Source organism: Ceratotherium simum, chromosome 22, assembly GCF_057802395.1.
Source record: "Ceratotherium simum simum isolate JZ-2026a chromosome 22, ASM5780239v1, whole genome shotgun sequence".
Lineage (NCBI taxonomy): Eukaryota > Metazoa > Chordata > Mammalia > Perissodactyla > Rhinocerotidae > Ceratotherium > Ceratotherium simum.
In genome coordinates, this window is record NC_141921.1 from 46,628,896 (window position 1) to 46,911,848 (window position 282,953).

Sequence of the window (282,953 nt, forward strand, 5' to 3'; positions counted from 1 at the left end):
TGACGTATGGAGGAGTCTGACCTGCAGCACTTACATCTCTGTTGACGGGCTCTAGACCGAAGGGAAGCTGTTGGAGGCCCTGCTGCTGCCCCGCGGACTTGGCCCAGCTGGGGAGGAACAGTGTCTGCCTTCAGTGTGCCCCTGCCCACTCTGTCCTGTCTGCACCGCCCTTGCTCCAGGGTCCCCCAGTGTCAGGGGGACTGGGGAGTGGCTACCTGGCCCGAGGGTAGAGACCCAGCTGATGCCCAGGTCAGGGGAGGGCGTTTATTCCACTCCCTTCCTGCCAGGGCGGGAGACGGCCAGGTGTGTGCTATCTCCATGGGCCAGGGGGCTCTGTCAGCAGGTGTCTATCCCTGACCCAGCATGTCTCCCAGGCCCTGGACTCTGTCATCACCACTAGAGGGCCTGTGCCCCCGCCCTGCATGGCAGGCCGCAGCGTGTGCTCCCGAGACGGAGGGGAAGGGCCTGCGTGTGTTGCTGTAGGGGCTGCTGGAGCCTTTGTCTTGGGCCACTGTGGGGAGGGGCTTGCCGTCTGCCGGAGTGAGGTTGGCATCCCCGTAGGGAGGTCCTGGTGGCACTGAGGGTGGCCCAGGAGCCCCTGCCCTGCCCTGTGCCATGGGAGGCCCTCACACCCACCTGCAGATGTTCACTCCCTGTGTGGTCTCGTGGCTGCATATGTGGAGAAACCAGGCCACTCCCTGGGGCCTGGACTCATCCCTGTCTGCCTGTCCCTGGAGAAGCCTCGATCCAGGCACTGGCCACATGAGCTGGCCTTGCTGTGTTCTCAGATGGCTTGGGGAAAGCCCCACTTGGAGGCAGGGGACTGGACCGGATGGCGTCTCCAGCCCTCCTGGCCAGAGCTTCCCGGGCTTCCTGCCTTGTTTCCTGCCAGGGACGCCCGTCACGATCCCGACTCCCCCACTCAGCTGGTGGTACCTGTGATGGCCCCATTTGGGTGGGGAGGAGGAGTGGGCCAGGCCTGGGCCTGTCTGTCTCATGCTCTCTCTGGCCTGAGCTCAGGCTGGAAGGGATTTCTAAGCCTTGAGCAGGGGGCATCCTGGGGAGGCGCCCTGGGTACGAAATCCTGTCTGAGGGAGAGACGAGCTGGGCTGGGGCAGGGGGTGGGGGTACCAGGAGGGGCTCAGCGCAGCTCCCTGGCCAGAGCTGGGGCCGGGATTTGGGGGCATGTCTTGGGGACTCTTGGCGATTGACCAGTCCTTACAAAGCCTTGATGTCCTCATCTGTAAATGGCTCTCTGAACCCTGGAGGGCTGGACCCCCAAGGCCCTTCCATCTTGGCGTCTGCACGCTCCAGTCTTGATCAAAATCTCCGAGGCCGACCCCATCCTGGTGTTGCGGGTGGGCAGAGTGGGGAGCATCCTGGGATGGCGCACAGGTTTCCAGGACATGCGTGCAGCAGCGGCAGACCCCGCCTTCCAGGGAGGGCGTGGTCATTGCAGTCCACTGTGGTTCGTCCAGTGCCACTTGCACATGCGTGTTGTGTTCTCCGGTCAGTGCCTCCGTGCAAAGTCTCCTGGCTCAGGCCACGAGCGAGGTGACCACCACGAGCTCCCCCTGCTGCCCAGGGCCCTGTGATGCTCCCCTCCCAGACAAGCTGCCAGCCCTGTGGCTGGCCTCATTGGAACAGTGGTGGCTTTCCCTGGCCACAGAGGACAGGTCCTGAGTGTCAGGCTGGGAGGTACATGGTGGCAGGGCAGGGGTCTGCATCACCACTGCCCTGCTTCAAGGGCTGGTGGTCCCTCCCTCTGTCCTTCTGTCTCTGCCTCCCTTCCAGGCCTCACCAGTCTCTCCTTCCTCCTCAGGCCAGAGCTGGGCACCCCTGGGTGACCTGGGCCTGGCACTGCCTGGTCCAGGAAGGGCTCAGCTCTCCACGATCAGCACCCGGGAGGCCCGGGAGGGAGGCTGCAGACAGTTGGCGAGTGGATTTCCGGCTGACTGGTTTTGGAGAGGAAAAAGAATCTTAATGTTTTCTTTTGGTTTATCAGTTTTCTCCTACCAGAAGTGGTGGTGAGGGAGTGGGGCGTCCGCCGTCTCGGGCATCTTCAGGCTGGGTTTGGTTTCTGCTGCTGGCTGAACGAGGGTGGCTCTGTGCAAGCGGAATCCCCAGGCGCCAGCCAGCGTTTTTGTTTCCAGCCACCTTGTTGTTTAAACCAGTGCCACGTAGCTTTCTGTTGAACCACCGTTGGGCCACGGTCTCACAAAGCATTGCCTGCTGGGCTCCCAAATGACAAGGGGAGTTTGGGTTGGACTCACTGTGTCTGGAGGGCCCCCCTTGCACATGCCTGCCACGGAAACACGTCCTGAGACCCCGTGTGAGGAAACCCACCCTGCAAGCCACCTGCAGAAGCTCCTTTGTTTTCTGCAAATTGTGACCAAGGCCCTGCTGATGCCCACAGCTGGTGCAGGCGCCTGCCCTCCTGCCTGTCGGGGGTCCCTTCCAGGGTCCTCTGGGAGTTCCGCAGCCCAGGTCGGGGGCTGGCTGAGTCTTGCTCCCGTGTCACCTGTAGCCCTTGCTCCCAAGTGTCCTGTTCCAGGGCTCTTGAGCACCTGAGGGGGCCCTGTAGAGGGTGGGCTGGGGGACAGGGACACCTCCACAGTGTGCCAGGAGCACAGCGGCCACAGAAGGGCCTGGCTCGGGAGGCGGGGGCCGAGCTCTTGGCCTGGCCATGGCCTAGGGTCCCCCACTGACACACACACCTGTGGCTCTCCTGTGCCCACCACAGTCTCCACTGAGGAAGCTGGCTCCCGCTCCATTTTATATTTCTGGAAGTTTACAGGTTGTGGTGCATCAGCCCAAAGTCATTGGCGTTGTGTTTTTGGATTTTTTTCTTAGTTTTCAGATTTTTTTTAAACAAAGTATTTTTTTAGGTGCGATAACCCAGAAAGGGCCTGTTGGGTGTGTGTGTGTCCTGAACCCGACATCGAGATGTGAGCTTGAGCCCCCCCCACCCCCCACGGCTCCTCTGCGCTCACGCCTGGAGATGAAGGGAGGGTCCCGCTCCCCATGCGCCAGAGTGCGGGAGTGTCGGGGAGTGGACCCACCCCCCCCCCCACCAAAGCTGGCATCTGGCCCAGCCAAGAGGGGGCCAGGCCCTTGCCCTGGCTACAGCCTCAGGCCAGCCAGGGGGTGGGGGTTGCTTTGGGCAAGTTGGAGGGTCCCGGCCCAGGGCTGGAACTTGGAAAGCTGAGCCCCCCTGTAAGTGGTGACCTGTCCGTCCTCAGGAGGACGTGTGGGAGGCTCACTCGACAGACTTAGCGGGCACAGTTCCCTTTACTTTGTACTGTGTGTATGTCTTGGTTTTCTGTGTTTTAATAAATCCTTTGGGAAAGGATTGAATCACTGTTTTCCTGAGATTCTCATTGGTGTAGGAAGGGGGTGAGGGCTGGGGGCAGGGGAGGGATGTAGGAGTGATGGAGTGTCACCCGAAGCTGTCTCTCACCTGAGAAGACACGGCCCCATGAGGCTGCAGGGCTCGCTGTGGAGGGGCACCCCAAGAAACGGTGTGCAGGGGTGGTGCCTGCCCATCCCACTTGCACCCCTAAACACATACCCCATTGCATCAGAGAAACACCAGGCTCCCAGTGACAGCCTGCAGGCCTCCTCGGACCCCGATGTCTCTGTCCCGAGAGGGCATAGCAGCCTCCCAACAGCCAGAGAATGGGTGTGTTGGGGGGGGGGGCACCTCCATTGCTGAATCACTTGGGAGAAAGGGGGGGGGGTCTCAGTCCCCAATCTCTGCTTCTCCCCAGGGCCCACGTCTCCCAGCCTACCCTTGGCCCCAGGCTCAGTGTTTGGGGGCCCATCTCCCCTCCCCACTGTCCCTGGACCAGCCCTGACCCGGAGCGCCGTATATCCTGGAAATGAGAGGAGCAGGAGGCCTCAGACCCCGATGGGCTTGGGTTTTATTATGTCATTCCATAAATATGGTGGCTGTGTCTCGGCTGAGTGTCGTTTGGAAGCACGAGGCATGTGGCATCTCTGCCTACGTAGGGAAGCAGTTAGCTGAGGAACCACGGTCATTAAAAAAAAGGGAAGGAAAAAAAGCACATTATTTACATGACTGGAAGAGAACAGGAGATGGAGCAAGCCCCTCTGTCATTCCTCCAGACCTCGGAGTTGACCACAGATTTGGGATGAGAAATGGTGGGGGCTCTACGTGTCACTAACAAGGAAGATTGAGCCGCCCCTGCCTCCAGACGGGGCCTGCTTCCTGTGTGGGCATTCCTGGAGGGGCCCTCACAGGGCAAATTCTGCTTCAAGGAGAGGGCGAGAGGCTGGCTGGCAGGCGGCAGTGGCTTCCCTCAACCAGGTAGGGTGAGGACTGGCCCGGTCCCAAACCCGTGCCAAGGTCTAGGACCCCCTCAGTGCCTGGCCCTGCCGGGCTCTTCCGTTTCCAGGCTCTGACTGCCCTTGGGCTTCCAGCCAAGCCCCCCTCCCCTACTCCAGGCCCTTCCTAAGTCGGGGGACCCTCCCCCAGGAAACAGAGCCCTGTCCTCCCTGCAAGTGGGTGTGAAAAAATAGGACACCTCAGAACCAGGCTGTGGACAGTGCCCCAGAGCTGGGCAGCTGCTTGGGTCCTGGCTCTGGGCATTTTGGCCTTGGCCAAGCTCAACCCTGGGGGCCCTTGTTTCTCCCTGTTTGGCAAATGTCTGGCCACCAGGGGCTTGGCTTTCCCAGGTGTGGCTCATGCCCCGCTGGAGGCCTTGGTCCCTCTTCCAACAGTAGGTGGGCTGGGGGGCAGCAGTATGGAGGGGCCCAGCCACTGTTCCCAGTGAGATGTGGGTGATCTGGCCCCTCAGCACAGCCAGCCACGGGGACTGGCTGAGGGGGCCATGAAACCCCCAGCGCAGGGCCATGTCCTTGGAGCAGAACACGGCTCTCTGTGACAGTGGGGAGTGGCTGCAGGCCAGGGACCTCTGCTGGCACAGGTGTTGACCCCTCCCCACACCTACAGGGCGAAGCTTGTAGGAGACTTGGTGAAGACTCCCAAGGGCCTGGTCTACTAGGAGGGGGAATGTTCTAGACTCCAGGGTCAGCACAAAGGTCGGGAGTGGAGGAAGTCTCTCCCTCTCCACCTCCGCCCTGGCCTCTGTGGCTGTCTTTAGATCCCATTTCCCAGGCCTCAGCCCAGCCGGACTGGACGCAGGCCCTTTGAGAATGAGAAGGGCAGGGGGGACAGGGAGGGGCCTCTCGGAACAGCAGCTTCCATGAAGGGCAAAGCAGGACGGGGGAGCGTGAGGGTGGGGGGTGTGCCCAGGTGGGGGCAGGAGGCACACAGCGTCCCCTACCGAGTGAGCTGGCACATCTGTAGAGCCTGGCTCCTGCCCCCATGTAGCCAGCAAAGGCTAGGGTACCCACCAGGACCACCGAGGCTGGGGTTCCCCCGCCAGCCCCAGGCTGGGGCTGCAAAAGGGCCAACAGTTGTGCCTGTCATGCCCTTTCTCCCTGTCCCCAATCTGCTCCAGGCTGGGGTGGGGCATGGAAAGGAATGACCAACCCCAGCATCCTCACCTCTCACAGGCTGTGTGGAAGGGGATCCCCGGGTGGCACTGCAGCCTGTCTGTCCGGGTCACAAGCTCTGAGCACCTAGACACTTAGCACCCCAAGACGAACACCTCGCCTCCAATGGATCCGGGGCCTCGAAGGGGCACCTCTCCAGGGAGAGGCTCCCAGGGTCTTTTCCTATATTGAGGGGGCTGCTGCTGGGTGTTCAGGCCCCCAGCCCCTGGGCACGCAGCATGGAAATCCCCAGGGACCCGACCCTCCTTCAGTGAAAGGGTCTCAGCATGTTCTCTCTGCAGACCCCAAGGCCACCACCCTGGGGCAGAGCAGAGGCAGGCCGCCCCATGTGTGGTCAGCAGCCACAGTCCAGCTAAGCATGCACGACCTCAGGGCCTTCTGGGGCAAGGACAGGGGTAATAGACTGGGAACCCAGCAGGGAGGGCAGGCAAGGCGCTGGAGAGACCTGGGCTGGAGCCTGCTCCCCCAGGCCCCCTCCCAAGTGCTCCGGGCCTCCCTGCGATGGGGCTCATCAATTGTGTGCAGGGAGGAAGATGAGGGCGATGAGCTGGAAATCAGACCTCCAAACTTTTTGTGTGTCCCAAACTGCAGAGCCAATCCCCCTGGATCCCTGCCCCTGCCAGCAAGGGAGGAGGTAGGTGTCAAGGGACAGAACGGAAGGCCCCTCAGAGACCCATTGGGGTGGGTGGTGGTGGAGAAGGGGGTTGGGGAAGAATCTGAGGTCAGCCCCGGTGGAATGAACCCAGAGCCCTTGGCAAGAGGGAAACCCCCAGTGGGGAGAGCCAGGGCCCTGGCAGAGGGGGACACAGGAAGAGCCAGATCCGGTGTCCTCTTTCCCTCCCCCAACACCAGGTGGGGGTTCTTGGCAGAGGAGAGGCCAGCCCTGCCTGCCCACAGGACCCAACCGGGTCTCGGCTTGGCCTGGACTTGAGGAGTCTCTGAGAAGGGCCATGGCTGGGAGAACACGTGGTGGTTTCTTCTTGGAGGATGAGCAGAGGCGGCGGGCTTGGGTGGGACTGACCGAATGTCCTTCCTAATCAATGCCGTCTCCCTGGCACGATCTGACATCGGTCTTGCGAAGCAGCAGACGGAGTCTTGCAGCGACTTAGAGATCTTTTCCCGATGACGTCTTGGTGCGTTGTTTTCTTTTTGATGCGAACCACACTCTTGACTTGGATTCAGAACAGCTTAAGCGAGCGAACAGAGACTAGGAGGGAAATGGAAACTGTCCGGGCAAGTGGCCGGGGCTTCTTAGGATCTGTAGTCCTTTTTGCTGTAGGGTTTATTGCCCAAAATACTATCGATCTCGTGGATAATGGAAGACGACAGTTTTGGAAGGACCTGTGTGCGAAGACAAGAGGTAATCAGATTTCCACCAAGACTGGCCTGGCCCGGCTCGCAGAAGAGGTGGGGTGACATTAGTCCAGTCATCTGCTGGCCCAGACCCGTCCTGCCCTCATCACATCAGGCTCCAACTGAAGCAGATGGGGGCCATGCTGCTTTTGTATTCCAGAGGTTTGGGGCAGAGAGGAAGCCTGCCCTGGTCTATATGCTCCCTCTCAAACTCCAGAGTGTTCTAGAACCTTCTGGAAGGACAACAACGGCATAAAATGCAGATTTCAGGGCTAGAACACCTGATTTCCAGACCCCAAACTGCTCCTCCCAGCCCCAATAGCAACGTCACCTTCCGGGTTACAAAAACCCAGGGCTGTCTTTGACTCTGCTCTCCCTCACCTTCTTCCAGTTTGTCAGCTAGTCATGGTCCCCACTTTTCAAAATCCAGGATCTACCCACTTCTCTCATCTCTGAACCACCGCCATCCCTCCCACTCAGGACTGTTGTCCCCTCTCAGCAGATCCCTGCTTCCCTTTCTGCTCCCCAAAGTCTGCTCCCTACAAAGTCTTCCCTCCACTCAGCAGTGGGAGCGAGAAGGATCCTTCTAAAACCTAAGTGGGATCATGGGTCTCCTCTGCTCCGCATCTCGAGACCGCTCCCATCTCACTCACAATAATCACCCAAGTCCTTAGAGGAGGGCGGGATCTGCCCCCTCCTGCCCCCACCCACTCCGTTCCGGGCCCACCGGCCTCACTGCTCTTCTGGGCTCGAGCCCACCTTGTCCCCCAAGCGTGTGCACAGCCCATGCCTCACCCTTCAAGCCTGTGCTCACTCTCTCAACAAGCTCCCCTGACAACCCCTTCGACCTGGGTCCACAACCCCCCTCCCTCTGCCCTCACACCCCTGACCTTGCTCTAGTTTTTCCCATACTGCTTATCACCCTCCAACACATATTCTAATTTCCTTATTTCTCAGGTTTAGTGTTCACTATCTGTTCCGGCTAGAAAGCAAGCTCGTCAAGAGCAGGGCTCTCTGGCAGCTCCCTGACATAGCCTGGCGCCTGGAACAGTGCCCGCACACAGGCGGTGCTCCACAAATACACACGGCACTAATGACTGATGGGGACCCGAGCTTGGCCCCAGGACCCCACTCACCTGTATAGCTCCAATGTTCTCCATCAGCTGGTCCGCGCTGGAAGCGCCCAGGAGCACGGAGCTGACCCCCTCATTCCTCAGGCACCAGGCTGGGGCAGCAAAACCACAGATGAGGGAGACCAGCCACTGCAGGGGCCCCTTCCGGTTCTGCCCTGCCCTTGACTGGGCCAGGCAGACCCAGCCTCCTGGTCATGGGGCCTGGCAAGCCCAGCACTCAGCAGTGCTGGGTGGGGGCTTTGCCCAAGGGGGGCCGGAGGGGTGCTGGGGGAGGCCTGGCACTGACTGTCCTTGGGGGAGAGGAGGCCCAAGGGCTCAGGGGCCCCCATCCTCTCCCCATGAATGTGGGAGCCCCATTAGCCACAGCTGGCTGATGGAGGGGGTGGCTCAGGCACTCAAGGACACCTCCCCAGGGACACAGGTCCCAACCCTGCCCCCCATGTTACCTATGGCCAGCTGGGGGAGGGTGCAGCCCAGGCGCTCGGCGATGGCCTGCAACTCCTTCAGCTTGGCCTGCTGGCGCCGGCCCTCCTCACTCAGGATCTTGTCCTTCAGCCACTGGTAGCCCTGGTTGTGGGGGAGAACACAGCCCACAGGTGAGGAGGGTCACCCGGGTCTCTGTAGACAGATGGCTGATGGTTTGTACCAGGGCAGCATCCCCTCCACCCTCCGACTAACCACATCCCGCTGAGGGCCAGATCTGGGCAGTTGGAAGCATGGGCCCTGTCGCATCTAAAGCCCCCAGCCTGTGGGGGAGCTGAGACTGGTCCTCTGAGCCAGGACAGGGAGGTGGACATACTGACCTTCCCTTCTCCCAGGAGGCCAGTGGCCTGGGGAGTTGTGCTGCCTGCCACCTTTGGCCCAGAGGACCCCTCCCCCCAGCTCTGGGGGGTGCCGGCTCACCTGCCCCGATCCCCATGGCAGGGAATGCAGTGCCTCCCGGGGTGCTCCCTGACCTTGCTGTGGGTTGGGGAGGTATGGGTGGGGCAGGCCGTCCTACTCTTGAACCCGGGGCTGGGGTTCCAGTGCTGGATCTGCCCTGGCCTGGGCAGGCCTTTCTCTGCCTGCTGCTCGTCCTCCAAACCCTGCAGTCTGGAGCCCCTCCTGAGTCCCCACTTCAGAGGGGTGTGTGTGTGAGGGGGACTTGTCCCAGAGGGTCACCTCTGAGTGACAAGTGAAGAAGCTCTACAGCCCCCAGCCCAGCCCAGAGGTCTCAGTGATGGCCAGAGAGAACGGAGGTATCTGTAGGGGGGGACATCCCAAATGCTGCATGTGGACCCAGCCTAGGTTGTGAATGTTGAACTGAGGTGGGCGGCAGAAGCGGGGAGGGGAGTGAAGGGGCCTCTTCACCTACGACAGTCCCTGGGATGGGTAGCCCTTCCAGACATGGGGGCAGGCCAGCAGGGGCTCCAAGTTCCCATGCTCCGGAACTGAGTTCCCCCACCCCCATCCCGGCCGACACTGGCCCAGGGAAGCCCTGCCCAGCACCAAGGTGGTCTGCCCCACGGCCCCAGCTCTCCAAAATGCTTGCCCCTGCCCGTCCCCTCCCCCAGCCCAGCTGCTCCTTCACCTTCAAGGAGGCTCTCGAGTAGGGTGGGATGCCACCATCATACTTTCCGGAAACGATGCCACAGGCCAAAGGGGACCAGGTCATGGCGCCCACTCCTGGGAGAGGAAAGCCAGGTGAGGTCAAGCCCAGGGCCCCGAGGGGAGTAGGGGGTGCCGCAGGGGAGAGGTGGTGGAGCAAAGGAGAGGCGGGGAGGATGGGGCAGGGAGACGAGGGAAAGGACGGGGCCAGGGAGGGTGGGGCAGGGCAGAGGGCAGGTCCTGGGAGAGGGGGCGGGTCCTGGGAGAGGGGCGGGGCAGCCCACCTATCTTGTGGAAGAGCTCGGGCAGCTGCACCTCCACCTTCTCGCGCTGGAACATGTGGTACTCGGCCTGCTCGCAGATGGGCGGGATCAGGTTGAACTGCCGGGCCACGGAGTAGGCCTCCTGTGGATGCAAAGAGGGCCACGGATGGTCCCTGCCGGTCAGCGGGTCTGGGGGGCGGCCTGGGCAGCAGGGAGAAGACACCCAGGCACCCCCTGGGAAACGGCTGGCCCCCCCACCCCCCCTCCCGACCCAGCTTTCCTTGGGAGCCTGTTAGACCCCGGTGGGCCAGGAAAAGGGGGGGCTCATTGGACCCCAAGGCTGAAGGGATCTGGGGAAAGCCCAACACAGTAGTGAGACTTGGCTTCTGGCACTTTCTGGCCGGATGGCCTTGGGCAAAGGGCTCACCCCCTGTGCCTCAGTTTCCCCATCTGCTGTGAGGGTCAAATGACCAACAGAGTTTGCAGCCCTCACGACAGTGCCCAGCACATGGGGGCACTCAGTGCCTGCCCGTGGTGCTGTTATTGTTTTTATCATGATCATCACTCCAGGGCCCTGGACCCGGGATGACAGCAGTGGAAGAAAACGCCAGGTCAGGAGGGAGAGTGGCTGGCATCAGCCCATTCCTGGACTGGGAGCTCAAGGCCTCGACTCCTCCGCAGACTCTCCCTCCACTCCCACACATGGGCATGAGCCAGGGCTGATGTCTCCAGACAGACTCCCGGGGAAGCCTGTCTGCCGGCTGAGAGGCCCTTTCCCCCTTAGCTTGAGCCTCAGCTCTCGCATCTGTGAAATGGGGGTAAGACACTGACACCTCAGTGAGCACACGGCTGGCTCCAGGCAGCTTCAGAAAAACGCCAGATGCTTATTAATGCCACAAATGCTGATTAATACCAGGGGCTGTAGAGCTATGTTTAACTTGAAATGAAAATCCTGCTCAATTTCTTTGATGAAGCAGAAATCTGAGACTCACTAGAGGAGAAACCCCCTCCCAGGGATACTGGGATGCGGAGAATTCTGGGAGGCAGCACACGGGAAGGCTGAGGCTGTGACGGGGCCTGGAGGCAGGGGTGGTGGGTCCCCCTGAGAGCCAGTCCTGGGAAGACGCAGCCCCAGGCCTCTGCCCTCCAACCCCCTGCCCCTGAGGAGCACAGGGCCACCCTGCTGACCCTTCTGGGATACCCCAGAAATATCAGGAAACATCTTCTACCCTCAGCCTCTGATGGCTCCCACGGAGGAAAGTGACAATGAAGGGGATGCTTTCCTGAAAGTGCAGGTGAAGGGGAAACATGGATTATGAGACGGAAGCCCGGGGTCCCAACAGCCGGCCCACATTCTGAGGCAGCCCCAGCACTGAGCTGCACAGCCTGGGCATTGATCTCCGCACAAGCTGTGTGACGTTGGGGCTGTTACTTAACCTCTCTGTGCCTCAGTTTCCACGTCTGAAAACCAGGAGGACAGCAGCACTTCCCTCATAGAGCACTGTGAGGATTAAATGAGAGTGAGTCCACATGAAGCCCCCAAATCTAACGGTGCCTGGAACATCACGAGAGCTCAGCACGAGTGGTGGGGACTGTTAGCGCTGCTGACGTGGGCTGAGCTCCAGGACCTGTTCTCTCAGATGATCCTCAGAACAGCCTCGAGAGGAAACTCATACCAGCAGTCTTGTCCTTCAGGTGGGGAAACTGAGGCTCAGAGGGGTTAAGCCATTGGTCTTAACACAGATGAATCCCACACAGGGCTGGGATTCAAGCCAAAGACCCGTCTGCAAGACAACCACCGCACCTCACCATCCTGTCCCTCCTCAGTCCCCAGTTATCTGTGCGATGGGACCAATGGCAGTGAACCTGCCAGAGGCCGGGGATCTTCAGGCACAGAGTGGGCAGGGAACCCAGGCCTGGGGACGCGCATACACCGAGAGGTCACCGTACCATGATCTCCATGGAGCTCCAGCGCGATGTGCCCCAGTACATGGCCATCCCCTGGTTGATGACGTGGGTCATGGCGCGCACGGTCTCTGTCACGAGAGAAGGGGAAACCGCAGGTGGGAGGGCGGCTGGGGACACGGGGCCCAGCCTGGGGACACTCTGCAAAGACAGGCAGGGCGCTGGGAGGAGGGGAGGGTGCTGCAAAGACATCTTGCAAGCAGTGTACTTTCTGGCTCTGACGTGGGGTGGAAGGGGTTTTCTGGGATGACAGAAAACAGTGAACCGCAATCCGAGAGGCTGGTCTTGAAAACAGTTTCCCCAAAGAGTGACAGGTCTTATAGAATCTTGAAAAATGGATTATGGATGGACTATGACTTTTTATGGCAGATTAGCGGAATGAGGGAAAGGTGAGATCAAAGAATGTGATGCTAGACTCTAGAATGGCGGGATTCTCTAGTCTGCGGAAGAATCGGGGACCCTGAGTCCTCAGGAAGCACCAGATAACAGGTTAAGGTTATAGTCAGATCGGCAGAAGGCAACAGGAAGTAAACACAATTTTTGTCTGTTTCTTGTGTCCTCCGTGGAGCTACTCCAGATTCTCCTCGGGATCTGGAGAACTGAATGGGGAGGTAATGATGGCATCTGTCGGGACAAAGGGCAGGGCAGGGGCTGCAGGAGGAGCTCCCCTCAGGTCCAGGAGAGCCAGAAGTAGACACAGAAAGCCCTGCTTGGATGCCCGGCTTCTCAAACCAGCCCAGCATCAGACAAGGGACTGTCCCCCACCTCCACGGTAGATTCTTCCTAGTGTTCAGAAAAGCTTTTGAGAAATAAAAATCTGCCCGTTATAGTTCCCCCTAGGCTGTTTCAGCCCCATGGGGATGTTGTGGTTTTTCAAAAACAGAACTTGGCCTCAAATGTTCTGATTTCAAATGTCTCTTAGCTTCAGGGGGTGAAGGGCTACTGCAGCTGATTTCTCACAGGTCCCATACAGTGCTTGCAAGTTCGGCTGTCAGAGGCCGTGTAGGAAGCAGAGTGGAAGAACAAGTGTTTCTAAAAACACAGCATCACACTGACCCTTGAAAGTCCCCATCTCTCCCGGAGCGGCTTGCTCCTCGTTTGCCACCGAGATGGGGGAGCTGAGGTCCTTGAAGATGCCTGGGGTGGGGAGTGGGGGGCAGGCAGGAAGGAAGGAGAATGCTGGGTTTGTTCTGAAAGCTCCACTTTGGAATGGCACAGGCCCAGGGCACCTTCTCTCGCAGAGAGTGGCACCTCTATTTTAGGGTGTCACTTCCCACTCGGCCTGGATCCCAGGGTGCCCCTTTGGCTGAGGTCTCTTCTTTCAGTAGAAAGCTAAGGTAGCTGGGGCTTCTGGGTGGTCTCAGCAGGTTGCCCAGCATCCCTGAAAAACCACCCCTCAGCTGCCACGCCTGCAGGCCAAGCCCTGCCCTCTCCTTCCTTCCAAGGTCAGGGCCTGGGCCTCTCTCTGCCCATCCAAGGGAGGAGGGCTGGGAGGGAAGCCTGAACCCCCCTGGGACCACCAACGGGCTGCCAGCTTTAACTGCCAACACGGTCCATGTGAAGGAGAACGGCGCCTGGATGGAAGGCTCGAGGGTCCCAGGAAGATATCTGCCCACATCCAAACCCCTAACCCAGGCTCCCGGCCTGGCTGTCCTTGTCAGGTGTTTTAGAAACACTCTTGGGGGCACCCGTGACCATGCAGCATAACTGCCCGATTCTTTTCAGCCAAGGCTTAGGGCCGCATGCCGGAGAGAGGGAAGCAGAGAACACCCCCGTTCGTTCTCCAGCCCGGCTCCCTCACACTCCCTCGCACACGGCTCTCTCCTGACGAGGGCAACTGCACAGTGCACCGCGACGCCCCTTCCATGCAGAGAGGGGAGTCCACCAGGCGCCTGGGGGACAAGGCCGACGGGGCAGGGGCTGAGAGCCTGCGGCAGGCCTGAGAGGGAAGGGGTCCTGCGCAAAGGCTTCGGGGTTCCCCGAGGGTCCCAGGCAGTGGCAGGCTGGGCGTGGAGCCCACATACAGGAGCACAGCACTCTGCGCTTCTGCCCAAGCCTGAGGTCCGTGGTCCCAGAAACAGGGATAATTAGGGACAACTGTCCTTCATTTCAATATTTAATGTGGCTGAACAGAGGCAGGGGGACCGAATCCTTCCAACTGCTGCCAAAACCCACAGCATCTCCTGCTGCATCACAAATAATGCATGGGAGGGGTCAGGTGGCAGTGCCAGTTGGCAGGCAGGAGCCCTTCCATGGTGGAACCCGCCCAGTTCCCAGGGAGACCAAGGCCTGCCCTCACTGTGGGGTCCTGGGGGCCCTTAGCTTAGGGGTGGGCTGAGACCAAGCAGGGCCAGAGGCTGCCCTGGGCCTCGGAGTTCCCCCTGCTCATGTAGTTTTCCGTAAGGAGGAATGATTCCATTTGGATGGAGAGGTCGGGCTGCACGGCAAGGGGTGAGAGTGGCAGGTGGCCCAGTCCGCCCAGGGGACATGAGCACCACACACAGCCAGGGTGCTCACAGAGGAGCCAGGCGCTGTGAGGGGACTGCTTGCCGCTGGGGTTTTTTGCTTCTGGTTGAGGCAGGAGTTTAATAAATGTGAACTATGGAGAAAATGAGACTTGCTGGGGCCACATGTCCTGGGGTCCCTGATGTGTTCACTCCTGCGGGAACACCATCTCCCCAGCCCTCTCCCAGACCATCCAGGGTCAGGGTTTCAGGCGCTGATCACAGCACCCCCACATCAAGACGGGGTCCCGGCAGACAGACGGCCGGCCACCGGGGTCGCAGCAATGCAAGGCGGGCGGGGGGCATGCGCAGAAGGACGGGAGGAATGAAATGACAGCGTGGACTGGGTGGCGGGGCACACAGCTTTGCTTCTCCTTCCCTTGCAAGATGTTTCCATAGGGCACTTATTTTTCCTTTACGCATTTTATGGAGAAGTTTGTCATCGAGGGGAAAGAATTGTGTAAATAAAAACACTGTCTCATAAAATGCAGCGTGGACACAGAAGTCAATAGTCGGGCCCAGGGTACTGTGTACCTTCTATGATGAATGTCCTTGACTTGGAGGAACTAAATGGGTCCCCTGGTGATAAAAGAAAGATTTAAAGAGACCAGAGTTTATAGCTGTGGGAACACTGAGAGGCGTGGTATGACAAAGGGCACGAGGAGGGAGGCACAGAGCACTTCTCACAGAATACACATTTTGTTAAAAAAAAACCACCACACACACACACACACACACACACACACATACACACATCCGTGTGCACGGTACATATATAAACAAATGAAGAAAAAATAACTTGAACACAACTTAATTCTCCAAGTCCCTGAAGCAGCAAAGCACAAATGAGAAGATGCCTGAGCAGGAAGTCAGGGGAGATGGGAGGGGCCGAGGTCGCAGGAGTCAAAAGAATAAGTAAGCGCCAAAGACACCAAAACCGCTTTTCAAAGCACGGCCCGGTTTCTCTCCCCTAAGTAACAGCTTGTCCCCCAGAGCAAAGGACCTCAAACCTCCCGGCAGAACCTGACCGAGAAGAACACAGCAGTTGCAAAGAGTCGTCACACTGTGACTTCATTTAGCTACAAAATGTTAGCAGCTGAGATGAGAGAACATTCCACACAGTTCTAAGCCCAGGATGGGACCTGGAAGTGGGTGCGCATCAGGCGTGGACCCAGAGCAAGGACCGGCCTCAGCCTGGAGGTGCCAGGGCACACCTGGCAGGGGGGGCAGATAACAATCAGGCTGAGCTCCGGCCGCCCCTGCCCGGGGAGTCCTGGCCCTCCCCTCCCACTGGCCTGGCCTCCTCTGACTGCTGGCCTGGGTGCCCAGCAGGGCCCTGTGGTGCGGCCATTACAGCCACAGGTTCAGAACCTTCCACGTCCCTCAGGAAGCATGCCACGCCCACCGGTCGGTGCTTCTGGAGAGAACCTACCTTCCATGGGCGTGTTGGGGTCCGGGCGGTTGGCAAACACCACGTCCACGTAGTCCAACTGCAGCCGCTCCAGGGAGGCCTTCAGACCTGGGGGAGAATTGGGAGGGTCGGTCATCATCTTCACAGAGCCTCACCCGTGTGCGGCTCAGGGAGCAAGGGACGAAAGAGACGAGGCCCCCGGCACCGGGAGCTGCTGGATGGCGGGGGGACACGTATGGGCAAGTACCACCCGAGGCGAGAAACGCCACAACAGAAGTGGGGGCACACCCCAAAAGGGGTGGGGGTGGGGTCCACAGGCCAAATGTCCGGAGAGTGAATGAAGGGGGGACCTTCCTGAACTTCCGGTGGCTGTGTGGTGACCAGGAGGGTAGGTTAGCAGACTCAGAGGGAGAGTGGCACCTGTGTCTATTGCACCAAAGGCCAACGGCCCCTGATATGTGCAGATGGTGACCTGGTACTTAGCAACAGGTCAGAACAGGGCTGCAGGGTGGACGTGCTGGGGCTGCGGAGGCCAGGGGCGGGCAGCAAGGCCTCCTAATCAACTGATGTTTAATGGAGCGAGTGTATTCTCTTGATGAAAATGAACAGGGATAGAAAAGCATGAAGACAGAAAAATACAGGGTAATCGAGGCATCCTGGCCGACCCCTCTCTGCGCTCCCGTGTGCTGAGCCCCAGGCAGGCTGTGTCCCACATGCACCCTCGCCTGGGTCCTTCCCAGTTCCCAGTACCCCTGGGGGGGAGGTGCTCTCACTGTGCCCATTTTACAGATGCTGTCACAGAGGCTCGGGGAAGTGACGTCCTTTGCTCAAGGTCACCAGTCAGCACGAGGCTCAGCCTGGATTGAAAGCCAGGCCTGTCCGTGTCCTCCCTGGAGACAACACTGCCCATCCGAGGGTGACGTGGCCCCACCTGCCCGTACCGCTGCCCCCTCTCTTGAGCATGAAGGGAACACCCTGTGTGAGCCTGGGTGGAAGGAGAGGGTCAGACCAGAGCACCGGTGTCCCCAGGACTTGTGTCCTGTGCAGGATCACTGGTGGGGTGGGGACACTGCACTTTCTTCAATTCTGCATCCAGGGGAGGATCTGGGGGTTTAGGGGAGCCGTGTGGAGCCAGAGCCCCCTCACCTTCTATTATGTGCTTCCTGGAAAGGCCCCTCTCGGTCTCCGCTCTGAAAAACAGGCCGACAGCATGCGTGATGTGGCAAGCAGTTTTGGGGAAAATGTTTATGATGCAATGTTAGGCGAAAAAGTAGGTCAGCTCCTGCCCTGTGCGTCTGATTCCACTTTGGGGATAAAACCACAAGGCTACAAGCATCCGCTCATGTAGGCCGGGGGAAGGCCTGGGCTGCTCCCCTGGCTGTCCTGGGGGAAGTGTGGCGGCAGTGGGGGATGGAGGCTTCGGTTTTTCAATCTGCCCTTCTGTTTGGCCTTTTTGGGTTTGTTTTTAATTAAGAATGAGTCATATTTATAATTCTTATGGAGCCGATTTCGTCCAGCCCCAGAGAGAATGTGGGGCCAGACCCCTGGAGACTGGCAGGGTGGTCTGTGGCCTAGGGAAGGTGGAACGGTTAGGACAGTTCACAAATATTCTGTGTTTTCCAGAATTTTTAGGATGTTACTTTTGTAATCAGAAAATATAACAAACCCATGAAAGTAAAAATAAAATTTAAACAAGGTTTGAGTACAAAACAAACTCAGCCAAAGCTGCTTTTCTGGAACTTGACGTCCCTCAGTAGGGAGGGTCACCATCCAGGGCAGCTGGGGAAATGATGCTTTGGGCACCAGGAGAGAGGACACTGCACTGGCCTGGGCTCCTGGCTGCTGGGGGGCTCCTGGCTGCTGGGAGGCTCCTGGCCAAGGCTGGCCTGTCCAGGACAGACCCTGTGTACCCTCTGTTTCTCTAGGATGACTGCCTGCCTCCCTGCCCTCAGGAGCCTCCCAAATTGGGGGTCTCCACAGAACATGGGGCTGCAGCCACCTGACCTGAACCCCCTGCGCCGGGAGCAGCGCCCGTGGCACCTACTTTCCTCCCCAGAAGATCTTGGTGGTGATGACGAGGCTGGACCGTCTGCGAAAAGAAGAGAAGGAGGGGTTGTTGCTGGGAGTGGCCCCTGGGGATCCCCCCTTGTTCAGCTCTCACACAGGGGTCTTAACACCCTTCTTATCTGGGAGTGGGGGGGCGAGAAATGGGGTGCTTCTGTATCGTCTGATGTTTGCAGTGGGCTGAGCCCGGGGTCCTGCAGCTCCTCATGGAGCCAGAAGACAATCCAAGGAGGCAAGTAACCAACTAACTAACCACATGGATGCATCTAACTAACAGTGTGACTATAAGTTGGGCCGCGGGGGCCAGAGATGGAGTCCAGTGTGACCAGAGCCCAGAGGAGGAGGTGCATTTGCGAGATGGGGTACATGGGAGAGGGGCATGTGGGAGGGGTGATGCGGCTCAGGGGACAGGAAGGCCACCCGCCCCAGTGGATTTTGTCAGGGGCGGAAGTGGGTGGAGGAAGCTGTGAGAGCAGACTCTGAGGAGGTCAAATTTCGGGGCTCTGGTGAGGATGGAAGGACGCAAGGGCACCTAGCAGTCTGGCTCTTCCCCTGCAGGCCCTGTTTCAGAAAAGCTGTGTGTGGGATGGCCTTTGGGGGGAGGCTAGGGGGCCCACCGAGGGAGGGAAGGTTGGGGCGGGGCAGGACCCAGGCTGTGAGGGGCCCAGAGGGGCAGGTACAGTGATGCTGATGGGAGTTTGGGCTTGGGCGGCTGAGAGCCCCAGGGAAGGGGAATGGATTCCAGTCTCCTGCTTTAAATCTACACCAGGCAAATGCTGACCCCCGTGACTTTGTCATGGAGGGACAAGCAGGGATAATGATGGCCCCTCCTGGCCACATTTGACCTTGACCCTTCCCAAGGGAGGGGGTGACAATGTCCCCCATGGCTGTGCATTCCTCCTCAGCCCCGGAGGTGGGGGTGGGGGAGGGCTGCTCCTCAAAGCCAGAAGCGGGAAGGGTGACCTAATGCGTACCTCTCTCCCCTGGTATTCACCAAAGACGTAATCGGGGGACTCGCTAATACATGCCATTTCCTTGAATTACGGAGTGAGGAGGAATTTATTTTGGGATGAATTAGAGCCAAGAAGAAGCACCTTTGGTGGGGCCAGAGGAGGGGTGTCAGTCATCATGGGGGGGTTGGGGTGGGAGATTCTGAGTGCACTCGCTGGGGGAAGGGAGGGGGGTGCCCAGCTTTATAACTGCTTCTGACCTTCCTGAAAATGAAGGCCCTCGGGCCACAAGGGGCACAGAGAGCAGGCAGGCACTCAGCCCAGCCTGCCCCAAGGAGGGAGGGAGCTCTGCCTGACAAGGGACATCAGGCTCCTGACCTGCCTCCTGGGGGGCCGGCCCAGAGGGACATGGAGGGGTGTGGGGAAGATCACAGTAAGAGCTGTCACTTCCCAGGTGCGTGGACGTCCAGCCGGGATGGGCAGGTGTGTTACAGACTTGGGGCTGTCTGACCCTCAGCACAGCCCTGCCAAGGAGGTCGGACAGCGATCCCCTTCCAGGCAGGGACACTGAGCTCCAGAGAGGGGAGACACCGGGCGAGTCCTATGCACGGGGCAAAGCAGGTGCAATTCCAGCCCCCCTCCTGCAGCAGCATCCGTGGCCGCACCCGCGCCATCCGGGAAGTTCTCACGTCCACCTCTTTTTGTCCAAACCCAAGTCAGCTTTGCAACCCAGGCCCCTGGCCCTCTGAATCCCGCCATCAGTGGACAGACAAGCTGGGTCAGAGGCGGAGGGGGCAGAGTTAGGGAGGCCAGGGCCTCCGCTAGACTTCCCTCTCAAGCAGAGTCGCCTCCTGTCTTCAAGAACTGAATGTGGCACCCTCTTGGCAACTCTGTGGAAGCGTCCCCACCTCACCACATCCCAGTGCCCGGCTCCTCAGGGGCGGCTACCCACAGTGTGAGCGCTCACCCCCCTGGAGGAAGCACAGGCTGCCTCCATTCTGAGACACTCTCCCCACTGAGAAGAATTCTGGGACTTCCAGGCCCTAGAAAGTCTGGCTGGCTGTGCAAGGGCCAATGAAGCCAACCTTGGGCCCTCCACTGGTAAACAGGAGGGAACGGCGATGGGACCCGAGCCAACGCTCGCCCCCGGTGGCCTGCCCACCCCATTCAGGACCCCAGAGCACATCTGCCTCTCACAGAGCCCTCTTCCCTAAGTGTGCCCAGGGAACGGACCACAGAGAGAGCAGAGTAATTACCTCCAGCCCTTCTTCTTGATGATGTTTCCTAACACAACTTCAGCCCTGCAAAAGAGACCGAGACGTGGGGATTTCACTACAGCATAACAGAAACATCGACCCTGCCCCACCGTGACAGTCGGCCACCGGGTCCCTCTGTGAAAATGCCACTGGGGTCAGAGAGCCAGGCTATTGACGCCCACCTTGGCTCGGACAGCTCACTCCAGAGAGGAGAGAGCCTGGGAGTGGCTGTGCTATTTCCCTGTGAAGGTGGCCCTTGTCCACTGCAGGCGCTTGTCCGAGCAGCAGTGGCTCCAGTGCTCGCAGAGGAGGAAGGAGCCAACGTCTTTCTTGGCAAGGCCCGCAGTGTCCCGTTTCCCTGGTCTGCTGGAAATTCACCAGGGAAAATGCTTGGCAACGTACGTGGGCGAAGTTTCCAGAAAAGTATGTTTTTTAAAAGGTAAATTATTCATCAACTACGTCCTCTGTTTTCAGAGACAATCAATATGTATTCAGGGCCAGGGGCTGAATTTCCAGCAGAGTATGTATGTGCGTGCGTGTGTACATGCGTGTGGGTGTGTGTGACCCTCTTGTTTCTTGCTTTTGAACAATAGACAGATGCCATGCTGACTGCTGTCTGTTCTGTTTGGCGTCACTGTGGGCCCTGCACCAAACTCGGGCCAGCTGGGGTCACAGGCGGGGCTGCTCCTGCCTCGCTTGGCACTGCAGTGCTGGATTAACTTTTAAGAACTTTCTGCTTGTAACAAAATGTTTCTGAGCAAAAACAACAGACGGAGAACGATCCATACCCAGCGCTACATTCCAATTATAAAAGCGCCTGAGTAATCCACTCAGAAATAATGGGCACTAATTTGCAAGCTGTTTAGCATACATTCTGAATGCTCTTCATTTATAGTCAAGATGCACAGAAATTCACTCAGCGCTGGGCCCCTTCCTTTCATTTCTTGGTCCCTCATTTGTGGGACAAAGGGTCAGGAAAGGAGGAAGAGAGAAAAGCAAGCAGTGGTGCTGGGGTTGTAGGAGCTGTAGACGGTTAACCAAAGCCTGTTGCTTGTGGCTGTGAATTCTCGAGGCTGTGAATTTGGTAAGGCTGGCATCTGTCCAGAGGGGCAGAGAAATCCTGCGGCTTTTTGGGAAGCGCCCAAACTAGTGTCAGCATGAGAGGCAGAGGGACTTAGTGAGCTACGTGCTTGGCACTCTGAGCAGCGAGAGGGACAGTGCCCGGCCACCACCCGCTGGAGCTGCTTCACAGCCCTTGCCCAGAGCCACTTCTCCTCGCCTGTCCCTTGGCACACAGTGCCCATCTTCCCTATGAGGGCGGCTGCTGGCACCGAGGCATTGCTAGGGAGTGAGTAGGCAGGTTCAGCTCTGGGCTGGACAGGGAAGGAGCCACAGAGGCCAGCGGAGGAGTGGAGGGCAGGATGAGGGCAGCGGGCTCCAGGGACAACAGCCACAACCCCTGGGGAGCCGCTACCTGAGTTCTTGGCTTTTGGCAAGTGGCTTCTGAGAGGCCGCGAGGCAGGACCCAGTGTTCTTGCCCTGCATGCCAGCCCTGGGTGTCCAGTTAATAAGGGGGAAGGGACAACAGTGACACAGAGTGTGGTTGCTGTGAAACACAGTGTGCCAGGCCCGCACACAGGGACTGGGCCATCTGAAGCTGGAGGAAGGTGCACGGAGCTGCCTCCTGCACGCCCTTGTGGGCCGCAAAACCAAGGCAGGCGCAGGGCCAGGGAACAGGCTGGGTGCTCCGGACGGGAGACGTCTGTGGGCTTGGCATCTGCCTCGGGCTTTTCCACCTCCGACCCTTCGGCTTAGCTCATCTGTCTGGAAAGAATTTCATTTTGATGGGAAGGTGCTGCCAGTTTGGAGAGGTTGAGAGGGGGCTGCGGCATTGTGGCGGCAGAGCGCTGCTGGAGGAGATCTGGGGGTCCTAGTGGAGGCCCCTGGGGCTGTCAGCTCCTCAGACCCTGGGTCGGGCCTTGAGCAAAGGTCCAGCTAGGTTCCTTGACTCTCTGGGCCCCATCCCAGGCTGCAGGTAATGACCCAGAGCCGTGTGAGACAGGTGCTGGCCCCGCAGCCACGGTGCTCAGCAGGCCAGGCTGAAGCCAGTCCAGCTGATGGGAACTTGGCTTGCACCAGGCCGGAGGGGGCCAGAGGGAGGACGAACAGAGAGCCAACAGATGACTTCACAAACAAAAGCTGACTTTTGGAAACCCGATGCAGGAGAGTGGATGATTTGATTACAGCCAGTCTTTAAAATTGAAGCCAGCAGCCTTGGCTGAAGAGGGCTTTTACATAATTGAGTAGGAAAGTTCACTGCCAAGATGGGAAGTGCTTCCTACAGCGCTGGCTCGGCTGCCAGGCTCTGCTCTCCCCAGCTCCAAGAGGCCCTGTCTTCCCTGCAGCCCTAATTGCACATTAAGACGCAAAAATGTCAGGCGTGTAGGGCTGGCCACAGGTCACAGGCACGTCAGAAGAGCCCCGGACGACAGCTTAATCACAGCTCTCGCCCAGCACAGCATCTTTGGCACCTCAGGGACTGAGGTCACCTTGGTGCTTGGACACACAGGGAGTTTAGCAAGTGACCAGTGTCCAAGTGGTCTGTGATTCTGGCCCCATGAAAGCAATGCCTTCTAAAGCCACTTGGAGTTTAGAAAAGTGGGCAGAGTGGGAGGCACCTTTGAGAACCCTCTTGGGAACAAGAGCCCAGGAGGACCAGGAGCTCCGGCTCTTCCCAGGGACGCCGTGGCCTGCACCACTTTTCCCATGAGAAAAGACACGTACTTGCCAGCTGCGTAGACTTCTGCAGTATCGAAGAGGTTGATGCCATTGTCGTAGGCCAAGGTCATTAGCTGCTCTGCCATCTGAAACGAGAAAACCGGGCCTGCTCGGAGGTGGCACTGTCGCAGGACAGACATGGAGGCAGTTCTCGGTAATGGACCCATAGAGAAGAAAGAGGACAAAATGAATGAAGAAACAGCCTATGGACCGTGAATTTCTTGCGAGCAGGGATCCCATCTGTTGGGTCATCACGGGGCTTAGCACCTGTACTGGGTTGCACAGAGTCCCCCCAAATTCATGTCCACCCAGAACCTCAGAATGTGACCTTACTTGGAAATGGGGTCTTTGCAGATGTAATTACTTAAGATGAGGTCAGACTACACTAGGGTGGGCCCCAAATCCAATACGAGTGGTGTCCTTATAACACTGGACACAGACACACACAGGGAAGAGCCATGCAAAGCTGGAGGCAGAGATTGGGGTGATGTGTCTACAATCCAAGGAATGCCGAGGATTGCCCGCAAGCAGCAGAGCTGGGCAAGAGGGATGGAACGGACACTCCGAGAGCCTTGGAGGGAGCGTGGCCCTGCCGACACCTTGATTTTGGATTTCTGGCCTCCAGAACTGTGAGAGAATAAACTTCTGTTGTTTTAAGTCATTCAGTTTGGGGGACTTCGTTATGGCAGCCCCGGGAAACGAACACTGCCGGCACCAGGAGCGCGATGGATCTTGGCAGAATAAATATTGTTTTAAAGCTATGGGTAGACCACGTCCTGTGACACCATGTCCCGCAGGATCCGAACCCTTCCCAGCAGTGGCAGGAGGATAGTTTTATTATTGTCTGCAGATGGAGAAAGCGCATCTTCACCCAGCACTCCGGCCTTGGCCGTTTGGCCCAGGCCTTGCAGGCAGGGGTTGATGAATGGTGCCCAACTGGTAGCGGGGGCGAGGATCAGGAGCAGGGGAAGCCTGCCTGCCATCGACAGTCGCTGCCAAGATGCAGTAGAGAAGAAGTTCCCGAACTCTGCTGGCCTCTGGACAGTGCAGGTGTCCCTCTGAGCGTCACAGATGCAAACTGCCCCACCCGCTACTTCTCGAAACTCAGAGCACCAAGCCTCCCTCCCCAGCTAGCCCAGGGTAGGCGATTAATACTTGACAACCCTCAAAAACTGTAGGACGGAAAGCCATCCAGGTGCGGCTTCTCGGAGCTTCTCCTCATACCAAACTCAGAAACCTCACTGGCCAGGCAGGTATGGAGAGTGAGGCTGGTGGCCAGGAGGGATCAGTGGGGTGGCGGGGGCTTGGTCGCTGTCTGTGGGAAGGTGGCTGGGTGCGACCAGAGCCCTTGATTTTTCAAGAGAAGCCAGAAACCCAGGATATTTGGCAGGGGGTAAAATCTGATTTTCAAGTGTTGGCAACGAACCCCAAAGATTTCAGATACTGAGCAGGCAAAAGCTAACCCCATTAGTCAGCTGCTGTCCTCTGAGTCAGAAAGCCCAGGTAAGGTAAGGCCATTGGTGGAGTTTTCTGGATCCATCTGCAGGGCTGATTGGCTCCTTTCCTCCCTCCTGTAGCTCAAGTGTAACAATGTATCAAGTGCCTCCATGCGCCCCTCTCTGAGCCGCCTCCTCCTCCCATGCCTCTCTCCCCACCTCAGGGCTCTTCTTCCTCTCCGGTGCTCCAGGCACACAAGGCTCCTCCCCAGGTTCACCCTAGTCTGCAGCCTGACTTCTCTTGGATGTGTCCACCATGCCGCCTGTGCTCTGCCTAGGAGTGCGCCATGTGCAGGGCCCCCACGGGGTAAGACAGATGATTTCAGGGTGCATGCTGCCTCCTGAGGAGGGTCCTGAGCTGAGGCGACTCAGGACCACGGCTTTTATCTTCACATTTCAGACACGCATATTTCTTATACCCCATCTTTCCTACATGCAGGGTAGGGCACCTTCTGCACTGTGCCTTTCACTCACAGTACATCCTGGAAATCAATCCACATCAGTTCATGGAGATCTTCATTTTTTCGCCTTTTTTTTTTAATTTACTTTAAAAAAATTAAAAATTGTGGTAAAATATACATAACATAAAATTTACCATTTTAACCATTTTTAAGTGTGCAATTCAGTGGCATCAAGTACATTCACTTTGTTGTGCAACCATCACCACTATCCATCTCCAGAATTTTTTCATGTCCCCAAACTCAAACTCTGTCCCCATTAAACACTATCTCCCCTCCCCAACCCCTGGCACCCAGCATTCTACTTTCTCTCTCTATGAATGTGACTCCTCTAAGTACCTCACCTGAGTGGAATCATACAGTATTTGTCCTTCTGTAACAGGCTTACTTATTTCTCTTAGCACGATGCCCTCAAGGTGCATCCACGCTGTAGCATGCGACAGGATTTACAGGGCTGGGCTTTGAAGGTGGTTAGGAGTTTGTCAGGCCGGCAGTGGGAGAGTGGGTGGAGGAGGGGGCATTGCAGGCAGAGGGGGTGGTGTGTGCTGAGAAGGGCAGCCTGCGTACCCGCTGCACCTGTGGTCTTGCCCATCCTGCACTTAGGTCAAACACCTGGGCGTCCTCCTTCACTCATCTGTCTCTCACTCCAGCATCCAAATCGTCAGCCGAGGCTGTCAGCTCCCCCTTGCAAACTAATCCAGAATCTGACAGCTCCTGCCCACCTCCACCGTGCCCACCTGGTTGAAGCCGGAGCATCCCTCAGCTGGGTTTTTACAGTAGCCCCCTAACTCCGCCTCTGTCCATGCCCCTGACACTCTGGCTAGCAAAGTGTGGTCCATGGACCAGCAGCATCAGCATCAGAAATGCAGAATCCCAGGCTCCACTCGAGACTGGCCACATTAGAATCTGCATTTTAAGCAGATCCCCAAGAGGGATTCATGCACACATCACAATCTGAGAAGCACCCCACAGACTGGCATCCTCAGTGCAGTAGCCAGTTAAGTCAGATCAAATTTCCTCTTTGCTAAAATCCTCCAGTGGCTTCTATGCCACAGATGGCCAAAGCCAAAGTCCCCATCAGATCCGCGGCCTCACCTCTGACCCCATCTCTTAACATCCCCCACCTCTGCTGTGGCCTCATGCAGGCCAGGCACACACTCCTGCCCCTGTGGGCTGGAATGCTCTTTCTTCGGATCCCCATGTGGCTCACTCTCTCACTTCCACCTTCCAAGTCGTCTTGCATAAACCAGGAGCCCGCACCCCAGTCCTCCTTTCTCTGTGGTTGATAAATAATGGCTCCCCAAAGATATCAGGTCCCCGGAACCTGTGAATATTACTTTAGGCAGAGAAAGGGTCTTTGCAGATGTGATTAAATTAAGGGTCTCGAGATGGGGAGATTATCCTGGATGATCTAGGTGGGCCCTAAATGCCATCACAGATGTCCTTGTAAGAGGGAGGCAGAGGGAAATGTGACCCAGAGAAGGGAATGTGACCAGAGAGGCAGAGGCTGGAGTGAGGGTACCACAGGCTGACTGCAGCAGCCACCCGAAGCAGAGGAGGCGAGGAAGAACCCTGCCCTAGAGCCCCCACTGGGACTGTGGCCCTGCTGACACCTGGATTTCGGCCCAGTGATACTGATTTTGGACTTCTCACTCCAGAACTGTGAGAGAAGAAAGAAATTTCTGTTGTTCTGAAACCACGCAGTTGATGGAAGTTCATCACAGAGGCCCCAGGAAACCAACACACCCTCTGCCATCCCGTGTTTACCCCTCAGGGATGAACTGTCTGTCTGTCTCCCTCCCAGGAGGAGCGCAGCCCCGGGGCAGGGACTTGGCATTCACAGGTGCTCAGCAGGCATGAGTTGGACGGAGACCGTCCTCCAGGGGCTCGGTGGCCCCCAGACCGGCCCCTCCTCCACCTCCTCACTACCCCGGCTACTCCTCACTCTGTTCTGCCCACCCCAGGGAGAACTCCTCCTCCCGTTCGCTGATGAAGATCAAAGGCCTCATGGTCTGGACTCTAGAGCGTGACAGCCACGAGCAGGCACCTCTGCAGCCTGGCCGACCCGCAAGGCTCACCAAGCAGGGAGGCCAGCCGGCTCTGACACGGAGACACCCATCCTCATTTCCCCTGCCCCTTAGCGGAAGGAAAGACATAAACTTGATCCTACTTACACCCAGGACAGCCCGTGGATGACCAGAGACAGAAAGAGGATGAGGGAATCTGGGAATTTCCAGGATTGTGCTTTCTTATTTTTCAACTGCTATGATTTTGGTGTAATTCTTCTTCCAGGTTTTTCTATGTGAATATATGCTTTTTCCCCACAAAACTGCAACTCGGACGTACAGACCCTCTATCTGCTGTGTTTTCCATGTGCTCTCTCATGGGCCTGTCGCCATGTCATGCTTCAGAATGTGACTTCTAAAGACTTCTGCTCTGTGGGCGCATCCTACTTTATGGAACAGAGCCTCTATTTGGTGACTCCGGTTATTTCCAATGTCCTAGTCCCAGAAAGTGGAGGCAGAAGGAACCTCAGGAGACACGTGGGTCACCTCCCTGTCACCCCCATCTGGGGATGGGGAATCCCTCCTGCCCCAGCATGTTTCCCCAGAGCTGAGAGGCGGCCGCAGGCTCTGAGGCGAGACCCCAGGTGGGCTCCCCCTTCCCCACTCTCCAGGTGTGACCTCCGGCAGCTGCTCAGTCTCTGGGGCTCCACTTCCTTGAAATGGAGATGACGACACCTCCCTCCCTGGGTTGATGGAGGAGCAAGTGCCATAATAAATGTAAAGTTCTTAGCCACTATTCTTATTAAATTTTATTGCCGAGGCTGCTTTGAACACAGGCTCTGAGGGGCAGTTTTCTACAGCAGCCATGGGAGGTCAGAGAAAGGGCACTGAACTAGAACTTGGAAACCTGACTCTGACCAGGGCAGCTCCGAAACTTGGCCACGGGATCTGAGGTTTACTAACACTGTCCATCAGCTGGCCACACTCTGACGGCCCGTGAAGGCCTCCCTCCCTGAGACGACAGCCCTGAAGATACCTGCAGACAGCTGATGCGACCCCATAGCATGGGGGCGGCAGACCTTCCCTGTAAAGGGCTGGAGAGTAAATAGTTTAGGCTTTGCGGGCCAGATGGTCTCTGTGGCAACTACTCAACCCTGCCCTTGTCATGTGAAAGCAGCCACAGACAACAGGCAAATGAATGGGCCTGGCTGCCTGCCAATAAAACTTTATTTACAAAAACAGGATTCATAAAGACAGAGAGTAGATTAGAGGTCACCCGGGGCTGAGGAATTATTGCTTAATGGGTACAGAGTCTCTGTTCGGGGTGATGAAAAATTCTGGAAATAGACAATGGTGATAGTCGCACAGCAAAATGAATATACTTAATGCCACTGAACTGTACACTTAAAAATGGTCCACATGGTAAATTTTTTATGCATATTTTAACCACAATAAAAAGAGATGGAAATGGCAAATTTTATGTTTCATATACTTAACAAAAAAGAAAAGAAAATAGGCCAGGGGCCAGATTTGGCCTGTGGGCCATCATTTGCTGACATGTTTGGAGTCCTGCCCTGGAACGCCCCTTTGCCAAAGTCAATCCACCAGTTTGTCAACTCCGTATCTCCTGGCTCCTGGGCCTGGTGTCTCGCACACAAGAGGTAACTCTAAAAACAGGACTGTTTCTGGATTCCTGGGCAAGCAAAGTGCCTTCCTTCACAGGGGCTTAGCAAGGAACATGGTGTTCCAGACGGGCACCCATCTGGAATGCCCGGTGGGCCCGTGGCCGCCCTGGGTTTGGGCAGAACACGCGGTCCTGTTGGAGCACAGGATGGTCCTCGATTCCTTGTGGCTGTCTACCCCTCTGGCTCAGACCGAGCAGGCAGCCAGCTAAAGAATAAAACCCAGGCATTCTTCATCTGAACCGTGGCGAGGTGGGCCCCTCATACTTGACGTATTGATTTTTTTGGATACTAACTGTAGGATTTAATACGAAAATTCTGCTTGCTCCTCTGCTCAATCATTTTTGCTTGCCAGGATCTTTTGGAACCCTGAATCTGTCATCTATTGTATCCGATATCCTCCCAGCTTTGTGTCATCTGGAAACGACTTCCAATATCTTCATACGTGTCACTACGTCCCTGATGGAGACACAGCAGAGGCTGGAGCCAGCTGGGGCTGCACCAGATCATTAATCAATACTCTTTGGGTGTGATTAACCTGTTGGTGAAAAAGTCACCTAATTGGATGGTTACCATCCGGTCACTTCTCTATATCTTTCCCACAAGGATATCACACGCATATAGCTGATGCTGTTTGGAAGTGAAGTCACACCCTTCCAGAGAATTCTTTCATCTACTAAGTTAGTAACCACCTCGAAAGGGAAATAAGGTGAGTCAGACACAACTTATTCAGGGTGAACCACGTGGGCCCCGGGGCTCTATTCTAAGTTCTCAGCATCAACCTGGTGGCCACAGGTCAAACAATCCCCTGCGCCTTATAAACTCCTGACTTCACCCTGAGATAGCCCAGACTCAGAACCTCAAAGCGAGGGCTAAGAGTTCTAGTACTTGCTACTGTCATAAAAGAAAAAGGAACAAAAACACAAATGAAATGCATTTGGATTTTGATGGTAGCAAAGCTTTTCCTATGAAAACTAACTGAGCAATCACAGCTAGCAAGGTTTCAAATGAACTCATTAATTTTTAAACGCAACCTTCGCAACAGTAAGTAGGGTGGCTGTGAAGACAGCTTCTCGTGCTGACGTCCAGGGCTCTCTGTGCAAATGCCACTATTCTCATTTCCAAGATATCCACTCACTGCCCAGAAGTGCACACCAGCCTGGGAACGCATCCACCCCTCCAGGACAGATCCGGAGACGCTGCCCGTGCTGCGTCCCAGTTGTGAAGAGAGAAGCCGGAGCAAGTCCATTGGATAACACAGTTAACGACAGCTCTGGGCGAGGAGCAGTGAGGGGCTGGAAAATGCAAATCTAGTCAGTCTTGAGCCTGCAGCAGAATTCGCAAAATTTGCATTCTGAATGACCTAAACAGATATTTCCTGAAGTTTCAAGTTCAGGTGGGAATACTCTGTAGGAGCGGCTGAGATTTGTATCAGGCTGTATAATTTGGAAAATGCGAGGTGCCTGAATTTTCCTGGCTAACTGCAGATGAGGAACCTGAGTTTCTGGGACTTTAGGGGACTTGCTGAAGCCCCAAGGTGCCCAGCTGCCAAGTGCCATGGCTCATCCTTCCCGCCTTCCCACAGGCTGGGAGAAACAGAAAGATGGGAGCCACAGCGGCTGCCTGAGCACAGGCTCACTCATGCATTTAGTAGACTTGACCGCGAGGGCAGCCCTGGTTGGGGCCTCGGGGGGCCGAGGGAGCCCTGTCTTACCTCATCGGTGATCTGGCCTCCGAAGGTCACCCATGTTCCTGAAAGGAGACACACAGGCTCAAGTCAGAGAAACTCCCCAAGTCAGAGAAACTCCCCAACTCTCCCCCTGGGGTGCTGGGACCTCCGGCTACCATGCCACTCTGCTCTGCAGTGAGCATGTCCTCAGCATGTGTGGACACCTGGCCTTCAGGGCAAGTCTCCCTCTCCTGGGGCCACCAAACCGAGGGGACAGTAAGTGCCCAGAGCAGGCAGCTGGCTGCAGGCCTTCGAAATGCTCGTTGGTGCTGGAGGTGATGCAGCTCCTCTTCCAAGGACACGCCGCAGGGAGAGGGATGAGAGACGGCTCCCTGAAGATGGACAGGGTCTGACAGCCACGTGCTCACTCTTGCTGGGCAGTGTGTGTGTGTGTGTGTGTGTGTGTGTGTGTGTGTGTCGGGGGGGAGGTATCGTGTGCACCATGGAGGTGGAGGGACACCATGATTTGGGAACGGAGCTCACATTTTGGGAAAGAGGAAAAAGGACAAAATGTGACTGCCTTTCAGGAAGGATTCTGCCACGTAACGAAAGAGGCTGTCCGCCCGGCTCACCCAGAGTCAGGGTGCTTCTCTGATTTTTTGGTGTGGGGCAGGGGGCTGTGTGTGCAAAGGGCCCCTGGTTCTTGCCCCGCCTCCCCCTGCTAAGTCTGTATCTCTGTCCTCCTCCTTCTCTTAGAACCCCACTCCTTGTGGTTGCCATGGCAACCAAGCCCTGCCTGCCCACCATCCTGGCTCAGGGTGCAGCCCCCTCTGAGGAGTAGTTCCCTTCAGCCCCCACCCAGCCCTCCCACAGCCCCTGCTTCCTTGGGTGGCGCTGGACCAAGGGAACCCCACACTCACCGAGCCCCAGGCAGGAGACCCGCAGGCCCGACTTGCCCAGGTTCCTGAAAAACAAGCATGGTGTGAGTTCTCAGTGGCCAGGGCAGGACCCGTCAGCCAGGCTCAGGCCCCCCACTGTTCCCCATGCCAGCCCCTGAACCCCCCACCCCAGCCAATGCATCTTTTGAGGCTCTGAAGGCAAAGGGGACCTTTGGAGAGAGGCCTGCTGCTCCCCTGACCGGTGATAAAGGGCCATCTGCCCACCTCCACCCCCCCACCCCCGCCGCCCACACACACACACAGCAGGGCACGGCCACGTTGCTGGGACAGGCCATGCTGGGGACCACGCAGGCCTGGAGAGCCACTCCAGAGAGAGAATGATGGAATGGACGCCATTGTGTTTCATGGGCTGGAGCAAGATTCGCTGAGGCCTTGCTTGGGGTACCGGCCACGGGGCATCCTCTCATAAGAAGCTTCTCTTTCCATTTCTTCAGAGTGTCACGTTTGCAGTTTTGGGTATCTTTACTCCCTCTCTCTGAGGAGCAGAACATGAGAAGCTATTTCCACATCACCTGGGCCTCATGGCCCTCAGATCTGTCTCTCTGTGGTAGGAATGTGGGGGAGACGAGAGCTCCATTGTGGGGTGCCGGTTCCTGCACCAGGACGAGCCCCAGCCTCTGTTGTGAGCCGCAGCCAGGGCCACTCGGGAGGGCGAGATCCAGACACCCTGGCAGCGCACGTCCTGATCAGGCCCAGCAGCCACAGCTGCACGGGCTGCCCAGGGCTCCATCACGGGCCCATGAAGGTGCCTGCTGGATGCGGCGCATCCCAGGGTCCACGTGGATGGGCCGAGGGCCGTCATTAACATTCTTTGGAGGACATGGAGGGTGGCAGTGCCTTACTGAGGACTGGCACACCCATCTGTCCTGGCACAGGCCAGCTGGGAGTCTGCGGGGCAGCAGCAGGTCAGGTAGTCCTCAAGCATCCTGTCACCGAGCCCCCGACAGCTCTGTGGGGCAGGCGCCTTCCTTTTCCTGATATTCCCATTTTACCGAAGAGCACACTGGGTCTGCCCAGGCGCCAAGGAGCTGGGATCCACCCAGGCAGGTGGCTCCGAGAGCACGCTCCCCACCCCCCCCCACCCCATTTACGGGTGACACAGGATGTGATCTGCCCAGACGGTGAAGCTGACAAGTGCAGGGTGGGTGTCCTGGCCGAAGTTGCGGCCCCAACTCATCTGGGGTCGGACTCCACTTCCCTTATGGGATCCTGGTTGATGGGCTGCTCCTCTGGGGACCAGCCCGGGGTGCGACACACTTCTCTGCTGTGGGAAGTCAGAGAGCTTCGAGAGAGACAGTGCGTAAACCCCAGCCTCCTTCCCCAGGGACCCCCCTGCATTTCCCTGGGGCTGCCCCTCTTCTAACTTCAGTGGACGCTGTGTCCTTAGTTTCTCTACCCACCTGGCCCCCTGGGAAGGTAGCGTGGGGCCTGAGCCTGACCCACTCCCCTCTGACGCAGGCCCACTCTGACGCTCTGCAGCCTTGGTTTCCCTGGTTATAAGACCCCTGGATGCTGCCCGCGTCACAGGCGGTCTTTGGCAGGGGAAGTGGATATAATAGACTTGTTAGCAGTTTGAAAACAGTTTAATGTGTCTAATTTAAGGTAGTTCTAACCTGCCCAGCTTTCTTTTCAAATTTCCAATTAAAACCAGTCCAGCTGCTGGCCCACTGCTCCCACAGGGAGTGTTGGGATAGCTCCCTGAGTGAGGACACGACAGCAGCTGGCTTCTCTGCTGGGGAGGGGAGCGGATCGGGCAGAGGCTCTGAAGCCAGAGCTCAAATCCTGCTTTGACCTTCCTGGTTGTACGCCCTGGGCATGTCACAGAACGGTCTGCTTGATGCCTCAGTGTGCCCACCTGTAGAAGGGGCTCGCGATGCTGCCTCTCTCACGGGGGTCACCATGGTGATGAAATGAGATAACACATGTGCCCGGGGCACAGGGTCACAGGACACCGAGTCTGCTTGTGCCTCGTTTCCGAGACAGCACAGAACACGGACAGTGGCCTTTCTCCTCATCCGAAAAACAACAGTGGACAAATCCAGTAGGCTTTAATATGACTGTGCTAGAAAGGGAACAGAAAGTTCCGCTTGTTTTTCCCCTACAAATCAGTGAAATAATCTGATAACGCCCTCAGCATTGCTTGCATGTTCCAACCCAGAGAAACCTGGGTTTGTGCCTGCTGGAAAGAAAGGCACAACCAGGTCACCTCCGGACTCTGCGTCAGGCCAGGGCTACCTAGTGGTCAGGTCATTTTTCCCACGCTGGCTAGAAAGTACCTGCGATAAGAAATCAAACACTACTAAGAACCAGTCTGGTAATGCCGCAAAAAGGACCAAAGGTTCTCATCAGTGGTTCTTAACTGTTTTGGGGTCACAGACCCCTTTGAGAAATTGACTAAGGCCACGGAGCCCTTCCTTGGAAATGTGCATGGACGCAAAAACGCTTGGAACCTCGTCTTCAATGTTTGGGCGTTTGCAGAGCCTCAGGCCCCCTGGGTGCCTGGTCTGGATGAATCCAGGTGCCAGGAGGGGGGCTGAGCCTCTGCCTCTGCACAACCACCCCGCTGCGTGTCTGTGGGGAGCAATTTCCTGGCCAGGCTCTGTCGAAGGCCTGGTTTTAGGTGGGTCTCCTGAAACTTCCCTTTTATTAGCATGGAGCCAAATGCCGGACGTGCTGTGTGTTCAGGGGGACAAACGGCTTTAGCAACAGACAGAGGACACGGAACACCAGGCCGAGCCCACCCCTGTCTGCAGCTGAAGAGGGGCCACCCCCTGCCCACCAGAAGGGGCTCCGAGTCTCCTCCCTTGCCAGGGCAGGGACCCGGGGCGTCTGTCTCTCCAGCTGCTTCTCCACCCACCGCCCACAGGAATACTTTAACAAAACTAGGACACCGTGCGATGCTGCAATCATCCCGCTCAAGTTGTTTCCGTGTTAAAATGATGGTATTAGTTCTGCCATCCGCTGCCAGCCTCGGGAGAAGGAACAAGAAGGGACAGGGTATCTCCAGGCTAAAAGCTTTATAAATACGGCTGCTCCGTGGGGGTGGAGACAACAACAAATTACAGCCTCGTCTGGACAGGGGCTGGCAACACGCTCAAAACTTTTAAGACGTGAAAATTGTTTCCTACAGACTTTTCTCCCCTAATTAAAACTTGACATAATGATAAAAGAGTTGGCTAAATCTCTAAACCCAAATAACGTTTGTCTTCATTAATTTGCCTCATATCTCTCCTGTGGTCTGGAAACACGCTAACAAGGACTCACGGACTTAACCTTTGCCAGAGGAAAGCACGGATGCCCTTCACGCAGCCACTGGAGGCTCTGCCCCTTTAAACACTGCACCTCACACTCTGGGCAATTACAGATCCTTTGAAAAATAGCAATTCAGAGCCTTTGACTTCAGCCATCTGGGCAGAGGACAAACATTTGATCAGGCGATGGAAAGCAACACGGCCTTGATGAGCTGCTTTGACGAATAAGAGGGCCAGGCCATTTTCCCGTCAGCTGTCGCTCTGTAGGGGGTTCTCTGTTCACAGGGCTGCCCCGCTCCCAGCCTCCCTAAGGTCAGGCCTGGGCTCTTCATCTTACCACTGCAGCCGGCAGCGCAGGGCCCCAGGGGTGCTTGTTGGTGTAACTCAGGGGTAAGAAGCCCAGGCCCTGGGGCCAGATCCCCGGGACTGAATGCTGGCTCCTGCCCTTACTCATGGGACTTGGTGTCGGCCCTCCCCCGCACCGAGCACCAGTTAGGCTCTCTGGCAAGAATGCGGCATGCTGGTGCGGCTCACACACCTTTGGTTCCCTTAACACCAACGATGATGGGTGTGGCTAGAGGCCTCCTCCTGGCCCTGGGGCACGCCACAGTGGACGGCCAGCTTTCTAAGGAGGTGGTTGGAGTGGGGTGCGGATCTGGATCAGGCCCTCTGCAGCCCACCTGCACCCTGGCTGTGGCCCTGGGACAGTCATTGTGGAGCAACCCCATGAGGCAGGTACCCCGTGGGGCAGGTGCCCCCTGAGGCTGGAACCCATGGGGCAGGTACCCCACGGGGCAGGTACCCATAGGGCAGGATGGTAGAGGTGCTCAGCAAGGGTGCCCAATGGTTTGGATTCTGGCTTCCATTTCAGCCGCTATGAAACCACACATTCTACTGGGGTATGACCCCACCTTCCTCCCCCAACACCGCCAAGAGAAGCTGGCCAGGCTCTGCCGCGTGGAAGGATAGACGGTCCCAGTTAGGAAGAGCTGGAGCTGGGATCTGAACCCAGGCCCTCAGACTGCAAACCCCCAGCCCAGGGAGCACCTCCCTCTACTGCCTGTCTCGCCCCCTCTGCCTCCAGCATGTGCCACACAGGGGCCCACACATGTACACGCACAGATGCACACATGCACACACACAGATGCAAACACACATATGCACACACAGTGATCTTGAGCACTCAGGTTCTTGGAGACCTACTCCATGGATCTTAGGGTCCTAGGAGGGAAATCACGTTAGCAGCCACACTTTCCATTTACATAGGGCTTTATATTTTTAGAAATGGTCTCACTTGAATTAACTCCTTTGATGATCCTAGGATTGACTTAAAAGTTGCAGAGGGTAACAGGTATCTAAAGGTATCTAAACTAAAAAATACATATTCTGTTTACTCCTAGCTTTTGATCCCCACTTAACAAAAGATACAAACCACCAGAACTTCTAGAATAGAGAATTCCATTCTGGATTGTCCTCACTGAGTTTAGAACAAAAACCTTTACCGCAGAGGTTCATTACAGGATATCGAATGTCCCCCAAGGACCCAGGGAAGGAAGGGACACAGGTGCAGATGCAGAAGGACTCAGAGTTAGTCCAGAATTCCGCTCAAGGAGGCACGGGACTTATGACATGGTTATTTCCCATGAGATCCAACTTTCGGGCATGGTTCTGGGGAGGTTAAGCTATATGTCTCAGTTGTTAGGATCCATTCTCTCAATACTTCTTGAGTTGGCAGCAACACCCGCTAGAAACCCAGACATTCTGCTCAAATATGACTAGAATCGGCCATGGCTTTTTCTAAGGCTGGTGGCCCATGTGACTCTTTGAGTCATTGAAAGCAGAGTTGTACCTGGCTCCTGTTTTGGAAACACTTTCCTGTGAAACCTGGGAACCAGAGATTAACTCAGCTTTTGCAGTTTATGCAGATCATTTGTTGTAAGGACTCCCCTTTCCCCAGGCACACCGTTCTCAAAGCCCTAAGGGCTCAGGGTGCAGAGAGACTCACAGGGAGTAAGAAAGGCCAGACCCCCAGCAGGGTGCCCCCAGGGGGCCCTTTGCACAAAGCCAGGGCCCTCCTTCTCCTCCTGGGCGCATCCACCAAGCATCTGAGCGAGGCCCTGGGTGGGGCAAGGGAGGGATGCAAGGAACAGCAGGAGGGGCCCTGCCCCCGGACACTGGCGCTTTGCACCCTCTCCATGTACAAGTCATGGCGAGGGAACCTGGAGCCAGGTAGGGGACTGACCCCAAGCAGAGGGACACACGACAGCCTGGGCTGAGCCATCAGCAGCAAACGCCAGATGCTGCTCTGTGCCCTGCAGAGCGTTAATTCTGCCCGTAGAGGAAGCCAGGCCTGGGGTCTGGCTCAGGTCAGAGAGGGAAGAAGAATTCCATCACAAGGTTCATCTGATAGTTCCTGACTATCAGACCAACGTTTGTCATGATGGCCTCACTGCAAAGACATGAGACCACCCGGGACATCTTCCGGAGTCCCGTGTGCCCAGGGGCAGGGCGGCGGGCCTGTGGCCAGTGCCTGGGGGTCCCCAGGAAGAGGAAGCATCACACAGAGTGCAACATGGGGGGGCTTGGCTATTGTATCCCACCCCCCATCCCTATAAAGGAAAGAAACAAGCAGAAGGAAGGGAAAGGGGTCCTCATGCACCATCTCCCCCTGCAACCGTGAAGAAAAGTGGGGTTGATCCCGAGCTTCAATTTTATTTCTCCCCCAGTCTACCCACTGAGCACTAGAAAGAGCCCCGCCTGGCCTCTCGGCATGCTGGCTGCCCAAGGCTGACAAGGGATTTGTGGATTTTATCGGCTCTCCCAGATGGGGGTGGCGGGGAGGGCAGCCCCCCGCCCTGCACTGCGTACCTATATTTCATCCCTGGCTGCTTCATGCTGGCGTCGCCGGCGCTGGGGAGGCTCTGCACCGACAGCTGTCCCAGGCTCCGGGCCACCATGGCCACGGCGCGGAAGCGGCTGCGGGTGCCCAGGCTGGGGCTGCTGGCCGCCGGCCGGCCCAGCCGCTCATCGGGGCCCCGGCCCTTGAGGCCATGCTCTGAGCACACGAAGGACACCTGCATGCTGAGGCCAGGTACTCAGCTCCCGGCTGCGGGCCCCATCCTTGCGGGCTCCGAAGTCATCTGTCCCCTAGAAGCCCTCCTTTGCCTGGGACAAGACTTTAACCAGAAGGCGAAGGAGATTTGAAGCGTTCCTTCAGGAGGGAGGACTTCTGAAGGCAAGGACGTAGAGAAAGCCTGTGCAGCCTCCGAGGGCAGAGACTCAAAGTTCCAGAAACGTGTTAGAAAAGACCTTATCAGAGAGAACTTGGATGTCGAGTAGGGGGGTTGCCATCGTCTCTCCCTGCTCACATTTTTCTCGTCTCTTTGGGTCCTTCTTCTGCCACCACCCTGGTCTGGCTCTGGCTGCCTGAGTCTCCAGCCCCGCAGCGTCCGGTAGGGCTGGGCTGCGAGTTACTCCTGACAGATGAGTGACATCGCCGTCCTCTGACGGGAGACGGGAGACGGGAGAAGGGAGAAGGGAGGGCGCCTTCCGGGGCGGCGGCCTGTGGGCTGAGCAGGCTGCTGTGACTGCTCTCCTGGGGCAGCAGCCTGGGGTCTCGGGGAGCAGCTGCTTCTCCAGGCTTCCCCGGGTCTCTCGGAGGGAGCCTGGCATCCAGCTCCTGGCTCTGCACACCAGGGACTGTTGGGGCTCCCAGCAAGTCAATTAGGTGACTGGTGAGAGGCACAGGAGGCATCTGGGGATTAATTATTAACGAAGCAGGATGCACAAGCCGCCTGCCCTGGCCGAGCCCTGGGAGGCTGGCACTGGCTGCTCCAGGCTGACAGCCGCCGGGCCAGGACGGGGACGAGGCTGGCCGGGTGGATGGCTGAGCTGTGGGCAGCCGGCTCCGAGAGGGGCAATGCCGGCTCTAGCCCGCTTTATCTGCTCGTGGTTCTTGCCCTGGAAAGGGGCTTCCCCCGGGACGCGGCACAAGGAGAAGCCAAATCACCAGAAATGTGGAGGAGAAAAGACCACTCTGTCTAGGTGATAATGACACAGGCAACCCAAGGAAAGAAACCAGGGGGTCAAGGGACCAGAGACCAGGGAAGTTCTAGCACTCCAGCACTCCGCACAGTATGTAGCTCAGCTGACGCTTTTAAATACTTCTGGAATAAATGAGTGAATGAACGAATGAATGAGTGAAGTCCCCCACCCTGCCCCAACCCCATCCTCCTTTCCCATACTCATGGCTCAGGATGAACTGGGAACAAGGCTCTCCTGGAACAAAGCTCATGGGGTTTCCTGAAACCCAGAGAGACGCCCCCGTGGGCAGGGGGGGCTGGCTTTGCCCTCTGACCCTGAGCATTCCACTCTCGCCCTGCAGGATGGGCCGTGGCCAAGGCTGCCTTTTGGATCCTTTCTTCCCTGTGGGAGGGGCTGAGAAAGAGCACTGAATGGGAGGCAGGTGGGTCTAGCTCTGACTCTGCTGCAAATTCACTCTGTGATCACAGGTAGGTGTCCTGCCCTCTCTGGGCCTCCACTGACAAAATGAGGTGCATGGCCTGAGAAGCCACTTTGTCCCTCCCAGCTCAGCCCCACAGGAACCTTCCACACCTGCTGGCTGTCCACCCTGTGCTCTCACAGGACCCAGAGAAGAATCCACCCAGAGATGTTCACGACAGATGGTGGCTGAACTTGCTCTCAGCCCTGGCCCTGGCTTTTTGACACAGAAGTCAAGAATAAAACCTTGTCTTGGTCCTGGTCGCCCTGCTCCTGAGTGTTCTCAGTCTCCACAAATGCACAGTAAGATCGTGTCTGCAAAACATTCATGCCTGGAAAACGCTCACGCCAGGGTCGGGTCCTCAGTATGGGCTCACAACTGGTACCTACTCCCATAAAATCTCTTTCAGCATAAAATAATGGCTTTCTGGTGGTGGGAGTCAGATAGGCCTATGTGTGAGATTCTCCTCCCACCCCCTGCTGGGAAGTGGACCCCTTTCATCCTCCCCAAGGGCACAGGCCTGATATGGCAGCAGGAGCCACCCCCTGAGGGTAGGACCCGGACCTGGGGACAGAGGGTTTGGGAGGGCCGAGCTGGTGCCTTTGCCAAGGGGACCCTGGAAGGTCACAGATGCCACCTACAGAGGCCAGCGGGGGCCCCTCAGGACCCACAGGCCAGCTCTGCCTTCCTCTTCTACCTGCCCACAGAGGCCGTAGGGCCTGGCTTGCCTGAGTCCCTGCACTCGGGGAAGGCTGGGGCACTCCCTGAGTCCCTCGGGTAGGGGGTGATAGGAAGGTGAAGGGCAGCCTGCAGTGCTGACCCCATGTGCCAGCTGAGCCCCTCCACGAGCTGGACCCCGGCACTAGAAGACGACGAGCCATGGCCTTCTGGAAGCCCATGGGCCTGCCACAGAGGCCACAGATGGCAGAGACTCTGCCTCTGGCCTCCCAGGGCTCATGGGGCTCATAGTCTGGGGCAGGGTTGCTCAACACCTGACCAAGATGCCAGGGGAGCTTGCTACAAATGCAGATTCCAGGGCCCCACCCAGACCTACTAAATCAGCAGCTCTGGGGCTGGGCCTGGGAAGCTGTGTTTTTATCAGGAGCTTCGAGTGGTGCTATGTACCTGGCCTAGGGGATATAGAAATCCCCTACCCCAATCTTCCTTATGCATTTCTCTGTGCTCTGGCAAACTGCCAGATCCCACAAGGGCTGGCATCTTACTATTCCTCAGGGTTGGCTCTTAACCGGATAGTGTGCTTTAAGCAGCACCGAGTTAACTGAGATCCACAAAGACTTAGTCACCACAGTGACTTAGTCACTAAGTCACCACCCAACCCAGCAATTCCACTCCTAGGTATGTGCCCAGAGAGCTGAAAACATATGCCCGCACAAAAACTTGAGCACAAATCTCCACAGCAGCATTATTCATGATAGCCAAAAAGTGGAAACAACCCAAGTGTCCATCAAGTGAAGAACGGATAAACAAAATGTGGTGGATCCATAAAATAGAATGCTCTTCAGCCATACAAAGGAATGAAGCACTGACACACGGTACAACATGGATGAACCTTGAAAACACTATGCTGAGTGAGAGAAACCAGTCACAAAATTATGAAGGAAACCAGTAACATAGTGTATGATTCCATTTATAAGAAATGTCCAGGATAGGCAAAACCATAGAGCCAGAACGTAGATTAGCGTTTGCCAGGGGCTAGGGGGAGTGGGGATTGGAATGTGATAGCTGATGTGGGTATGGGGTTTCTTTTTGGGGTGATGAAAATTCTAAAATTCATTGAGGGGATTTTTGCACAACTCTATGAATATACTAAAACCATTGAATTGTATACTTTACATGGGTGTATGGTATATGAATTGTATCTCAATAAAGCTGTTACCAAAAAAAAAAAAGTCACCTGCCTCAAAAGCCTCCGGGCCTTCACTCTTGCTGTTCCCTATGGGAGTGCCCTTCCCGTTCTCTGCCTGTGAACTCCTCGTCACCCTCTGGCGTCAGCTCAGATAGTACACATGGTGTGAAGCCAGCCCCCAAGCACCAGTAACCTCTCCCCCCACCAAGGGCCCCCAACCACTCTCCCCAGAGATACCAGGGGGCTGGCCCCAACTGCTGGTTCCCCTCGCAGAAGCACCCCTCCCAGACAACAGCAGGAGTCAAGCCCTCTCTCCCTCAGGACTCCTGCGCAAGGCCCTGATAGAATCCCAGCCCTCGCTCCATCCCACGGTAACGTGTGTGGGCATGATGGGAATGGACATGTGACCTCAGAGCTCTCCAAAAGGGAATCCAGGACAAACATGTGCTGTACCAGCCGAGAACGGCCAAGCGGAGAAGGTAGGCAGTGGGTTTTTAAAGGCTGGCCAGAGGCTGTAACTTTCCATTTGCCCAAAAGAGGGGTCACGACCCATAGTATTCTCAGAAAGTCTCAAGAATTAGACAAGAGTGGGGAGCTGGCTGAAAGCTTAGAACCTTGATCTGAACTTGCCACAGTTAAATGTCACCGCAAAAGGGTCTCTCCTCTCAAGCGTCTTTAGGCGGAGAAGACGGTGAATCCCGGACCGCGTTGGTCGACTTGAAACGGGCTTCAGGCAGAAACATTGAGCGTGGATGGTTGATTTTGATCCACGGAAATTTTTGGGTTCTTTTTCTGCCTCTCTAGTACTTGCTGTTGTTAAAATGAAGCAGCCAGTTCCTGCCGTGATTAATCAGAGGCTCAGCCACCGCAATTAAGTGCTCTGCTCTGTGTCCACGGAATGCCACTAAAGAGAGCCTCCTGGAACAGAAGCTTCCGGTGCAGCCGCCCGGGATCTACCCCAAACCACACCTGCCCCAGAAGGGCTTGAGGAGATGGGAAAGCTGGGACCCAGCCAGATCCTTCCCCCAAGATGGCGATAGGCTCACAGTGGGAGGGGACGGACACCCTCCTTGCACAGAAGGAGGCCTGTGGAGGCCTCGAGGCCTGAAGTAGAAGTCTTAAAGATGGCTTTTAAAAGCACAGACTGCAGCAGCAACTCAAGAGTGAGGATGGACAGCTGTGTGCCTCCCCTGTAGTTGTAAGGCCGCCCCCACTGTACTGAACAGAGCCTGGTTTGCACCCAAACGTGACTCCCTGCCCAAGGTGGGGGCAGCTACAGAAGATTTGGGGGCCGCCTCAGTGGAGCAGTGGGATGCGAGGAAGTTTCTAAGAGGAAGGGGTAGCAGAGGGGTGGCCTTCCTTGAGGAGGTGTCATCTGGTAGGTAAGAGCGGAAGACCCGCTGGGGGCCGAGTGCTGTGGCTGTAGCTTCCTCCAGGAGCTCATACCCCAGTTATGTCCAGTGCACACACCCTAAAAGGGGAAAATGTCGAATCCGCCTCGAATAGGCCCCTTTAACTTCTTAGTTGCTGCCATGGACCACGAGATTGTGCCCAGCCCCAAGTAGGCGCTTCTCCGGCCTTTTCTCTCTTCATCCTCAGAAGCACCTCTGAGGTGTAATAATACCAACAACAACGGCCACAGGGCTAACACATGGTGCTCGCCAAGCCAGCCTCTGCACCGAGCGCTTTGTGAGCAGCTCACTGAACTCCCACAACCATCCAGGTGGGCCCTGTGATGGCCCCGTCCACACTCGGGGAAACTGAGGCACAGAGAGGCCAGTAAGGAAGGCTAACGCTGGGTCCACCCTCACGGTACAGAGGCGGTGTGGGGGTGGGAGGTGAGCAACAGCTGGGCTGCCCCTCCCGCTGCAGAGCTCCTGTTCCCAGACCCTCAGATTAAGGGACGAGGGCAGGGGGCAGTCGCCGGGCACTGCTTGGTGCTGTCTGCAGATCTGATTGAGGTGGGCGAACCCCTGCCTTTCCAGGGGGACAATGGAGAACCAATCTTCCAGGGTCCCCATCCCTGCCCAATCAGAAGAGCCTCTTGGGGCGGATTCCCCCACATCGCCAGGCAGGGGCGTGGGGATCCGTACCGCTGACAGGTATGCCCCCTGGTTGCCGTGGCCAGGCCAACATGGGAAACGCTGAGCTGCATCGTGAATAGGTTACAGAGCTCTCCACCAGCGGACGTCAGGACGGCTGCAGCTCCCCCTGTTCCCCTCAGAGCGGCCTGCCAGGGGAGGTGGGGGCTGCTATGTCCCTTTAAGGCAGGGCAGCAGGGCTGGAGAGGTCCGGGACCTGCAGAGGGATGGCTGTCTCCAGGCCTGGGACCACCGCCGGGCCCCAGCATGGCGGCCGCCGCCAGCAGAAGCAGTCTGGCATGAACAGAGGCCACGGGCAGCTGACACTGTGGTCCTGGTCAGGCCCTCCACGGAGACCCACAAGAGACCCACGTCTGCTGGCTGGCTTCCTCCCAGCCCCTGCTTGTGGCCTGGCAGCTCTTCCAGAATGACTGGCTGGTCTCACCAGCTCCCTGCTTTAATCCCTTCCCTTTCTCCACATCTGTTTGTGGTCCACATGGGCGTGAGCTGCATCTCCAAGAGCAACTGTGCACACTTGTGAGATTCCCAGCCTGGTGTTTCTCTCCCACCAGGAGCAAGTCTGGAGTTTAGAATTATGTCATGATCTTATTTAGTCCTCAGGACAATTCTGTGAGGAATGACTATAGTCTCCACTTTCCAGATGGGGACACTGAGACATGGAGAGAGCAGGTGACTTGTCCAAGGTCACACAGGTACCGGCGGGGAGCCAGGATTCCTCACAAAACACTCATTGAAGTCCCCACAGGCTCAAGGAGCTGAGTCAGCCCTTGGGACCTGTTGTGGGTTGAAATGTGCCCCCCAAATATCTGCTGAAGTCCTAACTCCTGGTGTCTGTGAATGGGACCTTATTTGGAAATAGGGTCTTTGTAGAAGTAATCAAGTTAAGATGAGGTGGTGATGGATTAGGGTGGGCCCTAAATCCAACAACTGTTGTCCTTATCAGGAGAGACAGATTTGGAGACAGACAAACACACACAGAGGGAAAACAGCCCTGTGATGACAGAGGCAGAGACTGGAGTGGTGCAGCCTCAAGCCAAGGAACGCCACAGATGGCCTGCAGCCACCAGAAGCTGGAAGAGGCAAAGAGGGACCCTCCCCTAGAGCTCTCAGAGGGAGAACGTCCCTGCCGACACTACGATTTTGGACTCCAGAACTGTGAGAGAATAAATTTCTGTTGTTTTAAGCCACCGTTTGTGATACTTTGTTATGGCAGCCCCAGGAAATGATACAGGAACTTTCTCAAGGTGCACCTGTCCCCGCTTAGCCTCCTAGACTGTCCACCCACCGTCCCTCTCCAGCCTCCGCTCCTGCCCACAGTGTCCTCCTTCCCATCTGTCCTTTAAGACATACCTGGATTCTCAGCTCTTCCAGGAAGCCTTCCCTGACTGGCCTAGCTGGAAATGATCTCCTGTAGATAACCAAGCAACTAGGTAGAGTCTGTTCAATGAACTTCACTACACATCAAATACCGTCTGGTGATCTTCCTGGCTCATGGTGAGAAATCGCAAGCAGGCAGGACTCCTGGCCCTGCCAGGGGCTCACGACCGAGGCTCCCCGCCCAGGGCTCCCTGCCCTCCTCGTCTGTGCTGCATTAGGGGCTCAGCTGCAGCTCTCAGGCCTGTTGTCACGAAAGCAGCAGGAAGGAGACACATTTTACGGGGGAATATTCTGGAAAGTGGGTTAAGACCAAGACCACTCAACACGATCCAGCTAATACTTCAGAGGCTTGGAATGTTCTAGTGCTGGGAACACACAAAGGCCCTGCTCTCAGTGGGGTGCAGATGGGCAAAGACAAGGTAAGAGAGATAGTGGGAGGTATGAGGACGACCATAGGACAGGACAGTGGGCTTGAGAGTGACTCATTAAGCATTTCTTTACACTGGGTGGTGGGAAAGTCTCTTTGGGGACTAAGATGTGAATGACAGGAGGGAGCCAGCCATGTCAAAATCTGGAGGATGTGCCGTCTAGGCAGAGGGAAGAGAATGTGCAAGGATGGAATGAACTCGTATGTTCGAGATACAGAAGGGAGGAGCATCCTGAGTGGGAGGGAGACAGGTCCAAGCTGAAATCAGGGGCAGGTATGGGCCATGCAGGGCCTTGTGGGGAGTTTGGGTTCCTTCCTGGTGCCATGGGGGAGCAGAGGAGGAACACAGCTGAGCCAAGGCCCGGTGTCCAGCTGGCACGGTGCAGGCCCAGGCCACAGCTGCTGCCCTGTCTCAGGCCATGTCTCTGGACCCTCCATCACTACAGCCAGGTGGACACAGGAAGGAGGAGCTTACATGGGGATCGTGCAGATTTAAAAATTCAGTGCATTTGTTTTAAACAGCAAGAGTTGAGGACAGTTAAAAACAAATGGGAGAAGCTGAAAAGAAAGCTTTTTCCCCAGCTGCAGGCTCAGTTCAGCCGATAACATGTCCGGCCAGTGGCGTGGGTGTCTTTGCTCCACCGAGCATCACCTATCTGGAGGCATCACCTTTTTCATATTACTATTTAAGACCAGGTTTAACTGAGTCCTGGCCCAGATGCTGATGGGGATGTTAACTGCGGAACAGCATTTATCTGGAATCTTTAATAACTGGTGGCGTTAGTTAGGGAGGCCCTGTTTCCAGACAACCAACCCCCCTGGATGCAGCAAGATGAAATCCACCAGATAAAGAAAGGCCCGCAGGTGTGACAACCTCTGGCCCATCAAATGCAAAAGGTGCCACCAGTGGTTTTCTTGTTTCTCCCACCCAGTTTTCCCAGGGTATTTCGGCCCCAGTTAGTTCTGCATGTTTCAGATGCCACACAGACCTTTTCCTGGGGTGTCAGGCACATAAGAGATTCGTCCCCATCCCCTCCACCCACCCCCTGCCAGCTGTGCTAGTGTCCTGGGGCTGCCATAACAAAGTACCACAAACGGAGGGGTTTCAAACAACAGAAATCGATTCTCTCACAGTCTGGAGGCCAGAAGTCTGAAAGCTGAGTGGCAGCAGGGCCACACTCTCTCCGAAGGCTCTAGGGGGGATCTTTCCTGCCTCTTCCAGCTTCTGGTGACTGTAGGCAGTCCTTGGCTTGTGGCCATATCCATCCAATCTCTGCCTGCACTGTCACATGGCCTCTCCCTGAGTGTCTTCACATGGCCTTCTTATAAGGACACCAGTCACTGGGTTTACGGCCCACCCCATTCCAGTAGGACCTCATCTTAACTAATGACATCTGTAATGACCCCATTTCTAAATAAAGTTTCGGGTGGAGATGAAATTTTGGGGCACACGATTCACCCTGGTGCACCCTCTATCACAAATCATATTCAACGGAGGGAGCTGGGGTCTTCCTAGGGGGAGGACAAACTCTGGCCACCCCGCCTCATCCCTACAGCTCTCCGCCGCCCTCACTTAGGCCAGGCCACTCAGGCCTTCTCTCTCCAAAAGTACGCCTGTCTCCCTGGCCCAGAAGGATCTGCCGCATATCTTCAAACGTCCCCTTTCAGATGGCTGGGGTCTCTGGCCCAAGTCGTCCCCGGCTCCCCTTACTCCCTTAGGTGTCCACTTGCTTTCTCTCTGCCTCCCCCGTTGAGGAAGCGATATCCAGGATGGGGACGCTGTCTGTCTTGTCCTTGTGGCATCTGGCACACCTGTTCCCTGGAGCCAGGTAGATCCTCAATAAACACTTGCTGAATTAATCAAAAGTATCAATGACTAGCCAAAAAAAGAAAAAATGCAGAGTCTCATCTCCCTTTTGAGAAATTTCCATCAGAATTAGGAGCTCGTTGGGGCCAAACTAGCTGACCCTTTGTCCTTCCCTTACAGCTGGAGTTAGAATACAAAGCCTTAAGGATTCTGCCATCTAATGGACTCACAGCAGAAGTGTTTTGTTGCTTTAAATGACAACCACATGTTCAAACAATCAGCCGAAGGCCCAAACACATTGTCCATAGGAGAAATGTTAAAGCCACAGGCTGGTCTCCACTCTACTCTCCAGAGAACAGCCGATAACCCCAGGGGCCTGTTAGATGGAAGCTAAAGATTTCAAGTCGCCAGATCAAATACAGGACATCCAATTAAATCTGAACTTCAGACAAACAACGAAAAATGTTTTAGTATATGTGGGACATACTTATACTAAAAAAATAAACTCGCTGTTCATTTGAAATTCAGATTTAACTGGGCATCCTGTATTTTATTTGCGGAGAGGGTGTTCTCTGGCCAACTGGCTCTGGCAAGGGCTTGTCCCTGGGAGGCGCAGGAATAAAGCTGCATATATGCAATTTATAAAGGAAAATGCAAGCTCCAGGGCCCTCTGGCTGCTTTCTGAGGCTCCCAGAGGAGAAAGTAGGCAGGCCGGAGTACTGTCCCAGACGTTGATTTCAACAATGAGCAAGCTAAACAGAATGTCCTTCTGAGGTTCCCAGGAAATTAAGCCCCACATGCCTGTCCCCTGGAGAACACAGGGTCATTTAATCCACAGCCTTCACCATCACAGTTACAGGCGGAGCTGCAGCAAGCAATTCAGAGGCCACCTGTTGAAACCACTTCCCACGAGGACAGCTCAATTTAAGGATGGAAAGGAGGGGACCATGTCTTTGCCCCCACAACCCAACCCGGGTTTCTGGCGCCAGGTAGGGTTTGTCATTAGAGATGACGAATTGAGGTATTTTCCCTAATTCATGTTTAGTTAACTCCTAACAATTAATTTGTCTCAGCGACGTTGCAAGAAGACAAATGAAATAGCACGTTTACCCCTGCTGCAAAGTTTTTTCAAGAAACCACATTCTTTTCCCACGGAGAATATACCAAACTTAACGGTGCTTTTCTTTGGAGGATAGGACTTTGCAAACTTTCATTTTCTTCCTTTATACATTTCTATATGCTTGGCATTTTTAAACACAAAATATTGACCCTGACATACAGTAAAGTTGTTTTCATGTTTCCTGGGCTTGTCTCTCTTGCAGCACCTGCCTCGGGCCTCCTGCCACGTCCAGCGTACTTCCCGCCCCAGCCCCAGCCCAGCCCTTACCGGTACTTCATGCCCGTGCGCCGGGCGGTGCAGCCATCCAGGGAGAGGCCGTGCATGCGGAGGAAGCTCTCCATGTTCCTGGCCTGGGCGGCCGCCCGCACCTCCCGCAGCCGCTGCAGCTCTAGTGTGTCGGTCTGGCGGACGGGGTGCAGGGCCCAATCAGAGTGACACCTGCTGCTCACGCTCCTCAGGCTCTCGCTGTACGTCATGGACAACATGGTACCGCCTGGCCTGGGAGCCACCACTGTCCAGACGGGAAACGCCGGGTAGCGACGGGTTAGAGAGCGTGCTGCTGCCCCCAGGGCCCGGGCTGGATGCTGGCCCCAGGGCAGTGGTGGCTGCAGAGACACATCCTCCAACTAGAGCAGCCACCAAGGGGTCTTGATGCCCGGGGACGAGGCCAGGCCCCTGGATGTAAATACTTCTTGGCATGAGATTCTCAGTCCTCAAAGCTGGCCGGGAGCTCTGGCTAAGCCGCCCTCTCCCCCCGACACCCGTGAGTCAAGCACAGGCGAAGCCGCATTCCAGGCGGGAGAGCTCAAAAGTGCTCCAAATGAACACAGGGGCACGGGGAGCATGCAGAGAGCAGAGCCCCCACAGCCGAAGACCCGACATCACGGTGCTCTCTGGAGGCGTTCCCAGAGTAAAACCCGTGAAGGGCTGTCCCCGGGAAGCAGCACACCTGTCACTGAAGCAGACTCCAGTGTGATTAGGCCGGGGGGTGCCTCAGCCCACATGCCAGGGGGGCCCTGCCCCAGGAAGGCCCTGCTCATTTGTTCCAAGCCTTGTAAAGGGAAGTGCTATCCATACACATTCTCTGCTTGTAGAAAGCGCCATTGCACAGCAGAGTTCTCAGGGCGCCACGCTCCGTGATAACTATGTCACAATCCACGAAGTTTTGCAATAGAAACACTGAGCAGGATGCATTTAAGGAGGGGGGTAAAGAAGGGGGAATAGGCTTAGTATGGATGGGGAAATTTCAAAGCTTAAATGTTAAGCACCATTGCTAAATAGTCATCCTAAACAATGTCTGCACGCTCTTGGAAACTAAAGACAACATACATGTCCATTGATGGGGAAACTGGTTACGTAAATGACAGTCCAGCCACATCATGGAAATCTGTGCTGCCATCGAGAGAGGTGTCTCTACACAGACTGATATTCAATGAGTCCTAAAAGACAGTGGGAAAAAGGCCAGGGGAAGAAGTGTGTGCATGGGACGCTACCATTTACCGTGTGTGAATTCGTGTGCATAAATGAGTGCATCAACGAAGGGCGGCATCATGACTGGCATCTACATCCTGCAGCATCTTTGACCGGGCAACAAAGACACGGCCCCAAGGGGCAGAGGTGGCCTACAATCCAGGGACTCCTCCTGCACCTGACCACAGCCCTCCACCCTGGCGCAGCTGCCTGCACGGTAGCCCCAGCATAGTCACTGACGACAGAGGTGAGATGGAGTCACCCTTCCCGCAGGGTCAGCTGCAGAGCGGGGTCCCGGAGCCCAGCCCTGGGAGTTGGAGGAACCAGCACTGTCCTGACCTCTGCTCCGAGGGAGAACAAATTCGATTATCCCTGGGAAGGGCTGGAGGGGCTGTCCCGGGAGCAGAGGCAGCTGCAGAGGCTGCGGCTCGGTCCCTGAGTGTGGAGGTGGTGGAGCCGCCTGGGCTAGCCACACTCCATATCCCCTTTCCCGCTGCGGTTTTTGTCCACGGCACGTGTCATCATCTAACGTGCTGGAGTCTCCTCTAATCATCTTGTTTGTTGCATCTGATCCCCCTGAAGGTCAGGTCCAGGCAGGGGGCACTCTTCTGTCTGCTTTTGTTGCCGCCTGCTCAGTGCCCGCAACACTAACTGGGCATTTCCCTGCCAGTGCCCGGCAGCACCTGGGGGGGCTGGGTTGGCTCCCTGACTCAGGCACAGCTCTCCGCAAGCTGCCTTCTCCTGGGGGGTGGGGGGCCCCTCGGCCAGGACTCGCATTCACTGTGGCTCAGATCCAAGGGAAGGGGCCTGCAGGGCCCAGGACTTCTGGCGTCCCCCAAAGGTTTGGACTAAGGTCTCTGATGGACACTAAAGCAGGCAGGGATGTCCCCGGTGTAAAAATCCCCCCTTTCCAGGAGAACCACTCTGGGGGCAGTAGAGGGGCACGGGGCTCCAGGGTGGGGGTTTGTCTCAGGAAATGGTGCCACGGAAGCCCACAGACAGCAGCTCCCTCCCTCCCACCCCCTCTCCAAGTGCACACAGGGCAGCATCAGGCAGCTGCTTCAGAGGCCGCTGGCCGTGTGGTGGGGTGAAAGACCAATCCTGGCTTCCTGGGGGTCCATGCTCAGAGAGAAGACCAGCTATGCAGCCTGCAGCTGCAGGAGCTCACCCAAAAAGCAGGACCCACCTCAGATGTGCATTCCTAGCCAGGCCCAGCCAGGCCGAGATCAATAACCATTAGCTTTCAAGTCATTACCCACCAAAAGCAACCCTGGTCTGGTCTGGCTCTGGAAATCTAGCCAAGGCCCTGGGGCTGGGATGACAGTGTGGCTAAGCAGCCAGGTTTCGGACAGGGGCACCCACTCAGGGCTACCTAGTCAGACATCTTGACCACTCCAAGCCTCAGTCTCCACGTCTGTGAAGTGGGACAAGCGGAGGCCTATTGCATAGGCTGCCTCGGGCTGCAGAGGACCAGCTGGACACCTGGGCAGGGGATGGTGCTGCAGCGGGAGCTTGCTGCACGCGGAGGCGGCCACCAACAACAAGGCGTGGGATGTGACACCAGTAATGATAGCTGGTGTCGGGACAAAAATACACAAGACAGGGTGGCGGGGGGGATGGGGCCTCTCGAGAGGGTACACATGAGCATGGGCCTGAGTGCTACGAGGAAGCTGTGCGGATACCAAATATCACTAGAAAATGTTGAATAGGATGAAACGTCTCACGGAGAGCACACATTCCTAATGAGACGGGTGCAGGACAGGTGCGGCCAGGATCTGGAGGGCCCCTCTCTGTGGGGCTGGGCCTCCTCTGCTGTGACCCTTCCTCGGGAGGGCCTGCAGGTGGGGCGGGGCCACCTGCAGCATGGAGGGAGCCCAGAGCCTCCTGCTGCGAGGGTCCTGTGGAGCCAGGGCAGGTTCCAGCCAGGAGATCTGTGGGAGAAGTGGGGCGTGGGCAAAGCAAAAGAGGGGCTGGGAGATGTTCCTCCTGCTAAGGTCCTCAAGGGAGGCAAGACCCCCCAGAGCAGGAAGGACACAAGGCACAGTGGGACTTGACGGTCACCAGTGCCACCGGTGGGAGAGGACAGAAGCCAGCTCCCCGGACTTCCTCACACTGGGGCCTATTCCCGCTGCCTCTCAAGGCAACTCGAGCAGGGCTGGGCCCTTGGATGAAGGGTCCCCAGGAGGACACTGCCGGCAGAAGGGAGGGCAAGCCCACGCTTGGGGCTTCTGCCTCGGCCCTCTGGCTTCTCAGAGCTTAAAGCACAGTGACACTGACCTCTCGCTGCTCCTCCTCACCATCCTGCCGCCCATCCCCATCTCAAGGAAAATCAGCCCCCTCCTCAATAGCCATTGCTAATTACGCGGCGCCTACTGCTTCCGTAGCCTGCCTTTTGCAAATCTATTCTTGCGGACTGGTGGGCTCGGGGGAATTCACGTGAATGAACACCATGACATGGAAACACGAAACAAAGACATTAACCTCATTAAGTCAGTGGAAATCACGACCTCTCTGAAGAGCCTTCCACCTGGCGCTGCTGAACTGTGGTCTGTTTACTGACAGCCACCAAAGCATGAGACGCGAGGTGTGGAAGGAATCCTGAACATCTCTTTTAAACGGCGACATCTGCCCCAATGTCAGAGAAACCAGCCAGAGTTCCTGCAAGCGGGAATGCGAGGGGAAGCGGCATCATTCCAAGCGAGGCTCTACAATGCACGGCATCGCGTCAGGGCAGAAACGAAACGATTTTTGCTGGAGAGCAATCAGCAAACCAAGGCCCGAACAAGCAGCCCCGCTCTCCCAGGCCGTGTTTCCAGACAGACCTTTCAGACAGCCACAAACCTCCCTGCTGTCACTCCCGGGAAACTCGAAAATGCTGAATCCTAACGGTGAGCCCAACAAGGTAGGAGCGGTTTGCCCAGGTCTCCCCCAGACGGGGACAGCCAGTCGGTGCTCGCTCGGTGGGGCTGGGGGGCAAGCATGCTCAAGCGGCAGACACCCACCCTCCTGCCTCCAGCGGTCATCTCACGGGGACCTGGGGCTGGCTTTGTTTGAGGTTTTCCGCTTTGAAAAAATAGAGGGGGTCTAATTTCAGATCAGCCTAACGCATCCCCAAATACCGGCCCTCTGTTATTCCATTCCTAGGACACTTGTCCCCAAGCAGCATCCCCTGAAGAAGGTGGCTGCCACTTGCACTCCTGGAGCTGACGGGGCCACTCACCTGCCTTCTGGGCGTCTGCTCATTAAAAAGGACACCGTCTGGTTTATTAGGGTCCACCACACGCTCTGAGAACCCGGCGCAGCAGCTGTTTCATTAGGGAGTGTCACTGCAGAACGTCAGAGGCAATTGGTGAGTGAGGAGAGTCCCACAAGGGTCGAGTTTGGAGGCAGCGAGTCCATTAGTCCTATTAGGGTGTTTTCATCTCAGTGCAAGAGGCTGAATTATTCACGAGTGTCTCTTCCCCTAAAAGCCCGGGAACTGCAGTACCGCGGTGCAGCCTGGCAAGGCCACTCCCGGCATGTGGGGCTGGGAGGGGGCCACTGGCTGGGGTCCTGCGATTCCCCCGGGCACACCCGCCCTGCTTCCACTGCTCTGAGTGCCGGAGACATGGACCCCAGGTGGAGAGAGGCAGGCTACGCTTTTCGTTGCTTGAGGACGGGACCTGGCTTGCAGCTTCCGCCGCACCACGTTCCTAACTGTGTCTGCAGGGGGGAGCCGGGTCCCCATGGCATGTGACCACCACCCACAGTGAAGGGGCTGGGGTCTGGCGAGACCTCCCCTTAGCACACGTGGATGGACACCCTCCCTCCCTTCCACCAGGACGTGCCCTAGATCGGTATACCCTATACTGCCAGTACCATAAATGGCTGGAAGTTTCTAGAAGTCTGCTATTTGGACCCTAGGCTGCCACTTCCTCCAGGCAGGGGCACAGGGACCTTCCTTCACAGCACACGTCCTGACTTGGGGTTTGGGAAATGCTTTGAGGCTGCGCTCTAGGGTGAGGCTATGCTGAGCCCCTGTTCCAGGGTCACGACCCTGGTGGCACTTTGGGTCACCCCAGGATGCCAAACAAGTCTCACCCTGACATTATCTTCTGGCTAAAAGAGAGCGCCAGTGCATGTGGGATTCTGGAAGGAGGCTGAGCTGTTTACCCCATGATAAACCTGCAAACAGGGTGGCTGCCACCCTGGGGGGAATCACTGCCTCAGACCCGCAGCAGAAGGTCAATGAACTGGGAGGGCAGGAGGGGACACAGAATTGGAGGCAGCGGCAGTGGGTGATTATCCCGTCGCTCCCCTCTGTCAAAGCAACGTCCCTCTCAGTGCCTGCCCGTCAGTCACCAAGCCCCGTGGATGTGGCCTCGGACACCCTGACTCTCCTTCACTCTCTTCCTGTGGTTCCGCCCCTCTCCATCTTTCCTGGTCTCCCACATCCAGCCTCTCCACCCTGCATCTTACTCCCTGCTACCCAGCTTCCTTCCTACAGCAGAGCTCTGATCCCTGCCCTGCTCAAACACCATCGATGGCTCCCCAGTGCCCATGAATGCAGTCCAAGCTCTTCTGCTTGACATTCAAAGCCTTTCCCCATCACACCCCCCTCTTCCTCTACAGTCTGACCTCTCGTCACATTCCATCCCATCCGTGACGGCCCAGTCGGAACTGCCAATTCCTGTTCTCTGTGCACCCCCCCAAGGTGTGGCTCAGGCTGTTGCATCTACTGGAGTGTTCTTCCCGGTCTCTGTGCTGAATCCTGCTGAGCTTTCAAGGTCTGGCTCAAAGCCCCATGCTGGCTTCTCCACAAAGCCTTCCCCGACTCCCAGCTGGCTGTGACCACTCCCTCCTCCAAACCCCAACAGCTCGATGGATTCCTCCCACAACAGGTTTTGCCTTCTAGATTTTATCAGAGTTATTCAGGTTCTGGGGTAGATTGCATCACTGTTGCTGATCCTTTATCCCGCTCTGTATCACATGACTGTGGTTCCCCTCACGGTGGGAGGAGGATATGTTCCTGCCCTTGACACTGCGCTCGGTCACGAGAATTGCTTAGGCCTGAAGAATAAGCAGAAGTGACAGTGTGCTGGTTCACCACTGTGGGTGGTGCCTTCAGAGACATTACGTGTTTTTGCTTTTCCTCTGGCACTTCTGCCTTGAAAAGAATGTGTCTGGGATGGCCCCGGGGTAAGAAGGACAGGGAGACGGTCAACACCTGGACCCAACCTGCAGCTCAGAGACAAACTCAGCTGAGCCCAGCCTAGATGAACTCACTCTAGTCAACCCACAGACATAGAAGAAATGAATGCTCATTGTTGTATGCCACTGTGTTTTGGGGTTGTTTGTTATGCAGCATTCTGTGTGAGAGCTGACAGATACAGGGTCTTACCTCCCTTCCCAGTCTGTGAGCTGCTTGAGGGCAGGGTGCATGCCGTGAACATTTACCGTGTTAGAGGAGGGGGTGCCACACTGTTGACTGACTTAAACAACCATCCAATAGCCATGTCAGTGCCTGGGTGATGAGGCTGCCCCATGCACAGTGGCACCGAGTTCGCTGAACAAAGATCCCACCCCCTTAGAGGTGATCACCACAGGCCTCACAAGAGACACTCAAGTGTCTGTGTGAAGAAGCCACACTAGAGATGCAAAGGGCAGGATGGCCAGAGCTGGTGGCATCAAACGTGGAGCTGAGAGGCTGAGAGGGAAGTCTGCAGATCTGGGATTCAGTTCTCCAACAGAGCGCGCCCTGGGGCAAGCAGGCCTCATGCAAGAAGACGCTCATCTAGAGGGTGCCCAGAGGGGCGGATACCAGGTTGGATCCATGGGTTCCAACGGCCAGCGAGGGGTGCGGAACACTGTTTCATTTCAACTTGGCCATATCCAACAAATTCCTTGGCACCTTCTGCGGGCGAGGCCCTTTCCACCGGCCTGTCAGTGCCTGGGATTTTCCCTCCTGCTTGTCTCCACTCACTCCTTTCCTTCCGGAAGTGAGGCAGGCCCGGGATCTCTGAGGACACAGGTCAAGTGCACGTGTGGTCAAATCCTTCTGGGACGAATGTCACACATTCATTCTGACATATTAGGCCATACACCCATACATGATGATAAACATTTCATCCAATAACAGCACTTGCAAGCCTAGGTTCAGACCTAACTATTTCAGGCAAAATCTTTTCTAGCAAAAATTTCAGTAGAATCAAAGATTTGGGTATCTCTTTAGAGCTCACTAGAAGGAGCGAGACCTCACGGGAGGCACTGAAGCAGTGACAAAATTAGCCTGAGGACCCAGGCCCACAGTCACATTCAGAGATGCCGAGGAAGGAAATACCGGATGGAAACTGAGTGCCCCCCCAACCCCCACTGCCCGAGATTCCCAGTGCATCGGCAATTACTGCCCACGGCTGTCACCAGTGGGTGTGCATGACCCTGGGGAGCAGGTTCTGGACAGAGACCTCCCAGGCCTGAACACCAAGACACACAAGACACACCAGGGCCCTGCCCCCCAGAGCCACACTGAGTCCCCCACACAGTCCTGAGGCTGGCAGAGCTGGCCCACGGGTTCTAGAACCCTGACATTTTCCCGACAGGAGGAAAATGTCAATTAAAGTAAATTCCTAGAGTTAGAGACTTTCCAAGAAGCATGTGTCTTTGTGGTACATCCCCAACCTTACAGGTCAGGAAGCGGTCGCTCAGACGGAGGAATGGACTGGCCCAGAGGATTTTGCCGCAAGCCCGGGTCTCTTGATGCCACGTCGCTCTGGGGCACAGCCTCCTGCCTGTGAACACTGGTGTGCCGATTTGGCCAACAGGGAAACGCATCAGAAAGATGTCAGCGAGTCTGCCCTGATCCAGGTCACATTGCAGCTGCGCACCCCCGCAAAGGCGCTGGCCTCTGATTACTCCGAGAGCTCTGCAGGCTACAAATCAGCCCAAATCCAAGGAAAGGAGGAGAAGGGTTAGGCTCATCACACCGACTTTTACACTGATAACCTAAGAAGCACAAACCGGCAACAACAGGCAAGCACCTCGTCGCTGCCTGAGAGTGAGGTTTTAAGGCAGATCTGGTGAGAGCTAAGCAGGTATAAGAAGTCCATTTCTCAAAGGAAAGCAAATTCTCGAAGATTAGCACACACACTGAACCGACTTCACATCTTCATCGGGACAGTATGGAATGCCGTGTGGGTGGGCACCAATCTTACTGGGGGATTTTTACATCCGAGAAGTCACCAGCACACCCAACCTGGATGGGCATGGCCCTCCCACCCACTCCCCTGCCTTCAGCTTGCGGGTTTTAGGGAAAACAGAGGGCTTGTTACCTGTAAAACTGCAGCTGTCTTTTGGGACTCCCGTACCGAGTACTGCGGACAGCAGTGGAGGAGAGAGAAACAGGAGAGGGAGAGAAGAGAGAGAGGCCACAACTGACATTAACCACAGGCAGGTGCCAGCCCGGGAAGCATCAGCAACACCTGCAGCCCCGGCCCCACCCCTCTGTTCCGTGCTGTTGGCAGGATGCGTGTTGGGTACCAAGCGCTCGGCGGCAGCGCCACCCAGTGGCACTCGGAGGCAGAGGCCCGCTGTATTCAGACACTTGGGGTTCCTTCTGTGCCTGGCCTCATTCCCTCACGGAGCCGGGATATGAAGACAAGAGGTAATGGGGTGGGGTGGTGGGGTGGGATGGACAGTCTGTTTGGGTTTTAATGAAATACGCTTTAGAACAACAGTTGAAAACCCTCAAACCTTCTTGGTGCCCGTCATCCCACATGCTGGCAACTCTGCATGTGACCATGGGGTTCTTTTTAGGACTTTGGTGAAGGAGGGACACCCCATTGCCCTGTGGGTTCCATGGACAGTCGCTCTGACTCAGGCGCTAACAATTATCTAGGAAGGTCCAATTAATCACGGACTGACGGGCCCTGGGGTTCTGCCTGGGCCCTCATCTTTCGTGACAGTGACTGCCATCTGGGTTCTATGCTCTGTCCATGGAGCCAGCAGCTCACACCCAGCGCCTTTCCGCCTGCCCTCCCTGTGGTTCAACCTGTACTATTTTCCAAACAGGAAGATCCAGAGCTGGATTTGGAAGTGGCTGTCAGAAGTAGGAGGTCAGGGCCGGCCCCGTGGCTTAGCAGTTAAGTGGGCGCGCTTCGCTACTGGCAGCCCTGGTTCGGATCCCGGGCACACACCGATGCACTGCTTCTCCGGCCGTACTGAGGCCATGTCCCACATACAGCAACTAGAAGGACGTGCAACTATGACATACAGCTATCTACTGGGGCTTTGGGGAAAAAAGGAAAAAGGAGGAGGATTGGCAATAGATGTGAGCTCAGGGCTGACGTTCCTCACAAAAAAATAAATAAATAAATAAAAAAAGAAGTAGGAGGTCAAGGGTGCCCCTGAGCACCTGGCCGCCCCCACCCTCCCTGGGCATTTGAAAATGGGCAGACATGGTTCCCACAGGCTTGCAAGGCTTTGAGACTCACTCAGGGCGTTGGGGGAGCTGGTGAGACACAGGGGGCCACACGAGCCTTGATGTGTAAGACCAGAGAAAGGGAAGCCGGGAAGGGCCCCCAGCTCACTCTCGGGCCTCTGTCACCTCCAGTGGAATATTTCAGAGGAGTCAGGAACAAGGCGGAGTCTTGTCCTGGCTCCATCCCACCCGGAAAATCTTGGGCTTTTCTTTCCCACTTTGGTTTTGAAAGCTTCGGTTCCTTTCCTTAGAGAAAACGCTCGCCCATGTGCACCTCAGAGCCCTGTGGGCCTCGCTCGGTCCTTCCCTCTGGGTCAAGGGGAGGAGACTGACCTGGGCTGACCCTGGGAGGGGCCTGGGGGGTGGGGCGGGGGGGTCACCTGTAGATCATGCCGGGGGAGCCGGTCTGCCGCAGGGAGAGCCGAGCTGGGGAGCCCGTAGTCGATTCCGGATACATGGAGCCGGCCTCACTGGTCCCGACCTGTTCTCCTCACGGAGGGAAGATTCTGGAGGAAAAGCCAAGTGGGAGGGGAGGTGGTTAAAAAAGACCAACCGGGTCTCGATCATGAAGGCCCAGTTCATCGGGCATCTGTATGTCCCCCATCAGACAGACAGACCCCGGAGGCTCAGATGAGGCCGACGATCGGGTCCAATGACTCTGCGAAGGATTTCCACTGCATCTCTCCACTTCCCACCCCAAGGCTTTGTGGGGGTCCTTCCGCCCCGTGACTGCTTTTCTGAGGCTCTGGGAGCACTTTCCTATTGCCCAAACTATGTATAAACAGTGGTCCCAGAGGGAATCTGTGGACTTGGAACTCTGGACTGTCTTCCCCACCCCAGGAAGTGGCACCACTGCCACCCAGGGTCACCCTCGATGCCTCACCTTCCCTGACCCCTGACTCCAGCCCACTGCAGCTTGCTAGTACCACTGCTCAGCTTTAAGGAAGGCAGCTTGTCAGATGCCTCAATGAGCCCCAGCACCTGGGACTCATGCCCTTGTGTACCCCCTCCCCTTGAGTGTGCGCTGGACCTAGGGACTTGCTCCTAAGCAACAGAACATGGCACAAGTGACACAACGTCACTTCCGTGATTAGGCAACACAAATCACGCCTTCAGTCTTGCTAGCAGGCTCTCTCCCTCGCTGGCTCTGATGAAGCAAGCTACCATGCTGGAGAGGCCCATGTGGCAAGGAACTGAGGCCCTCAGTCCAACAGCTCACAAAGAATGAATCCTTCAAATCATGGGAGCTTAGAAGAGGATCCTTCCCCAGTCAAGCCTTCAAATGAGACCCCAGCCCTGGCCAAGACCTTGACTGCAGGCTTGTGAGGCTCTGAAGCAGAGGACCCAGGTAAGCCGTGCCTGCACTCCTGACCCACAGAAACTGAGATAAGAGAAGTTGTTTTAAGCCTCTTAGTTTGTGGTAATATTTTATGCAGCAACAGATAATGACTGCGATAGCCAACATCCCTCCATTCACTTCTCCCGCTGCTACCCGTGGGCTGAGCTGCTGTCACCTTTCACCTGAACCACGGGATCAGCCTCCTAACTGCTCCCCCCGCTTCCACCCTCAGGCCTGCACTCCTTGCTCCACCAGCAGCCAGAGGCATCTATGTCGAAAGCAAATTAGGTCGTCACCCCTCTCTTCCCCTTCCCCAGCCATGGCTCCCAGGCCCTGGTGCTCTGCCTCCTGACTCTCTCTCCACCTGCAGCCTCTCACCCTCCCCCCTTTACTCACGGACCCCAGCCACCTAGGCCTTCTCAACAGGCCAAGTGCATGCCCTCTGCAGGGCCTTTGCACTGACCATTCCTTCTGCCTGGAACGCCCTTACCACAGGCCTTCTCATTGTTGGGCCTCTCCATCAAGCCTGTCCCTGACCCTCATGCTCAGGGCTTCCCTCCCAGCTCCCAGCCTGCTGTCCTGTGTAGGGAGGCTGTGTAGGCGACACTAGCCGACCTTCCTGCCGTCTGTCCCTGGGTTCTGCTCCCTCTCTAGAGTACCAGCTCCCCCAGGGCAGGGATTTTGTCGATCTCACTCACTGCTACATCCTCTGTGCCTAGAGCAGGACCTGGCACTTGGCAAGGGTTAACACACGGCTTCTGAAAGAGTGACGGTCCCCTGATCCAAAATCATGTGGTCCTGCACCGACGGGCAAAGGGAGGGTCTGGGCTCAAAATACAGCCCTACCTGAGACGGGGCCCTGAAACTGGAGGGTAAGCATGCTCCTCAGCCGAGTGCCCACCTGGAGGGCTTGGTTCATGTGACTTGCAGTGACCTCCCGTCACCGTCACTGGGACGTGGGCTTCCTCTGGACATTCCCCACCCCCTGGCACTGGCACCTTCGTGGTGCAGGATTAGGTGCCGCTCATAACTGAGGTCTCTGAGCGAGCAGTGTGAGCATGTGTGTGTGAACACACTGGAAGAATGGGGAGAGAAAACACAGGTCAGAGTCACCACCGTGACAACCTCAGAGATGATGGAGACGGTGGGGTCAGTGATGGTCCCCAGAGTTCTATCCTAAAAGAACCTCATTCAGAGTGGAATGACGAAAAAAATAAAGATGCACTTAAATCCTTAAAAGAAACACAGCGGATGCTGAATCCATGTCTTTTGGCCCATAGGTGACTCCTCGTGAGCTGTGAAGACGTAATCTGGGCAAACCTCTCCAGGGGCCCCTCTGTGCTCCTTTCACCCCAGACCTTGGCCACCCGGCCTTGTCCACCCACGGCCCGGCAGGCCAGCTCTGAGCGGACACTGAAGGCCTCTGGATCACCTTTTCCTTTACTCTGGGTTCCATCAGTGTCCCTGTCACCAGACGTACCAGCCTGATTCCCACCTGCCCAGATCTACACAATAACTTCTTAGAGCCCCGAGCCGCTGAGGGACGCTGCACTTTTGGGCCACCACACGCCCAGATCTAACCTGTCGGGAAAGCAGTTGGTTATGCGGCTCTGGGGGAATCGAGTCCCTGCAGCTTTGGGGCTGAGGGAGCCTCAACGGTGGCCTCTCCTTTCAGCCCATTAGCTGCTCTTGGCGTTTGCCTCAGGGCATGAAATCCAATTGGCTCACTAAGTTGTTAACCTTCAGTAAGAGGGTAGTAGATTCACCAGCCCATGGAACGTTTGACGAGGCCCTACTGTGCGCAGGTGCTGGAGGCCACCTGTAAGACACCAGAGAGCCCCTGCCTTGAGGCACGCTGGGGTGAGTGAGGGACACGAACAAGAAACCACAGCCACAGAGCTGAGGGTGCACCGAGCGCCAGGCACTGCGTGCTGGGAGCAGAGCTGTCCCCAGGGCCTGTCTAAATGGTCCAGCGGCCTTGGGGGAGGCGGGGTGCAGGATGTCCTCACACAGGTTAAGGGGATGGGGGCCAGGCAGCCAAGAGCAGGCTGGGATGCCCATGCCCTTCCCTGGAAGGTGTGGCCCACCCGACACCTTGCCATCTCCTCTCTGGCTCTCCCTGGATCCAGCTGCCTAGAGGTGGTGCCTAGCCCCCAGCTCAGGCACTGCGGGTGTTTCACTTCCAGAATTCCAGAATCACAGACTCAATCTGCATTTGAAATGGTGTGGGGACCAAGAGTCTCTGATTCCATAGATGTGGGGTGGGCACAAGAATCTGCATTTCTTACTAGTCCCCAGGTGACCCCATGTTGCTAGTCCAGGGACCACACTTTGAGGGCCGCTGGCCTAGGGCATAGGGCCTGGACTAGGAGTTGGCAAACTGTGGCCAGCGGGCCGAATCTGGCCTGCCATCTATTTTTGTAAGCAAGGCTTTATTGAAACACCTCCACACGTTTGTGCTACAAGGGCAGGGTGAGCAGTTGCAATAGAGACCTCCTGGCCTGAGAGGCCTAAAATATTTACCACCTGGCCCTTTACAGAAGAAGTCTGCTGACCCTGTTCTGGGCCATTCTTTCCCTTCCTCTCCAAGATGACAAATTCCTGCCCCTTTCTCCTGAAGTCCCCACACCTCCTCTCCCATGTCTCGCTCAGCTCTTGATTTCGCTGCTTCCTGTTTCAGGCTGCTCCTTCTCAGTCTCCTCGGCCGTGTCCTGCTCATCTCTGATCTCTCACTTCCGTAGCTGCTCACACTCGGGCCTTGAATCTCCTTTCTTTTCCATCCACACAAAGTTTCTCAGATTTCTGCCAGTCTTCCAGCTCTGAACTCTGTCACTACACTGCAGACCCCCACAATTATATCTCCAGCCCCCATCCTTCCCCCGAACCCCAGACTCCTTTCTTCAACTGCCCATTCGGCATCTCTGAGGATGTGGAACAAGCATCTTGGATTCACTGATCCTCCCACTCCCCCAGCCTTGTTCTTCCCACAGCCGTTCCCATCACTGGACCATCTTCAGAAACATCCAGAATCCCAAATTTCTCACAGTGATCTCCACCACCTCCTCCCTGGTCTGGGCCACCACCTTCTCTCTTGTAGGTCACCACAACAGCTTTCTGACAGGTCTCCCGGCTTCCACCTTTACCCCTTATGGTCTACTTTACAGGGGCCAGAGTGAACCTTCTAGAACATAGATCATGTCGTTACTTTACTGGAACCTCCCAATTTTCCCATTCAATCCAGAGCAAAAGCCTGAATCTCAGCAACAACCTCGGGGCCCCGCCTTGCCTGCCCCATGATCTCTCTGACCACATCTCCTGCCATCCCCCTCGCTCACTCCGCCCCAGCCGCACTGGCTCCTTGGGATCCCATGACCCCAGCAGACACTCAACCTCAGGGCTTTGGTCCCTGCCCTTCCTTCCACCTGAAGCTCTCTGAATCCAGAGATCCATCTGAGAGCCCCCTCTCCGACCTTTGCCTCTTTATACAAAGGTCACCGTCTCTCTGAGCCTTCTCTGGACACTTTATCTTAAATTGCAACCCTGTCTCCTCCACACTCCCCTAGTCCCTTCCACGCATCATTTTTCTCCCTGGCACTTGTCACCTCTAACATACCTCCTGCTTCACCCACTGCCCCATTTAGGATCCATGTCTCCCTCCCCACCCAAGACACCAGCTCCATGAATGCAGGAAGTTTTGTCTGTTGTGTTCACAGCTGTGCCTGACACACAGCAGGCACTCAAATATTTGTTGAATGAATGAATGAATGAATGAATGACTTTGTGACTCAGCCTGCTGGAGGCCCACCGAGAGAAAGCACAAAGGGAGCGGCTGGGTGGTCTGCGTTAACTGCAAGTAGAATACCCGCGGTGACGGGAGGGCCTGGGGATGCTGCCTGCAGGTGGGACAAGGGCAGTCTACTCTGGAGGGTGCAGTGCCTGCTCTGTCCAGCGGGGGCGCTCAGGGCAGCTACAGGTGCAGGGACAACCAGTGCCACTGGCTACACTTCCGGAGGTGTCCCTGGGGAGGCTACCTGTCCCACTCTGCACCCCTACCTAGCCTGGACTCCGGAAGGTCAGGTTCCCTCTGAGCCAGCGGCCAGCTCTCCAGCCCACAGCCACAGCAGGGCACTGGTTACACTCTGATGCCCACTTCACAAGGAATCGTAGGCCTCACTCCTCCTGAGGGGGCCGGCACCTTTGCTACCCCACAGGGGAGGGAGGGGATCTGTAAGGTTTCCCCACGATCCCTGCTTTGCATTCAGGACACAGTCACAGGGGCAGAGCTGACCTGCCCAGAGCCCACCTCCTCACTCTGCAGCTGCCACCGTCCAATCAGGAGCCACTGCATCCACCCAGCGGCCAATCCCTGAGGAGCCGACATCCTAGTGAAGATGCTGTGAATCCCAGGCCTTGCTGGGCTCTGCATCAGGGAGGGAGGCAGGCAGAGCTCGGGAGAAAGGCTTCAGAAACCATCTGGCAACACACCAGGCTCAGGAGGGGAGGGGGCGCCTGGCAGCTGAGAGGGCGCTGGCTTGGGATGCAGGCTGAGAATCCGCAGTCTGGATGCCTCCATCTCCCGCATGTCCACCTGGTCTGTGTGTGACCTTGAGCAAACCACCCCAATTTATACTTGGAGAAACTGAAGCATGAAGCCCTCACAGAGGTCTGACCACACTTTCTCACAGGAGCAAAGAGAAGTAAGACATGAAAATGCTTTGAGCCCAGGAGGAAAGATACTGAGCAAATCCTAGCTGTCACCCTTCACAGGTGTGCTGACAGCGACGACAGGGGGCCTAAAAGGTCAGGAGGCTCCACGTATGGGCGCTTTCTTCTCCCCAACTTATTTGGAAAACTTTCACACATCAGAAAAGTTGTAAAAAATCAGAATAGCAACAAACTCCTATATACCCTTCATCCTCTTCACCAACTGTCTGCATTTTACCTCATTTGCCCGCATTCCCTTTCCTCTCTCTCCTTCTCCTCTCCCCCACTACATACAGACACAGACATTTTTCTGAACCATTTGGTAGTTGTGATCTCGTGTGCTTCACTCCTGAAGACGGCAGCAAACATCCTCTGAGAATAAGAACTTTGTCTTACGTGACCACAATACCTGATCATACCTAAGGTCATCAGTTCAATACCACCTGACACAGAGCCCATATTAAAATGTTCCCAATTATTCCAAAAATATCTTACAGCTTTTTAAAAGACCCAGGATCCACTCAACGTCCACAAATGGCCTTGGGTATTTCCCTCTGTCTCTCCTAATCTAGCACCCACAAGACCTCCCCATTTTTTCATGTTTGTCTTTCATGACACTGATTCTTTTCTTAAAAGCTCAGGCCATTTGTCTTGCAGACCGTCCCACATTTTGGATTTGTCTGATTGCTGCCTCACCGTTAGACTGGACTAAACCTTTTTAAGAGGTGGGTCTTTCTCGCGCATCCAACCAGGGGGCACATGCGTTTGCCCAGTGTAGCGGGGTTTGGTCACTTGGCTAAGGCGGCTTCCTCCTGGCCCGGTGCATTCTCTCCTTCCTAATTAACCAGTAATCGCGGGGTGGGTTCTTTGAGGCTGTGCGAGTATCCAGTTCCCCCGCGACACCTCACCGTGAATATTTTCTCAACTTCAGTTTTTCCAGAAGGGTCCATGTGCTGCCAGTCAGGGCTCTGAGTGCAGAGGAGGTGAGAGGGCAGGAAGCCGAATTTAACCAGGAAGAAAACAGAAAAACGGATTCCTGGAGGTCCTAAGCTGTCCTCAAAGCCGCAGCCCCAGCGAGGCCTCGCTGTGTAGACTCTCTCAGGGATTGACTGAAGGCCCCGTGGGCCCCTCCAGGTAACCCTGGGGCCTGGGATTGGCCGTGAGACTCTGAGTTGGCAGTCTTCTGGAAAAGTGGACCCATGACATGATTTTAAACACGGACAAGTATGTTTATACACACAGAGGGAAAGCACCAAAATAAACCAGATATACTGCAAAAAGTCCTGGGTCACAGTGGACCAAGGTAAGGCGCCCGTGACCAGACACATGAGCACTCTCTCTCTTTGAGCTTGTTTCCTCATCTGCAAAATGGGGGCCTGGACTACATGACCCTCAAGTTCTCTGTTGGAGCTAAGGATAAATGACTGTACTATGCCGGGGGCAAATGTGTCCGGGGTGTGCGAGTTGGAGCTGCGAGGGGCTCTCCCTCTCTCACCCTCTCTTCCTCCCTCCTTCTCTTTCTGATCCCTTCAGATTCAGCATTCAAGACGGAATCCATAGCCTCTCAGAGTTGACCAGAGCTCCTTGCATGAGATGGGAAGAATTCAGTGCACCCAGGAGAGAGAAGAAAATGAACATGCAGCTTAAACTGAGAAACTACAAAGAAAGGTCAGACTCAAGCCCATGAGTGCAGGACAGGGACACAAAATAATAGAAGACACTTTCTGATTGGGCCTGGTTGGGAACCACCTGTGCTGGTTACCCAGATGTTCTGGTTGACTGAGCTGGCATCTGATTTGCATAGAGGAAGGGTAAGAGGGTACAGGAGATCGAACCATCAGGCCCCATTCCTCACTTCTCCCAGTATACATGTCCTCTGCTGGGTGACTTTGCCACCTCCCACCAACACACACACATATGCACACACATACACACATGCACATGCACAGACACTTTGGCCAACGGAGAGTGAGCAGGATGGTGATGCACCAGCTCCAGCCTTGGCCATAGAAGACCTTCCCTGGAGCCTCTGCCATTGTCATGGACGAACCTGCCCCAGACCACCCCTCTGGTCTAAAGAGGCTGGGCTGCACATGCCAGAGCCACCAGGTCTAGACCAGGCATTGCCAGTGCCCTGCAGCGTGGAGCCAGCCGACCATGAATGTGTCATAAATGGCCTGCCACTGGGACTGTTTTACAGAAGATGGGTGGAGTTTTAACTTTAGCAGTCCTGGGAGAACATTCTGCTGTGCTTCCATCGTCAGGGCCATCCTAATTAAATTCTAACTCTGGTGGGTGGCCGGGAGCTACCTCCAGCTACTGGAAAGAAGGCCATGTTTGTCTCCCCACTGTAGATTCTGGAGCACAAGAAAACCTGGGCAGTGGAAACCTTTATTCAGTGAGATTTCTTCATCTGAACTTAGTATTTTTTTTTTTGTGAGGAGGACTAGCCCTGAGCTAACATCTGATGCCAATCCTCCCCTTTTTTCTTGAGGAAGACTAGCCTTGGGCTAACATCCGTGCCCATCTTCCTCTACTTTATATGGGACGCCGCCACAGCATGGCTTGACAAGCGGTGCGTTGGTACGCGCTCGGGATCCGAACCTGTGAACCCCGGGCCGCAGCAGTGGAGCGCGCGCACTTAACCGCTGCGCCACTGGGCGGCCCCTGAAGTTAGTATTTTGAGCACTGAAGAGGGTAACTGTTTCTAAATTGAAATCTTGCCAGAGCCTATCGCACATTTCTATCTTCTTCTAGGGCTGGGTTGATGACATAACTCCACCCTCCTTGGGTGACCCCAGGAGACCACTCCAGGTGTCGGAGAGGAGGTGAGGCCCAGTCGGGGTGCAGACCTGGCCCTCGGTTTGAGTCCTAACTCCCCCATTTCTTGGCGGATGACCTTGGGCAAATCTCTCAACCTTCCCAAGTGTCAGTTTCTTCATTGTGAAACAGGATGATAACGAGTCGGGGGAGGATCTGAGGTGCTAACAGGTGAGGGTGCACAGTGACGGCCACAGGAGCTGGGATCTGCCTGTGCCTGGCCCTGGCGGAGGGGAGGTGCTGGCCCAAGGCCTGGGGGTGCTTCTGGGAAAGCTGCTGATCACAGCTCCTTCCTGGACATTTGCACCACGTGCAAAAGGCAAATGAAGTCGCTCTGGCACAGATGCATCCTCAGGCTTCCTATAGCATCTCTGCTTTCCCCTTGCTGCTTCTCTCCTTTGCTCTCAGAAGGCTTCTCATCTTTTCCATTTTTCCAGAAGAAAGGCTAATCTCTTACGGATGTGACCAGCCATGCACAGATATGATTCAGTGTCATGGGGGAACCTGTGCTTCTTAGGCCTTCTGTGGCTGCATCCCAATTCCGGATCATCTAGAAGCTCAAAGGTTCCAGAAGGCTTGTTCCTAGATAGCTGAGGTCTTAAGAATAATAACATCAGATGAGTTATCTTTTGCCACGTGACAAGGGTTAGCAGCTTAAGACAATAAACATGTCTCACTTGGTTTTGGAGAGTCAGGAATCTGGGATTGACTTGGCTGGGTGGTTCTGGCTCAGGGTCTCTCCTGAGGTTGAGTCAGGATATTGGTTGGGGCTGCAGTCTCATCTGAAGGCTCAACTGCAGACAGAGGTTCTTAGATGTCTCGTGCACATGGCTGTGGGCAGGGGCCTCAGTTCCTCACCACCTGGATGTCTCACACCAAGGCAGCTGGCTTCCCCGGAGTGAGGGATCGAGAGAGAGAAGCTGCGATGTCTTTTGTGACAGAGGCTCAGAGGTTTTGTTCTATTGGTTGCAAAGACCAACCCTAATACTACAAGGGAGGGCGTGAGGACCAGGGACAGGGCCATTGCAGGCCATCGTGGGGGTCACTACTGCAGCACCGCTGATGGACTATTCCCCACATTTACTCTGTCTCTGTATCCCCCTGAGACCATGCAATGTCGGCTCTGCCAGGACAGGGAGCTTTGTCTCTTCTGTTGACCGATATGTCCCAAAGCAGTGCCAGGCACACAGTAGATGCTCATTGAACATGGACTGAGGGGGAGCAGAGGAGCGACTCCTGCTGCCTGGGTGTGACAACGTTGGGGCACTCTTCCTGGAAGCTTCAGGGCTCAGGGCTGAGACTCAAACTCCTGCTTCCTAAATTGATGTTACTTTGTATGTTGCTTCTTGAACCCTGGAAATCCCTCCTGCCACAGCCCTGAAGTGCTGCTATGACTACACGGCCCCAAACCACCACCTTTTATGGGGCCACAGACTATAGGGGCCACGGCGGCGACCGCGCGTCTCACGAAGAGACAGGAAGAGGTGTAACTGCTCGAAACCACACAGATCCGGAAGGGCCCTTGCGTAACACACCCTTCCTCTCCCTCCCAGAAGCCAGGCTCCCCGAGATGGGAGCCCACTCCTCTCCTACAAGCAGGACTGGTGGTGAAGAGCGAGTGCTACTGACCACGGCGGCTGCTGACTCTGAGTGCTCTTGGGGTATCCCCTCTGCCTGTGGGGTCGTCTTGGGGAGCAAGCAGAGAGGTCCAGTGCTGGAAGGGGTCTGGAGTTCAATAACCCAGTTCCCAAACAGCCCCATCCAGATCTTGCTCAGATTCAGATGGGGTGGGAAGAGAACGGTGCATACGTTACTAGGGGTTGGGGGTCAGGGCCAGGGCCGCCTGCACTTTGCCACAGAGAAACCTGTTCTCCTCCAAGTTCCCGAGGCTTAAGCAGGGGGAGCTGGGTGGCATGGTGACCCGCCAACCCGACACTAAGCAGTGTGGACTTCACGTGGTTAGACAACAGCACAAGCATCTGGACCAAGCCACAGAGCCCAAGGGCCAGACTACTGGACAGAGTGTCTGTTCATACATCTAATTAGTGCCCCAGTAAGAATTTCTTGAAAAGATCACAGGCTAAAAATTTCAATCTTTTCAAAGCAACATTCAAATTTCTGTTCCCTGATTACAAACAACAAGTCAACCCAGCACAGAGCCCAGGTCTAGACTGTTGCAGGGACAGTCCCCATTCATATCTAATTAATGTCACAATTAAAAAAAAAAACATAGCCAAAAAATTCCAACTTTCCCAAAGCAACGTTGAAATGCCTTTCCACTTACACAGCCCACCCATACCCACAGCCATTCTCCATGCACCTGTGGGCTGGGTGCCTTCCAAGTGAAGTAGAAGCATCGCTGTGGCTCCCGGCTATGTCAGCCTGTGCACAGCGATGGCAGGAGGTCTGCTGGGTGAGTGGCCACAGGCCCCCAGTCTTGGGAACAGCTGCCCTCCCTCCCTGAGAGGGAACGGAGGCTCGGACCATGGGGGTGGGGGACCTTATCTCCCCGTGGCTCCTGCAGCTCCATCCCAATCCCAGCAACCACAGGGGGAAGCGTGTAGGGCCCTCACCTGGTGCCGGGTGGAGGTGGCCTCCGCGCTTTACAGACCGCGTGAGCTGCAGCGAGTCAGGGCAAGACGCAGGGAACGGAAGCCCAGGGGTGCTCCAGAATCTCCATAGCCATTCCTGAGTGCTCAGGCCACAGGCCTCCCTTCAGTCATTCATTCAGCAAATGCGGGGGAGCCCTCCTGTCCCAGCCGGGAAGCTCACAGCCTCCTCCCCGTCTAGCCACCCTAGCCTCCCACCGTGACCACACCCTGCCCCAATATCCTGCTTGGGCGCAGAAGTGGAGAGGAGAGTGAGGGGGGTAGGGAGAAGACGCTCACCGAGAAGTGCTGGCGGCTTTTCCTGGCAGGGAGGAAGCCCCTTAGGCACCAGGAGCTCCCTGCCCACCCCTGCCCTCCTGCCCCTCATGGTGACCACAGGCCGCCCTTCCAGGAAACAACTGCAGGGTGGGGAAGGGCTTCAAGAGGTCCTCCAGCCACCGGCCCCCTTGCCCTGCACTCAGCCCTGCAGGAGAGAGGAGGGGTGGGGACCCATTCGCTTTGTTTTTAAGGCAAGGACCCTCACTTCTTCTGCCCGCGAAACTACTCTCCACCCAGACATGGGAAATCCCAGGCCAGGGTCTCCCGGAGTCAGCAGATGGGCAGGAATCGCCCCAGGAGCCTGCAGGCACCCCCCACCCCACAGAGGCAGCCCCACGGCACTCTTGATCTCCAGGCGCCTCCAGTCTCACCGCCCCAGGGATGAAAGCACTAGCCAGCAGCCCCGGCTGGCAGAGCTGTGTTGCTGTCAGTCATCTCCTCTGGGTGCCAGGCCACTACGCTCCCCCCGCCTCGCCCGAGCAGTCACTGGGCACGCAGGGAAGACGCTATAGCCGCTCTGCTGGGCCACTGTGACAGGCGGCCACGCGGGCTCTGCCTGGGTCTGGCAGGGCGTCTGCAGGGGCAGCTCCCACCCTGGCTGCAGCCAGTCCTGTGGGGGCACGGGGCCCAGGCCCAATCAACCCCGGACGTCAGGGAACACCCAAGCCCTGGTGCCCGCCACTCAAGCACAAAACCCGTCCTGGGAAACAGGGTCTCTGAAACACCCCAGTACCTGCTCCTGGATCAGAACGGCCGGAAACAAGACCATTTTCACGTGCGTGAGGTGGAAGGCGAAGTCACCCGACTGCTGCACAGCAAGCACTGAGGACCAGGGCCGACCAGGAAGTTGGTGGCAGCAAGTGCGACGCAGCGTGGAGGATGCCTGGCAAGCCAGGGCCCCTGCGGGTGCTGGGTGTGGCCTCCAGGCCCAGAAGCGCCCCGGGGCAGGCCCCAGACACCTCCAACCTTCCTGGAAGTGCATCAGCTGTGCAGGGCAGGGGCAGGCCCTCCCAGGCAGGCTGCGAGCCCTTCTCAGGGACGGAGGGGGACACATGTGCAGCCACAGCTAGTCCCTGTGATGCTGAAGACTTCCTGCCTATTGGCGCCAGCTCTGTGCCAGGGCCGGGCTACATGCCTTTCACCCGTGTCCCCTCATCTGGTCGTCCCCACAGCCCTGGGAGGGGTACTGCTGCCCTCTCCACTCGACAGATGATGACCACTGAGGGTCAGAGAGGTCAGGTCCATGGCTAGGATTCACACCCAGGGCTGGCTGACTCCAAAGCTGTGCTCTGCTAAGATCTCCCCACCCAGACAGTGAACCTGGGGCAGGGCTCTGCCTCACCCATGTCCCACCCCCAGTCCCAGGGGATGTGCACTGTGCCAGGACACAGCAGGTGCAAGCAGACGACGTGGGGGGTGGGGTGGCCCCAGAGGACAGGGGAGGAGGGATCCCCCTCCATGGGAGGTTTTCTCCGCCCCCCCCCCCCATAGCCTCTCCCTGCTCCGCCCTTCCTTCCTGGGGAGGTCTCCCACCTGGGGGAGTGAGGCAAAGGGAGGACTTAGAGAGAACATTCCGTCTCTGTCTGTGCCGGCCACGTGTGCTGGACTGAGTCTCCAGCCTGGTTCCGGGGAGTGGAGTGGGCCCGGGGCTCTGAAGCCTTGGGCGGGGAGTCAGCCAGCCCAGCTCCTGTGCATCAGATGGGAAGTGCCACTGGGTCCCAGCAAGATTGAGACGCAGGAAAGAAAAGGGAGAAGTAACAGTTTGGGTGCTCAGTAAGTATCTCATGACTGAGTGACGAAAGCAGAGGCGTCAGAGGTGAGCGGGATGGAGAAGAGAGGAGGAGGAGGAAGGAGAGCAAATGGGAAAATGGAAAACAAAGAGAAACCAGGAGGGAGATTGGGGGCGGATCCCATGGCTGAGCCCCTCTGGGTCTCAACCCAGCCCTCCCACCCTTAACCCCCACAGGCAAGAGCACTTTTACAGACGAGGACACCGAGGCCCACGGATCCTAAACACTACCCAAGGCCACTTGGCCCATCCATGGCAGAGCTGGGACAGGACCCAGGTGTGTCTGGCTCCAGACTGGGGCTCTTTCCTCCATCCACACAGCGACCTCCCCCTGCCCTGGGGCCCCCTCAGGCCTGACTCAGGAGAGCACCCTCCACCACCCACCAGGACAGACTCTGGGTCCATGGAACGCAGACTTCATTCACTGCTATCCCAGATCTCTGAGCAGCAAGTAAAAGTCGAACATTTCAAATGAATTCGTGCAACCTCACCAGCTGCTTTGCAGTGTGTTAGCCACAGCGAACCAGACTTCAGATCTCAGACTGCAGCTCCACTCCTGGCCCCTAAAAGTAAATCGTATTTCTTCAAGTATTTGCCAACTCCTTTTTAAAAAGTTACTTTGGATCAGGAAGGTAGAGGACTATTAAATGCTGGGTGTTGAGGTTAGAAATACTTCATCTAGTCAATGAGCAGCCCCCCTCTGCATCGACGCGTCTGGGCCACAGAATGAAGCTGGATCAATAAACACGGCAGAGCGAGTTGCTGACTGATCATGCCGCCCATGAGCCCCAATCTTGAATTATCCTCCAGCAAGCGTGGCCCGGGATGTGGTCTATCAGCAGAGTCCTGGTAGGGGGGGCTTCCAGGAAAGTTTTTTTTTTCCTGAGGGAAAGGGACAGACTCCCTGGTCTGTTCTTCCTCATGGAGGAGGCTGCCTCCCAAGTTCTGCTGCCATTCTCAGCAGAAGTGATGCTGGGGGATGGGGGTGCATCTCAGGCCAGATCAGGGGGGCAGGAGGTGGCAACACTAAGGCCTGTGTGGGGTGACCTGTGCAGCAAGTAGTCTTGTACTGGCCCCCAACTCAACCACAGAACAAGGTGGTGTCCAGGCTGGTCTTGGGACCACCAAAAATATCTTCCTGCTAAGTGCGTACCTCACAGTGGTTCTAGGTATTTCCACAACTTAAGGAGCAAGTAATAATAAATCTGCCTCAGTGTAACTCACATTCCTCTGGGCCAGGACTCGGGGTCGGGGGCGGCACATCTCCCAAGTGTAGCAAGAGAACTGGGTTCATGCGTCCTCAACTCTCCCAGCGTGAGGAGCACTGAGGCGGGGTCCAGGGCTCTGCAGACACATGATTCCCCGTGAGTGGGTCTCGCACGTCTCCACCCAGAGGAAACTCTGAGCAGACCATTCCCCTGGGGACAACTGAAATGATGACCAAGGTCCTTTTTATGTTGATTTGAAACTGCCTTCTTTGTAACTTCTACCCGCTGGCCTACTTCCGCTCTCTGGAGACAGATGCATCTGGCCTCTCTGTCGTGCGGCGTTCCTTCGAGCAGTTGAGGATATCTGGCATCGCTCACCCGCCCCATCGAGAATAGACGATGTCGCTTCTTTCAATGATTCCACACGAGGTTCCCGACTTAATTAATAAATATCTTTTAGGCCAATGTCACGCAACATGCTTCACACGGCCATCTCACGGAACCCTACAAAACCTTAAAGGCCAGCCGGGTGACTGCGTCCATTGTGCTGACCAGGACGCTGAGGCCGAGGTCAGCCGGCTGGTAAGTGGCAGAGCAGGGATTTGCTGCTCGAGGGTCTGACTCCAAGGTCTGGGCCCTTAGTGAGCAACCCCTTGGTACAGCCTCTCTCTGAACATCAACTCCCGGTTACCTCCTTCACAGGTGCTGCAATTTGCTGAAATCTTTGGGAAAACGACAGAGGCGCCCAGAACCGAGAGCAGTATCTCAGGTTGTGGGCAGCAGCGAGTGAAGCGGGGTGGCCTCCCTCCTTGCTCTGGGACAGGGGTCAGCAAACGGCTGCAGCCCGCAGCCCAATCTGCCCTGTGCCTGTGTTTGCGTGGCCCGGAGCAAAGAATGGTTTTCATGTTTTTAAGTGGTTGGAAGAAAAACAAAAGAATATTTCATGGCACGTGAAAGTTATATAAAATTCAAATTTGAGTGTCTGTAAATAAAGTTTTATTGGCACAGAGCCACACTCACTTGTTGTCTTGGTCTGCTCGGGCCACAGATGGGGGCTTCAACCAGAGACATGTATTTCTCACAATTCTGGAGGCTGGAAGTCCAAGATCGAGGTCCAGCAGATTTGGTGTCTGGTGAGAGCCCTCTTCCTGACTTGCAGACGGCCGCCTTCTCGCTGTGTGCTCACATGGTGGACAGGTTTCCTCCTCTTCTTACAAGGGCACCAATCTCATCCTGGGGGCCCCACCCTCATGACCTCATCTAAGCCTAATCACCTCCCAAAGGTCCCCCCTCCCAAATACCATGCCACTGGGGCGTAGGGCTTCAGCATGTGAAGTTTGGGGACACAGATATTCAGTCTGTAACACTTATTTATGAATCGTCCACGACCACTGTCATGCGACACAGCAGAGCTGAGGAGCTGTGCCGGAGACTGCCCCGCAACCCTCACACGTTGACTCTCTGGTCCTCTGTGGAAAAGGCTTGCCGAGCTCTGCTGGAGGACAGCGCTCCCTCCACTCCCATGCCCCACAGAAGGCCACCCTCACTCCTGGAGCAACATGGGCCTCAGACACCGAGCCGCCCCTGATCCGCTTCTGCTGTGCACACACCCTTCAGAGCCACATCCCCTGCTCCTGGACCCCGTCTCTGCCCCCGGTCCCCCTAGTGCCCACACGTGTTTTCTGGGTCTTTACCTCTCTCTGTGTGGTGCTCCACTAAGTGTGCTCACCTGCACGAAGGGCTCAGCGCTGGCCTCCGAGCACGCTCTTGGTCTCTGTTACTTTATTGTCTCTTGAGTTTGGGCGTATCTTAGGTGGTTTGGTGACTTTCAAGCCAACCCCAGGATTCTGCTGAGAGTTTTCATCTTCTGAGATCACAGCCTCCTCTCTGGGGACTGGACACACTAATCCACTTTAATATCTGATACCCAGAAGGCAGACCCACTCGGTGGCGGTGTGACTTGTAGCAAGGTGCCCACCCCAATGGGAAGCATCACTATGGGGGGTAGGAAACGCGGGAGGTGCACTTGCAGGCGCCACGTGTCATAGTCAAGCAGGATTTACCGTTAGTGTGTGCTGAGCAACTCCACTGCGCCTACAGTCCCTGCCCCAGCCACGTCATGTGTGAGGTCTCCCAGAGCCTTCATAGAAATGAAAACCTTCACGGTTGAAAAGCTCCCTGCGTTTTGTTTCTGGGAGACACGTCCCCAGTGACATGTTATGCAAATTTTCCAAGCGTTCAAGATAGGCCACGTATAAACACCTCATTGAACTCAGGACTAGGCTCCGTGGTCTACTGAAAGGATCCCCTCCCTGCAAGGCGCTGTGGCCCCAGGGGGGCAGACGTGTTGCCACTGCCTGAGGTTTGAAATGGCTCCACCCTGACTCATGGAAGGTGGGGGTGATGGGGGGGATGATGTTGACGGGGACGTCACGGAGAAAGAAACTCCCGCGAGGGAGGTCCCTCCCAGCCCAGCCCTGCCCTGTGCGGTCCCACCTGCTCCTCTCCCTCAGACGTCTGGGGAGCAGAGCAGGGAGGGTGGCCAGAAGGTGGGCGCAGGGGACCCCAGCTGGCCCCCGGGAGTCTGTGGAAGGCCCCCTGGCTCCAAGAGCTGCAGTTCTCCACAGGTGGCAGACGGTGCCAGGGGCCTGTATCTCCCTTTCACGGAGAGTCTGAGGCTTGTCATGTCACTGAAATGTCGCTTCTCAAAAGATGTTCCCTGCATAAGAGAAACCTAATTACTGCAGAATCTCTTTTTTTAAAAAAACATTTCTAAATCCCCAAATCAGCATCAGCACACTAAACACCCCACCAAAGAAAAAGCCCATCATGAGTGTTGTCTTTAGGTGGAGAGGATACTTCCCTAGGATGCTTGAGCATACGATGAAAAACATCCATGGCAGTGGACGGCAAACATGCAGGAAAAGGCCAGCGAGTCAACATTTTAGGCTTTGTGGCCCAGTGGGTCTCTGTCACAACTCTGCATCTCTGCCATGTGAAAGCAGCCAGAGACAGTACGTGAATGAAAGGGTGTGGCTGCGTTGCAATAAAACTTTATTTACAAAAACAGGTGGTGGGCGGGATTTGGCCCTTGGGCCATAGTTTGCAGACTTCTGATCTACGACATTAAAAAAAACATGACATCCACCGTAATGAAATTGAGACAGAAGTGCAAATCCTTGTGAAGTCCACAGCACTCGAAGCTCCGCTCTGTAGGGAGCTGGGACTATGTCCTTTTGTGGGGACATTCTGTGTCAGGAGGGGCCCTCAAGGTCAAAGATGACCCCCACGCTGCCTGCTGGCCGAGCCCCTGACCCCATTGTGTGCACCGAGTCCTCATCATCTTGCTTTTGCTTTGCCAGTAATTCTGATCTCTCATCTGATCGCAGGCCTGATTAATCTATTCCGGAGTAAACATGTAAAGCCATCCTCCCAGCCGCTCCCCGCGATGCTGCTCGCCGGGGACAGCTGGCCGCGGGACGCAGGCTACTGCCTCTGATGCCGTACTATTTTTGGTTTCTCTTTTTGCCTCGTTTATTTTTGATTTGAGTTTCTCATACAGACTGTATGTTCTTTCTTGCTCCTGCACTGAAATGAGATAAGCGTAATATTTTTAAACCCTGCTTGCGTTGCCTCGTGATTATGGCAGGTGAGCCAACACACCCGGAGAGCGCCGTCCAGGGTGGGGTCACCTGCCCTCTTGCTCCCACCTTCACGCTTCGTGAACACAGCAAGACATGGATGCCACGCCTCACTCTCCTGGAAGCGGTGACTGGTCCCGTCCTGGGAAAACGGCTGGCCTTCAGGGTCCTGCACTGAGGCTGGACTTTGAATGGCTGGGGGTCCAGGGATATTGAGTGCCCTCCGAGTGGAGTGGGTGGAAGAGGCGCCAGACGCACACCTGAGCAGCAGCCCTGGTCTGCATCACTGCGAGCGGACTAGTCAAAGCTGCTGAAGACCGAGTGCCGTGTGTGTGAGGCAGTGGGGTAAGGGCTTTCACGTGCATTCATTCACTTAATCCTCCTGCAAGCCCTGGGAGGTTGGTACTATTTATAATTGACCACAGATGGCAGCGGAGGAAATGGAGGTCCAGAGTGGTTAAGCTGGCCTGCCCACGGTCACCTGGTAAGCGGCAGTCCTGGAGTCCATCCTCCAAACTACAGCCCTGTGCTGCCACCAGCAGAGAAGGGGCAACAAAGCCCTCCTCCTAGGAGGAGTGAGCTCGTCTCTGATCCTTTCAAGGATCTCTCAGTGGCGGGGTGAGAACGACTCGGGGGAGGGTGTAGGCAGGAGCAGGGGGTCTCATTAGGAGACCATGCAACGATCCAGGTGTGAGCTGGGAAGGCCTGGGCCAGGGTGGAGGAGGAGGTGACAGTGGCTGGTGGGAGTTGAGTCGGGAGGTTGAGACCAAACGGTTGGTTGGCGGTAGATGTTGGTGTTAGAGGAAGACGGGCTGCACGGTAACCCCCAGGTTTCTGGAGAAGAGTTGCCAGTTCCCAAGATGGGGAATTGGTGGGTACAGCAGGTTGGGGGAGTCCTGGAGCTGGGTGGTGGCTACGTCTGGCCCGAGGTGCTTGTTGGACATCCAGGTGGGAGGCTGGTGGCGTCCTCTCCCACGACGAGGGCCTGGCTCCTTGTCAGGCCCTGGCTGGAGCCATTTCCTCTTTCCTGCTGCAGGGTCTTTGTAGGTGCAGTCCATCTGCTCTTCCTTTGTGTCTCTGTTCAAATGTCACCTCTCCAGAAAAGCGGTCCTGGAGAGCTCTCTCCAAAGTGTCCCATCATATCACGTCAGCACATGCGTTTCCTGCGAAGTGCCCACCTCCACCTGTAGCTACTGTTCACATGGCTGTCCCCCAACCAGACGGTGAGCCCCAGAGGGTGCAGCTGGGTCTGTTGTGTTCCCTGTGGAACTGCTTGTGCCCGGGACAGGGCCTTTGCTGAATGCATGAAGGTATGTCTCGCCTGCTCTGGACAGGTCGTGCTTTCCTTCTAGTTACCACACTCCAGCAGAGCCAAGCAGAGCAGTGGAAGGCGGAGTGAGGTTGTTCCAGTTGCTCTTCTGAGGGAGAGAAAGCTCGTTTTGCAGCCTCAGCAGCCTCCTCCAAGGGGTGTGATGGTGGGAGAATGCAGCCCGCGTAGGCCCAGGTCAAGATCTCAGGCTAGGGCCAGCCCCGTGGCTTAGGGGTTAAGTGCACACACTCCGCTACTGGCGGCCCGGGTTCGGATCCCGGGCTCGCACCGACGCACCGCTTCTCCGGCCATGCTGAGGCCGCGTCTCACATACAGCAATTAGAAGGATGTGCAACTATGACATACAACTATCTACTGGGGCTTTGGGGGAAAAAAAGGAGGAGGATTGGCAATAGATGTTAGCTCAGAGCCGGTCTTCCTCAGCAAAAAGAGGAGGGTTAGCATGGCTGTTAGCTCAGGGCTGATCTTCCTCACAAAAAAAAAAAAAAGAACTCAGGCTATGGCTCGACTCGACAGTCTCCGCCGTGTCCAGAGTCCCCCACCAGGAAGATTCCCTGTTCGTGAAGCATGCACAGAGCCAGGCATCTCACGGGCACACGTGCACGGGTGTATAGACATATGGATACGCACACACAGACACACACACATACCACCTCCACCCCCACCACCTCCACCAGCCCCACCTCTAACACCACCTCTACCTGCACTACCTCCACCCCCATCATGTCATCTCCACCACCTCCACCTCTATCACCTCTACCCCATCACCTCTACCTCCACCTCCTCTATCACCTCCACCTCTATCACCTCTACCCCCATCACCTCTACCTCTACCACCTCCACCTCCTCTATCACCTCCACCTCCTCCACCACCTCCACCACCCTACCTCTACCACCTGCACCACCTCCACTTCTACCACCTCTACCTCCATTACCTCCACTTCTTCCTCCTCTATCACCTCCACCACCTCCACCCAAGGCTGGCTCCTCTTCCTGCCAAGCACTCCTGCTTTGTAATCTTCCCCCTCTGAGCGACCCTCCAGGGAAATTCTTCTGCCCCTCTCTGAGCTTCAGTTCTCATTTCCATACCCATGAGCCCCACAGCTGCACCTTCAGCCCACCCCCCTGGCCTGAGCTCCACGTTCAGACTCTTGGCTGTCTGTTGGCTCTGTCCACATGGGTATCCCTGGAACATTCCCTCTGTTGCCCATCTCCACTGCTCACCTCGGGTCATCCACCTGTCACCAGAGTCCCATTCCTATTTCTCAGCTGCATATCTATCAGGTCACGCCGTTCTCTAAAGCCCTCGGTGGCCTCCCAGGGCCTTCAGCATCAGGTCTAAGCACCTCGGCTTGGCATGCTGGACCATTCACAGCCGGCCCTGTCTACCTTTCCAGCTTTCTCTCTCCTCTCTGGCCCTCCTGCACAGCTGGCCTCGGCCACAGCTGCCTGCCTCTTTTCCCTCACGCTCCTGTGCCCATGGCAGCCCCCACTCTTGCTCCTGCTGTTCCCTCGGGGGGCTGCTGCGTCTTCCCATCTGCTGGGGATTTCACCAGCCTTAGGGTTCAATGCAGAGGCCACTTCCCAGGCCTGGATGGGTCACCCCACACTGTTTTCAGTAGTTACCCTGGGGGTGGGCAACAGCGGGGAGGGGGTGGCACTTCCCATTTCTAACACTTCTACCACGTGCACCTTCCATACCACCTGCCAAGTCACACAACTCTAAGAGGCAAAGAGCTGGGGCAGGCCTGCCCAACTACAAAGCCAACACTTAACGCAACCTCATGCCATTTGTCCCGGACTCCCATGATGATCTCTGGAGGAGAATGCTCCCTCCAGCTTTCTGGGTTAAATCTTCAACATTTGAACGCCAGCCCAGCCCCTGGGCACCCTCATCTCCAATAAGCCCCCAGCTTAAATCCAACTAGGGGCTATATGGGGTGATGCCTGACCCAGGCTTCCCCATCTCTTATATTCACCTGAGCAGGGGCAGGAGGGACTCCTCAACTCACCCTTGATAACATGAATAACCCTCCACCGGGCATTCCACCTGTGACCCAGGGCATGGGGATGACTGAGGGGAGGGGCAGGCAGCACACTCCCAAATGCCCAGGAAACAAGCCAGGGCTCATCCCAGATCCGCTAAGGCAGGGAATTTCAAAGTCTGTGCACCCGTGTCACAGTCGAGATGATTTGTGAATCTAATATCTATCTACTTATTTTTCCAGTTACCTTTAAATTATGACAAGTAATGAAGAAAAAAGTTTAACTGACTAGAAGAAAAATGCAAACTCAGAAACAGGACTGGCAGTGTGCACATACGACCCAAATCCTAGGAGGAAAGGCCAATGGCTGAAGTGCAGGAATACCTGTCAGAGACAGAGACAGAGATAGAGAGATGGAGAGACAGAGACAGAGAGATGGAGAGACAGAAAGAAAGAGAACTGAGCGCGAGAGCGCTCCCTAGTCACCCGCGGGCCTCATAACCTCATCTCCAGAAATCTCAGGAGCAGGTGTGCAGATTCCATAGCAGAGGCCCAGGGCAAAAGTGAATTCCAGGTCATCACGAATTCTTCCTTTAAAACTAATTTTACATCCCCTTTTATGAAAGTGTCCGAGTTCCCCCTCTTACAGGAAGTTTATCATCAGAATCTAGGGAGAGACTAGACGTGCAGGACAGCTCGTTCCAGGCCAGCCCCGGCGAGAAGCTCATGGTGGGGTCTAGAAAGGGGACACATCTGAAGGTGTGTGTGTATGCACACACACACACCCATACATACACATGCATGCACACACAAGGGCTCACAGTGTGCCACCCACTCATGCACCCAGATTGACGCTGGGGAAAGGCCTTTCCTCGCACAGGCTGGCCACCCCATCCCAGGCCAGGCAGGCGGGCGGTGCGGAGCTTCCCCATGAGTGGACAGAATCACAAACCTCATGGCTGGCCAGCCATCCCAGGCAGTTCCAGGCCGCCCCCTGGGCAGCCTCCTGGTGCTCTGAGAAGCAGAAGCTCCACAGGGCAGGTGGAGACCAAGGGCCCAGGATCCCCACAGGGAGTGTGGGGGGACCAGAAGGACCTGAGAACTGCACAATGCCATCTGGGTGACCGTGGGACTTGTGTCGACGAGAAGTGACTATCCAGCCAAAGCACATTTCAAACACAGACACAGAGAGCATGTCCCACACCTCCGGGGGAAGGCAGAGGGGGCTGGGCCTGTGTCCACCCTCCCTAGGATGAAATGCACCTCCATGTGGGGTCCAGTCATGCCGATTTCCTGCCTCGACAGCTCTCACTGCATCCACTCCCAGAGCAACGGGCAGGGCTGCCCAGTACTTCCCTCTGGGGACCCACGATCAAGGCCACAGGCATCTCCCCACCGGGCAGCCCAGGACCTGAGCTCCCCCCATAAACCAGCCCCTCCGAGGTAGCTTGGGGGGAGACGAGGGTCACACAAAGCAAGAGATCATGGGACGGAGGGGTGGGACAGGGCTCTCAGGGCAGCTGTGCGTGGGGCCTCACCCACTCCCCACCCCAGCTTTTTTTTCACCATCCATTGCTGGGCTTTTCACACCAAGAGCATCTCTCCCACTCTGGTGTCAGACCAGCAGACCTTGTCCTTCAGAGAGGAGAGATTCTTAAAGATAATGAACAGCAGAACAAGGGTGGTCTGTCCCTAGTGCTGGACGTCCACGGGAGCAGACAGGCCACCGGCAGGGGGACAAGGGCTTCCTGCTGTGGGGGACCCAGCGCAGTGGACGGGACTAAGCTCACTGTCTGCCTGGAGGGCATCTCCCTCGTGAAACCTAAGCCCTGCCTTTCACATCAAGTACAAAACAACCTGAGGGTCTTAATGGCCTACCTCCAGGATCCCCTCCTCACCAGTACCAGTGAGGAGGGAATCCTGGGTGAGGCAGCGGCTCCCGGACCCCTCCACTCACCAGCTCCCTCGGGGGCGCCCATGCAATCCCAGAAGACTCCAGGCAGCACCTGCAGGCCACACTGAGCCGAGGACACCCTGCGGCCACCACAGCTGCAGCATCTCCAGCCCCGCCTGGGCGGTGGCTGCAGCTGCAGTGACGCGAGTACCTGGCTGGAGCATCAGAGACGGAACCTCCGCATCCACCTCTGAGCAGGATAATCAATGAGCCGAGGGACTGCGGGAGGGGGGAGGGCTGAGGACACGCTGCGTGCCCCACCCTTGCAATGGTTAAGAGTGACAGTGATAGACACAGTGTCTGTGGCGAGGGCCCGGTTTCCCCCGCTCCTTTACGGACATCCACAATAAGAGGGGAAAGAAATACTGTGTCTCCTCTCATAGCCAGACTGAAATCTTCTAAACTGAGCCACGGTTGGAAAAAACCACAGGGTTCGGGGGATGGGGAGAAGACAAGGAACCCTGGATGGTGATTACCGTGATGGTTACTGTGTTCAAAGCCTGACTCAGCAGTCGGCATGGCTGACACAGGAGGGAGCAGAGGTGGCCCCAGCTCTCAGTGGATGGATGGAGCCCCAGCTCTCAGAGGATGGATGCAGCCCCTCCAAGCTGCTTCCCTCGCTTCCCTTCCCAGGCAGAGGGGTGGGTTTTAACCGCTTGTATCCCAGGACGGGAGAAGGAGGGAGGCCAGCATCCTGTTTCCCAGATGCGCAATCTCAGAGACACTCTCTCCACACGAGGTGGTCACGTTCACGTCCTCTTGTGCCACCTAGCAGTCACTGGACACTCAGCCCTCCCCAGGTGTGGTCAGGGTCTCTTCTTCTATGGAGCCCTGGATGAACCCACACCCTGGGGGGACTCCTTCTACAGTGACTTGGGGATCGGTGGGTGCTTCCATCTTGCCCACTGATAACGCGTTTCTGTGGCAACATTGGAGGGACCGGTCGTGGGCTGTGGGGATGGGAGCTGCCTATTCCTGGCCAGCCCCATGCAGGGACACTCTGGCCATCGTGTCCAGCCAGGCGCCCTGCCCTGTGCTCAGCACAGTGCCTGGCACAGCATAAGGCTGGCCGTCCACGGCTGATCCCCAGAACCCCACACTGGTTTCACACACAGTGGGTGCTGGAGCCCTGGACAGAAGCTCTTACCCTTGGACTTGAGGTCCCGGGTTTCAGTAGCGACCCTGGGAAGAAGTTGGGGGGACAGACCCTGGTTCCATCTGCAGAGGGGAACTAGAAGCCTGAGAAGGATGCTTGCCAGGCAGCAGGTCCGATGGATCTGCCTCTTGGACCTGACGACTCCGCAATTTTCTAGGGAGGCACCCAGAACGGAGCCCCTGAGATGCCCATCCCTGGGGCCCCCTAAAGTCGGTAGCACAAATCCACCCCTCCCAAGGGGAAGCACAGGCTGGCATCCTGAAAACGGGGTTTACCTGAGTGGCCCCCATCTGCCCTCAGGGGGACATGCTGTCCTGTCTCACCTGCTTGCCTTGTCACCCTCGGGTAAGCTCCAGTAAGAGGTGGACCCGGGCTTCCTGTGGCCTCCCCAGGACGCAGAGCCCACCACTGAACCAGGAGCGGGGCTCTGCCATCCGAGTACGTAGCAGGTGTGGCCAGGGGAGACCCCACACTCCATCCCTCTCCTTCTCACGGGGTAAGCCCAAAGCCTGCTCCGGGTGTGACCGCTGGCTTTCTGATGAGGTGATCCCACCCACCCCAGCTCCACAGCACATCTGGTGCTCCACCTGCCCGCACTCTCACCCCTTAGCCAGTAACACCTGATGTGTAATCCCGCCGAGGGAAAGAGAATCAGCAGACTACAAAGAAAGCCACAGAACCTTCTGGAGAAGGCCCTGGGGTTGGGGGTGGGAATCAGTGGCAGAAACCCACTGTAGTGGGTTGAATTGTGTCCTCCCTAAAAGATACATCAAAGTTCTAATCCCTGGTACCTGGAATATGACCTTATGTGGCAAACGGGTCTCTGCAGATGTAATTAAGGTAAGGATTCTGCGGTGAGGTCATCCTGATTAGGGTGGGCCCTAATCCAATGACAGGTATCCTTATCAGAAGAGCAGAGGACACACAGACACAGAAAAGAAGGTGATGTGACCATGGAGGCAGAGAGAAGAACAATGCTACTACACGTCCAGGAGCACCAAGGACTGCTGGCAGCCACCAGGAGCTGGAGAGAGGCCTGGAACAGACTCACCCTCAGAGCTTCCAAAAGGAACCAGCCCTGCGGACACTTTGATCTTGGACTTCTAGCCTCCAGAACGGTGAGAATAAATATGGCGATTCTGAGCCACCCCAATTGCGCTAATTTGTTTCAGCAGCCCTAGGAAACTAACATACCCACCCAACCTTTTAAACCCTCTAACCTTAGCCTTAGGGTTGTATGGCAAGCAGAGAAACGGCCTTCTCTTTGCTGGGGCCTGGACCCCTGCAGCCCCAGCCCTGGCTGAGTTCCTCACCTTGGGGGGAGGGGGAGTTTGCACTGAAATTTCTGAGCTCTCCCTGCACCAGCATCTGTGAATAGGCTCCCGGGGCTCTCCCTGCTCTCCCAGGGATGGTAAGAATAAATAACAAATGGTTTCAAAGAGGATTACGGTCCTTGCACCACGTGACAGAGGCATGGGAAGATTAATATCTTGCCCCTGCAGCACTACACCAGCAATTTGAAAGCCAGCTTTACTCCACCTCACTCATTAAAGGCTCTGCTGAATTAAAAGATATGCAAAAGAAAGCCATCAGGCCCTGTGCCTTTGCAACCGTATAATTAACAGAAAAAATAAGTTTTTAAATGAAAACACTCATTGCTGGTAAGGTTGGGATGAAGCTACTCCACTGAGATGCTGCTGATTCTGGGGCATTAAGTACCGTCTGCTGGGAAGGTAACTGGGTAATACAGGTCCATAGACTGGGATCCAGAAATCCTGCTTATATAAATGTATTCAACCATTCAAGAGAGGAAATAAACGCAGACGCACAATAAGACTACAGTATTATGGTGAACAGTGAAAAGACGCTAAATCCCTAAGGAAATAATATTTAATTTTAACTTATGGAAAAACAATAGGATATAATGTGGTCACTCATGGTGACCGCCCCTCTGGGAAAGCGCTCGTGCTGTAATGTCGAGTAGGGACAGCAGAGAGCACCCACGTCTCTGCTGGCAGAAGGGGAGGCGTACAGGTGAGTGGGGAGGGGTCTCTCCTCCCGACCACACTGCCCCTGCCTCAGACTCAATGACCTCCTTCTGGTGGGGAGGGCCTGTGTGTGTGAGGCAGGGAAAGAGAGACTCTAGGGGTAGCACGAGGAATCCCACCGGAGGCTCTGTCAGCTCCGTTTGTAGCAAAAGGAGCTGGAGCAGGGCGGCCAGCTGGGAGCTGGGCTGTGCCTTCATGGGGTTCCCTTTCCTAGGCATCTTGGTAGCCCTGGCCCAGAAGCAAGGCCAAGGGTGAGCGTCCCCCATTAATGAGGTGGTCTGGGGCGTAGGGTCATATCCTAGCTCTGTCCTCTGGTAGCAGTCTGACCCAAGGTAAGGCATGGCACCTGTTCTCACCCGTGAAGCACAGATTATCATAGTACCTACTCCTGGGGTGGCTGGAGGATTAAGAGAAAATGCACACAAAGCTTACGCAGGGGCCTGACAAAAAGCACATCCACAACAAATGGCAGCTGCTGATACAAATAATGACAGTGACAGAGATCATCATCATCATCACCATCATCACTGTCGTCATCACATCGTCATCATCACCACAATCATCATCATCACCACTACCTCTGTCATCATGGTGACCTTCATCACCATCATGACCATCGTCATCACCATCATTATCATCATGGTCGTCACCATCATGACCATGACCACGACCACGATCATCATCTTCCAGCATCAAGTGAAGTGCCCACTCCTTCCTGCAGTGGGGCAAAGGCTTTCAGCTGTCCAGCCTTACCCCTGGGACCACTCAATCTGGATGCCCTGGGACGGTTTCTGCAGTTAGAAGGAATTATCTCCCAATAATTAAGTGGCTCTGTCGTAAAAACATGAGCAGCATCCTGGCTGCTGGGCACTAGACGTGCAGCCTGTCTGGAGAGGCTGAGGGGCTGCAGGATGGAGCCCATCCTTCCAGATGCCAGGAGCTGGGAGCCTGTGGCCATCAGCCCACAATGCCAGCCCCGGGACCACAGCTGCCTCGGCACCTGGCTTCGTCTCAGCTGCGGGCTGCGTCCCCTGCTGCCATTTGTGGCCAGGCGCCAGGCCCCAGAGGCCAGGGCTGCTCTGCCCTCCCTGGGGCATTGTCTGTTGGTCAGGGTGTGGCAGGATTGTGCCCTGGGTGGGTAAGACACTTTGGAGAGGGTTTGTCAGTGGGGTGGCCAGCTTGAGGGAGATGAAATCATGGAGCCTGTGGTGGGGATAGCCTTTCCTTGCCCCGGTGAGCCCACAGCTTCAGCTTTAGGACCCAAAGCTCATGAGGGACGGGTGCACTACACGTCAGCTCCTCCAGCGGGGCCTCCAGAGGTTCTGAGGGGAGATGAGTGGGAACTCAGGAGGGGAGGGAGATAGCAGTGCTGGCCGAGGGCAGCGCCAGGGCCAGTGGTATGACTTCATTCCCTGAGTCAAGCCCCACGAGAACTTGTGGACTCATTGGCATTGTGGCATTTACCTCTCTCCATAGCGTTGAGCCCTGGACATCAATGCCCCGAGGGAGCTGGGGGCGAGGTCAGCCGTCGGACACTTGCAGTGGGCTGGCCTCAAAGGACTGTGGGCACTCTGGAGTCTGTGAAGTCAGCCTGGGTCAGGCAAGCACACCTCTGTCCTGATGGGGGGGTGACACCCTTTGCTTTTCATGGGGGTCCTGCCCCTTGCACGGACAAAATTCACCAAAATGTATGGAGAAATGAGGGCCTCCCCAAAGGACCCCCCACAGGTTGTCTGGCTAGGAAAGGGGGAGGCCTAGGTTGGGGGATGCAGGAGCACCCCCACAAAAGGGTGGACCCCTGGGAAGGTGGGTCTGGTGCACAGAACAGGGAGGATTTGGCACCAGCTCTGGTTTCTGCCCAGGGTGTTCAGTTCTCTGATCATCCCGAGTCAGGCGGCAGCCACCCAGTGTGGGTTCCAGGGTCCCACACCCCTTCCCAGCTCTGCAGAAGGCGGCTCCGACTGGGTAGATGGCCCCACATGTGCCATTTCCTACCCGGATCTGCCGTCCAGAAAAGCCCATCGTTTCTGACGGTTGCTGAGAACATGCTCCTGCCATGTGCCTGCCTGATGGCTGAACCAGGGGTACACTGTGATGGGACAGACACGCCCTGCACTCACGAGGCACAACGTCTAAAAAGGGCTGGATGTTGGTAGCAATGACCACTGTGCAGTGAGGACTGATCTTCAGGGTGCTGCTAGGGGGCTCGGGGGGCGAATACAGGCAAACAGTGAGAGCCGCACGGTGACCCCGCCCTGCCAACATGTATGATTCCTCCCTGAGCCTCAGTTTCCCTCTCCCTAAAAAGAGGAGGCTGGACTACATAGCGTCAAACAGTGATGAGGCTGAAGAGGCCTTCCTGAGGCCTCCTGGCTGGAGGAGGACCCAGCCCCACAATGCTGAATGAAAGAAAGCCCCACAGTGGTTCAAGTGCCCACCTGCTCCAGGGCTGCTTTAGAGACCAGGGATTCAGCGTGAGCCTGAGACTGGTGCTCTCTTGTCCCCTCGAGGGGCTGGAGGAAGGGTCTCCTGGTGCATGACCCCTTTGCTTGCAGAGTGCTGGGTGAGTGCCCAGGCTGCACCTGCCGCCCCTGCCGCTCACACAGGCTGCTACCCAGTGACCCACATGGGTGCCTGGCCCAGCCAGGCCCTTGGCACCCATACAGCCCAGCAGGTGGCGGGGCACCTCCAGTAGTTCCCCATGGTTGCCACAGTTACCGGGCTGTGGGAGGGTGGGAGAAATCCTCTCCTCTGCATTCCTCCCCATGGCACCCTGGTGGGCTTTGCCAGAACCTTCCAGCCACGGATGACTCAGGGAGCCAGGGCCCAGCTGGGCATACAGGCTCCATGTGTGTGTGTTTGGGGGGCGGGCGGTGGCAATCATGGCCACTGCAGCAACTCAGGGCTCCCTGAGGGAACCATGGGCTCAAGACAGGGCTGGGGGCCCCCTGGGACCTGGTCAGCTTCCCTCCCTCCATGCTGGATGGACGACCCAGCTCAGTCCCCCAGAGGAGGCAGGAGGCATCTTCTAAAGATGAGGAGCCCCCCAGATCCTTCCTTGCCCAGCCTAGTGCCCCTCTCCTTGCAGTCCCCCTAACACCCCATGCTGCCTCTGGACCTTTCGTATGCGGCTCTCCCAGCCCAGAAGGTCGCCCTGTCCTTTCTCCCTCTGACGTCCAATGCAGCCCCACCTGGTTTCAGGCCCGGCTCCAGCTTCGCCTCCTCCTTTCCTGACCACGTAGGATGGAGGCTGCCCAGTCGTGCCCGCTGGGCTTGCAGACACTTCTGCTGTGGCCTGAGTGGCACCTCTGTGCGCTGGACACTACATCTCCTCCCCTGGGCCCTGAGGTCAGCATCCTTGTCTGCACCCCTGCTTCTTGGGTCAGTGAAGGAATGAGTGACATCCGAGCACAGGGCTCACTTGCACAAAGCCAGGGTCGGGAGCGCGGTGTCCCCTGCCTGCATCTGCAGTCCCTCGACTCGCAACACTGGGCCCAGGACGGCCAACGTGTCTCATGTGACCAGGTCCTTTTGTTAGGACGGTAGGTCCACATCTCACAGGAGCAGGAGCTGCCCCTCGTGCCCTCAGGGGCTTCCCCAAACCCGTCTTTCAGGATGAAGAGAAAGCACGGGGAGGCAGTGGCCCCGGTGCCTCTGTGGTGTCCTGGCCAGGGCAGCTGGTGTCCCCAGACACCCCAGCTCCCTTTTCAGCGGGCAGGTGCAAACCGGGAGGTGTCCGCTGCTCCTGGGAAGTCAAAGTGCACCTATGTCCCTGCGGAAAGGTGGTGATTTTCATTGGGATTTGCAATTCCTGTTCTGGGCATTGTGTGTCCTTCACAGGAGCAAAGAGACAGAGATGGCTCCAGGCCTCCTGTCCCTGACACCTGAACTCCTCCTGGCCTGCCTGACTAAAAATACCTTCTCCTCATTGAGAGGGAAAGGCAATACCCCCGGGGGGTGTTGGGAGAGCCATTGGGGGGAGCAGGGAGGAAGCTGCTGAGACGGGGGAGGAGACACCACAGGATGAGTCCCAAGTGACAGGGCTGCTCCTCTGCAGAGCTCTCGCTTCCTCCACACCACACCGGACAGTCAGCATCCCCACCAACTCTCACTCCAAGGGGCTGGGACACTGCACACAACAGCACCTCACCACACACGTCAGGAACAAAGCATGACTTGAGATTCAAAGCTGGCAAAAGCGTAGCAGGTCATTCTGGTAGAATGTGGGCTTCATATAGTCCAGATAATTGAAGAAAGCCCAGTGAAGCCCTTCCCATAAGAGCTTCCAACCATCAAAGCATGTTTCCTTGTGTGCCGCTTTATGAAGTGGAAGTGGGAAGTTCACCCATAAACTGAAAGAGTTGGGAAGTGTTTCTCAAAGTGCAGCCTCGGAATCCCGGGACCAGTGGCTTGAAAAGTAGGGCTTCCTGAGCTGCACCAGGACTCCTGGGGGCTGTTTTCAGGTACCACTCCCTGCAGTCCTGGTGTGTGCCCCATGGCTCAGGACTGCTTGGCACATCTGGGGCTGGTGAAGCCCCCCATTCTTACACTCTCTGCAGCCACACTATATGCAGAGCCATAGCAAAGCTGGAAGGATGAGCCCTGACCCTGTAGTACACAGGTATCCCCAGAAATGGCCCCATTAGGGCAGGAAACAGAATCACGAACCAAGGAAACCGTCTACAGAAGGACAGACACACGCGGATGCTGCCCATGGACTCAGTTAACCAGAAAAGTGACTTTCTTCCCTCCAACCTGCTGACCCCCTGAGCGCACAGCTCCTCTCTCGCCATCCTTTCTCTCACCATCAGACTGCTCCAGAGCCATTTAGACATAAGAGTGCAGAGGTGAAGAGAGCAGGCTTTGGCACCAAACAGCCCGGGTTCAGATCCTGGCTCCTCCTTAGACTCTGTGACCTGAGGACAGTCACCTTACCTTCCAGCGCCTGTTTCTGCACCAGTAAATGGGGACAATGGCAGCTACTTGCCTGTGGACAGTGAGGAGCTGACACAGAACAGGGCAAAGACACGGCCCATGCACCTGTTACTGGGAGGGTGGCTCCACTGCCTCGCCACTCCTGGGAGCCCGGCTTTGTCTCCCCTCTCAGCAGAGACTGGCCCCCGCAGAGGGGGCCCACCTGATGCAGTGGACACCAGCCCCCCATCCTCTATTTCCCTCTCCTCCCGGGCTCTGGGATGATCCAGGGTTTCTCCTGTCTGTCTTGACCTTCATCTTCCCTCTCGAATCCTGCACTCATGGCTGTTCCCTGGTTCTGTCTTCTGTCCCTTTCATTCTTGGTACTAGCTCCTGGGTGACCCTAGTCTGCTGTCAGGGCTGTGACTTGGGGGCGGCTGGGAATCACCTCTCATTTGAACCCAGGCCTATCCTCTCAACGCCTATAGGCACAACTGGCCGAGGCACGGACCTTGGACCCAACGAAGCAGGCTCAGCATGGTGCTTCCCAGCTCAGCCCGTGTGGACCCAGCCAGAAAGGCGGGGGTCCTGAACTCTCCTCTTACCTCCCACAATCTGTCGCTGTCCAGCTCCCCAGCAGATTGGCCTTGATGCCCTCCTTTCTATTTGTTCTATTCACTGCTCAAGACACATTTATGGCGTCCCACTCTGTGCGAGATGCTGGGGCTACAGCAAACAAAACAGACAACGGTCTCTGCTCTCAGGACACGCACGCTGTGTCCCCTGCTATCGCCCGCCAGGTCTCGCCCTGTGCCATGGACATGTTCCGCTTCCTCCATCTCTGTGCAGACACATCACTGCCCTGCTCCAAAGCCCCCAAGGGTCTGAAGTCTGGTCCCCCAGACACCTGTTCCTGCCCACCCTCACCAACTCCTATATCTACATCCCGCCTGTCCTCCTCCTGGGTCTCAGCAACTGTCTGGTCCTCCCTCTAGGGCCTTGCCCGTGCAGGTCCCTCTCCCAGACGGTCCTTTCCCAGCTTTGCTATCACAACCTGGCCTTCTTTCAAGGTCTGGGTCAAATGTCACCCCCCATCTCTCCTCCATCAGCAGAGACTTCTCTGCCCATTCCTGGCGTGTGGTTACTGCATCCCTTGTCTGGCTCCCGGCCCCTAGAGGTAGAGGTGGGTGGGTCTTGCTCACTGTTGGCCCTTCAGATGTCTGCTGCAAAGGCCTTTACTCACCATCGGTATTTGTAGGCTTTAAACAATGTTTAAATTCTAATTTATTTTTTAATGCATGGATTCATCAGAATCTCCTTGTCCATACATTCTAGTTATTTCTGACCCTTCTCTATCTAGAAGGGGTGGGAAGGGCATAGTTTCCAGAGAGGCCCTGCCACCACAGAGGGTTCAGGATGGCAAGGCTCCCAGGCAGAATTCTAGATCCTTCTGCCATGGGTGGCAGTTGACAGCTTGTGGACATCAGAGTCACAGTTCACTCTGAAAGATCATAAAGCTGCTGAGGGGTGGAACGTGAAAACATGTCGTGGTGAAGGGGGGTAGGTGGGTGTGCTCAGAGTGTGACTCTGCAGCCCCTCAGTGCCCATGGGCCGCTAGACAGGCGGGCAGGTGAGCAGACGGGCGCCTGGCAGGCTCGACTGGCCCTGCGGGAGGCTGAGGTAAGGGAGGACAGCGCGAGGTGTGTCAGCGCGAGGTGTGTCCCCCCATCACAGGGAGGCTCTTCTTTGCAGACTGATGGCAATAGGTCCTCCTCCCCCACCACCCTCCACAAAAGCAGTTGGCTGGGCTCTCGCAGGCTGTTCCCTAGGAGCAGACGGCCCCTTCTAAGAAGCCCCAACCGGGCTCATGAAGTGACTCAGAAGGGCACCTGAGTCACTCTGCTCGAGCTGTCCTGAGAGCCACCTGGGCTCTAGGCAAGGGTTTGGGCTCAGTCTGTGACTGGAAGTAGAGGAGGGTAGCTGACATCACCGAGTGCCTGCAGTGTACTAAGCACTCCTCACATCGCCTTATTTCACCAATCCAGAAAAAAGGAGACCCAAGAATGGAGCCAAGTGGCTGAGAGCGCGAGAACGGGCCAGGACTGGTGACTGAGGGTCCTGTGGACAAGACCCGCCTGTCTATGGGACCCAAGAAGTCACTCACTTACTGGGGAAAGCAGCCCAATGAGGAACGGGACCTGGTGCAGGTATGAGAAGGAGAAACATACGCTGGGCTTTCAGCCGTTGAGTCAGGTGAGGAATCTCAACCATTCAGCAGCCAGGGCTCAAGATCAAGATCGAGTTAGTGGGGAAAACCCCTAACGGGGCTCAAGATCACGGTGGGGAAAACCCTCTTAGCTGGGTCTGCGCTACGGCGTGAAGCCGAGGGAGCTGGTCCCCGTCCCCTCTCGCTCTTTCCCTTTCCCAGTCCTATTTTATGTGTACCCTGCATGGCATTCAGACAGTCAGTTCTGCAAGTGTCTGTGCGCTGGAGTGAGAGAGAAGACAGCTCTCTGCAAGGAGGAAGTTCAAGGAAGGCGGGTGCCAGGGATGCAGGCAAGACAGGAGTTGGAGGGGGTTGGCTCTGCGAGGAGGGACACACAACCCTGCATGCAGGCACGGCACACACTCCAGGGGTTAACCATGTGGTCATTCGCTGGAGCAGAGAGTGGCCTCTGAGACCCCATCCTGCAGGGATGGGTTAGAAAGCCGGGTGTGAGGGCACAGGGCACCTTAAGCTGGGGGGCGGCTGGGCCCACAATAGCCAAATCCACAGTATACAGGGTAGGGAAGGCTGGCCCTCAGCTGAGCCCGACGGGATGTGGCAAAGGATAAGACCCAGCAGGGAGACTCTTGTCCTGCCAAGGCCAGGCCTAAGGGAAAGCCTCGAGCCACGCCCACAGTGACAGGATGAGCAGGTGGGTGACATTCCCACCCTGCCCAGTGCTTGCTCTCTCCCTGGAGGCCTGATTCCCTTTTTCTCCTCAGCATTGGCTGAGCCAAGGACCACATCTCTTCACAGAGTCGCCCCAAAGAAAGGGGGGCACGCAGTGAAAGGAGGACTCAGCATGCCAGGCTTCCCATTCATGAAAAGGGCAGGTTTCCATGTCCCTCGGGAGCTGGGATTGAACCTTGACCCTCCTGTGAGTCTCAGGAGACCCACCCGTGGGGGGTAAGGCATTTGCCGGAGGTTGGTGGGACCAGGAGGGGGCACTGGCCTCAGGGTCCTGGCAGAGCAGGAACAGAATCAAAGTTCCCTCACGAGATGGGAGGCCGGGTCAGTCTCACCACCACTTCGTGCCTCAGTTTCCCCATCCAGGCTAACCAGCCGACCTCAAAGGGTTATTTACATGGACCCAGAGCGTAGCCAGGTCGAAAGCGCAGCTCCAATGTGGGCAGAGCCTCTTCTCTCCTTTCATCTCACCCAGCCGCTGGGCCCCGGCCTCCCCTCTAACTACTTGCCATCCCTTTGACGACATCTTTGGAACCACAGCAGCCTCCCTCTGGGGGCCTGCCAGGCTGGGCAGGATGGCATCACCGAGAATTCTCTGTGGTTGGTGGCACCTCCTACTCCCAACACTCCCCAGTGACTCAGACACACCCCAGGGCATGGTTTCCTCCACGCAGGTCACCAACAGCACCAAAGCGGCCTTCCCAAAGGGCGACCAAAGCTGGTGGTCGGGCACATCTATGGGGTGTTGTCTTCCTCCAACTGGGAGAGCCAAAAAAGTGACCTGCGCTCAAATTGGTGGGAAGTGAGGGGTCTACCCTGGCTCTGCCCCTGCCTCTGAGTGACCTTGAAGTCTCCACCTCTGGGCTTCCATTTACTCCTCTGAGGCGAAAGGTGGCCACGACACTCGCAGCTCTAGGGTGCTTTGCCTCTATGAGGCAGAACCTCCTAGGTGCTGAGAGAGGGGACGGAGGCAGGAGTGGGGTCTTGGGCCCTGGATGCCTTCACAGACGGTCCCTCCTGAATGCTACCGACAGCTGCCACTGTGCTCCGTTATTCAGGGCCTCCTGGGAACTGCTCTGGCTTTGGGACCTTTGGTGACATGAAGGTCACTGAGAATTTAGTCAAGGACTAGACACACGCTACTTCCGGCCGGAGTCCCTGGAAACGAAACATGTTCCCCAGGGTTCTAACAGCAGAGGAGGCCTTCCTTCACCACACGCTGTGCTGCCCAGTTGCCAGGAGCCCGGCACTGACATAGGAAAGTCTAGAGGAGGTCCCTCCCTCCAGCCCCTACAGGAAACTGCCAAATCGAGACTCAGTGCCACGCACTTCCTCCTGAATCACTTGGGGTTTAGAAGATGAATCATTTGGGGGTTTAGAAGATCACTGACAAAGGAAAGGAAAGAAAGCAGCCCTACGATGTGAAGCCTCTCCAGCTGCCCCACCCACAGGGCTCGCTGCCCCTCTGACCCCAGTGCCCACGGCCAGAGACCCTCATTAGGCAAGAAGTGTTGTGCTGTCTTGGCACACCTCCTGTGTGCAATCACTTTTGTACCCACTTCTTTCCCATCCAGGCTCCACATCCACATCCAAAGGGTTTGGAGCACAAGACCCAGGTTTCACACTTTTCATGACCCTCCTTCCCCGCCATGGCCTGGCTCAGTCCCTGGGCGCTGACCAGTGCCCACGGTGTCTGTCGACTGGCAGAGCAGAGACACAAGGAACAGGACCTCGTTTTTTTTTGTTTGTTTGTTTTTGTTTTTTGGTGAGGAAGATTTGACCTGAGCTAACATCTGCTGCCAATCCTCCTCTTTTTGCTGAGGAAGATTGGCCCTGGGATAACATCCATGCCCATCTTCCTCTACTTTATATGTGGGATGCCTATCACAGCATGGCTTGAGAAGCGGTGCGTAGGTCCGCGCCCCGGATCCGAACCAGCAAACCCCAGGCCATGGAAGCAGAGTGCACAAACCTAACCACTACGCACCCGGGCCAGCCCCCTGAACCTCGGTTTTGTACAGGAAGCCTGAAGCAGGCTGCTCTGGAGGGAGGAATATGCTGCAGCCCAAACACTGTCAGTGCCATCGAGGCAGGGTGTGGACTTGGTGAGAGTTCCCGACGGATGGGAGCTGGGGAGCCAGTGCCCTCTTGGGCACCACACTGCGGGAGCACAGGGGCAGGAGCCCAGGAACTGCACATGAGCCTGGGCTTTGCAGGTGGACGCGTTTGCCAAGCAAGAATCAGGAGGGTAGTTGAGACTCTCCATGCACACGTCCCCAAATCCTGCAACACTGAATGCGGCTACATTAGCAGAGTGGGAGCTTGCTCTTGGCACTGGAAGGGAGCTGGTGTTTTTGAGGGGGAGGATAAATTGCAGAGAAAGAAAAAATCCTGAAACAACAGACAGTGAGACAGCTGTGGCCTGAACTTGGTGTTCTTGCTCTTCGGATGTGGATGTATTCATTTCCATAAATGCTAATAGCTCATTTCCCCAAAAGCTATTACTTATGTCATCTCCCCTTGGATGTGGTTCAATACAGGACAGACGAATGAGAGGGAGGAAAAGGCAGCCCCCACTGGCGGGTCCCCTGATCCCCACCCCTGTGCCCACCGGGCAGCTCAGGTCTGTTTCCTAAGGTGGCCTCGCTAACCACAGGGTCAAGACCCCCTGCCTTCAGCCCCACAGCCAGGTCCCTGTCACGCCAGGAAGAAAAGAAAGTTACCAACCCCAAAAATGCTGAATCACAAAGTGAGGCTGAGCAGGAAAGTGGGGGTGGGGTGGGGAGGGAGATGGTGGCCAGGGAGGAAGGCAGGAAAGGGTGCCAAGGGGCTTCCCACCTGGAAACTCTAGGCAAAGCATAGCCCCCAGAGGAGCCCCCAGGACAAATGCCAGGAGGAGCAGAGCCAGGGTGTGCCTGGGTGGGAGGGTGGGAAGGTGGGCAGGTACACTGGCTGCTGCTACTGCAGCAAGGAGCGGTGCAGCTGCTGGGTCTCTGCGTCCTGCGGGAGCAGCAGCAGGTAGGGAAGTGGGGAGCGAAGAGAAGCTGAAGATGGGGTATGGGCAGGTAGGGGTGTAGGTAGCCAGAGGAACTGGTGCGGGAAGGGAGTAGTACCAAGGTCCTGCGGAGCAGGGCAAGGTGGAGAGAGTGCCCACGGGGAGAGATCGGAGGGACTAGGAGCAGAACGGGTGGGAGGATGGGGATAGGGACCAAGAAAGAGAGGCAGGATGAGCCTGCAGGAGAAAAGATGGGGAGGACCAGCACCCGGAGCGCTCCATGGGGCTGCGCAGAGGTCGGGAGAGGGGATGGGGAGCGGGTTGGGGGCAGGGGGAGGCGAGGCTGCACCGGGAGGGGGCAGAGATGGGGAAGCGACGCATACGGGACCAGGGGAGGGATGAAGTTTGGGGCAGGGATGGGAGCTGAAAGGTCGGGCGGGATGGCAGATAGGGCAGGTTAGGGAGGGCGAGATGGGGGAAGGGAGACGATGGAGAAGGAGGTGAGCCGGCTGGAGAGGAGGTGAGAACGGAGGCGGGCGCGGGGACGCGCTGGGGAAGAGGAGGTGGAGAATCAGCGCGGGCCTCGCGGGTGCCCGCCGCCGCTCTTCTGGCGCACGGCCGCAGGCAGCGCAGCCCGCGGGGGTCTCCCGCTGCACTCACCTGGGGGCTCCAGCTCCGGATCCCGTGTCCCGCTCCGGATCTTCCTTCCCGCCCGGCCCCTGCGACTTTAGCGCCCCCGAATCGCGCTCGCTCGGCCAGGTTCCGCCCGCTGCATCTTCACCTCGTGGGACGCCCGGGGCCACGCCTCTTGCAGGTTCTCATTGGCTGGTATTCACGCCAGTCACATTCCTCTTGGGTGAGGGATCGCCGGCCATGCAAATCAGGACGGGCCCGCCGCCGCGCCGATTGGCTGGAGCTGCTGGAGCGGAGCCCCTCGACTTGGGCTCTGATTGGTCCCCGGCCCTGCCGACGACAATGACGCGGGGCGGGTTCTCGGCCCGAGCGCGCGGCGCGCAGCCTTCCGAGGCTCCTCCCGTGGGTGGCAGCGGACGGGCGCCTCTCGGCCGGTCCTCGAATCGAGAGGCCTGGGGCTCCCGCGGGCCCCGGCCAGTCGCCGGGGCTCTGGGTCCGTCGTGGGGGCACTTCCTCGAAAGCGTGGGCTTCGTCGCCCGGGCGCGTCTCCTAGGTAACGCTGCCCGCGGCGGGCGATACCATGTTGGCGGCGCCGCGGGGGAGGCTGGCCGCGGCCTCGAGGAGCGGGGGGCCGCGGAGCCGACAGGGGCCTCGGCCCGGGGTAGGCATGCTCCGTGCCTCTCTCCGCGGGGACCCGGTGCCGGCGGGGCGCGGCGGCCGGGCGGGGCGCGGGCCTGTGCCCGCCTCAGTCGCACCCGCACCCCCGTCCTGGCAGTTGGTGCGGCCCGGGCCGCCGGGTTCCGTTGGGCGTCGGGGACTCCTGGGGGCCCAACCTCCGCCCTCTGCCCCTTGACCCTGCGCCCCTCTGCAGCCCCCCAGCTTAAGGAGAGCGCGGTGTGGACGGCTTGGGCTTTGCCGAAACCCTGGCGTTGGCTTTCCCTGACGCGGCGTCCCCGCTATCCTTGCAGGGGACCCCTGCTGGGTGCCTGCCCCGGGCTGTGTGTCTGTCCCCGGCTGTGTGTCTGTCCGCTGCTCGCTCATCCCAGCGCTGCTGCCCAGTGGAGATCTTGAGACTCCCCGACCCTCACAGGAGGCTCTGCCCCGCTGCTTGGAGCGGGGCTCAGGCCGCCCCTGGAGCGGCTCCTGCCTTCACCCTCTGCTGCCCAGCCTGCTGACTGGCTCCAAGCTCGCCACCTGGGCCCTTCCTGCGGCCTGAATGCTTGCTCTCCTGCCCGCGCCTTCAGACTCAGAGGTCCCACCTTTGCACATCTCTTCAGTGCCTATGGCGGTGTGTCGTTTTTGCTGAAGTCACCAAGAAGTCTAACTTCACACTTGTGTAGTTGGAAAAGGAGTATTTTAGATGACTGCAGATAGTGGGCTGGGTTCTAACCCAGGTCTCCATCACAGCTCACCGCACCCTCCACTCCTCTCTGTCGTTTTGTTTTTGTGGGTCACAACCGTGTGTTTTTGTGTGCTAATTTGTATCCGGTCATTCTGCCTCCCTCCAGATACATTCCATGAGGGCAAGGAGCTTGTCCGCTGTATTCAAAGGTTTTCCAGGGCCTGGCACGTGGTAGGTACGCAGAATATTCCTTGAATAAGGGAATTCCAGGTAGAGCTTAATTAGACTTCCACTTACTCCTGAAACAGCTCCCCAGAGCCTTTGGGTCTCAGGCATTCCAGATCTTGTTCACTTCTGGGAGAAGCTTCCCTGTGCCTGACAGTCCTCTGGGCTCCTGCCCCTCCCTTCCCCTGGCCAACCCTCGTTTGTGAGGCTTCAGCCCAGCTCACCTCTTCAGCCCCCTGGTCCCCACTCTTCCCAGCTCTGCCCTGTTTCGCCCGAGGAATAACATGGATTTGGCTTGTTGCCTCCGTGCTGCTCACCGTCTCCCCCTTGTCTTTCTCCCCACTGGATTCTTAGATTCTTGAAGACAGCGTTTGCCAGTCTTCTTCACCATTGTGCATTGGGGCACAGAGCAGGTGCTTGGTGAATGTTTGTTGACTGGGTCTGCAGCAGCAAAGACCTCAAGGAGACTTCACTGCCCCCTCATTTTGTAGATGGGAAACAGGCACAGGGAGGGCAAGAGACTTTCTGCAAGGCAGAGAGGAGAGCGAGGATTAGCCGGGTCCTTGGCCAGGGCTCTCACTTGACCCTCTGGGGCCTCCTCTCCCTTGGCTTCTCCTGGCCTTGGTGGGACATGGGGGCAGGTGTGGTTGTAGTGGCTTTGAGGGAGTCGCGACTGCCTGTGTGACTTTGGACTGGCCGCTTACCCTCTCTGAGTCTCACTTCCCTCATCTTAAGATGAGGATAATAATGGTACTTACCTTACAGAGTAGTTGGAATAATAAATATGAAAATGTGAGTGCCTGGTTCACAACAGGGGCTCAATAAAAGCTGGTAGATTTTCTTCGTGTTTTTCCCCCTGGAGAGTCAGTCCATTGTACTCTTTTCTTGGGCTCAAAGCATGGAACCCTCCCAATTTTCTCTTTTGTTCATCTAGCCCCAATCTGCCCTTCCTCCACAGCATTCTTAATTCCTGCACAGCATAATTTACTGATTTACTTAATCATTGAAAAGATTTCCATTGAGGACTTAGTCCTGACCTCATGGAGCTCACAGTCTCGCAGGAGGACAGTAACCGCAACCGCGTGCCCGATGGGGTGTGGTGACTCTTCTGTGACAGGATCCCACATGGGGAGCAACTGGTGGGGGATGGGGGTGCTTACCCTGAGGAGGTGGCATTTGATCTGACTCCTGAAGGACAGAGGAGTGGGAATTATCCAGGAGTGTGTGCCTGTGCCCAGAGGGGAAGAGAGGCTGTGGTGTCTGGGAGGCACTGAGGCAAGGGCAGAGTGGAGGTGGAGAGGAGGGAGGGCCGGGGGGAAGGGAAGAGCTCTGTGTCACAGCGCCTGGGGGCTCCCACCCCTGGAGCCCGCCTCAGGTGTCACCTCTTCCTCCATTGCCGACTTGGACCTTTGCTGCCTTCACCCGCCCAGATCAGTGCTTTGATTTTGCATGGCGGTACGTTTCAGAATAGATCCTTTCTTCCCAGTGTGTGTCCTACTGGCGCAGCAGGGGCTCCCCCCGTTGATGTGTTACCCTGGTGGGGTGGACTGGAACGTGAATGTCCTTCAGCACCCTCTACTGGCCAAGTGTGGTATTGAGTCCTGCAGTCACCCAGGGAAGGAGAAGGAGGTACTGGGGCAGGAATCGGGCAAGTGAGCCAAGTCTGGAGCGACCCACAAAGGAGGCGCAGTCCTGGGGCTGGGGAAATGCCGCCCGGGGCAGAATGCACGGTGGGCACGGCTCCTTCCAGGGGACATCTCGGTGCAGGCGTTGCCACTGCTCCCGAGGCAGGGAGGACTTCCTTTGTAGAGATGCCATCTCAGTCTGTTATGGCACTCGCTTTGTATGAATAAATGTCCCAATTTTATAATGAAAATCAATAGGAAAACAACATTTCCCTGAAAAAAATGCTTGGGACTCAACTTACTGAAACTTCCATTTGATTTTGTGAATATTTATTGAGTTCTGATGGTGAGCCACAGGTAGTAAGGACATGGGGAAATAGACTCCCCTCTGTGAGCAATTGGCCAGTGAGTAGATCAGTATGGGACAGGTGGCAAGTGCCATGACCAGGGGAAGCACAGGGGCCACCTGGGCCCAGGGGCTGGACCCCTGGGAGGCGCCCAGAAGCTCTCCTGGGCCGGTAGCTCTCCGGCTGGGTGTTGGTCAGGCCTCTTCTGCTTACAGGTTGTGGACATCTGTATGAGTTCCTGTGGCTTCTGTAACAAATTACCACAAACTGGGTGACTTAAAACAACACAAGTTTATTCACTTCTGGTTCTGGAAGCCAGAAGTCTGAAGTCAGTCTCAGCAGGCTGGCTTCAAGGTGTGGGTGGGGCTGGTTCCTCTGGAGGCTCCAGGGGAGAACCCGTTCCCTTGCCTTTTCCAGCTTCTAGAGGCCACCTGCTTCTTCCTTGGCTCATGTCCCCTTCTTCCATCTTCACATCTCTGCGTCCTTGGTTACCTGGCCTTTTCTCTGACCCCTCCTGCCCCTCTCTTGAAGGACCCTTGTGGCTACATCAGGCCCACCTGGGTAATCCAGGATACTCTCCTCCCCTCAAGATCCTTAACACTAGTCCCATCTGCAGATGACACAAGTGAGATGTTGAGTTTGACACCCTGCCAGTGAACTTTTCATACTCTGTTACGACGTTAAAATCTTTTGGTCTGTCTTGCATTTTGGGTGGATCTTTTACTCATGCAGGATTTTGTATCATTATGCATTGTTCACTTGGAAAATTCTGGTTGTGAGTTATGCACATCTTCCACATGTTGACACGTGTAATCATACAATTGCAAAAGATCACTTTTGCTGCCATTACTACCCGTCTCATCAAAAAAGTCGTTAAGGAGTATGAAGCTGTCAGGCTCACTCATGGTGGAGAATACAGATTTCCCCAATTCTAATTTTTGCCCAAAAGCTCGATTTTTATTACTGTATTTCCTTGAAGTGACAGGCTCATTTCGTTCATGTTGGAGAAAATATTGGCTGAGTACAAGTCCGAATAACTATGGTTTGTCTCTCAGCCATTCTTTTTAGTAAGAAGGGTGTTGTCGAATGGAAGGGCAGCTGGTTCAGCTCACAGCCCAGATGGTCACACCAGGCTCACCAGAGTGACCATTGTCGTGCATTTTGTAGCAGGTGTTTATGTGTGTTTCGTGTTTCACCACAGAATACTGAAAGTGCATACACTCAAGGGTCGAGATGTAATAAAATTGAGTTTTCACAGCTTCATCAAGGACATTCTTTTTTTTTTAAGGTTTGTTTTGTAGCTTTTTTTCCAAATGGACAGAGGAAATACTGTAATATGAGGATTCATTTTAAAGGGTTTATTTATTTATTATTTTTTGAGGACGATTGGCCCTGTGCTAACATCTGTTGCCAGTCTTCCTCTTTTTTCTTTTTTTTCTCCCCAAAGCCCTAGTACATAGTTGTGTATCATAGTTGTAGAGTCATAGGTCTTCTGTGTAGGGCATTGCCTCAGCATGGCTTGATGAGCGGTGGTAGGTCCGTGCCCAGGATCTGAACCAGCGAACCCCAGGCCGCCGCAGTGGAGCACGTGCACTTAACCACTGTGCCACCGGGCCGGCCCCCAAGGACATTCTTTTTTTTTTTTTTTTTAAAAGTATCCTTTAGGTTTTCTTTTTTTAAAGATTTTATTTATTTTATTTTTTCCCCCCAAAACCCCAGTAGATAGTTGTATGTCATAGCTGCACATCCTTCTAGTTGCTGTATGTGGGACTCGGCCTCAGGATGGACGGAGAAGTGGTGCCTCGATGCGCACCCGGGATCCGAACCCGGGCCACCAGCATCGCAGCGCGCGCACTTAACCACCAAGCCACAGGGCCGGCCCCCAAGGACATTCTTAAGTGAAGCTGATGTATTTTTTACTGCGAGTGGTGCAGAGCATGGGAGGACCCGTACAGTGTGGTGCCTGGGCCCGGGGCATGCTGAGGCCCCAGCAGCTTTGCCCACCATTGCCTTTTCTCCATCAGCGCAAATGCCAACACAGAGAAAGAGACGAGTGACATCTGGATATGATGAATTTAGCTTTGACCTCGTGGAGCCCTTGACAACCCTGGGGAACTTCTGGGGTCTGGGACCACGTTTAGAGACCTGCTACCTTAGAAGACCAAACCTGCTGCTCTTCCTCCTCACGGGTCGTTTTAGTGTGCAGAGTTCAGCTTTGTGTCAAAGCTGAGATCTTAAGATTCTGCGGCAGCTGACAAGAGTCTGGAGAAGGTTCAGATCCCTGTCCGGCTGGAAGGCAGATGACATCCTTAGTGAGCCAGGGCACCAGGAACCTGTAGCACTCCAAACCTGTCCCAAACAGGCTTAGGCAACAAGGGACTGTTCACGTCGCTGAGCGGTCCTGGGGTGACTGTGTTAGGGTCCCCATGAGCCAGAGCTCTAACGACGACCCCCGGACCCTTTGTCTTGCTCTTGTTTTTGCGCTGCCTGCTTTTTTATGTGTGTCTCAAGGTAGCTGCTCCCATGGTGGCCCCTGGCAGCTTCAGGCTGATGACCTCTCTGCTCCAAGGGCTTTAGAAAAGAGTATTTCCCTCTCTCAACAGAACCGGCAGAACCTCTGAGTTTTTATTTCATTTTCTATGATTGGGTCATGCTCCCCAGTCTCTTGTAAGACAGCCCTAGTCCCCAAGGCCTAGTGCCCTTGTGCAGTGCACAACTTCCACAACTGTACAAAGTGGCCCTTCATGTGTCATCCCTAAACCAGTCACTGAGGCCAGGATAGTCACACCCTGGTTGGTTCATGAGAGGAGGGGCAGAAGTTCTTTGGAGCGAGGTGGGCATGTTTACCAGGGGAAGGCAGCATGGGCGCCAGTCTACTGCACTGGGGTTTGGAGGGTGGGATTGCAGAGTGTGGGTTTTGGGAATGGTGGTTTCCCTGGGATTCAGTGGGAGGTAGGAAACTTTCAGAATTGCTCTGAGCACTGTGGCCCTTATAACTTTCTTATTTATTTGAACACAAATGGTGCAGGTAGTCCTGGAGGCCCAGGTGACCCTCAGACTGGCAGCATGGATGACTGGCACAGGACTTTTGACCAAAGTCTGCTGGTCCCTCCCCACCCACAGAGAGCACGCCAGCCATTAAGGGAGTCGACGGCGTTCCAGTGTGTCCTCAAGTGGCTTCAGGGGCCGCTGATGAAGCAGGTAAAGCCATTTGCTATTTGTTGTCAAATGCGCGTCGTTACTGCTCTCAGCTGAGATGCTATTGATTTTCACTTGTTTGAGTCTCACCAGTGTACCCATTACCTTGGGCCTTGGCAGGAGGCAAAGGGGCCTGTCAGCAAAGAGAATACGTGATTCAGCGACTCGGTCAGCACTTCTGACCCTGGGTAAAGGTTTCTTTCTGCCCACAGTGGAGCAATTTAAAAACCCAGGTGATCCGATTTCCTGGGTTATTTCTGAGCCAGGTTGTTTGTAAGAGGTCGCTTGTGCGTGGCTCAGCACAGCCTGCTCTCAGCCTGCTGGTGAGAACTGCAGAGGCGGAGCCCTCCTCCTGGCAGAAGCCTGTGCTTGGATGGCCAGAGCCATTTGCACGCTCAGGCCCTGGCCGTGTGGCTCTGCATCCGTCTGTGCCCTGCGGGCCACGGGATCCTGCTGGAGAAGCTGGTGCTTCTGTGCTGCCACAGAACGCCCACGTGCTGGGAGTGTCCTAGTGAGGCCTGGTGGCCTGTGGGGATGCACAGGAAGGGTCCAGGCCTGCTAGTGTGGACACGTGGCTTCTTACAGGGTTTGGCTTGCCAAGGCTGTCCTCTGCAACTGCTAGAGCGATTCTGCATGTAGTCAGTTGTGGGCGTGCTGGGTCCGTGAATACCTCACTCTGACTGAATCACCCCCTCCTGCGTGGTTCAGTTCCGTGCCTTTGACAGAGCCCCTGCTGTGTGTCTGCCTCTGAGTTAGGTCCTGTGGTGGCTGCTGCTCTCACAACTTCACTTCTTAGCACTTTCCTTGTGTTAATTCACTTCGTCCTCACAACAGCCTTATGAAGCAGGTACCGTCATGGCCCCCATTTTACAGAGGAGGAAACAGCCCGAGAAGAGTGAAGTGGGTTCCCTGGGGTGACCCAGCTCTAGCCGGCCAGCTGGGTTTCCAGCCTAGGTCGACCAGCTCCAGCGGCCCTGCCTCAGGAGCTCACAAGATAGTGGACAGCAGTTTCCTCTTTCCTAGACTTTTACAGAGGAAATTTTGTATATTTTCCCATTTTATTTTGTTTATTTACTTTTGTTTTTTTTTTTTTTTAAAGATTTTATTTATTCATTTTTTCCCCCCAAAGCCCCAGTAGATAGTTGTATGTCGTAGGTTCACATCCTTCTAGTTGCTGTACGCGGGACTCGGCCTCGGGTTGGACGGAGATGTGGTGCCTCGGGGCGCGCCCGGGATCCGAACCCGGGCCGCCAGCATCAGAGCGCGCACACTTAACCACTAAGCCACGGGGCCGGCCCAAAAAATATTCTTAACAATAAGTTTTATAGATTGTTCACGTCATTACATGAAGAATTTTTTTTTTTTTTTTTTGGTGAGGAAGATTTGCTCTGAGCTAACATCTGTTGCCAATATTCCTTTTTTTTTGCTTGAAGAAGATTAGCCCTAAGCTAACATCTGTGTCAGCCTTCCTCTATTTTGTATGTGGGTCACCACCACAGCATGGCTTGACGAGTAGTGTAGGTCTGCGCCCAAGATCCAAACCTGTGAACCCGGGCCACCGAAGCAGAGTATGCTGGACTCAACTACTACACCACAGGGCCGGCCCCATTCTTATTCTTTCTTAAGACAGCATAGTATTTCTTTGTATGGATGAACTATCATTTATTTACCCAGGGCCTTATTGGTGAACACTCAGACATTTTCCTATAATTTGCTGTTACAGCCACTGCTACAATGAATAACTTCATTTACATCATTTTTTTTCTATGTACACATATGTCTGTAGAATCATTCCTGCAAGTGGAATTCCTGATCTAAAGTCATATGTTAAAAGTTATCATTTAAGACCCAATTATAGGTTGTTTATAAAAAAAGCACACTTTAAACTCTATGTCTTCAAACTGTATGTATGAAAGTAAAAGGATGGAAAAAAGATGTGCCGCGTAAATACCAAGCATAGGAAAGCTTTGTGGCTATCCTGATATCAGACAAAGTAGAGTTCAAGGTGAGGGGTGTTATCAGAGATGAAGACCTTTCATAATGGTGAGGGTAATCAAGAAGACACGACAGGCCTAGCTGTGTGTGCACCCCCAGGTTTGATGACTCGATGGGTGGCTCAGCATGACTCAGCATGTAGTCATCTTCACAGGAAAGATTTATTCCAGCAAAAAGATACACAGCAAGATCAGCCAAGGGAAAAGGCATATGGGGGGATGCCTGGGGGAAATGGGTGCAGCTTCCAAGGGCCCTCTGCTGGTGGAGTCCCACAGGACGCACTTGGTTCCCCCACCAAGGAGCTGTGACCACACCTGTGAAATGCTGCCAACCAAGGATTCGTATTTGAGACTTAGTGCCCAGGGGCTCTCAAAAAACTCAGGGTTTTTTGGGGACTGGTCACATAGGCACCCTTTGCCTAACATGTACGAAAATTCCAGAGTCTCAAAAGGAAAGCAGGTGTTCCACATAAACCACTTTGTACAAACACTGTGGGCACAGTGAGCCATTCTTATCAGTTAGGGTGGTGGGAACCCTTGGGAAATCTAAGTTCCCAGACTCCATTCGAGGGCCAGCCTGTTAGCCAGCCTCTCAGAGCAGAACAGTCAGGCCTGCTGTGATAGCTCCTTTGTGCACAGCACCTGGTAACATGGCTTCCAGATGCATGCAGCAGAATTGTGGAGAACTAGAGGGAACTACATTCAGATTTACCATCATAATTGGAAACTTTTAACTCTCCTCTCTCAATAATTGATAGAACAAATAGACCAGGAAAATAAGGATTTAGAAGATCTGAACAATACTGTCAACCACCTTGACCTGTCACCTCTAATATACTACACCCAACAAATAGAATACACATTCTTCTCAAGTGCATGTGGAGCGTTCACCGAGATAGACTGTGTGCTGGGCTGTAGAAATAAGTCTCAGTCAATTTAAAAGTTTTGAAATTATAAAGAATATGTTCACTGACTAATATGTTATTAAGTTAGAAATCAATAACAATAAGATACGTAGAAAACCCTCAAATAGTAGGAAATTAAACAGCACACTGCTTACTAACCCATGGGTCAAAGAAGAATTCATAGAGAAATTAGAAAATAATTTGAATAGAATAATGGAAGAACATATCAAAATTTGTGGGATGCAGCTACCGTAGTCCTTTGAGGGAAACTTATAGCATTGTATGCCTGTATTAGAAAGATCAGCGACTTCTGCTTCCTCCTTAAGAATCTAGATAAAAAGAACAGATTAAACTTAAAGAAAATAGAAGAAGGAAATAGTAAATACATGGGCAGAAATCAGTAAAGGGCAAATAATAGAGAAAATCAGCAAAACCAGAAGTTGGTTCTTTGAAAAGATTAATAATATTGATAAACCCCTGGTAAGACTGATCATGAGAAAAGAGAGAGAGAATACAGATTACCAATATTAGGAAGGAAAGAAGGAGCATCTCTACATATCCTACAGACATTAAAAAGATAATCAAGGGACATTATGAATAGCTTATGTGCCAGTAAATTGGATAACTTAGATGAAATGGACAAACTTCTTGAAAAGCACTACTTATCAAAAGTGACACTAGAAGAAATAGAAAATTTAAATAGCTGTGTATTTATTAAAGAAAATGAATTTATAGTTAAAAAGCTTCTTATGAAGAAGACTCTGGACTTAGATGACTTCACTGTTGAATTTTATTAAAGGAAGAAATAATACCAATTCTAGACAAAATATTTCAGATGATAGAAGAGGAGGGAATGCTTCCTGACTGTTTTGTTTGAGGCCACCATAACTCTGATATCCAAACCAGGTACAGACTGATATCTCTCTTGAATATTAACACAAAAATCCTGAAAATATTAGGACATCAAATCCAGCAATATACATAAAGGATAGTATATCATGATCAGGTGGAGTTTATCGCAGGAATGCAAAGTTGGTTTTACATACAAAAATCAGTCAGGGGCCGGCCCAGTGGCGTGGCGTAGCGGTTAAGTTTGCGTGTTCCGCTGTGGCGGCCCAGGGTTCTCAGGTTCACATCCTGGGTGAGGACCTACTCACTGCTCATTAAGCCATGCTGAGGTGGCGTCCCATGTAGAAGAGCTACAACTCTACAGCTATGATACACTATGTACTGGGGCTTTGGGGAGAAAAAAGAAAAAGAGGAAGATTGGCAACAGATGTAGTGCAGGGCCAATCTTCCTCAAAAAGAAACAAAAACAAAAATCAGTCAAAAGGTAACATTTAAAAGATTAGGTAGGAGATGTTAAAAAAAGTTTAATTTAGATAGTTGCACAAGTTTGTACAATTTTATTTTGAGAATTGACAGCTTTAGATGATGGCAAGCTTCCCTGTGAAAGGTGTTGGCTAAAGATATAACAGGCTTATTTTGAACTCAAGTCACTTTATTAATAATTTTAATTAAAATTATTAATTAAATTTAATTTAAAATTTAACATTTTAAAATGTTTTAAAAATTTAACGTTTAAAATTAATTTTTAAAACATTTAAATGTTTTAATTTAACATTTAATTTAAAATTATTAATTAAATTTAATTTAAAATTTAACATTTTAAAATGTTTTAAAAATTTAACGTTTAAAATTAATTTTTAAAACATTTAAATGTTTTAATTTAACATTTAATTTAAAATTAAACTGTTTTTCGTACTGATCCATTTCCCTTTTTTGTTTAGTTTCATTTTACCATGAACGTTGATTGCATTTCTTTTCTTTGGGATGGCTATTTCAATTCAATTTGATGTTTATTGGGCACCCGTTATATGTTTGAAACTGCAGGGGACACAAAGGTGACTGCCCTGTATTCTGTCATCGTGGAGCTCTCAGTCCGGTTGGGGGAGATGGATCTAGAAACTTAGCCTGAGTAGAACTGGGTACAAAGTAGCAAGGGGAGCGGAGGGATGGTTAGGGTCTGGAGTTCTGGGAAGATGTCCAAGCCAGCAAGAGAGATTTGGGAGTTACCAGGTCCTGGCTGGTGATTACCTCCCTGAGAGGAGAGTGTGTTGAGGAGGGGTGGGGGACTGGGCCGATGATGGAGCCCTGGGCGGGTCCAGCAGTGAGGGGAGGCCTAGGACAAGGCCCCCTGGGCGAGGAGCACACACTGAGTACCTGCATGTGCAAGGTCTTGTCCAGGCCCTAGGGATAGTGCAGGGAAGAGAATATTGTAGGCTCTTGTCCTCCTGGAACTGCGTTCTAGTTGGGGCGACAGACACCAGCATGTACAGCATGTACGTGTACAGCAGACAGCTGGGTGAGTGCTCTGGGGAAATAGCAGGGTCAGAGGGTGGGGGTCTGGGTGGCAGTGGTCAGGGAAGGTGTCACAGTTAGGGGCCGGGGAGCTGTGGCCTGACGGAAGTGAGGGAGGGAGCAGCATGCATGAGGGGCCCCAGAGAGGCAATGTGGCCGGGGTGGACAGGAGGACCAGGGAAAGGGGCGATGGGCAGAGAGGCAGCATCGCTGCTAAGAGGGCCTCTGGAGACGAGTGAGCGGGAGTGAGTGGGGATGATTGAAGCTGGGCTTGGATGCCTCCCCTAGGCCTGCCTGTCATCTTCCCCACCTCCACACTTGACACCTCGTTTCTCCAGCTGCTCCAGGCAGAAACCATGCTGTTGTCGAGGACGTGGGACTCATGCTGCCAGACCCCTAGAGGCCTGGGTGAATCGGGGCAGCCAGTTTCCCCATCCTTCCTGCTGCTCTTTCCCTCACCCTCCATGTCCAGCCCATCTCCTCGGTTGCTCAGCCCTTCCCTCATATACCCCCCGAGTGTGGCCCCCTCATCCTCAAATACCCCCCGAGTGTGCCCCCTCTCATCCTCAAATACCCCCCAAGTGTGCCCCCTTCTCATCCTCAAATACCCCCCGAGTGTGCCCCCTCTCATCCTCACATACCCCCCGAGTGTGCCTCCTCTCATCCTCAAATACCCCCAGTGTGCCCCCTCTCATCCTCACATACCCCGAGTATGCCCCCTCTCATCCTCAAATACCCCAGTGTGCCCCCTCTCATCCTCACATACCCCCGAGTGTGCCCCTCTCATCCTCAAATACCCCGAGTATACCCCTCTCATCCTCAAATAGCCCCCGAGTGTGCCCCCTCTCATCCTCACATACCCGCCGAGTGTGCCCCCTCTCATCACCACCTGCACTGCCTGGTCGTCTCTCGCCGGGGCGGTGGCGGCAGCCTCCTGAGGGGCCCTGCCACTCCTGCCTCACCTTCCAGTCTCCGTGTGGTAGCTGGAGTGATTTCCTATTTTCTCTCTTTTCAGCTTTGTAGCAGTATCATTGACAAAACTGTAAGATGTTATACAACGTGCTGATTTGCTCTACGTGTACCTTGTGAAAGGGTCCCCCCATCGAGTTAACACAGCCGTCACCTTACACGAGTGGTTTTCTTAGAGTCCTGCATCAGGTCGTGTCACTTCTGCCCAGACTCGTTCCCTGGCTTCCCATCCTGCTCTGCGAGGCCTGCGTGAGCTGCTTCTGCGTGTCTCGGCTCCTGCTCCTTCCTCTCTGCCCTCACGCAGTTGCTGCAGTTGTACGGGCGTTCTTGTTTAAAAAGTACCTGGGGGGCCAGCCCTGCGGCTTAGCGGTTAAGTGCTCGTGCTCTGCTGCTGGTGGCCTGGGTTCGGATCCCGGGTGCGCACCAACTCACCGCTTGTCCGGCCATGCTGAGGTGACGTCCCACATACAGCAACTAGAAGGATGTGCAACTATGACATAGAACTGTCTACTGGGGCTTTGGGGAGAAAAAGGGAAAGAAAAGGAGGAGGATTGGCAATAGATGTTAGCTCAGGGCCAGTCTTCCTCAGCAAAAAGAGGAGGATTAGCATGGATGTTAGCTCAGGGCTGATCTTCCTCACAAAAAACAAAAAAGTACCTGGGATTTTGTTTTAATCTGGGTATGGTAAGGCCAAGAGCAGGAGATGATTGCCATTGGAAAGACAGTTTGTTACCTGTGGTTCCCAAGAGGAGAGGCACGCCCTGCCACGCAGGGCCACGTGGGGAAGTGGCAGGGGCGGTCAGGAGCAGAGGGGTGAGGGGAGAGCGTGGACAGAGCCTTTGTAGTAGTTTTCACAGGAGGGAATGGGTGAGGCAGGGCAAGCAGATGACTGCATTTAGCACTGGCCAGTTGGAGCAATTTCAGCGGCCTCCGGGGTGTAGGGACTGCCCCTTCTTGCCTGGTTCTGGCCCTGGGTGATTTGGACAGGGGAATATCGCCTCCGGGTAAGAGCCAGATAGAGGGGCCGGTGGAGGTCTGGGCTCTGGATCGGTTGAATATCAAGATGTTCTGGAAGGCAGGTCACTTACCGTCTCTACGCATTAGCTGGCCCAGGGGGGACAGTCTCCCCATCAGTGAGGCCCCAAATGCCAGAGCACCCCAAACACAGAAAGTGACAGACATTAGTGAGTGCAGGTAAATATGGTTGGACACTTTCTCGCTGTCCTGAGCACCCAGCTCTGTCCCGCCCTGGCCTCTGATTTGCGGCTCTTTCCGCCTGCTTCACTCTCCCAGGTGTGCTCCTGGTTCCTGGCCTCCCTTAGTGCTCAGCTCAGACGTCACTTTCCCTGGCTGTCCTATGAAAATAGCAGACCCTGTGTCCCCCCTCACCTGGTTTTATTTTTCATATGAGTCCAAAGGACAGAGATTTTGTCTGTTTTGTTCCCTGTGGTATCTCTAGTGCCTGGAACATTGCCTGACACAGACTAGGTACACATAATAGATGCTTAATTAATGTTTATTAAATGGATGCATGAAAGGAAAACAGAGAACCCCTGGTCCCGTGGGCAGATGGTCAGAGCTGTGCCGTTGCCAGCTGCACCAGTGACAGAAGCACTGAAGGCCAAGGCAGAACCTCACTGCAGGTGGTGCGGCTCCAGGGAAAAGATGTCTGTATAGTCTTGTTGCTTTGTCCGTATTTGTAGCCAGGACTTCTCAGTCCTCAGAGATCTGCTTTTCCTTTGCTAATACTACCCCAAAATAATTCTAGCAAGTTGGGGATTTAGAGTTTGTGGTTATATCAGGAAGGACTCGGTTGTAAATGATTAAAAAAACCCCATGCAAAATAGCTTAAGCTAGAGGTAATTTATTAACTCACATAACAGACAAAGCCATAGTTAGCATAAGCTTCAGGTGTGGCTTGATCCAGAGTCTCATGTGCTGTCACCTGGATTTGGTCTTTCTTGGCTTCACATGGTGTCAGGTGCATCTGTCTCCACAGCCCGGACCTCTTGTGTCTCATTGGCTCTGGGTGAGTCTTAAGCCCATGTCTGTGCCCAGGGACTTTGGTGCTCTGATTGGCCCGGGGAGGGCTGTGTACTTTAACTCACTCATAACCCCACCAAGACCACTGGCCGTGGGAGAGAGGTAGTTTTCTGAAAGGAAATTGATACATAAACCAGAGGGTGGATGCCAAATGGGCCAATTCTGCCAGGATGGTCTGTCAGCACCTGTGGGATGGCTTGTGATGCTGAGACCCTTTGGGCCGGTCTCCTTCTGTCTCCCAGGGAGTGCTGGAGCTGCTGTCAGAGGTGGGATGCCATCTGCGCGTGTCTCTCTTTGATGTCACTTACCGACACTTCTTCGGGAGGACATGGAGGAGCATGGTGAGGCCCGCCGAGCAGCTCTCAAGGCAGCCGTCCAGGATCGTCTTCAATGAGGTGGGCCGGGATGGCAGGTGGGGTGCTCTCTGGTGGAGAGCGTGTGTGGGGGCCCCCGGGGCGTGCAGGGTATACTCTGACCTGGGGACATGACCAGTGCATCTCAGACCCTAGAAACACCACTGAGCAGCAGATCCAGTCATCGCAAAGCTTCTCAGCGGTGGGGCAGCCTATTTCCAAAGAGAATCTTACATGGAAGCCAGATGTCCTCAGCAGATGAGAGTGCGCTGTTCTAGTCGAAGCGGTGGGGGGAGGGGGCACGGAGGGGTCTCGTCACCTTCAAGGAACCTTGGGGTTCTTGGAACAAAGTTAGGAAGTTATTGATCTCCTCTGATCCCCTGCTTTTCCTCCCCCTCCTTTTTCTCCTGCCTCTTCTTCCTTCTTTTTAGTTTCTTTCTTGTTTTTTAAGATGAGCAAATTGAGACTTAGAAGGAGGGTGACTTGCCCAGGTCGAGGGGGCAGAGCCTGGACTCCCCCCATGCCTGCTGTCTGCAGACTGGGCAGTTGGCGTCGGCCTTGGTTATAACGTGATTTTGCCCGCGTAGCTCTGCGTCTGGCCGCCCTGCGGATAGGTGATTTCCATTTTTGTTCAGTGCACCAAACTCACAAACATTTATTCGGTGCCTGCTGTCTACCAGCCATTGTCCTAGGCACCAGGGTGATGATGGTGGACGAGACAGGCGTAGTACTCACCTTACAGAACTTACAGTCTCTTGGGGGTGATGCACAAAAGCAGGTAACCAAGTAACTGCAGATGTGGTAAGTTCTCGGCAGGAGCCCAGTAGATGCTGTCCTGGAGAAGAATAGGGAGGCCTGCTGGGGAGAAGGAGGGCCTCGCTGCAGAGCTGACATTTAAGCCGTGAAGGGCAGGGCAACGGTGCCCAGGTGTGAGGCAGTGAAGGCAGCAGGGGTTAGGGGAGGGGCTGGCACAGCAGAGGGTGGCTGGATGAGCTGGCTGGGCAGGGCCTTCTTGGGGACACTGGGGTTTTACTCCAAGAGCGGGAGGTGTTGTAGAGGTCACTTGCATGGCTGCTGCTTCACTGCTGAGTTGGAGTGGCAGCTTCCGAAGGCAGCGGGTCTGGTGATTGGACTCCTGCAGGTGAGGGTCACAGGTATGCAGAGGGTCCATGCTGTGTTGATTTGATCTTTCGCGTGGTACAGAGTCAGGCCCAAGGAAGCCCAGTAACGTGACAATTAGTACGGTGAATAATGAAGGTGGTGGTGGTGATCGTAGTGGTCCTTGGAGATGTCACCGTACGTAACCACAGCCCGAGGTGCCCCTTTCCTGCAGGGGACTGCCCTGGCTGCAGTCGCGAAGCCGCCGGGGGCTGGCTGAGCACGTACGTGCTGCTCGCTGCATTTGGCCATCACCCAGAGTCGGGGCTGTGTCTTGGCGTGGATTGATTCTGACTGGTGCCCTTACTTAACACGGTAGTAGAGGGAGATAATGCCCTCAGAGGTCAGGAAGATTAAATAAAGCCTTGGTAAAATGTGTGTCATGGGAACTAAAAATGTCTCTGATTTTAAGGTTGTCAAACAGCTTGTGCAAATGTCTCTTAAAGGTCTCTCTGGCCGGCTGTGTCAGAGAGAAAAGGTTTCGTGTTGTAGATCAGACGTGCAGCCTGGGGCAGCCCCTTACAGTGCTGTTTCAGCACAGGCCGTAAAGCACCTCACGCCTTCGACGGGGCAGGAAATGGTTCGTCAGGAGCGTCTGTGGCCCTCTTGTTGCTGATGCCCAGGCTCAGCGCACCCTCTGCTGCGGCCTTTTGGGGCCGGGCTGTTTGGACCTCCTTCTTGTGTGTACAGTCAGGCCTAAGGAAGCCAGTATCGTGACGAAGGAGGTGATGACAGAGCCGTTCTCTACTGTGCAGTTACCACGGGCCAGGCATTGATTCCGAAGCACATTTATGTTATTTTGTCCTGCCATCCTCCTCTGGACATCAGTATTATTATGTCCCCTCCGTACAGAATAATCCAGCGGGTCACGAGGCCTTGAGTGCGGGTGCAACTTGGGCCTGGTGAGGCTGGCTCACAGCCTGCGCTCTGACCACACTGCTTGTTCTCTGAACTTTTTTTAACCCCAGGTGTCAGAGGGACCCTGCAGTGTCCACTTGGAAGAGTGTCGAGGGATGGGATTATGCTCTGAAATCAACACAGGAATGCTTTGCAGAGGTTCTGAGATGAGTTCCCTCCTCCGTGTCCTTCCTCTTGGTTTAGCTTTCAGAGTGGCTGGGACCTGTCCTTGTGGTAGGGGCTCTCAGGGCCCCAGCAGGCCATGGGCTCCGGGTCACAGGCAGGGGACTGCCGTCTACCCTGATACACTCCATTACAGTGATCCCTGCAGAATAGAGGTTGTGCTGTAAGAAACAGCCTTGAGAACTGATGCGCCTCCTTCTGGACTTGTCCAGGGCTTAGTACTCGTATCCCCAGAGGGCTTCTGTTGCCATGCAAGTTGAGTGACTCTTCAGCTGTCGCTGCGTCCTGGAAGCTGTGTGTCAGGGCCCTCTCAGCTCACAGTTCAGGGCTGAGTTAGGAAAACGAGACTTGGTTGTGTATTCTGAGTCTGTAGGAGCCGAGCGCTGCTCCAGCTGAGCCTCAGCCACCCTCACCATTGTCTTCTGCTGAGCCGGGCATGGGGATGGGGGATAGTGGGTTAGTGAGGACCACAGGCCTTACAGTTTCTGGAAAAGTCTGTACCCTTCAGTATTAGAGTTACTAAACTGGAGAATGCAGCGAGGTTGGTGTGGGGTGAACAGTGTTTTTGGTTGGGAGGCGATGCCACAGAATTGCTCAAGGAAGCTGCTGTTCTCCAGCTGCTATGCCCATGGTGAGCAGCAGAGGCCAGTGATGCCCCAGGAGTGAATTCTGTCTTGATGAGCCGTTCAGCAGCATCCTCCATGCCCAGCACTTTTGTCTTATTTCCTTGACATTCAGACTACAGAAAAATAGGTTTTGTTCCCGTTTAGTTACTAAGGAGAATTACTAGTTACTAAGGAGAATTCCCCTTTGCCATGTGTGCCTTTGTGCGCATGTGCGTACGTGCATTACGCATGTATGTGCAGCCATGCAGTCGAAATGTGAGCATTCCCATGGTGGCCTCGATCAACAGGAGGGTCTGGTTATGTGGTTGCATCATGCTGATTGCTCTGCGTCCACATCTATGGAAATAGAGATAAATACAATTTGCGCTTTTTAAATTTTTTTTTTTTTTGTGAGGAATATCAGCCTTGAGTTAACATCCATGCTAACCCTCCTCTTTTTGCTGAGGAAGACTGGCTCTGAGCTAACATCTATTGCCAATCCTCCTCCTTTTTTTCCCTTTTTCTCCCCAAAGCCCCAGTAGATAGTTGTATGTCATAGCTGCACATCCTTCTAGTTGCTGTATGTGGGACGCGGCCTCAGCATGGCCGGACAAGCAGTGCGTTGGTGCGTGCCCGGGATCCGAACCCGGGCCGCCAGTAGCAGAGCGTGCGCACTTAACCGCTAAGCCACGGGGCCGGCCCCAATTTGCCCTTTTTAGAGGTGATTCTGAAATTTGGTGAAGATTCTTTTCCGATTTTACTAATTGCCTGTGTTTTTCTGGTTTTACTGATCAGCAGTGGCTTGGGGGTGATTGGATTTGAGGTCGCAAGCTGCGAGTAGCAGGGGACTGTATTTGGAGCCAGTGTGGCTGTCCAGACTAAACATGGATTAACGGATCAACCTGGTGTGCTTTGGGTTTTTATTGAGTTGTCGGTGTAATATGTAGCCTAGAAGGATGATACTATATCATTTCTTTGCAAACAATGTCCTGAAAAAAGACTTTGAAAAAAGAAGTCTTGCGTTGAGCCTGAGCTGGGTGTTTTTTTCTGTAAATGATGAATTCCTCGCCCCGGGCTCGGATTCCCCTCTCCGTCTCAGCCTCGGGGGCTCTGCCTGGCAGAGCCAGGTGACCAGCGCTCAGACCTCTCTCAGCTCAGAGCTCAGAATGCTGTGCTCTCCTTCGAGGTCTTCCCCTGTGGAGAGGAATTGCTCTTCATTTCCACTGAGGTGGCTAATAATTCACTCAGAGTCTCAAAAGTATCTTTTAGAGAACAGTCTGGGAGGCCAAAGTACTGTGCAGTTTCTACGTTTTCTTTTTGTGATGAGCATAATTCTCGCTTAAATTCTTTCCTTAACTAACCACGCTCAGCCTTTCAGTGGCAGGCTCAGTTTCCTCCTTTATTTATTTTATGAGAGTGACTGGGCAGGAATCCTGGTGGTTCTCCACAGACAGCAGAGACCCAGACCAGGGGATCGTTCCTCCCAGAGCTCCCCTAAGCCCCAGGTGTTGCTCAGGTACAGTCACGTGTGGCTTGACGATGGGGATACGTTCTGAGAAGTGCGTCCTTAGGTGATTTCATTGTTGTGTGAACATCATAGAGTGCACGAACCCAGGTGCTATATAGCCCACTACACACCTGGGCTGTATGGTACTAATCTTACGGGACCGTCGTCGTATATGCGGTCCATTGTAGACCAGAACGTCTTTGTGCGGCATGTGACTGTAATAGGTGAATCAGCTGCCCTCCGAGAGGCAGAGATAACTGGGTTGCTTCCACTTCCTATAACCAACGCCATGAGAAACCGATTCTCGAATGTTCTTATTCATCTGAGTAATGACACCGATGTAATTTCCCCTTTAAAAGTGGGTGCTGTCAAGGAACATCAGTGTAATCCCAGTGAAGCTCCTGGAAGCCCTTCCGAACGACTTGACTGATCACTCACCCTCTCGCGGCAGAGCCGTGCTGCCTATCCCACGATCTTTGTGCTGCCCTACATGTCAGGAATCGCGGTAAAAACATGAAACCAGCTTCGTTTCCAGGAGTGCTGTTTCTACAGAAAGTCTCTCTGGCCTCAGCTGTGTCCCTCCGAGGAGGGCTTCTTTCCTCTCTGGCTCAACAGAAGCCACTCCCGGGGACTCTGAGCCAGAAATGGGGGGATGGCAGAAATGTTTCTAGAAGGAGAAATAACATCTCTCCATGATGTCTCCAGAGTTGGGATTTAGTTGTGTGGTGGCTCAACTGCCTACCGTGTGGGGACAGGAGAAAGGCTTTACGTTTGTCACCTTACGTTGCTGTGTGTTCACAGCAGTAGACTGTGGGAGGTTTTCTCTTCACATTGTAACTGGACTGGCTTACTTTCCTAAGTAAGTCAAGGAATTGTTCTTTAGGCTGGAGCGAGATTGGCTTTGGCCGTGGGTGTAGGATTTGATGTAGGATGGAATGGGCTAAAGTCCTGCTCTGGCACTTATTCCTGTGGGATTTTAGGCCGGTTAAACCAATGCCCTCATCTGTGCAGGAGGGATAACAGTATGCATCTCATAAGGGTCATGGGAGTAGTAAATCATGTTTTTCACAAATGGGCACCCAGTAAGCAGTAGGTATTCATTCAACAAACGTTGGTTGGGCATCTGCTATGTGCCAGGCTCTGTGTAGGAGCTGGACACTCCCAGATGGATAAGATAGTGTGAACCATTTCAGCCAAGGTCGAAGTTCATGTTGCCACTCTAGCTCAGAGTTTCTTTTTTTTTTTGTGAGGAAGATCAGCCCTGAGCTAACATCCATGCTAATCCTCCTCTTTTTGCTGAGGAAGACCGGCTCTGAGCTAACATCTATTGCCAATCCTCCTCCTTTTTTTCCCCCAAAGCCCCAGTAGATAGTTGCATGTCATAGCTGCACATCCTTCTAGTTGCTGTATGTGGGATGCAGCCTCAGCATGGCCCGAGAAGCAGTGCGTCGGTGTGCGCCCGGGATCCGAACCCAGGCCGCCAGTAGCGGAGCGCGCGCACCCAACCACTAAGCCACGGGGCCGGCCCTCAGAGTTTCTTAACCTTGGCACCACTGACATTTTGGGCCGGATAACTCTCATGGGGGGGGGGGGCTGTCTCCATCGTTGTGTTATTTTGCTTTGGATAACGGTGGGCTCCACCCCAGATGAGTGGCAGCTTCTGACTTTGGAATTAGAGGTTTTGCATTTCCCAGAGGAGAGTGAGAGTGTTGCTCAGCAGAGTCCACAGGGCTTGGAGCAGTCAGAATCACGAGGGGTGGCATGCAGGAAACCGTTCTGAGCCTTCAGAGGGAGGTTGAGCTGGCAGGTAGAAGCGTGGGAAGTATTTGTGAATTATTTGCCTTCCTGAAGATATTGTATCTTTGTGAGGTACTAGTTTAATTCCTGCTCCTCTCTTCCCTGGCATTGTCACCCAGCCTTGTCTTCTGCTTGGGCCTGAAGAGCAGCGTGTCACGGGGGCAGGTTGAGTGGCAGTGTGGTTGGGAACGCATGGCTGCAGCCTCTCCATAAAGGCACATCATCAGAGGCCCAATTTCGATTCTGTCGTGGGTGAAAAATGGAAACTTGGCCCCGAGGCCAAATGGTGTCTGTGTTTTTGAAGATGAAGGCATTAAGACAGGAGCATTGCCGTGATTTATTAATCTGTTTACCCTGTCAGGGAGGAGACTTGTCAAATGTAGATGAGTGAGCTGTGATGAGGGGTGAATGAGAGCCCCCTCTTCCGTCTCAAGCTGCCTTCTCAAACTTTCCATCGTGCAGTTTCCGTGGAGGCAGAGGACTTTCCTCTCACAGCGTACTGCATGGTGTTAATTAAACGTCCTTGGACTGAAGGGCTTCTTTGCAGGTTGGGCTCAGCCAGAAATCCCAACAGTACTCAGCTGAGCAAATCTGAGTGCTGTGAGGCGGGCATGGCACCCAGGTAGCAGGGGAGCCAGACTGCTCGACTTTATCCTCCTGGGGACGTTCCGCCAGGTGACTGGAGGGAGGCTCAGGCTGCGGAGTTGCCTTGTGTTCCACCCCTGGGGGGCTTTACTTCCATAGAACCTCCCAGCTGGTGGTCCTGAGCAGGGTTGCATTTTGTACCTGCCTAATCTAGCCCTTGCCTGTGAACTTTGAGCTTCTTGAGGGCTGGATCCTGTTCTTAGAAATTCTTTAGCGTGGCGCTGTTCCCACACTGGGGGGTCAGTAGTGATTCTGGAAAAGAGCTTCCGTCCCTAGCCATCAGTAGTAATATGCTAACACCCATTGGACCTCGGGTCGCCTCTTGGTTTGCTGCACTTCCAGTGGCCAAACCTCCCGATCAGAGGTGGAGGCTCTTTGGAGACAAACACTGGTGGGCTCTGCTGTTGTTTTGGTCTCAAAATAATTGTTTTTTGTGGTAAACGGAAGGGAGAGGCAACAGCCATAAATCTGTACTTGGGATAAAGCTGGTGCTACCACCGTCAGGCAGAGGAATCTCAAGGTGACCTCTAAGCTTCCGGGTTATTGTTGCTTCACATCAGAGTTTCAACTGTTTGTTTCACTGCCAAAAAGAAAAGCAGGGAGTGTTCGTAACACCACTATACACAGGTATAGATATAAAAGGTGAGAATGACAAACTCAACTTTACAGCATGGCTTTTAAAAGCAGTTCTTGAGTCTTGGAAACAGGAACATAATTCTCTCTTGGTCCAACCACCTGTCAGCTGTAAGTGGTCATTATTTCATCATTTTGCAATAAAAGATAATAGAATAACGATTTATAGCTCATGGCTGATGTTTTAATGTGTCTCTCTGTTATCCTGGGCTGACAGTCTGTGATCACAGTAAACGTTTTCTCCGTGACACCATGGTAATGACTCGTTAATGGGGGGTTACTCCCAAGTTTAAATCATGATGCAGCAGCCCAGCTGGGCCCTGCCTTCCCTCTCTCTGCCTGGGGGGGGTCTTTGTGCTCAGCTGGTGACCTATACCCTTGCTTTGTCCTCAGTGTGGACACTGGGTTCTGGGGGCCACCCTGAGTCCAGAGCCACAGCTCAGTGCTCCCCCGAGCTCCTGGGGACATTTGTCCCCTGTTGATTCCCAAACCCAGTCAGCACCTCTGTTTTTGTCTTCTGTGTCTATGACGTTTATTTTAAATAAAAGCAACTGCCCTGGATCTCCTGACCAGAAGAACAGCAATAGAAGGAGGGTGCGTTCACTGTCTCAGCCGTGCCGGGGTGGGTTTCTCACCTCTGTTGGCTTTCTCGTGCCCCTCCCCCGGTGGGAGCCGGAGGGCTGCCACCTGCACGTTAGGGAATGGAAAAGTTGCTAGTGGAAAACTTTGTAAGAGCACTTTGAAAATCATCTACTTGGTTTAGGTCCCAAAAAATCTTGTAATAAAATGATCTCAAGGTGATTTCTGTCATAAAAGGACATTAGTTGGGCTCTGAACTGGGGATAATTCCATAGCACCTCAAGAAATCTAGGGATCCTGCTTAGTTTAAAATTTAGTTCAGGGGCTGGCCCTGCGGCTTAGCGGTTAAGTGCGCGTGCTCCACTACTGGCGGCCCGGGTTCGGATCCCGGGCACGCACTGACGCACCGCTTGTCCGGCCATGCTGAGGCTGTGTCCCACATACGGCAACTAGAAGGATGTGCAACTATGACATACAACTATCTACTGGGGCTTTTGGCGGGGGGGGGAAGGAGGAGGATTGGCAATAGATGTTAGCTCAGAGCCGGTCTTCCTCAGCAAAAAGAGGAGGATTAGCATGGATGTTAGCTCAGGGCTGATCTTCCTCACCAAAAAAAAAAAAAGAAAAAATTAGTTCAGATGCAACTTCATAGTTGTTCCACATAAAACAGTGATTAAAGTCAGTATAGGCAAGTTGTGGTTGAGGTTTTGTACAGTGAGTCTGATGGGAAATGTCTCAGCAGATGTGTGTGCTGGCAGCGGACTCGCTGTGTCTTTGGGCTTGTTTAATGGTGGTCCTGCCTGCAGTGGGGTCGGGGCACAGCCATTTCAGCCTCTTTGTTCTCTAGAGGGTCTGCTGACTGTTGGCATTTTATGTGGATGGAAAGTTCTGGAGCAGAAGCAAATAGTCTGATGTCCTGGATGTTGGGTGCTCTGGGATGAAAAGCCGTGACTCCCGCTCTTGACTCTGGGGGAGTTATTTTATGGCACCTGTTCTCTTCTCTGGGGCCCCGGGAGGGACGCGGTGTTCCACCCAGAGCGTTTGTGGCATGTATATGATGATGGTCGAGGGGGTGAACGGGGAGTGCAACTGGCCCTTTTCTGTTTCCTTCTCTGCAGGTGGTAAACGTTCAGTCTGTCATCTAGCTTCTGGTTTTTGTTTTGCAGCCCTTGTATTTTCATACGTCCTTAAACCACCCTAATATCGTGGCTGTGGTAGAAGTGGTCGCTGAAGGCAGGAAACGGGATCGGACCCTCCAAGCTTTGTCATGTGGGTTTGGAATTCTTCGAATCTTCGGCAACAAACCGGAATCTCCTACCTCTGCCGCCCAGGACAAACGGTATCGGCCTTGTTTTCTCCATCCCTGGGATTTCCCAGTGTTTTATGTGGTGATTTAACTGCTCATCATTTGGCCGTGATAGAAAGCTTTAAACTTGTCAACTTCTGTTGTTGTGTGTTCATAACAGCATACCACGGGAGGTTTTTTGCTTTGGGGTAACGGGGTTTGCCATTCCTAAGTAAGCCAAGGAATTATTCTTTAGGCCAGATGGGACTGGCTTTGGCCGTGGGTGTACGATTTGATCTAAGATGGACATTAAGTCCTGCTCTGTCACTTATTTCTGTGGGATTTCAGGCCCACAGAACTCTTGACTCCAGATTCCCTCATCTGTGCAGGAAGGATAACAATACACGTCTCATAAGGGTCATGGGAGTATTAAATCATGTTTTTCACAGACAGGCACCCGGTACGCAGTAGGTATTCATTCCACAAATGTTGGTTATGCGTCTGCTGTGTGCCAGGCTCTGTGTGCGGGCTAGACACACCCAGATGGGTAAGATAGTGTGAACCATTTCAGCCAAGGTCGAAGTTCATGTTGTCACTCTCGCTCAGGGTTTCTCAACCTTGGCACCACTGACATTTTGGGTGGGATAAGTCTTTGCTGTGGGGACGTCCTGTGCACTGCAGGGTGTGTAGCAGCATCCCTGGCCTCCCCCAACTAGATGCCAGAAACACCCCCCAGTACCCCCAGATGTGACGACCAAAAATGTATGCGGATATCACCCAATGTCCCCTCGGGGGCAAAATCATCCCAGGTTGGGAACCACTGCCCTAGATATACAACCATGGGAATTACTCAAGCATTGTGTTTCTTGGGCTGTTTCAGAGCATTGTGAATTTCCCTGGCGTTGTCTTTGAGCGCCTGGGTTCTTGCGCTGCGTTGGGGCAGCTGTGTGGATGCCGGGAATGCTTGGCCCAGAGCACTGAGGATGTGGGGCTGGCGCGATCTTCAGCTTCTCTGGTTTCTGCAGAGGGTGTGATCGGGTGGCATTTAGAAAGCTCCAGCAGGTGTGGGCGTGGTTGGGGGCCCTACCTGCTTTCCTCTTGAGAAGTGTAGCTGACATTTAGTGACCAAATGGGAGATGCAAATGGTTGACGGGCATTTCACGGGTCTTGTTTTGCAGGTTGAGACTGTATCATGGGACCCCCAGAGCCCTCCTGCACCCGCGGCTCCAGGACCCCATAGAACGTAAGAGATGAGGCCTTGCCTGGCCTAAGACATTGCTGGCTGCAAAAGTCCTACTGTCCTTAGTAGCTTGTTCATTTTAGAACTTGGCCGAGTATTAAACCGTTATTAGCTTAGCTAATTTATGTAATAGATTTGGGCAAAATGTATCATGGGCTAGTATTTTTGACATAATTTAAAGAACTGAAACACACTAGGCTGGAAGGAGGGCATTGCTTTGTGGGGGTGCCCACGAGGGAGGTGTGGCCCCATGGGAGCCACCTGCTGGGAGGGCGGTTGCCCTGCTTGCCTCTGGGATGGCAGCTTTGCCTACCAGATGAAGTAACTGCTGTCTGCCGCTGGCTGCCGGCTATCGCAGGAAGCCTTTGTGAAGTGCATTAGTTTTTTCCAATATGCAAGGCCTTCCAGCCATCCCTAGCTGAAGAGGAAGGGTCCGCAGGAACACCTGCCACGCTGTGGAGATGCTGGGCTCCTGTGTTCCACGAGGCCCAGCAGCTGAGGGGCCTGCCTTGGAGTAGAACGGGGGGCTTCATGCTGTGCCTCTGGGACCGCCCCTCCTGAGTAGCCAGGAGGGATGTGCGCCCACCCTGGCTGCGGCCGGGTGGAGGATGGACAGGAAGGGCACGCAGTGGAAGTGGGGAGTGGGCTGACGGGCCATTTCGGAGGCCCGGGGTGGAGATCTGCACTGACTGGGGGTGGAAGTGTGGATGGGGGTCAGGTTGGAGGTGGATCTGTTTGAGAGGGTGACTTTCTGTTTCTCTGAGATGTTGCCTGGATTCTGTCCAGGAATTTTGTATATGCCACATAGCCTGTGTTAAAAAGTCAAACCAACTCCATCCCCCCACTCCCCAGTGAATTTTGGTAAGGGAACAATCAGTTAAAAACTTAATTTTATTGATGAAGATTGGCTTTTAGGTAATTTCTCAATGAATTTAATCATTAATTTGCTGGCATTTTCTCTCCCTAAGTGTCCTTAGAATCAGGACCTTTTAAACCACGTACACAGCCACCCCGTTTGCTGCGTGTCCGTGGCTCTCGGGTGCTGTTGGAGTGTGTGGGAGTATGAACTATGACAGGAGGCCCGAGGAGGAACCAGCCACGGGGCGGAATGCTTGCCTTCTCAATCGGCATTTCCAAAAATTTATGGGGGTTTTTCTTGAATGGGTAATACATTCACGTGACTCAGAATTCAAACAGTATGAGGAAGTATAAAAGGGTTCAGGGTGAGGTCTTTCCCGCCCAGCCACTTAGCTCCCTCACTGCACTGCAGGTGACCTCCCCCTGAGTCTTGGGGACCCGTCCAGGCCTCTCGATGGATACCAGCAAACGCACGCGGCCCGGTTCCGATTTTCACCCTCCTTTTCCTCGCCTCAGACTTTGCTTTTTTCCCTTAACGATTTATCTTGGAGAACGTTCATATCAGTCCACAGAAGCTCCTTCGCTCTGTTTATGGCCGAGTGGTATCTCGTTGCGTTGTGTTCTGTGATTGAATCAACCCCACAAGTGGACACTCGGCAGTTCTGTAGGAACAGAGGTTGGAAGCATTGCTGCGTTGGACGTCTGCCCTTTTGCAAGTGTGCAGGCAAATCTGGAGGATAAATTCCCAGAAATGGAATTGCTTGGTCCCAGAGTCTGTGCAGTCACAGTTTTGTAATATTTCTCCCGTTTGCCCTCCACAGAGGTTGTACCAATTTGCTCTCCAACCAGCCACATGGGAAAATGTCTTTTCAGGCATTTTAAATTTTAAAGTAAGCATATCCCATGTGTGGAGTGGTTAGGTATTAAAAATATGGTTTTCATTAATTTCTTTTTCTGATGAATGCAGTAGATCACATTAGCTCTTTTCTTAAGAAATCACATGGCATGCCTCAGGCGGTGGTGAGGCCCCTGTCAGTGGAGGAAATCAAGCCCAAGCAAGATGGACCATTTGGTGGGAATGTGTAGAGGGCATGTCTGTGGTCCCTCTCAACCCCAAGGCCCTGTGGTTCTGGGGTAGTCTGCTTCCTGCACCCGAGTTCCTGTTGATGCTGTCCCCTCCACCTTCCCTGGTGCTCTGTATCTGAGCTCTTCCTAGTCATCGCGTTCTCCAGGACCTTCCCTTCTCCTGCTTCCCCAAGTGCTTTATCCGAGCCTTTCTTGGAGTTAAGATCCCATTTTCCTGTGTGTTATAGATATTGGTGTGTTTGTGTCTTAGTCGTCACCCCAGAAGAATGGCCCCTCTTTGAGGACAGGGCTCTGTCTCAGAGGCCACTGGCCCCCAGTGGCTAGTCCTGCTGCTTTGTGGGGCTTGATGGATGCAAGTGCTGAGACTGAAAGGGAGGCACGCCTCTGGTCCAGAGTGCCTTCCAGCCTCCCTCTGGTTATGGGGACCAAGCAATACCTGGACTTCGCTCTGGGGGAAGAGGTGAGCAGGAGAGATTTTGTTTTGTTGGATTAAAAACAAGTATCTCTTTCATTGCAGTTTTATCAGCGATAGTTTTTAAGGATCGATTCTTTTTCACTTTTTGGCTGAACTAACAGAGCAATTCCGCAGTCTCCCTAGAAAAGTACATTTCCTGTTTGTGGTGTTTCTTTCTAAGATGCTCAGTTTATTGGCTGGTTTGACAGAAAGTGCCTTGGGTTTCAGCTCTCACATAAGGTGTTTTCTCCCCCAGAAAACAAACACATGACCCTCATTGAGAGCTGCAGCCTGCAGTACACCCTGAAGCCACACCCGCTCCTGGAGCCTGTGTTCCACCTCGTTCCCGAGAACCTGCTGGTGTCTGGTCTGCAGCAGATACCCGGCCTCCTTCCAGCTCATGGAGAAACGGGTAAGGGCTGCTCTGTCTCTACTTGGTGAGTCTGTGTTAGTTCACAGTCAGACCTTACAGGAATTGGGCTCTATGGGGTGAGTGCCGGCCAGGTGTGGCCAGGCACCCTCAGCAAACAACCTGGTGGTGGGAGGAGGAGGAGGGGGAGGAGGACGGAGCGGGGAAGAGGAGGAGGAGGGCAATGCGATCTCTGTAGTCCCTTCTTGAACAGTGTCTCACGTCCCTCAGGTCACTTCCATCTTCTTTCCTCGGGAAATGCTCTCACAAGACAAATAGCTCATATCTTTATGACCATGGCCAGGAAAACCACTGTCGCTAGCTCTCCCCCTTACTGTACCACCACGTCAGTGGCTTGATTATTATTATTTTTTATTGTGGTAAAGTAGACATAACATAAAACTTACCATCATAAGCATCTTTAAGTGTGCAGTTCGGTGGCATTAAATACATTCACATTGTTGTGTCACCATCACCACCATCCATCTCCAGAACTTTTTTCATCATCCCCAACTGAAACTCTGTCCCCATTAAACATTAACCCCCCCATTTCCCTGTGCCTCCACCCCCCGGCAACCTCCTTTCTCTCTCTGTCTCTATGAACATGACTATTCTAGGGGCCTCACAGAAGTGGAATCATACAGCATTTGCCCTTTTGTGACTGGCTTATTTCAGACAGCATAATGTCCTCAAGGTTCATCCGTATTGTAGCATGTGTCAGAATTTCCTCCCTTTTTAAGGCTGAAGAATATTCCATTGCATAGGTAGAGCACGTTTTATTTATCCATTCACCTGTGGATGGCCACTTGGGTTGTTCGCCTTTTGACAGTTGTGACTAAAGCTGCTGTGAACATGCGTGTGCAGTGGCTTGATTATTTTTGAAGACTGAAATTCATGTGAAGTGCGCAGGGCTCTGTCTTGGTGTGTTTTAGAAGTTGATTCTCCAGCCCCTTCACAGCTGAGATCACCACGGGGTGCGCTCTGCTCTAGGGTCCTGTTGACGGGCCTCGTGACCTGGGCTTTATGCTCTTTCTGGGCACTTTTGAAGGCCTTTTGTCTGGCTGTCTGAGGAATCCAGGAGAAGGCACCTCACCAGCCCTTCCCCGCCTGACACTGCTGGAACCTCTTGAGGGCTGGCTCCTCGCTCTGTTCCAGGAAGAGCAGGATTCGGCATTGGGTGTGACGAGCTGAGATGTGCTGAGTGTTTAGCTGAGAAACGCTCAGCTGCAGTGCGGGGAGTGTTCATCTTCAGTAATGATGTCTGTGCTGGGTGTAGACGTGGTTTTCTGAGTGCTTGTATTTCTGGGACGGGCCTGTGGTGACCATCACCACCATGAGGTCACTGTTTCTCCAGCGTCCCAGAGAAGAGATGTTGATATATGAGAAATGATAAATTCACTATGAACAGGAGCAAGTGTCAGGAGGGGGTCCCAGCCTGGGGTCACCGAGCTTTAAACCTCCCCACAGCCCCTATAGGAAGTCTTATTACCCTCTACAGTTTGCCTGCGTTCTCCTGAGATGGGGGAGGGGTTAGAGTCACAAGGAGGCAGAGAGAAGGCCTTGCGGTCATGCTGTTGGGTTGAGTGAGGAGAACATGAAAAGCTGTGTGTGGCTCTGAGACCTCGGCTGTGGCCTGTCCCCTTGGCCTTGCCCCGTTGGTCAGGGAGGCCCTGTAAGCCCCGCGTGAGATGTGCTGATCTTAAGAACCTAGTGCACACCTGCGTTAAAGGCAGCTTATGTAACTCTTTCTGGCCTGGGACTCTGGGTATTTAGGCAAGGTGTTCTTGGGGCCTGAGGTGTGTCCAGCCATCACTTTGTGACTTGCCAGTGGGTGTCAGTAGAACTGCAGATAAAACACTAAAATACTGCAGGTTCGGGTGGACCTGCTTCTGTGTCATTACTGGAATGGTGACAGAGATGGTCAGGTGCCCACACAGCCCCCGTGTTTGGTCTTAGTATCTCAGGTCAGACTGGGGGATCAAAGGGGCCACGTTACAGAGTGGAGTTTTGAAGTAAAGCGGCATGATTCCAGCTCCTTATTCTTCAAGTTCATGTTTTCAGAAGAGATCTGAGCCCCTCTGGCCTCCTGTTTGCCCTCCTGGTGTTGAGTGGCCAGTCACCGAGGCACTTAACTGATACAGGTGGTGCCTGTAAAATTGCAAAAATAAACAACAGTTTATGTTGTTGTTTAAAAACTAATGACCAGGGACTCTGGAGCAGAACCCGAACGCCCTCTGGCTGGCGGGAGGGAGCGCTGACGTCACACAGGCAGGAGCCTCACTCGCTCTTCTGGGGGAGAAAGTTCCGGAACACAGCTTCTCATCAGGTCCCCTGGTGACCATCTGAGCAAAGAAACCCATTTTGCTCAGCCTTCCACTTATGTGCGGGATGCCACGTTGAAAATAAAACTCGCAGCCTTGCAGGCCCCAAGCCTGCTTTCTGACAGTGGTTATTATCTCTGTTATAAATTCTGGCCAGGATCTTCTGGGCTTTTGTGACTCACTCTGGAAAAATGATTTTTTTGCTGGATAATATTTTATAGCCCTGAAAGGGCCAAGGCAGGGACAGTACTGGCTTTGGTGGTGGAATCCATTTGTCTGATTTGCAGAGGATTTGGTTTTATTTTGATGCTGTATTAGGACTTGGATATTTGTTCATTTGTAAGACACCACAGTGTAGGAGGATCGAGTTGTTTTTAATTGAAATTTTTATTGAGGTCATTGTAGATTCATGTGCGGTTTTAGTAAATCACACAGAGAGATCCCGTGTCCCTTTGCCCACTTTCCCCCAGACTGTAGTTCAACATCATAGCCGGGACACTGACAGTGACACAACCCACCGATCTTGCTCACATCTCCCCAGTTGATGCATACTCGGTTGTGTGAGGCCTGAATTTTAAGAGTAATTTTCAACCTGGGAGTGACTAGAAGTGGCAGTTCTTAATTCTGGTCGTTCTGGCAGCTCTTTGTCACTCCCCAGAAGAAAGGCAGACGTTTTTCTTTGAGCAGCTTTTTAGAAGGAAGCTCTTAGAATTGTTCCACTGTTGCAAATGCTGCCGATTCCATAATATCTTTTCCTCGCAACTAGGGATCCATCTAACCTCCCTCTTGCATGTCTTCTGTTCTTTATTCAGTTCCCACCTTTTCAGTAGCTTCCATTTGACTGGCATGGACAGCGAGCAGCTGTATCAACATCTGGGTAATTCATGTCCTGCGGCTCCCAAAAGCTGCTTCTTGCGGGGAGAGGGGTCCCCACACCCTGGCTTAGAGTGAGCCTCCACTGCTGGGACTCCTTGGCCTGCTCTCATGGCTGAAGGTCTGAGTGATAATCAGATGCCCTGTCCTCGTGCTGCTGCCTCTGTGACTGTGCCAGTCTTGGGAGAATGCTCGGGTCGCTCAGCCTGCCGTGGAGGGAGTGTAGAGCTTTGCATAAAGTAGCTGAATGTGGTGGAAGCTTAGTCATAAATAGAAGGCGGAAGCCCATTTTCTAGACCTGGACTCTAAGGCCACAGGCCGGCGCCAGGACTGAATGGAGTCTGGAGTGAGGCTTCCTGGTGGGGTACTCAGGGAGGGGCAGGGAGACCAGGGTCTGCATCTCGACAGTGCATTTAGGCTCTGCAGGAAAGCGGAGAGTCTCGTGCACTTGAGAACGCTCCCCTGGACCAGGCCAACACCCACAGAAGCATCTGAAGCAGACAAAGAACTTGACCACAGCCTCCTGCTAGGGGCTCATAGGAGTGAGCTGTGAATTGGCAGAGTTCTGGGAGTGGGCAAGGCCTTGGGGAGACCTGAGTGAAAGCTCGGGCTTTCTTATTGGAGTTCACAGGCTGCCGTTACTGAGGTGGCTTGGGTGGCCGTGGTGCTTCAGGGTGAGTCCCGGCAACTACGTGCTGTGGGTGACAGTGGTGTGCGCCCGGCAGAGGCAGAGGAAGGCCAGCTGGCTGGGTTGCAGCAGCTACAGGAAGTCTGGCTAGCGGGGGTGGCAGGTGGCATCCAGAGCACTGTGCTGGGCAGTCCCGGAGCCGGGCAGCGGGCGGTCAGTGCAGGCGGCTGGGGTCGTGGAGCTGCACTGGCATGAGCAGTGCTTTGGCAGCATCAGTGGGCTTGCCGGCCACCAGCTGCTGAGTGCCGGATACTCACGGCTGTAAATCACCTCTCCTATCCTGTTCCTCCAGGCTCATCGCCCTCTGCTTCCTGAGATCTGAGCCTCCCTCCCCATGTATCTTGGGTGTTGGTGTGCCAGGCTCTGTGCTGGGTGCCGGGCTGTCACGAGGCCAGCTCACTCAACTCCAGCCCCTGCTCCCTCATCTGTTGTACTCGAGGTTGGCAGAGCCGTCTGGAGAACCAACTTGCTTGAACTGTGCGCCTACTGGTCTGCCACCCAGGGGCCTCCTCTAGGTTGGTGTTTCCCGGGGCGTGGTCCTCGGGCTGCCTGCATGGGAATCGCTTGAGGTGCTTGTTAAAAATGCTGCTTCATCCAGCCCCGACCTGCCGATGCTGCATTTTAACAAACAGCATACCAGGTCTCCGTGAGGCCTCCACAGCCCGAAGCCTGAGGGTCTTATGTGGCTGTGGGATTCTTCCCAGGCTGTGCAGAGTCTCGCCCGCCCTCCCCGCCCTCCCTGAGTCCAGGAGCTCGTCTTCTAGATTGCCATCTGCTGCGGCGAGGGAGTGACAGGGAAAAGAGCCGGGCTCCCCACTATCCATGTGAGCTACTGGACAGGCTGCTGCAGCTTCCACTCTGTCTTTCATGCGCCCTTTTTATACGATGCCATAGACAGCTTAAAATGACAAATTAATCGTTATTCAATAAATTCAGTAGAAACTAGAAGTTCTCCCTTCCAGTCTCACTCCCCAGAGAAGACCACTGCTAGTAGCTTGGGGTATACTTTTTATGTATTAATTTATTCATTGATTCATTTGTTTGTTCATTGGTTTCTTCACTTGTTGATTCATTGGACAGATTTTTATTGAGTAGATGCTGTGTGCAGCAGGCCCCTGAGCTCTGAGTAGATGGTTAGTGATCTTTCTTGGATGAATTTAAGGAAGGGCAGACCTCAAGTCTGACCACAGTCATCAAAGGCAGTGGAGGTATTATAGAATAAACGTGAATTGGCTCAAACTCATTTCCATTCCTGCCAAAATCATTCCTAAATTTAGTTTTCATTCTATTGCCACTGTTCCAATGTTCTCTTTGTTTTGTGAGGTGCATTCTGGTGAATTAAATATCCTTGGCAGGAGAGCTGTGTCCCCGGGAGCCTGTGGTCTGGGGACTCTTTTAGGACCTAGTGGGGAACTCCTTGGGCATCTGGAAGGCGCTTCCAAGCGTTTCCCTAAAGGATGTCACTAGGAAGGGGTTCTTGCTTATTGAAAGGGCCGGTAATCCTGGCCCTTTGCATTGCATTCGTGGGAGTTCCAGAAGAAAATAGATCATTGTGAAGTAGGATTTATTTTTCCATAGGAGCAGTGCTATTCTTGGGAATTGCATTTCCACCCAAAGAATTGTCAACAGACAAATGAAAGCTTGACCTGGTTACAGAGCGTGAGGGTCGAGTCCTCCACCACTGGAGGTCAGCTCTGCGGAGGCAGCGCATCTGTCTTAGCCGCTGCTGTTGGTTGGTTGAATGAATGAATGACAGACAGTTTCAGGCGGTGAAACTACACTCTGTGGGTGATGCTGGAATGTTTGGGGGAAGAGGCCCTGAGGCCGGCTGGTGGAGGCTGACAGACCTCGGTGAGTGCCGGCTCCAGTCCTGGCCATGGTGTGAGCCAGGGCGAGTTTCCGAACCTCTCTGAGCCTCTGTTGTTGCTGTTTCCTCGGTAAAGTGGGCCCATTGTCAGGACCTGCCTGTGGAGATGAGTTTGGGCAGCAGTGAGACGAGTGGGTAGAGCCCTAGCTCCGGGAACTTAGGAAGTGCTCAGCAGGCGTGAGCATAGAGTGCTGCCTTGACCTGAGCCGGGACCCACTGGGCTGTGCTGCTTCTACAGTAGAGCATCCTGGAGCTCTGGTCTGTCTTCCGTTTGCTCTCTCTCCAGTCTCGGCTTCCAGAAGGTCGTAGGGCGCGTTCCTGGCTGAGCCAGGCTTGGAACTCAGGTGCTCTGCTCCAGAGCCCACGCCTCTCACAAGACATGGCCTGGAGAAGGCTGGCTAGATGACACCCAGCCCTGCCCTGCCTCCCGGCCCTTCAGGATCTGGAAGGTTCTACCCACTGCAGATGTGGCTCCTCAGTCTGGGCATGCGTCTTTCTTCTTCATCCAACTTCTGTGCATGGGACTCGCTTGCTCACCTCTTTGTGGGACTAGGGTCGCAACTCTTTTTGTGGCTGATAGTGGCTCTGGGCCCCAGGGCCACCTTGTCACATGGTGGTCATGCAGAGCCTGCTTCCTGCCCAGCCTGGGCCACTTCTAGAAGCATTGGGAGGCCACATTCCAGACACCTGGGACTCTGCTTCCTCTGCTGAGTCGTTATCCTCGAGCTGTGGCACCAAAAGGGTCCTTCCCTAAGGGAGATCAGTCTGGGAAATGGCCTTTGTCCACCACTGATTTGGTTTATTTTCTTTACACAGCATGTAATGGGGGTGTGTGAGGGTGATCGGGTCACTACTGGGATTGGCTGTGGCAGTAGCACAGCGGCTGGTCTGTCTGTCCATCTGTCTCCACCTCCCCACTGTTTCTGTAAAGGCCAGCATCACCCAGCATGACTCAGCTCTGCTCCAGCTCACTGCTCTCAGTGCATCCTCTCTGCTCGTTACCAGTGGATCCTGTATTTGCGAATCTGCCCACTCCCTAATCAATACCCACAGTGCTTTCTTGGGCATTCGTGGATGTGCGCTTAGCAGCTTAAATATTTGAGTCTCTCACACGCACGTTCCCAGATGCGGCTGAGCACGCTGATGCTGCCTTCTCGTCTCAGCCCTCGTGTGGAGATGCCGAGATGCCGGCAGGATGCAGTGGGAGCAGCCATGTGGACAGGCTTGAGTCTCAACTCTGGCACCTCTTAGTGGGGCAGCAAGTCACTTAACACTCTGCACCCTATTTCTTCTTTTGTAAAATAAAGAGAGTAGAGTCTACCAGGATGAGCTGTGTTGAGATTTAAGATTATAATCCACGTGAGGTATGTATCTATATGTGCACCTTTTCCCTAGGAGCAGTGTATCAGTACTTGCTGCTTCAATGTCGATGGCCACTTTATAGTGCATAACATGGATGGTATTAACTCGGTCCCCACAGCAGCATCCTGGGCTGGGTGCAGTCACCTCTCTTTCACAGCTGAGGAAACTGAGATCTAGAAACTGGGCAAAAGGACCTGACCCAGAGCCACTGGCAGGGTTGGGGTTCCCATCCAGTCCCCTGGCTCTAGAGCCCATGTGACCACTCCCCGTACCCTCCCTTGTTTGAGGCTGAGGGTGGTGAAAATGTACTCCGCTGTCCCCCTGCAGGTGTTATTGTTGGCCCAGAAAAATGTAGGCCCAGCTGTCAGGCGCTGCCCTCTCCCTGCCCGCGGGCCCTGCTTTGGTGACTGTCCACTGGGCAAGTCATGGGCACAGCAGTGCTGACGAGGCTGTCCCCTCACCCCACAGCCCAGCCTGTCATTCTCCACCAGATCTCGGACGTAGCCTCAAGGCTGTTGTGGGCTTGTGGTGGCCAGTAGCTGGCCTGTCCTGTTTGCTGCTGCTGCTGTCAGTTTTAACCTTCGTTAAGGTTAAAACTGCTGTCTGTGCTGAGGCCGCTCTCTCCTCGGTTTTCTTTCGTCTCCTTTCCCCATGCCACCATCTCCTCGGACTTTTGCGTTCACGCCGAGCAGCCTGGCCTTTGTGCTGTGTGCACCTGCTGAGCACGTGGCTGTTCTTCTAGCTGTGACCTCCAGGGTGATGGGCAAAGGCATCGATTCTGGCTTTTCCTTCTCTTTTCATTGCAGCCTACAGAAAGGAGCCTGGCTGGTTTGTCTTCTCATTGTCACTGGTGCTTTTTGAACATTGGAATGGTTTCTGACTTCGGGGCCACGCAGACCCTCCGAGGGGTCCGCCGACTAGCTGCCTGGGGGCAGCTCCTGGGAGAGGGCAGGTTGTGGCGGGCAGGCCGAGGAGTTTTCCCTGTATGTCTCTTTAGAAAACAAGGCTTAACATTAGGGGAAAGATGAGCACTGTTTGAAGATCCAGTGTTCTCATCGCACTTCGGGAAGGTGGCCGCTGGGGTGGTGTCTGGGGTCGCAGTGCCTTAGCTGCCCTGCGCAGGATTGTCAGGGGAAGGGGTGCTGGACGCAGCCAGTCCACTCCTCCCTGTGCCAGTGGGTGGCGGCCCCAGGGGCAGGTCTCTGCCCAGAGACGAGGTGGGGGGTCCCTGGGAGTCCCGGCTCCCTGGGGTGAGCAATGCCCCCCCAGGTCGGGGGGCAGGGTGAGATGGTCCCGACGGTGTCTAGGCTGGGAGGAGGGAGCTTTCCGAGTGTGGGGTGGGGGTCTCACCAGGAGCACAGGGAGCTTGTGGGCCGCTGCAACCTCCCTGTGGGGGGAGCAGCGGGGGCCCCTTACCTGGAGCCACATAGAGACTTGGGCCACCTGACTTGACCAGCTATTTGGCCAACAGTTTAATTGTGATCAAGAGCAGAGAGATTGTTTGGTAATCAGTGAAGGAGCCTCTCTGTGCTTTAAAGCAGCATGCATGTGCCAGTGATGCGGTCATGTGTCTCAGAGGCGCAGACAAAGGCACCAGCCGTGCGCTGAAAACGTCGAATTGCTGGTAGCGGAGCGCGCCCATGTTTGCCCTTTGTTGTGGACCTGTGAATGACTCTGGAGAGTGCAGTTACATCTGCTTAGTGGGAAATAGGGACTCTGCAAAATAGAGAGATCACAAGCTGCCTGTACCTGTCCCCTCCCTCAGCCTCCCTCTGCGTCATCTGCTCCGTCTCCTCTGCACTTGCTTCCTGCTCTGCTTCGTGGCTGGCATTCTCGTTGCTCACGTGGGTGCTGCCCAGCGTGGGAACAGTCACGGGACCTCACTCTTTCCTCCTCAGCTCTCCGTTTAGCTCCCTGAGGGGCCTTGTGGCCTTCCAGCCTCTGCTGCCAGGACCCCACAGTCTGAGGTCCCGGCCCTGCCGCTGCTCGGACCGCGTGGTGGAAGGGCACTGGCTTTGCCCTCCGTCCCCTCCCGGGCTCCTTTCCTCTTTCTCTGACGGAGGTTCTCAGTTCAGGAGGTGCTTCAGACACTCGCTGGACCATTTTGTGAAAGATGGGGCTTTATATATTTCTGCCCTTAAAAAATGATAAAATAGACATAACATAAAATTTACCACTTTAACCATTTTTAAGTGTGCAGTTCAATGGCATTAAGTATATTCAGTTGCGCAACTGTCACCACCATCCATCTCCAGAACTTTTTTCATCTTGTAAAACTGAAACTCTATACCTGTTAAACACTGACTGCCCCCAGCCCCTGGCACCCACCATTCTACTTTCTATCTCTGAATTTGACTACTTTAAGTACCTCGTATCATACCAATGTAAATAAATACCTCATAAAATACATACAGTATTATTGTCCTTTTGTGACTGGCTTGTTTCACATAATATCCTCAAGGTTCATCCATGTGTCAGGATTTCCTTCCTTTTTCAGGCTGAATAATGTTCCATTCTATGTTTAGACCACATTTTGCTTATCCATTCATCTGCTGATGGACACTTGAGTTGTTTCCAGCTTTTGGTGATTGTGAATAATGCTGCCTGCACTTTTTTGTGTGTGTGTGTGAGGAAGATCAGCCCTGAGCTAACATCCGTGCTAATCCTCCTCTTTTTGCTGAGGAAGACCGGCTCTGAGCTAACATCTATTGCCAATCCTCTTCCTTTTTTTTCCCCCAAAGCCCCAGTAGATAGTTGTATGTCATAGCTGCACAGCCTTCTAGTTGCTGTATGTGGGACGCGGCCTCAGCATGGCCGGAGAAGCGGTGCGTCGGTGCGCGCCTGGGATCCGAACCCGGGCCGCCAGTAGTGGAGTGTGCACTTAACCGCTAAGCCACGGGGCCGGCCCCCTGCCCTTTTAATTGGTTCTGATTTATCAACTGGCCTGCTTTAAACACTTTTTTTTAATCATGAAAGGAATACATAAACTTTCTCAGAAGCATAAAACCTAACTCATATTCGTTATGGGGAAGATGTAGAAAACCATAAAGAAGGAAATAAAATAATCTATGATCACTGCCTGCAGATACACATGTATGTAAGTAAACGCATATATTTTTAAATAAAATTGGCCTCAAATGGACTAATAGATAGTTTGTATGTTGTTCTTTTTACCTACAATGTCATGATTATTTTTCTATCATTAGATAATCTTTGACAATATGACTTTTGTTCTCATTTTATATGGATGAACAACAGTTTACTTAACATTCCCCCATTATTGAACATTTAGTTATTCCTTATTTTTCTCTGTTATAAATAATGTTCCAATGAGTATTCTTGCTTTGTTTCTATCTTTGATTATTTTTGCTGCATAGGTTCAAAAATGGAATTCCTGGGGCAGAAGGTGGATATGGATAGTTTTAAGGCTCTGATGCATTGAAGGCAAAGACAAAATTGCCTTTCAGCTGTTCTGACTTATAACCTTCCAGCGGGATAGTAGAACGGACCTGGTTCTCCCCTCTTGCAGCTGAGAGTTTTCAGGTACCTGCTCGGTGCTGGGCACTGGGCTAGATGCCAGGAGCCACTGTCCCCTTCTGTCCTCACGGAGCTCACAGTCAGGGGCGCTTCTTGATCAGGACAGGGACTTTTCTTTTTTTTTTTTTTAATTTTATTTATTTATTTATTTCCCCCAAAGCCCCAGTAGATAGTTGTATGTCATAGTTGCATGTCCTTCTAGTTGCTGTATGTGGGACGCGGCCTCAGCATGGCCGGAGAAGCAGTGCGTCGGTGCGCGCCCGGGATCCGAACCTGGCTTGCCAGCAGCGGAGCGCGCTCACTTAACCGCTAAGCCGTGGGGCCGGCCCAGGGACTTTTCTCTTGTGGTGCCAGCTCAGATTGTGTTTTTGCTTGTTGCGTTAATGTGCTCATGAGTATTCCTGCATGTTTCCAAATGGTTCAAGGTAAATGTGATAAAATGAGAACCGGCATAGTTGGCTGTGCTCTTGCTAGAGAGGATGTAAGTGAAAAGGGGAAGCCAAGTGGGGGGAACAGATGTTGCTCTGCATTCTGTAATCTGTGTTCTTTGGATTGCTAAATTATAAAATTTGTTCCTGGAGGAGATATGGGTAGAATTTGGACTGCAAATGAAATTTGCATTTGTTTAATCAGTTTAGTGGTTTGCTTGAACTGAGGTGGGTTCTAATTTAGTGTTCTGAGTGGTGTGCCTGTGCTTTCTTCTCTGCCTGGAGGTCCCGTCACCCGACAGCCTGGGACCTCGGGTAGGGGAGAGCCCTCTGAATGGCTCTCCGCAGAGAGCCATTTCCAAGGATGATCTATGTGAGTCCTCTCATTTTTTCTGCCTGGAGGTCCCATCACCCACAGCCTGGGACCTCGGGTAGGGGAGAGCCCTCTGGATGGCTCTCTGCAGAGAGCCATTTCCAAGGATGATCTATGTGAGTCCTCTCATTGTTTCAGGTGACGCCCTCCGAAAGCCTCGCCTTCAGAAGTCTGTCACCTGGTACTTGGACGATTTATTCTTCACGCTGTATCCTTCCCTTGAGAAATTTGAGGAAGAGCTTCTAGAACTCCTTATCAGTGATCACTTCCAGGAGGTACTGTCTCGTGTCACAGAACTTAATCTGAACAGTGGAGTTGCAAACTTCAGAGCAGAGTTGGGAAAGCTGTGGCCTCTGATGCCGCGCAGGTGGCAGTCCAGCCCCTGGTGATGTGGTCCTGTCTTTTCCCCCTTTCTGTGGCTAAACTCTTTCTGTCCCTGGTCTAATAGTTAAAGTAGATCTTAGAGGACCCAGCACCGGGCCATTTCTGCTGAAAGCCAAGCCCCTGCAGAACCCCCAGCCCATTGTCTTAACTTTGAGGGTATTGAAGGTGCTGTTATCCTGAGACATTAATTAACGTTAATTTTGATATATCTTAAAACAGCCCTCGTTTAAAAGAAAATTAAATCACCAAATGAGCATGGGGAAACTCTTAAAAGAACCTTCATTTACCAAGGACGTTTTGAGGATATTTGGCTTATTCCAGGGAGATGACTAGAAATCTCAATCATTTTATCCCATCAAAGCAGTTTTCTGTGACAGGCGCTCCCTCCAACAGTGTCAAGTTCTGCCTGCCTGGGTGAACACGTTCCTGTAAAATCTTTAGCTGAAAGCCTGTGTGTGGGGTACTGCACGTTGGCAGTTGTGATGTCACCTTGTCCCCACCTTGCTGTCGTGGGCAGCACCTTGTCCCTCCCATGGGCCTTTGAACACTTAGCTCGCTTTCCTGTAGGTTCTTTGTCCAGGTCTGTGTGTGATTCCTCTCAGGCTTCAGGTCTCAGAGCAGACCTCACTGTCTCGACAGGCCACCCTGACCGTGCCGAGGGGCAGCGTCCCCCTTCCTCCACACCAGGCTCTCCCCGCACATCACTGGCTTCGTTGCTCTGGGTGCTTGGCCCTTTCTGAGAGCACCTGGTTTCCTTACCTGTTTACTGCTTTGTTGTCCGTCCCTCTGTGGAGTGTTTGCACCAGGTGGACAGGGACTTGGTTTGGTTCACCACTGCACCTGATGTGCGTAAAGTGGTGCTGGCACATAGTAGGTCTTAATATTTATTTGTTGTGAGAACGAGTGATTCAGTCAGTTGGTGCCCATCCTAGTAGTCTGTGACGTTAACAGAGTATTAATCACACACACACGTATATGAATGAGATGGACTTTTTTTTTGCTCTCTATGCATTCTTGAAAATGTAGTTCCACATAATGTTGTCTCATCTGAGCTAGAAACACAAAGCTGAGAAGAGGATTGAAGTAGCAACAAACATGTTCTTGGTGTAGTTCCTGCTGTTTTCTTACTGCTTGAAGTGGATCGTATGAGGGTAGAGATGCTTTAAGAGTATCATTGTTGAATTTTCTATAGTCCCATAAAAATCACTTTATTAGGTATTTTTACTACCTTTATATTTTTGTTCCTCTCCAAGTGGCAGATGCTCAGTTATCGCCATCGTTGTATTTTTGTTACCCAAAGACTAATAGGCTGAATTTAGGTCCGTTCAGCTTGACTAATGGGCAACAAAGAAAACTGGAAAATTTAGGGATCACTTTGCAATGATCACATAATTTAATAAACAATAGCCTGGAGGAAAATCTTTGCCCATTTGTTAGAATGCTTTGTCCATTTTTTGTTAAGATGAAATACTTTAATATCCAGTGATCACTTTGGGGCAGGTTCCATTTTTATTGGTTTATGACTTACTGCCTAAATATGCTCCCTCTTCCCGCTGCCCCTTCCACCCCAAGTCTCAAGTGTCTGAGTATGGAGAGAGGGCAAAGCCTTGAAATTTGACGTGCTCTGCCTCAGGCGCCTCTGTCATCACCTGCCCTGGACTCGGGCACATGGGCTCCTGTACCGTGGGGCCCCGGGTCCCGTTGGAGGAGTGGAGGTCGCTGGTTGCTAGTTTGCTGAGTCTTGAGAGTCATAGCTCAGCCTTGGAGACCCAGAGCGAGAGTCTGGTGATTCAGACGTCTGAGGGGTGTATTGGAGTGCATTGCTCTGAGAAGATCATGCTGTGTGGAAAAGCCCCAAACTGCCTAGAAAGTGCCCTCGGTCGGCCAATTCTGACCGGATTCTTTATCTGTCATTTGCCTGGACTCATTTTCCCCAGGTACCCTCTGATCTGGAAACATCTGAAACCTCTGTGACAGTTCCTTCTCTGCTCCTCTCCACTGGGGGCTTTTCTGGTGTGCTTCCTTTTCCCCTCTGCACAGGGACTTTCTCTGTCTGATGTGTGCTCTCCCTAGGAGGGCAGCCCGCTGGACAACAGCGCCCTGGAGATCCTGGAGCGGCGCCTGTGCGTGGGTGTGCACAATGGTCTGGGCTTCGTGCAGAGGCCCCAGGTGGTGGTGCTGCTGCCCGAGATGGAGGTGGCTCTGACACGCTCTGCCAGTTTCAGCAGGAAAGTTGAGTCTTCTTCGAAGGCCAGGTATTTTCCCCAGGGTCCGAGTCCTGGCCCCTGTGGAACGAGGAGGTGTGAGTGGGCACTTAATCAGGGATCAAAGTGAAATGAAGTTGTTTTGCCCATGAGGTGTGCACTCAGCCACCCAGGGTTCTTCCCTGGTGCCTCTGTGTCCTCTTGCTAAGTTGTCACATTAGAAGCAGACATCCGCTTGGAAAAAGCCCAATTTTGTGCTGTGACAATTTTGGAGTTAGCATTACGGACACTTCCAGCTATGGTTGCTAAGGGTCTGTGGAGACCCTGTTGCACCTTCCTCCAGATGTGCCCTGTGATCAGTTTCTCGTATGATGGAGAACCGGAGGGCAGTAAGTCCTGCCACTCTGCTCAGTCCTGTGCTTCCCAAATCAGAATCAGACATCTCCGAGGCGTGCCACATGCAAAGCTGGGCAGAGGCCAGTCCTTGAGGAGGAGCATCTCTGGAGACCTGGCTGTCATTCCATCCTCCTGCACTAAGCTCTGGCAATTTGGAAAAAGTGTTGATTGTGGCACCTAAAAAAAAAAGCTCTGGTGTGGGGAATTACTTTGGAGGCCAGATGCACAGAAGAGCTCAGTGGCGTTGCTGAGGGGACTCGCCACACTAGCAGCGCCCAGCGCCTGGTGCCTGAGCTGACGGTGGAGGTGGGCGCAGGGCAGGGGAAGCCACTACCTGATGTGCCTCTGCTTTGTGTTCTTGACCCAGCTCTGGAAACCAGGCTCTAGTTTTGAGAAGCCGTCTCCGCCTCCCCGAGATGGTCCATCACCCTGCATTCGCCATCGTCTTTCAGCTGGAGTATGTGTTTAACAGTCCTTCAGGAGTGGACGGCAACGTAAGAACCATCGTGTCGTTTCAGATTCTACCTGGCCATAGGCTCCATGCACTAAGAATAAATATCGTCGCCATTTTTCCATTAAAAGCAGTGTAATCATTATTAGCAATGTGGAAAACAAGCATGGAATATGACTCTAGCAAACACTTCTTTTTTTTTGTGAGGGAGATCAGCCCTGAGCTAACATCCGTGCTAATCCTCCTCTTTTTGCTGAGAAAGACCAGCTCTGAGCTAACATCTATTGCCAATCCTCCTCCTTTTTTTTTTCTTCCTCAAAGCCCCAGTAGATAGTTGTATGTCGTAGTTGCACATCCTTCTAGTTGCTGTATGTGGGACGTGGCCTCAGCATGGCTGGAGAATCGGTGCGTCGGTGCGCGCCCGGAATCCGAACCCGGGCTGCCAGTAGCGGAGCGCGCGCACTTAACCGCTAAGCCACTGGGCCGGCCCTAGCAAACACTTCTTAGTGATAGCTTCGTTATAATCATTTTCCATCTTTATGGTGGTAGTACATTCTGCTGGCTGATGGTAATAAATAGTTCAGTAGGCATGCATCATAATAGCATTAATTCATAATTATCAAATCGATAATTATTTTGAAAAATGAGGCCATTTTAATGTATTTTTCATATGATATTAAGTGTAGTAAAGCTTGAATCTGCACAAGTGGTGAGTGTTTTCTCATAGTGAATGTATGTGCCTGTATCATAACTAAGAGTAAGAATTTATAGGGTTCAGTTGCAAAAAATAGAATATGTAGACATCATTTACATCTATGTAGATTCTTTGGAAAACCCAAATCATGGTATTCCTGAGATTCAGTTTTCTGTTTGAAAAAGCAAATATCAATTTAAGAAGTCAATTAAAAATGTTAAAAAGGCCAAAAAGACACCTTCCCTGATGGTCCAGTCTGCCAGTGTTACTGTGCAGCCGACCAAGAGCAGGACTGAGAACAGTCTTGGGGGGAGCCGCAGGAAGGGGCACGGGGTGTCGCGGCACAGGTGCCGTTTTATTTTCTGATCCACTCAGCAGTGAACTGACCTCTCCGATGTCTGTGTCGTTCAGGGTCCTAATCAGGAGAACAGATCTAGAAGCAGGCGTTCTGATTAGAGCTGAACGCATGGTCACAGACATTTAAATGAAGCTGTTGTTCCCAGCTCTGCTTTTCTTCATGTCTCACCAGAAATTTCAGCCACAATGCACCTGTGTGCAAATATGCCTGGCTGTGGGAGGCAGGCTCTCTGGGCGTGGGTGTGGGACTTCACCAAGGGGGAAGGGACTTCTGGGCTGGAAACTGATCCTGAGGGAGAAGTTCACGGGCATAGGTGCGGCATCCCCGTGCTGTCGTCCAGTGGTTGGGGAAGACATGGAGGGAGCCAGCGAAGGAGTGGTGCGGGCCTGGCACCTCCGTGGGGGCTCCACTCGCTCTCCATTCCTCGTTTACATTTAGATAATGTCCCTCGAGAAAGTTAATTATAATTTGCTTTCGATTATAAAGTCTGTATGCTGAAACTGATATGTCTTACGTGACACTTTCTTATTATTTTTTAACTCTTCGTCACAATGCTTAACCAGGGGCAGGTGGTTTGACATGCACTACTGCCTCATGGAGCTTTTGCAACGTGGCTGTGTAATAGCACATCAATTCTTTTTGATGTGGAGGTTTATCTTAACACGGAATGTTGGATTCCATTTTACTGTCATCAAGTGTACTGTCTTCAGTGTAATCTGGAAAGGAAATGTTCCCATGTATGAAATGATTTTCCACACAAATTACTTGCTGTGTGGAACAATGAAAATGGGTTAAGTGTTCATTGGGTGAAACCTGAATCAAGCATTCGCATCACGAACAGATTTAGATGTTGGAGGAGAAAACAACAATGATGGTGCCGGTGTGGGCTCTTGTGCCTCCCCCAGGAGTGTCTGTGTGGCAGTGGGGACGCGACCCACTGGGGCCTCCTGCAAGGTCAGGGCTTGGCCTTGGGAGGGACAGGTCACACCCTGCGTGCTCCTGTTCCCTATGCAGTCATTATGGAGTGTCATTCTGCAGTTTCAGTCAGCTTGCCAATTTCTTTCTCCTTTTTCTTTCATTTCTTAAAAACGTAATATGATGGAAATTTCAAGCATAAACAAAAGCAGACCGGGTACTAAAATATACCCCATGTATCTTCAGCATTTATCAACTTTGTGGACAATCTTTGTCTATACTCTCTACCTCAACACATTTTCACTTATTTTGAGGCAAATTCCAGTCATAATTGCATCTGTTTTGATTACTGTAAACATTTTGGCATGTACATTCTTTTTTTAAAACCTTTTTATTATGGAAAATTTCAAATATAAAGGTAGAGAGAAGCGTGAGATAACCCACTGCACCCATCAGCAGCCTCGAAAGTTGTCAGCTCATGGCCAGTCTTGTCTGGTCTCCTCCTCCCCTGTCCCCATTCCTCCCAGGTTACTTGAGAGCAGATCCTAGAGATCAAGTCACTTCACCTGTGAGTCGTTCAGTGTGCATCTCCAAAGGATGGGGGCTTAAAGACATCCCTGCAATACCATCCTGACACCCAGAACACTAAGATAAATTTCTCAATATCATCAAATGTCTAGTTAGCCTGGGTGTACATTTCTTAAGTATTTTACTTAGTCAGAAATACATAAGCCAAAAAAGTGTATTTTTCTTTGGAAGATGATTCCTGAACGAAGTTTTCCTACACGAGCTGGGGCAGCCGCTGTGTTTCCTCGGCAGTGCTGTCTTTGAGACCGTGACCTATTTTCAAGATGGCCTTGCTGCCTTCTTGACATCTGTGTTTCTTCATTCCTAACGCTTGAAGAAGCAAAACAGGCCAGGCTTCTGGTGGTGGCGTAACTTTGCTCGTCTTTCGACCAGGAGCTGAAAGCCTCGATCTCCTGAGGCCCTTTGTGAAACTCTTCATCTGTAAGTGGTTATTCAGATCAGAGAGAGGTATCTGGGCTTACTGTGTCCAGTTTATACCCAGTCACCTGAGTCTGAGTGAATTTTTTTGGCTCTGAGTATTTCATAGTCATTAAAAACAAACCAGAAAAAAAGTTTTGAGAAGACACACCCCTCGTTGGTGATGCGTTGTGAAATGTGTGCATCTTTTGGTTACCCGGAACAACTAGAGCCTTCGTAGTTTGTCTTTGGGTTAGCTATGAAGAGCCAAAGGAAGTGGGTCTTCCCGTCTAGACCACTTCCTTTCCAGAAAATTGAGTACATGGGGACAGTATACCCACACTAGATGGCCTATCTTGAAATGCTGTAAGCTGTGCAGATGTGGGCTCCATAAATGTTTGCTGATTGAATGAAGTCGATAGAGCAGACTCTCTAGAACATAGGAGAGGGACATGGAATGAAGACAGCTGTGAAAGTTGCCAGACCCAGTGTCAGAGTAAGTGCAGATCCCCATGGGGCTACCAGGGGTCAAAACAGTCTTTTTTGTGGGAGTCACTTAGCAAAATAACCCTCTTCAAAATATCTAGAAGGTAGAGACTAAGTAATGTATTACTTATGTATTTGCTAGTATTCTTTGAACAGAACAAGTTCATATAACAAAGATTTGAATGCTTACCATGTACAAGGTCCTGGTCCAGGTGCCCAGGACACATCAGAGCTGGGTATTTTGGATATTCTGTATTTGAAACTTAAGTATCATGCCTTGATTTATTCTAAAAATTACATAAATTTAAACTTCCTAGAACTTGGAAATATAGATATCTTGAGATGCTTTCAGGAGATCTTTCAAAATAACCCTGATTTGTCCCCTGGAGCGAGGAGTGTGTCCCCATCAAGTCCCCATGCAGCCATACGTATAATGCAGCCATGTCTGCATCTGCTGCAGCTTGAGGCTTTGCCGTCAGAGTCTCCCCAAAGCAGGCAGGGCCTGCGAGTCTCAGACTGTCTGCAGAGGTGGATGGGAGCAGTTTAAACTGGGAGGTTGCTAGAGAAGAGAGAATCTGGTGCTGAATCTTCTGTTTTGTCCTGAATGTTGGGTTTTCCTTGTGGTTTTAAGAGAGACACTGACTCACTCACTTTTTAAAAGTTGTTTTTTTCATTTGTCTTTTAAAAATATATCTATATTTTTATAGAGGAGAAATTCACATAACCTAAAATGATTTTAAAGTGTATAATTCAGTGGCATTCTCACTTACTTTTTTTTTTAACCTCTTTTTTCCCGTGGTAAAATATACATAACATAAAATTTACCATCTTAACCTTTTTTTTTTTTTCAATGAGGAAGATTCGCCCTGAGCTAACATCCGCTGCCAATCTTCCTCTTTTTTTTTTTTGGTGAGGATAATCAGCCCAGAGCTAATATCCGTTGCTGCTCCTCCTCTTTTTGTTGAGGAAGATTAGCCCTGAGCTAACATCCATGCTCATCTTCCTCGATTTTGTATATGGGATGCTGCCACAGCATGGCTAGATGAGCGGTGTGTAGGTCCGCACCTGGGATCCAAATCTGTGAACCCCAGGCTGCCGAAGCGGAGCACGTGAACTTAACCACTATGCCACTGGGCCAGCCCCAATCTTCCTCTTTTTTTGCTTGAGGAAGATTAGCCTTGAGCTAGCATCTGTGCCAGTCTTCCTCTATTTTGTATCTGGGTCGCTGCCTCAGCATGGCTGAGGAATGGTATAGGTCCGCGCCCAGGATCTGAACCCGCAAACCCTGGGCTGCCAAAGTGGAGCATGCCAAACTTAACCACTATGCCGTGGGGCTTGCCCCCATCTTAACCATTTTTAAGTGTACAGTTCAGTAGTATTAAGTACATTCACATTGTTGTGCAACCCTCGCCACCAATCCATCCGCATAACTCTTTTCATCTTGTAAAGCTGAAACTCTGTGCCCATTAAGCAATAACTCCCCATTCTCCCCTCCTGCAGCCCCTGGCTTTCTGTCTTTGTGATTTTGACTACTCTAAGTACCTCACGTAAGTGGGATCAGATGTTATTTGTCCTTTGTGACTGGCTTTGTTCACTTAGAATAGTGTCCTCAAGGTTCATCTATGTTGTGGCATATTGGAGAATTTCCTTCCTTCTTAAGGCTGAATAATATTCCCTGTATGAATATATCACATTTTGCTTATCCATTCATCAGTTGATGGACTTGGGTTGCTTCCATGTTTTAGCCGTTGTGAATAATGCTGATATGAACATGGGTGTACAAATATCTCTTTGAGACCCTGCTTTAAATTCTTTTGGATATATACCCAGAAGTGGAATTATTGGATAGTATGGTAGTTCTATTTTTAATTTTTTAAGGAACGCCCATACTGTTTTCCACAGTGGCTGTACCATTTTACATTCTCCCCAACAGTGCACAAGGTTTCTAATTCTCCACATCTTCTCCAGCACTCATCGTTTTCTGTTTTTTTGATCATAGCCATTATTTGTATTTCCCTAATGATTAGTGATGTTGAGCATCTTTTCATGTGCTTGTTGGCCATCCCAATATCTTCTTTGGAGAAATGCCTATTCAAGTCCTTTGCATGTTTTTGAATCAGGTTGTCTGTTTTTTGTTGTTGAGTTTTAGGAGTTCTCTATATATTCTAGATATTAATCCTTTATCAGATACATGATTTGCAAATATTTTCTCCCATTCTGTGGGTTGCCATTTTACTCTGTTGATAGTATCTTTTGATGTAAAGAATTTAAAAATTTTCATAAAGTCCAATTTTTTCTTTTGTTACCTGTGCCTTTGGTGTCATATCCAAGAACTCATTGCCAAATCCAATGTCATGAAGCTTCTGTCCTATGTTATTTTCTAAGAGTTTTATTGTTTTAGCCTTACATTTAGGTCCTTGATCCCTTTTGAGTTAATGGTGTATGGTGATAGGGAAAGGTCCAACTTCATTCTTTTGTATGTGGATATCCAGTTTTCCCAGCACCATTTGTTGAAAAGACTATCATTTCCCCATTGAATGGTCTTGGCACTCTTGTCAAAAATCATTTGACTATATATGCGAGGATTTATTGCTGGGCTCTCTATTTTATTCCATTGGTCCATATGTCTGTCTTTATGCCAATCACTATGCTGGCCCCTATTTGTGTCGTCTTTAATTTCGTTCAGCAGTGTCTGTCGTTTTCATTGTATAAGTGCTTCACTTCCTTGGCTAAGTTAATTCTTCCAATATTATGTTAAATAGAATTGGTGAAAACGTGCATCCTTGCGTTCTTCCTTATCTGAGAGGAAAAGCTTTCAGTCTTTCATTGAGTGTAACGTTTGCTGTGGATTTTTCATATATGGCTTTTATTATATTGAGGTACTTTGCTTCTATTCCTAGTTTGTTGAGTGTTTTCTTTGTGTGTGTGTGTGTGTGAGGAGGATCGGCCCTGAGCTAACATCTGCCAATCCTCCTCTCTTTTTGCTGAGGAAGACTGGCCCTGGGCTAACATCCATGCCCATCTTCCTCCACTTTATATGGGATGCTCCCACAGCATGGCTTGACCAGCGGTGCATTGGTGCACACCCGGGATCCGAACCTGTGAACCCCGGGCCGCCACAGTGGAGCACGTGCACTTAACTGCTTGTGCCACTGGGCTGGCCCCTGTTGAGTGTTTTTATCATGAAAGGATGTTGAATTTTGTCAAATGCTTTTTCTGCATCAATTGAGATGATTGTGTGTTTTTTTTCCTTCATTTTGTTGATGTGGTATATTACATTGATCAATTTTCATATATCGAACCTAGTATTCCAGGAATAAATTCCTCTTGGTCATAGTGTATAATCCTTTTACTATGCTTCTGAATTCCATTTGCTAGGACAGTCATACGTCGCTTAATGATGGGGATACATTCTGAGAAATGCGCCGTTAGGTGATTTCGGTTGTTGTGCAAACATCATAGAATGTGCTTATACAAACCTAGATGGTATAGTCTACTACACACCTAGGCTATATGGTACTAATCTTATAGGACCACTGTTGTATATATGGTCCATTGTTGACTACAATGTCGTTATGCAGTACATAACTATTTTGTTGAGGATTTTTGCATCAGTGTTCATAAGGGATATTGATCTGTAGTTTTCTTTCCTTGCAGTGTCTTTGGCTTTGGTATCAGAGTTATACTAGCCTCATAGAATAAGTTAGCAAGTGTTCCCTCCTCTTCATTTTTTGGGAAAAGTTTTAGAAGGATTGGTATTAGTTCTTTAAATGTTTGGTAGAATTCACCTGTGAAACCATCAGGTCCAAGGCTTTTTTTTGTTGGGAGATTTTTGATTACTCTTTCAATCTCCTTACCAGTTCTAGATCTGATCAGATTTCTATTTCTTTGTGATTTAGTTTTGGTAGGTTTTGTGTTTCTAGGAATTTTTCCATTTCATCTAGGTTATCCAATTTGTTGGTGTACAGTTGTCCATAGTATGCTCTTATAATCCTTTTTATTTCTGTAGAATCAGTGGTAATGTCCTCACTCTCATTTCTGTTTTTAGTAATTTGAGTCTTCTCATTTTTTGCTTAGTCTGTCTAGCTAAAGATTTGTCAATGTTGTTGATCTTTTTAAAGAACCAACTTTTGGTTTCATTGATTTTTCTCTATTGTTTTTCTGTTCTCTATCTTGTTTATCTCTGCTCTAATCTTTATTATTTGCTAGCTTTGGGTTTAGTTTGTTCTTCTTTTTTTAGTTCCTTAAGTTGTAACATTAGGTTGTTGATTTGAGATCTTTTTAATGTAAGTATTTATAGCTATAAATTTCCTTAGTACCACTTTTGCTGCATCCTATAAGTTTTAAAATTACCACCCCTAATTATTTTGGTGCTCAAATTGTCCCAGATTTGGCCAGAGTTCCTTCAGGCTGTGTCCTTGTGACAGCCTGCATCATGTTTGCTGTTTGAGCATTTTCTTACTTTCTGGCATAATAAGATGCTCCAGGCTCATCTTGCATCTTCCCTGTTCCGGCTCTGGAATCAGCCGTGTCTGTGAGGAGCCATGGTTTTCCACCCCTGCCTTTTTCAAAATAAACTCTTTATTTTAGATTTACAGGAAAACTGTGAAAATAGTACAGAGAGATCCCATATACCCAATCCAGTTTTCCCTATAGTTATCATCATTAGTATGGTGCATTTGTCATGACTAATGAACCAGTATTGATAGATTATTACTAACTGAAGTCCACACTTTATTTGAATTTCCTCACCCAGCATCCTTTTCTGTTCCAGGACCCCATCCACGATGTCACATTACTTTTAGTCCTCATGTCTCCTTAGGCTCCTCTGGAGTATGACAGTTTCTCAAACTTTCCTCGCTTTTGATGAGCCCTGGTTCTTTTTCAAGGAGAATGTGTTAGAATCTGGATCTGGGCACTAGGTCAGTCTTTGTTTCTAAGGTCTCTCAGTGGACAGAGCTAGGAAGTTTACATGTGGAAACACATGCACATATGTGCACACACATTCATGCATGTACTTACATGTACACACATCCATGGCTCAGGAATTGAGTTCTCGCTGACCCTTCAATCCCAGTCCGTCCCTGCAGGGCTCTCCAGGCCCCTTCCACAGAGGGAACCTTAGCTCCATCCCAGCCCCGTCAGCACAGCTGCTCGTGTGCTCAGTCCTAGGACGCATCTAAAATAAGGTTAGAATTGCTTGGTTCATACCGCTACAAAAACAGACCTACCAGAAGGAGATCAGGATCTGTTAGCAGCCAGGACTGAGGGGAGCAGTCAGGTAGACTTCTCCTGTCTCTTGCCTCTGCCCTCGGTGTGGTCTTGCCATTCATTGAAGCTACAGTGGGGCCTCTTGTTGATGTTGGCTTTCAGTTTTGTGGTTATTTCCCCTTCCCATCCTTATTGATTTAGTTTTATTTTTTTAATATATAGAACACTAGTATGCTTTTAAAAGTCAAAATTCTACCAAAAGGTGATCTGAGAAAAACGTCCCACCTTCTGTGTTCCTTCATGGTCCCACCCCTCGGGGGGAGCCAGTGCCGTTATGCCTGGTCCGTCCTCTCTGGGTTGGTTTTTGTGAATCTTAACAAGCATGTGTGTTTTTTAGTTCCCTTTAACGCACAGAGGGTAGCGACTATCTATGTGCGGTTTTGCACTTTACTTTTTCTCGTGTTAACAGTATATCTTGGCGGTAGTACCTGGCCGTCCCCAGAGCGCTTCCTCACCCCTTTCTCCAGCTGCAGGCACTCCGTCGTGTCCCACAGTTTATTCACCCAGTTTCCTGTGTTTGGATGTTTAGATGGTTCCCAGTATTTCTCAGCTGTAAACGATGCTGAGATGAATGATCTTGGGCGTGTGCACTTTTGTAGGAGTTCAGAGGAAGTTGCTGGTCTGTGCCGCCTGGGTGGGCCTCGGCCCACCCCCGGCGTGTGCTCGCAGCCCCTCTGTGGTCGGCGGCGTTCAGGCCGAGATGAGGATCACATGAGCCGGTGCGCACAGTGGACATGCCTGCACCGTGCAAACGCGGGACACACCTGTGCCCACCCAGGGCCCAGGGCCGCCTTCTCCCTATGCCCCCTGCTCCCTCCTTCATCGTAATATAGTTCCTAAGTTTCTCTCTCTCTCTCTTTCTTTTGGCTTATTCCTTCTGCTGTGATTTGAGTGATATTGGGAACATTTGGAGATGTTTTGTCACAATAGGTTGTCTTTTTTCCATTTGCGTTCAGCCAAGTGCCCCAGTGTGCTCGCCCCCATCAAGAGTCTGTCCTTTGGGCCTTGTCTCTGGAGGTGTCTTCGGGGGCAGAGGACCTCCCGCTGCCCAGTAGGTGTCACTCTCCCCTCCGTGTGCATTTCCGGGCTTTGGGGCTCAGTGCCCAGAGTCAGTGTGGAGGGGCCTCTGGCGGCCGGCATGGGGCTCCAGGCGGGAGGAAAAGATCTCACTGAAAATTCAAAGAAAATCAACCTCATGAAATAATGTGAAGTTTTTACCTGCTTCTGAGTGACTTTTGAGTTGGTCTGAGGACAGAAGCCGAGGGGACTCCGGAACAAATTGCCACGAACTGTGCGGCTTAAAATAATAGACATTTATTTTCTCGCAGTTCTGGAGGCCACAGATCCACAATCGGTTCTGCGGGGCCAAAATCGAGGTGTTGGCAGGGCCGTGCTCCCTCTGGAGGCTCTAGGGGATGATCCTTCCTGCCTCTTCCAGGGTTTGGTGGCTGCCGGTGCTCCTTGGCTTGTGGCTGCATTGCTCCAACCTCTGCCTCCCTCGTCACATGGCCTTCCCTCTGTGTGTCTCCCTCTGTCTCAATCTCTCTCTGTCCTGCTCTTTTTTTTTGCTGAGGAAGATTTGCCCTGAGCTAATATTTATTGCTAATCTTCCTCTATTTTGTATGTGAGCTGCCACCACAGCGTGGCCGCTGACGAGTAGTGTAGGTCTGTGCCCAGGAACCTGGGCTGCTGAAGTGGAACGCGCCGAACTTAACCACTAGGCCACGGGCCCAGCCCCTGTCCTGCTCTTATCAGGACGCTTGTCCTTGGCTTTCGGGCCCACCTGGGGAATTAGAGCTCCTCATTTCATGATACTTAATTACCTCTGCACAGAGTAAGATCACAGTGCCACAGTCCAGGGATCAGGATGTGGACATGTCTTTTTGGGGCCACCATTCCGCCCACCACAGGGACCTGGGTTGTGTGTTCCCCGGGGTCACATGTCTGTTGTCTGTTTGCTCTTTGCCTCGTGAAGGACAGTGTGGCACTTCTGTTCCACGACACACCTGACTCGTAATCCAGGTGTATTCCTGTGGCTTTCTGTATATTGTTTGCTATTATAATTAAAAGTCTAAATGGGAACAATTCAGTGTATTTTTTTTTTTTTTTCCAGTTTGTGTGAAATCAAACCTGGTTTGGCAGGAAAAGACATTGTAAAGTAACAGATCTGATCTCACCCACTAAAATTCACTGGCAGGAGGAGCTCTGTCATGATGACAGTCAGTAGTTGCCCTTGCTCTGCCCATGTGCTCCGTGTACCTGACCTTCCCCTTAAAGCGCCGGGGGAGGGGGGCGGTGGGGGTGGGGTGTGGAGTAGGGGGTTAGGGAGGTTCTAGCCTGCAGGTATCACCCTGGCCCAGTTGGGAGAGAATGCAAGCTAATAAATGGCAATTGAATTTGCCACCAGGCGCTAATTGTCCCACTGAAGTCTTTGTGCAGGAGTGATCAATAAGTCACTAACTGTCTCTTGTTAGGGCTGTTAAAAACAAAAGTGAGGAAAATGGATATTTGTGTAACTGACAGATGCTTCACAAGGAAGACAGCTGTATTGATTGAGAATGAAAAAACCAAAAGGAACTGTGAAATTGGAAAATTAGCTATTGGAATCACCTAATTTAAAAAATTAAACCAGAAGGAGTTGCACAAATAGTATGAGAATGTGGATTTGTATTTTGGTCCTGTAATAAACTTCTAGGTTTTATTGGTGATGACTGTTTACAAAAGTAGCTTAGATATTATTGAATCCTTCTTGTTTTTTTAGTGGCCAGTTTTCCTAATACATTTGTAATAATTTTATTTTTAAAAAGTGATGGATTTTTAACCAACTTTTCATTGATATACCGTAGTCGCTCAGCACCAGTTTACACTGTCCGGCGAGTTAGATGGGGAAAGGCAGACTTCGTCTGTGCTTTCACAGACATTGAAACTGCGGCACAGAGTCACATGCTTAGGCTTCTTACTTTGCTGATTCTTTTTACTTCCAGGAGGTGGGTTTTTTCTCACTGAATTGTCAGGGACCTGAATCCCTGCTCATCCCCGTGACCCAGCAGAACGTGGTGGGAGCCTACCCCGTGATCTGAAATTTGGCTCCAGTAAAGGATCAGACCAGGCCTTGCTGAAGTGGGTGGTTTGAGGTCTGGTCACAACGGGGCCTTGGGGAAGAGAGATGAATTCAAAACCAGACACTGATGTTGGATGTTTTTTATCCCCTCATGGATATAAAGGTTACAATAGGGTGGGATATCATATGGCAAGAAACAGGCTGGAAAGACTGACTTGGATGAAACGCATGCAATTCCTTTTCTTATTGGGACCTGATCACACATACGCTCAGCTGTGGTTTAACCCAGTCGGCCATCCTGCCGTCTGCGTCAGAGTCCAGCCAGAGTCCTTCTGTATGCGTGTGTGGAGACTTGCCTTGGACCCAAGAGCAGTCAAGTCCTCGCCGTGACAATGGCGTAGCAGCTCACCCAGTCCAGGCAAATAGGCGGGGTCCATCGGGAGCCCCAGGCGCACTGCTGGAGCCGTGCCTCCTCGGTGGCTCCCGTCGCAGCTCGAGCAGCAGTCCCCCTGGCTTCCCCTCTCCTTGGGGAGGGTGCTCTTCACCACCACGGGCAGGGCCTGGGCTTCCGTTCCTCTCCAGGAGCAGGAGGCCCCTCCTTGCAGGCCGTCCGCCCTCCCTGTGGCCACGGCTGCCTGTGTTAGTGCACTCAGCCAGTGGTCAAGAGGGACGGAGGGCCCTTGGCTCCCTTAGCTGCCCAGAGACAGAGGAGCCACCTGATTGTTTTGCTTTCCTCATCCTGGAGGGGTGCAGATGGCTCTCGGTCACCCATGCAGAGATCTTAGGAAGTGAAGTGCTGTGCTCATGTTCCATGTCACCACCTACTGCCTTCTCCTCCCACGTCACCACCTAGGGGTCTTGGGGCGGGGGAGCATGGCTGCTGTCCTTGAGTCTGGACCATCTCAATCTGACTCTGCTTAGTGCAGCTGGGCTCTGGGGGTGGAAAATGCTCTTCCCAGGTGCCCAGTCTGACCTGGAGTCACCAAGTGCCCCCTGGGTCCTGTGGCCCGAGAACTGGCCTTCCTGGGGTCCTGCTGTGCTCCTCTACCAAGGAGCCTGCAGAGTCTGCCAGTCGGGGCCTCGTTCAGAGCCAGTGTCTCTGAGTCGCCTTCTCAGGGGGCCAAATCCCAGTCTCAGAGACCAGCTGAGCAGGGTCATAGTACCTGACCAAGGCCTGGAGTTGGGCTTCATTCTTGCTTCTTTTTGAACGAAGCATGAAGGGGTTCCTTTAAAACACTGCTGTGTCAAGCCCTGAAACCAGATTTGTGAAATGACTTTCTTTAAATGTGATGCTAATCCTAGACTGTCCTTGGTGTCCTCCTTCCTTTCGTTTGGCCAGTGGCAGAGAAGGTGAAAGAAGGAGCAGCACATAACTTGACCCGACTGGTTTCCCAGTTACACATCAAGTCACATGCATAAAATACACCATTAGGAGCTGACGCTGCTGGAGAAACTGTGTGCTAATGACCCTGAAGTGAATACCTGCCTGTATTCTTTGTTGTTTCACAAAGATGCTTATCACTAACACAAAGGGTTGTTCCTGGTGTTTTCCTAATGGATTTGGGTAGATGTTGGCAAGGTGCTGAGTGTTTACAAACCTGCAGAAGGATCCTTATGGGATCAGGAGCCGTGAGACAGTGTTGGTCTTTAAGAGGGAAGCCGTATGGGGGGCGGGTCTTAGGCGAGTGGGGTGTCAGAATGGGAGGCTGGCTTCCCTGCGCTCTCTGCCGCCTGTGTGATGCTGTGTTCTGCCTATACCTCGGTTCCTGCTTTTGTGAAATGGAACTGGTGATCCCCTGCCTTGCTACACTGCTCTCTATTTAAAGTTTATCATGAAAGCACCATTGATGTCCCCCACCCAGCTGGGTTTTGTGATAACTCATGCACCCATGTGCTTTGTTTGCATTCTAGGCAGCGTCCGTCACCTCTTTGTCCAACTTGGCGTGTATGCACATGGTTCGCTGGGCTGTTTGGAACCCGGCGCTGGAAGCCAGCTCTGGGAAGGTGATGTTACCTCTGCAGGGTGGCATCCAGCCCAACCCTTCACACTGCCTGGTCTATAAGGTACCCCCAGCCACCATGAGCTCCGAAGAGGTAAATTGTTATACACTTCGTAAGTATATACGATTCTTTTCCTATGAGCTTCTAGCAAGTTCATACATTTTCAAAACCGGAAGTTGACAAATGTTTGCAGATGTATCGTGAGCAGAGTTTTTACATGTCATGAATGTGCCCTTAAAAACTAAGTGTCATTGCTGAGTCACAGTCGGCTGTGCACTCACTGGGGCCTGTCTTTAGCATGGGTCTCATAGCATCCCTGTTCACATGTCAGGGTCTCGGGGTAACCTGCAGGGCCTTTGACTCTTATTTGTACACACTTTACAATAAGATCCACTTCTGTGTTGTACGAGGCTTTTTTGTGTGTGTGTGTGAGGAAGATCAGCCCTGAGCTAACATCCGATGCCAGTCCTCCTCTTTTTGCTGAGGAGGATTGGCCCTGTGCTAACATCCATGCCCATCTTCCTCCACTTTATATGGGTCGCCGCCACAGCATGGCTTGTCAAGCGGTTCGTTGGTACACACCCGGGATCTGAACCTGCAAACCCTCGGGCTGCCGAAGTGGAGTGCGCGCACTTAACCGCAATGCCTCTAGGCCGGCCCCCTGTACGAGGCTTTTTAAAAAGGACTGTTGAAATGTTTGGTGCATTAGAGGATGGGCCTTGTGCGGCACTAGTTCTGTGGTGGGGGCCAGGTGGTCGGTGTCAAGCCCCGGCTTGTCTTTGTGACTTGTCACTCATGCCGCTGGACCTCGGCTCTCTCCAGCTGTGTACAGAGAGTGGGACTGCAGCAGGATTTTTAAAAATCCATTTTTGAAGTGAAGCTTTCTCTGAACCCCAATGCAGAAAGCAAATAAGAGAGGGGCAGGGCCAACCGAAGTGTGTGTGAGGGTCTCATCCCCTGGCCTCCCCTGGCCCATTGGTGGGCTTGCAGGATGCGTAGTTGTTACCCAGGTGCCACTGACACCGTGTGAAACCACTGCTCTGGCTGACGTCTGAAGCCCTTCCTGACACTAATGTGTCGGGGCAGGGTCTCTGTCTGGGTGCATTGTTTGGTTCTTCTGCTTCCATTGCTGCAATATGCCCAGCCTGTGTCAGCAGTGCAAATAGGAACCTTTTAGGACTCAACTGTCCCATTTTTCTTAGGTAAGGGGACCATACCTGTCATTTCAGTATGTCATCTGTGTGCTGACTCCAGCAACAAACATTATTTTCAGTGTTGTTATTTATGATTTGGATAATGCTTTGGGGACCTGAATAAGGGAACAGCTGATTGTGCAGCTTTTCCTATTATAAGGAATGTCTCTCATTATGGGCCCACATTTTGCTGTATTCCCACATGGTCTAGTTTGAGCCCTTATTATAAAATTGCCATTAGAAATCCTGAAGCCATTGCCCTTCTCTCTTTCTCATTCACTGTCTTCTCTCTCTCTCTCTCTGTACGTACGAATATAAATAAATATTCATTCTATTAAGTGTTAGCCTTCTTATGCCACTACATTTCCTTTACTTTTTAAGTGTGTAAGCTGTATTGGGGCATAAGTGTTTTGAAGGTTTGACTATATTAAGAGCACAAATATATCAAATACCACCATTTTTTACAAGGAATATCACTTCTAATCAGAGTTTCTCAACTTCAGCACTGTTGAAATTTTGGGCGAGACAGTTCTTTGCTGTGGGGCTGTCCTGGGCGTTGGAGGATTGTCAGCACCAGCCCTGGCCTCTCCCCACTAGATGCCAGTAGCATCCTCCCAATCGTGACAGCCCAGAATGTCTGTAGACATTGCCTAATGTCTCCTGGGGGCAAAATTGCCCCTAGTTGAGGACCCCTCTAAACAGATGTAATTAACTAAAATAATGAACTACAGCTGGTCACAAACTTGATTCATTCTCCTGCATTCTAGAGCACTCCTGTGCTTCTCCCTGTGTTTCTTATCTTATAAAATAGTGCAGCATCTATCAAGTGAGACAGCTCAGAGACCTAGGTGTCTGTTCTCTGCCCCCATACCAGTTAACTCTTTATCCTATTCATTCATTCAGTGGATTTTTATTGAGCATGTGTATATACTCTAGGGAAATATCCCTGATCCTATGGAACTTACAGTGGAGTAGAAGTGGCAGATATTAATCAACTAAAAATATAAATATTATAAACATCCCATAATTTTCAGCTAAGTAAATTTTGGGGTTTATTTTATGATTATTTCCATGTCATTTACTGTGAAGGTAAGTAATATGTTATGATTATGTTTTCTTTCCTAAACAACTCCTATATTTTTCTCTTGAGCAAATAATAGTGTTTTTAAAAGAAGTTTATATCTCCAGAGGCAGCCACTTTCAACTCTTAGCTGTGACTTATGCTGTTTACTTAGTTTTGTAAATATTATGCTTCTACTGCTATTTCTTAGTTTATAAATTTTAGACATCATATATTGACTTCCAGTAATGACAGATGAGAACTTTAGGTCTTTCATACAGTCCTGCACTTCTTAAAAAAAAACACTGTATCCTCTCACTGCTTGGCCTAGGATTCAGGTAGTGTTGCCAGAGATGAGCTACACACCAGGACCTGGCTGTGCGATTGTGAAGGGAGCCCCAGGGAACTGGAAAGTACTAGGGAGGTCGTGGAGAGGGAGGAGCCTAGAAAGCCGCCCTGTAAAGTGGTTTAAGGAATGCTGGGTTAACCCCCAAGCTGCACATGCCTGAATCTGACCCTGAACAGCAGAGCAAAGACTTGGAGAACTGAACTGTGGGTGGACCTCCACCCAGTCCAGGGGTGCCCGCTGGGTGGATCACATGGAGGAGAGATCCAGAAAGCACTGCACAGGCTTTGAGACAGAACTGACATTGAAACCACAACCCACTGGGGGCTGGTCAGAAACTGCAGTCTGAGCCAAACTGGGTTGATTCCTGACTAAACAGAAATATCAATAATCTCCATTGGATTTAAATGAGACTCCGTCTTGGGTAATATTCGAAATGTTCTTGATACAATCTAAACTTAATTGACATTCAAAGAACCAGGCACATCTCAACTTGCAGGGATAAGATGTTCAACAGATAGCAGCACTGAGATGACACGAATGTTGGAATTGTCAGACGAAGGCTTTAAAGTGGGCATTGTAAAACACTTCAGTAAATACAAGGGGACACTTGAAACAAATGGAAAGAAAGTCTTAGCAAAGAGATAGAAGATTGAAAAGAAGCAAGTGGAGATTTTAGGACTGAAAAATAAAATAACGAAAATAAAAATTCACTAGATAGGCTCAATAGCAGAATGGAGATGACAGAAGAAAGAGTCAGTGAACCCAAAGATAAATCAATAGAATTTATCCAGCCTGAACCAGAAAGAGAAAAATGATTGGAAGACAGTGGATGAAGCTTCAGGGACCTGTGGGCCAGTACCACAAAGGCTAACACTTGTGTCATCAGAGTCCCAGTAGAGGAGAAAGGGTACAGTGCAGTTAAAATACATGAAGGAATAATGACTGAAAACTTCCCAAATTTGGCAAAGACATAAACCTACAGATTGAAGAGGTTCAGTGAACCCCAGAGACAAATGCAAAGAAATCCACACCCAGACACATCATCATCAAACTGCTGAAAAATGAAGACAAAGTCTTGAAAATGGCCGTAGAAAAATGCTGCGTTACTTATAGAGAAACAGTAATTCGAGTGTTTGTGGGTTCCTCAGCAGAAATCGTAAAGGCCAGAAGGAAATGAAACAACATTTTAAAAGCATAACAGAAAGGGCCTAGAACTCAGACTTCTGTCTCCAGCAAAAGTCATGCAGGAATGAAGGTGAAATTAAGACATTCTCAGATGAACTAAAACTAAGAGAATTCATTGGCAGTAGATATGCTCTAAAAGAATTACTAAAGGAATGTCTTCAGAGAGAGGAGAAATGATACCAGATGGAAACTTGGTGTATCAGAAATGAAGAAAGAGCAATAGAAATGATAAATATGATACAGTATTCTCCTCTTGAGCTCTCTAAAATATGTTAGATGGTTGAAGCAGAAATTATGACAGATAGGATTTTTAAGCTATGTAGATATAATAGGTAAGACAGTAATGATATAAAGAGGGAGGGTAAAGAGGCTTACACGGTGTCAGGGTTACTCCATTCCACCTGAAGGGCTCACACGTCAATTCTGAGTAGACTGCGAAGAGTTAAATACGGACATTGTAAATGCAGAGCAATCGCTAAAAATGAAGTACCAAGAGACAGTAAAGAACCTAATAGATAGATAAAATGGAATGTTTCAAAAGAAGGCAAGAAAGGGAAACGAATGAAAAACAGAAGGAACAAATGATAAAATGGTAGTCCTGAGTCCAAAGATACCAGTAGTTACATAAAATGTAGAGAGTCTCAACACACCAATTTAAAGACGGAAATTGTCAGGTTGCATAAAAAATCAAGGTCCAACGATATAATATAATGATGCAGGAAGGTTAAAAGCAAAAGCATGGACAAACATTCCATCAAACACTAATCAAAAGAAAACTGGAGTGGCTGTATTCATTCCTACCAGACAGGTAGACTCTGGAGCAAAGGAAATTTCCAGGAATTAAGAGCGATATTATATATGAAAAAAGAGTCAATTCGCTGAGAAGACATACAATCCTAAAAGTGTATGCATGTGACATAGATAAAGTTTCAAAATACATAAAGCAAAAACTAATAGAACTGAGGGGCCGGCCCTGTGGCGTAGCAGTTGAGTGCGCACGCTCTGCTGCTGGCCGCCTGGGTTTGGATCCCGGGCGCGCACCAACGCATCGCTTGTCAGGTCATGCTATGGTGGTGTCCCATATAAAGTGGAGGAAGATGGGCACGGATGTTAGCCCAGGGCCAGTCTTCCTCAACAAAAAAAAAAGGAGGATTGGCATGGATGTCAGCTCAGGGCTGATCTTCCTCTCACATACACACACACACACACAAAAAAAACTAATAGAACTGAAAGGAGAAATAGACAAATTCATAGTTGGAGACTTCAACACTCCTCTCAGAGTAAACTATAGAACACAAAGGTGGAAAGTCACCAAGAATATAGAAGAACTGAACATCCTCATCAGCCGTCTGGATCTAAATGATTCATCGAACACTCCTCCCAACAACAGCAGAATACACACTCAAATGCACGTGGAGCATTCACCAAGATAGACCACATCCTGGATCATAAAACAAACTTTAATAATTTTTTTAAAAATTGAAATTATGCAAGGTATAGTCTGTGGTCATAATGGAATTAAACTAGAATTCGACAACAAAGATAACAAAAAATTACAAATACTTGGAAATTAAATAATACATTTCTAAATAATCTGTGAGTCAAAGAGGAAGCCTCAAGAAACAAATAGAAGGTATTTTGAACTGAACATACAACGTATCAATATTTGTATGATGCAGCTGCAGCACCCTACATAGAAATTTATCACATTAGGTGCTAATGTTAGGACAGAAAAAAGGTCTCAAATCAATAATCTAATCTTCCACCTGTAGAAACTAGAAAAAGAAGAGCAAAATAAACCCAAAGCAAGCACAAGGAAGTCAATAATAAAGATAAGAGCAGAAAACAATGAAATTGAAAACAAAAACAATAGAGAAAAGCAATGAAACCAAAAACCGATTCTTTGAAAAGCTCAATAAAATTGAGAAACCTCTAGGAAAAATGAAGAAGAAGAAAGAGAGGGCACACATATTAATAGTATTAGGAATGAAAGAAGGGATGTCACTACAGACCACACAGGTATTAAAAGGCATTATGGGAATACTATGAACAACTCTATGCTCATAAATTTGACAATTTAGATGAAATGGATCAATTCATCCTAAACAACAAACCATCAAAACTCACCCAAGATGAAGTAGATAACCTGAGTAGTATAGTTCTATAACTATTATAGAAATTGAATTCATAGTTAAAAACTTTTGAAAAAGAAATATCCAGGGCAATTCACTGTGAATTCTACTGAATATTTAAAGAAGAAATAATACCAATTTTATACAATCTCTTCCAGAAAATAGAAGAGATGGGAACAATTCCCAATTCATGTTGTGAGGCCTGTATTACCCTGATATCAAAACCAGAAAAAGACAGTACAAGGAAAGAAAACTGTGGACACATATCCCTCAAGAACAAAGATGTAAAATATTCAACAAAATGTTAGCAAATTGAATCCGACGATATGGAAAAAAAATAATACACCATGACCAAGTAGGGGTTTATCCTAGGAATACGAGGCTATTTTCCTTTTGAAAATCAAGAAATATAATTCATAATAGTAATAGCCTAGCGAAGGAAAACTGTATGATGCAGAAATTGATGCAGAAGAAGCATTTGACAGAATTCAACATCCATTTATAATAAAGACTCTGAGCAAACTAGGAATAGAAGAGAACTTCCTCAGTCTGATCAAGGTCATCTACAAAAACCCTTTAGTTAACATTAGACTTAATGGTGAAGGATTGGATGCTTTCCCCCTAAGATCAGCAACAAGTGAAGGATATCTACTCATAGCGTTCAAAATCTTATTGGACATTGTGCTGGAAGTCCTAGCCAGTGCAGTAAGGCAAGAAAACAAAATAAAAGACGTACAGATTGGAAAGGAAGAAACAAAACTGCCCTTATTTGCAGACAACATGATTGTCTATGTAGAAAATCCCAAGGGATCTGTAAAACTAGAATGAGTAAGTTTATCAAGGTTGCAGGATACAACAGGAGGTCAAGATAGAAAATTCAAACAACAAGTGTTGGAGAGGATGTGGAGAGAAGGGAACTCTCATACACTGCTGGTGGGAGTGCAAACTGGTGCAGCCGCTATGGAAAATAGTATGGAGATTCCTCAAAAAATTAAAAATAGAACTGTCATACGATCCAGCTATTCCGTGGCTGGGTGTTTATCCAAAGACCATGAAAACACAAATGTGTAAAGATACATGGACCCCTGTGTTCATTGCAGCATTATTCACAGTAGCCAAGACTTAGAAGCAACCTAAGCGCCCATCGAGGGACGAATGGATAAAGATGATGTGGTATTTGTACACAATGGAATACTACTCAGCCATAAGAAATGATGAAATCCAGCTATTTGTGACAACATGGATGAACTTTGAGGGTATTATGTTAAGTGAAATAAGTCAGAGGGAGAAATTCAAATACTATAGGATCTCACTCATAAATAGAAGATAAAAACAACAAAAAACAAACACAGAGACAGAGATTGGATTGGCGGTTACCAGAGGGCAAGGGGGGGAGGGAGGAGGGCGAAAGGGATGATTAGGCACCTGTGTGGGGATGGATTGTAATTTAGTCTTTGGGTGGTGAACATGATGTAATGTATGCAGAAATAGAAGTATAAAGATGTACACTTGAAATTTATATAATGTTATAAACCAATGTTACCACAATAAAAAAAAATTCAATCATATTTCTATTCAATCATACTTCTGTATACTAGCAATGAAAGTTGGAAAGCAAAACTTAAAAAAACCGTATTTATTTACAAAGCCCTCCCCTCAATGAAATAAATCTAACAAAATATGTACAGGATCTGTATGCTGAAAACTATAAAACGTTACTTTTGCTGCATGTCATTATTCTCATTGCGGTTACTCTTAGGTGAAATCAAAGAAGAACTAAATAAATGGAGAGACATAACGTCTTTATGGATTGGAAGCCTCAACATATAAAGATATATTTTCTCCCCTAATTGATCTATAGATAATGCAATTTCCATCAAAATCCTAGCAGGATTTTTTTTTTTTTTTTGAGGAAGATTGGCCCTGAGCTAACGTCTGATGCCAATCCTCCTCTTTTTGCTGAGGAAGACTGGCCGTGGGCTCACATCCGTGCCCATCTTCTTCCACTTTATGTGGGACGCCACCACAGCATGGCTTGCCAAGCAGTGCGTTGGTGCGCGCCCAGGATCCGAACCGGTGAACCCCAGGCCACCGCAGCAGAGCGTGCGCACTTAACCGCTTGCGCCACCGGGCCCGCCCCAAGATTTTTTTTTTGTAGATGTAGACAAGCTGATTCTAAAATTTGTACAGAAAGGCAAAAGAATTAGAAGAGTCAAAACAATTTTGAAAAGAAGAATAAAGTTGGAGGAATCATAATACACAATTTTAAGATTTACATAAAGCTACGACAATCAGTATAAAGTGCTGTTGGTGAAGGAACCGGAACGTAGATGGATGGGTGGAATACAGAGTCCAGAGGTGAATCACAGTTTGGCAGTTTCCTATAAAATTAAATAGACACTTACTATAGGACTCAGCAATCCTGTCCTTAAAGAAATGAAACTTATGTTCACACAGGAATATGTACACCAGTGTTTATAGCAGCTCTATGTATAATCACCCAAGTTGGAAACAGCCCAAATATTCTTAAATGGGTGAATGGATAGATAAACCGTGGTTTATCAAACAATAGAATACTACTCAGCAATAAAAAGGAACAAATTGATACATACAATGACTTGGAGGAATCTCATCAGTATTGTGTGGAGTGAAAGCAGCCAGTCTCAAAAGTTGTATACCATATGGTTCCATTTACGTGACATTGATCAAAAGACCAGACTGCAGTGATGGAGAGCAGCTCAGTAATTTTGGGGTGTAGGCGGGGGCAGGACTGGATACAAAGGGGCAGCACTGGGGAGTGTTTGGATGATGGAGCTGTTCTGTACCCGTTCTGTACCCTTGTGGGGATTACAAGTATTAAAACTCATAGAACTATACTCCAAACTTCAAAAAGTCAATTTTACATGTGTTAATTAAAAAACATTCAAAACTGGAGAAAACTTGTGATTGCTACTTGTGTAAGGGTCATTCTGTGATAACGTGGCCTTCTGGGATTTTAATGCCACAGCCAATTGTTTTCTCCTCAGAAATTGATTATAATCTAAGAACACGTGACTTCAGAGATCCTTGATTTTACCTAGTCTCTTAGGGCTGGGCGAATTGTTCCTGGTTGAACTATTCTAACTAAAGGATGCTGATGCAGGGAGCGTGGCCGTCATTGCTTGTGTTGTGGTCCACCGTAGGTGAGGCAGGTGGAGTCGGGGACAATCCAATTCCAGTACTCGCTAAGCCCTGAAGGACACCGGGACACACCCACAGGGCACGTCAGCGGCCCCAAGGCAGAGCAGCAGCCCTCCAGGAAGCCACCCACGTCCCCTTCAAGTAAGTGTTTGCAGAGAGCTGACTTTTCAGGCACACAGCATGACTTCCATCTGTTCCCAAGGAAAAGGACTTTATCCAGTACAATAACATTTATCAGATAATTGCCACAGATTGCTTTAATTTGAATCACTTGGTTGAGTTTTTGCTTAATTTGGAGGTGTAGAATTGGACAGTGATGAAGTGTGGCCCAGCATTTGTCAGCTGTGCTTCAGCCACGAATCAGCTCAGTTACTTGCAGCCCCCTGACTCAGGGCCTACAGAAGGTCTATTGGTGACACCTAAAAGGGCACTTCATGTGGGTGTCCTGCAGACACGGGGCTCGAGAATTAGAAGTTGGCTGATAGCCATGCACTGCCAGCTCTGTTTTGTACTGTTAATGTAGCTGTGAGTTTGTTGTTTTTACCAAGTGCTTTCTGCTCCCTTGAAGCACTGTTGTAGAGGGGAGTCTGTGATCTCAGTATGCAGCTTTCAGAAAGGGAGCCAGGGCTACCAGCAAAGTGACGTCCTTCCCGTGGGTGATGATTTATCTGCATGCGTGTATGTTGTGGCTACGGAGCGATGGAGGCTATCGGCTTCGTGTTTGGCTGCCCCAGCACCTTCTGCCGTGGCCAGTACCTTGTGTTCAGGGCCTCTTAGTTTATGCCTAAGGACCACCAAGCTGGTGTCCTGACTGAGAATTCCACCTGTGGTGAAAAGAGGAGCCAAAGTTAGGAGGGAGTGTCAGAGAAGTTCACACTGAGTGAGCATTGAGCACTTGGCTCTTCTAGAGAGCTCCCCTGCTGAAAGAATGTTCTAGATCACAAGTGGTTAGTCTCTTAGAAAGTTAGAAAGGTAGGGAGTGAACAAATGTGCAGGCCGGTAGAGGGGAGCTTAGTATTCATCCATCCCCGATGGCTCTTCTCTCTCAGGTGCTGCTCAGGTCTCCAGGGAGGACCCCCCAGTGTCTCTTGGCTGCAGTCCTGGTGCTGCTGCAAAGGTGCGAGTGAGCCTGTCACTTGCAGTGATTTTTATGAGTTGAGATTGTAGTTTATGGAAACTGGTCTTGTTGCATTGAATTTTACGGTTGGTGGAAGCAGCACGTTTATTTCTTTGGCCTAGAACTCGATGTGCTGGCCTCCATCTCCATGGTCTTCCAGGATTTTCTGAGATATCTAAAAATACTCAGATACCAGAACTTAATAGCAGATTGCTTTGGGACAAACCGCATCATTAAGTATTTTCCTTCTTTTCTACAGGGCAGTACATTTGATGGTTTTCATTGTTTTGTTCTTTCAGGTTTTGAATATTGTGCTTACCAGATTGCTCTCGGGATTGCTGTTTACCACCAGTGTGTACATTAATAATCACATCTTATGTAAGTGGTTCTGAAATGTACAGTACCACTTGTTCTTGAGAAATGGCCAAAATATCTGCTAGAATCCCTCGCAGTGGTGGGTGGTAGGCATGTATTTTCTGTCAGAGTCGATTTAGAATAAATTTCCAGTTTTATTTGATAAAGTTGAATGCATTGAAGGCACAGAATATATATTTTAAAAATACCAAAGGGTTAAATTTATTTCCAACCCATTCCCTGTTTTAAATCTAGTATCTTTCCTTCTTTGACATATATACATTTTATTTTTTAATTTTTATTTTTTTTGTGAGGAAGATCAGCCCTGAGCTAACATCTGTTGCCAATCTGCCTCTCTCTCTCTCTCTCTTTTTTTTTTTTTGCTGAGGAAGATTGGCCCTGGGCTAGCATCTGTGCCCATCTTCCTCTACTTTATATGGGACGCCGCCACAGCATGGCTTGACAAGCGGTGTGTCGGTGCGCGCCAGGGATCTGAACCTGCGAACCCAGGGCCACAGAAGCAGAGCATGCGCACTTAACCGCTGTGCCGCCGGACTGGCCCCAGACATATGTACATTTTAAAAATAAAACAAATACCAACCTGTAAGAAACGTAGATATGAAAGAAAGATAGTATCATAGATTATAAAAATAGGTATATTTTGTGATTAAAAATAAACATGATTACTGTGGATTTTGATTAAGTTACTTGAAAGGACAGTAGTGAAATGTAATAAACATGGTATACCTGTGTCGGTAGAAATGTGAGAATAGATCATTTCCTTAGAGAACGAACCCATACAGTTAGTGTTAAGGGAAAAATAGAATTACCTTTCCTGGAAAGGAATTTTCAAGTGTTTGATTTATGACATAGTTATGGCACTGGAAGCAAGCAGCGAATTCTGTTTGAAGCCGTTCTGATCAAATTGGTTATAAACGGTGATGAGATGATCTACCGTTGGCTTCTCTTGGCCGGGATCAGCGGTGCACGCGGGCTGTGGGCTGTGGTTTTGGTCTCTTAGTTGCCGTTTTCATGAGGGGATTTGTGGAGATTTAAAACCTAGTCTGCCGCTGCCTCCATTTCCCAGAATTGTCCTTGAATTGATTTTTTGCTTGGGGTTCATTGAGCTTCTTGGCTCTCTGGGTTTATAGTTTTCATCCCAGTTGGAAAAATTTTGATCATTATTTCTTCAAATAATTTCTTCTGTCTTCTGTCTCCTCTCCTTCAGGGCCCCCAATTACACATATGTCACTTGTCCCTCAGCTCACTGGTTCATTCACTATTATTCTAGTCTTTTCTCTCTGTGTTCCATTTTAGATAGTTTCTATTGCTGTGTCTTTACTTATCTTTCTTTCTGCAACATTTGGTCTGCCATTAATCCCATCCTGTGTATTTTTCACCTCTGATATTGTAGTTTTCATCTCCAGAAGTTCTATTTGGGTCTCTTTTATATCTTCCATGTCTTGACTTAATGTGTTCAATGTTTCCTCTAGCTTTTTGAACATATGAAATACAGTTACCACTATTTTAATATCCTTGTTTGCTAGTTCTAATATCTCTGTCAGTTCTGGATCAGTTTTGATTGATTGATTTTTGTCCTAATTTGGGTTATATTTTCCTGCTTCTCTGCATGCATAGTAATTTTTGATTGGATCCAGATGTTTTGAATTTTCCCTTACTGGATGTTGAATATTTTTGTATTTGATAAATACTTTTGAGCTTAGGAAACAGTTTGATCCTTTTGGGTCTTGCCCTTAAGATATGTTAGGTGGGACCAGATCAGCATTTAGTCTAGGGCTAATTATTCCCCACTAGGTGACAAGACCCCTTTGAGTACCCTCCCCGACATCCCCTGAATTATGATGTTTACCAGTCTGGCCTGTGGAATGGGCCTGTTTCTGGTCCTGTCTGAGCACTGGCTGCTGTTCAGGTGGTTCTTTCCCCAGCCTTGGGTAGTTCCCTAGAGGGACCCTCTGTAAGTGACTGGAGCTCTCTCTGTGCAGCTCATCCTGCCTGGCACTCGGCCCTGTGAACTCCAGCTTGCTTGGTCTGTGTGGACTATCAGCTCTGTCTTCTCAGACCAGGGGTCCACCGTGCTCTGCCTGGGTTTCCCCTCCCTGCATCTCGACCGGCAGACTGGCTAAATGCTGTAAGCCGGGGCAATCGGAGGGCTCACCTCTTTTGTTTCCCGTTCCTCAGGACCATTCTCCTTTGTTGCCTGAATTCCAGTGTCTTGAAAACTATTGTTTTATATATTTTGTCAGTTTTTTAAAAATTTGTTTCAGATGGGAGGGTAGGTCTGGTCAGTGTTACTCTATCCTGGCCAGAAGTAGAAGTCTTTGACAGCTGTTAATGGTTCTAGGCTATTGGAATCATCCACCCCATCACCCCCAGGGCTGAGTCCAGTGGTTTTGAAAGTTTCCCCAGGTGCTTTGTGCTGCCTGTGGTTCACTAACCATGCCACTGTTTCACAACTTAGAGTCTTGGCTCATGCTCTCTGCCTGGAATGTATCTCCCTTGGGTGCTGCATTTATTTTCTTTTAAGGTATATTCTTTTTTTTAATTAAAAAATGACATAGTCAAGAATAGCCAAGTCAATTTTGAAGAACAAAAGAAGCTTCACTTTTCTTGATTTGCAGACTTACCATAAATTTATAGCAACTAGAACAATATGGCATTGGTGCAGAGATAGACAGATAACAGGAAAAAATAAAAAATGTGATGTATGACAAATTAGAGATAAGGAGTGTATTAGTTTCCTATTATTGTTATAACCAATTACCCTAAGTTTAGTGGCTTAAAACAGCGTAAACTTACCGTCATACAGTTCTGGAGGTCAGAAGTTCAACACGGGTCTCACAGGCTAAAATCAAGGTGTGGGCAGGGCTAGCGCCTTCTGGAGGCTCTGGGGGAGAATATGTTTGCTCGCCTTTCCCAGCTCCTAGAGGCCACCTGCATCCTTGGGCCCCTTCCTCCATCTTCCAAAGCAGCAGTGTAGCATTTTCAAATCTCTCTGACTGATCCTCCTGCCTCCCTGTCACTTATAAGGACTGTTGTGATTGTGTTGGGCCCACCCAGATCACCCAGGATGCTCTCCCCATCTCAGGGTTAGCTGATTAGCAACCCTTAGTTCTCTTAGTGTAATAACATGTTTACAGGTTCTGGGGATTAGGAGGTAGACATTTTTGGGGTGGGGAGCATTATTCTGCTGACTACAGGGAGTAAGGATGGACCAGTCAATGAACAGTGCTAGAGTGGCTGTCTGTGTGGAAAATATAAAATCAGATCCTAATTTCATATCATGTACAAAAATAAATTCTAGATGGATTACAAAAAGAAACTTTAGAAATGTTATAAAATATTAGAATTAGAAGATTACAAAGAAGAAAGATTATAGAAAGAGCTGCTCCAAATCAGTAAGAAATACTAAACAACAGGAAAGAAAAGTGGGCAAAGGATATGAAGAGGGAACTCACAGAAAAACCAGGATAACCAGTAAATATGGAAAAGTGCTGCGTTTCACTAGTAATCAGAGAAATGTAAAATAAAATGAGAAATCATTTCTTCCTCCCCAGTTGGAAAAATCTAGCTGTCTCATAGCATGAAGGTTAACGAGCACATGGGAAAAGAGGGATTCTCACCATGCACGGAGGAGTGCTGAGTGCGGTGGGGACACCCGCTCTGAAGAGCAATTTTGTAACATTTCGTTCATATCCTACAACTCAGAGCTGCCGTTTCTTGACTGCTGTTGCAGAGAACAGCTAGTTCATGTGTGCAAGGGGACCTGGACAAGGATGTTCATGACAACACTGCTGTTAGTAGTTAAAGTGCTCCCCAATTGGGGAATGGACAAATAAGCTGAATTGTTTGGAAACAGGACACTGTGTAGCAGTTAAAATGAATGAAATAGATCTTTGCATGTCATTGTGGAATCTTCACGCCAGTATGTTGAGTGGAAACAGCAGGTTCTGAAAGGACATGTCCAACATGGTAGCATGTAAGTAACTTACAGACAACTGTATGTATTGTTTAGGAATGCATACTTAATAATTGAATGATCTTAGACCAGTTACTTAATGTCTCTGTCCCTCAGTTTCCTCATCTGTAAAATGGGATGGATTAAAGACCTATATATGAAAAACAAAACTTGAGAAATCTTAGAAAAATAAATCAGAGAATATTTTTGCGACTGTAGGGATAGGAAGGCTTTCTTAAACAAGATAGACAAAACGTAAACCAAAAAGAGAAGATTGAGAAGCATGATTATGTTAAAATATAAAACTTTTAGTGTGAGAGAAGACCCCATAAACAGAGTTAAAAGACAAACGTCAGACTGAAAGATATTGGCAATACACATAACCATTAAAACTTCATTGAAAGAATTAAAAGGATTAGAAAGAAGAAAGATGGAAGAAAGAGCTGCTCCAGATCAATAAGAAGTAGATCAACAACAGAAAAGAAAAATGGATGAAGGATATCAGAGGTTGCAGAGAGGATTAAACAAGTAAACATTCGTCAGGGTGCTCAGGACTGCCTGGCACGGAGCAAATGCTCAACGGTTGCTCTTGGCGGTTGTTAATGTTGTCTCTATTGTAGCACTGTTGCTGTCATCCCTCTGGGTGGCAGCATCGGTGGGCAGTGGCCCATGTTCATACCCCTTTCACCACTGGCCCAATTAAACACAGACCCCAAGTCCTACTGGAAACAAGGCGACCACCAGGGCAGGGGCAAATGCAGCACGTCTCCATGGAGATTCTTTTGACCCCAACGTCCTTGATGGGTACAAACCAGTGCCTGTGACGCTGTCCAGGGAAGTGGGTCCTCACCGGGCCCAGAAAGCTCAGTGTTGGCTCTGCTTCTCCCGTTTTATATTAGCCATTCTGGAAGAGCTTAGGGGAGTGTTTACTCAGGTAGGGTTTGCTCAGTGGACCTCCTTCCCCGCTCCCTTCCTCACCCATTCAGTACATCCTCGCTGGGAGTCTGTGATGTGCCAGGGACTTTTTAGGCCCCTGTTCTTGTGGAGCTTATATTTTAAAGAGAGACAATAAACAAACTGCCACATATTTTAGGTAGCACGTACCGAAGGATACCTAAGGATAACTTACCACTCTGGTGCGGGATGTTGATAGTAGGGGAAGCTATACCTATGTGGGGTAGGGAGTATATGGGAATTCTCTGTACTTTCTGCTCAATATTGCTGTGAACATAAAACTACTCTAAAGATGAAGTTTATTGGGAAAAAAAAGAATAAGATATAGAGATAGAGAATAACTTGTGGGGAACTTTACGATTATGCCTGTCTTGATTCGATTAACTTGTGTTCAGGACTTCTGTTTCTGTTTCGACAATTGAGGTTCATCTGTGGTGCAGGTGTGGCTGCAGGTTCACCTGCAGAGGTCAGCAGACTGGAAGGCCAGAGAGGAAACATCTCAGGCTTTGGGGGCCAGATGACCCCTGTGGCACGGCAGCTCCTCGTCTTCTGCTGGTGTAGAAGATGATATGTGGGTGAAAGAGTATGGCTGTGTTCCAGGAAGACTTTCTTTGCACACACAGGTTGTGGGCTGAATTTGACCAGTGGGCCATAGTTTGCAGATCCCTGATCAATAGCTTTCTTTTTTGTTGTGTCTGTATCACGTTTTGGTATTAGGCATATGCTAGTTTTGTAAAATGAGTGTTTAGTCAGGGTTCTCTAGAGAAACAGAACCAGTGGGTTATACATATAGGAAGATATTTATTTAAGAAATTGGCTCATGCAGTTACGGAGGCTGAGAAGTCCCACGATGTGCCGTCTGCGAGCTGGAGACCCAGGAGAGCTAGTGGTGTAGTTCAGTCTGAGTCCAAAGCCTGAGAACCAGGGGAGCCAATGGCATAGATTGCAGTCCGGGTCTAAAGGTCTGACAACCAGGAGCACCGCGGGCAGGAGAAGATGGTTGTTCCCGGCTCAGCAGTCCGCAGGAAGGGCCTAATTCTTTGTTCCTTCGCCTTTTTGTTCTATTTATGCCCTCAGCAGATTGGACGATGCCCACAGATTGGATGATGCCCACCCACACTGGGGGGCAAACACTGTGCTGAGTCCCCAAGTCAAATGCTAATTTCATCTGGAAACACCCTCACGGACACACCCAGGAGAATGGTTGGCCAAGTATCTGGACACCATGGGATCCATCCATTTAAGCTGACACATAAAATAAACCATCACAATGAGTTAGGAAGCTTTCCATCTCTTTCTGTGCTTTAAAATAATTTCAACAAAGAAATAGTGTCAACCTATGAAACCATCAGGAATTTGGTGCCTTTTGAAGGGATTTTTTTGACAACCATTTAAATTTCTGTTTATGGTTATTGATCTATTTAGGTTTTCCATCTAATTTTGTGTTAACTTTTGGGATACATAGTCTCTAGAGAAATGGTCAGTGTCATTAAGTTTACAAAAATATTGCAGTAAAATTGTATCTAATTTAAAAATTCTGATTTATATCTGTGATTAGATTCCCTTTCTCATTCCTAGTATTTTAGTGGGTCTCTCCTTTTCTTGGTCAGGCTTATCAAAAGTTTCTATATTTCGTTATTCTCTTCAAAGAATTAGCTATTGATTTTCCTTATTGGTTCTCTTGTTCTTGAAGTTTCTGATTATATCTTTAATTTTATATGCTTTTATCTTTATTAATTCCATCCTCTTTTTTCAAGTTTTTTTTTAAAGTTGAATGCTTTAGCATATTCTCCATTTATCTGCTTAATAATAAAAACATTTAAGGTTCTGCAACTTTCTTCCAAGTACAGGTTGGACCCTGTTTCATAGGTTTTGACCTGTAGTGTTTTTAAATTGTTGATTTCAATTTCTATTTTCCTTTATTACCTCAATAAAAAAATTTATTAAACTTTTCTTATCCTTTCATATGGAAACTTCTGCTCATCTTTAAAGCCCAGCTCAAGTGTCTCATCCCTGGCAGAACTTTCTCTTCTGTATCTCACAGCCCTTTGTAGATGCCGCTGTTTATTTTGTATTATTGTTTGTGTTCTGCGTTTCTTCCTTCCCTTACTGTTGGAGTGTATCAGTTGTGTTTGCTATGGTAACAGATAGTTCCCAAATCTCACTGGTTTAAAACAAAAAGGCTCATTTCCTACTCCTGCTATGTGTCCATTGTGGGTTGGTGGTAGCTCTGCTCATCGTGGTCACAGAGGGCAGTTGTCATGTTGAGTATTGCTGGCCGCTGCGCCGGAAAGAAAGTGAGGCCTCTGGAGGATCTCGTTCCACCAGTTAAATGCTCTGGCCCAGAAATGACGCGTGACTTCTCCCGACTCATTGACTAGAACTAGCCGCGTGGCCCCACCCAATTGCGGGGGCTGGCAAGTGCCGTGATTTGCGCCCCGGAAGGTGAAGAGGTGCAGATTTTTGGTGTGGATGTTTGTTCAGTACTGAAGACTATCACAGGAGCGTGGGGCTCCTGTGGGGCTGTGTTTACTCATCTTTCTGTTGCCCAGCAGAGTCCTGGCCCCTAGTAAGGCATTCAACACGTGTTTGTAGAGTAAATGAATTAATCAGGACTCGCACGTAGGAGAGATACTCAACTCAGAGTAGGTTAAACAAGAGAGGGAATCTGTTGGCTCATGTGACAGAAGAGTCCTGGTGTGAGCATGGCTGTATCATAGGACTCAAGTCATGTCCTGAAAACTCAGTGTGTCTATCTGTCTTGCTCCCACACCCTGCCCCTCACCCTCAAGTCTCTCAGTGTTGGCTTCCTTCCAGGTAGGATTTCTTCACGTGGTGGTCCCAGGAGCTCTATGGGTATTCTTGGGCTGAGGAATCCCAGCAGAAAGAAGTTTTTTGTTCAGTTTTTCCAGTGAAACCTGAGATGGAGCCTCCCCACTGTGTTGCGTTTACCCCCTGTGACTGTGAGGGGGATGGGTTGGGGCAGTGGGCCCTGGACCACACACCCTCTCTTTTTTTTTTCCCCACATCCGTTCTTTTTTTTTTTTTTTTTAATTGATGTTTTAATAGTTTTTTTAACATTGTCAAATTTTGGGTTGTACATTTTTGTTTGTCCATCACCATATATATGACTCCCTTCACCCCTTGTGCCCACCCCCCCCCCCCTTGCCCCTGGTAACCACAGTCCAGTTTTCTCTGTCCATGTGTTGGTTTATATTCCACATATGAGTGAGATCATACAGTGTTTGTCTTTCTCCTTCTGGCTTACTTCACTTAACATAATATCCTCCAGGCCCATCCATGTTGTTGCAAATGGGACGATTTTGTCTTTTTATGGCTGAGTAGTATTCCATTGTATATATATACCACATTTTCTTAATCCAATCATCAGTTGAGGGACACTTAGGTTGCTTCCACTTCTTGGCTATGGTGAATAATGCTGCAATGAACATAGGGGTGCATAAGCCTCTTTGGATTGTTGATTTCAGGTTCGTTGGATAGATTCCCAGTAGTGGGATGGCTGGGTCATAGGGCATCTCTATTTTTAATTCTTTGAGGAATCTCCATACCGTTTTCCATAGAGGCTGCACCAGTTTGCATTCCCACCAGCTGTGTATGAGGGTTCCTGTTTCTCCACATCCTCTCCAACACTTGTTATTTTTTGTCTTGGTGATTATAGCCATTCTAACAGGCGTGAGGTGATATCTTAGTGTTGTTTTGATTTGCATTTCCCTGATGATTAGTGATGTTGAGCATCTTTTCATGTGCCTATTGGCCATCTGTATATCTTCTTTGGAGAAGTGTCTGTTCATTTCCTCTGCCCGTTTTTTGATCGGGTTGTTTGTTTTTTTGTTGTTCATTTGTGTGAGTTCTTTATATATTATGGAGATCAACCCCTTGTCAGATGTATGTTTTGCAAATATTCTCTCCCAGCTGGTGGGTTGTCTGTTCATCTTGATTCTGGTTTCGTTTGTCTTATAGAAGCTTTCTAATCTGATAAAGTCCCACTTGTTTATTTTTTCTTTAGTTTCCCTAGTATGGGTAGGCATGTCATCCAAAAAGATTCCTTTATGACCAATGTCAAATAGTATGTTGCCTATGTTTTCGTCTATGAGTTTTATAGTTTCAGGTCTCACCTTCAGGTCTTTGATCCATTTTGAGTTAATTTTTGTGAATGGCGATAGCAGATGATCCACTTTCATTCTTTTGCATGTGGCTGTCCAGTTTTCCCAACACCATTTATTGAAGAGACTTTCCTTTCTCCATTGTATGTTCTTAGCACCTTTGTGGAAAATTAGCTGTCTGTATATGCCACACACCCTCTCTTGATGTAGGGGGTGGGCTGGCCTGCCCTGACTACATGGGTAAGGGCTGGGAGGGTGATTCCCCAAAGGGAGCCATCGGTGCTGCTTTCGGAAGAGAGTGTGGATTCGGGGTGGGCAGAGCCGGCAGACAGACGTGGTTGCCCCACAGCTTGAGGGCCTGCTCCCCTGATTCCGAGTCCTTGGTCTTCCTTGCACTCTGCTGCTTCTACTGCGTGGTGGCATCCCAGCTTTGACCAGCTTTTCCTGCATTTCTCAATCTTCGAATGAGGAGATAGTAGTAGTTCCTGCCACTCCTCCTGTTGTGTGAGGATGAAGACCAGTGAGAACCGGCCTGTCCTCTGGAAGCCCACCGTCTTGACCTTTAGACGGGCAGCTGGGCACAGAACAGTGCCTGTAGGAGGCCAGACGTGCTTGGGCTCCAAGGAGCGTTGTGGAGGTTCAGGGGGCCAGGGCCCTCCCGGGGAGGACTTCCCCACAGGGGCAGCTCACTTTGGGCTCGAGATGGATCCTGTCACCCGCTGGGACAAGCCTCTTTCTGGATGACTGGGCCCAGGGTATAATTTTCCCACGTAGGGCGCACTGAGCCTGGATTTGACTTCTTCTGATGCAGAGCTGTTGGGTACACACACTCAGTTCTTCACCAGAAGATTTATCGTTACACCCTTGGCAGACAGGAGCACATACCTTGGTTGCTGGAAGGATCAGGAATTGGACTCCAGTGCAGAAGTGTGGGAGCAGCATCGTCTGTTTTTCAGCTGCTGTTTGGGGACCAGCCGATCTGCATGGATGGAAGCTGATTTCATTTGGTTTATTTAATTTGGATTTATTGCTGCATTTGTGTCACATTAATATGATCGCCTTCATCCCAGGTTTAATGCATTTGAAGACATTGCCTCCCAAGACCCAATGTAAGAGACTTAAATATCTACAAGTCTTTAACTTATGATGCAAACTTTTCCAACTTCAGTATTTTACCACCTTATATGGTTCCTTTGGAAATCCTAATGATATGCGGCTGTCACTTTAAGTGAAGTGCTTAGGCTTTCCCTCATGAATAATCCTTTTATTTCTTCTGTGAAATTTCCAGAGAGCACAGGTCCATTCATCGCCCTCCATGGAAGAGCGCGAGTGAGCCGCTAGAGGGCACTCAGGCTCTGTTTCTGTAACTTGGAATTGCCCTGACCTGGATTTTGCTTTTGAATGTTCTAGTGGTGTCAGAATTTCGGTGTGTTTGCTTAATAGATTTAAAAACAGCCATGTAGACGGGGTCATTGAAAATATGTAACTGTGGTGTTTCCCAGAATATTTTGAGTTACATTCTGGACGTGGTTGTGATCTTTTGTGCTGTCGACACTGTCGGAATGTTCTCTCCCACAGGCAGCCCCCTAGCCATGAGTCGTGTCATCCAGGAAATTGTGCAGCAGTGGGGAGAGTGTAAAGCTGTTGAGCAGGAACGGAAGTTAGCGTGCAGGTTGTAGAGGAATCTAGGGCGCTTTCTGCTGGAGAAGGTCAGTGAGGGGTTCAGAGCAAAGCACCGACGAGGGAGATGATGCTTCTGAGACCGGCCCGTGAAGGTGACCCCAGTGTCACCATGCTCCCCACTCCTCTTGGGGCTGGTTAACCGAGATGGGGTACCTGCGCCCTGAATTCCTTCTGCACGGAGACCTGAGCCTGCTCATCATCGAGCTGTCCCTTGATCTCTTCCTGGATTTTGCTCATTTCTCCCATTGCTGTGGTCCAAGTCTTAGGAAAAATGACTTTTTAGCTCCAAATAATTAGGAATAGGGGCCTTTCAGATGGGTTTGCCTTATGAATTCAGTGTCTAGAGTACCATTAAATACTGATTACTCCTTTATTTTCAAGGTCTGATGAGGAAAGCTGTTTTTCATGACCTGTTTTTTTTTTTTTTTTTTAATTTTACTTATTTATTTTTCCCCCAAAGCCCCAGTGGATAGTTGTATGTCATAGCTATACATCCTTCTAGTTGCTGTATGTGGGACGTGGCCCCAGCATGGCCGGAGAAGCGGTGCTTCATGACCTGTTTTTGAATCACAGCAGCTGCATCTTTAGTGGTGATGACCCCTTCCTTCCCCCTGCCTTTTGGGGCCAGCTGTTCGTCCCGGTCCCGTCATTTCGGCAGACCGCCCCCCCCCCCCCAGCCCCAGATGAAGGCCTGGCCCCTTTCCTGCCTTGGCCTGAGCTGCTGCAAGTTGCTAAGCAACAGACACCTCTCCCAGCAAATAACTGACCCTTCAGTGAAACACAGGCAGGTCTGTTCCCTGGGCAGCATTGTCCTCCATGCACGCTCCTCATCGGGCCCAGCCTGCTGACTCTCCTTTCTTCGGTCTCCCCCCAGAACGCACAGCTGTGTTCAGACAAAAGCATTCTCAGGAAGACAGCGTGCATTTGGGGATAAAGGGCTTTAACACTGCCTCCTATGCAGTCCCGCTCCTGGTCAGTGATGGGCAGGAAAGTGGTCATGCTGCGGGGAGCCCACCAGTTTTTCCAGAGAGGACATTGGCGAGGCCGCTGCTCTCTCCAGCCTGGAGGATGTCTCCCTGACATCCTCTTTGTGATCGTTCATTTACCTGTGTGCTTGTTTTTACATCCTTCTGTGACTCTAGCCCATATGACTCTCCAGAAGTGCTGTCTGAAGTGTGTGGACCTGAAAAGTTGTCCCTCTTTTCCTAGAATGTGGAATGTGCTTCAGATTTGCATAATTCTGGACCTCCCCCTCCAGACAGAATGCAGAGAAAGCCGAGGACTCAGGTGTTTGTGTGACCCGGTGGGACGCGGGCAGCCCAGGTTTTGAGCAGACTGCAAGCCCCTGCCTTGCCTTTTAGTCAAGTATAGGGTGTTTGGGCTTCTGAAAGCTGCCCTGACAGAAGAGAGGCCTGGACAATTGAGCCTTTGCTGACAGCGATTTTCAGTGAGTGGAGACTGATTGAGGAATAACAAAGTGTCAGGGGAAAATGAATCTTCAGACAGGTGGCAAACCGGCTGCAGCTGGAAAGGTAGGTTTCTCCTTTGTCTCAGGCAATCAGTGTGGATCCTGGCTGCCTTGCACTTAGCAGTGGCGGCGTGGGAAACCACTGATTTAGTCCCTTCCTGCTGTTCTCTGTTGACGGCGCCGAGGCTGAGGTGTCCCGGGCACAGCTTCCTGGGCCCCGTCGCCCATGAGCACTGGGCAGAGCTGCCCTCTCTGAGTTTCTGTGATCTTCTCCTAACGTCCAGGTTATTTACCTCAAACCAGAGCCCTGTGACGGCTCGGCCAGACGCTGACGTTCCTCCCAGCACAGAGCCCAGCCTTCCCAGCCGGGGTACAGCAGAGGGGCAGAAGCACCCGGGGTCAACAGCTGCCCACTGTGGAAATCTCATTTTTCAGTGCTGTGCTGACTGGTGTCATTGGTTCCCCAGGAGCGTTTCCGGTTCTGGCAGGGACATAAGGACATGCCTTCTAGTGATCATTAAATTAAAATTTATTTTTAATCCCTCGGGTAATATACAAATACATGCTTACTCACATATTTAATGGGGGAAGTTACAGCCCTTCACTGTTCCATACTGTCCCACGAATTTCCATGAATTTTCCTACATGCCTACATCCATATGTAGTTTGCTTTCTTTCTTTTTTTCCTTTAACATAGAGAGGATTACATTATGCAAATTGTTTTTCTACTCTGTAACTCGTTGTGGCGACCTTCCCTGTCAGGCCCCTGGTTGACCTCCCCCTCTAACTGCTTCCGTGCTCCGCACGTGGGCTTGTGGGATTTGTTCGGGTGCTTCTGTGCTCGGGCATGTGGGTCATGGCAGTTTGCTGTTGTCAGCAGGGCTGCTGCAGACACTCTCGTGCTCGCCACAGGTAGCATTGCACGCGTGTCCTCTGCACACATGCGAGTTGCCCGGACAGCGCTCGGCTTGGTCGTGCTCTGTGGCGGAAGTTGGGCTTCCCAGTCAGACACCTTGTTGGCTGTTGGGAGACTCCTGGAGGACTTGAGGTGGATGCTCTCCCGAGGCTGCGATGCTCTCTGAGCGCGACCATTCGATGGTATCTTTGAGAAGCAACTTAACCAACAGTCACCACAGGGAACATTAAAGGAAAAAAGTGTTGAAGCTGATTTGTTTTGTGGTTTTGGTATACTTTCTCTCTGCCTTGCCTCACTGGGGTGTATGGACTCAGGCCCTCTTGGCCCTGGGATCACCAGTGGGTGTCTTTTTAATCCACTGCCAGAGCCTTTCTTGTGCCGTTTTGTTCTCTAGGAAGATAAGATTGCATAAGTCACGATGTAAAGAATCACCTTAAACAACATCCCGCAAGCGCCCAGCGTTGAGAGCGTGGGGGCGTGAGAGTGCACGTGAGGAGGTTTAATGTGCGTTGAAGTTGAACTCGCTGCAGCGCTCAGATTTCCCTCACTGGAGGACACGGAGGGGCCGCTCCTAAGTGCCAGGTTTCTCTTAGCAGAGGATAATGGAACCATTTCCTGCAATTTTTACCTCGTTACCAAAATCAGCCTGTGCAGTTTTTGGAGTCTGCGTTTAGGGTGGAACAAAGGAGAACTCAGCTTGCTGTTCTTGTGTTTCGTCTTTGAGACTGTTTCAGGGGGAGGGGTGGGAGAGTGGGTTGCTGCGCAGAGCTCTGAAATTGTCTGTGGAGAGGCTTGAGGTCTCAAGGACAGCTGGCCCTGGCAGAATCCTCGTCTGCATTTGGCTTCTAGTGACATTCCATTTTTCCTGGGAAGCAATGCTTGCTCGATGATTTGCTGACTCCCTCTGAAGTGAGCTCGTTTCAGGAACCAAAGGCTCGAAGTCTCGAGTGTTCTGGAGTTCTTGGCTTGTTAGAAAGGAGCCGGGGCGGGGGTGGGAGGTGGGGGGGGCTGGCGAGTGGCTGGAACACGAGCCGTGCTGCTGACCCCCTGAGGGGGGAGCTCCCTCTGCCTCTGCCCCCCATTGCTCGTCAGCCTCGGCCCTCAGCCTGGGGGGAGCCTGCGGCGCCTTCTCCAGTGGGTTCTGGAGCAGCTGGAGGGGACTTTGGTGGCGTGTCCGCCTTGGTGGGTACAGCAGGGCCAGGTTTAGGGTGGTGCTTTGTGTTGGGTTCCTCCTTGGCAGACAAAGTCTTTGTTGCTGTTATTTTCATTTTATTGCGATTGAGAGCAGTGCAGGAGTTGCTGGGCATTCTCTATACAGAGTGCACAGCGTCTAAAATCATGGACCCCGTGCTTCGGGTGGCTGGTCGGTAGGAACTGCGTGCCCGCCCCGTGCCCGCCCTGCACTGTGTGCTTTGCGGATTTGGGGCTGCAGGGGAGCGTGAGCAGCTCGTTGGCTTGACACACATTGGTGCCTGCTGTTCCAGGGCTCAGAGGTGGCTGTGTGGGGACTTCAGCAGAGGCCACAGAGGAGGAGGGAGGGAAAGCCAGAGGCGGGCGGTCACGCACACATGAGGGTGACACGAGGCAGGACTCAGCTTCCGGGGAAGGGCCTCGGTTTCTCAGGGTCTGAGCTGTCCTGAAGTCCAACAGTGGGTGGTGTCCGTGCACAGCGGAGAGAGTCCAGTCTTCATGAAGGGGGTGGTGACGAGCAAGCCAGGGCATGGCCCCAACGGCTGGAGATGGGCTGTGGTCCTCAGGGAATCTGGATGAGTCGTACCCGGGCCTTCGGGCGGGTGGAGGGGGCCCTATCCGGATGGGCTTGGGGCCAGGCCGGGGCAGCCCCTACTGTAGACTGGAGGGAGTGACGTTGGTGGGTAAAGGCAGAAGGAGAGCAGTCATTGTGAAATGATCCTGAGACGACAGATGGCCCCGATTGCTCAGGCACAGTGTGGTGAGGTCTAGGAGACTCGGTCGAGAGATGGCGGGGCTCCTGTGCAGGAGTGCAGGGCCTGGGAAGCCCTGGGGGCTGCTCGGCCTTGAGGTTTCCGCCTGGCCTGGGGCTGGGGGCCAGAAGCAGCACAGGCAAACACCAGCCTGCCCCTCCCTGAGCCGCCCTGTGGGGACAGTGCTTGGCAGGTAGAGACGGGACGAGGCTGCTCGCTCCGCAGACGGGCACCTCGGACCCTGTGAGAACCTGCCTGGCATCCCCAAGGTCACAGGATGCCCTTGGTCCCTCATTCAGGGGCCCTGTGAAGGACTGGCCTCGACTCCTCCTGGTACTGACACGCCCACACTGGACTGAGTAGGACTCGGAGGACAGGCGGTGCTTCTCGGGCGTCAGCAGGCTGTGAGTGACGGAGAACCGGAGTGACGGAGTGTGTGTGAGCCCGGCTGGCAGCATCTGCTGCTGGCGTCTGTTTAGAAGTTTCTGATTTAACAAAACAGCAAGTCGGCCCCAGCCAGGGAAGCACTAGCCCATGCAGACCTCAGAGCCTGGCTCTTTGAAGACAGGACGTGTGAGCAGATGAAAAGATGGGAAAGCAACGGGTAAGCACATTAGAGAACTTGACATGTCTGACAACTGTCGCATCTCATTAAGCCCACACTTAGTGAGACCGCACCCTCAGAAAGAACGAGGCTGTTCGAGGTGAGGGGGAGCTGGGCGACAGCAGATCGAGCTCAGGTTCGTTCTCTGCGGCAGTGACCTGCGGGGAGCTGCCTGTGATCTGTCTCGTGCACGCCGCGCGTCTTTTACAAACCACTGAGCGTCTGGACGGCACAGTTGCTGCCACCCAGCTCTTAGAGGCAGCACCACTTACAGCCCAGGGAGAAACGTGTCAGGCCCTGATGGAGTCCGGCGCGGCGTGCCCTGGGCCCCGCGGAGGCTGACGGCCCCCTCCCCTGTCCCCATGTGCTTCCTCCCAGGCCCGCCAGCACTACGGCCCCAGGGGCTTGCCGCCCCCCAGGACTCGCCTGTGGGACCAGGGGTAAGTCCAGGCCCAAGAGGCCTGTTTCAAAATTCCAAAGTCAATTATTTAAAGCTCCAGGTGCGGGAAGGTTCCCTTCGCATCTTTAAAAACAGTCAATGTCTTGTTTGCTTTCTTGGGGCTGGTGAGCTGGAAGGGGGAGGGGCTGCTGGCTGCGGTGGCTGGGTGTCCTCAGTCTCCCTCTTGCCCATCAGGGTGGCGGCCTCCAGTTTGCCATTGAAGGCATGTTTCAACACTTTAAAAATGACGTATTTTCCCTGGCAATTATGCTGAATGGTTGAGAATCTTTCAGGACTGAACAGCCCTTGTTTTTTTCTGAGACGCTGAGGTGTGATCTTCACCCCTCCTCTTCCCACGGTTTCTGCCAGGAGAAGGTGCCTGGCTGTCACCAGCACTCAGGGCAGTGCCAGCCTGGAGGCCAAGCAGCTGGTGCTGGTGGAGACAGGGCCGCAGCCAACAGAGGCCTGGCATGATGATGGCCGCCAGAGAGCAGACATTTCCTCCATGTGTGAGGATTTCCTGTGTGGAAGGAAGGGTTCTGGCTTGCTTGGCCGTTGGCTGGCCAGTGCTACCACTGCCCCTCTGGAATCCTGAGTGGGTCAAGGTGCTCTCCTGTGGCTCTGGACTGGCTCTGGCCATGTGATTTAGAACGAGGTCAGAGTTGGCTTGTCCTCCTGATGAAGTTGTCTGCCAGCATCACCCTGGAAATTGACTTTCTAGAAAAGTTGATTAAATCAGTTTCAAAGGCTGTCTCCAGGAAGTGGCTTTAACGTGTACCAGGCAGCTTGAAACTGGATTGGATCAGAAGTGAATGTTGTGTTCGCCTGAAGACATGTGTTTGGGGACAGCCTCCCAGGCTTCCCTGCTGGCCTGCCTCAGCGTTTTCCCTTCAGCAGTTTCCACGTTACCCCTAAGTGGTCAGGGACCACAGGACAGCGCTTCCCACTTCCAGGGGCAGGAACGGCTCACGACAGCTTATGGGGTCCGAGGGGAGCGGAACAGACCCTAAAGATCTTCTCTGCCCCTGAAGATGCTGCCGGGATCCCCCATTGCTCCATGCATCCCCCATCCGTTCTTTCGGCATCTCTTTGTGTATTGAATCCTTCTCTGTACCAGCGCCTCCCTTGGGCCAGCTGTCATTGTGGACAGCAGATGTCCCACTTATAACGTGTACCTTATAAACAGAGCCCAGGGTTTGAGAGACGGGTCTTCAGTAGAGCGTGGGCCCTCCATCCCTCCATCCGTCTTTTATCGCAGCATTCATTTCCCAAGTACTTGTAACATTTATAGAAGGCTTACCCTGTGCTATGCCCTTTCTGTAAATTCTCTTTTACTTCTCACAGTAGTCCTGTGAATTAGGTACTATTATTATCCCCATTTTACAAGTGAGGAGGCTGAGGCAAGAAAAGGTTAGGCGACTTGCCCTGGTCATGTGATATGCAGTGGCGGAGCCGGAGTCCCTCCCAGCTCTGTCTCCAGAGCCATGTTAGCTGCCCTTATGTTACTGCCTGAACAGGAAGGTCCATGTCAGAGGAACATGGGTTGGAATTGGAAGGGGTCTTGGAGATGTTCAGTCCAGGGATGGAGGCGAAACCCAGAGAGGTTCAACCACCAGTCTGCCTGCAGCCCACGATTGGCAGAGAACCTGGCTTCCCTGGCCCTTTCCCCCTTTCCACTTCCTTTTCCTTGTAATGATGTTTTCATTGAAATATTTAGGACCTGGGAGAGATCACGGAATCACATTTCGATAACTAGAATAAAGGAAATTAGACAGGTGTTGGGCTCCAGAGCAGCCGCTGAGCAGACCTCACTGCCTTCCATGGCTGCATCTAGAGGCCTCCTTCCTTCTGATGGTTTTGTGCCAGCATTGGTGGGCGGGGCTTTGTGAAATTATTGGGCTGCATTTTATCGTCTTACCCAAGCTTTCTTCCCTTCAGTTGTCGCTTTCCCAGCTGGTGGCTTCTCCACAGTCCCTGGCTCAGCACCGCTCAGCCACACCCTCTTCGCAGCGACCCGGCCCTGAGCCCTCCCTGGCCCAGGCGGTAAGTGCGCCCACCCCACTTCCTGCTTGCCTTCTGCAGGAGAAGGGCTCCAAACGCCTGACTTCTGTTGAAGTCTCTGACTTTGCAAGCTGTGCTGGTCCTTGGTTAGGTGGCTGAGAGCTTCATGGGTTCTCTGCGATACAGGCAAAGGGACCAAGGTGGGGTGGACACTGCTTACTTCCATGCTTCAGATGTTTGCCACCATTCTGTCTTGGTGACCAAGGGACATTTGGTCTGGGGGCTCTTCTTGCCATGGTGCTTGATTTAGGCTTTTGCTCCCCCCAAGAAGACAAAGTTAAACCCCCATAGGTGTCTGCGTGTGGAAGGAAAAGGTGAGTTTTGCCAGAGATATAAATAGAGGCTGCTCCAGGCTGCTACTCCCCAGGACCCTCGTTGCTGTCGGCGGCTGAAGGAGTTAGAGAAGCCCGCTGTCCTGGATTCCAGCAGAGCAAAGGGGCTAAAACAGGCCTGTGTTCCCACCCACCTCAGGGAATTCAGAGTGCAGTTTCAAAAGCTGGCTGGTTCACCTGCAGACTGCGTCTCCAGTCTCTCACTGGAAGTCTGTTGAGAAAAATAGCCCCATTTAATTACTTATTTGAAAACACTCACAGTACCATGAAATGCCTTATTCTAAAATATATCTGGGGCTCTTGTATGTATGAAGAGCCTGCATCTCTGTTATTACTGGAACCTGAGGCGTGTTGGAGTTACCTCTGGTTATGTGGCATTCCTTTCAAGCTGAAATAGAAAGCTTGGGAAGCCAGCTTGAAAGCGAGCCTTCTGGATTCTCAGACAAGCTCTTCATTTAGACACACGTCTTCTGCTTTGGAGGGAAGTGAAGGCAGAATACAAGTGGATGACTACAGTAGCCAGGGGCAGTGTCTTGCAGTGTTGAAGGAGGTTCCATCGTTCTGTTCTGTAAACGTGATTTTGATGTTAATTTACCTCTGAGGCATCAGATGTCTCCCATGGTACTGACCTGTTCAAAAAATCGGTGATGCCTTCCTCGTTGCTTTTCAACTCACATAAAATACAGGATGCCCAGGTAAATTTGAATTTCAGATAAACAATAACTTCTTAGTGTCAGTCTCAAATATTGCACAGGACATACTTATTCTAAAATTATTCACTGTTTACCTGAAATTAAAATGCAGTTGAGCCACCTGTATTTTTATTTGCTAAAGCTAGCAACCTGACAGAGGCAGTTCCTTGCTGGATCCCCACATCTGAGCATCCTTGGTTGTTATAGGGTGGGATCCTTGTTGGCCTCACCTGGGCCTTGTTTGGTTCAGCAGGAGGCCCCCTTGGAGGGCAGGATCTCTCACCTGGAAGCTGACCTGAGCCAGACGTCCTCGGTCCTGGGAATGTCCATTGCTGACCAGTTGCGGGAGCTGCCTTTCACACCCGTGCATGCCCCGGTCGTCGTGGGGGCCCAGACCCGGAGGTGAGGGATGGCTGGGAGGGACTTGGGCAGGTGCTGTGCCATCAAGACCTTTTGACTCTCTGAACAACAGGCTTTCCCGGGGAGGTGGATATACAGGTGCTGCTCTCTGCTGGCCCCCTCCTCCAGGCTGGCTGAGGAGGTCTTTCTGTTTCAGCTCTGGGAGTAAGCCCTCGCGAGCCTCGATGGTGCTCCTGCAGTCCTCCGGCTTTCCTGAGATTCTGGATGCCAATAAGCAACCAGCTGAGGCTGTAAATCCTACAGATCCCGTGAAATTCAACCCTCAAAAGGAAGAATCAGATTGTCTCCAAAGCAATGAAATAGTGCTGCAGTTTCTTGCCTTCAGCAGGTAAATTCTTGACTGTTCTGTCCGTTACCCTTTACTGGCTTTTACATTTCTTGCATTGAAGAAAAACTTGGTGTAGTTCTGACCTGGCAGAACTCTCTATGTCCAGGTCTTATTATATTAAAGAATTCTTTCTGTTTTTCTTTTAGTTTGGCTAGGACCCACCCACAGCCATTTCTAAATGCTGTAACCCCTGCTTTGCTCGGTCTTCTGTGGTCCTTGGTTAAAGTGTGGACAGTGTGTTGGCCAGTTCTTGGGTATTCATGTAGCTCTGAGAGCAGGGTTCTCCAGCCAAGGCTGAAGTGGGTTGACGTCCAGTGTAAGATCACGTAGAGCTGTTGGTGTGGGCGAAGGAGGCAGCCTCTCACTGTGGCGCCCGCGTGACTGCCCACGTGAGTGCGTGCGTGATGAAAGCCTGGGTTCTCTGCTGTGGACACTGGATTAATTCAGAGCTGTTGTTGGTTGGATTCAGAGTGTCCCAGGACCGCCGGGGAACGCCGTGGCCAAGGACCGTGTACTTCACCTTACAGTTCTATCGCTTCCCACCCACGGCAACGCCGCGGCTGCAGCTGGTCAGGCTGGACGGGGCCGGGAGGACCAGCTCGGGCTGCCTGTCGCACATCCTCGTTCTGATTAATAAAGACGGCTCCTTGGATGCTGGTGAGCACTCGTGCGTGTGCAGACGTGAGAAGTCAGTGCTAAGCTTTGTTTGTAAATTTTATTATTAAAAACAATGTTGTACAATGAAAAAATTCAAACGTGGAGAATTTGAGAGAATAGTACAATGAATCAGTGCTCTTGCCACTCAGCTCCAACAGGTATCAACCACATGCCCACCCAGACCCTCCCCAAACCAGGGCTGTTTTGAAGCAAATCCCAGAAATTACATAATTTGATCTATAAATTTTTCCTTATGTATATCTAAAAACTAAGGGGTCTTTTTTGAAAAATGTAAACTCAATATTGTTATCCCACTTCAAAATTAATTCCTTAATGTCATCAAATATCTAGCCAGTGTTAAAATTTTCACAGTAATTTCATAAAATATTTTAATAGTTTGTTCAAATCAGGATCTAAGTAAGGTCCATACATTGGAACAGTGTGACTCTCAAGTCTCTTTCTCTCTGTTGTTGCCACCACCGTCCCCATCTCTTCATTTTAATTCATGTGTTGAAGGAGCCACATGGTTTGCTGTGGAGCTTCCCAGAGGCTGCACTTTGGCTTGCGCACCAGTGGTGACGTTCAAGGTGCTCCTCTCTCCCCTGTTTTCCTGCAGATTGGGAGTTAGGTCTAGATGCAGGGTCAGATGCACGCTTTTTGTTTTGGGCAAGAATTCTCTATGCTGGTGGTGCACACACCGTCTCTGCAGCACCATAACATCTGGTTGCTTCTTTTCAGGCTGCGTCCATGGCCATCAGGACTGTTGCTTGCAGCCTGATTATTTCATTTGAGGTTGCATGGTGGCGACATTTTACTTCTAGAACACCTGCTGGAATGCTTCCATAAAGAGAAACTTCCTTACATCAACTATTGGTTACCTTGAGGTGTAGTTTATATAGGAAAGGCAGAATAATGCTTGATTCTTCCCATTTATGTACTGATTTTCAGAATAGTGAGTCAGTTCCCAGCATCCTTCAAGGGTGAGGCCAATGATTTTTTTTCTGGTGTCATAACCTAAGGTATTTAAATGACAGTGAATCAAAACAGACCAAATATGTTGTTATTTTTATTGATGGTCAATTGTCCCATCTTTGGCCAGTCACACAGCTCGTAAGGCAAAGAGCTGGGATCTGAACCATTGCTGCTTTCCCGAGTAGAAAGTAACAGGTGGAAATAGATGTATTAAAATACGAAGCAAACGAAAGTAGTTTAACAGCCTTAACATCATACAAGACAAAAAGTGAGTGTGGAGCTGGGGATAAAGAGGCCTGTTGAGTGATAATCAAGAGGATAATTCACTAGGACAAAAAACAGTTCCGACTCTGTGAACTTCCAACACACATAGCCTCAAAATACAAAGGAAAAACCGAGGGACTTTATAAGGAGAAATTGACAAACCTACAGTCAGGAGATTTTGACACACCTCTCTCAGTAAGTTCTTAGATCAAGCAGAAAAAAATTAAGGATATTATAATATATAATTTGAAAACGTGATCTTATAAAACCTATGCAACCAATTTAGAGAACGTGCGTTATTTTCAAGCATACTTTGAAACCTATAAAAACTGATCATTCATAGATATGTGTACATAGAGAGGCCACCAAGCAGGTATCACCATACACCAAGAGAATCTATGTCAAATCTAATTTTATGGTATTCCCTGACCTAACACCACCAGGTCAGAAATCAATCACTCCCTCTCCCCAAAAAGCTCCAAACTTGTGTTTTTTTTTTAATTTTGAAACAGACTTTTAATTATTCTATAGGTTAGTGAAGAACTCAAAATAGAAATGACTATTTAAAACTGAATGACAGGGCTGGCCTGGTGGCATAGTGGTTAAGTTCGTGCGTTCCACCTCAGTGGCCCGGGGTTCGCAGGTTCATGATCCCCGGTATGGACCTACACACTGCTTGTCAAGCCATGCTGTGGCGGCGTTCCACATATAAAGTAGAGGAAGATGAGAATGTATGTTAGCCCAGGGCCAATCTTCTTCAGCAAAAAGAGGAGGATTGGCAACAGGTATTAGCTCAGGGCTAATCTTCCTCACCGAAAAAACAAAAAAACAAAAAAACTGAATGACAAAATAATATTGCGTATCAAAACTAATGAGATGCAAATAAATGGTAATTACAGGAAATTTACAGCTTTAAATGCTTATATTAGGAAAGAAGAAAGTATCAAAATTTTAAGATGCTGATCTAATTGTTCAACTCAAGAAATATGGTGGAAAAAAACAGAACAAACCCAATAAAAGTAGAAGGAAAGAAATTTAAAAATGAACATTAATGCTTAGAAAACAAAGAAACAATTGACAGGGTCAGCCAAATTGTGGGCACGAGGGGTCGCAGGTACACAGGTAGTGCTCTTTTCCCTTGCCCAAGGTCAGGGTCAGTCGAGAGAGTCGGAGCTGTCTCGGGAATGTGGTTAGTCCGAGAGCCAGATGTGCTTGCTGGCGCTCAGCTCTGATTGGGTGGACTTTGCTGCAGGCAGAGGTGGGGTTGGACGGCAGCAGCCAGCCTCGGACCCTGGGGCAGAGCTGCCGCCCCCTGCTCACCCGTGGACCCGAGCATCCTCTCTTCCTGCGGCGGGCAAATCTGAAAAGAAGAGAGAGGGGAAGTGGGAGCAGCTCAGGCCCTGTTCCTTCCCCGAACCCCTCCAGCTGATGAGCTGCTCTGCCCTGGGGAGGAGTGTGCTAGGCAGGGGCGGGCACAGGAGGTCCCTCTGCATGGAAGCACATGGCCGGGAAGGGCGTTCTCCTGCAGTGTCCCGGGTGTTCTCTCCACTCATTAGGCCTAATCATTGAGTTTATGGGCAGCCCGAGGTGTGACTAGATTACACTAGGGTAGTTTCCCAACCTTCCTGGGGCCACTTCTCCCAAATCAACTGCCTTTCCTTTGCGGATCGTCCCAGGACCATTGGTGGACAGTTGAGCTTATGTTCCCAGAAGGCTTTGGAATGGATCCGAATAATGTGCTGATTTAGCAGCCATTGCTGAAAACTCATTCCCTGTTCTATTTCCCATTCTAAATTCTATCCAGTCACTTTATGCAGTGTAGCTCATCAGAGGTTCTGTAATGAGATTAAATGATAGCGTTAAGATAATTCAATAAAAAAGGCCAACCACTTAGAGATGCTCCTGATTTGAATACAAACCCCTTTCCATTATGAATTTCCCAGAGAGAAATTAGTCCAAAAATTAAATTTCCTTGCAATTTGAAGTCCAAAGAAATTAAACTCCAAAATCAAATTTTCTTGTCATTATGAATTAGAATTCAAAGTCCACAATTCTTAAGTTGAAATCCAAAAAAAAAAGGTTCTTTTCAATTTCTTACACAGCTGAGTCTCAGCCAAAGGAACTCTGCTGGGGCAGATCTGGGCTTCCTTCAGCAGCTAAAGCTTGGGGGTCCTCCCTGGATGAGAAAGCTTGGGGGTCCTCCCTGGATGAGAAAGCTTGGGGGTCCTCCCTGGATGAGCAAGCTTGGGGGTCCTCCCTGGATGAGCACGCTGCGGGTCCTCCCTGGATGGGCACGGTTCCTCAAGGCCTCAGAAGTTGCATCAGTTTGGCACCGAGTCTGTCATGAGCCTCACTCGAGATGTATTTTCTTTTGTTGTTGATATATAACATGCATACAACAAAGTGTACAGTTCCATTATTTTTTTTAAATTAATGGATTTTATCTTTTAGAGCAGTTTTAGATTTATAGAGAAATTGAGCTTATAGTACAGAGTTCTCATACACTCCCTGCCCCCACAGTCTCCCTGTTGTTGATGTCTTGTGTTAGTGTGGTGCTTTGTTAGAATTGAGGAACCAATGTTGATGCGTTGTTATTAACTGAAGCTTGTCGTTTACATTAAGGTTTACTCTTGGTGTTGTACATTCTGTAGATTTTGACAAATGCACATCATATATCCACCGTTACACTGTCACACAGAATAATTTCACTGCCCTAAATATCCCCTGTGCTGCACCTGTTCATCTCTCCCTCCCCCAGCCCCTGTCTACCACTGATCTTTTTACTGGCTCCATAGTTTTGCCTTTTCTGGGATGTCATACAGTTGGAATTGTATGGTATATAATAGCTCTTTCAGACTAGCTTCTTTCACTTAGAAATGTGCATTTTAGTTTCCTCCATGTCTTTTTGTGGCTTGATAGCTCATTTCTTTTTAGTGCTGAATAATACTCCATTGTCTGGATGGACCAGTTTGTTGAGCCGTTCACCTACTGAAGGACATCTTGGTTGCTTCCAGGTTTTGGCAATTATGAATAAAGCTGTTATAAACATTTTTGTTAAGGATTTTGTGTAGACGTAAATTTTCAACTCCTTTGGGTAAATAGCTAGAAGCACAGTTCCTGGATCATATGGTCAGAGTGTGTTTAATTTTGTAAGAAACTGCCCAGTTGTCTTCCTAAGTGGCTGCACCATTTTGTGTTCCTACCAGCAATGAGGGAGAGTTCCTGCTGCTCCACATCCTCGCCAGCATTTGCTGTTGGCAGTGTTTTGGATTTTAGCTATTCTAATACATATATAATGATATCTCGTTGTTATTTTAATTTGCAATTCCCAAATGACATATGATGTGGAGCATCTTCTCATATGCTTATTTGCCATCTATATATCTTTTTTGGTGAACTGTCTTTATATCTTTGGCCCATTTTTAAGTTGAGTTGTTTGTTTTCTTATTGTTGTATTTTAAAAGTTCTTTGTATATTTTGGATAGAAGTCCATTATCAGATATGTGTTTTGCAAATATTTTCTCCAAGTCTGTGGCTTGTTTTTTTCATTCTCTTAGTTTCTTTCGAGGGCAGAAGTTTTTAATTTTAATGAAGTCCAGCTTATCAGTTATTTCTTTCATGGATCATGTCTCTGGTGTTGTATCTAAAAAGTCATCACCAAACCCAAGATCACCTAGATTTTGTCCTGTGTTATCTTCTAGGAGTGCTATAGTTTTGTGTTTTACATTTAGGTCTGTGACTCATTTTGAGTTAATTTTTATAAAAGGTGTAATTTTTACAGAATGAACGCATGTGTAACTACCACCCAACCCAGAGAGTGATGTAGAACATTACACAGCGGCCTCCCTCGTCCCTCACCTCCCCCCCAGTCATTAACCTCCCCCAAGGGTAACTGCTCTTCTGAATTCTATCACTATAGATCAGTTTTGCCTGTTTTTTTTTTTTTTTAGCTTAAATAGGATCATATTGCATGTATGCTTTTGAATCTGACTTCTTCTGCTTAACATTATGTCTGTGAGATTCATCCCTGTTGCTGTCTATAGCAGTAGTTTGTCCTTTGTCTTGGCTGTATAGAAATCCATTGTCTGAGTATTCCACAGTATTTATCCATTCTGCTGTTCATAGGCCTTTGAATAGTTTCCATCTTTGGGATCTTTTGAATAATGCTGCTGTGAACATTCTTTGGCACATCTGTGCATGCCTTTGTGTTGGGTCTGTGCCTACGAGTGAAATTGTGGGGTCATAGGGTAGCACGTGTTTAGCTCTAATAAATTTGCCAAGCGGTTTTCCCTAATGCCTGTGCCAGTTTACACGTCCACTAGAGGAGATTTGGTCCAGTGGGAGAAACTGCAGCCTCCTGAGTGAAGCTTCCAGAACCCATGGTCTGTGGGCCCAGTGGCTGCCTCTGCCCCAGGCTCCTCAGTTATTCCATGTTGCAAGTTGTAGGTAGAATTTCTTTTTGTTAGCGCTTTTCTTCAGCAGTGGGATGTGCCTCTGAAGTTTCCTCTCTTATTCCTGTCCCTGCGCCTTTCAGGCAGGTTTGGCCGAGTCTGTGGTGGTTTTGTCTGCTTGTGTGTGTGCTGTCCTTCTCCACTGCATGCGCAATGCGTTCCTTCCTTCTTATTTCCTTTGCTTTCTGGCCTGGAATTTTGTTTTTCTAACATGTTCTCTCACTGCTCTTGTCTAGTGGGGTCTTCCTTAGTGTGAGAGCTGGAGCCATTGAGTTCTGGGTCAGCCAAGAGCATCCTTGTTCTGGAGAGCTCTCATCCGTCTTCCGTCCGGGGTTGTCCCAGCCAAGAGGTGTCCTCCCAGCAGACCAACGTCCTTTTCCAAGACTCCTAGTCTTGTGTCCCCGCCTATAGAGATTGTGTCGGGTGCATTGGAAGTACTGGCTTTAACTAGTTGTTTATCTTTTTTTTTGTCTGAATCATTTGAACGTAAGTTGCAGGCGTGGTAACACTACTTCTAAATATAGCAAAGTGCATTACTTAAAGACAAGGACGCCCTTTTATGCACATACAAGTCTACTCTCATACTTAAGATAGTCAGAATTTCCTGTTTCCCCCGTATGTGTATTATAGCTATTTAGTTTTGCTTTGATACCCAGTCCAGGTCCATGGGTTGTATTGGTAATTATCTCTTTAATGTCTTCTCATCTAGAATAGTCTCGTGCATTCTTTTTCCAGTGACAGTGACTTTGAAGAGATCATGTGGGTGGTCTGGTGGAATGTCCCATGTTCTGTGTGTGTCTGATGTTTCCTCACGTTGTGGTTGGCCTTGTTCCTCTCCAGTAGTTCTTGTACCCCGGGGGTTCAGGCTATAGGCTCGGTCTGATGCTGGATTTGGCGTGAACACTTCATTGTCAGTGCCACGTGCTTCACATGGCGCCCATCAGGAGTTGGAAGGTCCAGGGTGTCGCATTGTGGGGTGCTCGTCTGATCACTTGGTTAAGGCATCTGCCCCAGACGTCTCCAGTGGAAAGACAGGGGCGTCTTCCCCTTTGTTCTCAGCACAGAGTTCTTAGAGCCGTTCTTTGGCTTCATGTGAATATCTGACCCCAACAACCTTTCACCTACTCTTTTAACCTCCTTGGCTGAGCTTTGCCTGGATCAATTATTTAATTAGAGTTTTCAAAATAGTAATTTCTCTAATTCTGTCATTTGGTCTCCTTTTATTAGCCAACATTCTTCTATAAAAAAAGATCTTGCCCTTATCAACCGGGGGTGAACTACATATCTGCTCTCCAAAAAAGACAGGACAGATGTTTAATACTTTCCCTTTAATTTCCAATTTTCAGACTAAGAAGCTGTTGTAATAGTTCCTCCAATGGTGAGAATCGAGGTTTGATATGTGTGGGTTTTTCGTTTTGTTTTGTCTTTTGAGTATTGCTCTGATCTCTTGGATCTTTATTTATTTGTTGTGTTATATTCATTATTACTACTTTTTGTGTGTGTGCATGTGAGGAAGATTAGCTCTGAGCTAACATTTGTTGCCAATCCTCCTCTTTTTGCTGAGGAAGATTGGCCCTGGGCCAACATCCGTGCTCATCATCCTCCACTTCATATGGGACACCACCACAGCATGGTTTGATAAGTGGTTGCGTAGGTCGGTGCCCGGGATCCGAACCTGTGAACCCCAGGCCACCGAAGTAGAGTGGGCGCACTTAATCGCTACGCCCTCGGGCTGGCCCCAATATTATTACTATTTTTTGATGCTCAAATTCCCCCATGTTTGGCCAGTGTGACCTGTGAGTCTGTTGACATGCTCTGACTGGTCCTTGGGCACGGCCTTGCTTCTAGAACGGCACAGAGTCCCTGGCTCACCTGGTACTTTCTTGGCCTCAGCCCTGGATCAGCTGTTTCTCCTCAGAGCCTGGCCCCCAAGTGAGGAGTCTTCTTAGAGATCAAGATCTGGGGTTCTTCTGCTTCTAGGCCTTTCGGTGGACAGCGCGAGGGAATGTATATTTAAAATGTGAGTTCATGTTAATGTTTCTAATTCAAATTTAGAGTTTTTTCCTTAAAATATTTTGTTTGTATCTCTTTCCTCTTACACTGAAAATCGTGGTTCCTGATAATATATTTACTTATTTACTTTCCCTTACAATTTACATAACGTACTTTCAAAATTATGCTGCTGATGTTAATACTAACGATACACGTGTTGATGTAAGGTCAGCTTTCTCTGCGTTCTTCTGGTCTTGGGCTGTGTCCACTGGGGACAGGGCGTTAGTTTAGCGTGACCAAAGCCCTTGAGAGCGTCCTTCTCTCTGTGGAGTCATGTTACCAATTTGATATTTGGTCAGGTTCATTTGTTTCAATTTGTTTTCAATTCTATGTTTGCTTTCTTTCCTTTTTGATTTAGTTTTTTTGAGTGTTTACATGGCTCAAAATATAAGACTGTAGTCAAATGTGCGCTCCAGGCTCCCTTAGACCCTCATTCCCTCTAGAGCATCACCAGCCCGCTCAGCCCCCCAGAGGTAGCCAGGCTTTTGGTTTCTGGCTTCTCCTTCTAGTATTTTTGTCTGTTTTGTTTTTTAAAATAAGCAAATATATTTTTAAAAATTTTTCCTTCTTTTCTTATTCAATAGGTAGCACACCAAACACACTCTTTTCGCCTTGCTTTTCTCAGCTGACATTGTATCCTGAGATCCCCCACGTGGAAGCCCCCTGCATGGTTTTTTGCAGCTACATCGCACTGCCCTGGGTGCGTGCTCTGCAGGGTTATTCGACCCGCCTCCTGCGGGGGGGACGTTTGGGTCGCTTCCAGGGTTTCACCGTGTCAGATAATGCAGCAGTTAGTAACCTTGTGTTTCTGTGTACGGAGGTGTGTGTTTAGGGCATGTTGCTAGGAGTGGGATTATGGGATCCAGGCTTCAGTGGTGTTGATAGACAGTGCCACCTGCCCTGTGTTCCCCTGTGACGTTTCCCTGTTCTGCTGGCAACTCACGAGGCTGCCTGTGCGCTCAGGGCCTCACCTACAAAATGGGTTGTTAAACTTTGGGAGTTTTCCAATCTGGCTGATGTGAGATGGATCTTACTGAAGTTTTAATTTGCATTCCTTTTATAATGAGTGAAGTTGAGCATCTTTTATATTTGTCTTTATTTGTCTGCAAACTTCTGTTCGTATCTTTTTCCATTTTTCTATCAGATTTTTAGTCCATTTTGTCCTCTGTTGGGGGAACTCTGTTTATGAGAGAGATTAACTGTTGCCTGTGGTGTAAATTGCAAATATGTTTTTCTTCTTTGTCATTTGTCTTTTTGCTTTGCTTGTGGTGGGTTTTGCTTTTATGTAGTCTAATGAGTCAGTCTTTTCTGTGTTTGCTTCTAGATTCTTTTTTTTTTTTTTTTTGTGAGGAAAATTAGCCCTGAGCTAACACCTGTTGCCAATCCTCCTCTTTTTCGCTGAGCAAGATTGGCCCTGGGCTAACATCCATGCCCATCTTCCTCCACTTTATGTGGGATGCCTGCCACAGTGTGGCTTGATAAGTGGTGCGTAGGCCAGGCCCAGGATCCGAACCCGCGAACCCCGGGCTGCCAGAAGTGGAGTGTCAAACTTACCCACTCCGCCACTGGGCCGGCCCCACTTCTAGATTCTTGAGTTACCTAGATAAGGCTTTCTCCTCTCCTGGCTCATAAAGAGAGTAATGCGTGTTTTCTTCTCGGACTTCATTTTTTACGTTAGACTTCTGATCTATTTGTAGTTTACCCTGCTGTGTGATGGGAGGGGTAGATCCAGTTTTATCTTTTTTCAAATGTCTATCCAGTTGACCAAGTGCCACTTATTAAAAAGTCCATCTTTTTCCTCAGTGACTGGAGAGCCACCCTTATCATATACCAACGTTTTTTTAATACTTGGCTTTATTTTGGGATTTTCTGTTTTGTTCCATATAGAGAAGAGGTTGGCACACTGATTTCTGTTAAGGACCAGATAGTGAATATTTTAGACTTTCTGGGTCACATATAATCTCTGTGGGGTCTTTTTTTCTTTTCTTTACAACCATTTGAAAATATAAAAGCCATTCTGAGCTCACAGCTGGATTGGCCTGTGGGCTATAGTTTACCAGACTCTTCATCAGACCGTCTGTCCATGCACAGCTGTCACGCTGTTTGATCAGAGGCCTTATGTTGTTCTGGTTTCCTCCTTGCAAGGTTCTCCTGGACATTCTTGCTTGTTTAGTTTTCCACATGAACTTGTTAGGTTCTTTATTGGGGTTCTGGTGAGTTCAAAGATTAACGTGGGGAGGATTGCCCTTGTAGGATGGGAGCTGTCCTGCCCCAGAACAGCGATGACTTTCCATTTGCTCATTTCTGCTTCCATGTCTTTCTTTTTGCCTCATATAAGTTTTGCTGTTTTCTAATCAATTAGATTTTGCCTTTATCTTTATTATTACCTTCCTCTGGCTTTCTTTTTGGTTTTCTTTATTGTTATAGTAATTTGTTTGAATTGCTTAATTTGTTTATTTTAATTCTTTTGTTTTTATGGATATAAATTATTCAAGGCTATGAATTTTCCTTTGATTACTGCTTTATGATTTGGTGATTCTGATAAGTAGTATTTTCAAGAAAATCTGTTTTGATTGTGGTTTCTCTTTGACATAGAATTATTTAAGGGTAAGTTATAAATTTGTTTTAAAAAATTGTTTCTAATTTCTAGTTTGTGGCATTGTGATCAGAGAATATTGTTTGCATTATTTCTACTTTATGGAGAATATTTAGGTTTTCTTTGTGGTGTAATATACAGTCAATTTTTATTAATATTCCAGTACACTTGAGAAGATGTATTTATTATTGGGGTACAGTGTTCTATGTATATGCATACACTGTATCTTATGGATTAGCTGGTCTGGTCTTCTATATCCTTACTTAATTTTATTGTCTACATGACCTGCCTTGAAAGGAAAGTAGTCAGTCAATCTCTACTATTATTGTTTTCATCGATTTCTCCTTGCATCCCTAGATTTCTGCTTTATTATTTGGCGCATAGATTTTCCTTTTTTTTTTTTTTTTTGTGAGAAAGATCAGCCCTGAGCTAACATCCATGCCAATCCTCCTGTTTTTGCTGAGGAAGACCAGCTCTGAGCTAACATCTATTGCCAATCCTCCTCCTTTTTTTTCCCCAAAGCCCCAGTAGATAGTTGTATGTCATAGTTGCACATCCTTCTAGTTGCTGTATGTGGGACGCGGCCTCAGCATGGCCAGAGAAGTGGTGCATCCGTGCACGCCCAGCATCTGAACCCGGGCCTCCAGTAGCAGAGCGCGCGCACTTAACCGCTAAGCCACGGGGCCAGCCCAGTGCATAGATTTTCATAGCTACTACACATTCATCATGAATTGTAGACTTCAGTATTACAGCGTCTGTCATCTGAGGGAGTTGTGGGTGCTTCACAGAGCAGGTGTTTGTGAGTCATGATGGAGACGTGGAGATTGAGACGAGGGGCGGGGAAGGACCATCTAGCCAGAGGAAGAGCAGCCATCAGACTGGGACGTGGGAGTGGGGCTGCACCGAGGCGCAGTAAGGACCCAGCTGGGCTGGGGCATGGTATTTGTGAAGGGGCCAGGGAGGTAAGCTTGGGAGCCTGAGTGGACCCTGTGGGGTACCACTGTCCCTGGGAGTCTGTCTTGGTTGAGTCAGTGGTCAGCACCATTGCAGACTTTTGAGTGGGATGGAGATGCCGCAGGGTTCCCTTTGTGGGTGCTTTGGCAGTGCTATGGGATGGACTGTGGGGAGCTTGGACCTCAGGGAAGACCACTGAGGAGCTGCTTGTCTGAGCCTGCAGTGGGGAAGAGCTGGGAGGCTCCAGCATGAGAGGCCTGCGACTGTGCCCATACCACGATGGCCCCCACACTGTGAATGTCTTCTCCAGAGCACTCCGCGTACTGGCACTCTGGCTGAATGTGGGTTAATGGTCATATTGAAAGGACCTGGCAGCTGATGGGCTGTAGTGATCATGGAGCAGGAGGAGCCAGCCCAGCCGGGGCGTTGGAGGCAGTTGGAGACTATGCAAGGAGGAGCTGGCTGGAGGAGAGGAAGCAGGGTGCAGTTGGGACGTGCTGCATTTGGGCACAAGTAGAACTCTGGGTGGAGAGCCCAGTGGTGGTGGATCTGTGTGTCTGGGAGACGTTGGAGGTGGAGTGTGGACAGCGCCCAGGGAAGGGTATCTGTAGGTGTCTTTCGGGACGTTGGCCCACAGAGTTCAGATCTATTCTGCCTCTTTGAGCCAGAAGTCTGAGCATTGTGGAGACGAGTGCTCGGGCTGCTCCTTCCCCTGCAGTCCAGGGGGGCCTGGAGGTGGGAGCTGCGCCGTTAGTGCCGCGAGCCTGGGCTTTGGCATTTACAGGTCTTTGTTTCAATCCCCACTGCGCCTCTGAGGAGCCGGCCGCCGGGCTACCGTCTCTGAGTGGGTGTTGTGACACTGACCAGATGCCACAGGCCACTTAGTTCTAGAGCTGGTCTGGGGGGGCGGGGGCAGGGGGTATTCTTGGCCTCCCCTGGCCCTGTGACTTGGTCTGATCACTTGAGATGTGACGCTGGGGACTGGCCTGCCACTGCATGATGTCATTGCCAGCCCCCCTCGGCCTTGTCCTGATGCTGTACAGCTCCTCCACCCTGTGAGGGGCCCCCGAAGCTCCTGCTGTGGCTGGAGCCAGGCCTGCCTAGCTGGTCCTCCCTCTATTTCCCCCGGGCCCACTGGGGCCCTCCTCCCCTTCAGCCCCCAGAGCTGTGTCCCCGTCCCAGCCTATTTCACTCCTTCCACTGAAAGTGCTGTCCTAGTCTTGAGGAGAGCAGAGGGGACATTACTGTGTGGGCACCTGTGGGGCTGTGGTGGCTGGAGGTGGGGTGGGGATCTCAGCCTGGCCCGGGGCCTCACGGGTGCTGAGTAAACCTTCACCCCTCCCTCCCCAGAGTTCGCGTTCTCCTCGGGGGCATCATAAATACTGTCATGTTCCTGATAGAAAGGGGCGAGATGCTGTTTTGAATGTGCTCCCCAGCACGGCTGTTCCTGCACTTTAACTGATGGTGATTTCAGTGGCACCTTTGTCAATTTAGAATTAGTGATGATGCCACTTGGAGAAGATGACGGCAGGGGCTGCAGTCCGGTTCTGTCTCTTAGTAATAAGCCTGGTACCCAGGAGCTAGCCCTCCAGAGGGCCTGGGTCCCTGCGGGGCTGCTGCCGCGGGGCATAAGGTAGGGCTCTGGGTCTCCCAAGCTGTGTGCTGGGCTTGATCTCAGCTCAAGCCCTGCGCGCGCGTGTGCGTGTGTGTGTGCGTGTGACCGTCCCAGTGCCGACAGCAGATGTGGACTGCATTTCTCCCTAAATCCTGTGCGCCCAGAATGGGAGTCCCTGCCAGCCTGTCAGGGTGTTTGTTCTCGTCCGGTGTGGACTATGTCATGGGGACTTGGCGACAACCATAAATCTTATTTTGGGAGGAGTTTATTGTATGTATTGGAAAGAAACCTAGTCTTCTGAATACGATGCTCTCTTTTGTTAATTTGGATACTTTATGATGTTTTTGATTAATGTGTTTATTAAACTGTAGCTATGATGGAAGCAGAAATTAGTAAACATGATCAGAGCAGAAATATCTTCAAGGTGTAAAGATGATAAATGACTCCAATAACTTTCAGACTCATCTGGGGCCTCTTTGAACAGGGTCTCCGGGCTTCCAGCTGAAGTACCTGGTGGATCCCGGATTCCTGAAACCCGGAGAGCAGCGCTGGTTCACCCGCTACCTGGCTGGGCAGACCCTGCAGATCGATGTCTGGGACGGAGACTCCTTGCTCCTCGTCGGGTCTGCGGCCGTGCAGATGAAGGTAGTGGGCCTCCTGCGGGCCGAGCGCAGATAGGGTGGAGCGCCACTCCTGAGCGCATCTGTCCGCTCAGTAGTGTCGGTCATCGTCCAGCGCTGGACTGTGGTCCAGCTTCTGTGTTCACTAATTAAAAACAATGCTGAGTTCTTGCCTTCCCAAAAGGAGAAGATTTTCACAGAGTCTAAATTCTGTAATGCAAGTTACATTTGGTTCTCAGTTCCTCCTACAAACCTACCTACCAGGTAATGCCACCTTTGGCTCCTTCGACATGAGGACGTAGGTTCCCTGAGAGCAGCTCCAGGTCAGCCTGTTGCCCAGGGCCTGGCCCATCAGAGGCACGGCTTCAGTGTGGAAGGGAGTGGCGAGGGATGGGGTGTGAAAATGTTACCTGATGCCTGTTGTCAGTTAATGAATTGTGCTTTTCTAGTTCTAGTTAGTGTTAGAATCTAATTCTTTCTGATTGTGCTTTCCATTCTCCTCGTATCAAAACCCAAATCCATGCATTGATTCCATATTCTTCCCTGGGTTCTCCCCAAGCCTTCTCTGTCGTGTGCCCGGGACCCCAGAGAGTCAGTGCAGACAGAGTTCACGTGGCAGCTCCCGGGCCGAGGCCTGGGGCCACTTCCACTTGTTGCCTGATGTCTGAGAGTGTCCCTCCCAGCCCTGGGGGGGAGGTGGGAGAGGAGACAGCACGTAACTGCAGCCCCTGGATCTCTCTGACGTTCATCCACTCTTCTTTAATCCCACATAGCTGTTTTCCTTCTGATTCCAGCCACGGGCCCCCGCTCGGTGCCCCCGCCTGAGCCCTGCCCCTGCGGCAGCTGGATGGTCGCTGAGACCTGCAGATCCAGTCCTGTCGCTCTTGCTCCTCAGAGCCCCCTCACTGTGATGAGCTCATGGCTTCTGTGCTGCAGCGGCCAGGCTGCATGCACGGCTCCCCCGACACCGTGCTCCTCTTCCTCTGGGGCCCTGCGTGCACGTAGAGCACTGGGGTGGGGTCCACGCAAGGTCAGGACTCAGCAGGTGTCGGCTGATGTCCTCCTTCCTCATCCTGGTCCCTCAGTCCCCAGGTGGCTCATGGTGCAGGGTCATCAGGGCCATTGCTTGTCTATCTCCTGTACTTGCTGGTGATGTCCTAGAGGGTGAGATGGAATGGTCGCTAACCTGTCTCCGCTATAGTCCTGAGCTGCAGTGGACACTGCATGGCTGAGAATGAATGAAGAGAGAAAGAGAGAGAGCGATGAGGTGAATGGACAAAGGGACGGGGGGAGTGAGGGATGCCGTGGCAGTGCTGCGACACTGGAGGAGCAGAGAGGAGCCCCAGCTGTGGAGCCTCCGGGACCCGCAGTGACTCCCGCTTCATCCCCAGCTGAGCCCTCGTGTCTGTTGTGTGCTGTCACACCTGGAGATGGAGTTATTTGATCTCATCCTTCACCAGGAGCCCCTTAAATGTCATTATGTTTATTGACACAGAGTTGGATGACTTAAAATTCAATTTTACTTTTTAAAAATAAAAAAGTCCTTAACTTCAAAATTTGTATAGAAAAGATGGAAAATTTAGCTAAGAAAAGACGATCCCCTGTAACTGCAGACCCCCAGGTGGTTAAGGCGCTGTGTTGGCCATTGATGGACTCCTCTCCGCAGACGTGGGTGCGTTGTAACTCGTCACCCCTTCCTTGTGGTCGGCCGTGTCAGTGCTTCTTCCCTGTTAGAAATGGTGCGGTGACGTCGACGTCCGTTTGCCCGTGTCTTGAGCTCGTTTCCTGAGGATGACGGCAGTGCCGGCCTTGTTAGGGCAGCAGTGACAGCTGCCACGGATGACTGAGTGCTCCTTCACTTTGTTGAACGTGTCCTCAGCCCAGCCCTTGTGTCCAGCTGAGAAACCGGGGTCCCGGGGTCCCAGGGTCCCGCGAACCATAGCAGAGCCATGCTTTTAGCCCGGCTCTGACTCGGATGCTTGTGCTCTTTACCGTCACACTCTGCCCGAATGAGAACTTCCCAGAAGCGGTGTCCCTGAGTCAGAGGTGTGCAAATGTGGGGTCCTCAGGTGCACGGAGCTGTGGGGTGTGCAGCCCCCGGAGGCTTGGCAAGGCCGCTCTTCCTGGAAGACGACCAGGGCACCTGATGCCTTCCCATTCTCTTGCCTTTATGGGGGTTTTAGCTTTTAAAGAAATCTTTGCAGTCTCACAGGTGAGAAGCAATATCTTGTTTCTACTGGCATCTCTTTGCTTCCCAGCACAGCCGGGCATCACTTCTTACATCGATTGGCCCTTCTCCAGAGGGGTCTTCCCATAGTCCAGCCACTGAGGCTCCTGAGCCAGGGCCGCGTATGTGGCTGTGGGCATTGTGGACAAGCACTGCTCTGCTAGCAGAGTCTGAAGCTACTGGAAGCCTCTGAGCCCAGAGGGAGGGAGCAGGTCGAGGCGTCTCCACTTCGAGATTGGGCGCTTTTGCTGCGGTAGGAGAAGGGCAAGAATTCCCAGAGCTGGGACCTTACTCTGGCCTCAGGCTTCCGTGTATGTGGCAAGTGCTAGTTGAGAGGTCAGGCGGCCTTCCCAAGGCCTCACTGGGAGAGGGGCCCAGCTGGGCCCGGAGCCAGCCTGTGGTTTCGTCTCCCCCCAGGGAGCCTCACTGGCCCTTGGGTTCAGGCAGAGGACTGAGGGGTTGAACTTGATCAGCAGTTGAACCCGGAGCCAGCCCGTGGTTTCATCTCCCCCCCAGGGGGGCCTCACTGGCCCTTGGGTTCAGGCAGAGGACTGAGAGGTTGAACTTGATCCAGCCGTGGTCAGGAAGGTCCTGATACCGCCCCACATCTGCTCTCACCCGGCTCTGATCAGCCTGGGCCTGGCATGGAGATCCTTGCGATTTGGCTCCAGCTATTCCTCGGCGCCTCCTCTGACCCCTGGCCCGTCTTTCAGCCATACTGAAGCCCAGTGCTCTCAGCCGGGAGTGGGGGCTCTGTACTCTGCACCCTGGGCCTGGTTTGCCCCCAGCCTTCCCTGCATGTAGGTGCATCTTCATTCTGAAAGGTCCAGTTCAGACCTCCCTTGGTGCTACCACTGTCCCGGAGATGGGGTTTGCTCAGTGTCACTGCCTTGCTCTGTTGCTCTGTTCCTGTCATTCTCCACACAGAGGGGGCTCCACGAGGGTGTCTGCCAGGCCCATTTGTGCCTCCCTGGTGTTCACTCAGTGGGTGAATCGAGTTGCACTTTATTAAAGAATCTGTGGAAAAGACCTGATATCAAGGACTCAGGTTTTCAGAAGAAGGTGGACTCTGCCCCAGCTGCTCTCCGACTGGTACCTTTCTCCTCCGCAGCATCTCCTCCGCCAAGGGCGGCCAGCCGTGCAGGTCTCCCATGAGCTCGAGGTCGTGGCGACTGAGTATGAACAGGACGCGGTGGTGGTGAGTGGCGATGTGACCGGCTTCGGCAGCGTCAAGCCCATTGGCGTCCACACGGTGGTGAAGGGCCGGCTGTACCTGACCTTGGCCAATGTGGGTAAGAGTCCCCTCAGCTTTGCCTGGCTTCGTGCCATTTCCCGGGTGGCTGCTTGTCGTCCCAGTTGGAGCGTGAGCTGCCTCATGGCAGCAGCCACACTGGGCGTCATACACTCAGTGGGAATTCAGGAAACTCTTGTTAGCTTGACCATTGAGTCTCTCACTGACCACTGAGCCTGCCCTTGACCACCGAGAGTGTCCTTGACTACTACGTCTGTTCCTGACCAATGAGCCTGTCCTGGCACCGGTAGTTTGGTTCCTGATTTCTCATCAGGATTTGGATCATTCGCGTCTCGGTCTTGCCTGCATTTTGTTTCTCGGTGCCGCCCACGGGCGTCTCTGTGACGAGCCTCCAATAGACAATTGGTTCCAGGGGAGATCATCTGGAGTGTCAGCCCATGGAACGGCCTCATCTCGGAGAAGAGAAGAGAGAAGTGTCCCGACCTACCGCACAGCTTGGGAATAGGGGCCAGAGAAACGCACTTCTTCCGGGCCCAGTGCGTTGACCTTGCATCAGTGGTGTCCGAGAGTTGCTCATCTGAAAGACCGAGCAAGGCCCTGAGTCTCCTCCTTCCGTGTGCCGGCTGGGCGGGCATTTTGGGCTGGTGTGGCTGGAATGGTCCTTCCTGGACTTCTGGAGGCTCAATCGAGGCCCCTAATGGGAGAGGGCATAGTAGGCTGTGCCTGCCTCAGGGCAGAGGGCCAATGACAGGCCCACTCAGTCTCCCTTGAGGGGACTGTGGAAGGATTGGAGGTTTTCTGGGCAAAATCAAAAGCAGGTCAAAACCAAGCTGCCTGAAGTTTCTGGAGCCGTGTCTGTCTGGATGGGACTCAAATCTCTCTGTTGTTTTCTTGGGGAATTTTCTGTTCCTCAAAACCCAGCCTGATTTTAAAGCCTCGAGCCCCGTGGGCCACATGCGCCTGTGCCAACAGCATGGAGCAGGCAGAGCTGGGGCAGCAGCAGGACTGAGCGCACAGCTCATTAAGTTGGGTTTGAGGTTTCTGCCTGCTTATTACAAATGTAGGATCCAAGGCAGCCTGGAAAATACACAGTATAGAAACAGCAAAACTCAATTAGGTTCTGGAGAAATAAATGAGCCACATGTGAGAAGCAGACATTATCCAGAAGCTCATATGACCGAGGGAGTTGCAAGAAACATCCTGCTTCTGAGACTGTGTTGGTTATTTTTATATTTAATTCACCAGCCCACAAATGTTCAGTGACTCCAGGTTTTAAAATCTTATCTTCGGAAGAAAGATTAGCTCCATTATATGTTATCTTAAATTGTCATTTTCATACTTTGCCTGCAAGAGAGAGATACGCTCATGGGAAGGGAGTCTGAGATCCCAGCTTGAGAGGCCTGGCACAGACGTGGGAGGGGAGAGATTAACAGAGGACAAATGCCCCACGCAGTGCGCTTGTGTCAGTGCAGCTGCGTTTTGGTTTCCTCTGTAAATTTTGCATTTTTTGAGGGAAAAAAGTGTTGTGGCTTTTATTTCTTTGTAAAACTGGTTGTTATGCACTGAGCAGCAGGCGCAGGCCAGCAGATTGGCTGATGGCTGTGTGAGCCTTCAGGGTGACAGAAGCAGGGTCAATGCCAGCATCACGATGCCCGGCTTGGTCTCGCCTGGACAGCCCTCCGTGCCTCCTGCATTCACAGTGGTGTGTTCAAGTGTGAGGCCACGGAACGAGGCACCTGCTGCCGACGCCCAGGTCTCCCGTGAATCTTTGTTTGGGAGAGGGTGGTCCTCGTGCTTGGTGGCTTCTCAGTTTGGACAAGCTCTTTGACGCTCTCCACAGCCTCTTTTGCAGCTGTCTCTCAGTTATCTTTCATCATATAGAGATCACAAGAGCTGTCTCCATCTCTTTTACACCAGCGTCCCGGCTGTGCGGTATGACCGCGTTCAGCTGGGAGCTCCGTGGTCACTTGTATCTGCAGCCCTCCCAAGGGGCCGCCCGGGGGAGGCAGGGGTGACCCTGACTCCTGGCTCCACAGTCAGGTACCTGTGTTCTCAGGGTTGAGGAGAACAGGGGGGTGTGGACTTGGACAGAAGACGTTGGTTTGGGGTCAGATGGTGGTGACCATCAGTGCAGAGAGTGGGATAGCTGTATGGCTGTCAGGAGCCCTGTGCATTTGCAGGGACTTGCCGCTCCCATTGCAGCTGTGGCCTTCTGTCCCACTGAAGGGGAGGAGAACCTGCAGCAGTCTCAGGTCACACACTGTGCCCTGAGGAAATGCAGCGTCTTCGCCTCTGCACAGTCCTTGAGTGATTGTGCAAGTGTAAGTTCAGCTTATCTCGTTCGTTGTCCCATCCTCTAAACAAACCAACGCTCTGAGTACAAATACAGTAGGAGAAGGTGGTAATGAAGCCCAGGGATGGCCCTGGTCTGTTGGGAGGTGACCACGTGGTCCTGCAGGTCCCACAGGCTCCTGAGAGCCTGCACTCTGAGGATGCTGGCTGCCCGCCCGTGTCCAGACCCGATGCTGACCCTGCAACAGTTTCTTTGGTGTCTGTGTATCTCTCAGAGTGGAGCGACCACTAGGCTTAAATAGGTCAGCACTCATTTCAGTTAGATGTGGGTGGACCGAAGGCCTCCTCACCTGCAGTTCAGGGAACCACGAGCCACTGGATTAAGGTGGTAGAGAAAGCTGTGGAAGATTCCTGCCTTCTCTCAGGTGTGGCATGATCCTTTCTGCCCCACAGGGAGCGGAGGTAGCAGTGCCTAGTGCCGGGTAACTGGTGGCACAGGTCCTCAGGACAGGACAGAGAGCTTGCCAAGACCCGTCAGTCATCACACTGCCGCCCCTGCTGTGGGAAGAAATGGCGGAGAGATTTGGGAGCCAGGACCATCTCAGCTTGGGGTGGGGGCGCTTCGTCCCTCTCTCACAGGGAAGGCAGGGAGGTGGGAGGAGAGCTGGGTCAGCGGAGGTCAGTGCCGCGAGCTCTGGCTCTGGCACTGGCTGGCTGGGCCCTGGGGCAGGCTGCTTCCCCCTCCCTGCCCAGCCAGGCTCTCTGTCCCTGCCCCATCTGCATGTCTGCTTGTCTGTCTCCCGGGGCTCTGGGGGCTCCTTGAGGACACTGGCCGGTCCTTCCTTGTGATGTTCACCCTAGCGGTGCCCCCACGACTCAGCACGGTGGTGGGAAGATTCAGGAGTGGATCAGTAAGCAGGAGAGCCTGAGAGCCCAGCCTGCCTTGGGGTTCTGTTCTTCTTGGACTCCAGGGATGGCAGGTCCTGAGCTTCTCCATGAGCAGGGCTGTTGACAGCAGCTGTTTTCCTGAGGGACGAGGATGGCGATCCTATGACAGTGAGCTGCTGTCAGGAGTCAAAAATAGGTCCCTTGGAGACACGGAGAATGCGTGTTTGGAAAAGACTTGTCAGCCTCGGTTTGCCGGGGAAGGTGGAAGATCCCTCAAAGAGGGTGGGAGCAGCTGTGGGTGGATGACGAGCGGAGCACGGCGGAGGGTTTCTGGTGGTTCTCAACGGAGCAAAGACCAAGGACAGTTGTGACTGCGGGTGCCGTTCTCAAGAAGCAGGGCCAGAGGGGAATGGGAGTGGTAGCGTAGGTGTCCGCGAGGAGACCTGAGCCTGAAGGTGGGAGCGTCGTGGCTGGCGCTGGAGCGAGGCGGCGAGGGGAAGCAGGGCCTCCTGCGGTGGAGTGCAGGCCTTCTGCACATGGGAGCCGCCCAGGCTGCTGTCCACTGCACATCACAAAACCGACATTGAGGTGACATGCAAGGAGCAGCAGGAGAAGAGGGTGTGACGCTGGACGTGGGCTGGCACTGAGCTGCCCAGGAAGAGGCCCGGGGCTGGGGGTTTTGTTGCTGGCCTCAGCAGCAAGAGGAGGTGAGGAGCTTACTGGCCAGGGTGGAGGAGGCAGCCCTGCTGTCTGGCGTCCAGCAGTAACGGTGTGAGTGCTGGCAGGCAGAACCTGGCTTCCAGAGCCCGTTTCTCAGCTGAGGCTTGACCCCAGGCTTCACACGCCCGAGCTGAAGAAGCTGCCCCAGGGAGGGCTCCGATGAGCGGCCCGCCCCTGCCATGGTGCAATGACTTGCCTGAGGGAGGACGGGGAAGGCAGCTGACACGGAGCGTTTGCCAGGGCTGCTTTCTGAGCCATGAACGGGATGGCAGGCAGATGACCCAGAGAGGATCCCAGCGCAGGAAGGCTGGCAGGAAGGCCACCGTGAGCTTATTCCCCAAGAACACTCCAGACGACCGGGAAGTTGAAAATGGTGGGAATGGGAGTTCTCGGCGGGGAGGCCTCCCCACTGCTGTATCTCCAGCCTTTAGACCACGTCAGGCAACTCACTCCTTGATTCGTCCAGAGGTGATTTCAGTTGTCTTGTCATTTCTGGATCCAGGCTTTCCTACCCCCAGATCAGGGCCTTTGTCCTCGCCAGTCTTTTGGGGGATGGTCTGCTGTTGCACTGACATCTTTGGGGTCTCTAGCTGCAGTTCCCAGGGCTCTAGAGGTTGTGGCCCCCGTTTGGAGCAGCACAGAGACCACCTGGCCTCCCCTGGAAGGTCGGGCATTCCCTTTCCAACCTCAGCTCAGAGCCAGTCACGACAGAGACGTTTCTGTCAGGCAGGAGACAAAACTCCACCTTTGTCCCCGAGAAGAGAAGACAAGGCTCAGACCTGCAGGCAGGGGGCGTGCTGACGCGCCCAGCACGGAGCTGGCCCTTGAAAACAGCAGCCTCCTGCAGGCGCGAAGCTTGTCGTGAGGCTAAGAGCAACAGGTAGACCTGAAGAGAGGCTGAGGAGGGCTGAGCTGAGCAGGGCAGTCACCCTGTCCTCCTGGGGGCAGAGCAGAGGTGGGGAGGGTGGGGTCGCAGAGAGGTAGGAAACAGGTACCCAGAGGGGGTTCCGCTTCTCACAGCTCCCAGAAAGATTGCCAGGGCGACTCATGCCTGCGGGTGTTCAACACCATCTTGCTGGAATCAGGGCAGTCAGCAGCACCAGCATTTTGTGTTTGGAACTTGGGTGGTTCACCTCGGGATGCAGCTTCATTAGCTGTACACCGCCTCACCCCAAGGTGGAAGTCACGTCCATGCAGGGAGGTGGCAGGATTCTGTCCTCCGGGGAGAAGCCCTTCTACGGGGAAACACTTCTCATCCCCTGGGACTCTCCGAGGTTGGCAAGTTCAGCCAGAGGGAAGTGTGACGCTGTGCTCTGCTTCTGGGCATGTGTCCCTCCCTCCAAAGCAGCATTGCTCTCTCCAAAGACTTCTTTATGAAGACAACTCCAGAAGATTCTAGTTCGTGGAGGCTCTTTTACCTTAGAGTGTATTTGGAGTCAGACGTTTGCAGAAGTGCACAAAGGCCTCCCTTGAACAGCGTGATATTCAAAAGGCTGACGTTAGAGTTTGTGAATCATCCCACATCGCAGGGCTGCTCGGGGCCGATCCAGAGATCAAGAAGTAAGAGTCCGCGAGCGCACGCTGAGCGTCCCGAGCTTTCATTTTTAATTCATCGTGGGAAAGCAGAGACTGCTGCTCAGATGGAAGAGAATAGGAACCTAGAGAGGGAAGCGTTTGGAAGAAAACACGCTCCTCCTGTCCTCTCGCAATTGCAAAACAAATTCAGAACCAGGAGTGGACTTTGGGGATGTTAGCAGGTCAGGGGGTGCGGATGGGCCGTTTGAAAGCTGGAACTCCCTATGAGGGATGTTGACATATTTCATCAGGCTCTATGTTGGTATTAATATTTTTTGCCTGGTGTTTTTAACTTAGGTCACTTGTGTGAACAGAGAGTGAGAAATTCCAGCTCGCTGCCACCTTCCAGGTCCCGGGTCATCTCCAATGATGGAGCCAGCTGTTTCGAGGGAGGCAGCCTCCTTACGCGTGGGGGCCCGAGACGTGAGTGGAGAGAGTGTTGGACCCGCGGGCAGGTGGGTGGTGCATGGGTGCGAATGGCGTGGGGGTGGGGTGGAACAAGGGGCAGAAGGCTGCGTGTACGTGCGTGAGTGTGCATGAGTGACTGTGGGTGCACATGTACACGTGTGAGGCTGCGTGTGTGTACATGTGTGAGTGTGCATGAGTGAGTGTGTGCGTACATGTACACGTGTGAACCTGTGTGGTGGTGTCCCTGCCCCTGTGGATCTGGGGGCAGATTGGTGGCTATTAGTGTCCAGCTCAGTGCTCTGCCTCGGTGGACCTGCAGGCCGTGTTGATTGTCCGCATTCATCAAACGCAGCTCTCTCTCGACTGGGCTCTGTGAAGCCGCCTGTGTTAACTTTGTAGAGAAATTATGATCCCGAGAGTAGTATTTGTTTTTGGTTAGCTGCTCGTCTGCAAGGGAAGAGGAAATGAAGACAAGGTCAGGATGAACATAGACTGACGTATAAACACTAATTTGAAACTCCCCACGTTGGGAAGAGGAAGAATAAGCCAGTTACGAAGCTTGGGGAGTAAAGACCTGTGCTTGGTGGAAATATTTTTCACAGCAGGGAAGTTGTGAAGTTTTTTGTCCCCTTAAAATGACCCACAGACCTGAATATAAGATACTTGTTGGAATGAAGAGTGGGAGGTGCCCTTTAAGTAGCATCCCCCAAATGCTGCAGATCATCCGCGTGAATCCCAGACTGTCTTGAGCTTCCCGGGCCGATGGTCTTCTGACGTTGTTGGCCTTGAACCCTTGCTCCAGGAGGGCCTCCCAGAGCTGTGTCTGGGGAGGACTGGGGGGCCTCTGGTTCCATGTTGGGAGGCCTCCAGGATCCCGTGAGTCCCCTGAAGCAGCAGCCAACACTTTGTAGGTCCTCGTACATTCTCCCGGGGAGAGGGGCCACTGTAGGTTCAGATGCTCAGAGGGGTCAGTGATCCATGACCCGGGCAGGCAGAGAGTCTGTTCTAGGCCAGCTTCCTCATTTTAATGTTGAAGAATCTGAGGCAAAGAGAGGTCAGGCGACTTGGCTGGTTATGTGGTTAAGGGTGGTGAACTTGGACTAGAATCTGGATTTCCTGCTTTGGGGCCACTGCTTCTCCATCCCCAGCTGGTCTGTCTGGCCACTAAGAGAATGGATGGAGAGCTGGCTCCGTGGAGTGAGGAGTTCCCACACTCCAGGAACAGAGGCTGAGAATATTTGGAAAACCCCCGGCTCCAGGCCCAGCAGACCAGGGGCTCTGCCAGGCGGCGCAGGGAGTTGTAACCTGTGAGGGTTTGTAGAGAGAATTGAGAGGCCCTGGAGTCATCGCTTCTCCAGTCTCTATTTTGATCAAAACCAGAGGCCAGGGGTGCTCCCTCAGAAAGCCCACGTCTGTACCACTGGGCAAGGTTCTGGAAATAGGAAGTTGTCCCAGGGACACGATGAATGCTCTTGGGGCCATAAGACATCTAAGCCAACGCATGGCATCTGAAAACAATTAAATGGCTTTAAAATAGCTTGGTGGTGAGGAACCTGGAAATATCACTTGTTTACTGGTGATGGAGGAATGGTGGGCGAGTAGGGGAGAAAATTGCTTTCCCTCCCTCTGCACGGAGACTTTAGTAGGAGGCTGGAGACGCGTGATGACAGGGAGAGGGCCCAGGGTGGTGTTTATTTCCCGTGGGTTCTGATGGTCCTGGGAGTCAGGAAGGGCCCCGGTGCTAAGTTGGGGTGCCCCCTCTCCTGCTGCCTGTGCCGGGTTGAGTGACTGTCTTGGAATCTCACGTGTCAGCTTGCAATGTGGCATGTGCCATATGTGGCTTTGTCACCAGTACAGCCACTGACGGAAAAAAGAAAATGCAGCCCTTCTACCTGCCCATGTCTGGCTTGTTTCGGCTTCTGTTTGCTACTCGGCTTTTGTGTGTGTCCAGGGTTTGAGTAGAGCCACCCATAGGAGTCGGTGCCCTGGGGGCCAGGCCGTCCAGAAACAGCAGGGCACAGAGTGGAGGGCATGAGCTTGGCAGCCAGGTGTGGTCTGACCAGCCGGGGGGCGTCGTGCCAGGGGGCTCAACTCCTCAGAGCCCCGGATTCCTGATCTGAGCTCAGGGCTCATGTCATTCCACCCTGGGGGGGTTTGAGGACCCGACGGCACAGTGTGCCTGAGAGCTCAGAGTGGTGCTGGGCGTTGGGAGGTGCTTGCTGGAGGGGCTGCCTGTGTGCAGGGGCCGGAGGTCCTGGGTGAGGGTGTCAGCGGACCCTTGAGAATTCTGAGAGCGTGAGCTTCTAGAACACTGACCTTTTTCTCCCCTAGAAAATTGCCTAGTGGCGTATTAGTAAATTTGTATCCAGGGACCAAGATCAGAATTCCTTTGATTTGAGAGGCTCATAAAAGGAGGGATGCAGTGGAGACCAGGTTATATAATGACCATCTTCATCACCATCTTAGAATATGTAGAAAAGAATGGCATGCTCTGAGCTCCCTCGCTGGATAAAGTGGTTCTGGGAGGTCGTCGCCGTGTCTGCTAACGAACGTAAACTCTACCCTTTAACCTCTGGCTCCCTCTTTGAACCTTCCAGCAGTGAAAAACGTGGTCCAAGCGCAGAAGCTGGCTGATGTGGACGGCGAGCTGGCCGCCCTGCTGTTCACCCACACGCAGCAGGGGCACGAGGGGCCCCGGGGCGCCAGCCACGAGGGGGATGCTGTCCGCAGGCGCAAGCTGGAGCGGATGAGGTCCGTGCGCCTACAGGAGTCCAGAGCAGAGCTCAGCGGCCGCGGGACCAGTGTGGCGGTGAGGGCCCTGTCCGGGGCGCGCTTTCCTGGGGGTGTCTCTGTGGGACCAGGAGTCGCTGGGAACAAAGCCACCGTGTGCTCTGTCTCTCCTCTGCTTTCCTCCTGCGCGGTTCTCTCTCTTTCTCCCAAATCCTACCTGCAGAACGTAAGAGAACTGGACTTCTCAGCCACCAAGGGGAGTTTTCAAGTCCTAGTTATCTGGGGATCTTTTGATAAAAGCCGACTCTTGGGCTCCACCCATGGAGAGTCTGTCTCTAGTCAGTTTGGGGGGTCCTTGGAGCCTCGGTTTTTTTTTTTTTTTTTTTTTATTTAAGTCTACTATTTCTTTATTGACTTTTTGTCTGGATGATCTATCCATTGTTGTAAGTGGGGTGTTAAGATCCCCTACTATTATTGTGTTGTTGATTTCTCCTTTTAAGTTTGTTAATAGTTGCTTTATATACATTGGTGCTCCTATGTTGGGTGCATATATATTTATAAGTGATATGTCTTCTTGATGGAGTGTCCCTTTTTTCATTATATATTTCCCTTCTTTGTCTCTCCTAACCTGTTTTATCTTGAAGTCTACTTTGTCTGATATGAGTATGGCAACACCTGCTTTCTTTTGTTTGCCATTAGCTTGGAGTATTGTCTTCCATCCTTTCACTCTGAGCCTGTGCTTGTCTTTAGTGCTAAGATGTGTTTCCTGAAGGCAGCATATTGTTGGATCTTGCTTTTTAATCCATCCTGCCACTCTGTATCTTTTGATTGGAGAGTTCAATCCATTTACATTTAGGGTAATTATTGATATATGATGGCTTAATGTTGCTGTTTTGTCACTTATTTTCTGGTTCTTTTGCATTTCCTTTGTTTCTTGTCCCATTTGTTTTGGACTGCCAATTCAGTTTGGTTGTTCTGTCTTATGACTCTTCTAGTTTTCTCTTTGTTTATCATATGTGGTTTTGTTTTGATTATTTGTTTAGTGGTTACCTTGAGGTTTGGGCAAAAAATCTTGTGTATGAGATAGTCCATTATCTGATGGCCTCCTATTTCCTTATACTAAGTCAATTCAATCACTTTCCTCTTCCCCTTCTAAGTTGTTCTTGTTATGCCTTATTCTATCTTGTGTTGTGGCTGTGTGTTTACAGTGATGAGGTTAAATTTATTTTTGGTGAGTTTCTTCCTTTGATCTTTGAATTTAGTATTTAAGTGGTTGTTAACCTATTCTGGTAAAGATCTACTATTTTTCTGAGTTTGTCTACCTACTTTTCTCCTTGCTCCAAGCTTTGTGTTCCCTTTCTCTTCTTTTTTCAGGCCTGAGGGCCTTGTTGAGTATTTCTTGTAGTGGGGGTCTCGTGGCCATGAACTCCCTTAGCTTTTGTTTACCTGGGAGAGTTACTATTTCTCCATCATATTTGAAGGATATTTTTGCTGGATAGAGTATTCTTGGCTGAAAGTTTTTGTCTTTCAGTATTTTGAATATATCATTCCAGTCTCTTCTAGCCTGTAAAGTTTCTGTTGAGAAATCCGCTGAGAGCCTGATGGGAGTTCCTTTGTACGTTATTTTTTGTTTTTGTCTAGCTGCCCTTAATATTGTTTCTTTGTCGTTGACCCTGGCTAGCCTTACCACTAGGTGTCGTGGTGAAGGCCTTTGTCTGTTAATATATATAGGTGTCCTGTTGGCTTCGCTTACTGGTATTTCCTGCTCCTTCCCCAGATTTGGGAAATTCTCAGCTATTCCTTGAATAGGCTCTCTGTTCCTCTTTCCCTCTCCTCTCCCTCAGGAATACCTATAATTCTTATGTTACATTTTCTAATAGAGTCAGATATTTCTCAGAGCCTTTCTTCATTTCGTTTTAGTCTTAGTTCTCTCTCCTCTTCCATCTGGAGTATATCTGTATTCCTATCCTCTAAGGTGCTAATTCTTTCCTCCATATTGTCAGCTCTGTTCTTTAAAGATTCTAGATTCTCCTTTATCTCCTCCATTGTGTTCTTCATCTCCATCAGCACTGATTGGTTTTTCTTTATGATTTCAATCTCTTTTGTGAAGAAACTCCTAATCTCATTGAATTGTTTGTCTGTGTTGTCTCGTATTTCGTTGAGTGTTTTTATGATAGCTATTTTGAAATCTCTTTCATTTAGTTTATGGATTTCTGTGTCTTCGGGGTTGATTTCCCGGTGCTTGTCATTTTGTTTCTGCTCTGGTGATTTCATATATTTTTGTATTGTGGTTCCTGTGTTGGTTTTGTTTTTCCTCATCCTGGAAATCTCTGGTTGCAATTTCCACCTGCCGCCACTGTCTGGTGGTAAAGGGCTGTGTAGTCTAAGCCCCCTGCGCTCTGCCCCGGTTTTTCTGCTGCGATCCGCAGTTTTGTTTTTTGTTTTTTGTTTTTTGCCCATTGCGATCCACGGGTCCGGTCGTTTGATCAGGTCTGCCGCGGATCACTTGGTCTGGTCTGTCCCAGATCTCTTGGTCTGGTCTGCCGCGGATCGCTAGGTCTGGTCTGGTCGGTTGAGCTGCAGGGTCCGGTTTGCGGGGAGCGGGGAGCTCTCTTTTGCCCTCTGGGTCCCTGATGGGGGAGGCTTCTCGTTTGCCCCTCTTTATCCGCTCTCTGGGGTGCTCAGATGTTGATGGTAGCCCTGTGGCTCTTCTGAGTCCTCTCTCCCCACTTCCTCCGGGGGGCCAGCACGTTCCGCTCTCAGATGTGTGGCAGTGTGGATCTTTCCGCTCTAGCTTTTCACTGTCTGGGATTCCGTTGTTGGTCTGTGACTGTTCCTTTTGTTGTATCTTGTCGGGGGAAGAGTTCACGGGAAAGCTCACTCCGCCATGATGCTGATGTCACTCCCTTTTTTTTTTTTTTAAAGTTCTCTTTTATTTATTTATTTATTTTTTGGTGAGGAAGATCAGCCCTGAGCTAACATCCATGCTAATCCTCCTCTTTTTGCTGAGGAAGACCGGCTCTGAGCTAACATCTATTGCCAATCCTCCTCCTTTTTTTCCCTAAAGCCCCAGTGGATAGTTGTACGTCATAGTTGTACATCCTTCTAGTTGCTGTGTGTGGGACGCGGCCTCAGCATGGTTGGACAAGCGGTGCGTTGGTGTGCACGCAGGATCCGAACCCGGGCCGCCAGTAGGGGAGCGCGCGCACTTAACCGCTAAGCCACGGGGCCGGCCCAGAGCCTCGGTTTTTACGATAGCTCTGCAGGGGATCTGATCGCTCCCCAGGTTTGAGGAGCAGAGCTGTGAATGACTTCTACATCATGGGGTGTCAGAGTAATCATTCTGACCAGAAAAATTCCTATTTTGACTAAAAATCTAAATAAGACCCTATAATATTTTGCAACTGAGAAATGGGAGGAGAGAATGGTTGTACCTTATGAGTTTACAGAATAAAGAAGGAAGGGGCCTTGAGAAAGATCGTCTGAGATTACCCTTATGTTAAGGCAGGTGGCTGTCTGGATAGATGACGTCCCTTCTCCAGGGGCAAAGCCTGTGCTAACGGCCAAGTAAACGTAGTCAGCAGTCCCCGCTCCCCGACCCTCCACACCCGGTGTGGCACACCGTGGGGAAGGGCTCCTGCCCTCAGGGGGTGGAGTGTAGGGAGGGAGAAAGAAAGAAGTTAGCAAACAAAAGACTGTTCAGACCAACGGGGCCAGGATCAGAGCCAGTGAGAGGACACAAGCGAGGAGGTGGTTCAGGGCCCAGACTGAGCCAGCAGGACGAGCTGGACACTGGGCAGAGTGGGGCAGTCTGTGGCTGTGACAACGGACTGAAGAGGGGCCAACAGGTGGGGCTGGGGTATGATGGGCCTTCTCCCTGGGGCTTGGTGCACCCACGGCCGCTTCCTCCTCCCTCTCAGCAGTGTGCAGCCTCTGAGGGTGGGGCCCCTGCACGCTCTCAGCTCAAGCAGCCGCACCTGAGGACACCCCTCGTCCCTGCCTCAGAGTGGTGGCCTGGCACACGGCTCGTCCTCAAGAAGGACAGCTGCCAGCGTTGTTGTTAGTCTCGTTATTGTGGTTAGTTTGCTAGTTTTTTCCTATTTGATGTGCTCGGATAGAGGAATCGGCAGCTCAGAACCCTCATTTTGAACACAGCAGTGCATTTGGAAGAATTGGATTTCTAAATACACAAAAACTTTCCACTAAATTCTAATGATTTCTTGGGTTCGTAGCCCTGGAGAATTTTGTGGTGAAAGTAACTTATTTATCAAATATGAGGTAGTTTCTATCCCTTCTAGAGCTTTCACAATCTTTTGAAGAGGGGATGAGAATTCTGTGAAGTCAGACAGTCCTTTGGAAGAGCGTTGAAAGCAGAACAGCTCTTAGAGCTGAGGGCTGATCCCTGGCCTGGTCCTTCGTGCACGTGAACAGTTGGTGGATCGTGGTGAAGTCTCAGGCCTGGGGCTGTGCCTTGGGAAGCAGAGAATAACTCGGTGTCCAGCTTTCTTTTTCCAACAGCGATAGACTCGAGGAGGCTGGGCGTCTTGGACATCCTGGGGAAGGTGGTGTGGTCAGGGGCCAGGAGCACAGAGTGTGGGGCCAGATGCCTGCATTCGAATCCCCCCTGTGCCTTGGGACAGTCACAGGCTTCCTCAAGAGGGTCACTTGGCTTAATCTGTGTCCAGTGCCCAGGACAGTGGCTTGTCCTAGTGACTGCTGTCGGTCAGCATTGGCCACTATGCATGGGTGAGGCCTCAGGCGACAGGAAGGCCTTGGTCTGAGCACCTTCTCTGTGGGCCTGGACCTGGGAAGAAGGGCTGTCAGGTTATCTCCCTATGCAGGAGGAGGAGCAAGGGTGGCGGTGTTTGGGGCTGCAAGTGACGGAAAGCCTGCACACGCTGGTCTGTGCAGCAGCCAGGTTCCCAGGGCTCTCAGCCTGGATTCCGGCCCACCCAGTCTGCATTTGAGCAGATGTCCCAACGCTCCAAACCTGGCACTGATTGGGTGACCATTCAGTCTGGCCACAGTAACAGGACAGTCTCAGGTACTGCATCTGTAGCTCAGGCAGTATCACCAGGGATCAGCCCCCCACCCCTCCTCTCTGCCCTCTGCATACTCCCTACAGTGACATCCCAGCAGCTCCAGGATCACCCCTCCCGGTAGCAGATTGGTGGCACTAGTCCCTTGTTTCATGTTGTCATCCCATGCCAGGTGCCACAGAAGAAAGAGCTTTACTTTCCAGAAATTCCAGCAAGTGGCTGATGGGTCTCACTGCTCTGAATGGGTAGCATGCCCATCCTTGAACCGGGTACCGGGGCCTGCAGTGGGATTGGCTGCCTGTTGGGGTCTGAGGGGTCCAGTAAGTGCCATCAGCCTTGTCTGCCTGGGTTCTGGATTGATTAGGAAATAAGACAGGAATAAGACAGGAATGGCAGAGAGACACCAAAATATCGTCTCTGTTTTACTGATGACTAGTTACGGCAAAGCTGACACTGGAGAATTGGCTTGGATCTGTAGGCAAGGTGTTCCTGACACTGAGCCTGAGTTACTGACAGTCACCCAGTCCGGGTAATGCCAGACAGTGCAAGCGCCTCCACCAGCGGGGTGCTTCCTACTAACCTTACCGCCTGGCCAAGAGCAGTGTGAGCACCTGATGGTGTCTTCAGGCGGGTGGATCCCAAAAGGAAGAGGAGAGGGAGGGCAGGGCTATGCCTACCTGGTTCATGCTCCAGAACTTTCTATCAGAGAAGTCACCCCATCTCCTATGGGGTGGGCTGGATTGGGGTGGAGGGAGGCCAGGGTGTCAGGCTCACACTTTCCTCTGTGGTGTGGAAGGAGATGAGACAGGGCAAGGGGTTGTCCTTCTCATGACCCCCAGGGTTATGCCGTCTCTACTCGTTGCTTTTAACTGTCTGGTCTACAGTAAACCACCAGGGTGGCTGTCGCCATGCCCTGCCCATGGCAGTCAGTCTGACGGGCCAGTCTTGGGCCCATCTTCACATGGCCTCTGCCCTAGAGCCCGCAGTGGATCGTCCTGGAGCCGCTGTGCTGGTGGGCAGTACAGATTCTGTCCCCTCAGCTTGGGGGTGGGTCAGGGCCGTGCACGGTCTCAATGCAAGGTTGAAAAGCCACTCTTGGATCTGTTTCTCATCTTAAATTATGTCTGGCCGTGTCCAGTGCAGCCTGTCAGAGGTTCCACTCCAGGAGGCTCTAATCATAAAATGCCCACCTAGGGAGGCCTCTAATGGGAACACAGCCACCCTCCCGTTTTCAGATTCCCGGGGAGAAATTACAGGTTCAGCTTCAGTCCCTTGCTAGGGAAAGGCCATGGTTTTGGGCATTGGAAAGTCAATATCCAAAGGGATTTAAGTCAGAAATCATGTTGGGTCCTTGCCTTTTGAGTTCAAGTCCAAAGCCATTCGGTCGGCCCCTGCTTTCTGATGTCTGGGCCTCCTCAGTGTGTGAAGGTCCTCAGCGCTGGGCCTGGTGGACTCCCCTGCATGGTGGTGGCCCCTTCTAGGTTTTAGATCTTGCAAAGCAGCCTCCAATGGGCCTCACTTTTTAGTATAAGGCACACAAGCAAAGTAAGCCAAGCTCCAGCCTCTGGAACATGTCCAGGTGGTCCAACTCATTGAATCTCAGGGACCTGAAGAAGAGGTGGACAAAGGGCCCATGGCGGAGCCCACCGAGGCAGCCTACCAGTTGTCTGGACCTGGCCAGCTTGAGATCAGTCAGGGCCGACCCGTCCCCTCCCGGGACTCTGCTTGCAGACAGGACTCCTGCTGCCACCGTGGGGACCTGGCTGGTGAGCTGGTCATCTGTCTTAGTTTTGAGGCTATTCTTTCCTCTTGTATTTGAAACCTCTGCTGTCAATTCCCCACTGTGCTCAGGTACCAGCCTTCTGGTTGTGGGGAGAGTTGGTGTAGTTGGTGGTTATAGTCTCTTGGGAGCATGCAAGGCAGACCCTGCCTTCCATGGGGTAGATCACCTGTGGGGCAGAGAGAAGCCAGGAGTGCTCAGTAGTCATCCGTGGTGGGGGACAGGCATGCCCCATGCTCTGTCTGCTGGAGGTAGTCCAGTTCCACCCAACCCACGACTCGAGGAAGCGGGTGGTGGTGATTCCAGAAGAAATTTGGTATTTGGGGCGGTGGGGGAAGGTGGCTAGAAAACAGCCCTCAAGAAGGAGAGGGTGCCCCGGGACTGTGGCTTTGGTTCAGCCCCTTGTGTCCCGCAGGCTCAGCAGAGTGTCCGTGCACAGCACACACGCGACCTGCGGGTCATCGCCGCATACCGGGAGCGCATGAAGGCTGAGAGCATCGCCAGCGCGCTGAGCCTGGCCATCACCACACAGCACACAATCTATGCCACGCTGGGCGCTGCCGAGTTCTTCGAGTTTGCTCTTAAGAACCCCCACAACACGCCGCACACAGTGACCATCGAGATAGACAACCCTGAGCTCAGGTGGGAGCACGAGGCAGCCTCTCCTCGGCCCCCCAGCTGGGTCAGGTGGGGTGACTCTGAGCTCTGCCTGAAAGCTAAGCTGATTTTGTCCCTCGTGGGTCCTGTTGATTCCAGCTTTCGCCCACTGTCCTGTGTGGACAGCCAGCTCTGAGTGGGTGGGGGCCATCTCCTGATAAAGGACTTAGCAGGAAGAACCTTTTGCCTCAGCTCTGTGTCTCCCCTGCCCCCCAGCCTCATCCTGGACAGTCGGGAGTGGAGATACTTCAAAGACGCCGCCGACCTGCACACGCCAGTGGAGGAGGACATGTTCCACCTGCAGGGCGGCCTCGCCCCCCAGCTCTTCCTGCGCCCCAGGGAGACGGCCCACATCCCCTTCAAATACCAGACCTTTTCTGTGGGTCAGCCGGCCTCCGTGCAGGTGGGGAAGGTCGTCTTCCAATGCCAAAGGCGCTTGTCGTCAGGCACACGGGGAAATCCCATTTAGCTAAGTGCGGGTGGGAAATTGAAAGCCCTCCGGTGCTGTGTAGATGCTTAGCCTGTGGGCCGTCACCTGCTCCCCTTGTTCTCCCACGCGCCCTGGCACCTGCGCTGTGCTGTGCGCGGCAGCCCAGATGCTCCACTTTTCCTCCATACGGGGCCTCGGGAAAGGCTAGACTGTCTCCTGAACTCTCTTTTGCTAAAGTAAAAGAGCCTTTATTAAACCTCAGAAGAGCTAATGGGTTGAAACTTCGTAGTGTTTTATACTCTCCAGTTAATGCTGCTCGCCCACTTCTTCCTGTGGCGTTTGCTTCTCCGCATGAATGCAGACTGAGATGCCGTGTAAGGGATGTGAGTCGTACGTGTGTGTGCAGCTGTGTGATGGGGGAGGGCGCAGGGTGTGTGTGTCGTTTATTCCACTGACCTTCTGCACAATAACGATCATCACTTACATGGGCTTGAGGAAGTCCTAGAGGCTCACAGATTTCCACGCTTATCTTTGGATGTGCTTTTGGGACAAGAGGTCGTGAGGATGTGGTGAAGACGTCAGGCCTTTGGCTTCAGGCAGAGCTGGGTTACCATGTCGGTTCGCCCTCACAGCTCATGGCGATGAGGCTGGATAATAACCATAGCCGCCTTGAGGGTTCCTGTGAGAGTAGTTGAGACACAGGAGCCCAGGCCCAGGGTGGCAGCTATTCCTACAGGAAGAAAGAAGTACCTGTCCCCGAGGACTCCGTCTCGTGACCCGCTGTGCTGATTTGTTTCTCACAGGCCTCTGCTGAGCTGAGATCTGAGAAGGCCACGGGCGCTGGATTGCCCTTGAACTCCAGCATGATGCCCACTAAACACGCCAAGGTAAGGGGTCAGAAGATGACAGACGTCTGGTCCGGGATGTTCCCAAGGTCTTGTGGTGTGAGCCGTGTTCTCTGAGCAGACCTAGTGAAGCGTTCATGAGCTCCTCTGTGCCTGGGCCACTGGGGCCTGGGCCTCTGCCCTTCCCTGGGCCTGCGGAGGGGAGGGCTTGGGGCTGGTCTAGGGTGACTGGGGGCGGGGCCCATGGAGGTGGACTTTTCATGTCCTAACAGGGCAGTGACAGCTTCAGCCAGACACTGGTATGGCCATTGGGTGGGTGTCTGGCATGGAAACATCTCCCCAGCAGCTTGCCACTGTGCAGTCCTTGGGCGCTCTGGGTGCGAAGCCAGCGGCCCTGGTGCCTGCTGCAGCTGTCACAGCATGAAGCCACCACTCTCAGAGTTAGCCTGGCTCTTCCGACCCTGATCCATGGCATTCCTGTGTCGTGTACAATTAGTGTGATGTGTGGGGGTTACTTCTGGGAAGTAAGACTTAATCCTCATTAACGCGCCTAGGGGACAGCACGTTTGTGAGGTGCACTGATCAACAGCCTGCCTGCCATAGGCTGGCCTTAGGAGGAGCTTGGGACACTGTCGTTTGATAGGAATTTCTGAAGCTTTTATTTTTGTAGACAAATGCTATTTGTAGTTAAGTTGAAAGTAAAAACAAAAACAGAAAGACCTTTGCCCCCTGCCCTCTACTCTGAGAACAGATTTCAGTGCAGTCCGGACAAGGAACTGGCTCCTGACTGCAGCCCTGCGTTCCCAAGTCTCACGGGGTGGCAGCCCTGTGCCCATGGCCCCAATCACCAGTGAAAATTTGCTTTGTTTTATTTAAACATGGAGCTACAGCTTTGCCATTGTCTAAGGAACATGTCAGCTCCTTATTTAGGGCTATAGATGAAATCTGAGAGGCTAATACATTTTTCCTTACACAACTGTGGAGTTTTAAGGCCAATCCCAGAAATCTTATGAGTTTACCCGTGATTGCTTCAGTGTGTATCTCTAACAGATAAGGACTTTCTTTAACGTAGCCATGTGCTAATGTCACTGCCCCCAGATAAGCAACAAATCCCCAGCATCACCTAACGTCCGGTCCGTGCTCACTCATCTTTTCACAGTTGGTTTGTTGGAGTCAGGGCCCGCTGTCCTCTGTCCCTGGAGTCACTGTGCGTGGGCTTGCTGTGCTGTCACCCGCAGAGGCCACGGGGACTGGTCGTCCACTGTGGCAAGATGTGTCCACCTAAGGGGTCGTTGCCCTCACTGCTTATTCCGTCAGGGAGGAGAGTGGTGCAGTTCAGCTTTGCTCGTTCTTCCTGGGCGTATTAGCTGCGATTCTTCTGTGAGCAAGAGTTCTCCCCATCAGCAGTGGGTTACCCTGAAATATACCTTATACCGGAAAGTCAGGATAGTGTGGGAGTTTTTTCTCTTTATCAATATTTAAAATAATGAGTCATGGCCTAGCGACCTCCAAAGATGGTCGGTGTTGTGGAGTCTCATTGTGAACTTGCGGTTTTGTATTTGTTCTCTCTCTCCTCCATGGTGGGTGTTGGATGATATAACTGCCCCTTTCTCTCCGGCCCCTGCCATCCCTTTCCAGTTAGCTCCTGTGCCTTTTTTTTTTAACTTTTTATTTTGAAATCATCTCAAACGTAGAGAAAAGTTACAGGAATAGCGCGAGAACTCCCGTGTATTATCTCCCCAGATCTCCCCACTGTTGGTGTCTTACGTTTGCCTCGTCACTCTCTCTGTCTCTATTTCTCCATGTTTTTATCTGACAATTTGAGAACAAGTTATCGACATAATGCCCCATTGCTCCGTGAAACTTAGAGCTTGTGTATCCTGAAAATCAGGACACTCTTTTCCGTAACCACAGTAGAACCACGAAAATCAGGACATGGACACTGATAGGTCTCATCAAAGATCCCATTTGCACCTCACCAGATATCCCAGATTGGATCGCTGACCCGCCCACGTTCACACGGTGTGTTTGGTGTGCCTGTTTCTGTGGTCTCCTTAGTCTGGGACACCCTCAGGCTTTCTCTGCCTTTCATGGCCTTGGTCTTTTGAAGTGTACAGGCCAGTTATCTTGCAAAATGTCCCTCAGTTTGGGTTTGTCTGAGTTTGCCTGTGATTGGGTTCAGGTTATGCCTTCAGGGCAGGAAGAGTGCAGAAGTTTTGCTGTGTTCTTCTCAGAACCTTTGTCAGGAGGGACACGATGTTGATTTGTTCTATTACCGGTGATATTAACTGTCTTATTTAGTTAAGATGGTGTCTGCCAGGCTTCTTCACTATAAAATTAATTAAGAAGTATTTTATAGCTGAAAGTTAGAAAGTAGTGAATAAGTATTTTGTCAGGAGATACTCTGAGATGATGTCAAGATCCTGTTCCCCATCAAACTCTTGCTCTCTGGTTTTAGCATCCACTGGTGGTTCTTGCTGGAATGAGTTATTAGCATGATGGTTGCCTATTGGCGATTTTCACATTTCATCATTCCTTCTGCATGTGTTAGTGGGCATGCTAAGTAAGGTAGAGCTTTGCCTTCATCTCCTTCATTTATTTTTTGTACCCTTATGGACTGTAAATTCCCGTTTTATTCAACGGGTTTTAATTTTTTACTGTCATTATTTGCCTTGCTGCTCATATTATCCCTGACCCCCCAGTGGCAGCCACTTCAGGATGGCTCCTGTGTCCTTTTGACATGTCCCTGTGGTTCTTTGAGCACTTCCTTACTGCCTGGCAGACAAGATGTTCCAGAGTCATCCTGTGCTTTCCTTGCTCATTTCTGGACTCAGCTATATCTCAGGTTCCTTTTAGTGGAGAATGGTATTTAGAAACCAAGGTCTGGGTACTGGGCGTGCTCATTACCACTGGGGGCTCACTGCTTCTGGTCCCTCTTAGCAGAGATCGCTCAAGAGTGTGTGTCTGTGTACAGGATCTGTGCACAGACTCCTGTGCCTTTCCATATATGTTGAAGACCATGAATTCACATCCGTGCTTCCAGTACCAGCGTGGCCTCACAGGGTTTGTTCTAGTTGCCCTTTGCCACGTTTGTAGTTGCCGTTTCTTCAAGTGAGAGAGTGGCTCCCGTTATCTTCAGTCTCTTTACCTATTGCTCAGTTCCCCTGTGGGTAACCAACTACTGATGGCACTGGTCAAATCCCTTTGCCCTGGGTAGTTACCTCACCAGCTTGATACACTGCTAGATTTGCTTGTTTCAGTTTGTTTTCCATATATAGAGACCCTTTGTTTTTCTTTTTTATTTTAGTTTTTTAACTAACTAAAAACATTTACATGAGTCCAAATCAAACTGTAAAATTAGATCTATTCAGAAAGATCCTGCTTACTTTGCTGCCCCCACTTCTGTCGTGTGTGTGTGTGTGTGTACGTGCGTGTGTGTGCCGGGCATGAATGTGGTCCTGGGACCACGTGCTCGTCCTCATTCACTCTCAGGTCAGAGCCCTCCACGTGTGGATGTCCATCGCTTATCTGACCAGTCCCCTACCGACGGACTTTGGAGTTGTTTCTCGCCTTGTGCTGTTACAAATAGTGCGGCAGTGAATAGCCTTATATCCATACAATTTTGCTAAATCCCTTTCCTAAGTAGCTGGCTCATTTTGCACCGATTGACCATTTTTAAAGCTTTTACTGGCTTGTATAAATGTTGTCAACTCTTTTAGACCTTCTAAGTGTCATAAAAACTGCAGAGAATATGAAAGTTCGGTCTGAGGCTTTCAATTATGTTTGCAGATTCTCCAAAGGCAGGATTGCTCCCTTAGCTATCTCCGTGGGTGTTGCTAGTGTGCTGCTCTGAGTTTTAGAAAAAGGTTCAGCCTAGTGGATTTTCCCAGGTCACAGGTTCTGTGGGTCTGACATGCGGATGACTTTCCTGGGTCCTCACGTCCTGCGGCCCACTCAGCTTCCTGGACCCTTGGCTGCAGGGAACAAGCAGCCAAATGGCCGCCCTCATGGCTTCCCTTCAGGCGGGGGACTGATAGTGCCAATACAGGAAGCGTGACGTGGGCGGTGGTCGTGCTGTGGTGAAAAATAAAGCAGAGGAGGCGAGGGCGGTGGGCAGTCCTCAGGAGTTTGGACAGTTGCGTCTGTGATACTCTTTTTTCTTTAATCTGATGACTCATTTCAAGTTGGTGCACTGTAGAGAAAGAAAGTGTGTTTTGTAACTGCAGTGGGCTGGATGCAGCCTGTCCTTCCTCCGGCTCCCGCTGAGTGGCCCCTGGAAGACGGCTGATCAGGCGGGCCTAGGAGACAGGAACCACACAGCTTCTTTAACAGAGAGAACTTGCAGGAAGCATTGTTAACTAGGTGTGACGTTAACCTGATCACTGGAAGAGTGAAACCGGAACTTTAAGGTTTCAAGGAGGGAGAGAGGGCAGGAAGCAGCTACCTGCCGTTCCTAGCCCCAGGAACAAAGGGACGAAGCTGGAAATAATGACTCAGAGCTCAGAGGAGAGGCCGTGGGCCTGAGACTCAGGCCTCTGAGGAGGGGGCGCCGGCTGCCAGGACAGGGTCCTCCTGGGGGCCAAGGCTGGGTCTGCAGTGTTGAAAAGCACAAACTGGATCTAGGTCCTGCTGCGGGAGGAACTGCGGCTGCCGGGACAAGGATGGGCTGCCGGGTAAGGCTGACAGGAGGGCAGCAGACAGGCAGGAGGGTCCCCCGTCATCCCCGAGCCTGGCTGTCCCCCGAGGTCAGAGCTTCTAGGAGCGGCCAGTGGAGCAGTAACATGCTCTGCAGGAGCCCCGGCCTGAGAGCAGAGCGGGGTGGGCGTGGGGCAGAGAGACCCTGCTCATAACGGGCACAACGGCTAAATAAATGGTCATTTTAGAGTTGAAGTCTCGGCAGAGCGGTGGAATTCTGACTGACAAGTGTCGGAGCACAGATGGTGGGAACGGGGCTGTGGTTGAGGCAGCCTCCCAGCCGGAACACGAGGTCAAGTGAGCGCATAGAAGGTGTGGAAACAGACCCGCGCTGTGACAGCTTCCAGAGGAAGCTCCAGAAGGGCAAAACCAAACACAGCATTGCTCAAAGATGCAAAAGTGGGAAGACGGCAAAGAGAAGCCCGGGACGGTGACCGCGGAGTTGAGGAGGGCGACTTCCTCAGGTGGGGCCGGGGGGACTGGGGGCACAGAGAGCTGGCCGGCATGGACAGCGTGCCCCTTCCAGATGGGGACGTGGGTTCGTGGGTGGCTGTCTTAACTTGTGACTTAAACATATTTTTACATATGTATTCTTTTATGTATGTACATGTAAAAGATTTCACAGTAAAACTCACTAAAGTAGAAGAATGCCCATCCCATGGGGGTGTTTCATCTTTCAGGGGAAGGTTCGTCTGGTGACCGAAGTTTTGCATCGAGGTGGGAAGGTTGCCTGGTTTTGTGTGTCAGGCTGTGTGTCCCCCCTCATTCCTAGGCCTAGAGGGCTCACTGGGCTAGACTGACTCTTGGAATAAATGTCCTCATTCTATCATTTACCCAAACTAGGACCTCTTTTGGACAAATAAGTTTTTTAGTAACTTACTTTTTTTAGAAAAATGAAGTTTCTATTTCTAGCCCTTTTGGTTTGGGCACAGCCTCCTTTTGCTGCGGGAATCAGAGAGCTCATGCTAATGTGCTCCATTATCACCCAGGAGGACCTGGTGAGGTTAATGTCCAGATCCATCTGGAGTGACTTCCCAGCAGGCACACGGCAGGCTGTTAGAAGGTGGAACCGTGGCTGAAGTAGCGTTTGACTGTGGGGCTGGAAACCTTCTTCCCTGGCGTTCTCAGCCCGCGCCTTACGTATAAGAACTAGCAGCAGCAGCAGCCACGAGTGGGAACACGAGTGAGAGGAAACGTCCGCGTGCGGACCCTGTGCTGGGCGTCGTCTCCTCGGTGTGGGCACCTGCTGCTGCAGGCTGTCCCGGCTCCTGACGATGCCTGTGCTTCCCACTCATGGCGGGAGTGGACCCCGTGGAGAGCCCTGTCCCTGTCTGCAGAAAGAGGCGCCACACATGCAGCTGCCACGAGCCCGTGTGCCGGTGCTGACCTGGTGCCGTGTGCCCTCTCTGCAGGTCTTGTTCCAGGCCAGCGGCGGCAAGCCCCTCGCCGTGCTCTGCCTGACGGTGGAGCCCCGGCCCCCCGTGGTGGACCAGGTCTTCCGCTTCTGCCACCCGGAGCTCACCTTCCTGAAGAAGGCCATCCGCCTGCCGCCTGCGCACACGCTTCCAGGCAGGTCCCGCCTGACCCCGAGGCTGGCGGGTGCAGCAGCGGGGAAAAGGCTGTTCCCTGAGGGTGACAGGTGGCATCGTTACCTCGTCCCGTGATGCTCTTCCTCTAACAACCTGCGGCTCGTCTGCAAATTCTCCCTCCTGCCTTTATCATTTGAAATGGCAACCTTCTCACCTCCTCTGGGAGGACAGGTGTGCCCGTGGCCGGCTCATCACCCTCCTCACGTCCACAGCCCTGGGGGTGAGGCCCGGGGATACTCGCTTCCTCCACCTGCTGATTCACATATCGTGTCTGGGGCCCTTTGGAACAAAACGCAGTCTTTTCGTCCAGCGCCTTGCTCCGTAGCACTCTCATCACTCCCTCTGTGTGAGTCCTGAGGGGCGGCTCAGAGCAGAGGCGCCGGTGTCCGTGCGGCGTGGGCCGGCAGGGCGGCTGCGCCTCCCCGGCGGGTGTTTGTTGAGCTCCCGTGACAGCCCAGGGCTGTCGGGAAAGACGTTTGTTTTGCTCTTTCCATGCTTCAGGCACACCTGTGGGAATGCCTGGCGAGGACCGCCCGGTCCACGTCCGATGTAGCGACCCGAATGTCATTTGTGAGACCCAGAATGTGGTAGGTTCTCTTTAGCCCCGTCTCAGGCACGTCATTCCCAGCAAGGCCCCCCCATCAACCGCTGGTCTCCTGCAGCCTCTTCACTGTGGGTTTCCGGTTAAGTGGATTCTTTCCAAGGTGCTAAAGGGCTGTTTTGACATCCTTATGAGAGCTTTATGAATGAGTTTTCATTTTTTCTGCTAGCAGATCAGTTCCTTGATTATCTGAATTAAGATTAAAAAAATGGCATGAAGCAAAGTGAATAAAGTGAGTGGTAATTAAGGCACTTATTAGTTGCCATTGTGTAAAGAATAACGGCCATAATTGTATTATGACTGGTTAGGAAACTGGAGAGAATCTCCTGCAGACTATAATGATTGAACTCAATATAAAATTAAGAAGTTAATGATTTTCTCTTTTATAGGGGAAAAAAACTGTGAATGCTGACTAGTACAGAAAATTAAAAATGTGTTGAGGGGAAGGGGGCCTGGTTCACACCTACTTTCGCTTCTGTGGGCTTAGGGGGCCGGGGTCCGAGTGGGGACGGTGGGCATTTGTGTGACGCACCCCACCGTCTGGCAGGGCCCCGGGGAGCCTCGGGACGTGTTCCTGAAGGTCGCCAGCGGTCCAAGCCCGGAGAGCAAAGACTTCTTTGTCACCATTTACACGTAAGTACATGAGCCCCCGCGGTCTAGGGAGGTGGGAGAGGATGGAAATGGTGGTCTTATCCTCTGACGGTGAAGACTCACTAAACCACCCCTTTCCTTCTCTCACCTGGCTGAAATGACACTTGTCCCTTGACCTTCCCTCATATCGTATCTCCCAGCCCTTTGAACCCTTGAAAACTGGCACATTTCGTACAGCCCTTTGAGATCAGGGCAGGGGGTCACCTGCATTCAGCGTCCTTCCCTGGCTGTGTGGACGTGGCAGAGTGGAGTCCTCACAACGAGCCCGTGGGCAAGCACCACTGAGCCTGTTGTATGGCGCAGAGCCGGTGTCCGACGGCACCGGGTGGCTCACACGGGCTCCTGCACTCACGCCTGTGCCACCTCCAAGCCCACCTTCTCTCCCACCTTGTGCAGCCCGCGGGCTTTGCCTCCGGGGTTTCAGCTTCCCAGTGCAGTCACAGCTATGCCTAAGGGGCAGCCCTGCCCAAGAGCCTTCCCCTTAGGAGGGAAGGTGGCTGCAGGGTGACAGCAGCTGTGCCTCAGGCCCGTCTCCTTGGCACCCCGTCCTCCTGGCTCCTCACCCTCCGGCAGCCTTCTCAGCCTCTTCCTGGCTTCTCTCTCACGAGTTGGTGCTGCCGTCTTCACCGACGCCGCAAATGGCTTCCGTCCTGTGCAGGGATCGCTGGCTGGCGACACCCATCCAGATCTGGCAGGTCCACCTCCATTCCCTGCAGCGCGTGGACGTCTCCTGTGTCACAGGCCAGCGGACCCGCCTGTCGCTTGTCCTTAGGGGGACACAGACGGTCAGGAATGTGAGAGCTTTCACCTCGCACCCCCAGGAGCTGACGGTATGGCCTTCTGGGGGCTGTCGGGTCGCTTAGATGTTCTCTGGCCTCTCTCCATCCTCACCCACCCTGGGGACGGGACTGGATGGGACGAGGTAGGACGGTGGGAATTGGGCTGCATCTCAGTGGTTGGTCCCGAGGACAGGCTCACAGCACTTCAAGACCAAAACACTCTTTGGCAGAGTCTTCATTCAAGTTGCCATTGTTAGATATGCCATCGTGGGATGAGTGACATATAAACCCTGCAGGCCAATTTCAGAATTATTGGAAGGTAAATATTAGTAGTGACTCTGGAATTAATGCCGTTACGATTAGACACCTGGATAATGAGGGCAGTGCAGACTTGCGGCCAGCGGGCCCCTGCTCAGAGCCGGAGCCTGTTCTACTCCCTCTGCTGAGGCAGCTCTGGCACTTAGGGGATCGTCACCACCTGGGGGGACTTCCCCAACACAGATGGTGGCAGACTGTAACATGCTGTGGCACTGGCACCGGTGCTGAGGTTGGGTCTGGCTTCAGATCTGGCATTTTCACTTGGGCCCCTTCTGACCTCTTGCAGGCCATGTGGCCCCCCTAGAACAGGTAGTCAACCCTGAACAACTGGGGTCCCTTGGGATTCTCTGGGTCCACAGGGCTGCATGTGCCCAGGAAACCCCTTGTGTGCACCTTGTGAGAGGCCGCATCCGACTTGCTTCTTCCTCTTGTTCTTGAAGACGGACCCCAAAGGGGTCTTCGTGCTGTCGCCTCACGGGGTGCAGGACCTGCATGTGAGCGTGAGGCCCTGCAGAGCGGGCAGCCGGTTCGTCCACCTCAACCTGGTTGACGTGGATTACCACCAGCTGGTGGCCTCGTGGCTCGTCTGCCTCTCCTGCCGCCCACCTCTCATTTCTAAGGTTTGGAGGGGTGATGTGCGTGGGCCACGTGGTACCAGTGGTGTGTCACCTGATTGTCACCTGGTCCCGTGACCCAGGCCTGCCCAGATTCAGGCAGGCATTTCCTCCTCCCGTCCTTTCTGGCCCGGGGTTGGGGTGGGGGTTGCCCCTGTACTATGAGCCCCCCTCAGTTGGGAGCTCAGAGGGTTCGTCTGTCGTCTTTGTGGAGACGTCCAGCATCTGGGGGCCCCACGTGCAGAGCAGGCTTAGGAAAGGCCTGGAGAAGGAGCCCACGGCCGACTCCTGCCCTCCCTCCCTCCCCCCACAGGCCTTCGAGATCACGCTGGCTGCGGGGGAAGGGAAGGGTGCTAACAAGAGGATCACCTACACCAACCCCTACCCCTCCACCAGGACCTACCACCTGTACAGCGACCACCCTGAACTGCTGCAGTTCAAGGAGGACTCCTTCCAGGTGGGGCAGTGCTGGGGGGCCTGGGCACCAGGGCGGGGCCCTGAGGCGTGTGGCTGAAGGTAGCGGGGTCAGCACGCATTTAGCAGCAATTCCGATTAATCACGGCAGCCATCAAAAAGTTCTGGGAGGTGGAGAGCGCGTTCTCTGTTCTGGGTGAGATCCTCGGCACAGCGAGGGGACACCCTCTGCTGGGCTCCTCTGCCGTTGTCTCCGAGACCCCCACTTCTGAAAGGTGCTGTTGCGGGGGCGGCTGGTGACCGACCTTCCTTGCGAATTCTCGATAGTTTTACCCAGAGCTGTCCCGAAAGTTTGCTCTTTATCTTTTGTGGAAGTTTTAGGGAAAGTACAGCAGACCACAGGCTGTAGTTAGTGGAGCGTTTCTTCAGTGGTGAAGCGTCTCCTGAGAACGTGGGAGAGCAGGGTGTCGGGTGTCACGGTAACATGGGAAATGGAGTTCCGATCGTAAGTGTGCTGGAGTCTGCGAGCCTCGGAGGGCTGCCCGGGCTCCCGTCACCCCAGCACTGGAGGCCAGAGCCTCAGGCTTAAAATTCTCTGTGAGGCATGTGACCTGCTGTGCTGGAGAAAATACATGTTTGTGTGCATGGAAGTTTCTGGAAGAGAGATGAGCTGTCTAGGGGGGTGCTAGGATTTTGATGCTTGTTTCCAGGTTGGGGGAAGAGAGACCTACACAATCGGCCTGCGGTTTGTGCCTAGTCAGAGAGCTGGGGAGGAAGAGATTCTGATTTATATCAACGACCACGAAGACAAAAATGAAGAGACGTTCTGTGTGAAGGTCATCTACCAGTAAAGGAGCGGCCTGGGACCGGCGCGGCCTTCTCGCCGCTGCTCAGGGGCAGGCCGCTGTCACGCTGTCTCGGAACTCAGAACTCACCTGCTCGCAGTCTGTAGACCCTCCTCCCCTCAGATGACCAGCCTGGTGACCCGTGAACTTGGCCAAGGGAGGAAGGGGTTGCCGTGCCCCCTGAGTCCAGTTGGGCTGTTGCCAGCACCCACCGTGTAGCGAGCCTGAGCGAGTCCTCGGGCGAGAACGTGAGCCGCGGGGTACACGAGCCCGTTTCTCTGTGTTACACGTGGAGACTGTCACTGTCTATGACATTTTGATTTGCTTTTAGCAAAATGTATTTTATGAATCATCTTAAATGATAAAATTATGTTTTCTTACTGGATTTTGTACAAACATATTATTTGCTATATTTTGTACTGGTGGTATTTCATATCTTTTTAAAATTATGTGTGGAACACTATAAACTTTTACATGTTTTATCTGTGACAATTTTCTTGAGTGTTTTTTGTTATCTTCATCATTGTCAGAGGTTTTCTGTCTGTAGCATAAGCCTGATTTTCCCTTGAGGACAACGTGGCTGAGGGACAGTCAGGTGGCCTCTGGCCTCTGGGAGTCTGCTGAGGCCTGACCTGGGGGAGGGGCGACTCTGACCTTTGCATCTGTTGTCACATCTCCTTCTCTGATTCTACCCCCACCCCGCCCGGGATCCCGTGATGACACTGGGTCCACCTGGAAAATCCAGGCTAACCGCTCCGTCTCAAGATCCTTCACTTAACCCGGTCTGCCGAGTCCGCTTTCCCACGGAAGGTCACAGGTTCCAGGCATTAGGACAGGGACGCCTGGGGAGGCATTATTCTGCCCGCCACAGCCCCATTGGCCAGACCCTAGTCACGTGGCTGCACCCGGCTCCTAGGGGTCTGGGAAATGTCCTTTCTTTTGGCGGTTGTGTGTCCGGGTGACTTGGGGGGTGGTGCCGCTGAGCAGGCTTTGGGGGACAAGCAGCAGTCTTGGCCACGACGTTGCTGGTGGAGATGGTGGGAAGCAGGCCAACTGAAAGCTCACCGGGAGCCTTGATGGATTAGAACCGAGGGGCCAGAGCATCCTGAGGGCTTATAACCAAAACCTTTACTTTCAGTCTGCTGGAAACATTGATGAAAAGAGACAGAGGGAGCCTGAGCCTGGGCGGCCGGCGAGCCAGGCTGTTCCCTATTCGGGGGTGAGGAGAAGGCAGCGGCAGAGTGGGAGTCGGCTGGCCTAATGTGCAGACGAGATGCCACACTTGCGTGGAAAGAAGCCTTGGGGGGGTGGGTCTCTCCAGCACGTGAACCAGGGAGGGCTTCCCACTGTTGGGAGCAGTCCCCAGCGTGGATGTGCTCACAACAGTGGGCCGGCTTTGTAGAGACGGGTGTGGAGGCAGCCCAGCGGTCAGACACACTGGGTGAGGAGCGGCACGTCGGTGGCCCCTAGGACCTTGTTCAGGCCCCAGCCCCGTCAGTGGGGTCAGCTCCCCACGCCCTTGGGATGGGGCCTCCACTGCGTCACGGGTCTGCCGGCTGCGCCAGGGGCGTGCACCGAAAGAGCACCGCGGAGGGTGGGTTCTGGGGGAAATGAATGACTTCAGGCGTATTTATGAGTCTGCAGTGTGATGATGAACCCGAGTTCCTGGTCGTCTGTCGTCGTTTGGGTGCTTCACGCTGTGTTTTCTTAACGGGCGGCCTCTGAGTCCTGCACACCTGCTGCAGGGCGGGGGCCCAGCCTCGGCAGGCGCAGCTTGTCCACACCCCGTGCCGGTCCAAGGGCAAGCACTGTGATCCTGGAGTGAGGCGTCCAGGCCTCGGTCAGCAGCGTCGGCTGCCCCGCTCCGCGTGACGAAGGCGTGGCTGTAGTTTGCAGGGTCTTGCCACACAATGCCACCTCTAGGCAGCCTGTCCCTTCCTGTCCTGTCTCGCTCTCGCCCAGGTCCTGCCGTGCCCCGCTGCGGTGGGGGAGGGAAGGCCTGCTCAGGCAGCGCGGGCTCGTTAGTCTTCCGCTGTTTCTGCAAGGCTGCGCCGCTGTAATTAAGGACCTTGAGACTCGCAGCTGCCCGTGACAGTAATGAGAGTTGTGCTCCAGGTCTCCTAATAGATGGCTTTAATGTTTATGGAGATGATTATGAAGTCGCGATGTTCCGTTTCTCTCCTGCCCTCTTGCTGGGGAGGGTGTTTGGGACCATTTTCGTCTCCTCTTGCAGAAAACCTCGGCCAGGTGCATCGTGCTGTGGGATCCACGGCTGCCCAGTCACGAGGGCCGTGTGGGACGAGTGAGGGAGGACTCGGGCTGCGGGAGAATCAGGTGAGAGGAACAGGCGGCGTCTGGGGCGTCCCTTTCCCGGGGCCTGCCAGGCTGCAGGTCAGCAGGAGGCCTGGGCCCAGAGCCTGTGCTGACAGAGCCCCCAGCCCTGCGATTCCAGGACCGCACGCTGACCTCAGAGCCACTCGGAGCCAGTTGTCCCATGGCCACTCGGGGATATGGTGGGCGGGAGGAGAGAATGTCTGAGGACAGACACAGTGGGGTGAGGGTGAAGGGTGGCCTCCGTGGGGATGGCCCATGCCATAGGTGACAGTAGCAGGCTGCCTTCTCAAGATGGAGGGAAGGGAGATGGTCTTTGTGTTGTGCCCCTGAAGGGTCTTCACACCCCACAAGATGTGGGCGCGTTGGGGGGCTCTTGGTAGAGCTTACCCCTCCCTCGAGACCCCTCACTCCTGCCGTTTACCGTGTGAGCCACCGTCTGGCCCGTGTGACCTCCCGGCACAAGGTCAGGATTTTGGGTCTGTCTTTCCGGGGTCTCGGGTGGAGGACCGTGGCCCCGCCTCCCTGCTTCGCACGGGCTGGTTTCACAGTCTGGGGCCAGCTGAGCCGAGAACACTCCTCAGACCTTGCTCTGAGCTCTCAGGCCTGAGGTGCGGTCCAGCCCTAGACAGAGAGATCCTCCTGGACTGGCAGCGCTTTGCAAAGTCACTCGTGCAGCTCGGGCGCCTTTTACAGGAAGGCGTTCTGGAACCTAGTTGCTGTCCTGGCTGAGAGGAGGTGGGAGGAGGAGCAAGTGGGGAGGGAAGGCACGCGTCGGGGGAGGCACGGGACCCTTTCGTCTTCATCGCCTCCTGCTTCTAGCTGCTCCCAAGAGCTAGAATAAAAAGGGGCTGCCGCGTTTGCTAGGGAGGCACATCCACCGGAGTCCACCTCGTCCACGCACAATGGTGGGCCACAGGAGCTTTCTTGCCCCTCGTCTAGTCTGTAAGCAAGACTGGAATGGGGGCCATTTGGGGCCTTCTGCTGGGTGCCCAGGAAATGGGGCTCTAAAGAGCTGTCCTGCTGTCCTGACAGTGCTCCCTCGAAGCGTACTTTAGTACCACGCCAACGTCCCCAGCCAGCTGGGTACAAGTCTCTGCACGGCTCCCGGGTGGGTGTGCTGTTCCCCACCGTGCACAGGAGGGAACGGCAGAGCCAAATGAAGCCGGTGCTGCCTGGTCAGAGGTGGGGGTGGTGGTGCCCCTCCTGGGCGTGCCCGGTCTGGCTGTGGACGGCAAGTTCGCTGGAGCCTGGGGAGGCTGGGCACACGAGGAAGCAGTGGCCTGGCCTTCGGCAAGAGAGATGCGATCAGCCAGAGAAACTGCACTCATTCGCTCATTCATCACTCCCTCATTCATTCATTCATCCATCCCACCTTCTGAGTGCTCCTCTGTGCCGGGCCGTGTGTGGGAGGTGGGGACATCATGGTGTCATGAGACAGACACAGTCCCTGCCCCAGGAACTGACCTTCTGGTGGAGCCCGGCCAGTGAAAATGGGCCTATTGTATAGGTTGGGCAGCAATAAAGCCTGCGAGGAGGAGAAGCAGGGTACGGGCATGAAGGAGGGGGTGCTACTTAGAAATGGGGTGGGAGGAGTGGAGGGATGAGGGGGCCAGAGCAAGGTCGGGGCCTCGTGGGCTGGAAGGAGGAGTCTGGACTTGGTTCTTGCGGTGATGAGGGTCGGGTGGACAGGCGCCCTGCCCAGGACCAGGACCAGGGGCCGAATTAGTGACCCGCCCCTCCCCAGTGCCCTGGCCCTGTGCACATCTGAGGCCACATGCTGCCCTCAGGAACGAGCAGCCCACGGCCTCAGCGCCCACGGCGGTGGGGAGTGAAGCTGAGTTTGGCTGGCAGGCAGCATCCACGCTTTGTTGAGTCAGAAAAGCAGGTTTCCTCTTCTCTGCCCTTCTTCCCTCCCTCCTCCCAGTCCCCCTCCCCGAGCGGGCTGTGGCCGTCTGGTGACTGGGGCACAGAGGCCTCTCCGGGGCACAGGTCAGGATCTGAAGCCCCTCCGGAGAGTGAGAATCGGGCACAAGATGGGGGCTTGTGCTTCTCAAAACTTAATGCCGTCCTGAACGGTTCCCTCCTCCTCCCTTTCTTTTTTTTATAATTTTATTTATTCATTTTTTTCCCCCAAAGCCCCAGTAGATAGTTGTATGTCATAGCTGCACATCCTTCTAGTTGCTGTATGTGGGACGCAGCCTCAGCATGGCCGGAGAAGTGGTGCGTCGGTGCGAGCCCGGGATCCGAACCCGGGCCGCCAGCAGCGGAGCACGTGCACTTAACTGCTAAGTCATGGGGCCGGCCCTCTCCCTTTCTTTTTCTCTTTTCTCTCAAGGAATAGAGGTTTCTTTTATGATAAAGTTTCAACGTTAAAGAAAAGCCAGCACCGTGGCTGCGATCGGCGCCTTGGGGCTCCTCTCCTGGGGCCCAAACCCCAGGGCAGGTTCCCGTGCTCTCTGGGCTGAAGGAGACGGGCCTTCTCCCCTCCTTTATGAACCCAGACTATTCTGAGCTGATGCCTAGACCTGGACTAGCGTTTTAATTTTACTTCTGACTTGTGGTTGCCATGCTTGGTCCAGCTGGCATCTGCAGCGGGCACCCTGATTTACATGAGAAAGCCGGCCCGCGCCTCGGATCTCCGATAAGGCTGCGAGCTGCTGCTTTCTCCCCACACACAAAGACGCGCCATCTTTCAGAGGGAACGTTATCATTTCCATCAAGGGCATTTTTTCGTAGTATTATTTTATTTCTTCCCTCCTGCTCCTCCCTCCTCCCACTCCTGTTGAAAGCTACTTTTAACTAAATGGAGTCAAATGAAAGCCAGATTAGCTGTGTTGCTTTTCTCATGTCTGATAATGATTTAATGCTATGTTTGTGTCTATTTAGAAATAAATTAAGGTGCCTTTTAAAATTGTTGCCTCAGGTTCTAAGAGGTTGGGGAAAACAGCCATTACGTTTCATTAACAACCCTGTTTCTCCCCGTGTGCAGGCCGAGGTGTGTGCAATCCTGACCCCAGCACTCTAAACGTCGCAGTTTCTGTTTTCAGGATGTGTGCTGGGACCTTTATGGGGAGAGGGAGAAAGCGGAGAGGGAGGGAGGGGAACCGCCAGGGGCCTGCCTTGAGGAGTAGTTCTCGTGGGTCCGTGTAAGGCGTGGCCCGAGCATGGCGGGGTCCCCCGGGTCCTGCGCAGGACTCTGCCCTTGAGTCTGGTGGACGGGCAGTGAATCCGGAGGCCCTTCCTGCCGGTGAAGGAACGGGGCTGGAGCTCCACATACAGTCAAATCCTTGTTAGTTAGGACACGTTTGCTGGCAATGCTACATGGGCCCCTCTGGCTCTCCTGACCCCAAAGCAAAGCCACATCCGTGCTGGTCCCTGGGGGGCTGTGCAGAGCCAGAGGAGCCCTCTCTGCATGTTGGGAGGCCCACCTCAGGCTGGCTGGCCGGCCATGTTGCACTGGGCTGCTCCTCATCTCTCTGAGCCTGTTAGGGAGGACTGGAGAGCCAGGTGCAAGTGGACTGAGAAACAGTCACCCTACCTGTAGTGGGTGGAATCGTGTCCCCCCCAAATTCGTGTCCACCCGGAACCTCAGGATGTGACCTTATTTGGGAATAGGGTCTTTGCAGATGTGATTCAGGAAGGATCAAGATGGTAATCACGTTGGATTAGAGTGGTCCCTAAATCCACCGAGAGTGTCCTTATAGGAGATAGAAAGGGACACACAGGGAAGATGGTCATGTGAGGATGGAGGCAGAGGCTGGAGTGACGCCTCTGCTACCCAAGGAACACCAAGGATGCTGGCAGCCACCAGAATCCAGGAGAAAAGCCTGGGACCGATTCTGCCCCCGAGCCTCCAGAAGGAATCAACCCTGCCCGCACCTGGAGCTTGGACTTCTGGCCTCCAGGACTGTGGGAGGATCAATCTCTGTTGCTTTAAGCCACCGCAGTTGTATCAATTTGTTATGGCAGCCCCGGGAAACTAACAGAAGGAGTTTGGGGACCCACACAGCCCGGGGTCTTAAATACTCACATAACCAGCAAATCAAGATTTCTAGTCTTGGGGAGGGAGGGCCCGGTATAAAGCTAAGGAATGACCCGTTGCAGGGTGGACCTCTGGTCGTGTGGAGGGGCCCCAGGATGGCCGTCCTCGCCACAGAGGTGTCCTCTCCCTGCCGCAGAGGGGCTGCGTGGAGCAGCAGCACAGGCTTCGCTGGCCTGTCATCTCTGTCTGTCAGCCATCCCGGATTGATCTGTAACTCAAGGTTCTAAAGATAAACTTCATTGCAAGAATTCAACCTTGAAATAACCGCACACCGAAGTGATGTGTTCCTCTACGGGAGGCAGAGTCACCACGGCGAGGGCTCTAGTGACATTTACGGAAAAAGAATAGAGGAGCCTCCTTGCATATGAAAGTTCAGATGTGCAGGGAGATGAGGCCGGGGGGGTCAGGACACCCCAGGTTCAAAGAATGGGCATGAGGCCTTGTGGGAAGGGGCGAGGTCTCCAAGGCTGTGCAAAGGCCCTGGGCTGCAGGCTCAGTCTGTGCCTTCCATCTCTCCCTCCTGGGCCACCGCCTTCTGGCTGATCTCCTTGCTTTCACCCTGGCCCTCTAGTTCAATGCCAATGGCAGCCAGTGTGACCAATACAAAACACAAACCTGATCCTGTCACCTCCCTGTGTACACCCTTCAGTGGGTAGGATAAAGGCAGGACTCCTGGTTAGGGTTAGTTAGGCCCCTTTCACTCATCCCTTGCTCTGGCAGTGGGTGTGAGCAGGACTCTGGAGCCAGACCCCACAGGCAGCTGATTGCTTCTCATACCTTCTGGGGAATCTCAGTCTCCAGGTATGGCTGGATCTAGGTGCTCAAATGCTGTTCTTCAGATATGTCCAGCAGGCTCCCCTTCAGGGCCTTTGCACGTGCTGTCCCCGCTACCTGGCATGCTCTTCCCCAGACACCCACGGGGCTCACTCCCTGGCTTCAGTCGTGACTGTGCTCAGATGCCCCCTTCCCACCTTCCCTGCTCACCCCACCTAAGATGGCCCTCCCTGCCTGTAGCTCTTCACAGGCCTCTCCCCTATAGTCTCATCTCCATCTGTTTGTCTGTCTCCCCCAGCCCCCTCATGCATAAGCTCCCTGAGAGCAGGATTTGTCCTCGTTCCCTGCTGGGTCTCCTGCACCCAGAGCAGGTGCCTGACGCGTAGTGGGGCTCCGGGAATATTTGTGGGAGAGCTGGACGTTGTCAAATAAACGTCAGCCAGCTCAGTAGCTTCCCTGCCGGAAGTCCTGAGGCCTCCTGCTGCTGTCCCAATAACTCAGACAACCGTCCATAAATCCCCTCCCCATCTGCAGCCTCCACTCCCCCCCCCAACCACCCCCCCCCGCCACTGTCTCCTCAGCTGCGCTGCCTGTGCCTTCTCTTCTCTCTGCCCAGGGTCTCCCCACGTGGCCAGCTCTGCTCATCCCTGTGGTTCTGTCCCCTGGAGAGGCCTCGCCCAGCGCCCTGTCCAAGGGAGAACTTTCCCCCGTGGTCGGTCACAAACGGCCACAGTCCTCCACAGCTTCTTCCATGGAGGAGGGGTCTGGGCTGACCTGGTGACTGTCTTTGGTTGCTGGATTGTGGTGGACGTGGTGTGTTGCCCCCTCTGGGCTGGAGCCACTCTGCTTGCTGCTCTGCTCTGGGACCTCAAGGCCGCCATGGGGACAAGCCCACAGGACCCTACTGGAGGATAAGAGGCCATGGGGAGAGGTCCAGCTGTCCCAGCCGTCCCCCGGCCATCCCACATTAGACAGCCCCCGGCTGATTACAGACACACAAGTGACCCGGCCAAGGTGGCCAAGTCCAGCCTAGACCAAAAGACCTGCCTGGCTGAGCCCAGCCCGCTGCCAGCCTGCGGGATCGTGAGCTAAAGATGGGGCCGCTGTTGGAAGCCACTAAGGTTTGGGGTAGTTTACGGGACAGCAAAGCTGGCTGTAGGCCACCCTCACATTCCTCCACCTCTGCCTTTTGTTTTTCCAGTAACAGTTTGTATTTATTTGTTTATCTGCTTATTTACCTGTCTCTCCCACTAGAATATCAGATTCCTGAGGACACAGTCTCTTTCCCCCACTGAATCCTACAATACCGTCTAAACAAATAGTAATAATTAAGGGTTAGCATTAATTACTTACCGTTGATGGGGCTCTGTTCTAAGTGTGTTATGTGGTTAAATCTTTTCATTCCTGGGGTTAAATCTTTTCATTCCATCCACCTGTTTATTAATGTGTTTAATAGGTATTAAGTTGAGTGGATAAATGAGTGAGTGAAGTGCCCCTCCCTTCTGGAAGGTTCTGCTGCCTTTTCTGTGGGCCGCGGCTGTGTTCCTCAGCTCCTGACACTCCCGCCTGCCGTCTGGAGCAGGAAGGGGGGCACCCCTGCTCTTTCCTTCTCAGACCACCCAGCTCCCGCCCTCAGATTCAGCTGATAACCTTGCCACTTTCTTCACAGAACAAGGAGCAGCAACCAAGCGGGAACCTTCCTTGGTCCAGCCGTGGATCTGTGACCCAGCTGCCCCGAGTCCGCTCCCACCTCGCCTCCCCTCACAGAGGACCAGGTGTCCCGGCTGCCACTGGGGCCCAGTTCCCACCCCTCCAGCCTCCTGAGGGCCTCCCTCCTGCAGTTCCGGTCCCTTCCTGTGTTCCCTTCTGGAACATTCTGCTACAGTCATTCTCTATCACCCGTCTTGACAAGAAGAGCCATTCCTTTCTCTGTTCTCCCCTCTGGCTACTACCTTCTCTGCCCCGCTGTACAGAAATCTCGCCAGAGTCGTCTGTGGCCAGCGTCTGAGAGCCCCCACTCCACTATGTTCTCTTCTGCTCCATGGAGACCTCGCTTTTCAACTTTACTGATGGCCCAACGAAGCCGGATCCATGGGACTGGGCATGGGGTGCATGGCCGAGCTGGCGGCCACCTGCGGGAACGTCCTGTACGAACCAGCAATGGACAAGGAGCCTCGAGGCTCTGCCCACCTGGCCTCGGAGCTCTGACCAGGGCCCACCCGCTGCCCCCATCCCCCCCGAGACCCCGTCACTGCGTCCCCGTGGAACCAGGCCTCAGGGCCCAGGAGCGAGCCCGCTGCACATTCTCCTTGCGTCCTGCGCCTGAGTGGCCCTGCAAGCCCCTGCGGGTTCCGCCCGTCTGTACGGGCCAGGCCGGTGGCCCTGATGTGCTTGGCCTTCTCCTGAGCGTGAGGAGGTGCTGGGCCTCCACAGCCTCCTCTGACACTCACTGGCGTCTGGATGCAGGTGGGCCAGGCCGGGCTTGGGGGTGGGGGCAGCTTGAAGCCCCCTCGCTCCCTCTCGAGAGCTCCAAGCCAATGTAACATCCACCCTCTGGGACCTGTGGCTCGTCCCTCTCTAAGCAGAGTCAGACATATCCCTGAATCAGGTCTCGGAAAAGATGCTCATGCCTGCTCGCCCGGGTCTGGGTGGCACCTGCTGCCTGTTGCCCCCACTGTCCCCATGGCCCCTGTATACAGCAGGCTCCCTGGAGACTGGAGGGGCAGCCCGTGCCCTGCTGGTCTGAAAGGTCCTCAGCGTAGAGCAGGGAGGGAGACCCTGGCTGCTACGTGTTCCCCACAAGACCTGGCCAACCTCTCTGACCTCAGTTTCCTTGTCAACAAGCCCTGGTGAGCCCTTTACAGACGTAAGCGGTGTTGTCTTCCTCCCTGGGCAGGTCTCCATCCCCGAGCGCCCATCACTCACCAGCTGGGTGACCTGGGTGTGCTCTTCACCTGTCTGAGCCTTGACTTTCTCACCTGTAAGGTGGGACAACAGCACTGCCACCTCCGAGAGGTGGTGCTGAGAGGATCAAGGAGAACACATGTCAGGTGTTCGGGGCTGTGCCTGGCGTGAGAGTGCTCAATGGACAGTGTCCACTAATTACCCCCAACCTCCTGCATGGCCGGGCCCCCCAGGGCCACTTACTGAGATCTGGCTGCCCCCTGGGGGCTGAGGAGAAAAGACAGAAGTTTCCCACAGTTCCTGAGACTGGGGGGCCTTCTCCTCATGGTGCTGAGCGTGGGTGGTTTCCCCTTTACGTGTCACTCTCAGTGGCCCCTGGGCTCCGCAGAAAGCCACCCTGAGCCTGGGACCTTTTCTGTCATTTCCGTGATCCAGTCCCAGGCCCCCACTCCACGTCTGGCCATGTCTCTGCTCGTGGAGGACAGCTTGGCTGCTGAGAAGTGCCCGTGACGTGGGGCATTCGGCACTGGATCTGTGACACCTGGGCAGTTGCATTTAATGAGACCCAGAGGGAGACAGTGGTTCCCCCAAAGTGATCACTGGTTAAGATGGAACTTCCGGCACCATCAGGCCAGTTATGGCTAATTTTATGTGTCAACTTGGCTAGGCCATGTGCCCAGTTGTTTGGTCAAGCAGTGGTCTGGATGTAGCTGTGAGGGTCTGTTAAAGATGAGATTAATATTTAGATCAGTGGACTTTGAGTAAAGAGATTACCCTCCATAATGTGGGTGGGCCTTACACAGTCAGTTGAAGGCCTCAAGAGAAAAGGCTCAGGTCCCCTGGGAAGAAGGAATTCTGCCTCCAGAGGGCCTTTGGACTTGAGCTGCAGCATCAGCTCTCCCCTGGGTCTCCCGCCTGCCGGCCTGCCCTGCAGGGTGTGGACTGGCCACCCCCACAACTGTGTGAGCCAATCCCTTGAAATAAGCCTCTCTCTCTCTGCACATCCTGTTGGTACTGTTTCTCTGGAGAGCCCTGGTTAATAAGCAGTCTGTGTGGGTGATCAGCTTAGAGCAGAGGCGGCCCTGGGAGGGTCACACACCTGGACCAGCTGTAGGCTGCGGTGCACAGAGGACTGGTACCTGCCCCGCCCCGACGGAGAGCTGCGTCGTACACGGTGGCCATCAAGGACCTGCTTCTTGGCATCTGGAGGAGGGAGAGGATGGGTGGGCAGAGGCAGTCCCAGCAGGTGGCAGGTGTGGGTGCTGCCAAGCAAGAGAAGAGGGACATGTGTCCCTGTGACAATTGCCGAGAAATGGGCTGGAGATGGGGCCCAGCTGGTCAGCCAGCCACCCAGAATATAAGCCGCACTTCCCAGGCTCCTCTTCTCCGCCTGGAGCCCAGGAGGCAGGAGTCACCTGGGACCAGGAGGCGGAGGGCCTGAACGGCAGAGCAGAGGAGCTGGTCCCTGACACCGTGGGCTGCCCTGACCACACCCTGCTGCATTGTGTTTGGTCCTCTAGTACCCTGGGGCTGGGCAGGGGAGGCCTGGAGGCTGGGTGGCTTGTCCGCGATCACGGCGACAGAAGATGTTTGGCCCCAAGTCAGGTGGACCCCACCATCCATCTCATGCGCTCCACATACGGTGCCTTCGCCTGGGGGGGTAAAGGGAGAGGCCTCCAGGCGCCTGCTGGCCGCTCCCTGAAGCCATCAGGAGCCCCTCCAGGGTCCTGCGTGGCCGGCTTTGAAGAGGCGTGTGAGTGCAGGGTGAGTTCCCGGTTGTCGCCTGCAATCAGCTGTTGTGACAGGAAGCTGGGAAAACAGAGACAAAACAGATGAGGGTTTGGAAACAGACACTGCTGGAAACAGTTTATTTCTAGAAGCAGCCTGGCCTGGAAGAGATCTGAAGTTGGGGCCCCGAGGCAGGCCTGGGCCAGACTCCAGTCCCGGGGAGCAGCTGCGTCCCCAGGAACCTCTCCCTGACCCTTCCGGGCCCCTGGGGCCTGGCCTTCAGCCTGACAGCTGGTCCTTGGGCTGGGTGGCCACTGTTGCAGTTGCTATAGCCAGGCCATCCCAGCCGGGGGCCTCCAGGGGGGAGATGGAAGGCCGGCTTTAGGGTGGTGGGGGGTGGGTGTGAGAATGGGATGGCCCTCTCAGCGCCCACAAATCTCCCTGGGAATGTGGCCTTGCAGGCCAGCAAGTGGCCCTACCAGGAGGCTGTGTCAGTTGGTTCATTCATTCATTCAACAGCTGGTCTCAGGGATCTCTGACATGCTGGGTGATGTCTGTGCATTCCAGACACACTGTTCCATCTCCGTATCCTTAGAACACAGCCGGTTCACCACTCCTCAGTTACACTCCCTGAGGTCAGTGTGCTGACGGAGGTGAGCCCCTGGGCTGTTCCCTGGGCGGAAGGTGGCCCTGGTCTGCGTGGGGGTTAGGTGGTGCCCAGGGACAGACGCTCAGAAGTGACCGCCTTGGGCAGGGACAGGAAGGGGCTGGTAGGAGCCACTCACTGCCCTTCCTTCTTGTACCCACAGAGCCTGCTGTAGGCCTGGGGAGATCCTGCCCCGAGGGGAGCAATGTCACTGCTCTTTCTGGCGTCAGGAGCTGATGAATGGGCCCCCCCAGGGCCCGTGCTGGGTGCCTCGCTGTTGCTTCGCTTGAATGGAAAGTGACAACCAGTATTTCTGAAATGAATGCTGTAAAGACTGCAATGTATCAAGGCCCTACACGGGGTTATTAAAGTAGATGAACTGGATAATTTTCCTAGAATAATAACATTTCTTAAGGATTATGGATGAGCCCTGGTCTTCCCTTAGCTGCCATCAGCCAGCGATGTCCACGGGTGGATCAGCGGCACCACCAAAGGCTGCAGACCTAATTAGGTTTCCGTGAGGACGTGGATGCTGATGCAGGGATCAGAGTTAGACTGACAGCTCCAGAGTCATGTGGAGATTAAATGGGATTGTAAACTGTAATTTCCAGGCACTCGCTCGTAGATGTAATTAAGATATCTCAGGCACGACAGCTAAGGAAGTGGCATATGACCAGGGCTGTGATGGCGGGTGACCTGGCAAAGATTTGTCCTACTGGGTCTTTGGATTGCTCAGCTTGGACAGGGAGGCTGGCTTTGGTCAGGGGCCACCCCACAGAGGGTTCTGGTATCCTGGGTGGGACTCTGCTTAGCTGTCTGCAGTGTTCAGGGGCTGGAGTTCAGGGAAGGTGCCGCAGAGGGCCCTGCCCTCTGACCCCAGTGGCCCTTTCCAGGAGGGAGGAGCTGAGCTGGGTCCTCAGCATCTGCAGGAGGCGTTAGCTAGTAGGAGGCGGGGTGACTTCCTGGGCCCCATCCTTTGAACATGCGTACCTGGCCCAGGAGATGGGAACAGCTCCATCTCTCCTAAGCCCAAGAGTTGCAACCCAGGGCAGGGAGGGGCTGAACCACCAGCCTGTTCGTGGCCTCTGAGTGCTGTGGTTCTCGAGATCCACTGTGTGCAGGGAGAAAGCATGCAATCATATCAGGCCCAGGCTGGGTGCATAATGGTGGTGGGACCTTTCCTTCCCCCTCAGACGGCTTCATGGGCATGTGAGGGTGCAGTCACATGGGGCCCCGGGCTCAGCGGGGCTCCACACTTGGTGTAATTCTCTGTCGTTGCTGTCTTGAATTCTTAATAATTTTTCAACAAGGGGCGCAGTGTTTTCATTTTGCACGGGGCTTGCAAACTATGTAGCTGGGCTTGTTTCCCACTTTTCTGGGGTGGGGTGGGGATTCCTCAGAGAACTGCTGACTGGAGAGTGTGGGAGGAGCCTGGGCCTGTGCAGCTCAGCCTGGTCCCACTGCCCTCTCTCTGGGACTTGCCAGCCTGCAGCGAGCCCACGCTCTGGTCTGCACGCCCTACCTGTGACAGGTAGGCAATTCTACCTGAGTCTGAGGGGAGTGTTAGGAAGCCATTGTTGCCACACCCCTAAGCCATTGTCTGTGAACTCACCCTCATCAGTAGAAACCTGACATTGTCTCCAACAGCATGACGTTCCCTTTTTCTCCATTGGTTCAAAGCTTAGTGGGCATAAAGGGTGTATTAGGCAGCTTCATGCTACAGTAATGCTGCAAAATGAACATCCCCAAAGCTCAGTGGCTTACAACAACATATTTCTTTTTTGCTCACCATTTGCCACAGTGGTGGCTCTGCTTCAGGTCAGGGTCAAGGTCAGCTTGGCTCCATGTGAATCTCATTCTGGGTCCAGTGGCCTCCCAGGGCCTCTTTTCAAGGACGGCAGAAGCACAGAAGGCAAGTCCAACCACCAGACACATTTGGGAGCTCAGCTCACATCACACCTGCTCACATTACCTTGGCCAAAGCAAGCCCGTGGCCAAGCCTGCCGTTGCTGGGTGGACTGTGTGCTCGGCCGGCCCCCCTGGGAGGCGCTGCAAAGCCGCATGGCAAAGGATGCTGGGGGGAGGGGGGCTGCTCCAGGGAGGGAGGCAAGAGTGTCAACAATAACCTACGGACCACAGGGGTCTCGTGTGTTGACCCCTCAAGCCCCAACATGAGATTGGGTTTCTAGAATGTTTTAGAAAGATCCCGGAACGTGAGGCCAGGTAACCAGTGAACTAACTTTGGAAGACGCAGCTGGGGGGGTGCTGCTGGTGGGGCAGGGTTTTGAGAAGTCCGGCCATGGGGTCTTTGGTTTGGACAATGTGGCCCGCGACCCTGGTCTTGGCCAGGGCCACTCCAGGGAAAGTTCCAGTGTCCCCAAGGGTGCTCTGTGCTGGGGGCTGAGGGAACAGAGTAAGACGGTGCTCACGGGCGGTGGGCGAAACACGCGCCCTCAGCACGGAGCTGTGATGCTCAAGGTGAGCATGGGGCTGTGGGAGCCCAGAGCAGGGGCTGCTCGCCCCCCGCCCAGCGATGGGGCGGGCAGGGGTCTGCCCAGAGGAGAAAGCCTGTGCTGAGCTTTAAGGGGCGAGAATCATGGGTGAGAAAGAGCATTCCAGGCAGGGGGGCCAGGTGAGCTGATGCGGTCACCCAGCGTTCCTTGGGACACGGTGTGAGGCTCCAGGGATCTTGGGGGAGGAAACAGCAGGGGCCCTGCCCTCTCTCAGGGGCCTCACCATCCTGAACAGCCATCCCTGGGAAGCTGGCTGTGTCCCGGGCCAGGGAGGGGTGGAGCTCGGGGAGCTGGGGGCCCAGGGCCCGTGGGGCAGTGTGCAAGGACCCCCACTCCACAGCCTGCAGGGAGGGGCCTCGAGCCTGGCGCAGGTGAAGGAGTTCCTCTGGGGGCTGAGTTGCCCCGAGTCTGGGCACTGAGGGTTTGTTACCTGGGGGGCAGGAGGGTCCTCCAGCTTCCCCTGCACTTTGACTTCCAGGGAAAGCTTAGGCCGGCTTAACAGGCGATGAAGGCCTTCGCTGCGTTCAGCCTGGAGTGAGATGCACACAGCGGTAAGGGGACAGCTTTAATTAAAGAGGCCCTCTCTTCACAAATACATATGCCGGTTAATGAGCAGCGGGCAAGGAGGCTGGACTTACAGCCGCTGCAGCCAGGAATCTCTGTGTACAGGGAGGAGGCGGAGCCACTCTCCGTGAAGTGCGTCTTCCCTTAGCAATCCCCCCTCCAAATGGGGTCCTGGGGCCAGAGGAGCTCACTGCGGACTCCTAACGTCTGGTCAGACGGGCCATTTTCTGGTCTGGCCCTGAGGTGCCCACGTCAAGGAGCCAGCTCTCAGCCCTGAGTCCCTTGTGGCGGGGCCCCCATCTGATACGAAGTGACTGAAGGAGTGAGCAGGTACTGGAAAGAACCAACTTCACCTCATTGGGTGCTGCCTGTGGTCAGTCACTCCTACCCCCTCCCTTAGCCAAACAGCAGGAACCTCTCACATCCGGGGACCCCACAGTCCTGCCTCATGTGGTGAGCAGTGAACACTGGTCTGGTTGAATTCACCAATGCCAGGGCTGAGGAGGGCCCTATCCAGGCAGAAAGCCCCCCTCTGCTGGCATTTCAGCCTGGACCCCCTTGCTGCCAGGCCCAGCACAGCCTTGCCCCAAGCTGCCCCGAGGCCCAGGGACCATGACCCTGAGGTCTAGTGATGCCTCTGTATGGGAGGGCCCGCCTGTTCCTGCCAGGGGCCATGTCGCTTTGCCTCCAGGACCCCATGCAAGCCCATTAGTCTGTTCTCACTATATTAGCTCTGACTAAACAATGGACTTCTGCCAGATCTCCACAGATGCAGGTTGAGTGGACTCATGTTTAGGAGCAACCTTGATCCATCAACAGATAAACAAATGTGGCCAGATGTACAGTGGAGTATTATTCAGCCATAAAAAAGAAACAAAGCACATGCTACAACATGGATGACTCTTGAAAACATGATGCTGAGTGAAAGAAGGCAGACACAAAAGGACACATATTGTGTGATTCCTTGTACATGAAATGTGCAGAATAGGCAAATCCATAGAGACAGAAAATGGATTAGTGGTTGCCTGGAATTGGGGGCAGAGTGGGGAGGGACTGCTGATGGGTACAAAGTTCCTTTGTGGGGGGGTGAAATATTCCGGAATTAGATAAAGCTGATGGTTTCACAACATTCTGAATGTATTAAAACCACTAAATTGTACCCTTTAAAAGGGTGAATTTTATGTCTGTGATTATATCTCAATTAAAAAAAAAAGAGCCACCCTGCAGTAGGGGGTGGGGAGGGAACCCCACCGGCCCAGGGGGAAGGCCTGGTTGTTCTCCAGAAAGAGAGAGACCAGGCCATGGGCTGGAGCCCAGTGGACGCTGGCCTCGGCTCAGCTGCTCAGTTCTCACCAATGTTCACATCTCTCTTCCCCCCTCTTGGTTTTCACAGCAGCCCTGGGAGCGAGGGGGCTCTCTGCCCCTGACGCCCAGGGATGGACTGTTTCCTGGCCACGTGGGCAGTAAGCGCAGTCAGGTGACCTGTGCAGCTCCATCCACTGCCCTTGGATGTGGGAGCAGGAGGGAGCAGAATTCTAATTCTTTCAAGGTTCTGCTCAGTGTCACCTCCTCCAGGACACTCTCCAGGATTCCTCCATTTGGAGTCATCGACCATCTTCTGGGCTCCTGTGGAGCATGGAATTTCTTTACTGGGGTCTCCTTCTGCCTCCTCTCCTAGGAGTCTGTCCTCCTTGATGACCGAGGGCTCCTTGAGGCAGAGCATAGAATGGGGAGGGACCTTGGAGGACACGAGGATCAGACCCTCCACAAAGCCGTCTTCCAGATGAAGAGCCAGAAGGCCAAGCGACTTCTCCAAGGTCACACAGGGAGGCAGCCCTGGGCTGGGAGGTGTTTAGCTGATGCGTGTGTGTGCGTGCATGTGCGTATGAAGGTGTGTGCATGTGTGTGTGCATGCGAGCTTTGTATTAAGTATTTCACTCACAGAATGCTGGAGCAGAGGAACTGCTTTTGCAATATTATAATACTCATTAGGGCTTCACCTGAAGGGGAGGTGGGCAGCGTGCTGGGAAAAGTGATGGGCCGAGCTCTGAGAGAGGCAGGTTCCAGCTGTGCCTTGTCTCCAATGTCCTGTATGACCTTGAGTGACGGCATGCACGTCAAGCTGGTGTAGAATGAGGCCTGTGTCAGGCGGGAGGGACCCAGTGCTAATTCAGCCCTCAGCCTCAAGGGCTCCTGAGATTTCAGGAGACCCTCAACGCTGCAGGCTGAGCTGTCCGAGCTGTTACCGGAGGTTTGGGGTGAGGCCGTCCCTGGGTCTCAGTCGAGAGGCCACTTTGTGGTTCCCTTAGAGCTTTGGGGTCTGAACACCCTAACTGGTCCTGGCTGGGATTCCCCCTATGAATCCAGGGACCAGCCAGCTTGACTGGGGAACGCAGGTCTCCCATCGGCACCGACCTGGAAGGAGTGAGAGTGGTCTTGATTCTGCTCAGGCTGGCCGATGAAGTTGTCCCTAACAATGACACCACGCTTGTGTCACCTCCTGCTTACTGCTTGCCTGTCTTATTATTCTCCCATTTCCTCCACATCAGGCGGACAATTGGATTCTGGTGATGGTCAAATGAATTTGCAGAGAGGATGTCCACACCCCTCTCCGCAGGATGGGCGGGAGGGGAGAGTCTGCCGGGCTCCCCCAGGCTGGAGCTGCCCCCACGGGCTGTCTGCCCCCAAAGCCTCTGTCCAGGGATGCAGCGCCGAGTGTCTCAGCCAATGCTCAGGGCCCCCGATAAACGTCGCCCTGGCCGTGCCTAGCTCGGCCGCCCAGCATCCGTCTCCTCTCCCTAGAGGGCTGGAGGGTGCACTGAGGCACATTAGCGGCTCAGAGGCACATTAGCGGCTCAGACTTAATAAAATACCATGATGTGTTTGATTCCTGCTTGCCTCTAAAGATAATTCTTCTAATTTTATTTTTATGGCTCTAAGTCTAGCTCAGCTCATGGAAATTATAAATCATAGCTTCACCCTCTGCTTCCCAGCCACCTGGTGTTAACCGGACAGACAGCACCATCCTGGTCCTGGCTCAACGAATTTACATTTTAGTAGCCAGCGATTAAGCACGGTAACTAGGCAAGCTTGGGGTCAGGCACTGAGGGGCTCCTGTGTGGGTCATTCTTGGGTGAGAAGTTTCATCCCCTGAACTGGTAACTTTTGGATTTCATGGGTCAATAAAAGAAAGCATACTAAAAAATCAGAGAATCAATTTAGAATTGCTAACGTTTTCTTTGCCAAGTGAGGGCATTGAAAGAATTCCTTCTAAACCTGAACTACTACTGTCACCATCATTTTATAAAATAAAGAACATTTAAGCCCTCAAACTTAGGAAGGGCACAATCCGGAATAAAGGACCATCCTGTAAATGGAATATATTAATGGGAACAGAAAACTGCTCTATGCGCCCCACCAGCCCCGGGTTTAGTGTGGCTGCTGTAACAGAATACCACAGATGGGGGCGGGGCGGGGGGCGTTATAAACAACAGACATGTATTTCTCACAGCTCTGGAGGCTGGAAGTCCAAGATCGAGGTGCCGGCAGATTCAGCGTCTGGTGCGAGTCCTCTCCCTGTGGCCTCACATGGCAGGATGGGTGAGGGAGCTCTCTGGGGTCTCTTTCATAAGGGCACTCATCCCATTCGTGAAGGCTCTGCTCCCACGACCCAATCACCTCCCAAAGGCCCCACCTCCTAACACCATCACATTGGGGGTTAGGTTTCAACATATGACTGTGGGGGAACACAAACATTCAGTCAATAGCACCCCCATTTCTTGGAGGGCTGGTGGATACCTCACCAGTGGTGGGCCTTGTTGCTTCACCCAGGCTAGGGGACCCCCTGCCCTAAGCCTCCGCCAAGTAGTTTGGTGGGCAGTTCCTGGAAGGTGCTGGAAGGGGGCAGGTGGGGTGGAGGTGGAGGTGAGGCTGGGCCAGGGGTCCAGGGCATTCCCGCTCCAGCTTGGCAGGCAGCCGCCTCTGAGCTACCACTTCCCTGGCAAGGCCCTCACCCCTTTCCTGTTGGCCCCTGTGTCCACGAAGCCCCAGGCAGCCTCAATTCTGATGCTGGTGGGCAGGACGGGGAGGAAGGAGGGGACTGCGAGGCGTGGTTCCCCCAGGACTTCTGCAGGGGTGGGGAGAACAGAGCTGCCCCCTCCAGTTCAGAAAGCTAACTGATTTTCTGTGGTTTTAGCCTGTTTCCTGTGCTGGTGCTGGGAAGTGGTGGGGCCAGACTTCGCTTTCTGGGCCCCAAGCAGGCTGCAACCCGCAGAAAAAGGAAACATCAGAGGAGGCTCAAAGAGGAATCGCACTCCCCTGGGCCAAGTCTCAGCTGGGGTGGTGAGTGGGCTTGAAGCCCTGCTTTCACTAAAAACAGCACCTGAACGGGCTGGCGCCACGTGCGCCCGCCTGATCTCACGGCAACACCGGGCCTTATCAACATTGCATCCTCTCAGAACTCTCCGCCGCCTCAGAGGAAGGAGGAGGGTGGTTAGAGATTCTCTCCTGAGCAGGTGGAGGGAGAGAGCAAGACAGATCCTTCTGGAAAGGTTTAACAGGAGAAGACTTCGCAACACACCCTGGGGCTGCCGCTGCGTCTGGAGCCTTAGAGGGTTTATGCAAACCAGAGGAGGCGCTCAGGAGCCAGCAGGCAGAAGACGCCCTGGTCCCCAAATTCAGCTGAGGCTTTGCTTAAAAACGTTTTGGGAGGAGCTGCAGGACAGGGAGCAAAGGGTGAGCTGGAGCTGAAATAAGCTCTGGGGATACTGAGCTGACGGAGGGGCGCTGGCGGTTATGGGGTTCATTTATAGGGCTGCGGGGAGCAGCCCCCCAGAAGGGGGAGGAAGCCTCCGCTGGGTGAGACTCAGGGACCCAGGAGCCCAGGTAGTGACCGGCGTGTGGCTCTTTCTTTCTTGGCTCCCCTTCTCATTTCCCCAGTCACAGCCAGAGCCGAGGGGAGAACTGTTGTCCTCAGCTGCTCCCCGAAGCCTGGAGTCAGCCCCTGCGCTGGAGAAGGAGCTGAGGGTCTGGGACACAGTGCGAGGGTCCCAGGGCACAGAGGTGCCAGGCTGCTTTCCACAGCTGTGAATCCTGCCTCCCTCCCGGGAGAATTCTGTCACCGTGGAAACCCTCCCAGCTCCTTTTGGCGAAGGCTCCTGCATCTCTCTCAGTGGCATTTTCCAGATGTCCAGGTGATTCCTGTGGCTGGATGACATCTCCGTCTCTCCTCCTCTGAGCTCTCCTCCATCAGGCCAGCCAGCTGTCCTGCCATAGCCCCTGAGTCCTGGGGCCACTGGGTTTCTGAGAAGGCACGGAGCAGACGTGCTCCCTGCCCTCATGGGGAATCACGACTAGACAGTTCCTGAGGACTTTCCACGCACCAGATGCCAGGTGTTTGCTGTCACAACCTCATGCCAGCGTGTGGGTGTTGTCTGCTCTGGAATCTGTCCTTTCTGGGAGCGCTCCACTCCTCCACGTGTTCCCCAGGGTGACCATTCCCTTCATTCACTGAGTGAGTGATATCTGAATCTGTCCTCTGTGTCAGGTGCCGCTCTAGGCACTGGGCCTAGGGGATGCGACAGACGAGGTTGTGCCCCCACCGGGCTTCGTCTCAGTGATTGCCATGTGCTCCCAGGCTCTGCACACCCAGCCCGTCACAGTGAGCCCATAGCCCAAAGCCCGAGATGCTGCTTTATGATGCCCATGCAAGGTGGGACTCGGGGCTGGGCCAGCTGCAGAAGAGTGAACTGCTGGGAAAGGGTAGGAGGGAGCAGGAAACTGCTTCTAAACTTGGGGCTTTCGGAGCAAAGGTTCAGCTTGGTGTGCCTTCAGACATTCTTCCTTCCCTTCGGTTTGGTGAAAAAAAAAAATTATTCAATGACACTTGTTAAAGAGAGTAAGACAGATTTTATTCAAGGGGGACCATCGTGACAGGTGGAGGGACCACTGTAGAGGGGTTTGCAGCAGGAGCGAGATCGGGCTCAACTCTGAGTACAAGGAAAGGCGGGAATTTACAGCCGAGGAGCAAGTGGGGCAGTGGATGGAAGTTACTAAGAGGAAATATCAGGAGTGAGGGGGGGTTCTGGGTAACCCGACATAGCAGGATTCTTGCTAAAATTGGACAACGCAGTTATGAGCCCAGAAGTCCACAAGTCGAGGCCTGGTTGAAAAGAGCTCAGAGGAGCCTGCAGAGTTTGGTTAAGGAGAGAATCTTTGTCAGGTTAACAAAATGGTCATTGTCCAGAGCTGTTCTTTGTACCTGGAGGTGACTGAGGCCACTCCCCCATCACTGTCTGGATGTGGACTTGGGGTATGGTGTGCGAACACCCCTCCTCTCCCCACCTGTCCCAGCTGTCTGTTTCCGGAGGGTCCGGCTAGGGTCACGGGTAGAGTCTGTGATTTGGGATAAAAGCAGGTGTGACTGACTCATTCCGACATCGCCCCACAAGTGGCAGTGGCCCAGGCAGGAGCCAGGAGGCAGGGGGCAGGGTTGGGGTGCTGCCCAGGGCTCCTGTTTTCAGCACTGCTATTTCTGACCCTGAGCAACAGGGGTACCCGCCCAGGACACCATTACCTGGAATTTAGGGAATGAGCGAGGTCCCCGCGGGTGGGAGAGGCCATGATGTCTCCGGAGTGTAGGACGATGGTGGCCCTGCCTTGGGGCCAGTTTCCCATCTGGGCTCAGACACTGTGGCTCCTCCTCATTCCAGGAAAGTGTGCACTGAGAGTCTGGGAGAGCAACCGTTGACGCCTCCCAAGGGAAGGTCCAGTAGCCACTGAGGTCTCAGGGTGCCTGTGGAGTAACAATGGACCACCGGGTATCCAGAGGCCCACCAAGCACATCCTGTAGAGTAATTCAGCCTGGGCTGTGAGTCCCGGCCCAGTGGACATCCTGCAGGGATGGCTGGCCAGGGGACCATGTTCAGACCATGCCCCTGGGATTCCAATCGAGAAATCAGAGTGATGAGGGTTGCTCATATTAAAAAGTAAGGGTGTGGGGGTGGGAGCCCAGGCACTCATTCATTCAGCAAGTCATTCATTCATTCAGCAAGTCCATCGAGTGCCTACTGTGTGCTGTTGAGCATGAATGGACTGTGGGTCTGGGTCTGGTCTGGGTTCCAGCTTTGGGGAGAATTGAATCCAGTTCAACATTGGTCTGCTTTGTTGGGCTCTGGAAGCAGCCGTGAGCAGTGCCAAGTGTCACACAAGACGAGTCTTGTCTCATGGAGGCATGTCCCAATTTGGGGGCTCTTGGTGGCCCACCTGGAGGGAGCTGTCAGCAGGTCAGGGGGCACTGGAGCGCGCTGCCCTTTCTACCCTGGCCATGTCAGCACCCTGAAAAATTGATGCTACCTGCCTGATTCTCCCGACACTGACGGGGTGTCAACAATTCAGTTCAGTTCCTGGAGCTGAACTCTCACATTTAAGGGCTCAGTCCCACAAGACTGTCCCCACTTCAGGTGCCAGTCACAGGTGTCAGGCCATCTGTAATTCTGGCCAAACGGCTATAAATTGGGGGTTCCCATGACCCCTCCTCAGGTTGGATAATTTGCTAGAGCAGCTCACAGAAACCAGGGACAAAGACAGCACGTATTTTTGTGTTATCCCACAGAGCCTGTCTGGCAGAGTGAGAGCAAGTGGAAGAACAGGGGGCTCCAAGCTGAGGACCGCTGGGGCAGAGGACGTGACCTTTCAGGCTCCCGCGTAGCCCTGCAGCCGCACTGGGGAAGGCTCTCTCTTAGTCAGGGCTGTGGTTCCCGAGGCAGGGCCCACTGGTTGGGGCTGAGTGCCTGTTTAAGTGTGGGTCTCCGTGGAGCCGGAGGGAGGATTTCCCAGCTGGCAGCTGATGGTGGCACTGTTGGCTCACGCCAGGCATGGAGCCAGCCAGCTTTGCAGCCTCCCCGGCCAGGGCCAGCCAGGGAGGGGTGGGGGTGGGGAGTGGGTGGGTGGCAAGCCCTCTCTCTTCCAGGCCCCACCACGGGTTTCCTGGCCCGAGTCCGCTGATGAGTTTTGTTGAGGTCCCTTGCCTTCCTCAGTGGTGGGGGAGACGGTGGCTGGACAGTGGACAGTGGCAGGCCTGGAGACCAAGAGTGGGAAGGGATGGAGCAGTCCGACCAGCTTGGCCTAGGGAGCCAGCAGCCTCCGCTTTGTGCATCCCGGTACACAGGGCCTGGACGGCTTCTCTTCAGACTTGGAGTCCTGCTTCTGCTGGCTTCCTGGCACCCTGGGGACAGCTCAGGACCTCTCTGTAGCTGGGGAGGGGATCTGCAGCCGGCTGCTGATGGGTGGGGAAGGCAGCCGGTGGGGTCAGCAGCCATGGTCTGGCTGTTGGCCTGGCCTGGGTGGTCCGAGTCTCACCTCCATTGCCCCTCCCTGAGACCATACCTGCAGTTGGCAGGGAAAGCTCTGTCCTAGGGCTGTCCTGCCTTTTGCCGGGCTAACCTTCCTGGGGACCCAGGGGACCCCTCCGCCTTCCCTATAAGATGGGCAAGGCGGGGCGCTCTGCTGGCTGCATGCCTGACATCCTTCCAGACTTCTCACCTACTCTGGGAAATTTTTGTAAGTTGACAGGAATTCAACAAATAGGGATGGAAGCCCTCCTGTGGCCCAGCACCATGTTGGCACTCAGCTTCTTTTGGAGAGAATCTCTACCCTGGACTCTGAGGCTGGGTGATTAACGCCTCACTACAAGCCAGGAGGTGGGCTTGGGCCTGTGCACTGATGCAGGCTGGTGACCTTGGATGAGTGGCTTTTCCTTTCCAGGCCTCAGTCTGGTCATCTGGGAAATGGGAGAGTTGAACAAGATTCAGTTCTTTTCTTCCCTGGTGATGGCAGAGGTTCCCTTCAGCGCTGGGTTTGGTCTTCTGTTCCCCTTGTTGAGTTCCTGATTTTACTAGTCCCCTGGGCCTCCTGCCTTAAAAATCCCCCAACTCTTCCTGGTCATCTTGGCCTAAAAGCTCTTCCCTTTCCTTGGGACTCTGTCTCCTTCCCTGCTTCATCACCACCCTTATCGTCACCATCATCATTGTCACCATCACCAACACCACCACAATCATCACCATCACTATCAGCATCACCACCACCACCATCATCATCACCATTACCACCACCATCATCATCAACCTCACCACCACCACCATCATCACCATCACCATCATCACCATCACTATCACCACCATCATCATCATCACCACCACCATCATCACCATCACCATCACTATCACCACCATCACCATCACCATCACCACCACCATCATGACCATCATTATCACCACCACCACCACCACCACCACAATCATCACCATCACTATCACCACCACCACCATCATCACCAACACCAACACCATCACCACCACCACCACCACCATCACTATCACCAACAGCACCACCACCATCATCACCACCACCACCACCACCACCACCACCACCACCACCACCATCATCATCACCATCACCATCACCATCTTCATTCCAACCTCTGGGCTTGCTCAGTGGTTAAAGACTCAGGTTCTGGAATCAGACTTTCTTGGTTTCATTTCCAGCTCTGCCATTTGCTAACTTGTTGATCTGAGGCAGACCCTGCCTCCCCTCACTTTATTCTGCTGTAAAATGGGGCTGATTTCAGGGATCAGAGGAGGCGGTATATGTCGAGTACTTAGTACAGGGCTGGGCCCATAATGACAGTTCATTCTTCTTATGAAAATAATCCTCAAAAACCTGAGGGGACACGGTGGCTTATGGATGTCGAGGCGCTTGCCCTGGACATATAGCCATTATGCATTGGAGCCGGGGTTGGATCTCAGACCTATCAGCCTCCAAAGCCATGCTTGTCACCATGGAGCTTGTCACTCTTCTCTCAGGACCTGCTGCTCTGGGTGCTACAGGCAGACACCCCCACATCTCTGCCTTGAAGCCTCATGTCTTGAAACAGCAGAGATGCTCTGAGGGGAGAGAGGGCCACTAAATTTCTCTGGGATGAGCTGGCTCAATGGAAAGTGTGTGATGGCTTGTTCTGGGGGCAGTGATGGGGCTGGTGGGAGAGACAGGAAAACAAGCAGTGGACCTTTTCCCCTTCCCTCTTCCACCCTGTTCTCATTCGCCTACTGGAGATGGGACAGGTCAGGAGAGAATGTACTATCCTGTTTCTAGCCACTGTCACTTTACCTGTTGGTTCCATTTCCAAGGGAAGCAGATGGAGTCATCAGTAGCAACAGATCCCTGGAACTCAAGATTTGAAGGAGAACTCAGAGATGCTTAACGCTTTTGGGGGATCAGGATGTCTTTGAGAATGATGAAAGCTATGGCAGCCAGCCTCTGATTTGGCCTTCTGATAGTCCTGTCCTTGTGTGGTCCCCTCTCACACTGAATAGGGCCAACCTGTGTAAACATAGGCTATTGCAGAAATGATGGAGTGTGACTTCTGAGGCCAGGTCAGAAAAGTCATTCCAGCTCTGCCTTGCACTCTCGAGGATCACCTGCTCTGGGAGAAGCCAGCTGCCACACTGCAAGGACACTCAAGCAGCCCTACACTCAGGCAGATCCACGTGGTGCAAAGCTAGGCCTCCCGCCCCAAATCAGTGAGGATGGAGGCCTCCTGCTAACAGCCATGTGAGTGCGCCATCTTGGAACAGGGTCCTCCAGCCCCAGGCAAGCCTTCAGATGACTGCAGCCCCCGCTGACAGCTTGACTGCAGCCTCATGAGGGATTCTGAGCCAGAACCACCCAGCTAAGCCACTCCCAGATTCTTGACCCCCAGAAACTGTGAGATAACAAATGTTTCTAGCTGTTAAATTTGGATGATTTGTTATACATAATACATGTGGAACTCCTGTCCCAGAAACACTTACACCCATTTTTGCAAACACTTCCTGGACATTCAAGGAGCTTCTGACATCTAGGAAAGTCAGGTTAAAACTCTCTGCTCTGCTTGCAACCCCTCCAGGCATGGAAGCAGACATTGAGGCCAGGGGCTGCCTCACAGCGTGCCGTCGGGGCTCCAAGGGTGAGTTCCCAGAAGGACCACACGCTTGGTCCCACACATTTCAGTTACTCAGGAAGCTGGTGAAATGCATGGCTAAAATGTAATGCGGTGCTGAATGGTTTAAACCTCACTGGGGAAGCCCCACTTTGGTATTTGCTGGATGGGCTGGAGTAGAGGAAATAAACCTTTTCATCTCTTCTGAACAAAACATTTGGAGCTTGAAGAATCTCAAGTCACATTCATTATCAGCAAAATGAGAATAACATCATGGCCACCAATACAACCTGTCCCCCCAGCCGTTACCTCCACCGCCATCATCACCACCATCACCATCACTGCCGCCACTGCCACCATATGACTACCACCCCGGCCACCACCACCACCACAATCACTCCCACCATCACCACCTCTCCAGCCACTACCCCTACTGTTACCACCCACCACACCTGTCACCTAACCCTAACCATTGCCATGTCACTATCACCCCCACCTCCACAGCCACCCTCTATCAGATAGGATTTCTCTGATCTTCAAATGGCGTAAAAGTCCTTTGTGACCAACTAAAGGTGATAATGATCATTTTTGTAATAAAGGGAGTCCCACTTGGGAACATGAATGCTTTTCACAAAGACAAATAGGGGTGACTCCTCACAGTACAAAATAATTTGCTGAAGGATGTCTTTAAGCAGCCCGACATATGCATTTCCACCACAATTGCTCTTACCCGAGGGCTGACTTGCGGCAACTCCTGAGAAGCGAGGCACACCTCAGCCTCTGACATCAAGTGTGGAGCAGCCCCCTCCTGGCCTGGGCTGCCCTGTGCCGGGTGCTTTTCCTGGGCTGTCCCGCTCCAGTTCATTGACGAGGAGGGAACGGATGAAGGGTGGGGAAGGGAAGCCCAAACGGAGGGCCTCCTACCAGCAGGTCAAGAAGCTCATCTTGGCCTGGGAAGGATGAGGTGATTTCCTCTTCCTCCTGCTGGGGACCACGGTGCCCATGTGTAGCTTTTATTTAATGCCATTTTAACAGCTGAGCAGGCTCTGCGGGTTCATTTCAAGCAGCTGAACGCTGTGGAGTTGTCAGGTCTTGTAAACACTGGAGCGTTTTCTCTAAAGCTGCTTAAAGGGCTGGGACTCCGCGCTGAGGAGAGCTGGGGTGTGCACTGCCCTGCAGAGTCCCAGCCCTGCTCCCAGCCACCCAGGCTGGCTGCTGCTTTGGGATTCTTGCCCTGCCCTCATCGCTCTGTCCCTGCTTCACAGCGTTCTGGCTTCCTGTAGTCCTTTCCGCAGGAGCGCTGCTGCACCACAGCCAGCCTGGGCACGCCTGTTATTCGCCTGGGCTGGCATCGGGTCCTCTTCTTTTGGTAGCAACCACTCTCTGTTTTCTCTGTTTGTGGAGGAGAGCCCTTCCTCTACTCTCAGTCCGTGTGAGTCTTGTGGACTGGACACTCCCTCCCTGCTCCATGACTCTGCTGGAGGAGTAGGCATGGCACCCAGGCTGAGCCACTCAGAGTTTTCCTTTGGACTCTGATCTGCCTTGTGAATCTGACATCCCAAGAACATGTGGCTCAAGGACTCAAAGATTTCTTTTTTAGGGGCCGGCCCGGTGGCCTAGTAGTTAAGTCCACGCAGTCCACTTCGGCGGCCTGGGGTTCGCCGGTTTGGATCCTGGGCGCCGACCTACTCACTGTTCATCAAGCCACGCTGAGGCGGCGTCCCACATAGAAGAACTAGAAGGACCTACAACTAGGATATACAACTATGTACTGGGGCTTTGGGGAGAAAAAAAAAAAAAGGAGATTGGCAACAGATGTTAGCTCAAGGCCACTCTTCCTCAAAAAAAAAAAAAAAAGATATCTTTTTTAAAGCTACAATGTGTGTGTCTGTTTTTAGCTGATGACTTACCATTGAAATATTTGTAGAGACCCCAAAGAAACAGATCCTGAGTAGGGAAGTGGTACAATGATCTAAATCCATTTCTATACCTTCCTTTTTCGTGACCCTAATCTGTGATGATCCCCCAGTTTAACTCAACCCTTCAATTCTAAGCAGTAAATTAGCGTAGAAAGATCCCGGCAGATCCATCAGGTCCCCTCGCAGAGAAGAGATTTTACTGCAGGAGTTTTGCAGAAAGGAGTTTATTGCAGGGTATTCAATGGCTTCTTGAACTATTGGGAGGGCTGAAGGCACAAACTCCAGTCTGGGCTTTGAGGTATGACTAGGAAGTTTTTGTTGAACTGGGAACCCCCTACTACAACTGCAGGCTTCAGCACCACAGAGGTCTCTGCTCTGAGCCACACCAGCAGAGTGCATGCGGCACTCCCCCCACCCTTCCCTAGAACTCAGGTCCTCGCTCCCGCCTTGCAGGAATGCATCCCATTGGCGGTAGAACTTAACCACCCCTGGAGCCTGGGCTGCAAGGGAGTCTGGGAGACGTAGTTTTACCCACCAGCCTCTGCAGAACAGGATGGCCCCAGAAAGAGGCGGGAGCAGACACCAGCGGACCAGGGCACAGGCCTCTCCTGGTCCACCCTCTGAAGTCAATATCCTCCACCCGACTCCTTCCCGAACTTCAACTCCTAAACAATACCATCGGCAACCAGCTGCTCCTGTGCGATGCAGTGCAACCATCCCTCATAAAAACCCAACTGTCCTCATCCTTCTCTGCAAGGAGGCCCCAAATCTCACCACTCACCACGACCCAAATTCTAAAATCAGCCACCTACCATCTTGGTGTAGAGTGGGAGGGCACAGGGAGGAGAAGAGGGGAATCCAGATGCACTCCTCCTTTGTGCAACCGGCCTGGGCACTTCGTTGGTGTCGTAACTTCTTCCTTCTCCTGCTTATTCCATGCTCTTTTGTCCTCAGTTAGCTCCTCAGCGGGGTTGGGTTCTGAACCTGGATGACTGACTCCCGGCTTTCTCCCTGTTGGGTCTGGGCGCTTGGTGGTCCTACCTGTAGGGGTTACTGCAGACTTCATTAACTCTATCACAAGATGCTGCAGTAGCAGGAAGCAGCCCCCAAATTGTGTGGGATCTAGAACACTCCCTCCACCCCACTGAGGTGAGCAGCCCTATTTCTCCTTGATATTCAGGATCGATTACCCCAGCCAACATTTTCTCTGTTGATCCAGGGGCACAATTAGCCCCAAATGCCCAGGTGGTACTTTCACTTCGTTAAATCCATTGCTGTGTCTCTGGTTACATCTTCCCATGGGCACTGAGACCTCTCAACCAGCAGAGGCTAAGGTTGTAGAGATGGGAAGCAAGAATTAAAAATTTTGCAATTAGGGGCTGCCCCGGTGGCGTAGTGGTTGAGTTCACGCACTCCGCTTCGGCGGCCCGGGGTTCGCCCGTTCGGATCCTGGGGGCAGACCTATGCACTGCTCATCAAGCCATGCTGTGGTGGCGTCCCATATAAAGTGGAGGAAGATGGGCACAGATGTTAGCTCAGGGCCACTCTTCCTCAGCAAAAAGAGGATTGGCTATGGATGTTAGCTCAGAGCCGATCTTCCTCACACACAAAAATTTGCGATTAGTCATTGGGTGCCTATATCCCTCGTTTCTCTGACCCAGGAGCTCTGCCTATGGGAGAAAGAGCGTTGCATGATGTTTGCTGGTTGAGAGTACACACCACACCAGACAAGACAGCACTCAACCTCACACGTCATTGGCGTCTGTGTGGCACTATAACTGAGTCTTTATAAAAAAGTCTTTCTACCACGCTCCACTATTCTGGAATGCCAACTGCTTCTGGGTGATAGATGCAGGGCAAGACCAGTGAATTCCACGTGTCACACTGTTACCTCCCTTCTTTGTCTGTGAAATGAGTTCCTTTGCCAGGAGCAACGCTGTGTGAGATGCATGGAAGGCAGTCAGCAATTCCATAGATTGGCAGAGGCATGGTACAGGGCGACCCAATCTGCATTCTGGATAAACGTCTGTTCCAGTGAGGCTAACTGGTTTACCAGACTTTTATGGACAGGGCCTAGTTCTCCCAGGACGTGTGCTCCTGTGGGGCTCTGCTGATATCTCTGCTGCACTTGGGGAGGGTGGTAGCCAGAGCTGCCCTGGGTGGGGAGAGCAGGTCACGAGCCCCTGCTGTCATTTCCGTCCCTGCCTCCACGTCTCTGTGTCCATGAGCCCACTGAGCATGCACGGGGATGGCTGGGGAAAGAGGCCCACTGACATCCTCAGAATGGGTCAGCTTGTCCATCTATCTGGTTAACCAGAGCCTCCTCTGCAGTGGGGGCCAGATATCCCACCACTCTGGGCTCATTCTGAGAGGCCCGGACCCCAGCCCCTCCAACCTTATTCTTCCAGAGCCGTAACCACTGGGCCAAACCTTTAGACTTCCTCACACCTGCTGTGCCTATGTGCTCTCATTTCCCCTTCCAGGACCCAGTGGAAAATCAGCTGTGCCCTGGGGTTCTGCCCACTGGGAAGACTTCCCTTTTCCACTCTACTTCCAGGCCTCCCCAATCTGGGGCTGTGGAGTGCGGCATCTGCTTTTGGCTGGTGCCAGCACGTCGTGCAGAGTTCGCAAACCAGCCTTGACTTCCTTCTTCCTCAGCCAGCTGGTCGCAGGGAGACCCTGGGACGGTAGGTGTGGATGGATGGAGAGTTGGAGTGGGTGCACTGGAGCATGATGCAATTTCTCGTGTTTTCAGGACCTGCTGGACCTGGTCTCTTGTATACACCTTAGGTGGGGGCTGCAGCTTGGCATGGCCCTGGTGGGGGGGCTGGTAGACTGGATCCCATCCAGTTAAGGTCCCTTGGTGTTCCTTAGGGATCCATGACTAGAAGTACAGTCTCTGTTAGGTCTAATAGGACTGCCAAACTGTGTCTCTAAATGAAATCATTGTTGAAGAGGCTATGGCTTTGCTTCAAAACCCAAGGGATGGGCACTGTGATTCTCCCCACAGTCTCCGCATCTGCCACAGACACCTTGAGCCCCGCTGGATCTCAAGGACCACAAGGGCCAAGAGGCAAAGCCCCTTGTGCTGCAGCCCAGACTAGCCATCGAGCCTCCTGCTCTGGGCCCTACTCAGAGGAGGCAGAATGAGGGGTTCCTTGCTCGAGGCCTGGGAGCCTGTGCCTCTGTTTTAGTGATGAGTTGCAAGGTGTAGCAACCTTTTTTTTTCAGCTTTGGAGGGGATATCTGAGCTTACCCCAGGTCAGGTCTCTGAATTTTCAGGAGGTTTGTCTCCCACCTTGTGGCACTCCTGGGTCTTAACAAGGTTTCAGAGCGTCTGCTCAAGACTTCTTGCTCCAAGATCCTGTCGCCATGGGGTCATCAACGCGGTGGACAAGCATGATGTCCTGTGGGACACTGAGGTGCTGAAAGCCCCGATGGATGGAACTAGGACTCCGAGACAGAGAGCTGAGGTAGCTCCAGGTATGACAGTGGGATTGTATGGCTTCCTTTGTTGGGGTTAAGAAAAGCATACGTAAACGTGACAGAGGATAAGAAGCACTTGCCAGATCAATAGCCAAGTATTAGGTGCTCCAGCAAGGAGATCACACCTGGGACAGCACCTTCGATCGGAGCCACCACTTGCAAGTTTGTGATGATCCCTGTCTTCTGCGTGGGTCCAGTAGGTGAGCTTAATGGGGGTGTGGGAAGACTCTCCCAAGTCTCTGATGGGGACCCTGGACCTGAGTCTCTCCCAGGGAGGCAGGGTTGCTTTCACTTGCTATTTTGGTAGGAAAGGGTAGTTCCAGAGACTTCCACTTGCCCCTTCCCTCCATAACAGCCCTCACCGCACGGGCTGGGGCCAGTGTAGGATGGCGTCAGTCTCAGAGCTTGTGTCTCCCCACCATGCGTTTAGGAAGTGCAGAAATAACCAGCGCGATTCGCGAGCCCCCTGGGTTCACCGTGAGCCAACTCAGGCTCAAGCTCCAACACGATCTGCCCCCCAGAGGTTTGTTGTTTGCTGTAAGCGCGGGATAAAGGATTTCATTACTTTCACCGTGTTAAGTGTGTCAGTGACATTTTTTTTTTGCAGGGGGGCCCATACTGCCTGGTTTTGAATCCTAGTCTGTCTCCCGTGGAGGTGTGACCTTGGGCAAGTTACTCCTTTTCTGTGCCTAGTTTTTCATCTGTAAAATGGGCATAATTATATTACACACTTTATGGGGCTTTTATGAGGATTAAAGTAGATAACATTTATAAAGCCCCAGCACATTGCCTGGTAGAGAGTATGCATTTAATAAATGTTGATTTTTGTTTATTATAATTATTATCATTAACATATCTGTCCTACAAACCATGGTCTACATCAATATGTTGCTTAAAACAAAATTCTCATACAGATACATGGTGAGAATATCTTAAAGTTCAATTTAATTCATTAATGAATGAATTAATGAACCAGTAGGAAGTCAAAAGTAGCTAATTTGAAGAGCAGGTCTGGAGCAGGGATTTATAAGATGGTTGGGAAATTCAAGCTGAAATGAGCTTGCTAAGTCAGATTCAAAACTGGTTAATAGCCTGCAGGACAGTAAAAGGATAACCTTTGGGGCTCTCTTCTCCACTGGGCTATCAAACCACTACTCCTGGCCAGTTTCTACAGGTTAAAACCCCTCACCTCACAGTGCTGCCGAATGTCTGGGCTCCCAGCCATTGTGCACTGTCGAAGAAACAGAGCTACGCTCCCCAGAGAATCCGATGCTCCGGCAGACTTAGAAAATGCTCTAGCAGGATATCAGCAAAGCCGGCAGTCATCATATTTCCTTTCCCCAAGTTTGGGATACATTTTTATTATTAGCGTGCATATACAAAGCTCTTACTCATCATAAGGATATAGAAGAAAAAAACCCATAAGACGACTGGGTGATTTTGCTGCCTTCAAAAGGAGCCTGTGCCCGGGGGCTTCTGGATTTGTGTTCACCTGGGAGACGCGGGAGGTGCTACTGGCAGCCATGCTTCTGTGTGGGTGGGTGTCCTATGAAGGTCACCCCTGGGCAGAGTTAGTACCCTCTGGTTCTGATGAACCCCTAGTTATGATGGATCAGGGAGCAAGGATGTGAGAGCTACTGGTTCTGGCCATCCTGCTGGTGAAAGAAAATCTTGGCAGATGATGGAGGTATGTTCCACTTTCTTCTTCCCTGGTCAATTTTCCAACCAAGCCGAACCAGTTCATGGCACCCCAAGGCCACCCAAACATGTTTTGGATAATTTGGACATGTTTAACTGAGACATACACAGAAGTCTGTAACGCAGGGCTGGTCACATAGGGTAAAAAGCTGGTAAATGGAGCTATTAGGACAATGTGTTGGTTAAGGAGCCCGGACCCCTGCCTTCTGCTTTGGCCCAGCCCCCTCCTGCCTACAAAGCCCGGAGGGAGAGGCTTGAAGGAGGCAAAGGCAAGCAGAGCAATGCTTTGTTAGCTGCCGCAGCTCTGTTCTGGCTCCCCTGCTGGTGTCCAGCCAGCTGAGCTGACAGTGTAGACAGCTCCCTCTTCTCCCCAACCCCACAGACCTGAGTCTCAGACCTTGCCTCTCGGGTGGGATGAAAGGCCACATCTGCCGGTGTCAGTGGGAGAGAAAGCTGGGGTCATACTTGAGGAATATTTATACCCATGGATCCCCAGAAGTAAAAGGCATCCGGGCAGAGGAGGCTCCCTGGGTGTCCAGGCTTCCGATCAATCAGATCTGCTCTCCTCATCCCAGGGTGAAGGGCGGGGGAGCAGGAGGGGACGCAGCCTGGCCCAAACCCCAGTCATTTCTTACCTTCGCCACAGTTTTGGCCTTATCCTCTTAATGCTTGTACCGTGTTGTCATTATTATTCATTAAATGGACTTGGCTTTTTAGCTAAATACATTTATTTCAAAAGGGAAATGTATGTATATCATTGTCCTGAATGAAACACCAGAATCCACTCTTCAAAAATAGACAGTAACTGTAAAAAGAAACTTAATGAAGAGAATACAATGCTTTCACCTGTGGCAAATACCAGCTCTTACCTGAGAGCAGCTTTTGTTTTGGTCTGTTTTTCTGTCTTTCCCCCCTCCTCTCCTCCCCTTTCTCCTCCCCCTCCTCTCCCTCTGCCTCCGCACCCCCCCCCCTCCGCCCCGCCCCTCCCCATCCTCCTTCCCCTTCTCCTCCTCCTTTTCTTTCTCTCCTTAAGAAGAGAGATTAGCTTGGGTAGGGAGATGTTGAAGACAGATTTATACCGAGCTGAGGCATAGTTCCCCCATCCCCAAATCTTTTCTGGGCCTTCGACGTCGCACACTTTGGGGAACTTTCCCCAGACCCACTGCACAGCCAGGAGGGCATTTCTTAAGCTCCTCCTTTCTCCCTCTCCTTTTCCCTACCCCCTCACACCATGTGAGGGTGGCCCGATTTTAGCTTGGCTGGGAGCTGCTGTTTCCTCTCCATCAGGCTCTCCAGGGAGTGGGATGACTTTGGGGTGCTCTGACACGCCCCTCTCTCACCACCGCCTCATTGGCCTCCTTTGGAATGGTCCTGCTTTTATGGTGATTTCCCCTCAGGCGTTTAGAGATAAGCTCACAACCTTCCGTGTCTCTCTCTCCCTTTCCTGTTCACCGTGGACATTTTGGAACATTTTTAGGTAAAATCAAACCAACTTGATAGCCCTCATTTTCCAGGCTAGAAAGTTGGTTTCCAATGGACATTTGCAACCTGTGGAGATAATTCTCCTCAACAACAGAAGCCACCAGCAACGGCGCCCCTGTCGTGTGCTAGACTCTGAACTGAGAGCTCTACGTGCCTTGTGCTGGTCACTCACCTCAGTAACCCATGGGGGAGGTATCACCTCCGCTTATGGATGGGAAACTGAGATTCGGGAAGTTTAAGGACCTCTGCCAAGGAAGCACGTCTTGTAATTATTAGAGCTTTAGGTTGAAATCCAGGACTTTCTAATTCCCAAAGCCTGTTTTCTTTCTACAACATTGGTGGATTCTCAAACTTTGTTGAGCCCCATACACACCGGTAGAGTGTGTTAATATCCAGCTACCCTGGCCCATTTCTAGTCGTTAGGGACTCGGCTCAGGTATCTGCACTGTAACAAGTTGCACAGACACTCCGATGCCCGTTGAGGAGTGCTGGCCGGTGAACCCCGCCCTGCTTCCCTGCTCCCGGAACACAGCGGCTGCTCTTCGCGGCCACCTGGTCTCCTGGTTAGCTTTCTGAGAAGTTAAACGTGTTCCTGATATGGCTGATGTCTAAGTGAAATTTAAATTGGAACAAAAATAATATCTAAATGAACCAATTCTCCCCCTCTTGAAAATGTCTAGAAAATGTCTAGAAAATAAGCTAATAAAATTTTGTCCATAGAATGTACTGTTGTCAATATTCATAGAGCCAAGTCGCACACATTTTACACATCTCCGTTGGTGTTTTGAATGATGACCCTGCAGTCATCAAAGAAAGACTGAACTGTGTTCAGAAGACTTTGCTTACTAAAGCCAGAGGAAGATTAAGTGCACTAAAAAAATAAAAAAATAAAAAAAAAAAAGAAGAAGCGGGGCCGGCCCCGTGGCTTAGCGGTTAAGTGCACGCGCTCCGCTACTGGCGGCCCGGGTTCGGATCCCGGGCGCGCACAGACGCACCGCTTCTCTGGCCATGCTGAGGCCGCGTCCCACATACAGCAACTAGAAGGATGTGCAGCTATGACATACAACTGTCTACTGGGGCTTGGGGGGAAAAAAAGGAGGAGGATGGGCAATAGATGTTAGCTCAGAGCCGGTCTTCCTCAGCAAAAAAGAGGAGGATTAGCATGGATGTTAGCTCAGGGCTAGTCTTCCTCAGCAAAAAAGAGGAGGATTAGCATGGATGTTAGCTCAGGGCTGATCTTCCTCACAAAAAAAAAAAAAAGAAGAAGAAAAGAAAAAGAGAAAGAAAAAGAAAGAAAACCTTAAAAAGACAATGTTTGAACAAAAAGAATTTTCTATTTAATCCTCTTTGGCGGCGGTGCTGGACCTGCTTAGATGATCATTAATTCCATTTCCTCTCCCTGTGCACACAGGGAGTCTACCTTTCCCAGCTGCCCGTGTGGTTAGGTCAGGGTCACATGACTGGGTGCAAGCCAACGGGATGAGGTTAGGAGTGGTGTGCGCCACTTTCAGGTCTGGCCGTGGCTGTCCATGCTTGCCCTTCACCTCCTGGGCAACCTGAGGCCAGTATCAAGAGGACATTATCACAAGATAGAAGGAGCCTGGGGTTCTGAGTCATTGCATGGAGGAGATCCAAAAATGGCCATCTTGCCTATGAAATGAGAGGGATATAAACTATTATGTGAACACTGAGATGTGGGTGTGGTTTGCTAGAGCAGCCAGTGCTAATTGCCCTAATATGTCCACTTAGCCAGAGAATTATTAACCAAAGAATATTCCTTTCCAATAATCACTGTTAATCAAGATTGAGAAGCTGTGGGCACTGCTGTCTTTATTCACATAATTAATATTTATTTAGCACTTACTAGGTCAGGCCCCGTGGTAAATGCTTTCTTACATCATTTTATTTAATCTTCGTGACAACTTGAGGAGAAGTGGGCATTAATATCTCCATTTTATAGACGAGGAAATGAGGGCTCAGCAAAGTTCACACAGGCAGTGAGAGCCGGGGCTGGAGTTTGAACACAGGTCTGTCTCATTCCAGGCGGTCTTCCCATCATCATGCTAGATACATCTATCCTTTTAATCTGGACAGATCACGGAGGGATGTTGGAGGAAAGAATGGTGTGTACCATTGGTTGATCCGGCATGTGCCTTGCAGAGGCAAGAGAAAAGATGAGCTGTTTGATCAAAGGGCTCTAGGGAAAGCAGGTTGAACAATTTTTTGATGTGGCATCTGCTTTGGTGACCTAAATTGTCACCACATTATCTCAATTGATGAAGAGCATACAGCCCCACTTGTGGGCAAGACCTTTCCGAAATCTGAGTCTTCTCTCAGCCAATCTCACGTTTAATTTTTACCAGTGAAGACTTTAGCTCATTTTTAAAGCCTCTCTCCTTCTCAGCTTCCTTTTCATCTTATTTCACGTTTGGAGTCAATGAAGCAGAATTTCAGGTCTTCAGTTGATCCGATCGATACACCATACCACCTCAATCTAAAAACGGCTTCTGAGGGCATTTCCAGTTGAGTGACCTCATTTTCAGGTGTGGGGTTTGTCTATTCAGACCCCTGGGGCTGAGAGTCTAGGCTTATGTTGGGTAAGGTGTCTTCTCCTAGTTGTCCACAATTGATTTCTCTTTTCAGATTGTCTTGACTTAAAAGTTTTAATTTCCCAAACTCAGATCCCCAAACAGTGTTCTCATCCTCTTTGATCCAACAGAGCCAAATGGAGTCAGAATTCCCTCCTGTGGAATGTTCCAGTCACGGCGATCCCACTAGTTCTCTTGAGGCTCTTTCCTTATTGAGATGGGTGTTGAGCAACTCTGCAAATCTGGGAGAAGACGGATGCATTCAGAAGTTGTCTAGGAGCATCAGAGCTCTGGCAGAGGCCTCCCTTCTGCTCTGCTTGTGAGAGATTTCCAACTTGTGAGGATTGCAGAGTGCACCTGCGGCCCCCGGAAGGGAGCCTTGCTTTTTGGAAAGTGGTAATAGCTCTGCCATGGCCAACTGCACTGTTTCTGAGCCCCAGGCCAGCTGTGCTGTTGTCCGGGCATCCTGCTGGAGGCCAGTACCAGTGGCTGGCCACCTGGTCCCTGACACCTTTAAGGAGTATTTATGGAGTCAGTGACTGGGAAGGAGGTGGATTCTTCCTTACTTACCAGGCTGGACACGCTGTGGCTCTAATTCTCTAGATTCCTAAGTGACCCCTGTCCCTGCTGGGCAAGAGCCCACCTTATTTATCTTAAATCAGTCTACTATCCAGAGGGAGGAAATGCTTTGCAAATTGGTACAATCAGAAAGGAGACATCATCTCTTGAAGTCCTCTTCAGGCAGAACTGTGTGGTGGGCATGTGGGAGGGGCGAACCTTCACACTTGGCTGGTGCTTCACATTCTAGAGGGGAAAGGCTCGAGTCTGCACAAGCATCTGCACCTTAGAGCGTTTGAGAGTGCATGAATAGTGTGTGTGCAAGTGTGTATAGGTGTCTGAGAGTATGCATATGTGTGAGTGTGCATGGGTGTGTGAGTGTGTGGTTGTGAGAGGGTGTGTATGAGTGTGTAAGAATGTGTATGGGTGTGAGAGTATTTGGGTGTGTATTTGTATGTGTGTAAGAGTAAGAAACACCACCTTTCCAAATGGGCGTATGAGAGTGTGCATGAGTCTGTGAGAGGGTGCCTATGGGTATGTGAGAGTGTATGTGTGTGAGTGTGTACATATGTGTGTGAATATGTGTATGGGTGTGTGAGAAGCATGGGTAAACCACAGAGAGGAGCCATCACAGAAAGTAGCTGGAGGACTGGGACTGGGTTCTAGAAGGAGAGGGTCAAGGGTAGGGCTTTGGTCAGCCTGCGGGGAAAGTTGAGAGATGACTGAGGGGTGGTCCCTCTACCTGTTCCGGTGTGATTCTCCCAGCAGCCCCGTGAGTGGGCCAGGGAAATAAATGGAGGCTCAGAGAGGTTAAGCAACCTGCCCAAGGCCACAGGGCTTTTAAGTGGAGGATGTCAATTGAAAGAGGCTTTGTGCTGGAGACTTGGTAGGATCTCTACGGGTCAAGGGCAATGGAAGCAACACTGGCTTAAGTTAAGGTGGGAGAGACCCCCGGAAGCACTCTTGGACGTAAGATGCTTCCTCCAAAGCACTGTCCCCAGAGCGCTGAGAAAAGAGGGAGGCGGCCCCTCCTGGTGGATGAGTGAGCCCCCCCACCCTCCCCACCCCAAACCTGCGCTGCAAGGGGGAGGTCTCCCCAGTCGTCCTTTAGAGTCTAGAACTCTCTCTCAGTCCTGGGTCACAGCATAGTTTTGTAAAAAAAAATCCACGCTTAGCGCAAAACAGAGGGATCTCCTGTTCCCTGGATTTAGGATTTTCTTCTTCTTTGAGATTATAATGAAATTTTTAACGATGCATCTTGTGGCTCGGGCACGTATGAAAAATGGAGGGAAACCTACGGGTGAATAATTTATGTAAACCTCCCTACATGTAATTTTAACTGCCTTCGGATGCTCACCTTTGATTTTGCTCCCTTCTGAGACCGTGCCTGCTTCTCAGGTTACACACGTGAGATTCAGAGTCAGCGGCATCTTGAACAACTGCAGCCATTTTCAGAGGGCCTTGGAGAGTTTACAGAGCGCACTCAGCGATCTTTCTCGAGCGGCTCCACCTACGGAGGTGGAGTCCTGGATTTGACTTCTCATTCTGCTACTTGCTGAGTGCCTTGGGCAAGTCCCTGAAATGGGAAAAAAACTCTGGGTGTGTTACCTCCTGGAGCTGTCAAGAAAACAGAGGAAGAGGGAGTCGTGGGGGAGGTGCTGGCACTTGACCTTTCCTTCTGGCCCTTTCGTCCCCAGGCCCACACGGCGCACGGAGTAGGCATCTGATCCACAGGCCTCGTTCGTCTGTTCAACCCGTCTTCAGCGACTGCTCCTACGTGCCAGGCATTGTTCTAAGTGCTTGGGACACATCGTGAGCAAAAACGACGAAGATTTACATAACGCAGCAGTGACTGACATACTAGATTAGAAGGTGAATTTGCTATGGAAAAAAGTAAAGTGCTTGGGTGGGGGTGGGGCAGAGGGCTGTGGAAAATAGGGTGGCCACGCGTGGGCTGCGGGAGAAGATGGCATTTGAGCAAATACTTGAAAGTGATGAGGGAATCGGTTGCAGGTATCTGGGGAAAAACATTCCAGGCAGAGAGAGCAGCTGTTGCAGTGGGCCCAGGTGGGCGCCTGTCTGCTGTGCTCGGGGGACAGACAGGAGGCAGCTGGAGTGAGATCAGAGGGCAGATCACTCGGGCCTGTGGGGCAGCGTGAGTGAGGATGTTTGTTTTACTCTGGGTGAGATGGGAACACACTGGTGGACGTTGTTAAGTTAAGGATTCACTGCGGGGGGGCCAGGGCAGAAGCTGGGACCAGGTAGGAGGCCACTGCGGGAGGTAGAGGACGGAGTAGAGATGGGGGAAGAGTGGAGTCCTGCTCCGTCTTGAGGGCGGGGCCAGCAGGATCGGCAGGCAGATCGGGTGTCAGGCGCATGAGAAAGAGGGGAACTGAGGGTGACCCCAGTGGGGGGATGGAGCTGCCATCAGCTGAGACGGAGAGGGCTAAGGTAGAGCAGGTGTGGGCGGAAGACCTTCCCCTAGGAGAGAGAGTTTCCCATGTTTCATGTCATTTAAACTCATATTCCCAAGTCATACACAAGGAGGCAGGGCACAGAGAACCCAAGCAACGAGCCTGAGGTTGCAAAGCTGGGGTGGAGCTGAAAATTAAAGGCAGGTGGCCCACACTCTCGGCCACTTCCTTCGCCCGCTTCCACCGAATGAAGGCATGAAACCACGTGCCTGCTCGGCGGGGCGTGCTGACTGTGTGGGGAGGAGCGGTCAGCTCAGATGGGCACCCGACACTCCCTGCGTGGGAGGGGCTGGGAGGGCGTCAGGAGCCGGAAGCCTCGGGTCAATGATTTTAGATCCAGACTTAAGCTCTAGACAATTTGTACTTCGTGCAACATGCACTGAGCACCTACTGTGTGCCAGGCCACTGCTGCATGGTGGTGATACATCAATAACCCCTCATCTTCAGAACACAGCACTTAGCAAGATGTGGATAAAGTTGCTGCTGCTTCTTTACGCCCGGTTTTCCCAATCACCTTGAGAGACGTCCTTGATGCTAGACCGGGCCCGGAAGCAAATTTGTATTCATCTTCAGCTGACTGCAGTATGTACGCTGTGTCGGTGTGTAAGACTGTGTACGTGTGTATTTGAATATGTGTATTTCTGCCTATTCTGTGTCTGCGTGTTTGTGTCTCAGTGTGTGGGTGGATGTGTCTGTGTGTGCCTCTGTGTGCACCTGTGTTTGTGTCTGTGCATCTCTGTGTTTGTACGTGCGTGTGCCTGTGTGTTTGTGTCTCATGGTGGGTGGGATGTGTCTCTGCGTGTGTACGTGTGTATGTGGCTGTGTATGTGTGAGGTGTGTGTCTACATTTGTGTCTTTGTGAGTGCTGTGGGTGTGCTGTTGTGTACACATGCTCCCTTTCACTGATGTGAGAGGCCCTATCCTTGTGGTTATTCCTGGGGGGCAGCTCCTCACCCCTCACCGTCTCCCTCAGTGCCTTCTGTCTCTACTCTTTACAGGTTTTCTATCTTACTCCTTATCCCTCCTCTAGAAACTTCCAGCTCAGCTTTGCACTTGATTCCCTAGACCCCGTCACCATCGCCCTGCCTCTCTCCACATCTACTTGAGGCCATTCTTCTCAGCCTCACTCTTTTCAAGGATTGTCTTTTCTGCGGAGGCCATGTGCGTTTTCTGAATAGCAGGAGGGTCGACAGCGGGTCTGCAGGTCTCTTGAGCAGCGTGGTCCTTCTTCACTCTGTAATTGCCCACTTTAAGTGGATTCAGCTGGGAAGAAACCTAACAGGTAGAAACATCTCTCTATTTGTCCTTTCTGATAATACAGGAGCCACTGAATTAATTATGCCAACTCTCGTTTTATTAAGTATGGCATTCGTTTTGATTTAAGAATATTTTTACGTCTCTAAGTGCTTTTAAGGAAGGTTACGGCAAGAAAAAGTCTATTCATCTCTGCAGTATATTTGGTTGCTTTTCATAAATTGTCTAGATTGCATTTTAAGGGAGTGGAAATTGAATCTAGTCCTTTTTTTTTTAAATTGCTGAAGCCAAATTATCTGCTAAAATGTTTAATTATGAGAGAAGCACTCAGATGCACAGCCGAGTAGAGCCTTCCTGAAGCAGCTTTTCAGCCCAGTTCTGCCAGATTTTTCCTTATTTTCCTCCAGTTGTATTCTCCAAAGAACCAGCTTCCTTCCCAACCTCCTGTTTAGACCTGTGCCATTTCTAAGGTCAGTGGGGGCGTCTGTGCTGCTCTGTTACTGGGATGCTAGTGGGGGATCAGCCTGAGTATTGACTTTCCTCCCTCCAGGGGCTCTCTGGCCCCAGGAAGAGGCCTGGGTAGAGGGTTGAGGAACGATCTTTAGAGAGATGCTCACTGGTATCTCGAATCTTCTTCATTGTTTCAGTTCTTACTTCTAGCTGTCAAGGTCATGAGGCAAAGCTTAGGGAGGTCGAATCGCAGGATGAACTGGAAAAACTTTATTGATAAGTCCTTGTTCAGTGTCAGGAGATACAAAGCTGATCTCTTACCGGAAGGTAAGTCCCTGGTGAGTGGTGACCTGGCTACACAATCACGATCTTTCTAAAACCGGAGACACCATAGACTTCCCACCTGTTTGACACTCCCACCCATTTCTCAGCACTTTTACTACTAACTGAGAGCAGGCGTTAGCAAGTTGCAGCCCACAGACCAAATCTTCCTGCTGTCATAAGTAAAGTTTTATTGAAACACAGCCATGCCCGTTCATTTACATATTGTCTTTGGCTGCTTTTGGGCTACAATAGTGGAGCTGAGAAGTTTCGAGGGAGACTATATGGTCTGCAAAGCTGAAATATTTACATCGGGTCGTTTAAGAAAATGTTTGTTGACTTCTAGTCTAAAGCTTTGAATATGAAAAAATGTCTAATTCAGATTTAACTTACTCCTTCGCTCTCTCTCTCTTTTTTTTTTTTCTGGAAGAAAATGGGCAGATAGGTTAAAATTGTCTCCCTTTAGGAAAATGGTGGATGGCCAATCCAGTGCTCTGTCCATGGTACTGGACACGCTTGACTCTCACTCTTTAAAAGCATTGTTTGTCACCAGAGAGAAAAAACGATTTCTAGGTGGGTGGACGCACTACTTATGTTCATTGTCCCTCCAGCCTTCTTGGAGGGAATAGGCGGAGGTGACTCTTGTTGAGGGAGGATCCACGTGTCTTTGCTTTTTAATGAAGAGAAATGGCTGTGTGAGTGTTTGCATAGCCAGAGGATGTTGTATTACTGATGAAAGGAGGTTCCGATCCTGGCACATCTATGAATTACATTTACTGTAAGTGCCTGAAGGTCAATTAAAAGTATGTTTACGCTTTCGCTGTGGCACTGTGACAGCGAGGTATAATATTTAGCGCGGCAGCATTTATGTTCCAAATGTGGACGTAAACTCTTGTTTTACTCTGGAACTGAAATCGATAATGAAACGGAGCAGCCTTATGTCAAATCAATTCTGAAAGGCTCTTGGAGTCAATCCAAATTGAAGAAAGAGAGATGAAGGTAGTCAAAATATTTAGGCCAGCTAATTTTGCTAAGTTTGGGAGAGGGTGTAGCTCATGAAAAATAAGGGTAGTTTTCGTTTTTTTTCAATAATTTTGGTCTCTTAAAGTTGACCACTTTAAGAATCAACTCCAGGGGGATATCTGGAATGGGGTATTATCAGAGTCTGCGTATTTTGATATTCCTCCTGCAAAGTCCCAACCTGCCAAAACTTAAAAAGGCAACTTGAAAGATTACCAATGTTGATTTTTTGTTGAGATATACAAAAGTTTTGTTGCCTAGCCTCAGAATTGAAAAAAAATCTATACAGAGCAACATCTGATACTTCCCTTCCTAATTTGTTTAAATTATTGCTGTATTCCTGGGGGAACATTGTGAGTCGGTGTTATTCAACCTCTTTCGCACCTAGAATCATTCAATTGACTACTATGCTAAGGTCAGATGGAAAGCCATGTTGATGCTGGTAAGGTGGTCCCATTTGAAGGAATGAAATGCTGTGGGCGAGGTCATGTGTCGAGGGACAAAAAGAGATCTCAGTGAGGGTGAGGTCTGCAGGGTCCTCTGCTTGAAACAGGATGAGTTTTCTGAGCAGTCTTAGCATTTACCCAATAATCTGCCCCCGGGGAGATATGGCTTTTACAATAATGTGATAACCTTGTAAGAACTGGGTGAAATAGAAATAAAGTGGGAATATTCTAAACAACTACTTTATTGCTGAGGTATGTAAAAAAGTCTTCATTTTTTTTGTGAACAAAAGAAACTACAGACACTAGTCATCTTGCATTTTTACCACTGTTTAAAAATACCCTCTGGAACCATTTGTAGCTTGAGTTCCAAAGTACATAGAGCAGGTTGATATGTCTACATTTGGATGAATCTACAAGGAGCAGGTGCTGTGGGAAGTTCCATTCTGCATGCAAAACCCTTTGGGAAAGAATCACTTTTGAGTGAACCAAAGAAAGGACAGATGATGAATGAGTGGAAGAATGGACAGATGGATAGGTGGATAGAAGGGGAAGGATGTATGGGTGGATGGATGGATGGCTGGTTAGATGTATGCATGCATGAATAGATGGATGGATGGATAGATGATGGATTGAAGAATACATGAATAGATCGATGGGTGGACAGAAGGAATGACTACTTTTGTGGACTATAGTAACCATGTTACACCCCCACGCTCTGGCAAAGAACTTGGAAGTCCCTGACTCTTGCCCCTTCCATTATTTCTTTTTTTCTCTGGGAAACAGCTTGCTGGGGTAGGGGAGACTCAGATGTTAAGCATCTTGATAAGCACTGACCTCTGTCTGAGGGGAGAAATCATGTTCTCTCTCTCTGCTCACCAGAGGCTCCAGTAGAGAATGGAGGCTTCTGAATGAGGCTTGCTCAGCTTCTCTTAAATTGTTCATGGCTGAACCGACAAGCTTGATATTTTCAGGAGTATCATGGGATGCCAGCTGATATCTAGATACGGATCACTGATGGGAGTGGTTCGCTGGGGAGGGGCCAGAGGCTTGGGCGGCATTTGTGTGTGGCAGGCGAGAGAGAATGGGAAATGTTAAGATGTTTTTGGGGAGGAGAGGTTTTAGGCCATTACCCTAATTATTCCTGGGATCATTCCTAGGTTCCTTGGCAAGGAGATGCGTGTGTGTGTGTGTGTGTGTGTGTGTGTGTGTGTGAGAATTCATGGTGGTTGGGGCCGGAGGAAGGGTGGGTGCTCAGACATCAGGGGCTCATTAGATACAATGGGTATTTTCTTCTGGTGAGGCTTGGTTCTGGCTGAGTGGGATCTGGGGCAGTCTTCCTGGATCCTGGGGAACAGATGGGCCCCTAACCCACAGAGACAGAGAGGTGGTGACCCCTAGATTGAGGACGGCGTGAGACTTCTGGGTCATGGAGCTGAGAACTGAAGGGTATACATCCTAATAACAGTGATACAGGATCTTGAAATCTGTTTTTGAGAAGATGTCTTCAGAGGTTGAAAGAAACACAGCTCACCTTTCTTGGGGACTGGAAACAATAAGAACAATTCATTTGTGAGGTATTATTTAATTTCAGTTGCCTTCCCTCCAGCCTGTGAGGTTCATGGGAAAGACACCACTGTCCCCACTGCATATGAATAAAGAGATGGCTACAGTGATGACAGCAATGATGATTATGACCATGATGACAATGATGATAACAATGATATTGGTGATCAGGATGATGGGCCTGGCTCATATCCTCTAAATCCAGGACATCCCAAAAGAGTCTGGTCTGATCACCCCACTTCCAGCACCCCAGCTCATCTGAGTGCAGTGAGAATGGGTGGTGTTGGGATGGGCTGACCCTGCTGCAGTGGCACATGGGGCCAGACCACAGAAGTCCTGGAGACCTCCTAAGGAATCCGACTTTATTGTGGAGGTGGCAGAGTCACAGAAGAGCTTCAGCAGATGATGGCTGTGGTCAGACCTGGAAAAGTCAGGCTCGCTGGGGCCAGGCTCTGGGCCTTGGTTTCCTGTGGTGGTTGTAACAAGTTACCACCAGCTGGGGGGCTTAAAACAGCAGTTTATTCTGTCACAGCTCTGGAAGACAGAAGTCCAAGATCAAAGTATTGCAGGACCGTGCTGCCTCCAGAGGCTCTAGGGGAGAATCCTTCCTGCCTCTTCCAGCTTCTGATGGCTGCCAGCAATCCTTGTGGCTGCATCATGCCAATCTTTGCCTCTGTCTCCACGTGGTGTTCCACTTTTCTCCCTTGGTCTCTCCTCTGTGTGTCTCTTATAAGGAGACTTGTAAGTTATTTAGAGTCCACCCGGATAATCCAGAAGGAAATCGTCTTAAGATCCTTAACTTCAAGTCAAGGGGTTAACTCAACTCACATCTGCCAAGACCCTTTTTTCAAATCAGTAGCATTCACAGGTTCTGGGGGTTAGGAAGTGGACACATCTTTTTGGGGGCCACCACTCAACCCACTACACTCTCCCATCCCCTTCCTTGGCCTGAATACCAGGAATATGAATTTTTTCCAGGGTTTGCTTGGATGTACAGGGAGGCCAGCCAAAAGGCAGAGGAGAGAGGTGTTGGATTTTTTCCCCTGCCCTGGGTGGGGAGGGATTATTTTTCAAATAATGGGTGTTACTAGCACACAGACCTTACTAATCAAGGCTGTGCCACCATCAGCCTCTCAGGATAATGACTTTCCCTCCAGGCCCCTCACTAATCAGTCTCCACTGGCTCATAAGTCCCCTGGATGCATTGAATGTCTTCTGTTTTAAAACGTTCCCATCTCGTTAAGCCTTCTGTCCAGCACAGGCTGTAATTATTTCTAGAAACTCAATGTCAGTATCAATTAGCACATCCCCAGATGTGGAGGAGGGCGAGCATGTCCCTCGTGCCCCGGCGCCTCTTGGAAATGCTTTACGGTTGTAGCTCTGGGAGGGGCTGTGAAGGGGGATTCCAGGCCCCCCGAGATCCATTGCCATGTCTTGCAGGAGTGAGGGGTCTTTCCAAAGTCAGGATTCCTGGCTGGAGAGGGGTCAGGAAGGAGAGCTGGGCTTCGATCTCACCACTCCGGAGACGGTGGGAGGGGACCGTGAGCTCTCACACGGGTACATTTCTAGGCACTTGAGAAAGCCTCATTTCTAACAGAGGTTGAGTCAGAGGTGACCGACCATCAGCCCAGGAGGGCTGAAGTCAGAGGGCAGGTGGGCTGATCGCAGGGTGCTCCCCTCCAATCTTAGGAGGGGGCACCCCAGCAAGCAGCCCCCAGTTAATCTCTTTCCAGGCATTCCAGTGCATGAGAACAAGCTTCATGCCTCAGGCCTCTTAGTAGTCCACTGGACCCCGCCCTGGTGCCTGGGGGCTGCATTAACCTGTCTGGAAATGGCTGCGTCTTGGGGGCTGGGTCCATAGGCTTCTGCCTGACGGAGCCTCTGGGCTGCCCCAGGTGCCCTTCCATACCTGGTCTGCTGGTGCAGAACTAGGGTTTTGACAAGTGCATCCTTTCAGCCCCCAGGCAAACTTGGCTGCCCCAGCAACCCATCCTCACATGATGTCCTTGGGCAGAGGACTGTGCACCCCTGTCTGCTGGGGCTGTCTGGGTTTATGCCTGCTGTCCTCTTCTGTTTAGCATTCGTCGTTCCCCATCGATTCTTTCTTTCTTCCTTCTTTCCTTTCTTTCTATAAAATTCACGTAATGTAAAATTAACCATTTTAAGGTGAACAATTCAGTGGTGTTTGATACATTCACAATGTTGTGCAACCGTCGCTTCTACCTAGTTCCAAAGCAATTCATCCCCCAAAAAGGAAACCCTGTACCCATTAAGCAGTCGCTCCCTGCTACTCCCTACCCGCCTCTCTCCAGCTCCTAGTAACCACTGATCTGCTTTCTGACTCTATGGATTTACCAGTTCTGGATATTTCATGTAAATAAATATGTGGTCTTTTGTGTCTGGCTTCTTTCACTCAGCATAATGTTTTCAAGCTTCATCCATGTTGTCGTGTGCGTCAGTGCTTCATTCCTTTTCACGACTGAGTAATGTTCCATTGGGCGCATGTTCCACGTTTGTTTATCCAGTCATCTGTTGACGGACGTTTGGGTTGTTTCAACCTTTTGGTGACTGTGGACGGTGCTGCTGTGGACGTGGTGCACAAGCGTCTGTGTGAGTCCCTGTTTTCCCCTCTTTGATTCTTGAGTTGCTGTTTGATAAATTATGTGATCACTGACCCTCGGACACTCCCTAAGTCCTGGTTCTTCTTCTCTCAGGCTTGCTGAATTGTGCTCTTTCGTTTAGAAGCTGAGCAGGATCAACCGACACTCCTGGGGATGTTTGCGATTGGCGTTAGCAGACTCACGGAGATACCGTTGTCACTTGTCCGGGGGACCGCCGTCCCCGCCTGGCTCGGAATTCTGAGCTCAGGTGGAGCTTCTCTGAGGGTTGTCGGGGCCCCTGGAGGCTGGGTATCTGTGGTTTGGGACTCTGGAAACTCAGGATCTCATATGACGTGAAGTGACACAGCCAGCAGAAGGTCCTTGTTTCCATGGCTTCCAGCTGCTCCTGGCCATGGCCACCAGGGCCACCCTGCCACAGGGAGAGGAGAGGCCTCTCCCACCATGTGGCCTGGAGTTGCCCAGTCTGACCCTGGGTATTTGCAGAGAGACCCGGATCTCTAAGGCTCTAGGGAACGAGGGGCTTATACCCAGGGCCAACCCTGCGCCTGCGTGGTCCTGTTTGCTGAAGGCCAGTCCTGGTTCTGTGCAGCCAGGAAAGGAGCACCGGGCAGGGCTCAGCAGAGCCCCTCGAGATGCGCTGGCTCTCTGTCCACTGACAGTGCCCAAAGCAGGTTCTGTCTGTTCTGCGCTTGCGACTCTCTGACCCCATCCTGGCTCCCATCTCCCCAGGCCATTGTGTCCTGCAGGAGAAGGCCCAGCCTGGGAGGCCGTCTTCAGCCTCCTCCTCCTGGTCACCTGTGCTCCCAGGGGGCTTTCCGAAGCCTGTGGATTGGGTTTTACCTGCTGATTGGCAGGGAAAGGGAAACCTTCCTGTTTCTACCACAGTATCCCTGCTAATTGCAGCACAGGAGTGCATCCGCTGGGGGAAGCCGAGCTTTTCTATGAAAGTCGAGCCCTGGCCCGTCACTGGCGTCTCAGGCAGGACAGGAGGACCTGTGTCCAGGGGGAGAGCCTGGGGAACCATCCCCCCAGGTCAGGTCCCAGTTAGAGGCAGCTGTTAGGAAATGGAAGCACGTGAGCTGACTCTTCAGGCCTGTTCTAATCGTGCCTTTCTGGGCCTGAAATGCGGCTTCAATTAGCCAGATTGCCGTTTTTCGAGTGCCGCTCTCCTAATCCTCCTGAGAGCCCGGCTGCTGTGTCGCATGTCTCACCTGCGTTCGTCCCCAGCATCCCCTCCCTGGGTCTCCAGGCAGCTGTGCCGGGGCCATGTCTAATTTACTGAATTGTTAGAGGCTCTCTCCCCAGCACGTCCCTTTCCAGACTTCACCGGGCTGAGCCCACCTTTGCTTGTGCTGAGTCGGTCCCACACGCTGCACGGTGTTCCTGACGGAGCGTTGGGACCCCCGCCTTGCCCAGGTAAAGGGGATGCTATAGCTCTGCAGAGCTCCCCACCCACCCCTCCACCAGCCAGAGTGTGACCCCCGGCCTCGGCAAGGGGAGTGATGGGTTCACGTGGGTCCCCCGATGAGAAGGAGGAAGTGGGTCACCCCACTCCCCTGGCACCTGGGCCCCCAGCTACCCCAATGTCTCTGCCCCCAGGGGTCTTGGTACCAGCTTGGGAGGGTGTGAGTGTGCTGGGCAGCTGCTGTGACAGAAGTCCAAAGCCTCTGGCCCTACGGTGCCTGAGCTATCGTGGAGACCCCCATCTACGAGTTGGGAAGGTTAAGGGTCCTTCTGAGGCCACACAGCCACAGAGGGCTGCAGGGAGCTTGCCCGGCACCCAGCTCTGGGCCCTGTTCACTCCATCACACTGCTGGCAGCTGCCAATGAAACCAATGGATGGGAGTAAAAGAGCTGGGCAAAATCTCAGCCGCAAATGTAGTGGGAATGAAACTGCTTCTCGGTCTCGGGGACAAGGAGCCAATGGCATCCTTGCACACCTTCCATTTCTCCCATTTTTCTACGAGAGCCGTCATGTGCCTGATTGCTTTGGACGGAGCCTGCTGACTGCCTGGGACAGCCTTGAACCCTTCCTGGGGTGGGATGGAGTGACGGGTGGGGTGAGGGGTGGGGAACTTAAATCAAAACTCTAGAATCGGGGCTGGCCCTGTAGCCTAGTGGTTAAGTTTGGTGTGCTCTGCTTTGGTGGCCCAGGTGGCGTGGATCTACACCACTCATCAGCCATGATGTGGTGGCGACCCACATACAAAATAGAGGAAGATTGGCACAGATGTTAGCTTAGGGCGAATCTTCCTCAACAAAAAAGAAAAAAACAAAAAAATCCCCCTAGAATCCCCCTGGAGACTGGTGAGCGCTGGACCCTCTCTGACCAGGGCCGCCTCACCTGTTCTTCTTGTCTTAGGAGGTGTGGGCAGGTACCCTCTCCTGCCCAGGGGGCTGGGTGCTCCTCTCCACTGGAGGTCACAAAGCGGGAGTTGGTGCCTTTCTGCTCCGTGGACAGCTCTCCAAGGACTGTGTGTCCGCCCCCTTGTCACCCCACACTGTCCTCACCGCAGCAGGATTGGCAAAGATGATCAAATGAGCCGACTCCATGAACCGCACTGCAGGTCCCACTTATTCCCCCTCGCCTCTGGCTGAGCTTCAGGCAGATGCCTGTCTTTTGTTTCATTTCATTTCTCCGTTAAAAAAAATCCCGATCTTCATGGATTTTATTTTCTCGACTTGAGAAAACCAACCTTTTCTCCAAAGGAAGAAAAGGGATTCTGGATTCTTTTGCTGCAGTCTCGACCAGGGAGCCCGGGGGTGCGGCTGAGCTTTCAAAGTCGGGTGTATGGGCTCCCCTGGGAGAGAGCGGAGGAAGCAGCTTCCCGATCCCCTGGGAAATTCAGATTCCACTGGGCTGGGTGGGGCCTGGGGATCTGCATGTTTAGCAAATGCCCTGGGAAATTCTGACGCAGATGGTTCCAGGCTGCACTGGGGGAGAAATGGGCCTGGAGGCTAGACCAAGTGGAGGCAAGGCTTAAGTTTAGCTAAAACTCCGATTTATAGCAAACCTCTGTGGCTCGGCAGGTAACAGCGTGGATCTTTGAGGGAGTCATGCTATGTCCCCTAGTCTCTGCATTAATCAGTTACCTCCCAGGCCTGCCTAGGGACACATGCCTCCTTGGAAAGCTTCTCTGAGTCTCTCTGCATCAAGACTCTCCTCCCTTCTTCGCCCGTCCATTTGTCCATCTGCTCATTTGCTCTTAACCATTTTTTCAAGCGTCTGCAATGTGCTGGTCTCCAGGAATAGAAGGATGCTTGAAAAACAGACGCTATCTTGGAGGGGCAGCCCAGGACAGGAGCCAGGCCTGGTTCAGCTGGCTGAGTCAAGCAGGCAGAGGGGGCATGGCACACACAGAAGGGGGCGTCAGAAAAGGTCCCATGGGGGGACAGGTGGCTGAGTCCCCACTGCAGTGGGTCCTTATTATCTTTGCAAGCATGCAGTCTTGACTTTCCAACAAGGCAGTGGGCTCACCCAGGGCGTGGACCACCTTGGCGGGGACGAAGGTTTGGAACCCTGGTGGCCTGCGGCACAGTTGGGTTGACTTCGTTGGGCACAAGTCTTGGATGCCCGCAGTGATATTAACCTGCACTGGATGGTGTGCCGGCTTTGAGGACCAGCCTGGCCCTGGGAGTGCGGGGGCCTCCTCTTTGGCTGCTACTGCCAGCCAGGCCGGCCTGACACATGCAGGGAGTTCTGGCTCCTCCCACCACTTCTGGCCTTGGATGGGAGCCCTGGCCTCCAGGTGTGGAATTTGATGTCCTGAGCAAAATGCTGGGGAATCAGAGCCCTGGGCGCCTACCTCTGACCAATGGGAAACTGACAACCTGGGCAGATAAACTCCTCCTCCCTCCTCCTTCCCACAGAATAACCCAGAGCACAGTTTCTGCTCCAAGCCTGGCCAGAGAAATGCACGTGCCAGGGTCACGTTTGTGCCACGGGACAGGCCGGTCTCTGTGGCTCGTTGGGAAGCAGCAGGCGGCCCCGTAGGGCATCACTCTGCCTTGCTTCTTATGGCCTTTGTCCCTCTTCTCTCCCCACTGTGGCTGACTTGGGTTGGTACCACCCAGATCAAGCACAGCCCTTTAATCCTTGCCTCAGGCTCGATTTGCTGGAAAAAAATCCTTGCTAAGACCGATTATTTTTGCCTGGCTTGGGGTGGAGGGGCTTTGCATTGTTCCAGCCTCTCCTGGTGTCTGCTGATATAAAACATCACTCTTTGGCTCACACCAGTGCTCAAGGCTCCATGGAGAATAAGCAACCATCTGTCCATCTCTGTCTTTCTGCTGCTGGTGGTCAGGACCCCCGAGAGTCCTGGCTGATGCATCAGCAGGAGAGAGGGCTGTATTCTCTCTGACCCACTGAAGAGGAGAGGAGCTGTTTGTGTGTGCATGTGTGTACGTGTGTGCACCCATGTGTGTATATGTGTGTGAATGTGTTCATGTGCATGTGTGCGTATGCATGTGTGACGTGCATGTATGAAGTACTGTATGCATGCATGTACATGCGCCTATGCAGCGCAATGCATACATGTGTATACCTGCAGAGCACACGTTCACACACGTATGTGTGCACACATGCCCACGCACACATGTATTGTGCATGTATAAGCACACACATGCAATACATGTATGTGTGCACATGTGTGTTGTATATGTGTACGTACGTGTGTGCGAGTGTGCAAGTACAGATGGGCTATCTTCAAGGGGGACGCTGGAGGGGACACTTGCACCCCAGGCATCGTTTAGGAGCCTGGCCTCATGTTGGGACCCGGAGCAGCACCAGCCCGGGCCCTCGCCCTGGGCATCACTCTGTGCGGGTGGGACGCCTCCTCTGCCTGGACGGCCACCTCCTTGCTTGCTCTCGCCCCTGCTCTGCTCACTTGCCTCCCCATGATGTATCCTTTTACACAGTTCTGATGACTCTCTCCTCCCACTTAGCTTTAATTAGCTTCCATAAAACATCTCCTGCTGTGAGCCCTGGTTCAGTAATTACTGTAGCTTTCAGGTTCAAAGAAATCGGAATCTTTCCCTTTAGTGATTTCACAGAACGTTTCACACTCTAAGGGCTAAGTGCCCTCCAGATTCCTCAGGCTTCTCCAAAGGAACTCCGAGAGGCATTGTTTTTGACTGGAAAAGGCCGGTTTCCTCTTATTTCTCTCTCCAACGCCTTTTCACATGCCGCACGGGGGCCCTGGCCTCCGGTGTGTGAGACAAAAGTCTCAGCAGCCTGTTCCCAAAGCCTGCGGCATAAAACCCAGGGAGACGAGCTGCCAGAAACGCCCACTCTGCTGCTGCTGGCCTGGGGAGAGAGCCCGTGTTGCTCTCCATATCATTAAGAGTATTTCCT

General features: G+C 52.5%; 2 protein-coding genes and 1 long non-coding RNA gene across 26 annotated transcripts in view; 2 read left to right on the top strand and 1 right to left on the bottom strand.

The window, feature by feature from the left end:
- Positions 1–3,905: 3,905 nt before the first annotated feature.
- KCNAB2 (potassium voltage-gated channel subfamily A regulatory beta subunit 2) lies at positions 3,906–95,996 on the bottom strand. 8 transcript variants are annotated; one of them, XM_087446912.1, is made up of 18 exons: positions 69,976–70,136; positions 69,204–69,387; positions 68,889–69,003; positions 57,833–57,958; positions 56,305–56,346; positions 31,037–31,080; positions 30,162–30,199; positions 22,812–22,891; positions 20,028–20,072; positions 17,802–17,846; positions 16,904–16,947; positions 15,779–15,865; positions 11,828–11,913; positions 9,899–10,019; positions 9,598–9,692; positions 8,474–8,594; positions 8,031–8,119; positions 3,906–6,882 (listed from the first exon to the last, which is right to left on the bottom strand). In XM_087446912.1, exons 4-18 carry the CDS (start codon positions 57,907–57,909, stop codon positions 6,793–6,795), a joined length of 1,104 nt encoding a protein of 367 aa, XP_087303038.1. In that variant the 5' UTR covers positions 57,910–57,958; positions 68,889–69,003; positions 69,204–69,387; positions 69,976–70,136; the 3' UTR covers positions 3,906–6,792. The 8 variants fall into 8 exon arrangements, with proteins under 8 accessions (XP_087303038.1, XP_087303039.1, XP_004425578.1 ...); XM_087446913.1 differs by lacking the exon at positions 68,889–69,003; XM_004425521.3 differs by lacking the exons at positions 68,889–69,003; positions 69,204–69,387; positions 69,976–70,136 and adding an exon at positions 95,876–95,996.
- Positions 95,997–96,251: 255 nt separating this feature from the next.
- On the top strand, positions 96,252–229,732 carry NPHP4 (nephrocystin 4). 17 transcript variants are annotated; one of them, XM_087446931.1, is made up of 31 exons: positions 96,252–96,401; positions 97,357–97,425; positions 102,416–102,588; positions 111,100–111,252; positions 120,381–120,553; positions 121,678–121,742; positions 124,394–124,549; positions 136,134–136,270; positions 138,453–138,634; positions 139,347–139,473; positions 153,111–153,293; positions 162,302–162,440; positions 179,817–179,878; positions 181,816–181,920; positions 183,213–183,364; positions 183,519–183,710; positions 184,180–184,367; positions 197,756–197,916; positions 201,230–201,410; positions 207,143–207,268; positions 209,851–210,062; positions 217,218–217,444; positions 217,676–217,862; positions 218,693–218,776; positions 224,842–224,998; positions 225,520–225,605; positions 226,167–226,252; positions 226,929–227,100; positions 227,808–227,987; positions 228,295–228,438; positions 229,106–229,732. In XM_087446931.1, exons 3-31 carry the CDS (start codon positions 102,454–102,456, stop codon positions 229,244–229,246), a joined length of 4,293 nt encoding a protein of 1,430 aa, XP_087303057.1. In that variant the 5' UTR covers positions 96,252–96,401; positions 97,357–97,425; positions 102,416–102,453; the 3' UTR covers positions 229,247–229,732. The 17 variants fall into 17 exon arrangements, 15 of the variants coding, with proteins under 15 accessions (XP_087303057.1, XP_087303050.1, XP_087303049.1 ...); XM_087446923.1 differs by having other exon boundaries at positions 96,383–96,401; positions 97,357–97,421; XM_087446929.1 differs by lacking the exon at positions 96,252–96,401 and adding an exon at positions 96,920–97,136.
- A 39,222-nt stretch (positions 229,733–268,954) lies between these two features.
- LOC147914154 (uncharacterized) overlaps positions 268,955–282,953 on the top strand; it is a 16,062-nt gene continuing 2,063 nt past the window's right edge. The window contains exons 1-2 of the long non-coding RNA XR_015555719.1: positions 268,955–269,323; positions 270,373–270,507. This is a non-coding gene — a long non-coding RNA (uncharacterized LOC147914154). The remainder of the gene's footprint in view (positions 269,324–270,372; positions 270,508–282,953) is intronic.

What these genes read in the sequence shown, in the direction of transcription:
- KCNAB2 (XM_014783818.2), bottom strand. Translation starts at nt 48,012, where the DNA reads ATGTTGTCCATGACGTACAGCGAGAGCCTGAGGAGCGTGAGCAGCAGG. An exon ending in GAGGCCAGATCACCGATGAG is followed by an intron (nt 22,892 to 30,161) that starts GTAAGACAGGGC and finishes TTCTCGTTTCAG; the next exon opens with ATGGCAGAGCAGCTAATGAC. An exon ending in CGAGCTCTTCCACAAGATAG is followed by an intron (nt 9,693 to 9,898) that starts GTGGGCTGCCCC and finishes TTCCTCTCCCAG; the next exon opens with GAGTGGGCGCCATGACCTGG.
- NPHP4 (XM_087446916.1), top strand. Translation starts at nt 97,209, where the DNA reads ATGACTGCAGATAGTGGGCTGGGTTCTAACCCAGGTCTCCATCACAGC. An exon ending in CAGGGCCTGGCACGTGGTAG is followed by an intron (nt 97,426 to 102,415) that starts GTACGCAGAATA and finishes CAAATGGTGCAG; the next exon opens with GTAGTCCTGGAGGCCCAGGT. An exon ending in AGCCCTCCCTGGCCCAGGCG is followed by an intron (nt 181,921 to 183,212) that starts GTAAGTGCGCCC and finishes TGTTTGGTTCAG; the next exon opens with CAGGAGGCCCCCTTGGAGGG.